Source organism: Sebastes fasciatus, chromosome 14, assembly GCF_043250625.1.
Source record: "Sebastes fasciatus isolate fSebFas1 chromosome 14, fSebFas1.pri, whole genome shotgun sequence".
In the NCBI taxonomy this organism is placed as follows: Eukaryota; Metazoa; Chordata; class Actinopteri; order Perciformes; family Sebastidae; genus Sebastes; species Sebastes fasciatus.
Window position 1 is genome coordinate 31,411,855 of NC_133808.1, and position 282,632 is coordinate 31,694,486.

Below are 282,632 nucleotides of genomic sequence, written 5' to 3' on the forward strand. Positions count from 1 at the left end.
TTCAATGAATGAACAATTTATCAACAACTCATTTAAACACAAAAACAACTGGAGTGGATGGTATGTTGTTTAAACGTATTATTGAAGTGAAGCCAACAGGACCTGTGTTCATGTGAAATTGTGGTGGCACACCATGTTCAGGTATAATTTAAGCTCCTACCAGTCTTACTTGCTTAACTTCCTCTTTTGTGCTTCCTCTTCTTACTTATTTTACTTTACAAATTCATTGATGGCCCATTTGTCAAGGAATGTACGCCACTAAAATACACTCAAACAAGTCCTGGATTATTACCTAATGATGTCGTCCTGACTTGTCGAGCTGGTTTTAAGACCTTTATCATTTGAGTTTACATTGAATTGCTGCTCATATTCCCTAAATGAAGCTGTGTTTAATGATCACAACGTAAGTGACTTAAAGCAAACATGAGGGCTACAATAATTCTAATTTGTGTAAAGATTGCTTGCATTTTATTTTGAAAAATTGACAAGAAACATCTTGTAAAAACACATTTTGTCAGTGGTGGAAAGTAACTAAGTACATTTACTCAATTACTATACAGTTTTTCTCAGAGGTAAATATTTTACTTTATACTCCACTAGATTTGTCTGACAACATTAGCAAAACAATTACAAAATAAAACCAACAAATAAATTATGATGTGTATTATTATTTATTGATCCCTTGGTGTCATCATTTTACAATAATAGTAAAAAAAAAATTAGCTCCACCTTTACCAGCTGCAGCATTAAAGCGATGAACACATTTATGCATCCATCATTTATAATGTAATAATATAATGTAGGCTACATTATTCCGAAATGGAACATTCTACATAATGAGGACTTGCTTTTTGTACACTTTAAGTATATTTTGATGCTAATACTTTTGTACTTGTACTTAAGTAAGATTTTGAATACAGGACTTTTACTTGTAACAAAGTATTTTTACACTGTGGTATTGTTACTTTTACTTAAATAAAAAATCTGAGTCCTTCTTCCACCACTGCATTTTGTTTGATTTCCTTATTGCCTTTCCTAGCTATAAAAATATAATTTTTTAAATATATATATATATATATATATAAATGAGGAAATCCCATATTGGTTTATCCTTAATGCTGACTATTATAATTGACAATCAGCTTCCTTTGGTTCCTGTATTCTTATTTAGTCACTTTGGATATCAGTTAAGGCCTTAAAAGTAAAAACTAATAACTAATTTGTTTTTTTATTATAATTTCTTTTACACTCTGCATTGCTATTTTATTATTTTATGCTCATTTTATGTCTATTTTTTACTGCTGTTAAGCACTTTGGGCTGCAACTGCTGTATGAAAGGTGCTATACAAATAAAGTTTATTATTATTATTATTATTATTAATAATAATAATAATAATTACTAACTAACTAATTATTATATGTACAGTGCCTGAATTGAACCAACAAAATGTGCCAGTACCTTAATTCAGCAGACATGATCATCGCATGTGTCTTGGGCATATTTATATTTATACGCATATCTTGGTAATATATCCCACTTTAAATGTAGTTTTGTATGCATTCCATTAAATACGACATACATTTCCACAGATTGTACATAAATGTAGATTATTTGGTTAATAAAAACAATTTATGTTGCTATTTACACAAATCAGACTGTACACAAATATAATATTGTATAAATGCTACGATAAAAACAACTGAAAGTATGATATCTGTCGGCCAACAGACTGAATTGGATAATAATGAAAAGGAATATCAAAGTCCATAATGTATGGGCAACACTGCATTTATTTAGCTCCAGTGATGCAGTCACATCAAATGTCACCTTGTAGTATAGCTACAGTGAGTCACATCTACATTAATTGGGTATAACTGAAAAATTTATTATATAAATTTCTTCCTTTAAATCAACATTTCCCCCCTTATAATAATAGTAAATATACATAGCAGGACAGAACAAAGCATTAGAATAGTATTTAACTTATTTATATTGCTGTATTGGCATTTAGTGATTAGTTGTCATACTTTTTGACATTCAAAATTGGAAAGGGGTTACTAGTCAGTCATAAGCGATTAATAGGAGCAAATTTTGGGTTGCCAGGTTGTGAAAATCTCCTCCTGCAGTGTGGGACACTGTTTGGCCTCTGACCTTCTGAATCCAAATTAATTTATTAACAACATTTACAACTAAAGCCTTGTTGGATAGTTGTAAAAATCCTTTATTATTTATATAATTTATTTACATTTTTAATTACTAACTTTGGCTGTTGCTTGATATAACGTGAGAAACTCGTAAACACATAAGGGAAAATAATGTACAGCGAGCTGGTCGTTGTTGTGAAATAAACCCCGACTGAAGGGGTTTATTTCATAAAAAATGACACGTACATTATCCTGATTATTACACGGCTACTTAAGAAATCAATAATTTGACACAAAAACGGTCCTCCAGAGTCCGACATCAGAACTGCGTCCATAGCAACGGTCTGCTATACATAGCAACAGTCTGTTACACATAGCAACGGTATGCTATACATAGCAACAGTCTGTTACACATAGCAACGGTCTGTTATACATAGCAACGGTCTGCTATACATAGCAACGGTCTGTTATACATAGCAACAGTCTGTTATACCTAGCAACGGTCTGTTACACATAGCAACGGTCTGCTATACATAGCAACGGTCTGTTATACAAAGCAACGGTCTGCTATAAAGAAATAACAGACTGTAGAACGCTGTGATTGACCAATTAGACTTGAGTATTCAACAATAATAATAATAATTATTATTAATAATGACTGACTGACATTTATGATAAGAGACTTAGAGGTGCATTATGGAGGATTTGGCGGCATCTAGCAGTGAGGTTGCAGATTGCAACCAACGGAAACTTCTCCCGTGTGCCAAGCGTGTCGGAGAACTGCAGTGGCCGATGCGCCGTATGTAGATATAAACGGCTCATTTAAGGTATACACTAAAGATTATATTCCATTTCTGCCAATAGATCCCGTTAATTCTTACACACTGGCCCTTTAATAGCTTATTAGAAATTGAGACACTTGTTACCCTTAATTCCACCACCAGAGTCACCAGAGATGTTTCACAACCTGGTTAAAGTTAATCAAATTAATGGCTTATACAGAATTAGTAAATTATTGATCAACCTTTAATAAACACTTTATATAAGAACGTATTGACACAGTTTAACTGCAGGCATCCTGGTGGTGACGTAAAGAAGGCAATAATTCGTTTTTCCAGCACAAAATGATCTAATGTCGCCGATACCGGCGAGTCGACCATCACATGGCCTGCTGCTGGAGATTTGGAGCTTGAAAACTGTCTTTTTGGCTCAAAATGTTCTGAGTACAGAGAGTCCCAGGCTGCTGACAGTCATACTATTGATTTAGTAAATGTCACAGATAACTTTAAGGCTCTTTAGCTTCCTGGCTGCATCCTGATTTTGTGGTTCTCAAATTTGGCTTCACATTGGAGTCATCTGGTCCCTTGCTGCAGTGTGAGCAGACCGGCCCGCTGGTGATACTGCTTCTCCTTGGCCTCTGTGATTTTGGCGGACAGATCCACGGGCTTCTCGAAGAAGTTCACCAGCGCCTGTTCGGTGAGCAGCGACGCCAGGATCTGAGCGTAGCTGACCGTCCACTCGTCGTCCTGTGCTGTTGATCTCCCGTCACCCCTGCTGGCGTCGACCCCACCAGCTTCTTCAGTGGTCACCTCTGACCCCGAGCTGTGTGCACGGTGGCCGGCCTCGCCGATCTGCAGCACCAGACTCGTCACGGTGGCGATGGCCTGGAAGAGGTCGTTCTCCTCCGGGTCGCCGTGGAACATGCTGTAGAGCGTCTTACAGAACTGGATAAACTCGCGCTGCAGAGGAAGAGATGGAGAGAGTTGATATCAGTGTTCTTCACATTATATCATTTATTTACATAAACTATGAGATAATTCAAAATACTACAATTTTTGATTAATGAATCTTTAAGTAAAAAAGTAATTTTTCCAAGCAAATATACAATTTGCAACTTTTCTGTTTTATCATTCAGTGTAAATGTAATATCTTTGTGTTATGGACAGTAGGTCAAGCAATTTAAAGACATCCCCATTGGTTCTTAGAACTTGTGATGGACATTTTTTTATATTTTCTGACACGTTATAGACTGTTAATTAATTGCAAATTAATCCATAAAAATGTCACAAAAAAAGTATATAGTTATTGTATTGTATAGATGGTCGTAAAAAATGTAATTAAATGTCATAGTATAGTACGTCATAAAAAATTCCATAAAAAGTCATCGTATAGTATGTCATAAAAAATGTCATATAAAAATCATAGTACAGTACGTCAGAAAAAATTTAACTAAATGTCATCGTATAGTATGTTGTCAAAATATCATGAAACAGTCATAGTATATAGTTTCTTAAAAATGTTATACATAAACTAAGAGATTGGTTCTTAAACAATTAGCCAACATTTATTAGTAGACGGACAAAAAAAATATTTTTTTGGCATTTTTTGACGACATACTATAATATGACTTGTTCATGACGTTTTTGATGAAAAAGTCATAGTATAGTACGTCATATAAAAATGTAATTAAATGTCCTAGCATAGTATGTCATAAAAAGTGCCATAAAAAAGTTATAATATAGTATGTCATCGAAAAACTCACAGTATATTGTGTCGTAAAAAAATCCCATTAAAAGTCATATTATAGTATGTCCTCAAAAATGTCATAAAGCAGTCATAGTAATCATAGTGACAGAGACTACATGCATACAGACTTTAAGGGTGAAGTAAAGGAAGCATCACTTAGAGATCACGTAGTAAAGCACTAGTGCAGCGTGTTTCCAGTACCTGGTTCATGAGCTTCAGAGGTTTCTCCACATCCTTCTCCCTCTCTTTCACCAGATCCTGCAGCATCTGCTTCAGCTGCTCCTGGTAGTCCTTCACTTCACCTTCATCACCTGGAGGAACACATAATCAACCTTTAAAACACATAATATGTTGCTTGTGCGTTTAGCTAATAATATATGACTGAGTGTGTTTGCACCGACCAGAGGGCAGATTAACGTAGAGGGGTCTGTTTGTGGACATCAGGGGGCTCTTCATCAGAGAGGGGTCATCCTCACTTTCTGTCAGAGCTGCAGACACACACACAATAAAGTAAATCAGTTAAATACAGCCCCGACTGCAGCTAGAAACTCCCCATGACTTCCATCATATTAACAGAGTGAATAACCTGGTGGGATGTGCAGACGGTACAGCAGCCTTATTTTCTCATTCAGCTCTTCACAGTACAAAGTGTCTGAGAGGGAGAGAGAGAGAGAGAGAGAGAGAGAGTAAAGGGTTAAAACAAATCACGTGCAACACCTTCTCCTGTTTCAGTCTTTGAATCATAATACAGTGACACAGGGAGGCTTGAAGGTCTTCGATGCATCTTTATGTAAAGAAATGTCTGTTTTATACTCCGTTGTTTTTATAATGTCACTCATCAGTGTTGAGCTTTTAACTCTAAATCCTTTTTATCACATAGAAGCAGCTACACAAATAATCAGGGGGCAAAATTGTCTATAAATTCAAGGTATTTTCCCCATAAAACTAAATCAAGGGGGCAAAAGAAAATAGTGTGGTTGTGTATGGACAAATTTCAAACATCGGGGGCAGAAATTATGGAGGAAGGAGCCTGCCAAAATAAAAAATAAATGAATAAATAAATAAATGACTCGATAAATAAATAAATATGCCATTAAAAGTAGCAAAAATAATTTATATTTCATATATTCATTTATAAAAAATAAATGTAGTCATTAATTGATAAAATGTGACATAAATGGATATTTCAGTTTGAATTGATTTTGTTATTTAACTTTGTATTAATTCCCTTACTTATTTACTCTTCTGTTTAATTTCCACTTTTATTTAATCATGTATTTATTTTTATGAAATTTAAAATGTATTTATTTATGTGTTTAAGCATTTATTTATTTATGCATTATAAATATATATATATATATATATCCCCAAACTTGACATACATTGATATTTCAGTTCTAATTTATTTTTTTTATTTATTTACCTTTGTATTAATTCCCTTATTTATTTACTTTTCTGTTTAATTTCCACTTTTATTTATTCATGTATTTATGTTTATGAATTTTAAAATGTTTTGATTTATTTTTGCATTCAATTTTATTTATGTATATATTTTATGAATTTTAAAATGTAATTATTTATGTTTGCATTTATTTTTTATTTATTTTTAAATGTATGTATTTACTTTTGTGTTTAAGCATTTATTGATTTATGCATAATATAAATATATATCCCTAAACTTATTTATCTTTGTATTCTTTTTTGTGATATTAAAAAAAACAGACTTGGTCTGTCTCTGAAGCTATTATTTCTTTGAGAACATTATAATTTGGGATCTGGGATCAACTCCAGTGCCAGCTGCTAAAATACTATTTTATGGAGGGATCATGTGTGTCTCAATCTGCCGTGCTTCTTCCTGTCCGTCTACCTACCCAGCCAGCCAGCGAACTCTTTGAAGGTGACCAGGGTGTCGCAGTCCTGGTCCAGCAGGGTGAAGGTGCGGTTGGCCAGCGTGTCGGCGTGCTGGTTGTTGCCGCCGGGCCACGGCGCCAGCAGCCCGTACAGGCTCTTGAACTGGGGCCGGTCCAGCCGGTACTGCCGCTCCATGTAGGAGCGACCGGAGTCACCATAACGCCACGCCGCCGCCTCCGCCGCCGCTGCCGAGCTGCTGTCACCCCAGTACAGACTGATGAAGTGCTCCGTCTGGAGGGGGAGAGGAAAAGAATTATGAACCTCAAATTCTCTAAATGTGTTGATGAAACTGGAGGAGGGATGAGAAGATACCTTGAAGAGGTCGTAGACGTCGGCCAGGTTCTCTGGAGAGATGGAAACATCTGGATTCACCACCCTCAACTGCACAGACACACACAGAGGGAAGAGATGGAGGTCTGACATGATGCTGAACTCTTACGTTTTAAAAATCAGACAAGGTGACATTTATATTCTCCGTGTGCTCACAGCGTTTTCTTTGGTGGTGTCTTCGTGAGACTGCAGCACTCGGATTCTGTGTCGACAGCGAAGCCTCTCGATCTGCCTCACCGTCAGGTCTCCGAATTTCTGACAGCAGGAAACACAAAGAGTTACTGGAATGATAACCGATGCACAACTACTATATTAAAATCACTACATAAAACCAGTGAATTAAAGGGTGAACGGCAGCCATTTGTGTGCGTCTCACCTCGTAGGACTCGTTGATGAGGTCGGTGATGTTCGTGTGTCCCACGGTGGAGATATCGCCGCCGTCGCTGCTGCTGGTCTCGTCAGCAGCAGGCGGCGAGGACGGCGGCGAGGACGGAGGACTAGACGACACCTCACTTCCAACCTGGTCCAGAAAACTGCAGAGCAAAGAGGGTTCACATATTCAAACACAAACGTAATCCCATTCGCTCCATTCATAAAAAAGGTTTAATACATGAAACCAGGTTGTAAATGTGCAACAGGCTCCTCTCTCTGATTGGCTGTACCTCTTTTAATAAATTAGAGAGATTTAAAAACACAATAACAGCTTCCTTTTAATTAACATTTAAGGACAAAACCCACAATAATAATTTTTACAGCCATTTCTACATATTTATGATATATGTGCAGCAAAGCAGCTCCTCCTAGTCGCTGAATATGGAGTCACAGGAGTGCTATAAAAAAAATAATATTTAAAAAAATAAGAAAATAAACGTGGAAATATAAAGACAATAATGAAATCTAAAATAATTATTATAACTATTTTCATTTATTTTTTTTGCTCATTTATTTCTCTATATATTTATTTATATATTTCTAAAAATATTTATTTATTTTTTGCATATAAATTACTCTATTTTTATTTAAAATAGAGTATATGTGTGCAGGAATTGACTACTCAGCCTGGGCAGGAAGGCCCGCCCAAAGCCAGTTGATTGACAGCTTGGCCCTTCAAGAAATAGCAAAAGCAATAAGGAAAAGAATCAGGAAAAACAAAAGGGATAAAAATAAATACATTACAATTAAATATAAAAAAAATATATAGTAAAAAACAACGAATAAATCTGAAAATAAATGAAAATGCTAATGATTATTATTATATATTTCATTATTTGTCTTCCACATGTATTTATTCTTTTATTTATTACTCTTTGTATTTTCACATTTAAAAAAAAAAATGTATGGCACTCTTTTGACTCCATAGATGAATAGTTACTTGAATCATTAATACCTAAAATTAAAGATTTAACAAATAAGATTTTTTTTTGCCATACAGTAGACTGCTCCAGAGGGAAACATCAAGAGTACAATATGCAACACAGCCATAAATTAGATAATTAGTTTAAATGATATTTTTTTAAATGCCTTTCATTTTGAGTAAAACTAAGCAGGTCTGGTGTATCTACCTGGCGAGAATCATGAGTGCCTGTCCGTCGTCAGTACTGGCGGAGAGCTGAGCAGCGTTGGCATCCAGCGCCGCCAAACCCAGCTGGAAGATGGCTTTGATTCCGTGGTAGAAGAAGCAGTCGACCACGCGGACGGCGCTGTGGAAGGGCAGGACGCTGAGGAAGAGGGTGAGGAACCAGGAGAGGGAGACGGAGGAGAGGGTGGAGAGGTCGGGGACGTGTTCAGCCAGCTCCGGCAAACGCTCCCGGATCAACTCCTCAAACACCGACTGGTCCACCTGAGCTCCTGTAGAGAGGGGATAACGGAGTCAAACAGGCAACAAGCATGGAGGAGTGTGTTAGTGGGGGTCTGATGGTGTGGACGGTGTTACAGGGAGGCTCCATGATACAACATCTCAGTTATCAAAATGACGAAAAAACAAAAACAAATCATTAAACTTAAATTTTTTTATTTAATTTACTATTATTATTATTATTATTACTATTATTTTTTTTTCTCTTTTTATTATTATTATAATTATTTATAATTTTTAATAATTTTATTCTATTATTTTTTATTAAATTTTTTTTTCTCTAGTGTACTTATTGTGTTTGTTTCTAAGCCCAACCACTTCAAAATTGGTTTATAAACTATTGTAATTACAAACTGTAAATTGCATATACGAAAACAACCTCGAAAAAAAGGGGAAAAATAAAGTAGAAAAAAATTAAAAATAAAAATAAAATAAAGTTTGACATGTTGCTGAAACACAAGCAGGCGTACAGAAAAATTAAAATTGGCAAAATGTATTAATTAATTAATTAATTAATTAATTAGCGTACAAGGAACTTGCTTTGGTGTATTGGTGCATACCATAATCATAAAAAAAGATATTTAAATTAAAAATAAAAGTACAAAAATCAATAAACATGAATTTAGAATAGAAGAAAATTACAATACAAATACTATAAAAACATGCATTTAGACATAATGTGTTACACATATTCTGACAAAGGATAAATTCTTTGTTGTTTTTTGTTTCTTCTGTGTTGTTATATAATTATTAACACTAATAGAAAGATAAAATAACTCATACAAATTCTCAGAACACAATCACTGCCGTTTCAGGGATAAACAGAAACATGTGGATATTAAAAGGAAGAGGAAATTGGTTCAGAAGCGCCTCGCTTGTCATAAATAAACTGCTTTGACAAACACAGGAAATGAGCTCTTATTTCAGAAGCCTAAAATAAGCCTTTTGGATTGTTTGGTGTCTGAAAAGAAGACAAAATAAACGACACAACACGCTGTGGTTATGTGACTTTAAACAAGGAGCAGCTACTGTAAGTTAAATAAAGCTCTTTGTGACCCCTGACCTCTCACCTATGACCCTGCGGTTGAAGTAGTCGGGGAGCATCCTCTCACAAACCGCCACCAGCAGCCAGAACGCTTCTTCTTCTTTAGCGTAGAGCAGCAGCACCGACGCCAGGATGTTCATAGACTGGACACAAGGGAGGAAGGTCAGAGGTCATTATTAGCATGGAGTTTATTATTATACAGCATGTAGCCAGGAACAGACTTTTATATTGGGGGTCAGCAACCTTTACTATCAAAGGAGCCATTTTTGGCAAAAAAAAAATCTTTCTGGAGCCGCAAAACATGTGATCATTGTGATGAAGGTAACACAGTTTATAGTCTAAGTATATAGTATATCAGTCTAATGCAGTGAGGGCCAAAGAGACAATGTACTACGGAGTGTTAGGACCACATTGAGGGAAAAAAGATCTGAGATTTACAGAATAAAGTCAGAATGTTATGAGAAAATAGTCGTAATATAACGAGAATAAAATCAGAAGTTTAAGAGAAAAAAAGAAAATAACACGTAAAATTACTACTTTATAATATTATGACTTTATTCTCGAAATCTCAGATTTTTTTTTTCTTCTTCAAAGTGGCCCTAATACTCCGTCGTACCGCCGTCACCGGGAGCCACTGGAGAGGAGCTGAAGAGCCGCAGGTTGCTGACCCCTGGCCCAGCCCTACTGCGATTACAGTAAACCCCATACTGCAGTAATAACTGTTCAGTCACATCATTATCTCTGAACTCCCCCAGACCATCAGCTCCTACCTGACAGTATCCGATCTTGGGGTTGCGGTGAGCGTAGGCGGTGAGGACGCGTCTCAGTGCAGCGATGCCGGTGGGGTTCTGGAAGGCGGGATGGTCCGGCAGAGAGCGGTGAAGGTCCCGCTCTATCTCCTCCGTGGCCAGGCTGCTGTGACCCATCGACTTCTGCACCAGGCTGGCGTAGTAACCCCGGTGGGACTCCAGCTCTGAGGACGCGTCTGCATAAAACAAACCACAGGAAGAGATACGGTAAATAAACAGGTTGTGTTTAAGATGCTGATAACCTTAACATCTACCTTAACTCCTCCATCTCTCTCTTACCAGATAGTGTCATCCACAGCTCTCCTCGCAGCGACTCTGGTATCCCCATGGCAACAAGTCTTTGGATCTTGTCTGTGCGGAACATGTGGACGCCGCGACCGAACTCCGAGAAATGATCCTCCCACAGACGCTCCTTCACCTTCTCCATGCTCTATTTATATACATATATATAAAGACACAGCAGATATTCAGATGTTGACTTGTTTCAAATCCTCTCATTTAACTAAATCCAACCTTTATTTAAATCCATTAACGAGTCGTTGGCAGGTGAGATGTGAGACTCCACTCCACCTTGTTGCCGTTGGTTCCTGGTTGGTTCTGGTGGAACGCCGTCATCAGAGCCTCGCTGTTGACGGTGTTACGTAGAACCTGCTCCTCTATCTCCTCTTCATCGGAGTGGCCCGTGTCGTAGTAGAAGGTGTAGTACGGCGTCGGGGCGCTCTGAGAGGAATACAAAAATAATACAGTTGTGAAATGATGTTCATGATGGATCACCTCTACTGACGGAGTCTTATGTCTCTTTTCTTATGTGCCCTTTACGCAAGGCTAAACAAGTGTATTAGCTGCGTAGAGAGTGTTATAAATGTCCTATCTACTTGTATGCACAGTAACTGAGGTTCTTTTTCAAACAATAAACCGACATATATACACAGAATATTTACAAAATGAAGGCGATGTCTGAAATCTGTAATAATCCTGCCTTCCACAAATGTATATTTTACTTATTCTATATTTATGACTTTATGTCTTTGATTCTCATTTTACTTTACATATTTTATTGAGCATTGTTGAAGGGAACCACAGACCAAAGATTTTCATTGCCAACGACTGCTTGCTGTAATTGGAAAAAATCGTGCAGAAATAAAAAAAGAAATGCATAAATACATATGTAAATACATACATTTAAAAATGAATAAAAAATAAATTAAATTTGAAAAAAAGCAAAAATAAATTTTAAATAAATAAAAACAAATAAATAAATGCATAAATACATATATAAACACATACATTAAAAAATGAATTTAAAATAAATAAAAAAGCAAAAATAAATTTTAAATGAAAAAAAAATAAATGCAAAAATGCAAAAATAAAAAAATAAAGAATTGATTTAAAATTAATAAAACATTTAAAATTTAAATTTAAATTTAACAAGAGTAAATACAAAATTACTACAAAGATAAATAAATAAAGAAGCAAATTAAAACAGAAATATAATTTTATGTCACATTTTACCAATTGATTAATGGCTACATTTATTTTTAATATTATTTTAAGTAATATATTTATTGATTTATTTATTTTGTTTCTCTTTTAGTGACTGGTCAGCTTAAATGTTGATGGGTACATTTCTTATTATACTGTATGCTAAGTTCCCGAAAAATCCGGATAAACAGGCAATCCAGGCACTTTAAATCTTAGACCAAGTGACAGCAAGGAATGAAATATTAAAAAGCCTTTATTATAGTGGCTAAATAATTAAAAAAGATAATATAAAAAATAAATATAATATATATATAAATCATTAAAAAACAACCAACCACTATAGGTCTTGGTTAGGATGGTCGAAACATGTTGGCTTTTTTAATAATTTAGTGACTATAATAAAGGCTTTTTAATATTTCCTTCCTTGTTGTCACTTGTTCTAAGATTCTGGACTGCCTTCCTGTTCATTCAGATTTTTCCCTGATTTGCAAGAGCACCCAACAAGTTTGTGATCTACGGTTCTTCCAGTGGTAGATGGAAAATAGAATATATGAAATAATAAAAACATCGCACGTACCACACTCCTCTTGCCGTCTCTCTTGCTGCGGAACATGGACTGTTTCCACTGCAGCGCTCTGAGCCTGGAGTTCAGGTTCTCCACCAGCTCGTCTCGGTCGTGCAGCTCGATCAGCTGGAAGGCCTTCTTGGTCCGGATGCTCACGATGACGGGGTTGGGAAGCACGCTGGTGCTCTCCGCTTTCTCTATGGACAACACCTGGCGACAACGTGGAGGAAACAACAATCAATTGAAGTACTAAAACACCAAAATCAATTATCACAATATGAATTAACTTTGCTTCTCAGATCATCAACATAAATAATCTAGATTTAAGAAATATCAATAATGTGACAACTTCTCCATGACACGTTGCTTTCATACTAAAAGTGTATTTAAATTAGAGATAAGAGATAAAACAGTTACAGCTCAGCTCTGCAGGAATGAAAGAGACTATACGAGAGGTTGAAGAGAATCTGGAGGAGCAGAAGGGGAATTCATCTTTATTAGCAGTAACAGATTAAGTGGGAGGAAGTGATTACACTTTTCCAAGACAATGCTCCAACAGAAAACAGAGGAAATGGAGGATTAAACTGCAGCAGTGGAGGAAAGACGGCATGCACGAACAGACTGGCTGCTAATCTCTGCTTTCACAACTCAAATAGGCCGAGAGCTTCAAACTAGGGCTGCCAATCCATTCAAATATTTAATCACATTAATCACACAGTTCTTATCTGTTCAAAATGTCCCTTAAAGGGAGATTTGTCAAGTATTTAATACTCTTATCAACATGGGAGTGGGCTTGTTTTATGCAAATATATGTATATATTTATTATTGGAAATCAATTAACACGAAATAATGACAAATAATGTCCAGAAAAGGTTATTTTTTATCTTATCTGTAAAATAAGTTATTCCAATCTAGAAACTACTTGATTGAAATCCTTTATTTAACTCTAAACTTTCTCTCATTATTTAGCATTATTTGAACATTTAAAAGGAGAAGTGGCACGAAAGCCACAACTTTAACAATCATAATAGCAGCTGTGTGATGATCGATTCATATAACAAAAGGAACGTCTTTAATGCAGAAAGATGTGATAGAAGAGCACCAAATCTCATTTATTCTTCTGAATTTCACTGGAAATAAAAAAGTTACTTCAAAAGTAAACAAAAAAAAACAACGAATACAAGGAGGTTTTGCTTGTAAAAAATTCACTTGGTAAGATTTCTTGAAATAAGATGTAATACATATTTAGGCCTTTCAAGATAAAAAGAAATCTTGAAATTAGCCTCTAAAACTCATTTTGAGCTTCATGTCACTAGTATTAGGACGTGTTGTGTATCATAATGAGCCTGTAATGCTTCACTTAACAAGATATTCAAGATGAAAAACAAGTCCCTATATCTCACTGAACTAGTGTGACTGTTTTAGTGTTATGATATTTTTGACTACTTGTGTTTCTGCAGTGATTTCTAAAAGGTTGAACTTGTCCTTTAAAGCTAAGCAAACATGCAAGCTGTCTATCATTTCCCCCCTGCACTATAATGTGTTAGAGTGTGAACATTATCCAGTCGGTGTTACTCTTTAACCAGCAACAGGCAGAGTAAACACAGACTGTTTAACAAACTCAACTAAAATACATTATAGGAACTAAACACAGAAAGTCTCTCTGATTAAAGTCACTCAGGACGAAGAGGAAGCAGACCTGAAACTGTAACGTCACTGATTTCATTCACTAACAGGCTGGAAAAGTCAGACGGGACGAGGAGAAATGTTTCTTTTTAGGCAGCTTCTTCTGCCTGAGGATGTTGTCTCTCATCAGTTTTCAGCATCCCAAAATTCCTATCACACACCTCTCTAACGGCAGTTGGAAAATTTTACCAGGTTTCTATGCTCAGGCGTTCATAATTAAATAATAAAAAAAACATCACATGACCTGGACCAATTAACTTTTGCTGCTCACTTCCTGTAAACCTTTACAGTCAGTATTATATGGCTGTAGTTCAGCTGTATAAGTCATAAGACCTAGTTTACTTGAGGGAAATGTTAGTATTGAAGAGAAGCACAATCTGTTAGGCTAGAAACATACAAATTGCGTAATTGCTTTTCCCCATGTTGTCCATGTATCTGTTTTTATGTTTTTTATTTGCTCCCACTCACAATGTTGTTTGGTTACGATTACCCAGAAATCATTATAGATATTTAAATCAATATCCTCCTCACAAACACTAACCATACACATCCACGCAACACACACACACACTTGTCTTTTTTTTATATATTTACTGTATTGTTATTGTTATTATATATATCTTGTTCTAATTGTTTGTTATCACTATGATGTAGTCATATTATTTCTTTATATTAATCTTGTCTTTAGGTGGAGGCTTCAGATAAGCCCAGTGTTTTTTTTTTGCCTCTTCCTGCACTGTATATTATTCATTTATTTGTTTTGTTATGTTGTATAGTCTTAAATTGTGCAAAACAAATAAACAATAAACAATACAATAATGCCTCATGTGGACCACCTCAGGTTGGGCTCACAAGCCTGGGTACGGTACCTCTGAGAGGGGGATGAGCAGGATGCAGTTGCCTTCCTCTCGGCTGGAGAAGCACAGGTAGCTGTCGGTGGTGTAGAGGGTCCCGGCCGTGTGGCAGCGGGCGTGTGGCGTCCACACCGAACAGGACGCCACCTCGTGGAGTCGTTCGCCACGGGGGAGCCGGAACAGAGCCAGGACGTACTCCCTCAAAGCCTGCTCCTCGAGGATCCTGGGAGGAAGACGACACACAGATGTAGCTTGGTAAATATGGAGTCATAAAAAAGAATAAATCTGTAAAAAAAATAAAAATAAATGTGGAAATATAAAATTAAATAAATAAGTAAATAAAAATGTGTGGAAATATAAAAATAAATAAAAAAATAAATAAGTAAATAAAAATATGTGGAAATATAAAAATAAATACAATAATTAATAAGTAAATAAAATGTTTGGAAATATAAAAATAAATAAAAGAATGAATAATAGGAAAATGTATATACAATAAATAATTAAATAAATACAGATTTTTTAATATAAATGAATACATATATACACAAATAAATGTTTTTTAATTTCACTTTATATTTCCAGATTTTTTTATTTACTTATTTATGTCTCTTTAAATAACCAGATTTTTTATTTACTAATTTATTATTTTATTGATTTCTCTTTATATTTAAACATTTACTTATTGTTTAATTTATTTCTCTTTATATTTCCAGATTTATTTATTTATTTTTTTTATTTTAAAAGAATAAATAAATGTGGAAATGCAAAGAGAAATAAATAAAAAACTACATTAAATAATGGATGTTAGTGTGGTGGAGAAAACAGCGTTATAATGGTCGCGCTGTGCGTCTGTATCGATATGATTTGACGTCGTTAGTAGTCAGCTGGTAGCCAGGAAGCTGGTGAATGAGCAACTGGTGGTGAAGCATGATGGAAGCAGTTGATGCCAATCAGCTAATGAAAGCGTGACTTCAGTTCTGAACTGAACAAATGCTCCATTTTTGGAAACGTTGAACAAAATCCAGCATGAAAGATCCCGGCAAAGTCACAAGAACAACAAACACACAGAGAGGAGATACAACACAGTTTGTCTGTTGTTATGCGTGATGATTTACTACAGAACAAGGCTAGGAAGTATCAGATCCTCTCTATGATTTTCATCTTGAGTGACAAAGACATTTCTCTGGTTCACTGGACAAAACCATGTGACTGTTGTGGTAGACGTGGACAGAGTTAGTCCGGCTGTAAACTCAAAATAAAATCTAATTTGAAGCCTCTGCATTTATTTATTTCTCTCTATATTTCCACATTTATTTATGTTTTTTATTTCTCTTTAAATTACCAGATTTTTTTATTTACTTATTTATTGTTTAATTTATTTCTCTCTATTTTTCCACATCTATTTATCGTTTTATTTATTGCTCTTTATATTACCACATTTATTTATTGTTTTTATTTATTTCTCTTTATATTTCCACATTTATTTATTTAAAAATAAATAAAATAAATAAAATAAATAAAATAAATAAAATAAATAAAATAAATAAAATAAATAAAATAAATAAAAATAATAAAATAAATAAAATCTAATTTGAAGCCTCTGCAAACACTGTCCTTTAGTCCTACTGTACAGTATATCACCACCTGGACAACAACATCATGTGACTTTATTATGTATGTTCTAGTCTTCTTCCACTTCCACTGTTTACTCATAAACTCCTCCATCTGGTGAGTAAAACAAACAGACCTGAGAGCTGCACTCATTTCACTAGCTTTCTGTGTCCCTTGCATCATGTACTTTTTTTCATTTCTTTTACTTCCTTTTTTCAGTTTCCATCTCTTCACTTGTGTTCGCTCAGATCAACCTTATCTACTGTAAATACATCTGCTATTCAAATATGTAGGTATTGTGGTTTTGACACCAACTCATACATCTGCTCCGTAGCTCGGCGGTTTACTTTCAACTCTACTTCCTGTTATGGTTTTGAGGTTTTAACAGAGACAGAAATAATTAACCCCGTACGTCTCAGTGGCATCTGAGGAGGAATGCTGCATGTGAGTAAAAGTGCCTTCTAATCAAGGTCAAATACGGTTCGTTGCAAAATGATTTACAGAAAACATACAATAAATGTAAAAACCCCTGACAACAAGGAAATAAAATAACAAGACAATGTCTTATCTCTGCCATCTGTTGAGGCTTATACACACGTCTATAACTGAAACAGAAAGTTTAAAGTATTAGGGCCACATTGAGGAAAAAAAATTAATCTGAGATTACGAGAATAAAGTCATAATATTATAAAGTAGTAATTTTCCGACTTTTTTTGTCATAAAGTTATGACTTTATTCTCGTAATATTACGACTTTTTTCTCGTAAAGTTATGACTTTATTCTCGCAATATTACGACTTTTTTCTCGTTAAGTTATGACTTTATTCGCGCAATATTACAACTTTTTTTCTCGTAAAGTTATGACTTTATTCTCGTAGTATTACGACTTTTTTCTCGTAAAGTTATGACTTTATTCTCGTAATATTACGACTTTTTTCTCGTTAAGTTATGACTTTATTCGCGCAATATTACAACTTTTTTTCTCGTAAAGTTATGACTTTATTCTCGTAGTATTACGACTTTTTTCTCGTTAAGTTATGACTTTATTCGCGCAATATTACAACTTTTTTTCTCGTTAAGTTATGACTTTATTCTCGTAATATTACGACTTTTTTCTCGTAAAGTTATGACTTTATTCTCGTTATATTACGACTTTTTTTCTCGTAAAGTTATGACTTTATTCTCGTAATATTACGACTTTTTTCTCGTTAAGTTATGACTTTATTCTCGTAGTATTACGACTTTTTTTCACGTAAAGTTATGACTTTATTCGCGCAATATTACAACTTTTTTTCTCGTAAAGTTATGACTTTATTCTCGTAGTATTACGACTTTTTTTCACGTAAAGTTATGACTTTATTCTCGTAGTATTACGACTTTTTTTCACGTAAAGTTATGACTTTATTCTCGTAATGTCACGACTTAATTCACGAAATCTCAGATTTATTTTTTTCCTTCAATGTGGCCCTAATACGCCGTAATTTTTTCATCCTTGATGTCATCCATCAGCTAATTAAACAGATATTTATGAATTCACCTGATACTTGAGTTGAAAAGTGCTGAAACAAACAAGATGTTAAACTGACAGCGTGTACACGACGAGGCCGTCAGAGAAAGCAGAACCGGCGCTGACTGACTGACCTCTTGGTGATGCGAGTGGGCTGCTGCAGGACTCGGTCCAGCTCCAGGCCTTCGCTGTCCAGCAGCCGCCTGAGGGCGATGTCAGCCAGCTGACCTATGACCCCGAACGCCTCGTCCAGGTTCAGGAACATGGAGAATTCCCTCTGCCGCTGCCGCGTGTTGATCCGGATGGCCTCCGTCATCAGACTGGTGGAGACCCGCTCCAACCGCGTCACCTCCGCCCAGGGAATCACGAACTTGACTGGAGAGGAGAAAAATATTATTACAGTACCGTAACCACCTTATGGTCATCACGTGTTTCCATCCTGTGGTCAAACTAATTTATATTAAACTTTTCTAATAGTAGGAAACAAATCAAGCACAAACCTTCGACAACTCAAAGTGTAAAGTTTGTGAAAATTCAGTTGCTAATTGTGAATTAAAAGATGCTACAAGAAACATACTTTTGTGTCGCGAGGATGAAAATTAGTTTTAAAAAAAGACCTGAAATGATCTGGAAGACTTCTCTCCTTGAATTATATCTTATACCAAAACAAATAAATGATATAACATAAAAATAAATAAATAATTATTTTAGGGAAAAATAGTAATTTATATGCAAAAATAAATAAACATATTTAAAAAATATATAATACATATATACAGATTTAAATGAACAAAGAAATGTGAAAATAAAAAGAAATGTTTAGAATTATTCTTTTATATTTTGACATTTGTCTTCATAATTCCAAATTTATTTATTTATTAATTTATTTCTATTTTTCTACTTATTTATTCTTGTATTGATTTTTTTTTAAATAAGGAAAAGTAAAGGGATAAAAATAAATTACATTATATAAAAATAAATATTAACAAAAATACAAAAAAATAGAGTAATTTGAATGCAATAAATAAATTAATTAATATTTTAAATTTCTTTTAAAGAATAAATCTGTAAAAGAATAAGAAAATAAATGTGGTGTGGAAATATAAAGAGGAATAAATAAGAGAATAAATATAATAAAATATAAAAGAAGAATTATACGCATTTTGATTTATTTCACATTTATTAGCTCATTTACTTCTGTATATATTTATATCATTTAAAAAAAATATTTATTTATTTATTGCATTTAAATTTCTAAATTTTTTATTATTTATTTTTATATAATGTAATTTATTTATTTTCATCATCTTCCTTTTCCTTATTTAAAAAAAAAGAGTAATTTGTATGAAAAAAATAAATGTATATTTTAAAACATCTAAATAAATATATACAGAAATAAATGAAAATGCTTATGATTATTCTTTTATATATTATTATTTGTCTTCCACATATATTTATTCTTTTATTTATTTATCTTTACATTTCCACATTTATTTTCTTATTCTTTTACAGATTTGTTCTTTTTTAGGGCACTCCTAAGACTCCATAGCGAATCAAATTATTCTGCTGGAGTGATTTTGAGAAGTTTCAATGGATGTTTTTGTTACAAAAGAATAAAATAATAATTGTGGGGAGTGACTTTTGTGTCTTTTGGTCTTTTGTTTTGAAAATCAGAGCCCTCACTTTGGTGTACAGACCTTCCTTCCCCAGCAGGAAGGAGTAGAAGGCCACGTGGTTGATGCTGAGGTAGAGGAAGCCCTGCCGAGGCACCCGGCCCTTCCAGCAGCAGCACGAGTAGTACGTCACCAGCTTCTCCGACGAGGGGAGGCCGAAGTGCAGCTCGAACTTCAGCAGCACCTCCCTGAACTTCTCCGGCTCCTCCTCCTGGGCGGCCTGGCGACCCCGGACCTCCTCGGCGATAAGGCCCTGCAGAGGAGGGAAGTCTCCCTCATTATATCACTTTATATGGACATACTGTACATCATCAGGATTCAGGCTGATACCGGCAGGTTTCACACCTACCCTGACTTTTCCTTTGACAAAGCTGGCGACATCCTCCTTGTTCTCAAACACAGACAGAGAGTGGAGCAGGTTGTGGAGCAGCCAGTCCCAGTGCTTGTTCACCTCCTCTATGGCGGCTCCTGATAAGAGTCAGATGAGGGTACAGGAAAAAAAAAAATGAGGCAAACCACGACTGTACACAACCAAAACCACTATCTGAGATGAACTTGATGATAGGCGGAGTCTTGATCGTTGAGCTCACCGCTGGCGATCACCCAGCTGATCTGGGATCCGGGGACCTGGAGGAGGATGCGGAACGGCGTGACCCTGGCGTTGGAGTCCAGCACCGTGTCCAGTGCCCCCACCAGGAGACCTGCAGAGACACAACACACAGACAATCAGGGTGGGGTTGAAATTATCCAAACATACCCCACAGAGACCAGAGTCATCGTCCAGTAAACTGTCTATTTTGTGTGTTTAGCTACGGGATAGTATGACCTATAGCAGGCGTTTCCTTGAAGCCGCACCTACTTCTATCTATCTATCAACTGTGGGCAACGAGTTGGAGGTGTCGACTCGGCCTCCAAATTCTCCAGATCTCAATCCAACGGAGCATCTCTGGGATGTGCTGGACAAACAAGTCCGATCCACGGAGGCCCCACCTCGCAACTTATACAGGACTTGCTAGATAGGATCTGCTGCTGACGGCTTGGTGCCAGATACCACAGCAGACCTTCAGAGGTCTAGTGGAGTCCTTATTAGGCAGGTGGTCATAATGTTATGGCTGATCGGCTGAACAACAACAATGAAGGAGAAATTAATCATTAATAATTCAATAATTAGTCCTCTCTCCCTACTTTACTTCAGCCTTTCCTTCATCCAGAACAACTACTCTACCGGCTGGTGCCGACATTTTTACTTCTGAGGAAATTCGGTATCACAGCACAAAATTACTACAAAGGGACAAAACTACTACAAAGAGACAAAAAGAGACCACAAAGATACACAAAATTACTACAAGGAGACACAAAATGACCACAAAGACACAAAACTATTACAAATAGACACAAAGTGACTATGAAAAGGGGCAAAACGACAACCAATAGACACAAAATTGCTACAAGGAGATACAAAATGACCACGAAGAGACATAAAGTGACACAAAGTGACTATGAAAAGGGGCAAAACAATCACAAAGAGACAAAAAGAGATCACAAGCATTTTTACTTCTGAGGATATTCGGTATCACAGCAAAAAAAATCTACACCTTATTGTCCTTATGTGTTTTTTGATTAACAATAAAGAAGTATCTAAATAGTATAAATAGTCATCTTTGTCATAAGCAACAACAAACCTAATAATAGCATAACAATAAAGCTTATTCATATAGCACAAAAATCAGCATAAATGAAGTAATTTGCAAAAACAAATGGTTTTGAAGATACAGTATATATGGTCATATTGCCCAGCCCTACTGTCCATTAAAAGCCTCTGAAACAGCAGTTTGATTCTCATAAAGACAATAAAAGCCTCCAGTGAATCCCGTTCTGATGAATTCAGGTTTCTATTCGGCAGTAAGTCTCTCTGCAGGTTTTATAGGCCGACAACCCTGAAGAAGTTAAATCATATAAACTCAACCTCCTCCTTTCTGCAGGATGCAGTAGAACTGATACCGGTCCCTCTTCCTCTTCTCTCCATGTGGTGTACCAGACCAGAGGAGGCTCTGCTGAACACACAGATACAGATCTGACTGGCTTCCCTCGTCTTCTTCACTCATAACTTTGAAATGCAGGGTTGGACTTTCTCGATAATGCTGCCAAAAATACTTTAACGGTTCAAAGCAGAGCTGGGTGAAAAACTTAGGAGCATTGTATAAAGAAGTGAAACGTTATGGAGTCATAGGAGTGCCATAAAAAAGAATAAATCTGCAAAAGAAGGAGGAAATAAATGTGTAAATATAAAGAGAAATAAATAAAATAATAAATACAGGTGGAAGACATATAATACAATATATAATAATAATTCTAGGCATTTTCCTGTATTTTCACATTTATTTCTGTATACATGTATTTATATCTTTTAAATATATATATATATATATTTATTTATTTATATATATATATTTTATTTATTTGTCTTCCCTGTGTATTTATTATTTTATTTATTTATCTTTGCATTTCCCCTTTTTGCTATTTGCTATATTTTTCTTTTATTTAAATGCAACAAAATAATATATATATATATATATGAAAATGCTTAGAATTATTAGATATTTTATTATTTGTCTCTTTATTTCTCTTTGTATTTACACATTTTTCTATTTGCAATATTTTTCTTTTATATAAATGCAACAAATTAATTACATTGCATTAATTACAAAGATTTTTTTATATAAATATATACATATATATAATTTATTTATTTTTATCCCTTTCCCTATTGCTTAGCCAATCTGCTGGCTTTGGTCAGGCCTTCCTGCTGAGGCTGAGTAATCAATTCCTGCACAAATATACTTTATTTTAAATAAAGAATAGAGTAATTTATATGCAAATATATATATATATATATATATATATATAAAAATATATAAATAAATATTCACAGAAAAAATGTGAAAATAAATGAAAATGCTTATAATTATTATTTAATGTTTTATTGTTTGTCTTTATATTTCCATATTTATTTTCTTATTCTTTTACAGATTCTTTTTTTTTCAGATTCTCCATAAAGCGTAACTTCTGACTGAAGTGCTGACTGCAGTGACTCCTACAATAACTGTTGTAAAATAACCTATAATTATATCTACCCAAAATGACCACCCCCGAGCCCTGAATCAGCCAAACTACTACAAAGAGACAAAAAATGACCACAAAGAGACACAAAACTACTACAAAGAGACACAAAATGACCACAAAGAGACACAAAGTGACCACAAAGAGACACAAAACTACTACAAAGAGACACAAAACTACTACAAAGAGACACAAAGTGACCACAAAGAGACACAAAACTACTACAAAGAGACACAAAATGACCACAAAGAGACACATAACTACTACAAAAAGACAAAAAATTACCACAAAGAGACACAAAACTACTACAAAGAGACACAAAATGACCACAAAGGGACACAAAACTACTACAAAGAGACACAAAGTGACCACAAAGAGACACAAAACTACTACAAAGAGACACAAAGTGACCACAAAGAGACACAAAACTACTACGAAGAGACACAAAATGACCACAAAGAGACACATAACTACTACAAAAAGACAAAAAATGACCACAAAGAGACACAAAACTACTACAAAAAGACACAAAATGACCACAAAGGGACACAAAACTAATACAAAGAGACACAAAATGACCACAAAGAGACACAAAGTCACTATGGAAAGAGGCAAAGCAATTACAAACAGACACAAAACTACTACAAAGAGACAAAAGGAGACTACAAAGAGACACAAAATGACCACAAAGACACAAAGTGACTCTGGAAAGAGGCAAAGCAATTACAAAGAGAACAAAAGGGGACCACAAAGAGACACAAAATGACTATGCAAACTCTCAGATGTACGTCGCTTTGGATAAAAGCGTCCGCGAAATTAAATTGTAGGATTGTTGTTGCAGAATGAAAAGGGACACAAAATGATCACAAAGAGACAAAAAGAGGTGAAACAACTCTACGCTGGGTGTATGTGAGAGGTGTTGGAGCCTTCTCCATGTCTCCGTGTCCAGGGGCTCATTGTGTCTCATCATCGGACCATGTTAAACCTGAAGCCAGCAGTATTATAACTCTGTAGGTGGAGCGCTGCAGCAGGTGGAGATGTGAGAAGATAAGACCTCCCCCCCCCTCCCCAGCAGCAGCAGCTCCTCTGGCTCTCAGCCAAACATAAACCGTATCTCAGAGTCAAAGTCGAGCTGCCTGGAGCTGCGAACCCGGCAGCCTGGCAACACTAAACCATCCGTCTGTCCTCACAAAGACCTGGAGGCGTTCACACCGGTAAACTCTCCAGAAAGGAAGAGTCAATATGAATCACCTCTGATAATGGAGGGGGGATACTGATGTGGAGACACGGAGACTACAGTTAACCTTTATGAAGTATTTGGTTAACACAGAGAGGTATGAAGGAGCTGATCGGCTGCAGATGTTTACATGCCCATCCCTTCTCAGAAATCCAGCTGGAAGTATGTGATCAACGGTGTGTTTTCACAGCCCACATCTCTACAGCTATAAACAACAAGAGTCCGATCTGATCTACAGAACAACAGACGGCTCTGCTCTGCTCTGCGCGGCTCGTAGTTTAATTAGTTAATGTTGAACGACGTGACAACAGGACTTGACCCTTCACCCGTCTCACTATGGGAACAAACAGCAACACGGAGGAAAACCCCGGCCAGGAAGTTCCTACTATTCTAGTTTATGAGACGAGCTCCGGCTCCGGGTTTCCCCACGAGGAAGGAGAATAAAGAAGACACTGTGTAAGAGAGCTGTTGTGGTTTAACGACATGAAGCGTCCCTCGTCACGTTAATCCACTGTACAGACGGCTGACAATGTGTCGGTGAGGACTGTCCTACTGAGAGGAAGCAGAGAGACGGAGGAAGCAGCAGACGACGGTGGGAAGCAGTCAGACGGCTACAGCTGCAACCAACCTGGAGAATAATCACTAAATACAAGGAACAGATAAACAGAAATATCTGAATCAGAGCGTAGAGATGGCAGCATTATAATCAGCCGACTGACTTTAACACTCTGCAGCGTGTCCTTTCAAATCTGAAACTGCTTTTAAACTCAACCAAAACTAAAACAATGATCGTTTCTCCTGGGTGAAAAAAGGTTCCAACTCTTTCTATGAATGTTGATCGTGTCTCTATTCAGTCAAAGAGACACAAAGTGACGAAAAATAACCACAAAGACATAAAATGATCACAAAGCTTGTATGAAAGGTGCAAAACAACCACAAAGAGACACAAAGTGACTATGAAAAGGGGCAAAACAACCAATAGACACAAAACTACTACAAAGGGACTCAAAGACACACAAAGAGACTATGAAATTGCCGGTCTGTGAAATCTTGCAGATGCCATTAGGAGCACCGGAGGACACCTGATTTATTTCAGATTACATGTCTCATGCACTACTGGCAGGATATAGTGACCGTTTCATATCATATCACAGTTATTTCTGGGACGATATATCGTCCACCAGGAGTAGTGATCGAGACAGAGACAGAGACAGAGACAGAGACAGAGACAGAGACAGAGACAGAGACAGAGACAGAGACAGAGACAGAGACAGAGACCTCCTGTAAGGCCTCATCAAAGTGAAACCTCTTTAAAGGAAGTGAGAGAGTTTAGAAATGACTCGGAGGACTTTCACACACTGTTATAGAAACGTTCTGAGTGTCTCTGGTCACAAAGCTTCAGTTGAGAGTTGTAGAGTTACAGCAGTGGTTATAACATAAAGTTAATAGGTTACTATGATCCATGCAGACTGTAGTAATATAAATATATAAACCAGGATCTGGAGCCGGGGGTTTCCAGTGAACCCTGAGTGGAATAATCAGGATTTCAGTGTAGTTTAACTCTTTAATCTCCCTTTATCTCCTTTCAGTCCTGAGTGCTGTTGTTTCTATATCTGTAGTTTATCCTGACAGCTGTCTCTCTCATTGTCTCTGTTTATTAGCCTGTCTCTGCTGTGTTATACTACATTATATTCTGTATCTCTGCTGGGTTATAGTACATTATTTTGTGTTATAGTATATTATATTATATTATAGTATATATATTGTACCTGTGATCCTGCCGGTGGTCTCTCCTCTGTTTATTAGTTATTATTTAGTATATATAGTATATTATAGTATATTATATTATATTATATTATATTATAGTATATATATTATATTATATTATATTATAGTATATTATATTATATTATAGTATATATATTATATTATATTATATTATATTATAGTATATATATTATATTATATTATAGTATATATATTATATTATATTATAGTATATTATATTATATTATATTATAGTATATATATTATATTATATTATAGTATATTATATTATATTATATTATAGTATATATATTATATTATATTATAGTATATTATATTATATTATATTATAGGATATATATTATATTATATTATAGGATATTATATTATATTATATTATAGTATATATATTATATTATATTATAGTATATTATAGTATATTATATTATAGTATATATATTATATTATATTATAGTATATTATATTATATTATATTATATTATAGTATATTATATTATATTATATTATATTATAGTATAGTATATTATATTATATTATATTATAGTATAGTATATTATATTATATTATATTATATTATATTATAGTATATATATTATATTATATTATATTATATTATATTATAGTATATATATTATATTATATTATAGTATATATATTATATTATATTATAGTATATATATTATATTATATTATATTATATTATAGTATATTATATTATATTATATTATAGTATATATATTATATTATATTATAGTATATTATAGTATATATATTATATTATATTATAGTATATTATATTATATTATATTATATTATATTATATTATAGTATATATATTATATTATATTATATTATAGTATATTATAGTATATTATATTATAGTATATATATTATATTATATTATATTATATTATATTATAGTATATTATATTATAGTATATTATATTATATTATATTATAGTATAGTATATATATTATATTATATTATAGGATATTATATATTGTACCTGTGATCCTGCCGGTGGTCTCTCCGTGTCCTCTCCTCCTCTGCAGGAGGAAGAAGTCGTTGCTCCTCATCGTCACCCAGAGCTTCAGAGCGTTCTTCAGCAGAACCTCCTCCGGGTTCAGCCACATGTCTTCCAGCAGGGAGGGACCTGGACCTGGACCTGGACCTGGACCTGGACCTGGACCTGGACCTGGACCTGGACCTGGACCTGGACCTGGACCTGGACCTGGACCTGGACCTGGACCTGGAGGAGGACCTGGACCTGGAGGAGGACCTGGACCTGGACCTGGTCCATTAAATAATAAATAAATCTCAGATTTCGGGAATAAAAAAAAGTTGTAATATTACGAGAATAAAGTCATAAGTTATATGCATATGCCAGTCAGAATATACATATTTGTCAATAATAACAATAACAATAATAATAATAATAATAATAATAATAATAATAACAAGCTACCACTTAGTCACATTTTGAATTAAAAATGAAGCCCAAAACAATAATAATTAATTAATTAATTAATGAGCCAAGAAAATAAAGTTGACCAAACTGACCTTAAAATGATAATTTTATATTTATTAAAGGAGCAGCTGATAGAGAGAGATTAGCTGAGGTCAGTCATTGTTTTATATTCAACTAGATGTGAACTAAAACACACTGGCTGCAAAACAACCCAAAAGAAAACAGATAGAACAAATAGACTGGACCTGCACCTGGACCTGGACCTGGACCTGGACCTGGACCTGGACCTGGACCTGGACCTGGACCTGTTAAACTGTCCTCCTGCTGGTCCTGGAGCTCTGCTCGGCCTGGTCTTCGCCTCACAGCAGAGGGAGTCTGTCGGGTGGATCCATGGAGACTGTTTCAGACTTCAGACTTCACTTCCTCTCAACAGATTCACAGCAGCTGGAGCTGCACGCAGCCGAAGATCGTCTGTTCGACAGGATGACTCGCTCTGTACGAGAATCCCGGCATGGTTTGCTGAGGGAAGATTATTATTTTTAAAGGAACAGTGTGTAACATGTTGTACGATGGAGTATTATAGGGCCACATCGAGGAAAAAATAAATCAATGATAAATAAATCTCAGATTTCGAGAATAAAAAATAGGTCCTAATATTATGAGACTAAAGTCAGAAGTTTATCAGAAAAAAAAGTCGTTATATTACGAGAATAAAGTCATAACTTTACGTGAAAAAAGTCGTAATATTGCGAGAATAAAGTCGTAAATTTAAGAGAAAAAAAGTTGTATGACAATAAAGTCAGGAGTTTACAAGAAAAAAAGGTCCTAATATTGTGAGACTAAAGTCATAATATTATGGGAATAAAGTTATAAGTTTAAGAGAAAAAAAGTTGTAATATTATGAAAATAAAGTCGTAAATTTAAGAGACAAAAGTCGTAATGTTTTGAGATTAAAGACATAAGTTTACGAGAAAAAAAGTCGTAATATTATGAGAAAAAAAGTCATAAGTTTATGAGAAAAAAAGTTGTATGACAATAAAGTCAGGAGTTTACAAGAAAAAAAGGTCCTAATATTACGAGACTAAAGTCATAATATTATGGGAATAAAGTAATAAGTTTAAGAGAAAAAAAGTTGTAATATTATGAGAAAAAAGTCGTAAATTGACGAGAAAAAAATCTTAATATTATGAAGATAAAGTCATTAGTTTACTAGAAAAAAAAGTCGTAATATTTTGAGAATAAAGACATAAGTATATGAGAAAAAAAGTCGTTATATTATTAGAATAAAATGAGAAGTTTGCAAGAAAAAAGTTGTAATATTACGAGAATAAAGTCATAAGTTTAAGAGGAAAAAAAGTCGTAATATTACAAGAATAAAGTCATACATTTAAGTGAAAAAAATGCATAAAGTTATGAGAATAAAGTCATAAATTATATGCATATGCCAGTCAGAATAAACATATTTGTCAAAATAATAATAATAATAACAATAATAATAATAATAATAATAATTCAACAAGCTACCACTTAGTCACATTTTTAGTTAAAAATTAAGCCCAAAACAATAATAATTCATTCATTCATTAATGAGCCAAGAAAATAAAGTTGACCAAACTGATCTTAAAATTATCAGTTTTTATATTTATTAAAGGAGCAGCTCATAGAGAGAGATTAGCTGAGGTCAGTCATTGTTTTTTTTTGGATGGAAGACGTTTGTGGTTCCTGAAAAACGGTGAGAGTGGGAGCTCTTCGTTTTATTTTCTTTCTCTTCCGCATTTCACCAACTTTCCCTTCCGGTAGAGATCCTCAGGCCTTCCTGTGATTGGCTGTCCAGCTGACTCAGAGATCCTCAGGCCCTCCTGTGATTGGCTGTCCAGCTGACTCAGTGTTCAGGTACTAAAGACACATCTAGCCTGCTGATACTGTTCCTCTTTTTTTATTGATTTTATAACTTGTTTCTTTTTTTAAAAATGTTTTCAAATGCACATACCTCAAGATAAATATATTTTTAAACTTTTTTTTTTATCTTTTTCAAATTATTGGAAAAATAATCTACAGTTACAGAATACTGAACAAAGGTCGTAATATTATGAGAATAAAGTCAGAACTTAAAGAGAAAAAAGTCGTAATATTATGAGAATAAAGTCAGAAGTTTACGAGAAAAAAAGTCGTAATATCATTAGAATAAAGTCAGAAGTTTAAGAAAGAAAATCATAATATGAGAATAAAGTCAGAAGTTTAAGAAAGAAAATCATAATATGAGAATAAAGTCATAAGTTTACGAGGAAAAAGTCGTAATATCATTAGAATAAAGTCAGAAGTTTAAGAAAAAAAAATCATAATATTATGAGAATAAAGTCATAAGTTTATGTGAAAAAATCTTATTATGAGAATAAAGTCATAAGTTTACAAGAAAAAAAGACGAATATTATGAAAATAAAGTCAGAAGTTTATGTGAAAAAATCTTATTATGAGAATAAAGTCATAAGTTTACAAGAAAAAAAGACGAATATTATGAAAATAAAGTCAGAAGTTTACAAGAAAAAAGTATTATAAATTCAAATATTATTTAAAATATGAGAATAAAACTACAGTTACCAAGAGGAGTTAACGTTTGACATGATGATCGAATAAATACGCAGATTTAAGAGTTCCTTTTTCTGTAAGTGGACTTTAAGCATTATTATGGGGTCCACAAATCTATCAGTCACCACAGTAAATGTTATGTATTTCTGAATGAAAAGAAGGAGGCAGAGTGCTGCAGGAGCTCGGTGTGCTTTATTAGCTACTGATAATAATAATCGGAAGAAACAAAACACACTTATTCTACCAGTGGGCAGCCTTCAGTGTAAAGGAGGGAAGACTGAGGCTCGTCTCGTACAACTCTTCAGGAGCGGTTTCATCGTGAAGGAGACGGACTCCTTATTAGTTTCATTAGTTCTTCATTAGTCATTTATTTTTCTCTCTATAGCATTTCCATTAAAGGCATAATTGGAACTATTTGAGAAAAAAACTTTTTTGTTTTTAAATATACACATAGCGTATTATTGTTAGTGAGTTTTTCCAAGAGAGTGTCAAACAATCTAAAACAGTCATAGTATGTATAATCAGTCACATCCACAGAGCAACGGGGTCAGCAGCGTATGAATCACAACACAATTAAAATACAGTCACAGAGCTACAAGAAAACTACACATTGCACTAAAGCCACGGTTGTGATCACAGGAAGTGAGCCCTGCGGATGCGTCGCGCCCACTCTGGAGGGACGATGGGCGGGCTTTTTCGTCTTTTAAACTGCTTCCACGTAGTTGGCCGGCAGCATGCCGGTCTTGCCGGTGCGCTGCACGGTGCCGTACATCCAGCCCTCGTCGATGGCCTGCACGTTGACGATGACGTCGGCGTCCTTGAAGGACACCTCGTCGTTGTCTGCTGCAGAGTAGTCGTACATGGCGCGCACGGTTTTCTGCAGAGAATATAGAAAATGAAAATTTAGGCGACATACTATAGTATGACTTTTTACAGGGCATTTTTTTTATGACTAAGTATACAATGATTTTTTATGATATTTTTATGACATACTATAGTATAACTTTTAAATGAAATTTTTGACGATATAATATACTATGACGTTTTTATGACATTTTTGACACTATTTACTTTGTTTCTCTTTATTTTTATTTTATTAATTAATTCATTATTTTCTTTTCCCTATTTATTTTTCTCTATTTATTATTATTATTCCTAATCTATTTTTAATTTTTTTATTTCTATTTTCTAACTTTATCTCTCATTTTTATATTATTTATATTTCTTTTTCTCTATTTCTTTTTATTTATTATTATTCATATTCTATTTTTTATTCTTTTATTTCTATTTTCTAACTTTATCTCTCATTTTTATTTTATTTATATATTTGTTATTATTATTATTATTATAATTATTATTATTTCTTTTCCCTATTTCTTTTTCTCTATTTATTTTATATTTATTTCTGTTTATTATTATTCCTATTCTATTTTTTTATTCTTTTATTTATTTATTCTAACTTTATCTCTCATTTTTATTTTATTTTTATTTATTTATCTATTTTCGTTATGCTTTTTCAATTTCTTTCCTATACTTCTATCTACTCTTTTCTCCTAATAAGACTTTAAACCACTGGAGGTCAGTAAAAACTAGATTTTCAGAGGCTGTTCTGCTGCTCTTTAAGCTTCCTATACTGGCTTGTGCAGTGTGTGTGTGTAAACTAAGTGAATGTGTGTTACTAACCCCGGTGGTAGAGGGGTGAGAGGGGACGGAGGAGACGGTGGTCTGCTGGGTGGCCACTGAAGAGGACCTCTGCTGCACCTCCACAGTCTTAGCATGCTGGTAACCTGCAGATGTTAAGAGGGAAACCACTGATAAGTCCTAACACTGATGCATTTACGCTGTAGATGCTAAACCCCACATATACTAGACTCCTACAGTGTATAACACATCATACAGCATACAGTGTTTGTTGAAGATCATTTACCGGCAGAGGAGGCCATGAAGCCGTTGCTGTAGAGGGACATGTGGTGGTCGGCGTCCTGGGACACCTCAGACTTCTCGTCAGCGCCGCCGCTCAACGCGCTGGTGGAGCGGGAGTGCTCCTTGCTGCGACGCTGAGCTTGAACTGTCAGAACAGCGTTAGAAATAAGATCGATACTTATGATCAGATCTAACATTTACATCACGGCAGCCACGGCTGGAACAAATCTATTTAAATTAACATAAATCTTTTTTTAATTCAGCCGGATATCTCAACAAATAGTGGCCGGATTGCTGTGAAATGTGACGTCAGATGATTACTCTAATGATTTTGGGGACCATGCAGTGACATTTTGCCGAGCTTCTACTCCTATATTCACCTTCAAATAACACTTTAACTCTTAAAGTGGACTTAACATATCATAAACATATTTAAAAAAACAAAAACAAAACGTTACTTTACCAGCCCTTATTTAGTAATTACTAGCTGTATATAATATATAATAAATCGCATGGTACATAACACACTATTATGTAGTTGTAAGCAGATATAAGGACAATTATAAGTGTTATTGTATTTTGTCAGAAGTTATTTTGTCAGAAGTTTAAGAAAAGAAAATCATAATATTATAAGAATATAGTCAGAAGTTTTCAAGAAAAAAAGTTTTATTATGAGAATAAAATCAGAATTTTAAGAAAAAAAAGTCGTAATATTATGAGAATAATATAATAATATTATGAGAGTTAACGTTTGACATGATGATCGAATAAATATGCAGATTTAAGAGTTCCTTTTTCTGTAAGTGGACTTTAAGCATTATTATGGGGTTCACAAATCTATCAGTCACCACAGTAAATGTTATTTATTGTATTTGTCAAAAACTATAACTCCATAACTGGTCTATAAAGATCATGACGTAATAGTTTTGATGTGAATGATTTGTACGTACAAACAGTTAATAAACAAAACCGTAATATTTGTTCACGTGGCTAATTTACATATTATTATATACAATAATAAACACTTAAATTGATTACATTGTAATGTATTTATTAAGTGTTGATATATTGCTTATAAATGCTAAATGTTTTTTGACGACATACTATACTATGACTTTTTTATTACATTTTTGACGTTATAATATACTATGACTTTTTTATGAAAATTTAGGCACTATTTACTTTGTTTCTCTTTATTTTAATTTTATTAATTAATTAATTAATTAATAAATAAATAAATAAAATATTTTCTTTTCCCAATTTTCTTTTTCTTTATTTATTTTTTATTCATTTTTGTTTATTATTATTATTATTCATATTCTATTTTTTTATTCTTTTATTTCTATTTTCTAACTTCATCTCTCATTTTTATTTTATTTATATATTTATTATTATTATTATTATTATTATTATTATATTTATTATTATTATTATTATTATTATTATTATTATTATTATTATTATTATAATTATTATTATTTCTTTTCCCTATTTCTTTTTCTCTATTTCTTTTTTATTTCTTTTTATTTATTATTATTCCTATTCTATTTAAACACTTAAATTGCTTACATTATAGTGTATTTATTAAGTGTTGATATATTGCTTATAAATGCTAAATGGAGAGTTAAAATTGTACCAATATTTTGGACCATGATAAAATAGCTCTAATGGTGTGATTTCTATTAATTAATTTGTATTAATATCAGAATGTAATTAGCAGACGAAGCATAGAGAGAGGATTCAGCTCTTCTGACCCTTTGGGGGAAAAATTACAATTTAATACTTATTGATGTAAAACATAACTGAACTGATGTCTTCTTCTTTATACCTACAGTACGATGAGTTTTATCATCTCACCTGACATCATGTGCAGACTCCTGGACTGGATGTTGTCCTCAGCCGGGTCGTAGTCGAACACAGAGCCGGGGTTCGTGCGCCACACACGCAGATCTGAGAGTCAAATACAGGATCAGTTAGTTACTTTACCATTTCTTTACAGTTCAAATGTCTTGTAGTTGGATTTTAAAGGACAGTTTTAACTTCCATGTCCATATCTTTATGTGAAAAGACACCATTAACCCCCAACAGGTAGGGAACAGCTGACTGTGTTCATGCTTGTTGTAAGTGTACCAGTGATGGTCTCCTGGTCGTGCTCGATGGCACGCCTCCTCTCCATCTCCACCACGCGCCTCTGGATGCCGCGGTAGTTGATGTCGCTGAAGTCCTGGGTGTTCTTCTTCACGCGCTCCGTCACCGGGTCGGTGGCGGTGGGAGTGAAGCTGCCCTTGCTCTTCTCAAAGTCCTCGTGGTATCTCACCTGGAGAACACAGATCACAACCACAGTGATGCCGACCATACACCAGAAGACACCTCCTCACATCTCAAGACGATGTGTCCTAAGTCACAGAGACTTTGCAAAGACTGGGGATGTGCATTCACACTGTTGTAAAGTTCTGGAGAAAGAGCACCTATTGGTTGTTCACGATCTTCACGTCTTTATTCTTCACTATTTGCGATTGCCGAGACTAAAAACGTGTTTGATTTTATCAGAACACCAAGACGAGAAAAAGACTGACTGCTCGGACTGAGTTTTAAGACCACCTCACACCAAACGATCGAGATCACAGGAGCGTGCCGCGACTCTAGCAAAACTCTTGTGAGTTTATTCCAACTTTGGAAATTTGTCATACACTGTCCTGCCCGAGGAAATACTCACTAGAGTCACCAAAAGTTAATCCTAAATAAACCTGAAGGAGCATCGCTCAAAACTGAGGCGACACACGTCAGCTAAAACCACAATATCACTCTATATTTCAGCTGCTTGGCAGTAATGTTAGCTGACCAGACCAAGGTCTCTCCATGAACATGATTTAGATCTGATCCTAGTGTTGGCTTTTCCTGCCTCAGCGTAGGCTGAGGTAGCGGGGCTCTGCAGCGAGTCTTCCTGCTCTCTCCGCCCGCAGCCGGAGTGAACAGTGAAAACACCGGCACCCGGTCGGTAACGAGACGATAATGTTTCTCTCTGCTGAGCCCCGTCACTTCACAAGACACGGGAAACCTCTGTTGGTCTGGAGGAGCTGCAGCAGTTATTTCTGCACAAACGTCCACTGAACATTCACTAGATATTCTCAGAGCTAAACTAACTCTTCTGCAGTGTGGAGTGAGCGAGCGTTCACGTCTAGAGGTGGAGCGAGCTGAGTGAGAACGCGCGCGCTGTCTGAGTGAAGGCGAGCAGGCAGAGGAGGAGAGGCAGCGGCCACACGCGACTGCGCATATGCGAGCGCGCATGTGTCCCGACCCGGTACATTTATATGCTTAAAAAGTTACAAATAGTCCCTTTAAAACACCAAAGTCACACAATAACAGAAACAAACTAACTGATGGAGGCAGCGGTAGACCAGCACCTCCTGTGTTCTGAGAGGTAACATTACTGTTTTTGCCAATGGAGTCTGGTGGCTTTGGCGAGAGCATAGATAACGGCTTCAGTTCGGCGAAAATATTCTAAATATAGCGTACACTTAAACTGATATTGATTCTTTTAGGTGTCCACCTAACAGCAGTCCTCAGCAGTACTGTACATGACCTATTTTTAAAGATTTACGTCTTCAGTCGGAAGAAATGTGGGGCTGAGATCTACTGACAAGGTTGGTATCATCATAAACTGGTGAGAGACGGACTACCACACGTTGGTTTTGGTCTTAAATATGGACGAACGCCAGGCTTATCCTTTAAGTAGAGAAATAGTGGAAAACTAAACTACCTGCAGAAGAATTAGAGAATTAAACAACCACAAAATCTTACTCCAGAAATGATGCGCTGGGTCTCCCTGACGCGCCTCATCTCAGGCGTGTCCAGAACGAAGGCGGCCTTGCCCTGGACCTGCTTACGGAAACTGTCCGAGTACAGCACCTAGGTGGAGCAGAGGACGCACGGTGAGCGGCTGGAACGCATCAAACATCTGAAGCCGTCATACATACAAGTCACAGCACAACACAAAGGGTGGAGGCTGAACGGCAACAGGACACACACACAGCTGCTGGGATTACTGGGAGTTCAGACGGATGAATTAGCAGGGAGGTTGAAGTATTAAAGGAGAACATGATTACGTCCCAGTCTTCAGTGGGAGGACGACGGGGGGTGGGGGGCGGGATGAAGAGGAGTACGACAGGAGAGGTTAGCGGTGATGATGTGCACAGACACACCACAGCTGATTAAACACATTTATAAAGAGAGAGGGGAGAATTAATACAGTTAACTAGAGACAGGTAGAGAGAGGGTTACGTAGAACATATTGGAAGTAGAATACGTTCTAGCGGTGGTTCTGAAGGTACCGAGCTAATGTTTTCTTGGTTCCGTTTGACCCGCTCCATCTCGGGGGTAAACGTCACAGGAGTCCCCTTGGCTGAGCTGTCTTTATACAACACCTACAGGACAGAAGCACAGCGGCCCAACGGGCTAGTCAGACACTCGGAACCACACACAGACAGAACACACACCTATAGGACGGCTTTCAGAGACTCGGATCAACCTCAAACACTGAAGATACAGACGCAGCGGGTTTCAGGAGATTTACAAGAGGAGTTAATCTCAGAGAAGGAATTGCTTCCAGTTGTTTTTAGAGGATATTTAAAGGAACAGTGTGTAACATTTTCGGGAGAATATAATATTCATAAATATGTTTTCATTAGAGTATAATCATCTGAAACTTTCACATCAGCGGCCCGGATCCGAGTACACTTGACCCCAAAGTCCAGTTCGTTTGATTAGTGTGAACGATCCGTACCGTACTCGGGCACGGTTCGTCGATCCGTTTAATCATAAATTAAGAGAAAAAAAACCCTCAGATATTTTCTGAGATTAAAGTCCCAAATTTACGGGAAAAAACTCTGATGCTCTCTGAAATTAAAGTCGGAAATTTATGAAAAAAATACCTTGGATATTCTGAGATTAAAATCGCAAATTTACGCGAAAAAACTTGAATATTCTCTGAGATTAAAATCATAAATTTGCGGGAAAAAACTTGGACATTTTCTGAGATTCAAATTGTAAATTAATAGAAAAAAAATTCAGATGCTCTCTGAGATTAAAGTCGCAAATTTATGAGAAAATAACTTGGATATTCTCTGAGATTAAAATCGGTGAGCAGACGGGTACTCTCTAGTTGGTTGCAATCTGCAACCACACCACTAGACGCCGCCAAATCCTACACACTGTCCCTTTAAGCAGCGTCTGAGAAATTGGTCCTATAGAGTGACTCTTCCTGGTATCTCCCTGCCAGGATCTCTGTTGTGGACAAACAAACATGTGGAAACAAACAAAAACACACTCCTCTAACGCTGCAGCAGGAGATTTAGTTTGTCGTTAGCTGTGGAGTGGAAATTAACTTAGCGGCTTGAAAATAAAAAGCTGGGCTGTGGGTTAGAAGATACAGAATACTGGGCGTCACATCACAGGCCACAAGAGGAGGGTTTCACTCAGCTCCAAGCGTTGAAGATTAAAGAAAAAAAAGGATGGATGAATGAAAATGAAGGGTCAAAGAGGTGATGATGATGATGGGCTGGAGCTCAGGAAACAGTCGGTGCCTTGGATGAAGATGGATGAAGATGAGCGAGAGGTGATGACAGCAGGAGAAGGGTGGGGAGGGAGGGAGTAGCAAACAGGCTTATAATGAGGGATGAGGGATGAGCACTACTAGATCCACTCTCAACGGTTAGGGAGCACACGTGGTTCGGTTTTGTTCCGCTACCGAGCTGATGTTCTTCTGGGACTGTTTGACCCGCTTCACCTCGGGGAGGTCCGATATAGCCGTTCCTCGACCCAGAGAGTCCTTGTATTTTATCTACCCAACACGACAGTTTGGGTTTGAGAGAGAAAGTGGAGGAAAAAAAAGTCAATCAGAGAAGAACTGCAGGAAGACAAGAGACACAACACGGCACCAACCAAAAACAACCACAGCAAACATGGAATTAAACACATTTTCCCTGAGAGGATGGAGAAGCAGGTTATGATGGTGAGGTTCAGCCGACCCCACCAGGTTCACTGGTGTTATATATCTGCTGCGTGGTGGGCGTGACATCTTAAAGGCTCTTAAAGGAGAGTTGTTATGAGTGTGTTTGAGGGAGATGAAGGGTGAGGAAGAGGGGCGGATGGATACAGGGTCACTCTCTCTGATGAGTACCGTGCTAATGTTGAGCTGATTGCGTTTGACTCTCTCCATCTCTGGGGTCTCTGACACTGACGTGCCTTGTTCCACTCCTTCTTTGTATTGAATCTTTTGAACGAGACAACACGGAAAAAGTCAAATATCGCGGCAACACTAGTTTTCAATTTAAAGGGATAGTTCGGGTGTTTCGAGGTACTTCTCCATAGTCAGTGTATTACCGACAGTAGATGGAGCAAAGTAATGTATTGCTGTGGACGGGAGCAAAACACCTAAAAAAATCAGTTTAAAGGGACTATTTGTAACTCTCAGAAATGCTTGTTAACAGCGACAACTGTGGTGGTGAAGTCAACGAAAGTCAGCGTCAGGCTCGTGCTTGCTCGCTCTAAATATACATGAAGGAGCATCGCTCAACACAGTGAGGCGACGCACGTCAGCTAAAACCACAATATCACTCTATATTTCAGCTGCTTGGCAGTAATGTTAGCTGACCAGACGAAGGTCTCTCCATGAACATGATTTAGATCTGATCCTAGTGTTGGCTTTTCCTGCTTCAGTGCAGGCTGAGGCAGCGGGGCTCTGCAGCGTGTCTCCCTGCTCTCTCCGCCCGCAGCCGGAGAGAGCAGGGAGACACCGGCACCCGGTCGGTAATGAGACAACAACGTGTCTCTCTGCAGAGCCCCGTCACTTCACAAGACACGGGAAACCTCTGTTGGTCTGGAGGAGCTGCAGCAGTTATTTCTACACAAACGTCCACTGTACATTCACTAGATATTCTCAGAGCTAAACTAACTCTTCTGCAGTGTGGAGTGAACGCGCGTTCACGTCTAGAGGTGGAGCGAGCTGAGCGAGAACACACGCGCTGTCTGAGTGAAGACAAGCAGGCAGAGGAGGAGAGGCAGCGGCTACACACGCGAGCGCGCATGTGTCCCGACCCGCTACATTTATACGCTTAAAAAGTTACAAACAGTCCCTTTAAGTGTACGCTATATTTAGAATATTTTCATCGCTTTACCTCGCTGTCAGACAGCCCTTTCTGACGGAGAACTGAAGCCGTTGTATCCATCTAAACTCTCTTCACAGCCACCAGACTCCATTGAAAAACACAGTAATTTTAGCTTGCAGAACACGGGAGTTGCTGGTCTTCCACTGCCTCGATCAGTTAGTTTGCTAATCGAGTGCTGCAGGGATGACGTATTTTTGTAGTGCAACAGGAAGTTGGCATCACTCTGGTTCCCTCCACTAAGAGCCAGTGGGATTGTTCCGTTGGGTTACACGTTTTGTTCAGCAAGACAATCTCCACTAATGAAAACCACTTTATGATTTTTGAAGTGTGAATGCAATCACCAGAAGTAAAAAGCTAACTCTAGTCTATAAACAAACTACACCATGGACCTTATTTCAGGCATCTAACTAAAAACCCATTGACTTCCAGACGAGGGAACAGGAAGTGTTAAAATGCTAACTCATCTCTGGGTTTTAAGGACTCATTCCTGCAGCACTCTATTGCTATTATGTGACTTTGGTGAATCCGAACTAACCAAAGTCACACAATAACACAAACTATCTAACCAATGGAGGCAGCGGTAGACCAGCGTGTTCTGCTTTTTATCAATGGAGTCTGGTGGCTTTGGTGAGAGCATAGATAACAGCTTCGATTCCCCGTCGGAAACACAGACTGTAGAACTGTTTGACGGCAAAGTAAACCTGCAAAAATATACTAAATATAGCGTGCACTTTAACTGATATAGATATTTTTAGATGTCTAAAATACGTCTTGTTAAGTGTCTAAATGACATTGCTACTGTGCTGGTACTCCTGTCTGTTTCTCCAAACTCCATCTACTGTAGGTAATGCACTGACTATGGAGAAGAACCTCATACAACCACACTGAGAAACACCTGAACTATCCCATTAAGGAAATAAAAAATAAAAAATTAAAGGGAAATGAAGATTTATTAAGGAACAAATGGGGGGGAAATTATGTTTTTGTGGAAATCAAGAACTCAAGTCGTCAACCAAGGCTGGTAAAAAGGAATGATTCATGAAACTTAGTTAGGATGGAGGAGAGGAAACCAGTACTAAACTAACGGAGGGTTTTGTAGACTAGTAGGAGAGGTCAGAGGGCGTCATGGGAAATGATTATAAGGGGTTAAGATAAGGGTCACTGCAGTCCTTTTCCTCTACCAAGCTGATATTCTTCTGGGTTTCTCGGACCCGCTTCACCTCAGGGAGATCTGGTATGGATGTGCCTTGACCCACAGAATCCTTGTACTGAATCTGCCCGTTGCATAAGTTACACAAACACAGAGTAAGACAGGGACGAATAAAAGTACAGTATGTACTGTGTTATATCTGCGTGGTGGGTCTGATGTGACAAAAATAACAGTTCTGACATCTAAAGGCTCTAAAGGAGAGTTGTTATGAGTGTGTTTGAGGGAGATGAAGGGTGAGGAAGAGGGGCGGATGAATACAGGGTCACTCTCTCTGATGAGTACCGTGCTAATGTTGTGCTGATTGCGTTTGACTCTCTCCATCTCTGGGGTCTCTGATACTGACGTGCCTTGTCCCACTCCTTCTTTGTATTGAATCTTTTGAACGAGACAACACAAAAAAAACGTCACATATGGCGATAACACACTCAAAGAAATATTAGGAGTGAAGGAAATGCCAAAAAAAATTAAATTAAAATAAAGAAATGCAGGGAAATGAACTTATTTAGGAAAAAAATATGGGGGGGGAATTATCTTTTTGTGGAAATTCAAAATCAAGTCGTCAACCAAGGCTGGTAAAAAGGAATGATTTATGAAACTGATTAGGATGGAGGAGGAAAAACCAGAACTAAACTAACGGCGGGTAAAGGTTTCTAGACTTTTAGACTAGTAGGAGAGGTCAGAGGTCAGAGGGCGTTAAGATAAGGGTCACTGCAGTGCTTTTCCTCTACCAAGCTGATATTCTTCTGGGTTTCTCGGACCCGCTTCACCTCAGGGAGATCTGGTATGGATGTGCCTTGACCCACAGAATCCTTGTACTGAATCTGCCCCATAAGTTACACAAACACAGAGTAAGACAGGGACAAATAAAAACATTTAAAAAAACTTGGATATTCTCTAAAATTAAAGTCGTAAATTAGGAGAAAATAAACTTTGATATTCACTGAGATTAAAATAATACATTTATGAGAAAAATAACTTGGATATTCTTTGAATTTAATATCTTAAATTTATAAGAAAATAACCTCGGATATTCTCTGAGATTAATGTTGTTAATTTACAAGAAAAAATTCTGAAATACAATTCTTTAGGAAAAATGGGGGGAAATATATCTTTTTGTGGAAATTCAAAATCAAGTCGTCAACCAAGGCTGGTAAAAAGGAGTGATTTATGAAACTTAGTTAGGATGGAGGAGGAGAAACCAGAACTAAACTAACGGAGGGTAAAGGTTTCTAGACTTTTAGACTAGTAGGAGAGGTCAGAGGTCAGAGGTCAGAGGTCAGAGGGCGTTAAGATAAGGGTCACTGCAGTGCTTTTCCTCTACCAAGCTGATATTCTTCTGGGTTTCTCGGACCCGCTTCACCTCAGGGAGATCTGGTATGGATGTGCCTTGACCCACAGAATCCTTGTACTGAATCTGCTCGTTGCAGAAATTACACAGACACAGAGTAAGACAGGGACGAATAAAAACATATTAAAAAACCTCGGCTATTCTCTCGCAAATTTACGGGGAAAGAACCTTGGATATTCTTTGAGATTAAAATAACACATTTACAAGAAAAAAAATTGGGATTTTCTCTGAGATTAAAGTCGTAAATTTATTAGAAAAAAAAACTCAGAAATTCTTTGAGATTAAAATAATAAATTTACAAGAAAAAACCTTGGATATTTTCTGAAATTAAAATCATAAATTAAGGAAATGCCAAAAAAATAAAAAATCCAGGGAAATGCACTTATGTAGGAAAAAAATGGGGGGAAATATCTTTTTGTGGAAATTCAAAATCAAGTCGTCAACCAAGGCTGGTAAAAAGGAGTGATTTATGAAACTTAGTTAGGATGGAGGAGGAGAAACCGGATCTAAACTAACGGAGGGTAAAGGTTTCTAGACTTTTAGACTAGTAGGAGAGGTCAGAGGTCAGAGGTCAGAGGTCAGAGGGCGTTAAGATAAGGGTCACTGCAGTGCTTTTCCTCTACCAAGCTGATATTCTTCTGTGTTTCTCGGACCCGCTTCACCTCAGGGAGATCTGGTATGGATGTGCCTTGACCCACAGAATCCTTGTACTGAATCTGCCCGTTGCAGAAATTACACAGACACAGAGTAAGACAGGGACAAACAAGAGCACAGTATGGACTGTAGACACAGACACGTCCATCCATTCACAACAACAGCACACAACAACCGACAGTAACATGTTGTTACTTACAGTATACCGATTTTCACATATTTCAGTGGTAGTCGGGTTGGCGGTAAGTAAGGTTGTGAAATATGTTCGTTCTGCTTTCAAAATGGATTAATTTAGTTTATTACTTCAGGGTTTAGATGCAATGAATTATCATGAGAAAGAAAATCCCACAGAGCCCTCAAAGTCCCAGTAAATGTTAACTTGCGTAAACAATTAATTAATATATAAACTGAGAAAAAGTTACGAGAAAAAAAACTCTGATATTTCCTGAGATTAAAATAGTAAATTCACGAGAAAAAAATTAGATATTGTCTGAGATTAAAATTGGAAATTAAGAGAAAAAAACTTTGGATATTCTAAGAAATTAAAATCGGAAATTTACCAGAAAAATAACCTTGGATATTCTCTGACATTGAAATTGGAAATTAAGAGAAAAAAACATTGGATATTCTCTGAGATTAAATCGTAAATTTATGAGAAAATAACCTAAAATTTTCTCTCTGTGATTAAAGTAATAACTTTCAGAGAACATTTTTTTTTATATTCTCTGAGATTAAAATCATGATTTATCACAAATTTACAGTATTATTATTTTAAAAAATAAAAAATTATTTCATAAATTTACCACTATAATCTCAGAGAATATTCAAGTTTTTTCCTAGTAAATCTGTGGCTTTAATCTCAGAGAATCACTAATTTTTTTCTTGCAAATTTATGATTTAATAATCTCAGAGAATATTCAATTTTTTCTCAAAAATTATTTTTCTTCTCATAAATGTACCACTTTAATCTCAGAAAATATTTAATCTTTTTTCACACTAAATTTACAACCTTAATATTAGACAATATTCAATTTCTTTTCTCGTAAATTTGTGAATTGTTTTCTTGTAAATTTACCACTTTAATCTAGGAATATCAGAGCTTTTTTTTTTATTAATATTACCCCCATCCTCCCAGCTCTGTAATTTTATTCTTTTACCTACAATCATGTTAATATGCCACTGTAGAATACAAACTACTGTCTTGCAGTAAAGTTGGGCAAAGAAGTATTTACATCTTTATATTTCCACAAGTTAACAACAAAAACATTCAGGGCTTTGGGGGCTCCATAAAACCATATAATTAGTAAAAAAAAAAAAAACTACAACTAAAAAGTTAATTAATAAGCATGATAGAAATCTGTGTTGGATTGAAAATGGCTATTTGGAGAGATTACATGTTAAAATAGGTCTGGTTATATTGCTGGTCACTAGGGAAGGAGGGAATATGGAGGGAAGACTGGTTGAGGAGGAGATGAAGGAGGGCAGGGTCACTCTGTGGAGTACCGTGCTAATGTTCCGCTGGTTGCGTTTTACTCTCTCCGTCTCGGGGGTCTCGGGCAAAGCGGTTCCTCCACCCAAATCGTCTTTGTACTGAATCTTTACATGAACGAGGAATGAAAGCAGCAACCAGAGATTAACTCTTGGGATTATGAGGACGAGGGAACTACATTTGATTTAGCTGCGTTGCACCTTTGTGAGCAAAATCCTACACACACCAACAAAAACAAACATCAACATTTAAAGGACCACATATCGTCTGGACGCTTCCACAACAACATAGCGCCGTAAACAAGTATTTAACAGCACACAAGCTCCGCACTAACACGTATAACTATAGAACAAACTGTCAGGGGTTAGTTGCATGAATTAAAATGCTGCATATTCTACAAGGTTCTGTTTGGTCCAAAGAAAGGAGGGCTGCATATCAGGGGAGAAAGTTAAAAAAATAAATAAGAAAAACTTTGTTATTATAAAACATTAAGAAAAAAGATATTATGGAGTAGATACCATGCTGAAATTCTTTGTATTCTCTTTAACACGAAGCATTTCAGGAGTGTCCTTTATAGTAGACACTTTGCCCATTATGTTTTTATGGTCAATCTGGTATTGATGCTACAAGGAGAAAAACAAAAGTGCAGTTAAAATGTTTCACAAAAATAAAAAAGAAGAAGAGAAACTACTGAAAAGTAGCTTAGTTTCAGCTCAGGATTAAAATATTGACACCAAACACTTAATTTACCACTAACAGTACACAAGTATTACAGATAATACTTTACAGCAGACGTGGAGACATAGACACCAGACACCAGAAGAACCTCTGACTTCATACTGTACACGCTGAGACACGCTGCCCCAGTAAGAACCAGTTTCATTTACATTTATTACTTACGGTGCTGAAGTTCTTCTGGTTCTCACGGACTCTCTGCATCTCCGGAGTGTCAAAGACGGGCACAAAGTGAGACATGGTCTTCTCTGCCTCCTCTCTGTACTTTTTCTGTTGGACAAAAACAGGAATTTTTTAATTAAAATAAACATATCTCTCTCTCTTAGACAGAGATATTTCTTTTTAATGAAACTTTTTGCAGATTGACTCAGTTCGATAACGTACCTGGCTGATGATGTTCCTCATCTGCTGAGCGTGGAGGATGTCTGGGGTGTCGATGACGCTCGTGTAGCTGGCCCGGTCCATCTCAGCAGTGTGCTTGTACTTAGTCTAGAGAACAGAAAACATTAATCAGGTGATGGCAAGGATTTCCTTCGATTCTTGCAGCTGAGACATCACACTGATAAAATATTTAGAGAAATATTAAAAAATTAGATATTCTCAGATTAAAATCGTAAATTTCTGAGAAAATAACCGAAAATATTCTCTCTGAGACTAAAGTAATAACTTTCAGAGAATTTTTTTTTGATATTCTCTGAGATTAAAATCATGATTTATCACAAATTTACAGTATTATTTATTTTAAAAAACTTCTTTCAAATTTATGATTTAATAATCTCAGAGAATATTCCATATTTTCTCAAAAATTTGATTTTTTTCTCATAAATGTACCACTTTAATCTCAGAAAATATTTAATCTTTTTTCTCGTTAAATTTACCACTTTAATATTAGAGAATATTCAATTTCTTTTCTCGTAAATTTGTGAATTTTTTTCTTGTAAATTTACCACTTTAATCTAGGAAAATCAGAGCTTTTTTTTAGAATATTATCCCCATCCTCCCAGCTCCGTAATTTTATTCTTTTACCTACAATCATGGTCTTAATATGCCACTGTAGAATACAAACTACTGTCTTGCAGTAAAGTTGGGCAAAGAAGTATTTACATCTTTATGTTTCCACAAGTTAACAACAACCTTCAGGGCTTTGGGGGCTCCATAAAACCCTATAATTAGTAACTTGACTTTCTACTCAAATAAAAAGGAAATGTATATTTTTAAAAAGCATAGACATACTTAGACCAGAACTGCTCTATGAACTATTTATATATTTCCCAGAAAATCTGAAAACAGAATGTGCTTCATACCTGACTGAGGATGTCGGTAGCGTTCCTCGCCCTCATGAAGTCGGGGGTGTCGTTAGCCAAAGCCATCATGCCCTTTCCCTTGATCTCCAGCTCCAGCGCCTTCTTGTACTCTCTCTGTAAATATTACAGGTGATTAAAGGTCACATATAAATACACACTGTGTTTGCTAAAAGCACACAGGACTGACTATAAATAAAAGGGGTTCAACTCATGTGGGGCTGCAAAACCAAAACGTCTAGGGGAATAGTAAATAAAGAAGAGTTAGAAGAAGTTAAACAGATGAATTGGGCAGCAGATTGGGCGTGAAGCTCCGTTAAAAACTGAAAAATAAAACGGTAGTTAAGGACAGTGTGTTAAAGCATAATTAGGCAGTTTAAACAAACCAAATTTTCCATTATCTCAGTTTATTTACAGTGCTACGTCTATCGTGCACTCCAAAGATCAACCTCAAGAGCACGCAGAGCAAATCTCGACAAAAAAAGAACTGATTTAAAATGCTATAATATAAAAAAGTGAACTATAAAGTCAAAGAATAAAATCCTGAAATACAATACGGCATGTTGCATCAAAAACAATTAAACTAAATGTTCTTTGAGTACATTTAAGGTTGACTTTTGGAGTATTAACGAACATAAAAGAACAAGAGTACAAGAGGAAATCGTGGGAAAATCAAAGGTGAAGGTCAAGATGAGAACATTTTACAGAAATCAAAGCTGGAAAATTAGTGATGTCATGAAGCGAGGATAAAACTAAGGGTGAAACCCAGCAGTCGCCCTTTTAGTGGGGTGATGAAGCTTGAGTTAAAGAGGGAAGGATTGGGGGATTGTGGGAAGGCACTCGGGTTGAGAGCGGTTTCCATCGCCCCTCGGCCAGTCGTACCTCACACAGGATATGAGTGGCATTCTTTGCTCTCAAAAGCTCCGGAGTTTCCTCCAGTGTAGTTAGCCCTTTACCCTTCACTCCCTCCTCTAGATCCCTCCTGTACTCTCTCTACAGGATGGGAGAAGAAGAACAGAGAGACTGGGCACACAGGCAAGGCCAGGCCAAGGCATACAGACAGACAGTACACAGTAGGACAAGCTCTCTGCTGCTTGTCCTCTGAGCTCAAAGTCACCAAACATCCCCAAAAAACAAACTGAAGCAGAGTTTAGGTCTATTAAATCATTATAAACAGTAGGCGATTTGAGGGGGGATGAAATCCTCCTTGTTAGCCTGCCATCCCGCCGCTCCATCCCCTAGTAGCGATTTATTAGTTTTAACGGGGAGGCGAACCGCCACATGAACAACTCCCTTGTTTCTGTATTTAGAGATATTTAGAGATTTTTTTTTCAGATTTTTTTTTCGGACATTTTTCAGACTTTTTCAGACATTTTTTCAGATCTTTTTTTTCCGAATTTTTTTTCAGAAATTTTTCAGATCTTTTTTTCAGACTTTTTTCAGATCGTTTTTTTTTCAGACTTTTTTTTCAGATCTTTTTTTTTCAGACTATTTTTTCAGATCTTTTTTTTCGGACATTTTTTCAGACTTTTTTTTCCAGATCTTTTTTTTCAGATCTTGTTTTTTTCAGACTTTTTCAGATCTTTTTCAGATCTTTTTTTTCAGACTTTTTTTTCAGATCTTTTTTTTTCAGACTATTTTTTCAGATCTTTTTTTTCGGACATTTTTTCAGACTTTTTTTTCCAGATCTTTTTTTCAGACTTTTTTCAGATCTTTTTTTTCAGATCTTGTTTTTTTCAGACTTTTTCAGATCTTTTTTTTCAGACTTTTTCAGATCTTTTTTTTCAGATCTTGTTTTTTTCAGACTTTTTCAGATCTTTTTTTCAGACTTTTTCAGATCTTTTTTTTCAGACTTTTTTTCAGACTTTTTCAGATCTTTTTTTTCAGATCTTGTTTTTTTCAGACTTTTTTTCAGAAATTTTTCAGATCTCTAAATATCTCTAAATACAGAAACAAGAGAGTCGTTCATGTGGCGGTTCGCCTCCCCGTTAAAACTAATAAATCGCCTACTGATTATAAAACAGTGAATATTGTCATAATCAGTCAGTTTCACAGCGAGAGACTGGAGACATTGGTGACTTTGGCAAGATTCCTGATAAAAGACAATGTGAACCACATTTTATCAGATAGAGCGTAGAGACAAAAACAAAAACAACAACATGACAACTCAGGTCAGCATTTCACCTCATTGATTGATATTCATGCAGACTTTTTAACATAAAGCTGTTAGTAGTCTCCTGATTGTGACTTTAGGAGTCCAAGATGTCAGTGGACACAGATATAAATACATACTACTCTATTATAAGCAACACTATAGATAAAGAAAAGGGATAAATGATGCATTATTAAGAGTTTAGGGCTGTGTAGTGAATCATGCGAGGAAACTAAAAACTTCATGGGTGAACCTAAAATAAGTCAAGAGAGAAGGAAACACTCGTGGGATTAAAAGAAACCAAAGTGGTGAACAGGAAGAGGGACCGTGGTTGTGATGTCGTCTTAGTATGATTATAAGGAATGGGTGAGGTAAATAGGGGTTGGGGATAAAATCGTCCTTTTAGTTACCTCACTGGCTATTTTGGTGGCGTGTCTGACATGTAACATGGCGGGGGTGACCTCCAAGCCTGAGAGGTTCTTGCCCCTCATGTGATCCTCAAAGTCCTTCTTATAGTCTTTCTATTGGCCGCAAAGACAAGACATAGGACAGACAGACAGACAAGAGCTCAAATAACCACATGCAAGCAGCGCTGGTTCACAATGCAGCAGTTACCTCGTTCTCCTCGTGACCACGCCGTGTTTCCAGGCTTTAAATGTGACGTACTTGTGCATTTGTATGAGTTGTTTATTGTGAGAAAAGTCTGGAGCTCGTCACCAGAATAATGATAATCAACATAAATGTATTACCTGATTATAATTAGGGCTGTCAAAGTTAACGCCACTAATTTTTTTTACGCGTTAATGCAGATTTTTAGGTTGTAGCGGCTCAGTTTTAAAGCTAGAGTGAAGATACTGGTATCATATGAAACTAAAGAACCTGATGAATCCATTGGTACCAACCATGTCATACTAGCTTGTGGGCAAAGGAGGTTAAATAACGCTCCAAAGTTATACTAAAGTTTGGCGAGGAAAAACTGGCATGGCCACTTTCAAAATTCCCTTGACCTCTGACCTCCAGATATGTGAATGTGTGAGGGTTTTTGTCCCAAAAAATGTCTGAAAAAAGTCCGAAAAAAATGTCCGGAAAATAGTCCCAAGAAAGTCTGAAAAATGTCCCAAAAAATTGTGAAAATGTCCAAATATTGTCCAAAAAAATTTCCGAAAAAATTTCCCAAAAAGTCCCGAAAATGACCAAAACATTTCCAAAAATCATCTGAAAAAAGTCTGAAAAAATGCTCATTAAAAAGTCCCAAAATGTCCTGAAAATGTCAGAAAAATGTCTAAAAGGGGTTTTTGAAAAGTTTGAAAAAAATGTCCAAAAAATGTCCAAAAAAAGTCTGAATTTTTTTTTTTAAAAGTATGGAAAATGTCCAAAAGAAAGGCAGAAGAAAAGTCCAATACTGGCATCATGTGAAACTACAAAAACCTGATGAATCCATCGGTACCAACCATGTCATACTAGCTGGTCATGAAGGAGGTTAAATAACGCTCCAAACTTACTCTAAAGTTTGGCGAGGAAAAACTGTCATGTCCATTTTCAAAGGGGTCCCTTGACCTCTGACCTCCAGATCAGTGAATGTAAATGGGTTCTATGGGTACCCACGAGTCTCCCCTTTACAGACATGCCCACTTTATGATAATCACATGTATTAAAACTTATCTCCCTTTAAGGTACATTTTGAACAGATAAAAAATGTGTGATTAATCGTGATTAACTATTTTATTCAATTGACAGCCCTAATTATAATTAAACACTGTAAATCTCTATCATCCAGGCTCCATAGTAATGTTCAACAGACTGAGACAAACACATACTTTACCTTTTACCGTCCCTGCATCACGGGAGTAAGATTAAGCAGTCTGAACGTATAATATACACAGCATTAGGAAACAACAACAAGACGTTTTTACACATTTTACACTGCCTTCTACCAGTTTATTGCTAGTTAAGAAAAAAATTAATTTAAATTAATCGACACTTTCCAAGATGTTGTAACTAACAAGTACCGAAACACAGTCTTGTTTTAATAAACTGGCATTAAAGGAAGTGTAAAAAGTTTCAGGAACATTCTAATATAAACAATAGCTGGACATCCAACAAGCTGAAGCATATAAATATATAACTACAATACAGGTTAATATATACAGTAGCAGGCACTGAAGAGTCTTCAGACTGAGGCTTGTGATGGAGAGTGTGTTGAAGTGATTTTAACCACCGAGAGGAGACAGACAGGTGTTTATTTACCTGGCTCTGCATGTGCTGGGCCTCCTTATTCGTCACATACGTGGGTGTCTCGAAGTCCAGCATGGCTTTACCCTTCTCCTTCTCATACTTCTCCTTGTACTTCACCTGGACGGCACACACAGAAATGTAACGTCAGTTTGACAAATATCAAAATGCTGGTTTTTATTAATTTCAGTATGCAAGGCGAATCTAATTAAGACGTGTTTGAGTTGTGTAATCCATCACAGAAAGCATCAATATTGGAAACGTCTGCACTGCCTTATCTCATCATGATAATGTATTCAAATATAGATACATGCTTGGTGGTCACTGTGATGAAATTACACAACTCAAGGTCTTTTATTTGTTATTAGTAGTGTGTATATGCATGAGGAGAAGTAATATATGTACACAGAGGTGTGAACAGGAATGTAGTATGTATAGAGAAGTAATAAATATGTTTGTGTATATACAGTATATATATATACACATAGAGGTGTAACAGTTAAAACAGTATGTAAAGTATATAAGCTAAGGTAAGGTAAATAAAGGTAATGGGCATTAATGGAAACTTGTGGCTGCCTGGAAGGTAGAAAAAATACTTTACAAAATACTAAAACACTTCACCATGAACTGTAAAATAGGAATACAATAACAGTAAACATCATTTGAAGCTAAAGGCCTTTACACACCGGGGAACGTGAGGAATAAACGACCCAAAATACAAAATACTCGCCTGCAAATATTATATGTCTAGAGCTTTTATTGTGAAAGGTAAGAACGGAAGGAGTGGCTCTGGTCTGCACTGCCTTTATAAAGCTTAGCTTAGCTTAAAGGGACTATTTGTAACTTTCAGAAATGCTTCTTAACAGCGACACCTGTGGCCGTGAAATCAACTAAAGTCAGCGCCGGGCTCGTGCTTGTGCTCGCTCTAAATATACCTGAACGAGCATCGCTCAACACAGTGAGGAGACACACGTCAGCTAAAAGCACAATATCACTCTATATTTCAGCTGCTTGGCAGTAATGTTAGCTGACCAGACCAAGGTCTCTCCATGAATCAATGCTGATACTGTGTTTGCTTCTCCTGCCTCAGTGCAGGCTGAGGCAGCGGGGCTCCGCAGCGAGAAACTCGTCTCCCTCCGGCTGCAGCCGGAGTGAACAGGGAGACACCGCCACCCGGTCGGTAACGAGACGATAACGTTTCTCTCTGCGGAGCCCCGTCACTTCACAAGACACGGGAAACCTCTGTTGGTCTGGAGGAGCTGCAGCAGTTATTTCTGCACAAACGTCCACTGAACATTCACTAGATATTCTCAGAGCTAAACTAACTCTTCTGCAGTGTGGAGTGAGCACGCGTTCACGTCTAGAGGTGGAGCGAGTACGCAAGAACGCACACTGTCTGAGTGAAAGCAGGCAGGCAGGCAGAGGAGCGGGGACGCCGGCCACACGCGAGCGCGCATGTGTCCCGACCCGGTACATTTATACGCTTAGAAAGTTACAAACAGTCCCTTTAAGTAAGCTTAGACGCAACTCAACCTGTTCTGCACAACGCGATTGGTTGTTGCTTTTATTCACGGTGCGAAAGCTCCGAATATTGATCTTGTTCCGCTGCATAATATTCACGTTCTGTGTGAAAGTATTCATGACAAAAACAACAGTTTTAAAAAATATATAGACATGCAAATTAATCAAATGAAAAAAACTCACTTGGTGCGTAAAATAGGCCTTTAAAGCTTCTAGTGCTATGAATTAATATTAAATAAAACATTTTTTTATTGAGAAATAATCTTAGTTCAGTTGCAGTTTTTTGTGATCCATTTGAAATCCTTTACTTATTTATTTATTTGATGTGTAAGGGACCATGTAGAATATTAATATTACCATTTGATGTATTGTACCAGAGTTAACTTAGAGTTCATTTACGACCCAAAAAGTTATCCCCAACTTCAATTATTAACAAACTAATGCAACCCCACCCTCCTGTACGTGCAGTAAATGAAGTGATGTGAAAGTGGGAACCCACAGCGGTGTGTTGGCCCCCAGAGTCTGTTTCACTTACGTTGCTCTGAAGTTCAGAGGCCTCCTTGTGATGGAGCTGTTCTGGTGTGTCAGGGATCATAAGGTAGTGACCTTTACTCTCCTCAAATTTCTTCTTGTAGCAGTACTACGGGGGAATTCCCAGTCAAGTGAGAAAGCTCAGTACAGCAAAACGTCTGTCTGGAGTTCACTCCCATCCATTACATAGTATACAATTAAGTCTCATATTTTATGACAGAAACAAAAATAGTAACATCATTATGATTACTACGATGGCGTATTAGTACGACGGCGTGTTAGGGCCATTGAAGGTAAAAATGACGAGGGGATGGGGGTTATATTTGGAGAAAAAACTCAGAATTTATGAGATTAAAGTGGTATATTTATACAAGAAAAAATGTTTCAGATTTACGCTAAAATAATTTGAATGATCTCTGAAATTATAAAGTTATAAATTTACGTGAAAAAATCAGAAACTTTGAGATTAAAGAGACTGATTTGAGTTTTTTCTCGTAAATTTGTTAGTTTTTTTCTTACAAATTTGTGTTTGTTCTTGTAAATTTACCAATGTAATCTCAGAAAATAGTATTAATTTACGAATTCAATATTTTTATAAGTTTTAATAAGTTTTTTTTCTTGTAAATTTACAATTTTAATATCAGAGAATATCAAACTTTCTTTCTCATTACTTTATGATTTTAATCTCAGAGAATATCAGTTTTCTTTCCTGTAAATTTACGATTTTAATATAAGAGAATATCCACTTTTTCTCATAAATCAACCACTGTAATCTTAGAAAATATTATTAATTTACGATTTTAATATCAGAGAATATCCAAGTTTTCTTTCTCATAAATTTACAATTTTAATATCAGAGAATATCCACTTTTTCTCATAAATCAACCACTGTAATTTTAGAAAATATTATTAATTTACGATTTTAATATCAAAGAATATCAGAGGATTTTTTTCTCATAAATTTACGATTTTAATATAAGAGAATATCCACTTTTTCTCATAAATTAACCACTGTAATTTTAGAAAATATTATTAATTTACGATTTTGATATCAAAGAATATCCAAGTTTTCTTTCCTGTAAATTTACGATTTTATTATCAGAGAACATCAAACTTTTTTTCTCATAAATCTATTCTGCAATTCTGAGTTTCTTCTCTGAATATTACCCCCCTCCCCCGGTTGCGTAACTTATGTATTTTAACCTAAAACGACCGTAATACGCCGTCGTAGAAAACAGCTCTTAGCAATGTCAAAAAATATGACATGCTGACAAAAAACAATGAGCGGATAATTAGAAATGGTCGTTTAAAATAGTATGAAAAATGATCTAAAATCAAAGGAGAAGCGGGGAGTTTCTTGTTACATGTTCGAACTACAGAAGGAAATAAATCAAACTGTGAGGGAGTTATAGAAGGCGATGATATGGGAAGGTCAAAGGTGAAAAGGTCAAGCGTGAGAAGGGTAAGGATCACTACCAGATGAGGTCACAGGATAATGGATGTGTGGATGATGGAGCTTTAGTTCATTATAAACCCATGAAGTGGGGAATAACCTGCATGTTGATTGTTAATGTGGTGACGGAAACACTGAGTTCAGACACATTTCAGCGCTCTGAAAGTGGACTGACTCCCAGCAGCTTCCTGGGTGTGAATGTGAGAATGTTAAAGGATGATGATGATGATGATGATGATGATGATGTCTTACGCTGCTGGACAGTCTGCTGGTGCTCAGGCTGTGCTGCATGGACAGAGACTCCGCCATGTCGGTCACAGGCTTGTGGAGCTTCTTCAGGTCTCCCTTGTACTTTACCTGTAGGTGGTGTTATCAAACACACACACAATCATTATAAATGAACACGTCTCACAATCTTTATAATTGATATATGGATATTTCCTGAGGTTTTATTATAGATTTGTAAATTTAATAATTAGGGCTGTCAAAGTTAACGCAATAGAAACGCAAATTCGTTTTAACGCCACTAATTTCTTTAACGCATTAATGCAACTTGTAGGTTGTAGAGGGCTGAGTTTTAAAGCTAGAGTGAAGATACTGGCATCATATGAAACTATAAAACCTGATGAATCCATCGGTACCAACCATGTCATACTAGCAGGTCATGAAGGAGGTTAAACAACGCTCCAAACTTACACTACATTTTGGCGAGAGAAAAACTGGCATAGCCATTTTCAAAGGGGTCCCTTGACCTCTGACCTCCAGATGTGTGGATGTAAATGGGTTCTATGGGTACCCACGAGTCTCCCCTTTACAGACATGCCCACTTTATGATAATCACATGCAGTTTGGGGCAAGTCATAGTCAAGTCAGCACACTGACACACTGACAGCTGTTGTTGCCTGTTGGGCTGCAGTTTGCCATGTTATGATTGGAGCATATTGTTTTATGTTAAATGCAGTACCTGTGAGGGTTTCTGGATCAATATCTGTCATTGTTTTATGTTGTTAATTGATTTACAATAATAAATATATACATATATTTGCATAAAGCAGCATATTTGTCCACTCCCATGTTGATAAGAGTATTAAATACTTGACAAATCTCCCTTTAAGGTACATTTAGAACAGTTAAATCATGCGATTAATCTCGATTAAATATTGCAATTGATTGACAGCCCTAATAATAATAATCTCTACTTACTTTACTAATAAGTAAATTCTTGCTACTTGATAATGTAGTAGTTAGTTGGTTTTAGTCTTTAAGGGTTTATTAGGTTGGTGAGGAATCGTTATCTGAATGATGGGAGCACCTACCTCGCTAGCCAACACATTGGCGTCCTTCAACGTCTGGTAAATCTTACTGGTCTGCAGGTCATACTGTGGTTTCTTTCCCTTCATCTCCTTGTCAAACTTCTCCTTGTACTTCAGCTGTTGGGATGGGGATATACATATGTGAGAGTTAGCTTTAAGTGGTTGCAGAAACTAGTGGAAGATTTACAGCCTCCATCCCACTGGAAACATTTAAAGGACAACAAAATGCTTTTTTTTTAAATAGTGTATAAAAAGGGATTCCTCATTGATATGTTTGTGTAAATACTTTGCACATGTATGATTTTCATTACTAACAGTCAAATTAAGTTTGCATCCCTTGTTATACAAGACAAAACAACTGTATCCTATAGATGTGATTTTCTCATGCATCAGTTTATTTCCTCTTTTCATTCAGCAATCTTAGCGCTCTCAAGACGGTCTCTGTGGGTGTGTTCACATCGGCTGTTTGGTTCCAGGCTTGAGAAGAAAGATCCTCTATTTCAGTGGTTCTCAAACTATGGTACTCGTACCACTGGTGGTACGCGTGCTCTCTCTAGCGGTACGCTGAGGAATCTCAGGCTATCGATTCCTCTTATTGATGCTTTCTGACAGTTACGCTGCACAATGACGCACGCTGTTTAATGTTTCAGTTTGTTTTGGACCAGAGACACGGTGAAGAGAAAAAAAAACGCTCAACAGCATGGCATAAAATAGATATTAGAGAGAATTATTATGAGCTGTTTAACTTCCTAACACTAGCTCTAAGCAGCTTACCAAGATTATTTTAATCAAAGCAAATATTTAAATAATCATAATCAGATTCTCTGTTCTGTTAAAGGGACTATTTGTAACTTTCAGAAATGCTTCTTAACAGCGACACCTGTGACCGTGAAATCAACGAAAGTCAGCGTCGGGCTCGTGCTTGTGTTCGCTCTACATAGACATGAACAAGCATCGCTCAACACAGTGAGGCGACACACGTCAGCTAAAAGCACAATATCACTCTATATTTCAGCTGCTTGGCAGTAATGTTAGCTGACCAGACCAAGGTCTCTCCATGAATCAATGCTGATACTGTGTTTGCTTCTCCTGCCTCAGCGCAGGCTGAGGCAGCGGGGCTCCGCAGCGAGAAACTCGTCTCCCTCCACCCGCAGCCGGAGTGAACAGGGAGACACCGGCACCCGGTCGGTAACGAGACGGTAACGTGTCTCTCTGCAGAGTCCCGTCACTTCACAAGACACGGGAAACCTCTGCTGGTCTGGAGGAGCTGCAGCAGTTATTTCTGCACAAACGTCCACTGAACATTCACTAGATATTCTCAGAGCTAAACTAACTCTTCTGCAGTGTGGAGTGAGCGCGCGTTCACGTCTAGAGGTGGAGCGAGTACGCGAGAACGCGCGCGCTGTCTGAGTGAAGGCAAGCAGGCAGAGGAGCGGGGACGCCGGCCACACGCGAGCGTGCATATGCGAACGCGCATGTGTCCCGACCCGGTACATTTATACGTTTAAAAAGTTACAAACAATCCCTTTAATAATCTGCTGTTTGGAGTGATTTTCAGTATAAAAAAAGCTGAAAAATAAGAGTGCAGTATGTTTTCTATAAATGAATGTAGTGATAAAATAAAGGTTACGTCTGACAGAATTTGTTTGGCCTCCGGCAACAATCTGGGTTTCTCATGTGGCCCCACAGGAAAAATAATTGCCCACCCCCCGGTCATAATGGTGGTACTTTGAAGAGTCAAATATTTGGTACATGGTGTAAAACATTTGAGAACCACTGCTCTATTTTGTATTTTATTCCTAACTTTTAAAGCTAGAGTTTAGGACTATTACATATAAATGAAGGTCTGTACTGCAGCTTTAAACAGCTCATTCTGTTTTTATCACCAACAGCTCCAGAAATGTCTTAAAGCAACCAGATCAGATTCTTCTCAATCAAACCAAACAGGTCAGCTGTGGAGACGCTGTTCAGACCTATAGTGTCTTGCATCCAGATGTTTGTGTTTGGATCCAGCTGAGGTGGACTGCAGTTCACACTTGACATTACAACGCATCTCAAACGAGTGATAATCTGTGAGCTACCAGCCTCTAATCTGATGCATTTTAGTGCTAAGTGTGAACGGAGCCTAATTCAGCATTCTGTGATCGACATAAATACAACATGAACTTCATATATAATATAAAAAGTATATATGGAAGAGGTCGAGGCAGTGTGACTGTGGTTTCAGAGGATTGGTCTGTCAGATCACTCAGCTTTAAAGAGACAAATACATATCCTTAAAAAGTGTCTTAGAATAAACATGTGTAAATCCAGCAGTAATAATGAATTAATCTGTTAATTTGTACTAATATTTAAAACAGCCTACACCGCCCTCTAGTGTTCAAATCAAAAAGGAAGTACTACTGGATAAACACATCATGCATTCCTCAACATTGACTGAGTGACTCGGGAGAAAAGTGGGAAAATTATAGCATATATATATATATATATAAAATGGTACCAGTGCAACAAATGCAGAAATGCAACAATGAGCGACAGCTTGTCAGGAAGACAGAAATCAACAGTCAGTCGATAGATGGATGAGAGGTGAGCAGAAAAGACAGACATGTAGTAGCAGCCCTTCAGCTTCAGGGCGTGCACCTCCTTACATCACTAGTCATGGCACTCATTTTCTTAATGTGGCGCATCTGGAGGGTATCATAGGAAGATGCTCCATGGAGGGAGGGCTTGGCCTCCACCTACAAAGCGCAGTGAGATGGAGGGATGAGAACACACAGACTTATGGAAGAGGAGAGAGATGATGAGGAGTAAGAGGAGTAAAGTTACAGAAGGATGGAGAGGAGGAGGAGGAGCAGGTTTAAGGATGGGGGGGGGGGGCAATGATATGAGCAGTTAAACATGTAAATGTACTTTCAGGGATGACAGATTAAGACATGGATTATAACGCAGGGTGGCAGGGGGAAGCGCTATGGAAGAGCTGCTAGTTGAATTGTTAGGCCTACAGGACTCAGCATCTACTACAGCATCACTAGTCTGCTAATATTAGCTTATGGAGGCTGATCCGACAATGATACCCAGACACACAGAAGATCTTTGCTGGTTTGCTGAATGGACTGATTCCGGCCTTCTCGTATGATAAATAAAGGAAACACCTTCTAGGAGGTGTTAACTATATCAGGAGACAGATGGTTGATTAGGTTTGGTGTACCTGGCTGTTCAGCTTGGACACCTCGGTGGCCAGACGGATGTCCGGGCGGTGGATCAGAGAACCTCCACGGCTGGCCTCCTCACGGGCCTTCTCACGGTAGCCGATCTGATGGAGACAAGACCGAAACAAGAATTAGTGGAACATATACAAACTAAAGCGGTGGTCCTGACTGTCTATGACCAGCGGTAAAACCGCTCTCTGCCACCGGGCGCTGTGCTCACAGTTAAAATGATTTCACTTTTGACCTCGGCTGCCGCTGACCTTTCAAAGCGCATCCAATGAATCAGTTAACTGTACCGGTCACACCTACCTACAGGAGCTCCTCACTCCTCAGTCCTCAACCCGGACACTCAGGTCACCGTGTCACGGACTAAGCTGGCAACCGTGGAGGATCGTGCTTTCTTGTCGCTGGGGCCACGTCTGTGGGGCCTCAGACTCACTTTTTTAAATCTAATCTTAAAACTCACCTGTTCCTCTCAGCTTTCCCCTAAGGTTTTATAATCACTATGATTTCATAGTATTTTTAGCTGCTTTTAATTTATGTCAGGAAGTTTTTTGTCTATAATTTTATCCGTCTTATTTTGACGCTTTTAATCATATGTTTCTTGTGTAAATTATCTCAAAGTTGTCTGTGATTGCCCTTGTTTTTAAAGTGTGCTACATAAATTTAATTTATTATTATTATTATTATTTCATGAGAACAGCTGTAAATGTTGTTGTTGTTCTTTTTGGTGACATATTTTACCCGCTGCATCGTCTGCAATGCTCTGCGCCCTGCAGTACCTCGCAGTGAGTAAAGAGCATGTCATGTGAAGGCAGCTTTAGTCATCATTGTTGTTTGTTGGTGCACAGTATGAGGTCATTTTTCAACAGTGTTGATGGAACAACAACTTTTCAATCATTTTCTTAAAAAAAAAATGGGGCTTTATTAGGCTTTTATTTGTGTTTTATATTTGTAAACAAATATCGGATTCAAAATAATAATAATAATAATAATAAACATTATTTATACAGCACCTTTCATAAAGAAGAAGCAAAGAAAATAAAAAGAATAAATAAAAACAGACGATTAAAACGTGAAAAATACTGCAACGATAAAAACCAAGAAATCAAAAAGATAAGTATGAAACTAGTTTAAGGCAACGCTGAATAAATACGTTTTTAATTGCTGTTTATGAAATGTCTCTTATAGTCTTGGTTTTGGTGCATTAAAGACTGAGCTGTCGATTTTCTTATTTGTGTGATAGTTTGTATTTAAAATAAACGGCAGCAGAGGATTTAAGAGGCCGTGAATGATTATAAAACGATAAACAGTTAGTAATATAGGCTGATCCCAAACCATTAAGAGCCTTGTAAAAAAATAAAATACCTTTAGTTTGTCAATGAGGTAATAACAGTAATCTAATCTACTTGAGTTTTTTGGCATCTTGTTGGGATAGGAGCGGCCGTACCTTTGCAATATTTCTTAAATGAGTCTACATGTATTCATGGTTAACTGTGGGAGTGATAATCAGGCTTGTGCACACTGAGATTCTGCATATTTCTGCAGGTTTTAGTCTTTATCCTGCAGGTTTTATGCATCTACTTGCTGATTACCTCACTGATGAGCTTGGCAGCCTGGGTAGCCTTCTTAATGTCGGGACGGTCGACTACAGAAGTGTAGTGGAGGTTGGCTTTGGCGTCCTTCTTGTAGGCAACCTGAGGGGCAGAAAAGCAGAACACTAGTATGCACCAATGTGGAGATTGTATGCTATAAATAAAATGTTGTTTTATGATTAGGAGATGACTCACGTTGCTCTGATTCTTGGCCACTCCCATGGCGTGCTGAACATCAGGTGGAGTAATCATGTGGTTATATATCGACTTGCCCTTTTCCTTCTCAAACTTCGCTTTGTACAATTTCTGTAAAAGAAGGAAAAGGAAAGTCAAGTTGCAGCCTTGCACACAAAAATAGTTCAGGATTATGAGTTCTTTTTTGGTAGAATAAAGGTGAGACGGTTGTACCCCGCTGACGAGCTTGTTGCACTCCTTGCTGTGTGCGGTGTCACGCGTCTCGGGCAGGGTGGTGAACGAGCCCGACTGCATGTCCCTCTTACTGGCCGCCTTGTATTTGCTCTGAGGATGGAAATGTATAAAAACATGTACAGTTAAAGTCACAGCTGTTTAGAGTAATATATCTTATTCTTAACATAAGTAATGTTGACTCTTTACTGAATGAAACTCACCTCTGACACCAGAGTGCGCACGGCCTGGGCATGCAGGATTTGAGGAGTGTCACTGACGGGCACGTAGTGGCCCTTTTCCTTCTCATACTTCTCTTTGTACTTCACCTGGAGAGCAGCAAAAAATATTAGTTTACAACATGTTAAACATCCAATTATGAAGCTCTTTGCCCTGCAGTAACTTTTCATTTAATCATAGAGAAGGTAATAAAGAAACTTACCTCGCTGGCCATTATGTTATTTTTCATCGCCAGCAGGGTCAACTTATCATCAACTACGGACATAACGCAGCCCTTCATCATCTCTTTGTCGTACTTGTACTCAACCTGCGGGTGAAACAACGGGAGCACAATTAGAACAAAGCAAAGTAGTACAAATAATAATAATAAAACAAATAATAATAAATAAAGTAGTTTTATTTATAAAGCATTAAGTTTTCATACACAGAGGCAGGTTCAAGATGTTAAAACAACATAATACAGAGTTAAGACAATAGAGTTTCAAATGAGCAAAACAAAAGATATGGATCTATATATAAATAAAATTAAAAAAGGTAAAAGAATTAAAAACAAATACAAAATAATTTCAAATATATAAATAAATAAATACAAAATACGATAAAATAATATAAATAAAGGAAAAAATAATAAATGCTTGTATTAAATAATAATAATGATAATAATAATAATAATAATAATACAATGATAATAATAATAATAATAATAATAATAATAATAATAATAATAATAATACAATGATACTAATAATAATAATAATAATAATAATAATAATAATAATAATAATAATACAATGATAATAATAATTACATGTTTTGAAAACATTTAGTTAGATAAGGTTTTCAGTATTGATTTAAAAACTGCAATGGTTGGGGGGTATTCCTAAGACCAGCAGGCAGTTAATTCCAGTGCTGTGCTGCATAATTATTTATTTTAATGACTAAAAGCCGCTTCCTTTTTTAGATTTTGCCCTGGGCACCACTAACAGTCCACTCCCCAGTGATCTGAGAGGTCTCTCAGGGTTATATTGTTGGAGAATGTCAGTCACATGCTGTATTCAACTCCATGAAGAGATTTATAGATAAGTAATAAGCCTTTAAAATCAATTCTGTGGCATGATATTACTTTTTACAATTAACACTTGAATTAATGAGGTAATACGAAATATAATAACATATACTTTGGTGTTTCATTTTGACCTCTTTACTTAAAGTTAATACGAGGAACTTTCATTTTGTGTTGATTTTGGCGGTCCTCGTGGACAAAGTGTTTCCGAGCATCAGAGTCCCTTTAAAAAAACTCTCATTTTACTGCAGCAGGGTCTGACAGTCTGACAGTCTGCCCCCGCTCAGTCCTGGTTCTGGTTTTCCCTTGCCTCCCTTCCTTTTTCAGGTGAACCTGCATGGTTCCTCACAGTAACTTTAAGATTTCATTAAACTCTTTTTACAAAATTAACCAAAACACTGAGAACGAAGATAGAAGATAGATGATGGGTCGATAATGATGAGAATAAATATGAAAAAAATTTTTTATTATACCCTCTCTGAAAAAATGTCCGAAAGTCTGAAACAAAAGATCTGAAAAATGTCCGAAAAAAAAGATCTGAAAAAATGTCTGAAAAAAAAGTTTGAAAAATGTCCGAAACAAAAGATTTAAACATTTTCCGAAAAAAAAGTCTGGAAAAAAAAGATCTGGAAAAAAAGTCTGAAAAAAAAGTTTGAAAGAATTCCGAAACAAAAGATCTGAAAACGTCGGACAAAAAAGTCTAAAACAAAAGATTGGAAAAATATCCGAAAAAAAAGTCTGAAAAAATTCTGAATAAGTTGCAGGTGCCTGGTGGTCTTTTTTGTCTTTGTTTTTGAGGTGACAAGTGCTGATTTTGTTATTGCTCTTACAACATCACTGTTGGATGTTGTTAAAATCACACATTTAAATAAGAAGCACCAACTCACATCACTCTGCTGCAGGGAGTTCTTGGCAGCGGTGACAAAGTCGGGTCTGTCTGAGGTCCAGATCCACTTGTTCTTGGTGGCTTCATACTTCTTCCTGTAGGTAAGCTAAAAAACAAATATTAAATCAATATTTTCAGGTATTCAACTCTAATAAATAATGAACAGATGGCGTCACTAAAGACTCTCACGTTGCTGATGTTCTTGTAGGCCTCCTTGGCAGCACGGATCGAATGAGCCTCCGGGTCCATGTTGATCTGGGCTTTGCTCTTCTCATACACTTCTCTGTACTTCAGCTGCAAGATGAAACATGTATTTCATATGTTGGCTTCCTTTGCCTCTGTAGTATATAATAGTGCAGCCAGTCTGAGTGGGACTCACATTGCTGGTGATGTCCTTGACCCTCTTCATGTGCTGCCCATGTGGAGTGTCGTAAGGCAAAGTGTATCCCTTAGCCTTGGTCTTGTTGTGCTCCATCTTGTAGATGATCTGAAGAATAATTATCATCACAGAGTCAGCAGAAATTCGAAAGACACCGAATCCATTTAACTCACTGGACAAAAAACGAAATTAAAAAACTCACATCGCCGATTTTCTTGCTGCGTCTGTGGGCCTCGTACTCCGGCGTCTCCAGAACTGAGGTGAACTTGTCTTTGGCTTTCTCATACTGCTCCCTGTACTTCCACTGATGGAGGACGACGAACACAAGAAAGTTAGTAACACTCATCATAAGTAATCATGCGCTTTTATTCATGTGTATTCTGACAACTTGTTTCTAATTTATGCAGCTAAATAAAGACAAGAACTATCCAAGAAAAAGGGATGAATGAGATCTGAAACAAAAAATGAAACTATGCACACAAATTCCATACTAACATGCTATTTAGTACGCTAAAACTGTACTTGAGATATTTTAATACGTCTGAAACCTTAGAATGAAACCAATAGTACGCGAATTGCATACTATTTCTGTTGAAATATTACAGTATTTAACACTGGACACTATGACGGCATAAATATCCCACAATGCAATGAGGTAGTGACGACAACGTTCATAACAGACGTTGATGGAACAGCTCTGTAACGTCAATAATACACTATAGTATAAGATTTCACTTTGCTAGGCGTTAATATATATTTTAAATTAATGCAGACTTTGATGTTGTTTTGGTCACATGAGGTTTGGCACAGGTTACCATGGTTACACGTCTCTAACCGGCAAGGAGGCTCTCAAGAAGTGACGACGTAAATTACAGCTCAGTGCGTCAAAAGATCCATACTACTGTTTATTCACACTAAGGTATGTTGAACGATAGGACACATGTTGAGTATGTAGTAGATAGTGTGTGAAGTCACATTTCAAATGATGTCCTCTGAGTCAATTTACATGAAGATCATTTGACTTTAAATCATTAAATCATTATTACACAATAAAGCTAAGGTGTAAAAACAATTAGATTCTTTAATGTTTTTCATTTACTCTTCTTGTTTTTCTTGGATAGTTCTCTAACAGTAGAAGAGCAAAGTCAGAAACAGTTAAAATAATACAGTATGAGTGAAGTGGTGCCATGCATGAGTTTATAAAAACATGCTTTATGAAACGTGCAGAGACGTAGAGGAAATGAAAAGGAAGACGAGGACACGTGTTACCAACATTCAGTCATGAAAGTCAGCAGTGTCCACGTCGCAGTCCGTCTTACGCTATCGCTCACTGAATCTGAGGCTTCAATAAAGACGAGCTTTACTCAAGAGAACACAGTGAAAATATCTCTTTGGCATTTTACTCTAGTAGGGTAACAAAAAACGTGTGGGAATTAAATGCAATTTAGAAATTGGCACAGGTGTTCTGGAAATGTGCAAAACATTTTGACGCATTCAGCGTGGAACGAGAGCGTCCAATGTTATTGTATAATATATTATAAGACCACTAATCTATCTTCTTATCTTGTTGTTTATTCTGTCAATAAGGTCGATATTATTCATCATTAATAATAAGTCAGAATATTACGAGAATAAAGTCATAACTTTACGAGAAAAAAGTCGTAATATTACGAGAATAAAGTCGTAATATTACGAACATAAAGTCATACATTTACGAGAAAAAAGTCGTAATATAACGAGAATAAAGTCATAACTTTACGAGAAAAAAAGAAAATAACACGTAAAATTACTACTTTATAATATTAGGACTTTATTCTCTAAATCTCAGATTTATTTTTCTCCTCAATGTGGCCCTAATACTCCGTCGTACCGTCGTACCATAGACCTACAACAATGATAAATAAAAATGTAAACAAAAAAACGATATTATTAGTTCTGTGTTATATCCCTCCAGGCCACTAGAGGGCTCAGTGAGCCTCCTGAACCAACGCAAACTGCACCTGTGGTGATGACGTCCTAAAATATGACGACAAATTTAACATTAGAGATAAAACACAGTCTGTTGAAACCCTTCAGGGTGGAAGCAACTTATGCCTAGTGCTACGTAAAACATAGAATATATTTCTATGAGTCCCAGGACAATATACTTTAGGAGGTATTATCTGCTATTTCTATTTCTTCTCTTTTATATTTATTTTTAAAGTCACATTTAATTAGATATTTTTTATGTCAAATGTCCTTTTTCATCTGTTTTTTTAATTTATTTTGTATTTATGTATTTATTGATACAAAAAATATGACGACAATCATTCGAAGCTTCATTCAAAAACCTCAATAGAAGTGTCAAATGTTAGAAAAAAATACAACATTTGGTACAGCCCTAGAGTTAAAGGTTTATAATCCATTAGACATGTAGGGTAATGAACAGGGGATGGAGGGATTAGAGCATGAAGGATAAGGGTGGAACATGTCTTCAGGAGTTAAAGTGGTTTAAAGGAGGGTCTACAGGATGAGTTATTAACATCTCGTCCTCATGTTCTGCTCGTTACCACGGTTCACTGTTTACCTTACTGCTCATGGTGGACTGGTAAAGGGCTGTGAGGATGTCGGGACGGTGTAGCACATTGCAACCGCTCTTTAGCAGATCCTTTGCTCTGGATTTATACCTCGCCTGTCCACACACACACACAGACAGCATGCCATAGTTGAGGACACATGAAAAACAGCAGTAACACTGGGAGGACTGGAGAAGAGCTCCGGAGATCCAAGTGTGACGAAGGAGCTGTTTGTCCTCATCTGTGCCTTCAGAGTGACAGAAAATCTGCATCTTCATCAGCGTGATAATGAATGTAATTAGCATCATGGGTAAATGAGTGGCAGCCTCGGTGATGCGCTCTCTCTTGTACTTTTTTTTCTGTTTTTAACCACATCCAGTCCACGTATATCCACCCAGTGTCTATTTCTTTGCACTATTTGTATTGTTTACAACGTCAAGAACGCTTGACTTGTATATAGACATTTTATTTCTATTTCTACGGCCAGAGCACCGACAATGTCGGGCGGCGAAGGACCTATTGGGCTTATACAGGGGTCAGCAACCTTAACTCTTTAAAAAAAAGAGCCATTTTACAAGAAAAAAGTCATAATATAACGAGAATAAAGTCATAATTTTACAGGAAAAAAGAAAATAACACGTAAAAATTACTACTTTATAATATTACAACTTTATTCTCTAAATCTCAGATTTATTTTTTCTCCTCAATGTGGTCCTAATACTCCGTCGTACCGTCGTACCATAGACCTACAACAATGATAAATAAAAATGTAAACAAAAAAACATTTCCATTTTTAAAACTCCACAGGGAGCCACTGGAGAGGAGCCGAAGAGACGCAGGTTGCTGACCTCTGTCCTATTGAAACTGTAGGAATCATTATTATTATTAAAATGAATTGTATTTATTTATTTACATTACACACGGTGGAACATTTTATATTTTTGGGCTTTGGTGTTGCAAAATGGCTCGCTGAGTCCCTCCTTCAGGTTTCACCTACATGTATGAAATTTGGCAGGCAGATATAACACGTCGAGACGCACAAAAAAGCCTCTTGGAGGTATACCCAAAACCCAACGCGTTTTACAGGCCGCGTACTTTAACGAACTCCTCCGAGAGAATTCATTTGATTAACTTCAAATTTGGTTTCAGACCATCTGAACAACTTTGAGATCAAAAGTTTATCAAACGTTTGCGTTTTCATGCAACATTGGTGACATGGAGTGACGGCAGAAAGGTGCCTTTCGCCATGAAACAGGAAGTTGTTGTAACTTCAGCGTACTTTGTCAAATCTGCGTGGATGTGCGAGGGCCCGTTCATCGCTGCTTGCAGCTTTAATCATTATCGTATTCTTCTATTCTGTTATTTCTATTCTGTGTAAGAACATTGAGAGAGCTGCATAAATTCCCTGTGTGTCTATACTTGGTGAAATAAACCTGAGTCTGATACTGAGTGATTAAACCATCTCTCTGATGGCACAAATGAAGGAGCGTCCTGCTCACTCAGATAATCCAGCTGCTATTTGAGTGGCATTGTTTACAACGACCTAAAAGAAAAAGAGAAAGAAAGGTTGAAAGAGCTATCATGCGGCGGCGTTGGTGGCGTCGACCAGCGGCAGGTCTGTCGACGACCTCATGCACCAGTGCGAGAGGTCCGGCATCCAGGAGGCAGGCCGGCCGGCCGTGGGGGGTGCGTTTACCTGGCTATTCTTCCTGTTCTCCTTGGCCAGCATGTATGTAGGATCATCTGTAGTGATGGTGAACTTATCCTTGGTTTTCTCATAAGTAGCTCTGTAGGCTCTCTGCTCAGAACGTCAGAAAGTGGTTAAAGACAAACGTCCACAAAACAACGCACGACTTTTCCAGGTGGACAAAAGGACGGTTAAAAACAAGTCAGTGGTGGAGTAAAGTACATTTGGGTGGAGCAACCTGGGCAGTACATTCATCTGGATGCTCTCTGTGCATCCTAGTAAGGACAAAGGAAGCGACGTCCACCAATCTAATTATTATAGACTGCTGCAACATCGTGTTTTCTATATTCATCGCCTTTGTCTAAATTTACTTTATATCCTGAGTAATGTCCAAATTTGGAAGTAATCTTTTTTAACTGTAAAGTACATTTAAGTACGACATACTTTCCATTTGTCTGCTACTTTATACTTCTACTCCACTACATTTCAGAGGTAAATATTGTACTTTTGATGTTTTTATAATAAGATGCAGTGCTACTGTCCAAGCCGCTACTCAGTCACGTTAGATGTGCGACGCTATCGTCCTTTAAAACTAAACTGAAAACCTTTTAGCTGCACCTGTCAGTGCTCTAGTTGACGGTCTTAATTATTATTTTATTTACACATAGTATATACTCATGCGTCTTATTATTTTTTTTATTTGTCAACAGTTGTTTTAACAATTATTTGACTTGTTTTTATTTTATTTATTTTTTCCCCCTTTTTTTCGAGGTTGTTTTCATATATACAATTTACAGTTTGTAATTACAATAGTTTATAAACCAATTGTTAAGTAGTTGAGCTTAGAAACAAACACAATAGGTACACTAGAGAAAACAACATCAGCATTCAAAATTGAAATAAAATAAAAAAAATAATAGAATAAAATAAAAAATAAAAAATATTATAATTATTATTATTATAATTATAATTATTGTTATTATTATTATAATAATAAATTAAATAAACAAAAAAGTTAATAAAAAAAAAGGTTTTATTTTTTTATTTTGGTTTTAATCTGCATGTCTTATTCACTCTTACTAGTCGGTTGCTGATCCTAATTATTTACATTTTTATTCCTACTTCTTTATGGTTTTACATCATGTGTACATTTTTTTTATGATAATAGTTCTGCACTTTTCAATTTTTTCAGACTTTTTTTGTCCAACATTTTCCAGATCTTTTTTTTCAGTCTTTTTTTGTCCGACATTTTTCAGATCTTTTTTTTCGGCCATTTTTTTAGATCTTTTTTTTCGGACATTTTTCAGATCTTTTTTTCAGACTTTTTTTGTCCGACATTTTTCAGAGCTTTTTTTTCAGATCTTTTTTTTCGGACATTTTTCAGATTTTTTCTTTTCGGACATTTTTTTAGATCTTTTTTTCAGACTTTTTTTGTCCGACATTTTTCAGATTTTTTCTTTTCGGACATTTTTTTAGATCTTTTTTTTCGGACATTTTTCAGATCTTTTTTTCAGACTTTTTTTGTCCGACATTTTTCAGATCTTTTTTTCGGACATTTTTTTAGATCTTTTTTTCAGAGCTTTTTTTCGGACATTTTTTGTCCGACATTTTTCAGATCTTTTTTTTCGGACATTTTTTTAGATCTTTTTTTCAGATCTTTTCTTCAGACATTTTTTTAGATCTTTTTTTCGGAACATTTTTTCAGACATTTTTTTCAGACATTTTTCAGATCTTTTTTTTCAGATCTTTTTTTGTCCGAAATTTTCCAGATCTTTTTTTTCAGTCTTTTTTTGTCCGACATTTTTCAGATCTTTTTTTTCGGCCATTTTTTTAGATCTTTTTTTTCGGACATTTTTCAGATCTTTTTTTCAGACTTTTTTTGTCCGACATTTTTCAGAGCTTTTTTTTCAGATCTTTTTTTTCGGACATTTTTCAGATTTTTTCTTTTCGGACATTTTTTTAGATCTTTTTTTCAGACTTTTTTTGTCCGACATTTTTCAGATTTTTTCTTTTCGGACATTTTTTTAGATCTTTTTTTTCGGACATTTTTCAGATCTTTTTTTCAGACTTTTTTTGTCCGACATTTTTCAGATCTTTTTTTCGGACATTTTTTTAGATCTTTTTTTCAGAGCTTTTTTTCGGACATTTTTTGTCCGACATTTTTCAGATCTTTTTTTTCGGACATTTTTTTAGATCTTTTTTTCAGATCTTTTCTTCAGACATTTTTTTAGATCTTTTTTTCGGAACATTTTTTCAGACATTTTTTTCAGACATTTTTCAGATCTTTTTTTTCAGATCTTTTTTTGTCCGAAATTTTTCAGATCTTTTTTTTCAGATCTTTTTTTTCCAGACTTTTTTTTTCGGACATTTTTTAAGATCTTTTTTTTCAGATCTTTTTTCAGATCTTTTTTTTCAGATCTTTTTTTTCCAGACTTTTTTTTCCGGACATTTTTTAAGATCTTTTTTTTCGGACATTTTTTCACATTTTTGAATTTAGGACTTTTACTTGTAATGCAGTATTTTTATTTCTATTTAAGGAGAAGTAAGTTATACTCTCACTGTACCTCATTTAATTTTATTTAAAAAAAGACACATTTGCACACTTTGCTAATGTATATAGTATCCTATGTTTATGTTCTATATGTTAATTGTAGTAGTTTGGTATATTTATAGCGTAATCTAATATATTCTTTGTATTGTGTATTCTATAGATACAGTATGTGTTGATATATATATTTACTGTGTATTTATTCTTCCTACTGCTGTAACACAATCATTTAGGTATCAATAAAGTACATCTATCTACAGTATGTAAAGGATCTGAGTACTTCCTCCACCACTGAAACAAGATGATATGAAGAACACATTTTATACACTTGGTATTATCATAAAAAGACCAGGTCATAAACATTATAGTCAATAATAATAATACTACGAATTCACACTCTTTTACCTCCGAGCTGAGAGTCCAACAGAGATGCACAGAGACAGAGAAATGTGATTAAAGTGTCCTTTTGACAAAGTAATTAAAACAATATGTTTTGCTATAAACATAAATGTAAATGTTTTGTGTTAAAGAATGGAGGGACTCACCTCGTTGATGAGGGTGGAGGCGTACTTGGCGGCCTGGAAGAACGGCGTGTCGGCGGTGTACTTGAAGTTTCCTCTGTTCTTCTCAAAGGAGGATTTGTACAGTCTCTGTTATCAAGAAATGAAACTGCTATTAGGAACATGCAGAGAAATAGAACGCTCCACTAAAGATCCCTTTATATAGTACAATAAAAAACATACTTGTAACATGAATTTGGTATTTTCTGTAGTATGAAATAAACATTTTGTGAACTCCATAGATCCGTCACCTCACTGTACAGCGTCTTGTTCTTCTCAGCCTGCACCAGCTCAGGTGTGTCCCACACAAAGCAGCCGATACCCTTCAGCCACTCCAGGTCCTCCTTGTACTTCACCTAAAGAGGGACATAAAAAGAGGATTTAATTCAAATATCAATGATACCATACGCCCTTCTGTCTACTGTAATATATTTAACGTAGGGTTCGTGACTCACGGTGCTGATGTTATCGCCGGCAATTCTGCTAAAGAAGAACTCGGGACGGTCGGGGATGGACTTCCACGTCCCGAGAGAGTTGATGTACTTCTCCCTGTATTTAACCTGAGAGATACAGAAAAAAACAGAGCTCAAATATAAAATGATCTTATTTTTTTGTTATAATTATCTTAATAAAAGTGTGCAAAGACATTCACAACATATAATCAGTTTCATTATCTGACCTCGCTGATGTCATCAGTGACCCTGCGGTGGTAGGTGATGTCCAGAGCGTCCTTAACTGTGTGGTAGTGGCCCTTAGAGCGCTCAAAGGTCTCTTTGTAACGCAGCTGCACACATGAAGAACAAAAAAGATTTAACATAAAAGCCACATTTTTTTGCACTGATTTGTTGTTTCATATGTTTTTATTGTGAAGCATCGTTTTAAAAGATCACAAAGCATGGTCTCACCATGCTTCTCTTCCATATAAACACATGTAATGTCAAAAGACATAAGAAAAACAAATAAATTAAATAAAAAAAAATACAATACATTTGTTTTTAAAATAAATAGTTAAATAAATAGTTAAATAAATAAAATAAAAATAATTAAAAATACAACACAATAAAATAAATAAAATATATAAATAAATAAAATAAAAATAATTAAAGATACAACACAATAAAATAAATAAAATATATAAATAAATAAAATAAAAATAATTAAAGATACAACACAATAAAATAAATAAAATATATAAATAAATAAAATAAAAATAATTAAAGATACAACACAATAAAATAAATGAAATATATGAATACATAAAATAAAAATAATTAAAAATACAACACAATAAATAAATAAAATATATAAAATAAAAGTAAAACAATAGTAATTACAAAAATAAATAAATTATATGACTAAAACATAATAATAATAGTAATAATACTACTGTAATTATTATTATTATTAATATTATATAATAATAATAATAATAATAATAATAATAATAATAATAATAATAATAATAATAATAATAATAATAATAGGGGGCTGCACGGTGGTGCAGTGGTTAGCACTGGTGCCTCACAGCTAGAGGGTTGCAGGTTCGAATCCGGCTTGGGACCCTTCTGTGTGGAGTTTGCATGTTCTCCCCGTGTGAGCGTGGGTTTTCTCCGGGTACTCTGGTTTCCTCCCACAGTCCAAAGACATGCAGGTTAGGTTAATTGTGGACTCTAAAATTGCCCGTAGGCTGAATGTGAGCGTGAATGGTTGGTTGTCTGTCTCTATGTGTCAGCCCTGCGATGGACTGGCGACCTGTCCAGGGTGTACCCTGCCTTCGCCCAATGTCGGCTGGGATCGGCTCCAGCCCCCCCGCGACCCCTAACGGGATAAGCGGTTGCAGATGGATGGATGGATGGATAATAATAATAATAATAATAATAATAATATTAATAATTTCATAATTTCACATGCAAAATATTCTTGCCTACATATCAAAGAAAAACAACTAGACCTCTAAGCGGCAGTTAAAATGTGGTTCCTTCTGCAAGATGAGAGACTTTGTCAGACTTTCACAAAATATTTTACTGAGAAATCAGATTCTCTTTTGCACTGATTTGTACCGGTAGTATTTTGTGGTATGGTTGAAAGTTCATGAAACAATATTCAGACTATTGTAGGCAACACAAATTCTCCATCAGCTCATGAAGCTCTTAGTTTAATGAGTAGTTTCTTCAGGTGGAGTAATACAAGTTTAACTACAAATTTGATAGATTACTGCGTTGAACAACACCGACCAGTGATATAAATATTATAGTTTGCTATGAAGGTTAGCCAACGAGCGTACTCACATCACTGGACTGGAGGTAGGATTTCTTGGCACGGATCAGCAGAGGTGTGTCAGCGATGGCGGTGTACCTGTGCTTCATCTTCTCATACTGGTCTTTGTATTTGTTCTGAGGGAAGAAAAGAAGAGAGTCAGATCATCAGATCATATCACTGAATACAAATACAATCATTCCACAGAGGTGATGAAGGTACGGCTGATAAACAGCAAGGAAAACCATGAGAGAAAGAAAGGAGAAATGAGGAAGAGGAAGACTCACATCACTGCAGATGACTTTCATTCTTCTAGAATGGCTCATCGTTGGAGTTTCAATCTCTTGAGTGAAGTGAGCTCTCTCCTTATTGGCCAGGCTGGTGTACTGGAACTGCAGAGAAACAGATAAAATACTGATTAGATTATCAGTAAAAGAAGAAGATAAATATGTGTGTGTAAAAGTGTGATTCTGAACTTGCTTTGTTAGTCAGCTGCTGGGCCCATTTGGATCTGGTGATGTCCACAGAATCCACCGTGTTGGAGACCTTCGCCATCTCCTGCCTGCTCTGGGATTTGTAGATCAGCTGGAAAATAGAGGAGAAAGAAAAACGTTAAATACAAACTATTTTCTGAACATAAATACACTGCAAGCTGTATAATAATGAGACTATTAAAGTGGCAATCTTTTAGTTGAATTTCTCATTACATCCCAACAGAAATCAATAAATCAAATGCTCTGACAAAAAAAGAAAACATCTGGAATCCGTGGCTGTCGTAGGACTGTAATAAAATGATTACAGTCATTGTGATTGTGTCAATGGCAAGCAGAATAGTTGGTAATCACCAGAAGCCCTCGACTCAACTTTTTACAGAAAGGACGAGGAAGAAAGCGAGGAGCATCACGGCAGATAGCTCCCATCCTCTCTGCAGCCAGGTTGAGCTCCAGGAGGCACTATGGAGTCGCTTCTGGCAACTCAAAATGTGCTAAAAAGTCCTTCATCCGTACTAGTGCCATCAATATTCTTAACTCAACAAAGCTTACGGCTTGTCTGTCTTTTTAATGTTATTGTTTCTTGAGTTTGGTGAGCTGAAGTCAATAAAGATTTATTGTATTGTATTGGGGGATCAACACCTCTAAATCTGAGGCCATGGTTCTCAGCAGGAAACCGATAGATTGCCTACTCCGGGTAGGGAATGAGTCCTTACCCCAAGTGAAGGAGTTCAAGTACCTCGGGGTCTTGTTGGCGAGTGAGGGGACGATGGAACGTGAGATTGGCCGGAGAATCAGAGCAGCGGGGGGGCGGTATTGCATTCGCTTTACCGCACTGTTGTGACGAAAAGAGAGCTGAGCCGGAAGGCAAAGCTCTCAATCTACCGGTCAGTCTTCATTCCTACTCTCACCTATGGTCATGAGGGTTGGGTCATGACCGAAAGAACGAGATCGCGGGTACAAGCGGCCGAAATGTGTTTCCTCAGGAGGGTGGCTGGCAGTCTCCCTTAGAGATAGGGTGAGAAGCTCAGTCATCCGTGAGGGACTCGGAGTAGAGCCGCTGCTTCTTTGCGCCGAAAGGAGCCAGCTGAGGTGGTTTGGGCATCTAGCACGGATGCCCCCTGGACGCCTCCCTTGGGAGGTGCTCCAGGCACGACCAGCTGGGAGGAGGCCACGGGGAAGACCCAGGACTAGGTGGAGAGATTATATCTCTACTCTGGCCTGGGAACGCCTCGGGATCCCCCAGTCAGAGCTGGTTAATGTAACCCGGGAAAGGGAAGTGTGGGGTCCCCTGCTGGAGCTGGTGCCCCCGTGACCCGAACCCGGATAAGCGGTTGAAGATGGATGGATGCATTGTATTGTGTTATTTGGGCATGCAGTTTAAATGTTGGAAAAGGACACACAGGTGCTGTTACCACCAGTAAACAGGATGTTGTCAACTCAGCCAGGACTGAAATCTTAATGATTGCCACTTTAACATAATATGATAAAGTGTGTTTTTGGGGAAAACGACTCACGCCGCTCATGTGGGTCTTGAGCTCAGTCACACGGTTATACTCCGGTGTGTCCAGAACCACGGAGAAGTTGGCGAGGTTCTTCTTAGCCTCCACCGGATAGGTCACCTATAAAAGACAGGAACACAGAGGATTGTGACGCCACTGCAGGAAGTTCATTATGACTCAAAATGATATAAAAGGGAAACACATACTCTTTGTTTGTTGATGTTGCGGACGTGGATCATCTCCGGGGTGTCGTACAGGAAGCAGCCGAAGCCTCTCAGCCACGTCAGATCCTCTTTGTATTTCAGCTAAAATAAAAAAAAAAAAGACAAAATGATTTTAACGAACATTTTCTAACTGAAGTTTTAAAATTGTATGTGTCTCTTTTCGCCCAATACCTCGCTGGTGATCTCGTTGACGTGGAAGCAGTGCATCAGCTGGGGCGTCATGGCCAAAGGGATCATTTGGCCTCTGCTGTTGTAGTACTTCTCTCTGTAGCACAACTAGGATGTGAAGGAGAACGATGAATAGAACAGAATATTCAACTCCACATGAACAGAAATAGGTGCATGAATGAAAGTGAAAGTGGTTCCATACGTCGCTGAGGTGAGCCTGGTTCATCTTGACTTGTTTGATGTCGGGGGTGTCGTAGGTTGTGTGGATCTTGTCCTTGGTCTTGTGGTAGTCCTCCCGATACAGACGCTGAGGAAGGGAAGACGGCAACACATGAGATTTATCTAGTGCATAAAAAGTATATTAATAAAAACAGTAGCAGCGGTGTGTGTTATCTTACGTTGTTGGTGATCTTGTTCGCCTTCCTTGAGTTGACGAAGCTGACGCCCTCTGGATGAAGAGTGTAGGCCTTCGCCTTCGTCATCTCATAGGCTTCCTTGTACTTCACCTGCACGAATAACAGCAAAAGTAAATGATTCAAAACAACGTTGACAGTCAGGTTCAATTGAATTAAAAGAGTAACTGGCTGATTGAAGACGGCGACTGTACTCACATCGCTGGTGACGACGCTGTTCAGCTTCGCCTGCTTGATGAGCGGGGTGTCGTGGGGCAGCGAGTAACCAGTGGGCATGGAGCTCTTGTTGGCCTCCTGGTACCAGTTCTGAGAGAGGACAAGTCAACGGGGTAAGACAGGACGCATACCAACGCCATCACATAAAGAGTTCTATGTTAGAGAGTTGAAAAACAACCTATTGAAAGATTTGATTAGTGCCTATAGGACATATTTTGGGAGTAGGGGACTCCAGCAGTGTGTTCCAATCCGCGTACTTCTGTACTTACACTTACTACTCTGAGTGCATAAGTGCGTTCACACTGGGAAGTACGGCAAAATGCAGTGCACTCAAAGTACCCGGATGTTGTACTCAAAACGGTCAGATCGTTGAGTGTGGAACGCTGGACACTTTCCACACTCAACTGTCACCATCTTGGCTACGTAGCGGAAGGGGCGGAGCCACGACCACTATTCAAACATACGTAGATAACAAATAAAATAAACATACCGGTGCATTTTCAGCCAACAGGAGGACACATCGTAGGCGACGACGTTGGAAACGTCATTTCCACTCTGCTTTAATTTTTTTTCAGAAGATATTTTGGCGGGTAGCGAGCCGCGGTCAAATGTTGCGATCGTCATTTCTGGTCAGTGCGCCGCAGAGTATTCGATTTGAGACGACACTACCCCGCTGAAATTTACGCACTACTCAAGTGAGTACAGAGTGCACACAGTGCACTACATTGAAGTGTACTTCTGGAAGTACGTGGATTGGAACACACTTTACATCTTTTATTTTTTAAACTTCATTTAAGTCTCGACATTGCATGTTTGATATCGTCACCGTTAGAGTTTAATGATGACGGCGTCGTCTCGTCTTAGTCGTGGATAAAAAGGTCGTTGACGAACATATTTTGTCATAATGAAATTAAAGGATATGAAGCTCAACATCATGGAGAGCGTTTGGCTGGAAGTGTCTTAGCAATTATAGTTATAAAATTATATTAGTTATAATAGTTTAGAATTTTCAATTGGGTTTTATTCTATTTTAGTTTTGAATTTTCAATTTAATTTTAGATTAGTTTAAGTTCATCTTCAGAGTGCGTTTGCTAGTTTTAGTTTAGTTTTTCAGAAAGGTTTAGTTTTAGTTTTGTATATGTATTTTTACAGTAGTTTTAGTTTGGTTTTGTTAGGGCCAGGTTTAATATCTCAAAAGTACTGTATGTGGATACATATACGGTACATACAAAATACATGGCTGGAGAACTATGTCGTTTTTTAACCAGGCAATATGGTTTAAATCTCAAATGACTGCTCACTACAGCAGAAACACCAGAGTGTGTGTTGTATGGAGCTCCTTCTATCCAGAACTTGTAAAAACATTCTTACATTATACATGTTATGATGTTAATTTCTAAATACTGAAATACTATAAAGGAACGTTTTCTTACATTACTCTGGATGTAGTTAGCCATGCGGGCCCGCTCTGTGTCAATGGTGACAGCCGCAGCGCTGCTGGTTCCCTTGATGTTGGCGTTGTAATCGTAGCGATAGTGCAGCTGGAAAAAAAGAGGAGAACAAAAAGATGAGATGTTTGGTCACGTAATGAAATACAGAATACAGTAATGAGCCAACATTGGGATGAACATTTCACTCACATCACTCAGGTTCTGAGAGTTCTGCTTGGCCGTCTCGTACACCGGAGTGTCCGTCACCACCGAGTACTCCTTGAAACACTCGATGCCTTTGGCTCTGTACTTGTTCTGGAATAAAAACACGACGACACGAGACGATGAAAGTTGGAAACATTCAAACCGTGGCAACGTAACTATAGAACCCAAATAAGTGGAGAGGATGTGAAACTGGGAGAATCTATTGCGAGGGCTGACCAACCTCGCTCTGGAGATCACCAGCATGTTTGACGCGGATGATCTCCGGCGTGTCCCAGGCGTAGCAGCCGATACCCCTCAGCCAGTTCAGGTCATCCTTGTAGAAGATCTGAGAAGAGGACACAACAAAACACACACGTTAAGTGACTTAGTTGAAACGTGACCCGTTTATGGATTCAAAACATATGCACCCTTCTGAAACATACCCATTAAAGCTTCATACTATTTTTGAACTTTATGTTCTTATGTCTTCTTTATTATTCACAACACTGAGGGGTGAATTCACAAAGAATGGATTGCGGCCGCTGATAGCACCGCTATCTGCCCCGTCTCAATGTCCGATTCACAAAAGATATAAAGACAAACACGCCCAGAAAAGTTCTGCAGCTGAGTTCAATTTACCCTTTTTTGTGACGGAAGAGAAAATAAATAAATGTAAAAGACATCTGCCAAAATCAAAACTGAATAAATAAATATAAATACATAAAGGACTCAATAAATAAACAAAAATAATATTAAAAATAAATGTAAGCATTAATTAATTGATAAAATTTGACATAAATTGATATTTCTGTTTTCATTTACTCCTTTATTTATTCACATTAGCATTAATTCCCCATATCTACGTATCTACCCTTCTATTTAATTTTTTTTAATAATTATTAACTTTTAAATGTATTTATTTATGCATTTATTTTGTATTTATTCAACAAAAAAAATTATATATTTATTCATTATTAAATTGTATGTATTTAATTATGTATTTAACCGCCAACTTAATGCATTACAGTATAATAATATGCAGTATTATTAAGGTCTGCCAAAGCCAGTTGATCGACAGCTCAGCCCTTCAAAGAATAGCAAAAGCAATAGGGGAAAAGAATAAGCAAAAGTAATAGGGATTAAAAATAAATAAATTACATTATATAAAAATAAATAGTAGAAGAAATACTGATGGAGTAATTCAAATGCAAAAAATAAATATATACAGAAATAAATGAACAAATAAATTTTAAATTTATTGTTTTATATTTTATTATTTGTCTTCCACAGGTATTTATTCTTTTATTTATTTCTCTTTGTATTTCCACGTTTTTTTATTTACTTATTTATTTTTTTATTTATTCAACTTTATTTTTCCACATTTCTTTATACTTATTCTTTTACAGATTTATTCTTTTTTATGGCAGTTTAGCGGCCGCAAAAGCTGCACAATTCTTTTGTGAATTCGCCCCTCAGTGTTGGCTTCCTTGAATTTTCAATGAAAAATTAAATAAGCAGGTATAAATAATGTGCAAGAATATGGCTGCTCCTTTGGCCAATCTTTAGCTACTGGATATGAAGATGAAAGTAGTTACTCACGTCGCTGAGCTGCTCGTTGACCTTGCGTGCCTGGGTGTACACCTGCATGTCGGGGAGACATATCCACTGGTGCAGAAACTTGCGGTAGTGGATCCCGCTGACGGTGGACTGGGTGTTGCGGGCGGACATGATCTCCAGCATGTCTGGTGGGATGTGGTTCTTGGCCTTGGTCTTCTCATAGTCCTCCTTGTACAGACGCTATGAAGATGGACAACAGACAACCTGTACTCTCCTGTATTCGTCTTCATTAAATGAAATATGGGAGATGAACAACAAAGTGAACTTACATCCAGGACCAGCTTTCCAACTCTGACACAGCGAGCGGTGTTGGGATCTTCCTCCAGAGACTTGGGCAGACTGTAGAGGGATTTGAACTTCTCGTAATCCTCCTTGTACTTCACCTAAAAAGCGGGAAACAGGATTGTCTTTTAAAGGTGAAAGGTCAGAATCCAAGCACAGTCATAACATGGAATGAAAAGTTAAACTCACGCCGCTGAGGATAATCTTCTGCTGTTTGGCGTGTTGCAGGGCGTGTGAGTCGGGTGGGATCTGGTAGCTCTTGGCTTTGATTTTGTCCCAGGCAGAACTGTATTCTTTCTGTTGACAGAAAAGCAAAATGTTTGCACGTTTGTGAACATTTACAAAGCTGATAATCGACTGAAAGGGAGATCTTCACTTACTTTGCTGAAGTAGTGCTTGAAGTTGCGGCACTTGGCGTAGTCGTAGGTATCCAGGACGGTGGTGTACAGGTGCTTCTCCTTATGATAAGCCTCCCTATAGTTGAGCTGTCAATGACAAGTGTTTAATTAATGCTCTCAATTGAACTTAAACACTATATATTAGATATATATGTTTTTAAAAAAGTCCAGTTCACTCACATCACTGGCCCAGGTGTGACCCAGGACAGCAGTCACATAAGCCGGGGTGTCCGTCACAATGGAGTATTGGTTGAAATCTTTCTTGGCATCGTGTCTGTATTGAAGCTACAAGGGAAGATAGTACATAGATCAATTATCATAAATTCAATCATAAATAACATTCCTGAAGGTTTCCCGTGTTGTTACTCACCTCGCTCTGCAGCTCGTAGGACTTCTTGGCGCGAACGATCTCCGGTGTGTCCCAGACGAAGCAGCCCATACCCTTCATCCAGTTCAGGTCCTCCTTGTAGAACACCTGTTGAATGGCACAAAGCACAAAATGGCATGTTCAATAATGGAGAGTAGGGCTGCAGCAATTCATTATTTTAGTAATCGAGTAATCTGCCGATTATTCCAGCAATTAAATGAGTAATTGTCATAAATAATTACTTTCTGTAAATAATCTGTGCAATAATTCAACTGTGCAATAATTTGTGCAATAATTCAACAGTTCATGAAAAACAATGCTTTGCCTGGGGTATCTCCTCTTAAAGAGAGCTTTTATCAAATTCCAATTAACCACATTTTGTATATATATATATATATATATATATATATATATGTATATAAAGTTGATGTAAAATCAGGTACAAGCAGCAGCAGATGTGCCCTGAAGAAGGACTTACATCACTGAGAATCTCATTGGTCTTGCGGGCCCGGATGAGGTCCTCCTGCTCAGGGTGGCAGGTCCACTGGTGCAGGTAGGTACGGTAGAGGACGTCGCTCAGCATGTCCTGGCATCGCTTAGCAACCTTGTTGGCGATGATGTCAGGTGGGAGGTGGGTCTTGGTCTTGTTTTGATTGTAGTCATGGTGATAGACCCTCTGTGAAGACACGCATACCATGGGAGAGTTATTGACATTTCAATCAACAAATTCACCTAAAGTGAATCTTATGTGGATTAAAACAAATATGAATCCTAATATCTGTTCATAAAAGTGATTAAAAATGTTACATGAAGAAGATTTAGTTTATGGTGTGGAATAAAAGGACATCTTACCAGTGCCTTGTTCTTCTCCTGCTGTCCACAGCGCATCACCTCAGGGAAGTCCACCAGGGTCGCGGCCATGTAGTGACCCTTGGTCTTCTCATGGGTATCATGGTACTTGACCTAGTAGGATCCAGAATAACACATGTCTCAACTTTTGTTTACATTCTGTGAGAAGAAAACTTATTATCAGCGATGACCACCATAACGAAGTGTAGGACACTCACATCACTAGCGATCTCTCTGCCCTTCTTGCCGCTGAGAAGTGGGATGTATTCATGATCCAGCTTGTAGCCTGTAGCCTTAGACGTGTCCCATTGTTGTTTGTAGAGTTTCTGAAATCACACAGGCACGATGTTTAAGACAATGCTGATATATGATGTGATATAGAAACATCAAATATTATTAATAAATGAAATATTTTACCTCACTGATGTTCTTGGACACCTCCCTGCTGTGGGCCAGTTGAGGAGTGTCTTCTGAACCAATATAAATACCCTTCTCTGCATTGAAGGTCTCTTTGTACTTCAGCTATAGAAGGAAGCAAAATAACAGAATTTACATGTGATTGTTTATCACCATGCTTCTTAAAATTTAGAAGTGTTAAATTTCACATACATCACTGAGGTTGGCGGCAGCCATCCTCGCCAAGATGAGCTCGGGGCGGTCCACGATCAGGGTGAATTTTCCGAAGAGTTCTTTGGCGCCTTTCTTGTAGAGCCTCTGCAATGTGATGAGATTACAGCATTGAGGTGAGACACGATGAAAGTGATGGGCAAAAAATGTGCTGAAAGAAAACGAGAGACTGAATGCATGTATACGGTACCTCGTTGAGATTATGCTGGGCCTTCCTGACCTTGACGTGGTCAACAGACTCATTGGCCACCCAGCCGCAGCCACGGAGCCATTCCATATCAGCCTTATAAATATTCTGAAGACAGAAAGAAAGACACATATAAGGAAGTTAAGATAGACGTTTCTGTCTGTCAATTTATTGTATGAATATTAGGGGTGGAAGAAAATATCGAAAATATTGAGTATCGCGATCTTATGTTTCGTAATACTGTAACGATTCTCAAAAATTAATAGTTTAATTAACAGTTGACATACCAAAAACTAACTCAGTCCATACTGATGCTGGATGTTACAGGAACTAGTTTACTCAGATTTTATGTATATGGTGGTGTGTTCTTTATACGACAGTTTTCTTAAAATTCGATTTTAAAAATTGCATTATATCGCATTGCTTATAGCATAAGGTGACCATATTTTCAAACCCCCAAACCAGGAGCTTTAAGTGTACCGCACGTTCGTGCACGTGCATATGCGTAATTGTTGCTTGACAGCGCTCAACATCACTACACTGCAGCGGTGCGCTGGGCTGGCTCTCTATATACTTATCTCAGTAGTGGAACATGATAATAAACGTCTATGTAAGTATAATATTGTGTTTTTAATTGTGGTGAAAACCGAGATAATTTGTTAGTGGCTGATGAAAACCGGGACATTTGAGTGTTTACAGATATTTGTCGGGACTCGGGACATCCAGCTTGAAAACCGGGACAGTCTAAAAGCCCCAAAAATTAACTTCCATGGCCTCCGCAATTTCTGACAATGTCAACAAACACGTCACAACACAACCCCATTCAAAGGCACCGAGAGTGAAACAAGGAGCTAGCATTAGCTAATGTTAGTGGGCTAAAGACACTGTCCAAATGAACTCAATCAACTAACTGTAAAATATAACGTTGGTCGGCATCACAAACAGAACACGTACAAAGTGTCTGCTAACCGTGTTAACTGACTCTCGGTCGAATGCGTCGTGGTTGCTCATAGTGACGGCACCTGTGTCCTCGTAAAATCCTTCAATTTGACTGTAATCCATTTTAAATACGTACTCATCTGTGTTCATTTTCTACGGCAAACATTTATGTAAGTTACAACGAGCAATCACTGACGCAATCCGCTGAAAGCTATTACTGTTAGCAAACAGTAGAGTCACTACGACTTGCCACCGCAGTAATGGCGGCGGAGCTATACACCGCCCTAATGAATATGAAAAATAAGTCCTAGGTTAGTGTGATTAGCACTCACATCACTCTGAAGCTCGTAGGCTTTGCGGGCCTGGATGACGTCGCTGGAGTCTGGCATACAGGTCCACTGGTGCAGGCGGGTTCTGTAAAGGTCATCGTTCACTTGTCTCTGGCACTTCTTGGCCAGTTCAAACTGCAGCATGTCCACCGGCAGGTTGAACTTGGTCTTGGACTGGTTGAAGTCCTTCTTGTACAGGGCGTTACTGGCGATCTTGGCTGAGTGCAGAGCCAGCATGATCAGAGGGTCGTCATGGACGCTGAGGGCTCCGATGTGGTGGCCCACCTGCTTACGGTAACTCTCAAGGTACTTATGCTACAGGACGGACAGAAATCATAAATTAAGAACTCCAATAAATGTTCTGATTATGAAAGGAACAGATGTCCCACTACTCACTTGACTCTGCACTTTACTGTTTTGGATGCACTGCTTGATCGGTACGGCGTCTCCAGGCATGAAGTAGCCCGTAGCTTTGACCTTATCCCAATCTTTGGTGTATAGTTTCTGCAACACACGGAAATGGTTATTATAGGTTTATGATGATGCAGTGCTGATAATAATAGAGGATACAATTCTTGAATTGTTGAATCAGCTTACCGGGTGGATGTTCTTGGCTACCTCTCTGGCTGTGGCCAGAACTGGAGTGTCTGTCACCGTGTACTTGATCTTGTCCTTGTGCCAGGTCGCACGATATTTAGCCTGAGTAAAGCGACAAATCAAAATTCAGTTACCAGAACAAAACTCAAATCTGTTCAGTGATTCCCAACCTTTTTTCCTTAAGGGAACTCCTTTTCTATCATTGAGTAAACTGACGACCCCTGACTAAGAGACATATTTTATGGATATTTTATATTATATTTAATGCATTACAATAACAGAACAGAACAACAACGCAATAACTGCAGGAAGTTTGTGTAAAAACAAGCAATTTGGATGCATTTTGAGCAGATTATTTCCTGTTTTCTTGTTATTTTTAGGAACTTTTAATACAATTCTCTCTATTATGTTTCAAATTTTTAACAATCATTCATACTTGATATGCTTCTTTTCTTTCTCCCTGACCCTTGGCCATTGTTCTATCAGCTCTTTGGTTGTTTTAACCGCGTACTTTTCTAATGCAGGACGAGGCTGTTCAGCAGAGAGGAAAGGCTCTGTGAATATAACTTGTGATCAGGTCTTCACCGTGCCCTTACTCTGCTTTTATCCAATAATACAAACTTTAAAAAATTTATTTAGTTTCCTTCACAGAAATGAATGAAATGTAATGAAATAAGATGAACGGCAGCTGCATATTTTTATGTATTTTTTAAAATAAAAGTTGTCTTAGGCTGCATTCACACCAAATGAGGCGTTGCAGCGATACAGCGCAGGGTTGTGCGGCGGTGTGGGCATGTCACGTAACGGCCCGTTAACACCAAGCGACTGCACAACAATTAACATCTTTTGTTCCCTCATGACTGGGTTGTGCAACTCTGGATCGCTGTTTATGTGATTGGTCACCGCAACGTGACGTTTGGTTGCGTTTCTCAAATTCAACTTTTTGCCGCAGGCTTGCTGCGTCTTTTCCGGCACCCCTGCGGTCGCCACCGCTGCAGATTAAACACATTATACCCACATTCAAATAAATGGGAGGACTGCCATGAATGCAGCTTTACACCCATTAAAATCATGAAGGCCTCACATCTCACACCCCTAGTGAGGGTCGGGACCCGCAGTTTGGGAACCAGTGGACTCAAAATAAGCATCTGTATAGCAGAGAGTCGTCCTCACCTCGTTGAGGACATCAGCAGCATTCTTGGCACAGACCAAGTCAACTCTGTCAGTTGGAACTTTGAATTTCTGTTCATCCAACTTGACGCGGTAGCCTCTCTGGAAAACGGCAAGGAAGATATGTAAGAACAATAATTTACTAAAAGATACACGTGCACTCTAAAGATATATATAAATGTTTACAAATATATATAAATGTCTGTGATTTCACGAGTAACTATAAAGTCAAATTGTAGTCAGACTTACCTCAGCCAGGACCTTCTGTGCATGCTTCACCTTCATAACATCCACACACTCATGTGGCATCCATCCACATCCACGTAACCACTCCATATCAGCTTTGTACACAGCCTAAGGAAAACAAAACAGGTGAGAGTTAAAGGGCTAAAATAGGAGTATACATATCAAAAGATCCAATAAATATTTGATCATTGTTATAATCCTGACTTAAACCTACATCGCTCTGCAGATCGTAGGCCTTCCTGGCCTGGACCACGTCGGTGGAGTCTGGCAGACACGTCCACTGGTGCAGGTGAGTTCTGTAGTTGAAATCGTTGACTTGTATCTGGCACCTCTTGGCCAGTTCAATATTCAGCATGTCGACCGGCAGGTTGAACTTGGTCTTGGACTTGTTGAAGTCCTTCTTGTACAGGGCGTCACTGGCGATCTTGGCTGAGTTCAGAGCCAGCATGATCAGAGGGTCGTCCTGGACGCAGCGAGCACCGATGTGGTGACCCACCTGCTTACGGTACGATGCAAGGTACTTGTACTAAAAGAGAAGAGATGAAGGATTGAATGATGAAGCCGAGAAAGTATTAAATTTATGAATCTGTTGTATTTAAAATCCTTTATCTTACGTCGCTAACGATATCTCTGGAAGCTCTAGCCTTCAGCACAGAGATAGCGTCCTCCTTGATATGGTAGCCTTTGGCCTTCTGGTCATCCCACGCCTTTGTGTACAGTTTCTGCACACAGCAAGAAAATATGATCAAAAAGAATGCAACAAATGAGATATTTATATACTTTGAATATAGGCAGAACTTGTAATAATGCAAACTTACATTGCTGATGTTGATAGCATTGGCCTTGGACAGCACACAGGCGGGGATGTCCTTTGGCAGGTGAATGCTGAGCTTGTCTTTATCCCAGACTTCCCGATATTTCCTCTGTAAGAAAGAAAACAAACGTTCTCATTTATACAGATATTTGTACAAAATATGTATTGAGTCTTAAATATGTCATTACTCACATCACTGATGTTGTCGGCGTTCTGCTTGGACAGGACTATTTCCGGGAGGTCGGCAATACTGGTGAACTTCACCGTGCTCGGGGGCTGGCGGTAGCGCCTCTCGTTGAAAATAGCCTGGGCGTTTCTAGCTTTGACGACGTCCACGGACTCGTGTGGTGACCAGCCGCATCCTCTCAGCCACTCCATGTCAGCTTTGTACACTGCCTGAAAGACAAAAATCAGTTTTAACCCCAAGCAACCTCCCAAGCACCTTGGAAAGAAAAAAAAGCGGCACGGAGGCGTTTTCCACGCGTTTTTAGACACGGCATGTGTAAGGCTCCTTAGCTCTGTCAGCTCTGTTGCCATTGTTTGCATGGCTAGTTGCTAGCTGCCACCATATTGAGAGCCATGTAGAGGCAATCCCTCAATCATAGATATGCTCTGAATTTGGAATTTAACACCTTTAATCTTTTATAATTTTCTCTCATTTTTGCATAATAGAAACACAAATTTTCTCCCTTCCTCCTTGTGTATGTGTATGGTTTTTAAACTTGCGTTTTTGTTTTTGCTGCTGAAGTGTAAAGCACTTTATGCTGCATTCTTTGCATGAAAGGTGCTATATAAATAAAGTTTATTAATTTGTCTGACTGGTGGATGTCTCAAAGGGATTTTTATTAAATTTGCAGGATGCAGATCTAGGTTCAAAATGTTGGGAGAGATCTGAATATCTAAGAAACCAACAGACGCCAACAACCCTAAAAATGTGTTTGCATGGTCACGAAAACATAGAAACTTAAGGCAATTTCCATTATGATAATGATGGCTTTTGGTGTTACAGTACAAGTATGGTAAGACATAACAACAATCCTGACTTCATCAGCTCTCCACAAGCCAAACCTAAACTTCCCATGTACTCACATCGCTTTGCAGGTCGTAGACCTTTCTGGCCTGGACCACGTCGGTGGAGTCCGGGAGGCAGGTCCAGTTGTGCAGATGAGTTCTGTAGTTGAAGTCGTTCACTTGCTGCTGGCATCTCTTGGCGAGCTCAATCGACAGCATGTCCCCTGGCAGGTTGTACTTGGTCTTGGTCTTTTCGAAGTCCTTCTTGTAGATGTTGTCGCTGGAGATCCTGGCTGCGTTAGCGGCCAACATGATCAGCGGGTCGTCCTTGACACTGAGCGCACCGATGTGATGGCCACATTGCTTGCGGAAACCTGCCTTGTACTTGTACTGAAAATTCGGGATGGAAATATTTTGATTAGTTTCTTAATCATTGCAGTGAAATAACAAGAAGAATTCAGCTTGTGGTACAGACTTACATCACTGACGATGTCTCGGGAGGCCTTGGCTGCTAAAACAGAAATTGCATCTTTGGGAAGGTAGTAGCCTTTGTTTATGGTGTCCACGTAGCCTTCACGATATTGTTTCTGGGGAAACAAGAATTAGGCTGTTAGGTTGTCTGATATATACACCATAATACAAAATACCAGACTATTCTCTTTACACTAGATGTGATTAAAAGGTCAACAATTTCACGACAATATCATTCATTCTTCAAATTTTACCACAATTAACTGATTAAGAGATAAACATGTACTAATTGGTTATAGAACTACGTGACGTGGCAGTGCATTACCAGACTGGTGTTGATTTTATTCTGCTTGGCCAGGACGATCTCCGGGGTGTCCGGTATGACATGAAGGATGGTCTTATCCTTCTCCCAAGCAGAAGTATATGCTTTCTGTAAAAGGCATGTTAACACAGTTTAGTTAAAGTCATACAAAGATTTGATATTATACTTTCAGAATACCCCCCCTTCATAAGAAAACAAAACTAAATGTTGCCACAAGCGACAATTTCCGGGGTTCAAGCTAACACAGACCGGGTCTAAACCTTTGACACTTGCATTAAAGATAACTACCCAGTTTTATGACAATCGGACAGACGCTGATTCATTTCAATCTGTTGCACTGGTAGCCCCCCCTCGTGGTCAATTTGAATGAAACTTTCAGGGTATTTTCCAGATACTTTTGTGGACATATCCTGCAAGTTTCGTGATGATTTGCCCAACTGTTGTGGAGTTATTGATGTGCTGAGCCACGCCCTTTGAAAGTTCATTGGTCAATATCTTCAAAAAGCAATGAAACGTCAACAAGATTTTGTTAACTTTTGATAATGGTAGTCCAATAATGGTCCGCAGAATATTTGATAAAAATTACGGTTATTACGGTTTAGAAGAAGCTGTCAAAAATGTGGTCATATCCTGCAAGTTTCGTGATGATTGGCCCAACGGTTGTTGAGTTAGTTCTATTGATGTGCTGAGCTACACCCTTTGAAAGTTCATTGGTTAATATCTTCAAAACGCAATGAACTATCAACAAGCTTTTGGTAAATTTTCATAATCTTAGTCCAATAATGATCCACAGAATATTTGGTATAAATCGGAGTTATGGTTTAGAAGAAGCTGTCAAAAATGTGGTCATATCCTGCACGTTTCAGGATGACTGGCTCAACAGTTGTTGAGTTATTGATGTGTTTAGCCACGCCCTTGAAAGTTCATTGGTCAATATCTTCAAAATGCAATGAACTATCAACAAGTTTTTGGTAATTTTCGATAATCTCAGTCCAATAATGATCCACAGAATATTTGGTATAAATCGGAGTTATGGTTTAGAAGCAGATGTCAAAAATGTGTTTTAAAAAAAAATCTAAATCGCGGAAAGTCTAGTCAGGTGGACTTTAATTAGGAGTTACGACGTAAGAGTTAGGACTTTTCAAAGTTCAAAATGTTGACTTTTAATTATAGCGCCCCCATAAGGCAGATTGGGGTCATATTTATTGAGCTGCATTTCCACACAATGTCCAATTATTGGTTACAACTTCATATGTCTACGATGAACCATCTCACAGGAATTTGCACAAACATTTCTGAAGAAAAATTAATATCTGGGCTTGAACAATTAAAAATGCAAATAAAAAAAAACAAAATAACATTTAATAAGATCTCTACCTTGTCCATGGTTTGGGCATTGGCCTGAGCCAGGGCGTATGGCATGTCACTTGTCTTGGCAGTAAATTTGAAGGTCCAGGGATGCTGACGGTACTTAAATTCACTCAAGATCTCTCCTGCTTTCTTGGCTTTCTCCACATCAACTGAACCTATTGGCACCCAACCAGTTCCCCTGATCCATTCCATGTCGGCCTTGTAAACAGCCTACAAGTCGGGGAGGAAAGAAACGGGGAGTCACATTGAGTTTTCTTGCAGTCTTCAGTAAACACATTCTGAGACATTACTCACATCACTCTGAAGATTGTAGGCCTTTCTGGCCTGGACCACGTCGGTGGAGTCTGGCAGGCAGGTCCAGTTGTGCAGATGAGTTCTGTAGTTGAAATCGTTGACTTGTTTCTGGCACCTCTTGGCCAGTTCAATATTCAGCATGTCGACCGGCAGGTGGAACTTGGTCTTGGACTTGTTGAAGTCCTTCTTGTACAGGTTATCACTGGCAATCTTGGCTGAGTTCAGAGCCAGCATGATCAGAGGGTCGTCATGGACGCTGAGGGCTCCGATGTGATGGCCCACCTGCTTCCGGTATCCCGCCTTGTACTTGTACTGTGTTGAGAGAAAGAGTGAGGTGATAATTAACAGAATCCTGCACAAATAATTCAATATCAGAGAGAATTTATAGTTTATAGTTACGTACATCACTGATGATTTCTCTTCCACGTTTGGCAGCAACAACTGAGACAGCATCGGCCTTCATGTCGTAGCCCTTTCTGAAGATCTTCTCAACATCTTCCCTGTATATTTTCTGGAAGACAAATGAAAACAGTTGAGTTATAAAATGGAAATTGTGATACCTATAACGCTGATATTTTCTGATAAAAACAGACCAAACGTACCTTGCTGATGTTGTAAGCATTAGTTCTGGAGAGCAAAATCTCAGGTAAATCAGGGATTACATGGTTCTTAACCTTGTCAGCCTCCCAAGCAGCAATGTAGTTTTTCTGTGGCGAGAAACAGGAAAAGAAAATCACAAATTGTTAACACCAGAAGAAAATAAAACAAAAGGTAAACACCAGAAAAAAAACAAAAAACTAATTGTTAACACCAGAAAAAGGAAAAAATATAAAATCTTAACACCAAAAAATTTAAAATAAAATTTTAATATCAGAAAAAGAAAATAAAATCGTTAGGATCAGAATTTTTTTTTTTAAAAACACAAATGGCAAACACCAGAAAAAATAAAAAAAAATTGTTAACACCAGAAAAATTAAAAAATAGAAAATGTTACCAGATAAAGAAAAAAAATGGTTAACATCAAAGAAAATCAAATCAAATCATTAGGATCAGAAAAAAAAATTAAAAAACACAAATGGTAAACACCAGAAAGAGAAAAAAAATAAATTGTTAACACCAGAAAAAAACTGAACAAATCACCAAAATTGTAAAGGAGGGAATGTGATACTCTTTACCTTGTTGATGATTTCAGCATTTGCTTTGGCTAAGACCATGGGCATAGAAGACATGTCGGTTGTAAACTTCTGTTTGTCTAGTTTCAGCCTGTAGAGATGTTCGCTGAGAATTCTTCCAGCATTCTTGGCCTTCAGCACATCAATCGAACCGATGGGGACCCATCCTACGCCCACGACCTCATCCATGTCGGCTTTGTATACAGCCTGTTGGGGAAAAAGCGTAAACATTAAAACACATAAGCTCAGTCGCCATGGCATCATATGTTGAGATATATGTGTCACAGAAGGACTCACATCACTCTGAAGATTGTAGGCCTTTCTGGCCTGGACCACGTCGGTGGAGTCTGGCAGGCAGGTCCAGTTGTGCAGATGAGTTCTGTAGTTGAAATCGTTGACTTGTTTCTGGCACCTCTTGGCCAGTTCAATATTCAGCATGTCGACCGGCAGGTGGAACTTGGTCTTGGACTTGTTGAAGTCCTTCTTGTACAGGTTATCACTGGCAATCTTGGCTGAGTTCAGAGCCAGCATGATCAGAGGGTCGTCATGGACGCTGAGGGCTCCGATGTGGTGGCCCACCTGCTTACGGTACCCTGTCTTGTACTTGTACTGAGGATATCAGCAGAAAAGGTTTTCTCACATTACGTCTAACACCAGTGTGTAAATCACATATAAACAGATATTTGAGGAGTCACTCACGTCACTGATGATGTCCCTGGAGGCCTTAGCAGCCTTGACAGAGATTGCATCCCCAGGGAGGTAATAGCCTTTGTTGATGGTGGCCTCAAAACCTTGTCTGTAGAGTTTCTGAGAAGTAAAACACACAGAGTATGAATACTTTTGTTAACTGTTTTAACAAATGGAGGTCTAATTATGCAACATGATATCACGCCAAAGTGTGTAATAGACCCGTCTGACCACCAGAGAATAGCATGTCTGTGTCACGTTTTGCCTCGCCGAGGTGTCAATAAAGGTGTACAAAAGTGCAGTACCAGCAGGGGACAACCAAACCAATTAGTAAGGCTAAGTTAGCTTTGGGTTGTAATGGTCTCCACCTTCTCGTGTCACTTCTGGTTGCAAAAAACTAAGATGGCCACGGAGATGGAGAAAAAACAAAATGACGACGGCTAGAAACCATGATGGCGACAGACAAAAACCAAGATGGCGGCGGCCAAAAACCAACATGACGGCAACAGACAAAAACCAAGATGGCAAAGGCCAAAAACCAAGATGACGACAGCGAAAAACAAAGATGGCGGTGATGGCCAAAAACCAAGTTGACAGCGATAGATAAAAACCAAAGTGACGACGGTCAAAAACCAACATGGCAGTGATGGACAAGAACCAAGATGGCGATGGCCAAAAAACAAGATGGCGACGGGCAATTGAAATAAGTATGTAAACTAAGTAAAATATGTACGGAAACAACGCAACATCAGTACGGAAAACAGGTCACAAAGGTCACTAACGTAACTTACAAAAGAAAACAGCGGTCTCCTGGTTAAAAGTCCTGTGTTTGTTGGACCCATCCACCTCCCCTCCACCCACCATAAGCAGTCTTTCTCACTTCTTATTCTACATCAAAGCTCTGAGTGTAGCATATTTACACGGATATAATTACAGTGTAATCAGTACAGACTACATGGCTGAATAATGGCACTCTATTCTGGAAAGCTTCGGGCTTTCCGCTAACCTTACCCTGCTCATGTTGATAGCGTTCTGCTGAGCGAGGACGATCTCAGGAGTGTCAGGGTTGATGTGCAGTGTGGTCTTGTCCTTCTCCCATGCCTTGACGTAGAGACCCTGGAACAAAACACAAATAATTCCACCGTTAAATGATGGTATTGACATTGCAGAAATAATAAAAATAGTCATTATGTGCTGTATGCCCTTTCATTTAACCAATAAACTTATGAAGTCTCACCCTGTTCATGGTCTGAGCGTTATTCTTTGCAAGCACGAGGTTCATGGCATCCGTGGTGCTCTTGAAGGGAAAAGTGCTGGGGTGCTGGCGGTACTTCCTTTCGTTCAAGGCTTCTGCAGCCTTCTTGGCTTTTTCCACGTCAATCGAGCCAATTGGGACCCAGCCCGTGCCCTGGAGCCACTTCAGGTCAGCTTTGTAGACGGCCTATAAAGAGCAGTAACACAAAATTCAATTCCTGACATACTTGGTAGCACGAACATGAAATAAAAAAAGACAAAGAGGAACAAATTAGCAGGGAGGCTGAACTCACATCACTCTGAAGATCGTAGGCTTTTCTCGCCTGGACGACATCAGTGGAGTCTGGCAGACAGGTCCAGTTGTGGAGGCGAGTGATGTAGTTGGCGTGGTTGACCTGGATCTGGTTCTTCTTGGCCAGTGCAAAGGCCATCATGTCCACCGGCAGGTTGAACTTGGTCTTGGACTGGTTGAAGTCTTTCTTGTACAGGGCGTCACTGGCGATCTTGGCTGAGTTCAGAGCCAGCACCATCAGAGGGTCGTCCTGGACGCAGCGAGCGCCAATGTGATGGCCGACCTGCTTACGGTATCCTGCAAGGTACTTGTACTGGAAGAGAAAATGAAATAATATTATTGTTTGTTAACAATTGCACACACATTTTGTACAATGGGTAAAATAAAAAAGAATTCACTCACAATAATCTTTTGGCAAACTATAATTAGTTGTCTATAGTTAAATGCATATTGCATTTATAATACAAATAATATCCCTCCAATGAATCGCCACCTTAACGTGGTGGAGGGGCCAGGGGCCCTGGGGATCGAGCTCCAGCTCTGGAGCACGAAGGATGGGTCTCTGGGGCTGGTCAGACACTCTTATAGGGCATTGGAGGAAGGCCAGGGGGCCTGAAGGCCAGCATCTGCACCAGGAGCATGACGGATGGATCTCGGGGGCTGATCAGACTCTCTTGGGGCGGGTGGCAGAAGGCCAGGAGGCCTCAGGATTGACCTCCAGCCCTGGAACCCGATAGATGGCTCTGTGGGGCTGATCAGACACTCTTACAAGGCATTGGAGGAAGGCCAGGGGGCCTGAAGGCCGTGTCCCCCAAGGAGTACTGTGGGGGATACCGTGGGATATGGGGTACCGGGGTCAAGAGCTGTGTCCAGTGGCTGTTGGCCTCCGCCAGGGTTTTCCCTTGTCGCCAATTCTGTTTGTGATTTTCATGGACAGGATCTCAAGGGTCCGGAGGAGAGGGTCCGGTTTGGGAACCTCAGAATTGCATCTCTGCTCTTTGCAGATGATGTGGTTCTGTTGGCTCCATCAGACCGTGACCTTCAATACACACTGGAGCGGTTTGCAGCCGAGTGCGAAGCGGTCGGGATGAGAGTCAGCACCTCCCAAGTCTGAGGCCATGGTTCTCTGCTGGAAAACGCTGGATTGCGCCCTCCGGGTTAGGACTAAATCGCAGCCCCAAGTAAGGGAGTTTAAGTATCTCGGGGTCTTGTTCACGAGTGAGGGTAAAATGGAGCAGGAGATGGGCAGGCGGTTTGGTGCAGCGTCAGCAGTTATTGTACCGGACAGTTGTGGTGAAGAGGGAGTTGAGCAAAGCTCTCGATTTACCGGTCCATCTACATTCCGACCCTCACCTATGGTCATGAATTTTGGGTAGTAACCGAAAGAATGAGATTGTGGATACAAGCGGCTGAAATGAGCTTCCTCAGTAGGGTGCCTGGGCTCAGCCTTAGAGAGAGGGTGAGGAGCTCAGACATCCGGAGGGAGCTCGGAGTAGAAGCACTGCTCCTTCACCTCTAAAGGGGCCAGCTGAGGTGGTTCAATATCTGATCAGGATGCCTCCTGGATGCCTCCCTTTGGAGGTTTTCCGGGCACATCCAACTGGTAAGAGACCCCGGGGTAGACCCAGAACACGCTGGGACGTCTAAAATATCCTGCAACTTTTCAATTAAATAACTAAAATGGAACACTTACATCACTGGCGATGTCCCTGGCAGCCCTGGCTGCTTTAATGGAAATGGCATCATTGCGGATATCGTAGCCCTTCTTCTTGGCGTCTTCATTAGCTTGTTTGTACTTTTTCTGTAAACAAACACAAACATCCCAGAGACGTTAAGTATATAAATTTAGCCATTGAAAGGAATCCATGAATACGAGTTTATCTATTTAATTTTCCACTCACCAAGCTGTAGTTGTAGTTGTTTGCTTTGGCGAGAAGAACATCCATAGCGTCAGGCATGATGTGGATATTCGACTTCTCATTGTTCCAGGCTTCGACGTATGTTTTCTGTAGTCATAGAAATCAACGACATGAGAATTTACCTACATTATGAACTTTGCAAGTTTGCATTTTATGATTAAATCCTTTCTTTATCATATCCATATGTAGTCGATAGTGTTGTTTGACATTATACAATATATGGTTTCATACCTTGTTCATAACCTGAGCGTTGGCCTTAGCCAACACCATGGGCATGTCTTCAGTGGTCATTTTGAATTTGAAGTTGGTTGGGGGTTGACGATACTTCCTCTCGTTCAGGGCGTCACCGGCTTTCTTCGCCTTCTCAACATCCAGTGAACCTATAGGCACCCATCCGACACCCTGCATCATCTTCAGATCCTCCTTATAAAGATTCTGGACAAAACACAAAAGGGTTTATTACGGTGAACGATGATCAAAAACATGAAAACTCCCCACAGTATAAACTCAAGGATTCATACTCACATCACTCTGAAGATCGTAGGCTTTCCTCGCCTGGCGGACATCAGTGGAGTCTGGCAGACAAGTCCAGTTGTGGAGGCGAGTGATGTAGTTGGCGTGGTTGACCTGGATCTGGTTCTTCTTGGCCAGTGCAAAGGCCATCATGTCCACCGGCAGGTTGAACTTGGTCTTGGACTTGTTGAAGTCCTTCTTGTACAGGGCGTCACTGGCGATCTTGGCTGAGTTCAGAGCCAGCACCATCAGAGGGTCGTCCTGGACGCAGCGAGCGCCGATGTGGTGGCCGACCTGCTTACGGTATCCTGCGAGGTACTTGTACTGGAAAAGAAATGAAAAACAAAGTTCCATTATTACATGTTCAGTAATAAATGTATGCTAACTGTTTATTATTGTAAATTCAACAGCTTACATCACTGGCAATGTCCCTGGCAGCCCTGGCTGCTTTAATGGAAATGGCATCATTGCGGATATCGTAGCCCTTCTTCTTGGCGTCTTCATTTGCCTGCTTGTACTTTTTCTGTAAATAAACATCCCAGAGATGTTAAGTATATACATTTATCATTCCAAGGAATCCATGAATATGAGTTTATCTATTTAATTTTCCACTCACCAAGCTGTAGTTGTAGTTGTTTGCTTTGGCGAGAAGAACATCCATAGCGTCAGGCATGATGTGGATCTTCGACTTGTCATTGTTCCAGGCTTCAACGTACGTTTTCTGTAGACAAAGAAAACACCAACACGAGAGCTCATTCATATACTATGCAAGTATGCATTTTTATGAGAGTACAATTTCCTCTTCGTATTAGTATAAGTAGTTCAAGAGTGCCATAAAAAATAATAAATCTGTAAAAGAATAAGAAAATAAATGTGGAAATATAAAATGAAATAAATAAAATAATAAATAAGTAAATAAAAAAATGTGGAAATATAAAAATAAATAACTACAATAATAAACAAGTAAATTATACATGTGAAAACATAAAGGAAAATACATAAAATAATAAATAAATAAAATATGTGGAAATAAATAAATGAAAGAATGAATAAGTAAATAAAAGAATGTGGAAATATAAAGATAAATAAATAAATTAATAAATAAGTAAAAAATAAATGTGGAAACATAAAGAGAAATAAAAGAATAAGTAAGTAAATAAAAAATGTGGAAATAAATACATATATAAAGAATAAATATGTAAATACAAAATGTGGAAATACAAAAATTAATTAACAAAATAAAAAATAATAAATAATAAATGTGAAACTATAAAGAGACATAAATAAAAGATTAAATAAGTAAATTTAAAAAAGTTAAATATTTAAATAAATAAATAAAAGAATAAATAAGTAAATAATAAATGTGAAAATATAAAGAGAAATGAATAAAATAATAAATAAGTAATTAAAAAAATTGGAAATAAATAAAAGAGTAAATAAGTAAATAAAAAATGTCGAAAGCAAAAGTTATATATAACTAAAATAATAAATAAGTAAATTATACATGTGAAAACATAAAGGGAAATACATAAAATAATAAATAAATAAAATATGTGGAAATAAATAAATGAAAGAATGAATAAGTAAATAAAAAAATGTGGAAATATAAAAATAAATAAATAAATAAGTAAATAATAAATGTGGAAACATAAAGAGAAATAAAAGAATAAGTAAGTAAATAAAAAATGTGGAAATAAATACATATATAAAGAATAAATATGTAAATACAAAATGTGGAAATACAAAAATTAATTAACAAAATAAAAAATAATAAATAATAAATGTGAAACTATAAAGAGACATAAATAAAAGATTAAATAAGTAAATTTAAAAACGTAAAATATTTAAATAAATAAATAAAAGAATAAATAAGTAAATAATAAATGTGAAAATATAAAGAGAAATGAATAAAATAATAAATAAGTAATTAAAAAAATTGGAAATAAATAAAAGAGTAAATAAGTAAATAAAAAATGTCGAAAGCAAAAGAAACAGGGACAAGAATGAGGAAAAATAAAGGGATAAAAATAAATTAATGACTTATAAAAAATAAATAGATACGAGAATTTAAAAAATATAAAAAGAGTAATTTATATACAATAAATAATAATCAAAAAATATGTAAAAACATATACATAAATAAATGAAAATGCATTTATTATTATTTTATATTTTCTTTTGTGTATTTTTATTTCCACAATTATTCTTTTATTTATTTTTTCGCGGCACTCCGATGACTCCATTCACTTTGAGGATTGATAGTTTCATACCTTGTTCATAACCTGAGCGTTGGCCTTAGCCAACACCATGGGCATGTCTTCAGTGGTCATTTTAAATTTGAAGTTGGTTGGGGGTTGACGATACTTCCTCTCGTTCAGGGCGTCACCGGCTTTCTTCGCCTTCTCAACATCCAGTGAACCTATAGGCACCCATCCGACACCCTGCATCATCTTCAGATCCTCCTTGTAAATATTCTGGACAAAACACAAAAGGGTTTATTACGGTGAAAGATGATCAAAAACATGAAAACTCCCCACAGTATAAACTCAAGGATTCATACTCACATCACTCTGAAGATCGTAGGCTTTCCTCGCCAGGACGACATCATTGGAGTCTGGCAGACAAGTCCAGTTGTGGAGGCGAGTGATGTAGTTGGCGTGGTTGACCTGGATCTGGTTCTTCTTGGCCAGTGCAAAGGCCATCATGTCCACCGGCAGGTTGAACTTGGTCTTGGACTGGTTGAAGTCTTTCTTGTACAGGGCGTCACTGGCGATCTTGGCTGAGTTCAGAGCCAGCACCATCAGAGGGTCGTCCTGGACGCAGCGAGCGCCGATGTGGTGGCCGACCTGCTTACGGTATCCTGTGAGGTACTTGTACTGGGAGAAGAAATGAAAAACAAAGTTCCATTATTACATGTTCAGTAATAAATGTATGCTAACTGTTTATTATTGTAAATTCAACAGCTTACATCACTGGCGATGTCCCTGGCAGCCCTGGCTGCTTTAATGGAAATGGCATCATTGCGGATATCGTAGCCCTTCTTCTTGGCGTCTTCATTTGCCTGCTTGTAAAGTTTCTGTATATAACGGAGAAAAATACAAGAAAACATTCAAGCATCTTCTGAAAAATGGTGGCGTATTAGTAAGTAAGCTGCTTCAAAAGCTATGACAACAACTTGACTTTATTTCTGAATGTGTGAGAAGGACTCACCAAGCTGTAGTTGGATTTGTTTGCTTTGGCCAGCTGGATATCCATAGCATCAGGCATTATATGGATGGTTGTCTTGTCTTTCTCCCAGGCTTGAATGTAAGCTTGCTGTAATAATAATAATAATAATAAACTTTAATTGTATAGCACCTTTCAAACAAGAAATGCAGCGCAAAGTGCTTTACAATAACGGAAAATAGACAGAATTAAAGTAAAAACAGGGAAAATGAGATTGGATTGAAATGCTTTTTTCATTTTCATTTTCAAACTGGTAGAAAATTGCATTTTAATTTTAATTGTCACTCAAATAATTCTTGAACAAATGGAAAATTAGGCTAAATCATTTATATAATATTTTAATTTTCAAATTTGAATTAACATTTCATTATAGTCCACTATACAGCAGGTTAAGTCTTTGAAAATGAAATTTCAAATTCGGTTTTAATTTTCATTTTAAATTGTTAAAAAATTGCATTTCAATTTTGATTTTGACTTAAATAATTCTTGCACAAATGGAAAATCAGGCTACATTGTTTATATAATATTTAAATTTTCATAGTTGAATTAACATTCAGATATTGCCCACTGTACAGCGGCATAGGACTTTGAAAATTAAATGTCAAACAGCTTTTCCATTTTCATGAGTATGTGAGAATGAAAACATTATTGCATTTTCATTTAAATTTTCAATCAAATAACACATAGATATGTGGACAATTATAACATTATTGTTGAATTACATTTTCATTTTCAAGTTTACATTACCATTTTAATAAAGTCCCCTATGGGCTTCCATATATTCGGGGTATGAATTTAATTTTAATTAATTAAATGCGTGTCTGTTGCACATTTCATTAACTCAAATGTTACACAGGAGAATCTTATATATATATATATATATATAAATATAAAACATGTATATAATCTAAATATTTTGGAACAGACATTACTTTACAATGAAATAGCTTTCAAGTAAATTACATATTACAATCTATCGAACAAGGTTAAATTCTATTTGATAAAATTATCTACTTTGCCGTTACAGTTAATTGTAAAAATCTATGTTATATAAAATTACATTCTTCCTCGATTAATTTATCTGTTTCAAGTGTTGCCATGTTATCTTCCTCCCTTAAAAATATCATCAAATGTAATATGGTGTAAAAATAAAAAAAAACTCTGCATTAAAAAACAATATTGTTAAGTGTAAAAACAGCATTAATATAGAACACGATCAAATTATATTGTCATTTATTTATTTGTAATTCCTTCCTTATTATTACCACATTGTTATTATTATTATTCATATTATTTTTAACATTAATATTATTATTGTTTTATTTTGTATTTATTTAGGAGATTATTACTAGAATTATTATTTATTATCATTTTAACCTTTGTTATGTCTCATGTCAAGTCTTTTCTTGGGTATTTCTCCCCTCTTCTTATCATTGTTGTACTACTTGTAAAGTCGCTGCTGTTTTGTTTTTGCACCAATAAAAAAAAAAAAAGAACACAATAAAATGTCGGGAGCCGTAACTGCAAAGGAAATACCTTGTTGACCGTCTGAGCGTTGGCCTTAGCCAACACCATGGGCATGTCTTCAGTGGTCATTTTGAATTTGAAGTTGGTTGGGGGTTGACGATACTTCCTCTCGTTCAGGGCCTCACCGGCTTTCTTCGCCTTCTCAACATCCAGTGAACCTATAGGCACCCATCCGACACCCTGCATCATCTTCAGATCCTCCTTATAAAGATTCTGGACAAAACACAAAAGGGTTTATTACGGTGAACGATGATCAAAAACATGAAAACTCCCCACAGTATAAACTCAAGGATTCATACTCACATCACTCTGTATGTCATATGCATGTCTGGCCTGGCGGACATCAGTGGAGTCTGGCAGACAGGTCCAGTTGTGGAGGCGAGTGATGTAGTTGGCGTGGTTGACCTGGATCTGGTTCTTCTTGGCCAGTTCAAAGGCCATCATGTCCACCGGCAGGTGGAACTTGGTCTTGGACTGGTTGAAGTCCTTCTTGTACAGGGCGTCACTGGCGATCTTGGCTGAGTTCAGAGCCAGCACCATCAGAGGGTCGTCCTGGACGCAGCGAGCGCCGATGTGGTGGCCGACCTGCTTACGGTATCCTGCGAGGTACTTGTACTAAAAAAAATAAGAGAGTGAGAGTTTTCATAACCGCAACAGATGATATATACAGTCCAATAGGTAGTACAGTATAGAAATAACCACACAGACACTTACATCACTAGCAATAGCAGTGGAGGCTTTGGCAGCCAGGACGGCGATGGCGTCACCACGAACATGATGACCCTTCTTCTTGGACAACTCGTTGTCCAATTTATACAGTTTCTGAAGAGAGAGAGAGAGGATATACATTTTTATAAAGGAGAACATGTCTACTTTCAAATGAATAAACTACTGCACCAACCTGAAGTACAATAATGTACCCATTTCCTGTTTCCACTTTATAATAACTATCCTTAATAAATGATAAATGATATGTTATCAAACTTTAGTTAATAGTTATTTTACTGTTAACAAACAGTGAAATGATAATTAACAATGGTTACTAATTATTAGAAATGCTATAATTCATGTTATTTTAACAATTTATTGTTGCACACAACATTTTATATACTATATTAAGTATTATGGATGGAACCTGCAAAAATAAAAAATAAATAAATAAATGACTCAATCAATAAATAAATGTTATTAAATGTAGCAAAAGTATGAAAAATAAATGTAGCCAGCAAATGTAGTGTTTTAATGTGCTTCTTTATTTATTTAACTTTGTATCAATTCCACTTTATAAGTTTAATTTTTCCTTTTAGTTATTTATGTATTTATTTTTTACTAATTTCTAAATTTATTGTTTTTTATTTATTAATTTATTTTAATTAATTAATTTATTTTTGCATTTATTTTCTATTTATTTTCAATTTAAAAAAAATATATGTATCAATGTGTTTGTATATTTATTTATGCACAATATTCCCTCCAACACACCCGCATTTCACCCCTTATTTATTTCCCCAAACTTATTTATTTCTGTATTCTTTTCTTTATACATTTCTCTAATAAATAAGAAAATGAATTAATAAAAATAAATACATAAATGAAAAAAAGTGAAAATTAAACAGAAGAGTAATTAAATAAGATAATTACTACAAAGAAGCAAATTTAAGCAAAAATATCAATCTATGTCGCATTTTATCAATTAATTAATGGCTTTTAATATTATTTTTGCTATCTATTTATTTATTTATTTATCGAGTCATTTATTTATTCATTTATTTTTAATTTTGTCAGGTTCTGTCCTCCATAATACTTAATATAGTATATAAAAAGTGTGCAAAAATAAACTGTTAAAATAACATAAATTATAGCATTTCTGATAATTAGTAACCATAGTTACTTTCATTTCATTTCTTAACAGTAAAATAAATATTAACTAAAGTTTAATTGACTATCAATTTACCATTTATTAAGGATGGTTATTGTTTTTCTAATTACAAATCATGACAGAACTCGAAAAATTGTGTGAAAAATTGCGTGAAAAATGAAGGTATCACACTGTACCTCACTGACGTTCTTCTTGTTTCCTCTGGCAAGAACAATGTCCATCGCATCGGGCATGATGTGGATGGAAGTCTTGTCCTTTTCCCAGGCACTGAGGTAGGCTTTCTAAAAACAAAACATAGTCGATGGTTTCATATCTTAGACATAAATGCAATAGAAGAGATATTTGTATTGATATTTGTATTATCCAGTACCTTATTCATAATCTGGTTGTTGGCAGTGGCCAGTGTCAGATCCATGGAGTGCATGTCTTTGGTGAATTTGAATTTGGTGGGAGGTTGACGGTATCGGCTCTCACTGAGGATCCGGCCGCCTATTTTTGCTTTCTCAACATCCAACGATCCGATCGGGATCCATCCTATCCCCTTCCCGAAGCTCTCATAGTCACTCTTGTACTGGTTCTAAAGGGAGAACATCAACAGAATACAGTAATGTAAAACTTTGGATTTTTGTTTTCTACAAATAAACATCATATTTAAGTCCGACTCTCTACATACGTCGCTGGCGATGAACTGCATGTTACGAGCGAGTTGCAGGTTCATGGCGTCAGGGAGGAGAGTGTTAGTGTGCTGGATATGTCTGTATCCAGTCATCGTCTGAGCAGCGGAGGCCTGCTTGGCTTGGACTACGCTCAGCATGTCCACCGGGGAGTGATACTTCAGCTTGGCCTTGTTCCAGTCCTTCTTGTAGTTCTTGTCGCTCTGCAGTTTGGCTATCTCCATGTAGTGGACCAGCAGAGGGTCGTCCTTGATGCTGCGGAAGCCGACGTGGTGGCCTCTGGCCTTCTCGTAAGCCAGCTTGTACTTGTACTGTGACGGCAAACACATACTTTGTCATTTACAGAGACTAACGTATATGATATGATTTTTAGCAGACGTATTGTGAAGTTTTTGATTTATAACTTACATTACTGGCAATGTTGGTACCGGACCTGGCGGCCAAAATTGAGATGGCGTCAGCTTTGAGGTTGTAGCCCTTGTTGGCCATCGCCACAACGCCGGCTTTGTAAAGTTTCTATAAGTGAAATAAAACAATGTTTACATTCACAAACTGATCACCATTAACCATACACAGTATTAACCAGAGGGGTGGACTCAAGTCACGTTTTGATGACTTTATACTTGACAACGTGACTTCCCTTGGACTTGAGCCTTTTGACTTGAAAACATTTACTCTACTACTAACTACTATGGAAGACCGAACCTGCCAAAATCAAAAATTAATAAATAAATAAATGAAATGATGAATAAATAAATATGCCATTAAATCAACCAAAAATATTTAAAAAATAAATGTAGACATTAATTAATTAATTGATAAACATTTGATTGATAATTAGTTTGCTTATTTATTGACTTATCTTTGTATTAATTCTCCCATCTATCTACTCTTCCATTTAATTGTCCCTTTTATTTATTTATTTTTATTCACTTTTAAATGTATTTATTTATTACTGCATTTATTTTTATTTTTTTTAAATGTATTTATCCATTACTACATTGCATTTGTTATTTATTTATTTACTTTTAAATTGATTAAGTATTGCATTTATTTTTAAATGTATTAATTCATTACTACATTGCATTTATTTATTTGTATTCACTTTTAAATGTATTTATATATTATTGAATTTATTTTTTATTTATTTTTTAAATGTATTAATTCATTACTACATTGTATTTATTTATGCATTTTCACATATATATTCTTCATTTATTTTTAAATGTGTTGATTCATTATTATATTAATTTATTAATTTTTTTTCACTTGTAAATGTATTTATTTATTATTGCATTTATTTTTTATTTATTTTTAAATGTATGAATTGATTACTACATTGAATTTATTTATTTATATTCACTTTTAAATGTATATATTTATTGTTGCATTTCTTTTTATTTATTTTTAAATGTATTAATTCATTATTACATTTATTTATTTATGTCTTTATGTATAAATTTTAGGACTCGAAACTCAAAGTTTAGGACTTGTGACTTGAGTGAAAAAACTTGTGACTTGCAAAACAATGACTTGGTGCCACCTCTGGTATTAACTATTAAACGCAGTTGGTTTATCAGTTTCATGGATTCCCCTTACGTTGCTCATGGTGAGGGCATTGGCCTTGGCCAGGACAATCTCAGGAGCGTCTGGCATGACGTGGATTGTCAGTTTGTCCTTCTCCCAAGCTGAAGTGTATGCTTGCTGTAAATAAAGACACCAGAAAAATAAATCAATGATGATTGTTAAACATTTTTGTGACCCCTGCACTACACAGTTAAACATGCCGCACCTTGTTCATGATCTTGTTGTTGGCGGTAGCCAGAGTCAAGTCCATGGAGTCCATCAGCTTTTTGAACTTGAAGGTGGATGGATGAGTGCGGTACCCATGGTCGCTCTGAATCTGACTGCCAAGTTTAGCAGTCTCAACTCCAATCGAGCCAATGGGGACCCATCCAACACCTCTGATATAGTTGTTCCATTCAGACTTGTAGTCAGACTGGAAATAGAAAATAAATGATCAATGTCTCATTAAACTTTTTGCAATCACTCAACAATCTGTCTTTATAAATGGATATAATTATTGCGTGTATAGCACAGTTAGTATTTTAACACTCACATCGCTGCACTGGAGGTTCATCTTGCGACACCGTTGCACGTGCAAGTTGTCAGGCAGAAGGAAGTAGCTGTGAGGGATCTTCCTGTAACCAGTAAAAGTCTGAGCGGCAGAGGCCTGCTTGGCGTGGACCAAGCTCACCATGTCCACCGGGGAGTGATACTTCAGCTTGGCCTTGTGGTAGTCCTTCTTGTAGTTCTTCTCGCTCTGCAGTTTGGCCACCTCCATGTAGTGGACCAGCAGAGGGTCGTCCTTGATGCTGCGGAAGCCGACGTGGTGGCCTCTGGCCTTCTCGTACGCCAGCTTGTACTTGTACTGTGACAAGTGAATAAATACTTGTTTACCATGTGTGACGGGTTGTAGTAGATTAACTTCTTCATTTTGGTGCAGGGATTTATTTTCAACTTACATCACTGGCAATGGCGGTACCAGACTTGGCAGCCAGAACTGAGATGGCGTCTTCTTTGAGGTGGTGGCCCTTATTGGCCATCTCCACGAAACCGGCTTTGTAAAGTTTCTGTGAAAACATATAAATTCAAATGATTAAAGGGTGGAGTTTTATATAGTTCTGTAACTTCCCAGTGGTGTTCCTTATGTATTCAAATCCCTACATTCAAATTTTGGTCAAAGTTTGTATGTTTCAGTGCTACAATGCAACCTGACGTAGGTTTCTGCATGATGACGCCGCTACATGTACAGTATGTATACATCCTTATAGTCGGTGTATTAATACAGTAACTTAGATGGCGGTCGGCGTGCTCCCAGTTTGGAGAAGCAGACCGGAGTACCGGCAGGAAGCTAAGCTAACGTACTGCTGTGGACGCCACGTTAGTTCAGATCAGAAAGTCACACAATAACACAAACTAACCAATCGATCGATGCAGCAGTAGACCAGCTACTCTCCTGTTCTGAGAGGTAAAATAACTGTTTTTGTGAATGGAGTCTGGTGGCTCTGACGACAGCGATATAACGGCTTCAGTTCCCCCGTCAGAAAGGGCTGTCTGATGGCGAGGTAAAGCGGTGAAAATATTCTACATATAGCGTCAACTGATAGTGTTTTTTTTAGGTGTCTACAATATGTTTTTCTGCTGCTCCCGTCCACAGCTGCTTTACCTCGCCAAAGTCGTTATAGCGCTCTCTTCAAAGCCACCAGACTCCATTCACAAAAACAGTAATTTTACCTCGCAGAACACGGAGTATACATACAACCCCACTTCTTTCAGGCAGATGGACCTGCCCTTTAAATAAGATAAAATAAAAGTAAAAACATTTATAAATTTGTAATGTAATTTAATGCCTTACGTTGCTCATGGTGATGGCGTTAGCCTTGGCCAGGACAATCTCAGGAGCGTCTGGCATGACGTGGACTGTCAGTTTGTCCTTCTCCCAAGCTGCAGTGTATGCTTTCTGTAAGTAAAGAAACAAATCAATGATGATTGTTATGAACAATTACAACTTAGATTTTTGTGACCCCTGCACTACACAGTTAAACATGCTGCACCTTGTTCATGATCTTGTTGTTGGCGGTAGCCAGAGTCAAGTCCATAGAGTCCATCAGCTTGCTGAACTTGAAGGTGGATGGATGAGTGCGGTACCCATGGTCGCTCTGAATCTGACTGCCAAGTTTAGCGGTCTCAACTCCAATCGAGCCAATGGGGACCCATCCAACACCTCTGATATAGTTGTTCCATTCAGACTTGTAGTCAGACTGGAAATAGAAAATAAATGATCAATGTCTCATTAAACTTTTTTGCAGAAACACACAACGTAGATGCATCGTGGTTGCGTTTCAAACATGGTCATACTCGCCAACCTTGAGACCTCAAAAATAGGGAGGATTTCTAAACCAAAGTGGGGGATCTGGTGGTCCTCCCACAGAAGAATGTGAGTTTCAGAGACTTTGTTTCCTGCATTCTGGTCTGGTGACGTTTAAAGAATAAAAATAACAAAACAATAAGTGCACTGCAACAGCAGATTTTGTTGAATAGGCCTACTTTTAATTATGTTATGTTTTGTTATGTTTTCACCGGCGTTGGTTTGTTTGTTGGTTTGTTTGTTTGGAGGATTACTCCAAAAGTCTGTGATGGATTGGAATAACATTTTTTGGAGGGGTGGGGTGTGGCACAATGAACATCCGCGATCCGGATCATGATCTGGCTTCGGGAATCTTTTTTAATAACTCCGCTCAGCCTGTGCATTAACACCACAGGCTATAAGAGTGTGTTTAAGAGTGCGCAGTGTAACAGTGTAACGCGTTCATGACGCGTCACCCTGCCTCTTTCTCTCTGCCAGCAGAGAGAGAGACAGAGAAAGGGGGGGGGGGTGGACAGAGGAGGGGACACCTGTAGATTCTCCGTTTTTCCACATTAAACTCGGTGACATTACAGTTGACTTCGACCAAAGCTCACTTGGTGATTGTTGGAAAGAGTAACGACGACGGTTTAAGTGAGTTTTATTTTGTTTCTGTCCAGTTTGAATGAAGTGTTTTAGGATGCCCCGCTACGTACAGCTGATCTCAACATAAACAAAGATACACGTGGATGATGGCGCAAGCTGAACGAAGAGGGGGGATAATCGTACTCGGGCAGCTTGGCGGAGGTCTGCGCTCTCCAAGTGCCATTCTAGTTTTATTTTTAATTCTCAGAAAAGAAAACTGAATAATTCGCCCCTCTGATGTGAACTCTGTGAATCATTTTTTAATTTCATTCATGAATTTTCTGCTCCTGCTTGAGTATTTCTTTCTCTTCGGTCTCTCCGTCTCTCTCTCACTGAAGGTCCTTTTTTCAGACACAACGCGACAACGGCACCACTGCGTTCTGGAACCCGTTATTTCCATTGGTTTGCACCACGCTACAATGGCTTTGCCTTGATGTTGTGATGTGCGACCGTGCCACGGTATCGCAAGCAGCTCTCCTCCACCGGGAAAAAACACTTTGGTGTAGCTCTGTTGTCGTCCGGGTTGGACACAGTAGAACTTATACACGCTGTGCAGCGCCAGAAACAGGCTGAGATAACATAGAAAAGGTGTGAGAAATGGCCATAATTCGGGAGAAATATGTGAGAATTTTGACCCCAGGAGGAAACCGGGAGAGGGTAAGGAAAATCAGGAGGATTGGCAAGTACGAGCATGGTTTTGATCCTAAAAAGACAAAAGGATAAAACTGTCCACTCACATCGCTGCACTGGACGTTCATTTTGCGACACCGCTCCACGTGCAAGTTGTCAGGCAGAAGGAAGTAGCTGTGAGGGATCTTCCTGTAACCAGTGAAAGTCTGAGCAGCAGAGGCCTGCTTGGCGTGGATCAAGCTCAGCATGTCCACCGGGGAGTGATACTTCAGCTTGGCCTTGTGGTAGTCCTTCTTGTAGTTCCTTTCGCTCTGCATCTTGGCCACCTCCATGTAGTGGACCAGCAGAGGATCGTCCTTGATGCTGCGGAAGCCGACGTGGTGGCCTCTGGCCTTCTCGTACTCTTTCTTGTATTGGATCTGAAAGGAAAAAGAAAAAAAGGAGTTAGTTACCTGTAGATGACTGTTTCAGTTAAATGGGATAAAATGTTTGATTTACATACGTTGCTGGCAATATGTCTGCCATGCTTGGCATGCAGGACAGAAATAGCATCAGGCTTCATGTCGTATCCCTTGGCGATATCTTCCAGCCACTTGTGCTTGTAGTGACTCTGTGGATAAACAGCAAAAGTGTTATTGATATACACTTGGTGTTTCAGGCAATAAAACAATGTCTAACTTTGATTTTTTAATAAATATATTGCGTTCTAACCTCGCTGAGGGTCTGGGCGTTGAATTTAGCCTGAAGGAACTCGGGGCAGTCAGCTGGCAGATGGTAGGTGTGCTTGAACTTCTCGCCAGAAGCCCTGTATGCAGTCTAGAGGGAAGCCAAAAGAACAGTAAAACCTGTTAACTTATATAAGGTTTGGTTCCGACATGCATCAATATTTCTTTCTTTCAAAGGTATTTTTATTGACAACAATACAGAAAAAATATCTATAATATACCTTAATGGCAACAGAAAACTTAAGTCGAGAAATAATGTAAATAGAAAATGAATAAATAGGACAGAAAAATAAATAGATAAAAACATAAAAAGATAAAAAATGTAAAATATATGAATAAAATAAAAACAATAATAATAATTTAAATAAATAAATAAATAAAATAAGAAATAGCTACTCAGAGATTACTGTGGTTGGTTTCTCAAAGAATATGTCTGAGCACGTCCAGCCGCTAAAACACACATGTAATCACAGCTGACCACAGAATATATATTCTAAATTATTGATAAATAAAGTTAAATTATAAATAGCAATACAGAAAAAAAATATCTATAATATACATTAATAGCAACAGAAAAATTGAGTCGAGAAATAACGTAAAAAGAAGATAAAGAAAAGATAAGTAAAATAAAATAAATAATATGATTTAAAAAAATTAAATAAAATACATAAATAATAAATAAAATAAAATAAAAACAATAATAATAATAAATAGAAAATATCTATAATATACCTTAATAGTAACAGAAAAATAAAGTTAAGAAATAATGTAAATAGAAAATTCATAAATGGGATGCGAAAATAAAATAAATAAAAAGATTTAAAAGAATAATAAAAATAATAATAATAATAATAATAATAATAATAAATAGAAAATATCTATAATATACCTTATTAGTAACATAAAAAGTAAGTTGAGAAATAAAGGAAAAAGAAAATTAATAAATATGATCAGAAAAGAAAAAGATAAAGTAAAAAAAGGATAAATAAATAAATAAATATATAAAATAAAAACAATGATAATACACAGAAAATATCTATAATATACCTTAATAGTAACAGAAAAATTAAGTTAGAAAAATTAATAAATAGTATAGGAAAATAAATAAATAGATAAATAAAATAAAAGAATAAAATAAAGTATAGCCAGGTTTCTCAAAAAATATGCATCAATATTTCAACACATTTTTTTAAGAGATGCAAACAGAAGACATTCTTACATTGTCCATTATCTTTGAGTTGGCCATAGCCAGAACTGTGTTCATGGAGTCAGTCTTGCTTGTGAATTTGAAGGTGCTGGGATGTTGGCGGTAGCCATGCTCTTCCAGCGCGGCTTTAGCAACTTTAGCCTTCTCAACATCCACAGAACCGATGGGGACCCAGCCGACACCTTTACTGTAGTTGTTGTACTCTGACTTGTAGACATTCTGTCGGTTTATAGAGGAAAAACATGATCGAAATTTAACTTTAAATTTAAATTTAAAAAACTGTGCACATTGCTTTGCTATTCTTTATAAAATACATACATCACTCTGGATCTCCATCATTTTGCGACACCGCTGCAGGTGCAAGTTGTCAGGCAGAAGGAGGTAGCTGTGAGGGATCTTCCTGTATCCAGTAAAAGTCTGAGCAGCAGAGGCCTGCTTGGCGTGGACCAAGCTCACCATGTCCACCGGGGAGTGATACTTCAGCTTGGCCTTGTGGTAGTCCTTCTTGTAGTTCTTCTCGCTCTGCATCTTGGCCACCTCCATGTAGTGGACCAGCAGAGGATCGTCCTTGATGCTGCGGTGGCCAACGTGGTGGCCTCTGGCCTTCTCATAAGCCAGTTTATACTTGTACTGTATAAAAGAAAAACATTAGGTATGAATAAACATTATTTAATACATTTGAATAGTATTATTATTGGCATATTCACAACTTACATTACTGGCGATGTCTCTGGAGCTTCTTGCTGCAATGATGGAAATGGCATCCTCCTTCACATGATGTCCTTTGAGCAGATCTTGACGATGAGCGTAGGTGTAGTAATTCTAGATAAAATGATCATCAGTTATGTTACAAATATAGTATTAGTAGTCAAAGTTAACGCAATAACGCCACTAATTTCTTCAACGCATTAACGCAACTTGTGATTTATAGGTTGTAGCGGCTCAGTTTTAAAGCTAGTGTAAAGATACTGGTATCATATGAAACTAGAAAAACCTGATGAATCCATCGGTACCAACCATGTCATACTAGCTTGTAGTGAAGGAGGTTAAATAACGCTCCAAATTATGCTAAATTTTAGGCGAGGAAAAACTGTCATGGGTACTTTCAAAGGGGTCCCTTGACCTCTGACCTCCAGATATGTGAATGAAAATGGGTTCTATGGGTACCCACGAGTCTCCCCTTTACAGACTGGACAATATCTCTTATGTTGTTAATTGATTTCCAATAATAAATATATACATACATTTGCATAAAGCATCATATTTGCCCACTCCCATGTTGATAAGAGGATTAAATACTTGACAAAATATGCGATTAATCACAATTAAATATTCTAATTGATTGACAGCCCTACTGTGTGCACAAACGCTGCAAAAATACTAGACAAGTATGTGCAACTTACCTTGCTGATGTTGACGGCATTGTATCTGGCTTGCATCAGTTCAGGGACATCAGCGGGGAGATGGTACGTGTGCATGAACTTCTCTCCACTGGCCTTATACTCTTTCTGTATAATCACAATAAAGAGATTGGTTTATGTCTATTCTGAAAACAAAAATCAGGAGATTTATATCAAAGAACATTTAAGAGCTCCTTCTCACCGCGTTCATGATCTTGGCGTTGGCCTTGGCCAGCTCCATGCTCATGGAGTCAGAGGTGCTGGTGAATTTGAGGGTTTCAGGGTGCTGGCGGTACTTTGTCTCGTTCAGAGCTGCTGCTGCTACCTTGGCTCTTTCCACCTCCAGGGAACCGATGGGAATCCAGCCGACTCCCTTGCACGAGGTCTCGTAATCCTGCTTGTAGTTAACCTGGAAAAGAGGAAAAATGCAATTGATCAGACGTGCAGAAACACCAAGTATTTACCTACATTATGATCCTATGATTAAACTTACGTCACTGGCATTGAAGTTCATGTTGCGAGCGAGGCGCAGACTCATGGCGTCGGGCAGAAGGAAGTACTTGTGGTGGTGCTGCTTGTAGCCGGTGTTCGTCTGCACCGATGAGGCCTGCTTGGCGTGGACCAAGCTCACCATGTCCACCGGGGTGTGATACTTCAGCTTCGCCTTGTGGTAGTCCTTCTTGTAGTTCTTTTCGCTCTGCATCTTGGCCACCTCCATGTAGTGGACCAGCAGAGGATCGTCCTTGATGCTGCGGAAGCCGACGTGGTGGCCTCTGGCCTTCTCGTACGCCTTCTTATACTGGACCTAGAGGTTAAAGGGCAAATGTTATTAGGTAGGTAGACAAAAAACAACAAACAAATGTCAATAAATAGTTTTTTATAGGAGTTTGTCGTTCAGGAAACTTACATTACTGGCAGCGTGTCTGGCAGCTTTGGCAACGACGATGGGGATAGCATCGGACTTCATGTCATAACCTTTAGCGATCAGTTCCTGCCAGGCTGCCTTGTAGCAGGTCTGAAATGACAGATAACAGATATAAACAACAACAAAAGAGCACTGCAGAAGTCCTGCATGGACGGATCCACTACGTATTTATACCCACACACTTTCACAGATACAGTATATGTCAGTGCGTATACATATCAGGGCTGCCAACCCTCACACATTTTACACGTTTCACTCACTTTCTCGCCACACCTCCATGTTCTCAAACAGAGAAAAACTCATTTATAACTTAAATAAATGTTCATCTGTGGGTATCTCTCCGCCTTACGTTGCTGATGTTGTAGGCGTTGCACTTGGCCTGGATGAACTCGGGGACGTCATGAGGCAGAGAGTACTTCTGATGGACTGCCTCCAGACCTCGCTTGTAGAACAGCTGCAAGGAAAGAAAAGCAAGAAGGTCAGAAGAAGTAAAAATGAAAAAACTATTTTCTCAAAAGTGATCTTTCTCATGAACCGTGAGAGTGACGGCCGACTCACATCACTCCTCTGCAGCTGGTTGACTTTGGCCTGCATCATGACGGGGTGGTCGTCGATAGAGGTGAAGGGGATCTTGTCCGGGTGTTGTCTGTATTTTCTCTGTAGGAAACAAGTAGATTACACAACATGTTATGTGACATATCTCGCCAACCAGGGCAGGAATTTCACCGACGATATTACACATAACTGGTGGAGGATTTGACCGCTGGAAAACCAGGATATTTATGACAATAGTTTGACACTGGGTCTTTCAAGTAGGAGAAGAAATGCAAGCGTTCTCCTCCTGCTAACAGGCATAGTATGTGAAATCTAGATATGAAATAATCATGAGGATTAATGCATTTTTAACAACTAAAACACGAATCTTTGATCCATGTCGTTCATAACTGGACTTTTAACGGTATTAGCTTTGTCGATAGGCTAAAGCACAACAAAGTAGGATATAACAACTATAAACAACTGACAAATATTGGTCATTTGTAAATCCAATAAATTATTTTGTGAAACTAACAGCTATTTCAAAATGTATTTACGTCACTGATAGTTATATTATGTATTAAAAATTAAAAAAAACATCCTTAACACTGCGATGGACTGGCGACCTGTCCAGGGTGTACCCTGCCTTCGCCCAATGTCGGCTGGGATCGGCTCCAGCCCCCCCGCGACCCCTAACGGGATAAGCGGTTGCAGATGGATGGATGGATGGATCCTTAACACTTAAGTTATCATTATATCCATTCTGTTTTATTTACTCTTTTGTAAATGTGTTCCAAACAAACACAACTAGGTGCTGGGAATTTATGTGTGAATTTATTTTATTTATTAATTTTATTTTTATTTATTTATTTATTTATTATCATCATTACTATTTATTTATTTTTATTCATCATTTTTTAAATTTATCATATTTCCGTATTTTATCATTTTCATTTATTTATATTTTCATATTATTATTATTATTATTATTATTATTACCTCTTTTCTCGTTACTATCTCTTATATGTACATATTATTTTAATTTATTGTGGTTTAGGTTGTTGCAGTCTTTTTTTTTAAGGAAACAATAAAAAGCATGATTAAATAAAATTATTATTATTATGATATAATTATTATATTTATTTATATACTTAAAATATATTTTTTAATTTGATGGACTTGCTGCTCCATTGACAATACCAACAGCCAAATAATGAAATTCCAGGCCTGCCGCCAAATATAAATATATCCTTTTATATGTCACGACAGCATTTATAAACAATTAATAAACGTTGGACACATACCTCACTCAGGATGTCGGCAGCCTTCTTGTTCTTTTCCACTTCCAAGGAGCCGAAGGGGATCCACGGGGCACCCTTGGTGTAGGCGTTGTAGTCGGCCTTGTACTCATTCTGGGGTGCAGAAAAACAAAACATCAGATCTCATAATAATCATGCAAGTACAAGTTTTATATTAGGATTAAAAACCAAACTGTGTAAAGTCCGTCTCTACTCACATCGCTCTGGATGATGTTGTTTTTCTTGGCCAGTTCCAACAGCACGGTGTCGGGGGGGAGGAAGAAGTTGGTGCTGATTTTCCTGTAACCGGACATGCTGGCGATCCCCTGGGACTTCTTGGCCAAGGTGACTGACATCATATCCAGCGGTGTGTGGTACTTGGTCTTGATCTTTTCATAGTCCTTTTTGTACAAAAGCTGTGGAGACATCAGGAAGAGATTGTTCAAGAGTTCCCTCTTATCTCAGCTCAGAAAATTAATATTAAAGGGACTATTTGTAACTTTCAGAAATGCTTCTTAACAGCGACACCTGTGGCCGTGAAATCAACGAAAGTCAGAGTCGGGCTTGTGCTCGCTCTAAATAGACATGAACGAGCACCGCTCAACACAATGAGGAGACACATGTCAGATAAAAGCACAATATCACTCTATATTTCAGCTGCTTGGCAGTAATGTTAGCTGACCAGACCAAGGTCTCTCCATGAATCAATGCTGATACTGTGTTTGCTTCTCCTGCCTCAGCGCAGGCTGAGGAAGCGGGGCTCCGCAGCGAGAAACTCGTCTCCTTCCGCCTGTAGCCGGAGAGAGCAGGGAGACACCGGCACCTGGTCGGTAACGAGACGACAAGGTTTCTCTCTGCAGAGCCCCGTCACTTCACAAGACACGGGAAACCTCTGTTGGTCTGGAGGAGCTGCAGCAGTTATTACTGCACAAACGTCCACTGAACATTCACTAGATATTCTCAGAGCTAAACTAACTCTCCTGCAGTGTGGAGTGAGCGCGCGTTCACGTCTAGAGGTGGAGCGAGTACGCGAGAACGCGCGCGCTGTCTGAGTGAAGGCAAGCAGGCAGAGGAGCGGGGACGCCGGCCACACGCGAGCGCGCATATGCGAGCGCGCATGTGTCCCGACCCGCTACATTTATACGCTTAAAAAGTTACAAACAATCCCTTTAAAGGGAAACTTTTTATGTGCATGTCCTATCCACATAAAAAGGTGGTGAATTTTCCCTTTAAGGGGAACAGAAGTAATTTAGTAAGACAGCGAGCTAAAGACTTACGTCACTCTGGATTTTGGCCACGTGAACGGAGTGCAAGATCTTGGGGTCGTCATTAATGCTGAGGGCTCCAACCATCTGTCCCTTGTTCTTCTCGTACTCCTTCTTATATTTAACCTGGAAGGAAGAGCAATTACTAGATTAATAAAAGAAAGAAACTGGGTACTAAATGTAACATAGAGTCTAATGTTGCAGCATACTCACATCACTGGCGATGTTCGTGTGAGCGCGGGCAGCGAGGATCGGGATAGCGTCGCCCTTGACCTCAAACTTTTTGGCTTTATCTTTCTCCCAATCATACTTGTAACAGTTCTGCAAGATGAGAGAGAGGATTCAGGAAATTAAAATCTTACACCAAATGAAATTAAAGATTCAATGTCGGTGATGACTAGAAACAAAGTGGACAGTACAGCCGTTACTTACATCACTGAGGTTGAAAGCGTTAACTCTGGACTGGATGAAGAAGGGATAGTCTGGGGGGAGACAATTCTTGAACTTTGTGGTCTCGTACTTTGCCTTGTAGTTCAACTGCAAAAAGAACAATTATGTTTTATTTTTCACGGTGAGACACTACAGGCAGAAACATCTTTTTTCATGCACTGGTCAATTTTGAGTGTGAAAGAAAACATCCAAAATACGCATCTAGATTTTTATTTTACTACTTTGTCTCTTTGCGTCTCCTTTTCTCCTAAATTCACCAGCATCAGATAATGCCTCATATGCATATTAAAACACAACATTTCAGAAAACTTGTAATACAGAAAATAATTGTCTTAATTTAAGTAATCAACTGGGGAAGTTTCATGGTGACTTACATACCATTCCTATCTATATTGTCACTTTACCTTTATCAACTATACTTTATACACTGTTTTACAAACTGTTACACCTCTGTGTGTATATATATATATATATTTATTTATATATGTATGCTTATTACTTCTCTATACAAATTACATTCCTGTTTACACCTCTGTGTACATATATTACTTCTCATCATGCATATACTGCATATACTACATCCTGTTTACATTCCCATCTGAAATAGTATCGTCAACTAAATTACAAATTTACATTTACATTACTATTTAATATTTAGTTATGTTTATATTTATTTTAACTGCAGTATTTTATGCCTTATATTATCATTTTGCTTTTAGTTTTACGTGTGTGATTTCCCCTTTTATATATATATATTTTATGAGCATTGTTGAAGCAACCTGAGACCAAAGATTTTCATTGCTGATGAATGACAGCTTTGAAGGTTTCTACAGAGAGCTTTGTTCATTTATCATTTATAGTCTGATTTATACAACATTTTATTCCTAAAAACATGACGAAAATTTACTTTTTAAACAGCTGTTGCTGACAGTATTTTCTGATTCATGGAGTGATAAAAAGAGATATCTATAACTCTGGCTTTATCCAATGTTCACATTTCTGTTCAGGAAATGTATGAAGAATTAGCACATATTTAATAAAATAATGCCTCATTTGCATATTTAAACATAACATTTCAGAAAACTTGTAAAACAAATAAATTATTGTCTTAACGTCAGTAATCAACTGAGGAAGTTTCATGGTGATTAGTTAATTTTTTTTACCCTATTCACTTGTATGGATGATGAACCTGCCAAAATAATAAAAATAAATGACTCAACAAATAAATAAATGTCATTAAATGTAGCAAAACTAATATTAAAAATAAATGTAGACGTCAATTAATTGATAAAATGTTTATTTACTCTTCTGTTTATTTTCCCCTTTTATTTATTTATTTTAAAATGTATTTATTTATTTTTGCATTTATTTTGTATGTATTTATTTATGCATTATTTGTATTCATTTATTTTTGCATTTATTTATTTATTTTTGTATTTATCTTGTATTTATTTATTTTTGCATTATTTTTTATTTATTTTTATGTTCGCATTATTTTTATTTATATATATATATTTGCATTTATGTATATATTCCTTCTTTATTATTTTTATTTTATTTATTATGTATTTATTCATCTATTTATTTATTTATTTATTTGTGCATAATTTTACCTTTGCATTTCACCCCTTATTTATTTCCCCAAACATTTATTTCTGTATTCTTTTCTTTTTACATTTCTGCCTTATTATGCAAATGAGGGGACTGTCTTTGTACGTATTTGTATTTTGAACCTGGCTTTATCCAATGTTCACATTTCTGTTCCAGAAATGTATGCAAATCAGCACATATTTAATAAGATAATGCCTCATTTGCATATTTAAACATAACATTTCAGAAAACTTGTAAAACAAAAAAAGGATTGTTTTAATGTCAGTAATTAACAGGGGAAGTTTCATGGTAATGTCTAGTAGTAAAATTATTCCCCTGTAGTGTCTCTCCTCTCTTCATGGGGTGCTGCTCATTATACAGTAATTACCCAGATGAGACAGAAGTATGTTTTCTTGTCACTGGAGGGCAGCAGTGTATCAGCTGGACTCTATCTGAGACATATTGACTGTCCCTCCCCAGCGCCTCTCTCTCTCTCTCTCCCTCTCTCTCTCTCTCTCTGATCACAGGGTTTATTCTGGGCCAACTGAATGCTTGTTGCTATTTATACTACAGAGAGACAGCTCTCCAGTTTCCATGGTGCCCACAGAAAGACAGCTGGCCTCCAGTAACGTGGATGATCGGGCACATTATAAGGTGATCTGCATATCGAGGGAGAATTCGATCTTGAGCAGCGGCTGCGCGATTGGAGCGATTTCAATCAATATTTTTAAACTAGAATCACCGACTCGTGGTTGTACGCCTCCACCAACCAGTCACAGTTTACATCAATGTCTGTACATGTACATGTCCACACATTCATTGTCTATGTAAGCAGCCGTGCATTGCATTCTGGTAGCGGACCGTCACGTCGCCCGCTCCTCATTTGCATAAAGTCGAGGTCTAGGCTACTTTATGCAAATCACGGGCGTCTGACGCGACTCACCGCCTATGGAAACTTTTAAACTAAGCATTGTCGATCTAAAACAGGGGTCAGCAACGTTTACTATCAAAAGAGCCATTTTAGGCAAAAAAAAGAGCCTGTCTGGAGCCGCAAAACATGTGATCATTGTGATGAAGGTAACACAGTTTATAGTCTAAGTATATAGTATATAAGTCTAATGCAGTGAGGGCCAAAGAGACAATATACTACGGAGTATTAGGACCACAGTGAGGGGAAAAAACATCTGAGATTTACAGAATAAAGTCAGAATATTAAGAGAAAAAAAGTCGTAATATTACGAGAATAAAGTCATAACTTCACGAGAAAAAAAGTCGTAATATAACGAGAATAAAGTCAGAAGTTTACAAGAAAAAAAGTTGGAATATAACGAGAATAAATGCACAACTTTACGAGAAAAAAAAGAAAATAACACGGTTTTGGAACAGCCTTCCCCTCAGTTTTATGTATCTGTTGTCGGTTTGTAACATGCACTATTTTCAATTGCCCGTGTCTGTTTTTGACATATTTTATAATTTTTTTAACATTGTAATGCTAAATTCCTGAGTTACGGAGATATTGCTTTCATAACAATTGACGGACAACCCGAAAACATAATGCCTCCAGCCAAAAAATTACGTATATATTATGTCTCTAAATCTAGGAGGTCCTGTAAGATCACGCCAATTTCAGCATCACTGCAATGGTTGCCTTAATTTAAATAATCAACTGGGGGAAGTTTCATGGTGACTTACATACCATCCTATCTATATCGTCACTTTGCCTTTATTTACCTTTATTTACGATACTTTATTATATGATACTTTATTTATATGTGTATATATATATATATATATAAAAAAATCTTTGTTTGTAATAATTATAATAATTTATCTAATTTTAATTTAATTAAATTTATTATAACATATTTATTTATATGATATATTTAAATATCATATATATAATATCATATATATATACATAAATATGTAATAATAAATTAAATAAATTAAAATTAAATAAATTATTATAAATAAATACATTATTATAAATAAATAAATATATATATATATATACATATATATATATAAGAGAAAAAATTACAGCAATATTGATAAGTAATATTACATAACCTTTGTTTAATTTTTATTTCTTACATCTACTTACCTATTTTATTCCTCAAGTGTAATACCCTCTGTTTATATTTATTTATTACATCTACTTTACCTGTTTTATTCCTGTTTTATTTGCTTTATAGCTACGTGTGTTTTACCTGTTATATGTTCTACCTGCCTCGTTTAGTCTTGTCAAGTATCTGTTTTAAAGCGCTGATCAGGAGTGGCAACTGTGAATCTCGTTGTATTTAGTACGATGACAATAAAGCTTTCTATCTATTCTATCTATCTATCTATTTATTGTAATATATTGTGTATCGGTGCTAAGAGGAGGCGTTAGGTGCAGTCATACGTACGTCACTCAGCTGTTTGGCGTTGATGGCAGCTTGAACCTGAACTGGCGAATCCACCACTTGTGTAAATTTCACCGTGTCTGGACGTTGCCGGTAAACTTTCTGCAAACCATGAAGATAAAAAACATTTTGTAACATACATACAAGTATTATATATATATGTATATATATAATACTGCAAAGAAGTATTTTATCAGCCGGTACTACTCACGTCGCTACACTGAAGAAGCTTCTTCCCGACTTCATACTCGGGCGTAACCGTTTGAGGGAAGAAGCATCTCGTCTTGATGTCTTCATAGTCAGCTTTATAGAGTTGCTGCAAGAGGAAAAGAGAGGCGTGTGTGAGGAAGGATATAATAAAGTACATAATAAACTCTTATACCAGTGATATTTGGTTTATAAAAATGATTTACCTCTTTCTTCATTTCCTCAACTTTCTGGCAGTGAACGGTGAAGACATCTTCATAGCTGCCGATGTAGTGGCCCTTCACGTCACTTTCATACTTTTCTTTGTAACGTCTCTAAAAAAAGATAAACCGAAATGTACGTATTATAAAAAAAAGAAAAACAATAATATCATTGGTTTATTTTAACATGTAGATTAAAAAATAACAATAATAACTTCTTTCTTTTAACTTATTGTTACATCAGTGAACCGTAACCAAACCCTCGCACTAACCCTCGGAAAAGAAAACGCCTAAAATAACATAACCAAAATGCAACAGGAATAGCTCCTCATCCATATGGCTTATATGCATATATCTGGTCTCCTTTGAAAGGTAACAAGCTGGGGAATATGAATACATTGTAAGTAAAATAAACTCTATTACCATTCCAGAGAAAATGGAGAAGCAATAAAGGAAAAACTAAGATGTTTTATCCTCAAATTTGATGAGAATACACTAAAATATACCATATATGATACAATTTATAAAGATATACTCTCCATGTTTTGTGCCAGGTTTACTGTTGAGTGTTTACTATTCACAATGATATCATTGGTTTCTTTTAACTGGTGGATTATTCTTACATCAGTGAAGCGTTTAAGTACGGAGTCCATCTGAAACTTGGGCGTGTCGCAGTAGTTGATGCTGGAACCCCGGGACTTCTCATAGTTGGCCTTATAAACTTTCTGCAAAGAAGATATAAAAACAAAACACACATCAACATGTCAGTAAGACTGGTAACGTGATTCAATTAAACCAACTAACTCACTGAATGCAAACGAGTACTGCAAGTGACTCCCAGATAGTTTAATTAGCACCACTAATATGATAAACCACTTAGAGAACTTCATGTCAGACGCTCTAAATAACACAAACCAACCACTTCAATCATTTTAGCAGTCACCTCATTTTTTTAGTTAACGGTCTAACGAGAGTAATTATCAAATTCATGCAAGCAACGTCTCATATCTACACAGGAAACAGACACGGAGACCAGCGGCATCATTACAGAAACTTATTAACTTACAGATCCTATCTTGGTAACCATGGAAATTAAGGTTAAAAAAAATGTATAACATGAATCCTAGGTCAATGTTCCTATCCTAACTTAAGATACACTGTAGGAAAAGTGTTTTACATAAGTATCCTAACATCCCAAAATCTTAAATAACCTCTCCTAACTTTAGAATAGTCGAGAAGTTGTCCTAACTTCAGTGAACTTTTCTTTTTGATAACATCAACACGTCGTTGGATGCCGGATATCTTAGCCTACTCTCTTTCTTTTATTCTCCCCAGTTAGCATTAAATTTCCCGGAAAAGAACATCTTTGGATTTCTGTCCAGATGTCACCAACACCTCTAACTCATCTGTTGGGCAAGTAAAGATTGACTTCTGAGATTGAGATTTCTGACCCCCAAAAAAGTTATCGTTGAACCCTGTACTACTTCTAAGATTTTATTATTTGTTTTCACCCAGAATATCACCATCATCATCATCATCATCATCATCATCATCATCATCATCATCATCATCATCATCATTTGTCATGAAACCAGCTGTGATGGAAATAAAGCCACCTACATCACTGAGGATTTTGCCAGCATATCTGAGCTGTCTGAGGAGAGGATTCTCAGTGGCGGGCAGCGTGTTGTAGTCACACTCCGCTTTCTTCTTCTCGTACTCCTTCTTGTATTGGACCTGAAAACAGAAAGAGTAGTGTGAGTGAGTAAGGTTGATTCACACTGACTCATATAACATGACGTCGGTAGAGTAGAGTCATGGACGGAGAAGTGCATGTGTCTCTCTTAAAATGACGCACGTGTGTGCATTGTGTGTGAACGTGTGGGTGGAGGTCTGAGATGTTGGGGACTACTAGGAGCTACACACTCAATGTGTGTGTGCAGTGAGATTGAACCAAATGTAGATCTCTCAGTCACGCAGTGTGTGGGAACAATACAGTGTGTCCCTGCGTCAGTGTGTTGACTCACACGGGTCAACTCTCTGTCGTGTCTTCCACATGAGATAGGACCGATAAAAATACCTTTGTGTGTGTGTGTGTGTGTGTTTACGTGGACTTACCTCACTGATAGCGATACGAGCCTTCTTGTTTGTGTCGTAAACGGGCGTGTCTGTTTGCATGAAATAAATTTGGTCTTTCGTATCCTCGTACTTTTGCGTGTATCTTTTCTGAAAGGAGAAAGGGATCGACAGTTAGTCAGAGACGGACAAAATGGACAAACTAATCGTGAAAAATCCTCCCAATCAGGTAGCAGCGGTAAAGCTCTTCTTACACTGCTTAAGTTTTCCATCGCCACCCTGGCCGTGGCCACGTCGAAGTATGGCGTCTCGCACCACTGACCCTTCACGTTTTTATTGTAATCTTCCTTGTATTTAAGCTGTGAAAAAAAAAAACAAACAATCAACATTAGAAGATGTTTCTTGTTGAAGATAAAACCCATTAGGAATGACTGGAATCCCTGTAATGCTTAAACTATTGTTGGCCTCTCCCTTCCAGCTTAGTGTGGACGGTAATATCAGAGAGCAGCTGGGCTGTGATCCCTGGCAGTGGTTCAGGGTTGGCTGGTCTCTGAGGGCCCTGTTTCCATGTACTGTAGGTGCACTGTGCTCTTTTTTCTTACTTTATTTATAGATTTTAAATATAACACAATGCTTCAACAATGTTATTTTAGTCAACAGACAGCCACAAAAATACTTAAACGTAAAAGTACCTTTTCAGAGAACATTACCATCTTGAGCTTCTTATTACAATCTTGACGGTCATAATTACGAAGGCGTATTCCCGCGGCATTCGTGGAAACTGGGATGTTTTACTGCGTATAATATATACGTAGATTTTTAGATATCGGAAAAAATTTGGTGGCGGAAGATGGTGTTTTTGGGATATCTGTTTAAAGGAGGGAAAAATATTCTATTGTCTTTTTTTCTATTTTCTATTTATGTTTCTTGTACATTTTTATTTTATTTACTTCTATTCTATATTTATGTTTCTTGTACATTTTTATTTTATTTACTTCTATTCTATATTTATGTTTCTTGTACATATTTTTTTGTTTATTTTTAATTTTTATTGTACTTCTTTTTCTATTCTATATTTATGTTTCTTGGACATTTTTATTGTAGGTGTTTTTACATTTTTATTGTATATTTTTCTACTCCATATTTACGTTTCATGTACATATCTTTTTATAGTATTTTTTCATATATATTGTTCTATCTTATAATCTATATTTATGTTTCTTATACATATTTTTTAAAGTATTTTTTCATATTTTATTGTATTTCCTTTTATTCTATATTTATGTTTCTTGTACATATTTGTATAGTATTTTTTTTTATATTTTTTTTATGTATTTTTCTTTTATTCTATATATTATGTCCTTTAGACAACACCAAAAACAGCTGTTCCGAATACGTCTGTAAATGTCTCAAAAACTCAAAAAGTCTGAGAGTATGTCATATATTCTAGAGATAACTCTTTTATTCTGGGGTTTTATTTGTAGTATCTTATCTAGAATGGCTGTGAAAAACTGTGGTGGTGGAAGATGGTGTTTTTGGGATATCTGATTGAAGGACGCAAGTCTTTAATTGATTGCAGCCCTTCTCTTTCCCATAATATAACTCCAGAATCAGTCAGAGACGGCGGGAACATTTAATTCCTGTTAATTGGGACATCTGTTGCGACATCTGAAATGTCATTCTCCTGAGAAGCACTGAGGTTTATCATTCTCCTATGCACTATTATTAATAGTAGCAGAGCATATGGAAACACTTTCTGCACGTATTTCTATTTTTTACTCTTAAATGTCTCCCTTTGTCCACCTTCTATCCTCCTTACACGTTTACAGTGTGTTTGAGAGGCTGATTAAAACAGTTGTGCTTACATCACTGCGCTGGTTGGCCACTCTCCGGGCCAGCTCCACTTCAGGAGGATCAGCCAACGAGGTGAACTTAGCCTTGCGCTCATCATGACCCTTCTTGTAGACAATCTGAGGGGGCAAACACACACACACACACACACACACACACACACACACACACACACACACACACACACACACACACACACACACACACACACACAAACACACACAAACACACACACACACACACACACACACACACACAAACACACACAAAGCAGGAGTTTAAATTTACTGAGGTGGTTAATTCTTCAACATCAATAGCTGACCTTAGTGCATAGATCGTATCTACATTGACTGGTGACTTCCCGACATCAGCACAAAAGGTGACACGTAAACGACCTTTTTAATTGCCTGCTATGTGAGAGGAGATTGGTACATATGATACGTCTGACTAAGCACAAACAAACGGACCCTGAAAAGGAGAAGAAACACAATATAAAGGCAGAGAGTTCACAGTTTGTCTCATTTATATAGGTTAGATATATCCAAGATCCCATATCGTGGTATATGTTTTTATCACAATATCGAGATATGTTGTCATATAGTATATTTACTGGAGATTAAATTAAAAAAAAAATGTTTATAGAAAAATAAATCAGACGGAAAAGTCAACTTTCAGCTATTTGAGTGAATTAAATACTTGACAAATCAAGATACAGAATACAGAGAGAAATATGTTACTCCAAGACTGAAGTCTTTCTCATTGAGGATAATAACGGCCTAATAAAGCCAGTTATATTAAAGTGAGAGCTGCCACAGTATAAAGGTACTTTTTTCCCCAGAAAGGTATTATATCACAATACTGTGTTTTTGCACATTTCTGCACAAAACTACCATTTGTGAAAACTGTACAGCTCTTCCATTTTTAATTCAGATAAATTGTACATATTTTTTATAATATATTTTATATTTATGTTTCTTTTACATATTTAATGGTATTTTTACATATTTGTATATTATTGTTTTTATATCGTTATTGTATTTTCTTCTCCACTCTATATTAATGTTTCTTGTTTATAATTTCTAAAGTATTCTCTATATTTTTATTGTATTTTCTTCTATTCTATATTTTTTTCTTTTACATATTTTTATAGTATTTTTTCATATGTTTATTGTATTTTTTTCTATTCTATATTTATGTTTCTTGTACATATTTCTTATAATATCTTTTTAGATTTTTATTGTGTTTTTCTTCTATTTATATGTATGTTTCTTATACATATTTTTTAAAGTATTTCTATATATTTCGATTGTATTTTTCTTCTATTATATATACATATACACACACACACACAGATATATATATATATATGTATATCTATATCTATAGATATATAGATATACATATATATATATACATGTACAAGAAACATATATATATATATATATATATATATATATATGTTTCTTGTACATCTTTTTATAGTTGTTGTTTTTTTATATTTGTATTGTATTTTCCTTCTATTCTATATTTATGTTTCTTGAGGTTTGCAATACTTGCTTTAATTTTTAATTTCTGTTATTATGTTCATGTTATGCACCAATACACCAAAGCAAATTCATTGTATGTGAAAACTATATGGTAATTAATTTTTTTTCACCTTATCGGTATTTAAAGCACACACGGGTCCAACATGTGAATGTTGGTGTATTTCCATTTCCTGCAGCTGTTGTCAGTAAACAGTAAACTTACGTCACTGAGGACCTCCTGAGCCTTGGCCACCCTGCGCAGCTCGGGGCTGTCGCTGTATGGGTAGAACATGGTCTTCTCTTCATTCCAGTCCTCCGTGTAACGTTTCTGAACAAGGTGTAAAGTCCTGAATTAGCTCAGGCGTCTCTTAATATTAAATCATAAATCAGATTTTGGACATAAAATGCAGAGCTTGAATGCCACGTTGTGTTTACTTTGCTGTAGTTAGCAGCATTCTTCACAGCCAGGACCAGCTCAGGAGCATCAGGAGGCAGCAGGTACCGGTCCTTCGTCTCATCCCACTTCTGTCGGTACAGAACCTAGAGGAGAGGAGAGGAAAGCAACACCATTAGTGGTATACATTCATATTGTTTATTGTTTTCAAATCTTGGGTATATTATTATAAGTTCAGGTGACTCACCTTGCTCATCAGTTCAGATACACGCTTGACGTGGAGGACCTCTTTGGCCTCACCATCATACAAGCTTGTTGTCCGAGCCTTAATCCCCTCCATGCGGTATTTAACCTGATGACGATACGTGTCATTTCTTATTATTCATGACAAACATACTTCAAATAACACAAAGAGAAAATCACAATTAATTTATTCTGCATCCAACACTCAATAAATGTCAATTAATATGTTACCACTATGCTAAAAAAGAAGGGTTGGTTATTCATTATTTTTATTTAATTTTTTTATATTTTCCTTTGTTTTTTTAAATTATATCATATGAATATATTTTTAAATGTATCATTATTATTTTTCTTTTTAAAATGTTCCTTTTTAAAATTATATTCTATTAATTTATTCTTTAATGATACATTTGAAAAATGAATTAATAAAATATGTTTTATTGTATAAATACAATTATTATTAGTGTTATTATTGTATGAATTAATAAAATAAAATGATTATAATCATTATTATATAAATTAATAAAATACAAATAATAAAAAAATATTTTATTAATTTATTTTTTATTTAGCATTATTTTTTTATTTTTTTTATTCATAGAAATTTTATGTGGGACCGAAAATAATTTGTCCATAATGTTAATTTTATTTCACTGCTCTGTTAAATGAATAAACTAATTTATAAAAAAAACAATAATAATTTGTTGAGCATGTCTGCTGATTCATAATGTCACACTCAGTTTATTGCTTATTCCAACCTTCAACCTTGAACTTTAGACAACATGATTTGGTGGTATCGGCGGTACCTCGCTCAGCTGTTCCTGGGCCTTCCTGATGCGAACCATTTCAGGAGTATCAGAGATGAAGGCAGGAGGTGTCCCTCTGGACATGTCATAAGCGTGCCGGTACTTGTTCTGTCAAGAAGAGCAGAAACGAGAACAATAAAATAAAATAATGCACACAAAAATATTCAAATGAAAGGAGATTATCTTATTGTTTTAATACTAAATTTCATTTTAATAGAGTTAAGTATTGATATAGACCCAAACGTGTTGCTTACGTGGCTGTACTGCTCCAGCATCTTCTGGCTGTGAGCCAGGTAAGGAGTCATGAACTTGGAGGTATCCACCTTGACCTTCTTCCTGACTTTCCTGGTGGGCAACCCGGCCTTGAGGAGGACAGAACAATCAACTACCCAACTAACAGACGGGCCTCAGCTCCTTGACTACAGGAAGTAAAACTACGTCCACTTACGACAGGGAACGATCACCAAAGACAAGAAGAAAACTTTCTGGTATTATACAACTGTAATGATTTTGCTTAGATAATGATCTGTAGAGAAAACTACCTATTAAGCCGTGGGCACACTACCCGCATCAGGAGCGCGTGGCGTCTGCGTCGCGTGGTGGCTGCATGATGCAGGAGTCTGGTGTTCACACTAGATGCGTGTTGGCTGCGTGTCGGCTGCGTGTCAGCTGTGTTTCTGCTGCTGCTGTCAGCCCTTTCTTTCTGCATAGAGTTTGCCTTTTAATGGCCATTTAACTTCATGATAAATATAATTTATATTTATTTTAGACAGAGAAAGGTTCAGAAACGTGTGGTAATTAGTAAATAATAGTAATAATCCACAATTAAAACTCCGTACTGTATCCATTTATGATGCTTTCCAACTCTCTGCTTGTTCCACATCACTGTCCGGCACATATTTCAGAATAAAAGCCTCGTGTTAACAAATGAAGGAATTCTGTGCAAAGAAAACCCGCTTTAGGGCTTTTATTTTGAAATGAAAGCAGGAAGTGTTGATTTAAACCCCAAACTTTATCAATTCTTCGAGCTCTCAAAGTGACTGTGTGTTCCATAGCACTGACTGCTCATATTTCAGAATAAAAGCCTTGTGTTAACAAATGAAGGGATTCTGTCTATAGAAAAAAGGCCTGAGGGCTTTTACTTTGAAATGAAAGCAGGAAGTGTTGATTTAAAAACAAGTTTACTTAACTTTACTTTTTTTTCATCTCCGTAACATATTCTACAGATAAACCTCGAAACTGCAGTAAAGTCTTGCTGGTATGAAGTTAATATACAGTCACTAGATCACCTTCACTGTCTGTTGCTGCTGGGACACGCAGTGAGACGCGCGTCTCATGCGGGCAGTGTGTCCACCACTTTAGTCTAATAATTTACCTTCAATAATTGATTTAAGTAAAGACTTTAAAGGGATGTGAATAAATCAGTAACAGATTCAACATGGAGTTCAGGTCGTTAGAATAATGACATGATTATGTACTGAGATAAAACTGGATGGAAGGACAAACACAGCCAACACATGTAAAGGGTTGTAAAGCGTATGAACAGTATCTATGAGCATCTCTCATGCACTGCCAGGTTCTGTTCTAGTGCTGTATAATTATAGTTATAAGCACTCATAAATACTCATAATGCTTTATAATGATAATCATAACACATAAAGAAAGCATTTTATAATTATTTATAAGGTCAAGTATCATAAAACTTTATAAATGTTGGTCACTCTAGTGGACTATAGTAATAATAATAATAATAATAATAATAATAATAATAATAATAACTTTACAAAGTGCTTTGACAGACAAAGCAAAGCAAAAGTAGGACACACGGCAATATAACGACAGAAAAACAAACAAAAGCACGACAAAACTATAAGTTAAAACAGAACAATAAATTTAAAAAATAGATAAAAATACATTTAAAAGTCAGTGAAATAAATACAAGTAAAAAGAAAAAAAGCATTAAACAATAAAAAGACGACATCGCATAAAAGCAAGTCTATCAAAATGGGTTTATAATTAAATTAGATAATGTATAGTGTATTTTAATTCCCATAGTTGTAATACATTATAACCATAGTTACTGTATTATGTATTATTATATGATTATAAGTTACTCTCATCGGTTGCTTTAAGGAAAGTTAAAAATAATTGTACAATGTTTTGTGTTGTTCTTGCATCAATTTAAGGATATCTCTTTCGCTTTACTTAAAGCAAATGTCGCACGGCAGATAAGATACGATACGATACGATAAGATACTATAAGATAAGATAAGATAAGATACGATACGATACGATACGATAAGATACTATAAGATAAGATAAGATAAGATACGATACGATACGATAAGATACTATAAGATACGACATGCAAAAAAAGAATATTCTACCGTGTTACATTTGCTTTAAGAAAAATATCATTAAATCTATACAAGAACAACACAAAACTCTTTCAAATTACATTTTAAGCAACCATTGACCACTTAGAGTACCTTATAATCCCAGTGTAATGCATTATAAAAAGATTATAATGTATGATCCTTGTAAAAACGGATGTCAGAGTGACCATCAAATATGAAGTATTATGATATTTGACCTTATAAGTCATTTTAAAATGCTTTTAATGTGTTATGATTATTGTTAGAAAACACTATGAGTGCTTATAACTATAATTATACAGCGCTGTAAACAGATTATAACACATTATAAGTATGTTTATAATGCTTTATAGACATGGGCGTTGTAGAAAAGTGCTGCCAAAATTGTTATTACTGAAAAACAGTTTAATGTTCATGCAGAGTTTTAATTGATTTCTCATAAAGTTTAACATAAAAACACCACGGACACTCGGCCTTCAGTGAAATATGCAGATTATCCAAACAGTCATGCAGACTAGGAGCGGGATGCACCACAAGGGAGGGTTGTGTCCTGTACGGTTTGAACAGTTGTCCCTTTGGGAGGAGGTGCTTTACCTGCAAGAGCTGAGAACTCTTGTGCTCAGTGACAGTCGTCGTTGTAATCTGCTCGACATATTACAAAATATAGGAGGACACACTCTGGGGTTTCAAAACGGCCACAACAACACGTTATGGGAGAAACAGCACAGTATTGTCTTTATTGAATTGAGGGTGATTTTTTCCACAGCTCTGGCGCCCTGACTGCATCAATAACACTTCACTCTACGCTGCATCACATTAGTGGCTCTTCTGTTAAAACGCCATCAAATAGTCTATCAGCTGCATAAAAGCAAAGAGCTCTGTCATCTTTGTGTTTTAATAAACTGATTTCTTATCCTCTCATGACAAAGATGCATTAGTCTGAACTCTTTAATAAAGCCTATAAACTCACGGTACTCACATGACATGTTATATCATAAACCATTGTTCCTGGTATCAGTTGCTACAGCAGACAGCAGCACACAAACTGTTGTTTAGACAGCTTTATAATCTCCATGTCTGATCACACACAGACAGCATGGCTTTAGAGGACTGGTTCATCCACATTACAAAAGAAAATATGTTTTCACCTCTAGTAATATCTAGCCATGCAGATAGTTCTAGTGTAAAACTAGGGCTGTCAATCAATTAAAATACTTAATCGCACATTTTTTATCTGTTCTAAATGTACCTTAAAGGGAGATTTGTCAAGCATTTAATACTCTTATCAACATGGGAGTGGACAAATATGCTGCTTTATGCAAATGTATGTATATATTTATTATTGTAAATCAATTAACAACACAAAACAATGACAGATATTGATCCAGAAACCCTCACAGGTACTGCATTTAGCATAAAACAATATGCTCACATCATAACATGGCAAACTGCAGCCCAACAGGCAACAACAGCTGTCAGTGTGTCAGTGTGCTGACTTGACTATGACTTGCCCCAAACTGCATGTGATTATCATAAAGTGGGCATGTCTGTAAAGGGGAGACTCGTGGGTACCCAGAGAACCTCCTTCATGACAAGCTAGTCTGACATGGTTGGTACCGATGGATCCATCAGGTTTTATAGTTTCATATGATACCAGCATCTTCACTGTAGCTATAAAACGAACGCGTTATTATTGCGTTAACTTTGACAGCCCTATTTTAAATATGCAAATGAGGCATTATCTAATGCTAACTGTCATTGAATTTAGGAGAAATCTACAGACGTATATAGACAAAGAAGTAAAATAAACACTTAAATGTGTATTTTGGATGTTTTCTTTCCACTAGTCTAAAAAGATTTTTAAAAAAGAAGACATGTTATTGAAGCAAAATAGACCAAAAACTAAAAAAAAATGACAAGAGCATGAAAAACGATGTTTTCGCCTGAGTTGTCTCTTCTTAAAAAGTAATAACATTACTTTACTTATTACTTGGGATCCAAAGTAATTAGTTAAGTTACTCGTTATATTACTATATTACAATGAACGACAATGTCCTTTGCATCTTTGACTCTTCCTCTCCCTGCCAAGGTGATATAAGTTCACCAAAATTGACATGATGTGAAGATGCTTACTGACCTGCCGCGTGTTCATGTCATCGTAACATCAGCCTACCTGGCACAAAAAACTAATTTTATTCTGTTACTTTGATTAATAACTGTAATATAATTACTGTTTTTGATAATTGTAATCCCTTATGCTACTCGTTACTGGGTTAAAGTAATAACACTTACGTTTCTGGATGACTAGACACCACTAGAAGTGAGAGAGAAAACAGTTTCTTTGTGTAATTTGGTGGAAAAAACATCCATTTAAGGGGAGAACGTTGAAGCACCCTAAACCTCAGCCTACAGTAGCTGACAGCGTTCCCACACATAGCATTCTGCTCCACGAATAGCATCTAGCGTCTAACTTACAGCCTGCCTGAATTACACTTCCCTCTACTGAGGAAGTATTTACAGTCACGTAAGGTTGGCTGGCGTTGGAAGCTAACCAATAATCTACCAGAAACCTAGAAATAACCAGAGCTGCGAGAAAGAACATCTCAATCATTTTCTTTATCAACATTTGTAAGAGGCTTCAATATCTTGATCCATCAGACAGGAGAGAACCATAGGTGTGAATGAAACCCCCACATTACACATCAGAAACCTCTCTACCGGCCGTCAGACACTTTTTTCCATCACCTCTCTTGAGCACATTTCTAGTGCTGTGACGCTAACACGCTCCAGGCTACCGGAGTGTGATTTACAGCACGGTGGCTCGTCTCATTAGCCCCCCCCCACACCTCTCTCTTTACCTCTCCCTCCTCTCCATCTCTCTGCCAACGTGCCGTAGATGTCCACTTCTAAATTTGTCTGGATGCCAGACAGAGAACTCTACGCTCCGCCCCTAAATGACCTGAGCAGTTAAAGGGACTGTATGCAAGTTTTTACACGTCTTTTTATTGCCAATGTTAGAGGAGGAGACCTTCCACGACTTTCTGGGTTTCCTCTATCAGACTGCTTTTAAAGGGAGTGTTTGTAAGAATCATAAATGTCTTGTTAACAGCGACACCTGTGGACATTAAGTCAACGAAAGTCAGCATCCTGTTGCTCGCGCTTGTGCTCGCTCTACATAGACATGAAGGAGCATCGCTCAACACAGTGAGGAGACACACGTCAGCTAAAAGCACAATATCACTCTATATTTCAGCTGCTTGGCAGTAATGTTAGCTGACCAGACCAAGGTCTCTCCATGAATCAATGCTGATCCTAGTGTTGGCTTTTCCTGCCTCAGCCTCCCGACCGCGGCCGGAGGGAACAGGGGAGACGCCGGAGTTTTGGTCGGAGACGATAACGTTTCTCTCTGCGGAGCCCCGTCACTTCACAAGACACGGGAAACCTCTGTTGGTCTGGAGGAGCTGCAGCAGTTATTTCTGCACAAACGTCCACTGAACATTCACTAGATATTCTCAGAGCTAAACTAACTCTTCTGCAGTGTGGAGTGAGCAGCATGCACGTGAGAGTGGAGCGAAATAGCGAGAACGAGCGAGGTGTGTGAGTGAAGACAGGCAGAGCAGCAGAGTACAGCAGAGACTCCGGTCCTGGAGACCAAAGCTACAGTCTCCCCCGCGTCCTCCGACCGCGGCCAACACTGTTTAACAGACGGGCTTCACTAGATACAACCAAGAGGTTTTGGTGCTTCCACAGCGTGGCCACACGCGAGCGCGCATTAGACACCGACCCGCAATGATTTATACATGTAAGAAGCTACAAACAGTCCCTTTAATTTCTCCCAATTTTAGTGCTATATCTGGTTTAAGCCCGTCTAGCAAAACAGGAATGTGACCGACGTCGGAGGAAAACTAGGATCAACATCTGCCGAGCCATCGATTCACGGAGGGACCTTCGTCTGGTCAGCTAACATCACTGCCAAGCAGCTGAAATATAGAGTGATATTGGGGTTTTAGTTGTCAATCACGTTCAGTGTCATGTGTGTCGCCTCACTGTTTTGACCGATGCTCGCCAAAGAATGTATATTGCTAAGAAGTGAAAGTCAGCACCCAGCAGCAGAGCTACGCCTCCCCCATTTTGGACTGAAAGCAACTACCAGACGCCAGTAAAACGTCCGCTTACAACGAGACTTACAAAATTAAAACTAAATTATTTCTATTCTGTTGTCATATTTAATGTCTCTACTGAAATGTCCTGTGTTAAACAATAAAAATATTATAAATATTCATACTATAATAACTATTTACTTATTTATTAATTAAACTTTTTGCACGTCCGCTTCCCAGAGGAGCATAAAGTGAGCAATGGACAAAAATGGAAGTTAGAAAAATCCAGCAGAAGTATAAGAGGTAGTGTCCTGTGCTTTTGCCCTGCGTGTTAGTAAATAGCCTACAACTCCATTAAATTCTGTTTATATCATGCTACTAGCACTACTAGCTACTGGCCGATAGCCGGTTGTTTGGGAACAGAGACGTTAATACATCCACCACGGTACAGCATATAAAGCCCATAGGTGTATTATAAGATAATAAAAGTGATGAATTACAGCCACTAATATCCATTATTACAGCTGCATACAGCTAGCAGGAAGCTGGCAGAACCAGATGTGTCATATGAGTGTGCAGGGCGGTGCGGTCCCGTGGGTCTAATGCACGTTCATTATGCCGAGGAAAATAACTCTGAATTCAGCTGTTAGTTCATTTTACTACTTTTAGGACATCATGATTTAAATGAGGGATATTTAAGTGTTCCTACTGGGAAGTTGATTCACCTCAAAGACGTCTCTTTATACATCCACGGGCGTACATTGGCGTTTTCGGTCCACAATGGCGGCAGCGCTACCGCAGCTGTTGTCAAAAAAGCACCGGAGTTTCGCCTCTTTGCTTCTGTACTCTTTGGCGACCGGACGCTGACTGATGTTGACTTAACGGCCACATGTGTCACTGTTAACAAGTCATTTCTGATTCTTACATAGAGTCCCTTTAAGTCATTTTTAAGTTAATAACTAGATAATCAAACTAGGTCTAAGTTCTCGTGAAGGTTTTTAACTTGATATTCTCATGTATGAGCTGAACAGCACTATGTTTCTCCCCATTCTGTAGATTAAATAAGAAGCCGTCTTACTATTTACTCCAAACAAATTGCAGCTTTTCTCCACAGTGTAGATGAAAGTGATCGTGAAATCAGAGTGTATTGACTTTATCCATTTGTTCCGCCTCCCAAACGATTTACATCTTTACAGCAAAGATGGTAAATCTATTTGAAACAGTTGATACGTTATATGGGAGTTAGATGATGACTAAGAGACAAAAACAAAATCATTCAGACTCCCCTATAAGATATCAGCATTGTTATTATTATTGTTATTCATAAGTATGAACAAATACAAGGCAAACTTTAATCCTATTTCACCAGGAAATATGAGATTAATCTGTTAGCCTTCTGTTTTCACTCTTCCATTGGACACTGACAGGGAGACCTTCAGAAACAATATGAATTCATACACATAAAAACATCCTGAAATGTTGAGGATACGAGGTTTGATCACATAATCTGGAGACAAATATGACGGGGGGGATTGGTGCGAAATGTGATTGAGAGTTTCAAACTAAAAACAAAATGTTAACTTCCAGAAACCGGCATGCTCCTGAATTTTACGTAGTCTAATCTTGTGCTAGCGATGCTACACAGGAAGTAGGACTGGGCGATAGTTCAATATAATAATAATAATAATACATTTATTTTATAAAGCACTTTAAAAAGTGCTCAAAGAAACTTCAAATGGTAAAAAAAATAATGTAAATTGATAATACATAATAATTTATTGTCTTTCAATGGAACCGTATCGTGATGAAATCATACATCGAGATACGGTGATACACAAATACGTTGTCTAAATTGATAATAAAAAGCACACACTAACTAAAGTCTTCTTAAAGTTACTTAATTACATTAGAAAATATTTTTCATTTATCAAGTATTTAATTCAGACAGGAGTGTACAAAAATAGGCTTTCCCTTGAGTTTACTTCATACAGATTATTTATGTATTTATTTATTTAATTACCACAGTAGGGCTGCATGATTTTGAAAAAAAACAAACATCCAAATGCGATTATTTTGAATGATATTTAAATTGCAATAAAAAAAATTATATTAGACGGAGTGAATTTTTTTATATCATTATTCTCATTTTCAATGAAAAAAACATATTTAAATGATTATGGTGTGATTTTTGTTTGGATCTGTAGGGAAGTCTGTAGAATATGATGTGTAGGCCGGGACATCTCTGCAGCAACACAATATTATTTAATTTAAAATTTGACACACGTTTAATAAATATTGTGATTTCCTCCTCATCCTGCGATTTGAAGGCCATATTGCGGCTTTGATAACATTTTTAAATGTATTCATGTATTTATTTATATTAATTTATTATTATCATTGCTATTATTATTTTTATTCATAAATTTAAACATTTAATTTATTCTATTTTTATTTTATTATAATTATTACCTTTTTTTCCTTTCCTTTGTTTTTTATATTTTGTTTTTCAATTTACAGTTACAATCTGTTATATATACATATTATTTTATTTGCTGTGGTTTAGGTTGTCATCTTTTTTCTTAAGGAAACAATAAAAAGAAGAAAAGATTAATTGTGCTGCTCTAATTACCAGAAAACACGCTATATCATGATTCATGATATATATCGTTATCGAGATATGAAATTATATCGGGATAGAAGATTTTGGCCGTATCGCCCAGCCCTAACAGGAAGCATACCATCATAATTTGGGAACCATTACAGCGTTGCAAACTGAGACTGAGACAAAGACTTTATCTTGTGCACTAGACTCCGTTTATTATATATACAGTAGGATGGCGTATTAACGACCTACAGTATGGCTGCCGACCATCTTTAGAGATGAGACGGACAATGTCCCAGTAAAATATTGTTCATTTTGAAATAGATCTGATTCATGAGGCCAATCCAGGACTTAAAACTGGTGTCCGTCTGAAACAGGATCCACCAAACTGGTTCCATGAACTGCTGACTGACGGGGAAGGGAGGGGAGTCACTAACTTAACTATTCATAGGGCCTGCAGATCACCTCAATCTACGGAATCACAGCTCTGGATAGGAAAAAATAATCAAGAATAGTAATGAAAGTAAAGAAAAGCAATTATGAAAAGACGACTTACCTCGTCCAGGATCTCCTCCTCCTCCTCCTCAAACTCCTCATACTCCTCATATTCCTCCACAACTTCCGTCATCTTGGGACGGTTTTTAGAGGTTCTGCGCAAAAACACATAACATTTATTCATTCATTGTTTAAACTCTGAAGTTTTACTTTACTTAAATGTTGTATCAGTAGCTCAGTTCCAGACAGCTAAACTGGGGCTTAGACAAGAGGATCAAAAGGACAACTGCACCAGTGATATTTTAGGACGCTGCCGGTCATGTTGAACCCAGTCACCCGATTCAAAAATAGGAATAATTCAAAGCAAATGCATGCTATAATAAAAAACACACAATCATATTGATGTTAAACCAATGTGCGTGCCATACCAGCAAAAGGTTCCCGCAGTATTTCCTGACAGTCCACTAGGGTCTCAAACTCCAACTTTGTGATTTGCTCCTAAAAATAAAAATGTGTTCACAAGTGTAAATCAGTAAATTACAACAAGGAGAAACTGCAAGATTAGGGAGGTGAGAGTACAATTATAACAGGTGACATGTGTGACAGCCACAACACAGCTCCTCCTAGCTGACGGCTGGCGACAGCTGCCCCGACAGTGCTTCAGCTATTTGACATGTAAGCTAATGCCGCAGCCTGATTGGTTGGACTCTGTTTAGCAGAGACGGTGGAGCAATGCCTTCTGAGGCTGCAGGTTAAATATAGGATGGCACACTAAGTACCTTTTTTAGCACTTCATTGCCCTCTCTTTGAATCAAAAATATATTTTATCTCTGTGAAATAACCAGAGATGAAATTGATTGGTAGAAGGACAAAATAGTCAGACAGGTGTTGAACAAAATGGCCTGCTGAAATTTCAAGTACATCCAAAAAGGTAGGCCTGATCTTCTCCAGTCTGGCAGATCTGGATTGTTTGGTTATTCCTTTAATGTGCAGCAAAGCCTTCGCACTCCTTATCCCTCTCAATCAGCTGGATCCAGTCGGCAGCAGATGACGGAAGTCCAAGCAGATGGAAAGCCATGCAACGCGTAGAAAATATGGATATTTGTGCTATTATCTCCGCTTACCGGTTATATCAAAGTTTTAAAGGTCTCCCCACAAGCCACCAAAGCCTCCCCAGCTTCCCTCCAGAGAAACGCTGTGCAACGGCACACAGCTGCGATTTCTACCCAGGTTATCATGTGGCCCAAGCAGCCAATCACACGCCGGCGCTCTCGGGTTTCAAAATCTAAATATACCTAAATGATCCTTTCAGAAAAGAGCACCTGTTGAGGCCAATGCATCAGCGGTACAGTCATGAGGAAGGCAGTGGGGCACGGAAAACACAGGAAAACACGGGAACTAGCACCACTCTGTGTGGTTGGGTGCGTTGGCAAATGTTTTTTTTTGGTAAAAGGTTGGAGTTTGGAAGTAGGTCTGACCATGGGTAGGGATATATGAGCCAGTGAGGAGAAAGCCAGCTGAGGGGCTGAGAGCCAGATCTGTTGAGGTCATCTGTTAGCTGACCCGGAGCTGGCTCTCAAGAATCAGGTCAACGTTAAACTGAGGAGACAGAAAATAACAAAACAAGCCAACATACATATGATTATGCACCACAAACTAATAGCTATAAAGGTGACTGTAATGTGAAAAAAAATAAAGTGTGACAAATCACCGATGCCCCTCGGATTACAGACAAAGCCTGTAAACGAATAATGAGACACCCGGAGACGTCTTGACATTTGCTTTGGAAGATTGAGGACATCTGACGTGATGCATTGAGACCGCTGATGTACTTTAGCTTCACGGTGGTAATAACAATTAAATAAAGTAGATATAAAACAGTAGATGTTTACAATCGTCACCTATGAGCAGCAACTGGTTGTCAGCTGTTCAGCACCAAACTGCTTCACCAAAAGGACTAAAGAGACCAGAGAGGCTGGCATCACTTTACACATGTCAGTATTGAGTAGATGAGAGATTTATTTTTTTACTTATGGGTCAACTAAAGCATCAAAAAGTTAGTGAACTAGCTAACTTTACCAAACAACGGACCAGCTGAGTTCTAAGTCAAAGTTATAGAGTGCTCCAAGGATGACATATTTCTGTAGTCCAACCAGGAAGCGATCATCTCCCTGGTTCCCTCCACTAAGAGCCAACGGGATTGTTCCGTTGGGTTCTGGATTATTGCAGAAAATAAACTCTGTGGCAAACAAACGTTCATGATACCTACAAGTTTTATTCAGCAAGTGTGAATGCAATCTCCAGAAGTCAAAAGCTAACGTTAGGCTATAAACGAACTACACCACGTTGGGTAGACACGACGAGGCTGTGAAGGAGGACGTGTCGGCGTGATGACGTTTAGTAGTCTCATTTAGCCACTTGTTAGCAAACCGCCTTTTTAAGACACAAAAAGGCTTCAAAATTCACCAGTGGGATATTTATTGATATATTATATCGTGGAATTAAACATTAAAATCTCTTCAGTTTTGTGTTAACACACCTTATTTCAGACATCTAACTAAAACACCCATTGACTTCCAGACGAGGGAACAGGAAGTCCCAACATGCTAACTCATTTCTGTGTTTTAGGACTCATTCCTGCAGCGCTCTGTTGCTGTTTGCAAGTTCAACAGCATTGATCTGTTAGCTGAACAGACATTGTTTTAACGTTAGCTAGGCTAATTTAGCTCAAAGATAATGTTTAGCAACGTAAAAACTAAGTTATTAATATTACCTCAAACATTTGGCTGCTATGCAGCTGATTCCATGCCAATAAAGTACATAAAAGATATTGCTTAATGTAGGATTTTGTCCGAACAAAGTCTGAAAAATGTCTAAAAGAACGGCAGAAGAAAAGTCTGATACTGGTATCATATGAAACTATAAAACCTGATGAATCCATCGGTACCAACCATGTCACACTAGCTGGTCATGAAGGAGGTTAAATAACGCTCCAAACTTACGCTAAATTCTGGCGAGGAAAAACTATCATGTCCATTTTCAAAGGGGTCCCTTGACCTCTGACCTCCAGATGTGTGAATGTAAATGGGTGCTATGGGTACCCACGAGTCTCCCCTTTACAGACATTAGAAAATTAGACCTGTACACTCCTTTTCTGGTGGAGTAACAGTGATCCAGAGTCGTGTTGCTCCTGGTGGAGTAACAGTGATCCAGAGTCGTGTTGCTCCTGGTGGAGTAACAGTGATCCAGAGTCGTGTTGCTCCTGGTGGAGTAACAGTGATCCAGAGTCGTGTTGCTCCTGGTGGAGTAACAGTGATCCAGAGTCGTGTTGCTCCTGGTGGAGTAACAGTGATCCAGAGTCGTGTTGCTCCTGGTGGAACAGCTGACGTGCTGGTAATATTTCGGTAGCACTGATTGGTTGCAGTGGTTAAAGTCCCCCGTCACGATGGAAATGGCCTGCGGGTGCTGGTTCTCGTAGCCGGTGATTGCGCCACGGAGCTCCTCCAGAGCTACCGCGGCGTTGGCTTGGGATGGGATGTAGACGGCGGTTAGCAGGACAGAGGGGAATTCTCTCGGTGAGTAGAAAGGCCGGCACTTGATAGTGAGGTGTTCAAGAACCAGTGAACAGGAGTAGGAAATGACCTCCACATCGGTGCACCCCGAGTTGTTCACTAGAAAGTACACCCCGCCACCCTTTGACTTGCTGGTCGCGTCCCCCGAGCGGTCCAGGCGATGCACGGAGAAGCCCTCCGGTTGTATGGCGCTGTCTGGGGTGTCCGATGTTAGCCAAAATGTCCATTTTCAAAGGGGTCCCTTGACCTCTGACCTCCAGATCAGTGAATGTAAATGGGTTCTATGGGTACCCACGAGTCTCCCCTTTACAGACATGCCCACTTTATGATAATCACATGCAGTTTGGGGCAAGTCATAGTCAAGTCAGCACACTGACACACTGACAGCTGTTGTTGCCTGTTGGGCTGCAGTTTGCCATGTTATGATTGGAGCATATTGTTTTATGCTAAATGCAGTACCTGTGAGGGTTTCTGGATCAATATCTGTCATTGTTTTGTATATATATATATATATATATATATATATATATGTTTATATTTGCATAAAGCAGCATATTTGTCCACTCCCATGTTGATAAGAGTATTAAATACTTGACAAATCTCCCTTTAAGGTTCATTTTGATCAGATAAAAAATGTGCGATTAATCAGGATTAACTATTTTAATGAATTGACAGCCCTACTTAGAATAAAAAACAGTATTGGTAGAAAAATACAAGGATTATAAGGACAACATATGCCTCTTACACCATAGGTTCCTATGACAGGAAGTTTAAAACTGGACCCAGGTAGGACGGCCGTCATACAGCATGGTTCCATCCCAGAATGGCAAGTCATTACAACACGTCACATCTACTGTTTTATATCTTTGTTAAATTCAACCTTGCTCTCTTGTATAATAATAGACCTTGAAACAATATAGCTCTAGATGCATCCCTATATATGCGTCATGTTATAAAATAGACCAGAGAAATACCGTTCCACCTCTCACAGGACCAAGTGGCTGTCGAAAAAAAAAGGTAATTTTCAAAGCAGCAGAGCAGACTGCTACTCAAGTTCCACACGATCCCAGTGCATATAAAAGTATCTGAGATATAAAAATACATCGTGGACTATTTCTAGATAACATACTGTACAGCTGAGGTCAAGTGGCGGCTATAGTTTAATTCAGTGACTCTCAAAGTGGGGTCGGTACTCTGTCAGAGGGTCCGCCAAATAGTTTGCTATAAATTATAAAATTGTGCTGTATCATTAAAAACGTGCATATCTACAGATGGGGATCATTTGCACCAATACAACAAGCATATTGTGTTCATTATTCCTGGTCGTGTCTAGAAGGTAACCCCTAAGTTGTGAAAACGTGTGAAAACTCTTGCGAGAGCTGCCTGATGACGTATCCTTAACCTTAATCATTCGAAGTCAACCACTAACCTAAAAACAAAAATCAATATCAGTTTAAGTGTACGCTATATTTAGAATATTTTCACCGCTTTACCTCGGCGTCAGACAGCCTTTTATGACGGGGAAATGACACCGTTATATACATCTATGCTCTCGCCATTCACAAAAACAGTAATTTTACCTCGGTAGAAACACAGGAAGTTGCTGGTCTACAGCTGCCTCTATCGCTGAGTTTGTTTGTGTTTTTGTGTGAATTTGGTGAATCAGAACTACCCATTTTTAAACACCAAAGTCACACAATAACACAAACACACTAACTGATCGAGGCAGCGGTAGACCAGCTACTCCTGTGCTATATTTAGAATATTTTCACTACTTTACCTCTCCGTCAGACAGCCCTTTATGACGGGGAACTTAAGCCGTTATGTCCATCTATGCTGTGAAATTACTGTTTTTTAATGGAGTCTGGTTGCTTTGAAAAGAGCATAGATAACGACTTAAGTTCCCCATCCATTCAAGGTCAATGACTAACTTTAATCATCTCACAAGAGTTTCGCAACTTGAGGGTTACCTTCTAGACACAACCATTACTCCCACCCGTGTTAGCTTTGGGCCAATAGAACCTCTGATTGTGACACAAAGCAATAAGTTCATTATTTTTAAGTTGAAGCACTTAGTGAAAGTCAGCTTTAGACTGGGAAGTTTAAATATCAGGATTTATTGGGACTAGGTCTTGCTACTGCTCCTTTTCTGACAGCTTTTAGGATCAATTAAATGTTTTTTTTCAATCAATTTAAAAGTGTAAATGCTGTCAAGTTGAGTATAAATTCAATTTGTATGTAAATCACCCTCTGTTTAAAAGTATAACATGATTCAATTTCACTATGAGACAGGTCTGAAGTATTTAGGTTCAAATAGTTCCAATGACATCTACGAGTATGATTGGTGGTATACGCTTAATTGGTGTTATGATTATGAGGGGATACCTGGGAAATGTTCTCCCCTGTAAGGGGTCGAGGTAAATGGCATCAACCCTGAACATTAAGATGAAAAATGTACTCTTCAGATGCTGTGCCTCTATCTGTCTGGTGGGTCACGTCTTTGTGTACCAGGAGCAGAGTGCTACCCGGGGACCCAGACGGACAGCAGCAGCTGAGTGTCGCTCTCTCCCTCCGGTGGACTGGATCTGGAGGGGTGGAGGAACGGATGACTGCTGCTGGCTCCTCAGCAGCAACATCACTACAGTTTTTAATCTCATATCATCTGCAAAACGGAAGAAGTAGTCACGTTTTACAAGGTGAAATATCTCACAAACTGTGCATATAAACCCGATGCATTACATATAAAGTTCAGACAGGGCATCACAGACTCAAAAGAATGACTACCCAATGCCAAGGACACCCAGTGATGCTTAGTCACTGGAACAAAATGACTGATGACCAGCGACACCAGAACACAACAGCTGCAGGACAGACGAACCACAACATAAACACTGCCAATTGTCAATCTGAGCCCCAACAACACCCATGAAAACAATGAATTCTAGTGAGGTGAGAGGCCTAAAATGACCAATTAGTCAGTCACAGAGTGACTTTACAAGAACAGGATAGGTTGTAGTTTACAATCAGGGAGATTTCCAGACGAACACCAACATCTGCACTGACCTTTACTGGCTCTAAAAGAAGAAAGTGATGTCTCGGGTACCAGTTAAAGTTGGTAACCAAGAGCTGATCAAATTACTATATTGTTTTTATCACTTTGGGATGTGGACAGATTTGCTAAATAGCTTGCACTCTAAGAAAAGTCCGTAAAAATACGGGCCACTGTACCGTGTTAATATGAAGGAATTTTCTGTATCAATTTTTCACAGGAGTTGTACCCTTATTTTTAAATACGCATTGCATTGCGGGAACAAGAACCTCAGCTAGCCCCGAAGTTGGAAGAGGCAGAGACCATCACACACGTGGCAAAGTTTAGTCCGAATTTCGGATTTGGAGAAACCTTTCTCACACTTCTGCAGTAAAAAATAAACAATTAATGTGTAACCAAAATGATTAATGTTCAGGACTTACCGTTAGCTCGGTGTCGTTTTAGTTGGAAAGCTGTTTTGTTGTTTAGATCAGCTGTTGTCGACCGTTAACGTCACCAGATACACTGGAATATTTTGCTGATTTATTTTGAGACTAATGCAAGTTTGGTATTGTAATTTACGTTTTACCAATGCTTATATTTTAGACTTCAGTGGCGTCAGGCAGAGTTAGCCCCAGTTTTAGCCTCAGGTGGTCCGCAAAGACCGATGGGTAACGTATAAATTAGGGATGCTCATTTTGAAACATTTTCTTAACCGATAACCGACCCTCGTTAACCGATTATTAACCGTTAACCGACAAGATGTGTGCCTCGCATGCAGCGGTTTACCGGCTGCAGGAGCACAACAGATATTGGTTGACGGGAGTCTCCAGTTCACCGTCCGGGAGCGTTAACTTAGCAGCTCCGATGCTGCGTGTAGTGTCGCGGACATGCAGCCACTTTCCCAGTAAAAGTCTCCACCGCACATTTAGTTTAGTTTAGTTTAGCAGGTTGTCAGCTGTGTGTCTGTCCGGTGTAACTTTAGCGAGTGTCCAACAAACAGTGTGTGTGTTTGTGCTACGTTAGCAGCTCGGCTTCGTGTTCGCCGCCGCCACACGTAGTCTGCGTAACTTTAGTGAGTTTCCATCAGACCGTGTGTGTGTTGGAGGTGAGTGTGAGTTTGTTGGTGGCGTTCTAGCTGTGATCGTAGGTGTAGCAGTGTGTGGACAGTTTATTTGTCGGTGAATAAATGCTATGAAACTACAACTCCTCCGCTCTGATCAAGCGAGCCGGAGACCGGAGCCGACTTCCTGTATCCTGCAACTCCGGCTCCGCCTCTTAAGGTGGGCTGTTAAGGTGGACCAGCTTTTCTCCTTAAAGAGACGAACCGCTCCTCTGATCCGCTCGGCTTTTGAGTTAATTATTAACATTTCTTTTAACCGTTTTAACCGATAGCGTTAATCGGTTAAAATGCTTAATGTCGGTTAACGGTTAAACGGTTAATTATGGACATCCCTAGTATAAATGCAGCGTTAGCATCTGTTTTCCCTCCAGAATGGAAAGGTTGGGCCTGCTATTTGGCTCGGTACGGAGGATATACTGTAAATCAACAGATATTTCTGTTTTAGGGTGGAAGAAAATGTCCGTAAACTTAACGGAAAATGTCCTGGTAATTTTGTGCCGGGACATTATCTGTTTTTCTTAGGTTTTTATCTTAGAGTGTGTACTATTACACATGCCTTCATTGTTCTCCTGCGTGTGCAAACAACTCAACCTTCCGATCACATTGGAGATGGAGTGATTATAGTGTCTGACACCATCGCTACTCAAAATAAACTGAGGACACACAGCTCTCCTGTCCTGCACTGTGACAAACGGATACAGCATGTACAGTATTTCAATGGATTATTATAAAAAGATAAACTTCGTGTACGACAGTTAGTGAAATTTTGTCGAGTGCATATTATTTGGGTTTGATTACCAGCTACGAAATGTTCGCCTCAAATTGAAATATATAAAAAATGTGTAGATGAAAGCTAATAACAGATCACAATGTGAACAGCAACTCCAGTCTGATGATGTTTCCATTCAATATGAAGCATCAACAGACCAAGTTCACGATTGTGTGAGCTTTAGGAATGATGATATAATTGACATCAAACATGTACATCAATGAATGTAGAGCCAATTTAAAAGAAAAAAAGGTGGAAAAATTGGACAGAATACGCAAAATTTGACAAAAATATTCAAGCACAAGGTCCAATTACAGAAAATGTTCTGGTGCTTTAAAGCTGGAGTGCAGAACTTTTGTCTCCCCCTTCTGGCAGTGAGAGTAACTACACAAACACTGTATAGAGAGGCGAAGTCCCGCCTCTTCAGGTGGACCACCGTGAGACCTTATTTCAGAGAAAATATGAACAGTAGTCAACGTTGAGAGACAGATTTGATGACGGAGTATTAGGGCCACATTGAGGGGGGAAAAAAATCTGAGATTTCGAGAATGAAGTCGTAATAATACGAGAAAGGAACTTTGGTTTACGAGAAAAAACGTGTTTTCCTCCTCCACTAAAGAGGCAGTTTCCCCATCAGGTCCGTGTGGTTCTTTCTTCAGAATAAACTCAGTTTCTTGCAACAATCTCTTCCAGGTCCTGATTCTGATGATAATGTGGTGCTGATGAGCCAAAAGATGAATTATTTGGTTATTTGTGAAACCTAAACTAAAGTATAACTTCACAAGATGCTTCGCGTTCCTCATTTTCACACTATTTACCCTCTAAAATAACACGTCAAATTGCTACTTTATAATATTACGACTTTTTTTCTCGTAAACTTCTGACTTTATTCTCGAAATCTCAGATTTATTTTTTTTCCCTCAATGTGGCCCTAATACTCCGTCGTAGAATTGCGCCATTAAATTGATGTTTGTCAATTTAAAAGTTAATTTTGAAGTCAAGAAAGTCGCAGTTTGCTGTAAATCAAAGTTAGTTAGCTAGCTAGCTAGTGTTGGTGACGCATGTTGTGCGAGACCAGAGATGTAGTTCACTGAGCGGTTCCACACAAAACTAAATGAAACTACGACAAACTGAGACGTTCTGGACTTGCAAAATGATCTTTTAAATTGACAAACATCATCTGTGTGATTCATGGAGCAATGTGGTCTCTCGCCGTTGACTACCGTTCACATTTTTTCTGAAATAACGTGCCATGGGGTCCACCTTCACCTCTCTCTACCTGCAGGTGAGCTCATCTCCCCTACCCCCAGGAGTGTTTGTCCTCTCCGTCAACCGCTTTCTTTTTTTTAACTTAAAATGTCCTCTTATCGCAGTGTTTCTTTTTTATCTGAAGCATCCACTCCAGAGTTTTCTGGGACTCCTCATAGCTGCGGCTATGCTAGACCTTGTTTCCAGGGACTGGCCCCAAAAATTCTCATCGGAGCACCCTTAGTTAAAAGTCCTACTACTCAAAAAACATAAAGCAGGTATTCAGACTGATAGTTATATCACACAGTATGAAAATATTCAAATGAACCACATATAGGACTGAAGCTGTTCATGGGTCAGCTGTTACATCCAGCAGAAAGGAAGAAACTAGTAAAACCAAGACTAAAAGAAAGTCACAAGACCAAAGCAAGTGAGGAAACACGTGTCATGGTGGCAAATTTAAGGATATAAAGGCAGACTTTTTTTTCGTACATTTTGCAGATATTTTGTTTCGGACATTTTTTCCACATTTTTTTTTTCCGACATTTTTCAGATCTTTTTTTAGATATTTTTTTTCCGACTTTTTTTTCGGACATTTTTTCCGACTTTTTTTTCGGACATTTCTTCAGATCTTTTTTTTCAGACTTTTTTCAGATCTTTTTTTTCAGACATTTTTCAGATATTTTGTTTCGGACATTTTTCACATTTTTTTTTTCAGACTTTTTTTCCCGACATTTTGCAGATCTTTTGTTTCGGTCATTTTCAGACTTTTTTTTCGATCTTTTTTTTAAAGACTTTTTTGTCCGACATTTTGCAGATATTTTTTTTCAGACTTTTTTTGTCCGACATTTTTCAGATATTTTTTTCAAACTTATTTTTCGTAAATTTTTTCAGACTTTTTTTGTCCGACACTTTTCAGATATTTTTTTCAGACTTATTTTTTGAAGGAAAGAAATGAAACCATACATTTAAATTTGCCAAATTATTTTATTGACAACAAAACAACTTGAACTCAGCCATAGCTGCAGAGTATTAAACATAGCAACAGTCTACTATAAAGAAATCGAATATTCAACAAAGCCATGTAATAAATCAAATGAGGTGAGCACTAATATACAGTCCTGAACATACACTTCTACATCCTGTACTGTAAAACACAAGTGGGTGGATATTCCTGTCCCTCAAACTTGAATCACATCTTACATAATACAAAATAACAAGCACCTGTTTGTTCCCTATATCCTTTTTGACCAAGGGGAATGAAACCATGAGAGGCTTTTGTGTTGCATTTATCAAACTTGAATGCTGATGTCAACGATAGCAGCTGAAGAGCAGTCACAAGTGTCTGTCTATGTGTTTGTGCTTTAAAATGTGCCACTCGCGTCCTGGCAGACCCCAAGGTTGAGCTGACTCTGCATCTAAGACCTAAACATCTCATTCTCAACATTCTCACAGTAGACTTAACATAGCATTTCCTTACATTGCAAGCTGGTTCTTCAAGGTTTGTAACCTTGGTTTTAGTTCACTGTGGCCCAACGTGAGAGGTACCCGTTGGATGAACTGGAATGTGAACTTCATAGACTTGTGGTAGTTGAGATGCAGTGCATATGAAAGTCCAAACAGAAGGCACATCGCTGTAGGAAGGTTTTTAATGTTGTCCATCACAACTTCTCCCTCAATGATGACCTTCAAAGAGGCTGGACTGAGATGCAGGGAAGATGTAACCGCAGCACCTTCAGGCTCAACCTGGAGGATTCCAATCTCGATGTGGCGGAATGAGTCATCATCATCAGCATCCTTCATAAACGATGTAAACATAAGATCACAATCATGACATTTCTCATTTAATGACCATCAGTAATGTTAAGCAATGTAGCCTAGTCACAGGAGAGTCAGACACAAGAGAGGAAGGTGTGAATTGGTTATGACTGCTGGAGTAGATTACACAAACACACAAATCACCCAACTCTGGTCCTTTTAGATACATATAAGAACGTAAGAGGTTACTTACAAAGCCTGCTCTGTAGAAGTCTGTGGGGTTGTCACCAAGGACAATGGGAAGCCCTCTGAGCACCAATGTCCGAACAGCAGTTGGCTCTGTAGTCTTTTGGGGAGTAAAATGACAACACGTTACATAGCTAGAATGACAAGAAATGAATGGTTATAAGAAAGTAGAGATGCCCTGCCGATTCCGATTTTCTTTCTAAGAACTATAACTGACAGCATTTTTTTCACCACCGCCCCGGAACCATCCCGAAAAATAATTTTAACAGTCCCAAAGTCAGTGTACACCATCAAAAAATCTAAATGTTTTCCTTTGTTATTGTCATCTATAGTGCTTTTTTGTATAACAATACACAATTCAAATGATTAGGATATAAGTAAATATTTACTTTGATTAAAAATAATTCTTGGCATTAGTTTTAATTCTATATTATAAGCTGCTTAGAGAAGTTAAACAGGTCATATTTCTCTCTCTATTAGCTATTTTATATTGCTGTGAAAATATCTCCTTTAAACAACTACATTTATTCAAGTTATGCTAATGCTAACCGTTAACACGGTTAACAGCGGCTGTGGCTCAGAGGGTGGAGCAGATTGTCAACCAATCGAAAGGTTGGTGGTTCGATCCCCGGCTGCTCCGGGGTCACATGTCGATGTGTCCTTGAGCAAGACACTTAACCCCAAATTGCTCCCGAAGGCAGAGCCATCGGTGTGTGAATGAGTATTTAGATCAGATCCTGATGGGCAAAGTTGGCACCTTAGCAGCCCCTGCCATCAGTGAATGGGTGAATACTGACATGTAGTGTAAAGCGCTTTGAGTGGTCGGAAGACTAGAAAAGCGCTATATAAATGCAAGTCCATTTACCATTTAACATCATTTGGATCAGTAACATTACCACAGCTCATATATGTGACTTGTTACAGCTCTGCTACACCGACGGCTCGACATTACCTAACGGCCGACGGTCGGTTCGTCTGTAGCCCTAGCTAATTTGGTGACGTTACAAGTTAAACGTCAACGTTATAAACTGTGAACCGATAGAAAACCGTCGGCACGTTAACACTAAGCCAGCTTTATAGCTAACCTTAACGTAAACGTTAATTAATTTCCCCTGAAAGATATCAGACCCACTCACCATTCCACCACGTTGTTTCAAAAACAGACCCACAGCTCTGTCAGAGTACCCGGTGGGAGCAGCAGAGAGGACGGACTCTCTCCTCGGTGTTAACGGTCCTTCTCCTTCAGGGAGCTCTCTGACGGAGCTCTCTCTGACGGAGCTCTGTAATCAGCTCACCTTGAATTTGAAACAGGCCCCTCCCCTCCCTACAGAAATGTCACATACTAAGTTATCTCTGTTTAAAACACAACATACCAAGTTATCTCTGCTTAACATGATTACTGCACTGCAAACTTCAGCTGATTAGTGCAAACAACTGATTTGATTTAGTAATGACACCGGTTTCTTATAAAACACGAAAGAATAAGTAATGACCACTTAAACTTTAAGTGGTCATTACTTTAAGTCTTAAAGGTCACATATTATACTCCATTTAAACTAGTTATTATAGGTCTCAGACACCTCCAAACCATGTCTCTGAAGTTTTTTTTTCAAAAAAACAATCAGATCATGCATTCCAGCATGTCTCTATAACCTCTGTTTCAGCCCATTTCCAAAAGTGCTGATTTCTGTGTCTGTAGCTCTGTAGGTCTCATATTATGCTCATTTCCAGGTTCATAGATGTATTTTAATGTTGCACTAGAACATGTTTACATGCTGCAATGTTCAAAAAACCCTTTATTCTTCTCATACTGCAGCCTGAGTCTGCCTGCCTCAGAGCCTAATTCAGCCTCTGTCTGAAAACCCGATTCACAGCCTGTCTCCTCCCACTCTGCTCTGATTGGTCAGCGTTTTCTGTCACTCAAACGTCCTCAACAACACAGCGTCACCCTCCCCCTCCCTCCCGGAGAAGCTCTGGAGAGAGAGGAGCTAGAATAAAGTTTATAAACCAGAAACTTCACCCAGCGCACGTTACCGGAGGAATCTGATCAGAAATCGGCGACACATGATGAACATCTGCGGTCCAGATTCCAGGTTTTCCTGACGGTTTCTCTCAGGTAAATAATGCTGTTTATATCTCTGTTAGTTAACTCAGTGTTTAACTCATGCATCAACTCTGTAAACCGTAAACATACACTCTGTTTTACGTCTGTCTTTACAGATCCATCTGTGAGAAATGACCGACAGAATCATCCCAGAGGAGAGCAGACAGCTGAGAGCAGACAGCTGAGAGCAGATGGCTCTGTTTACATGGAGATACAAAGCTAACCCGGTAGCATGTAGCTACATGCTAACGGGTTAGCTACATGCTACCGCTATGAGACGGTGTGTAAACACAGCGACCATCAGGGTGGAAAATAGAAGATGTGAAACAGTAGTCAGTTCATTATTTCTGCTAAAAGATAAATGTATGGAAGATCAGAGTAATGGTATATTATTTACAGTAGTAGCTGTCTCTGTGTTACCATGACTACAGACCACCGGAGCTTAGCTTACCATAGTTTACCAGAGCTGAAGACTTTCTCCTGTACCATGTTAACATAACTAACTAACAGGTGAGATGATTACAAATGCTGTGAATAATTAATATTGTCATCTGTCAACTCAAATAAAGTTTGACTGTGAAACAGAAATGTGTTGTGTTGCTTACAGTCACTATTTACTACCTGTAATCTGCTACATGCATGACATCAAATATATATAATATATAAATATCATCTGTTTAAACAGTGTAATTACATAAAGCCTTTGTGAAAGAACATGTTATATTTAGATGATGGGAGTACATGAAGACGGTTCTGCTGGTTCTTGCAGACTAACAGTAGGAGCTACTTTGCTCAAGTTCGGTTGAGGAGGAGAGACAGTGACGCGCTGTGGGGCGGGGTCAGCTACTGAAGGTTCTCTCTGGTTCGACCAGGAAACCCTTATATGGCTAATTCTCAAATGACGTCAGAAGAAAAGAAAAGCTGCGCAGCGTTGTTTCGACACCCATTTCCGGACAAACGGAGCAGGAGAAAAAGAGAGAGGATGGTCTTTTATGATACTATGGTGACTTGTAGACACACTGGGGACAGATATTGATGTTTAAAAGACATGGAAAAGTGCATTTTGCATAATAGGTGACCTTTAAAGGGACTATTTGTAACTTTCAGAAATGCTTGTTAACAGCGACACCTGTGGCCGTGAAATCAACGAAAGTCAGCGTCGGGCTCGCGCTTGCTCGCTCTAAATATACCTGAACGAGCATCACTCAACACAGTGGAGCTCCAACCTAAAAATCACAAGTTGCGTTAAAGAAATTAGTGGCGTTAAAACGAATTTGCGCTAACCCGTTATTATCGCCTTAACTCTGACAGCCCTAGTGTGTATACAAACATTGAGTGGGGATCCTACGTTCACTGTTTTATAAATGAGACCCCAGAGGAGTCAAACCTACAGTATGAACAAAGTGAGGCAGCGGAGGCAACACATTTGAGTGGAATAGTTGGGCTTTGGTTTGTTAGATTTTTGACAGTCCTACTATGCTTTCTTCTTATCTTAACCACTCACTGTATGCTGCTGGGTCTCTTCTTCTCTCCCTGAATGCCTCCGCTGACTTTAACTCTGGCTCTCTCTCTCCTCTCTACTCCTGTAGCTGCTCATCATGCTCCCTGAAAAGCATCAGAGCTCATGTGACACCTCCTCAAGGACTAAAAAAAGAATAACTGACGTTACAAACAAGAAACTCAATATAGTTAACAAGTAGGAGTCTGAAAGGAAAATACTCATTCATGAGACGCTGCAAATTTCACCTGAAACAGATAAAAACACTTTATTTCACTGATTATTCATAGGGACTGAAAAAGAAGAGGGTATATTGTGATTTTTACCCTCCTTTTCTGCATGTTTCAGTCTCCATAAACCATCATCCACTCGGACATTCGGCTGCAGGCACCACGTTAAAAGAGAATACTGGACTGTACACACAGGGGGGGAAGGGATGATGATGATGGGGGGGCAATAAAAACCGCCACAGCCAGTCTGGCAATACTGCAAGGCCACCGTGGGCTACAGCCACACACGGCTGAAGAGTAAGTCCACGTACAGTACAGTTCCACGTCAGACACTCTGCTGACCTCTGCTGAAAGGAAAACCGTGCACACATTTCAGTTTAAATAATTTGAGTCTCTTTTGTTGTTCCTTCTGAAAAGGTTGTTTTTTTTTGTTCAAGACGTCTTTTGTAAAATAAATTATCACAGAAGAATGTAACGTCCCCGGCAGCGGTCTGCCCACGTCAGCGTCACAGGAAGGAGGAGAGGGCCATCGCCATCCGTCAACCGACCTCTCACCCCCCCCCCATCCTCGTTTCAAGCTCACGGCTGGAGGCAGAGAAAACAAAGAGCAAGGGCGGCACTCTTGATCAGTCAAAGGTCATCATCTCACACGCAGCCGTGACATCATCCACTCAAGACCCTGGCACAACCTGGAGGGGAGACAAGACGTCGGGAGTGTCGTAGAGGAACGGGGATGTGGAGGAGAGATGGAGGGATGACAGCTCTGTATTAGAACAACATTTTTTCCTACATACAGTAAGAGCACAATAGTGTGAGTCTAACACAGGGGTCAGCGACCTTTACTATCAAAAGAGCCGTTTTAGGCAAAAACAAAAGAAAAAAATCTGTTTGGAGCCGCAAAACATTGGATTATTGTGATGAAGGTAACACAGTTTATAATCTAAGTATATAGTATATAAGTCTAATGCAGTGAGGACAAAGTGCAAATGAAGTGCAAAAAAAGTAGTAATATTACGAGAATAAAGTCATAAATTTACGAGAAAAAAGAAAATAACACGTTAAATTGCTACTTTATAATATTATGACTTTATTCTCATAAATCGTATTTTTTTCCCCCTCAATGTGACCCTAATACTCCGTCATACCGTCGTACCATAAACCTACAAAAATGATAAATAAAAATGAAAATGTAAACAAAAAAACAGTTATTCATTTCCATATTTAAAACTCCACAGGGAGCCACTGGAGAGGAGCTGAAGAGACGCAGGTTGCTGACCTCTGGTCTAACATAACAGGAGTGAGTAGTGAGTGCAGTACTCACCCCTCCCCAGTGAGGGCGCAGCAGGCCTGGATGTGCCACTGGTGGTCTTTGACAGAGGTAAGCTGGAGGCTCTGGGAGATCTCGGCCACAGACATGCAACCTTTCACATCCTGCTTGTTGGCAAAGATCAACAGCCCTGCCTTTCTTAAATCCTGGAGGACAGACAAGAGACATCAAAAAGAGAGGTTAAAGAAATGTAGATTTTAGGGCTGTATCTAATAGTTCGTAATGTTGACATTCAAGTTCTAAATCAACATTTGAATGCTGAGCAGCTTCTTCTTTTTTTGCATGTCTATGTATTGTGTTTAAAGCTGGTATTTCTGCACATCTTCAGATAAAGATCAGGCTACACTAATATTATTAGTATTATATTATTTGTAGAATTAGATTCCAGTGGTGGCTGCGTAGGATTGTTTCCGACTCATGTGATTCAAATGTTTCCAATAACTCTTAAACTTGATTATATTCGTCATATACATGGACAATCACTCTACCCACTGAGCTGCAGCTGCCCCCATCCAGAGCGTAAAGTCTAAAAAGTCAACATTTATTGAAAAAAGATAGATGTAATCATTTCCAAAATTCACAACATGCCTTTAAAAAAACAAAAACATTTCCACTGCAGTCAAAAGAAAGTTTATTCTGTTTGTGAATATGGCTACTTTATCTTGTTGGAGAAATGATTTAATAAAAAGTTTCTGGTCATTCAGTTAAGAAGCAATTACAATTTATTAAGCAAATGCATTTAGGTCCATACAGCAGACAAAGTCAGTGTCAAAGACAAAGAGCTCCCTCACTGCAGCATTTCTTTATAATCTTGGTTTAGCCTCCCCCCCCCTTGTGTCCCACACCTTCCAGCCTGCTTGTGTGAAAGCATTGTCTATTCATTCATTCAGTTACTTGTGATTAGCTAGTTTTAGCAGAATGCAGGTGCGAGGATGATAAGAAATGTAGCTACACTAGGACAGTCTGTGCTTTCCCGGAACATTTCAGATTTAGCCGAGTACACAAATGCTACACAAAGGGGCATGGTATTGTTCTCTCACAATCTATATACATTTATAAATATCTATATTTACATCGATAAAAGACGATTAACCGATGTATTGCAAAGGTGCTGTTGTACTTTTGATTGGTGAAATAAACCAGGGATATTTATATGAATACATGTAAAAAAGAATGTCTTTTAATAATCATAATGATTTTTCCTGATACTCACTTCATGTGCTAGCATTCTGTAGAGTTCCTCTTTGGTCACTGAGATCCGTTCTCTGTCTGTGCTGTCGACCACCACAATGACAAACTGTGCTCAGAGAAGATGGAGAGAGATAACGGACAGTTAATATCATAATACTGCATCTCAATGTGCTATTCTGTATTTTTTTTTCTTTTTCTTAAAAGCTTTATCAGGGACAAGGTCTGCAAATGAGCTATGGCTAGAAGTCCTATATACCTTGCATCGGTTGCACTTTAATTAAGTGTAACAATGCCTATGTATTGTCCCTGTCAAACAAACTAATAAATAAATAAAATAAACAGCAGGCAGAACACCACACAATGGCACCGCATTCAATATCTAGTATTTTAAATATCGGACTACCTAGAGATTTGATCATCTAAATCTGTATCCACTTTTAAAAAAACTTTTGAAAACACTCATTCTTCTTCTTCACACATTCTTATAAGGTCCCAATGTTATATGTTTGTATATGTATATATGTTTTTATGTGCATATGTGTGGTGAAGCATGTGTACACAGCATGTATGTATGGATATATATATATATATATATATATTCAAGTTTCTCACCAAAAACTACATTTTACAATATTACATTTGAACACATCATGATAACGTGACAATTTACCTTCGTCCAATAGTCATTTTTACTGAATAGAGCCTGAATGCATCATAATGTGAATAAATGGCACCTCCCATTAGTGTTAGCTGTTAGCTCCGTGCAGGACTGTGCTGCTTATCAGCCGCTAACAGCTAATGGTAACTAGCTCTCATCCTGCCGATTTCAACATGGATTTGTTGTTCGCAATGTAGCATTATCGGGGATAGTGAGTTTACTGCGTCCAAAACACATTTTCTATCATCCATGGGACACAGCTAGTCTCGAACCCTGATGGTACCTGCAGTAACGTTACCTGTGGTACTGTAGAACAACGAGTACCGTCACGTTTTCATAATTTTGACATGGACTTGGTACCGTAGTATCAGTTCTCGTGACATCAACATAACCTCCTGTGCTATTTACCTCTGTGTTTGTGTAGTACGTGTTCCATGATGACCTAAGGGACTCCTGGCCCCCGATGTCCCACATCAGGAAATGAGTGTTGTTGACCACAATCTCCTCCACGTTGCTCCCAATCGTAGGAGAGGTGTGCACCACCTCATTCATTGAACTAAAACATACAAAAAAACCAACTTTAAAAGGGACTATTTTTCAGAATCAGAAATGTCTTGTTAACAGCGACACCTATGGCTGTTAAGTCAACTAAAGTCAGCGTCCTGTTGCTGGCGCTTGTGCTCGCTCTACATAGACATGAAGGAGCATCACTCAACACAGTGAGGAGACACACGTCAGCTAAAAGCACAATATCACTCTATATTTCAGCTGCTTGGCAGTAATGTTAGCTGACCAGACCAAGGTCTCTCCATGAATCAATGCTGATCCTAGTGTTGGCTTTTCCTGCCTCGGCCTCCCGACCGCGGCCGGAGGGAACGGGGGAGACGCCGGAGTTTTGGTCGGAGACGATAACGTTTCTCTCTGCGGAGCCCCGTCACTTCACAAGACACGGGAAACCTCTGTTGGTCTGGAGGAGCTGCAGCAGTTATTTCTGCACAAACGTCCACTGTACATTCACTAGATATTCTCAGAGCTAAACTAACTCTTCTGCAGTGTGGAGTGAGCAGCATGCACATGAGAGGTGGAGCAAAATAGTGAGAACGAGCGCGGTGTGTGAGTGAAGGCAGGCAGAGGAGCAGAGGAGCAGAGTAGAGCAGAGACTCCGGTCCTGGAGACCAAAGCTACGGTCTCCCCCGCGTCCTCCGACCGCGGCCAACACTGTTTAACAGACGGGCTTCACTGGATACAACCAAGAGGTTTTGGTGCTTCACTGTAGTTTGTGTTGGAGTCTGAGTCTGAACAGCGTAGCCACACGCGACCGCGCATAGGACACCGACCCGGATTGATTTATACGTGTAAGAAGTTACAAACAGTCCCTTTAAGTTGCAACATTCACAAAATCCATTTATTATACATAATATGCATGTGGACATATAAAGAAGCTTCCTGTTTGGATACTTACAACTGGTAAAGAATAGTGGTCTTGCCAGCATTGTCCAGGCCCACGATAATAACTTTGTGCTCTGAAAGGCAAATAAAAGACACTTAGAAAGGATTCAAAGAGCTAACAGAGACATCAATATGTGGACTAAGTGCTGGTAACTGAAGTAATCTGTTTAAAAGATTGTCTTCTGATGTGAAACTGCACTGAGCGATTCAAACAACAACAGCAGCTCTTTTTGTGTACCAAATACTGCAGCTTCACACATCTAGCAGAACTGAGACATTGTGGTGCAGTGAACAGTCACAGCGTACTTTCACAGCTACAGATGAGTTGGTGGTTGGTCTTAAGCGAGCTCGTACAGCTGTGGAGATGGCATACATACTCACATACATACAAAGAGGCTTTACCTGTGAAAAACACTAACAGGAAGTGACAACTAGGATGAATTGCTATCTCGCTGTCGATACACTAAAGTGACAAGACAATAGTAAATGTCCTATAGTGAGCACAAGGACAGGATAAAGGTAAGACGGGATCAAAGAGCTGGTTGCTTTTCTATAAATCTTTTGCGACATTTATTATACCCAAGCGTCAACAGGCTCTTTTCAAATCTACAACTCAATCACGTTGCTGTGTTTCAGATCCTGTGACCACACAGAGGATAAACGAGGAACAAAGACTGGTTGGTGTTTTTTAGTTACGGCCAAATCGGTGATCAAGAGAAACTAGAGCATGACAGAAAGATATCAAGCCCACATTCTACCTACTTTTTTCATGTTTTTAAAGTATGGCTTTATCAGATTTATCTTCATGTTTGGTCTACAAAAAGCCTAGCAATCACACAACAACAAACACATAAAGGCATGTACAGTTAGTAGGGATGCATCAAGTCCTCCTGCTGCTGATAAGAGCTTACAGTGCATTGGCTCTAAAACTTGTTTTTCGTTTATGCTTTGGAGTTGCTCTCAGCTGGAAACATTTTGGAAATACCTCATTATAAAAAAAATAATTTGATCTGACCCTAGTGTCTGGATCTTGGGAGACACAAAAGGACTAAAGGTTGTCAATTAATTAAATCGCACATTTTTAATCTGATCAAAATGTACCTTAAAGGGAGATTTGTCAAGTACTTACTCCTCTTATCAACATGGGAGTGGGCAAATATGCTGCTTTATGTAAATGTATGTATATATTTATTATTGTAAATCAATTAACAACACAAAACAATGACAGATATTGATCCAGAAACCCTCACAGGTACTGCATTTAGAATAAAACAATATACTCACATCATAACATGGCAAACTGCAGCCCAACAGGCAACAACAGCTGTCAGTGTGCTGACTTGACTATGACTTGCCCCAAACTGCATGTGATTATCATAAAGTGGGCATGTCTGTAAAGGGGAGACTCGTGGGTACCCATAGAACCCATTTACATTCACTGATCTGGAGGTCAGAGGTCAAGGGACCCCTTTGAAAATGGACATGACAGTTTTTCCTCGCCAAAATGTAGCGCACATTTGGAGCGTTATTTAACCTCCTTCATGACCAGCTAGGATGACATGGTTGGTACCGATGGATTCATCAGGTTTTATAGTTTCATATGATACCAGTATCTTCAGTCTAGCTTTAAAACTGAGCCCACTACAACCTAAAAATCGCAAGTTGCGTTAATGCATTAAAGAAATTAGTGGCGTTAAAACAAACTTGCATATACGTTATTATCACGTTAACTTTGACAGCCCTACAAAAAATACTTTAAATTACTGGCGGGCGTAGCTGGGACAAAAAGTATTCTACAAAACTGGAAATCTGAACGTCCTCCTTCACAGAGGTAGTGATTAAATGAATTATCATCCTATAGTTCACCTGAAAAGATCTTGTATAGTGTGAGGAGTAAACCAGCAACACATGAAAAAATATGGGGCTCTTTTCTGGCCTTAATACCATCATTACACTCCCATGGCTAGTGATGTAGAATGGAAATTTGTCCTGAATGGTTATTTTTCTTCAATAAAAACATCTTAAAACCATCCATTTTGTGAGCTTGGAGTTCTCAAGTATATAAAAATGCAACTGTACAGATGTTGTTTTGAAGACAAAGGTGGTGAAGGGATTTCAGATTTATTTTTGGCAACGCTTTAAGTTTCCAAGTGTTTTTGGGGCTAGTGTACTGGACAGCCAAGCAAACTATTCATCTTCTAATTAAGGTATTGTAGGTCTGTTAATTACAGTATTATTAGTTAAAGTGTGTTGGGAACTTAGGAACACACAAAGCTATTGTCTAGAGAGCCTCACCTGTTAATAGCTTTGGCTGGCCGCTGCATAGCAACGAGGTAATTTTGACGGAGGTTTGGCCAAGCACATGACCACAGATGTCACCTTGAATCTGAATGATGGGATACTTCCTGTCCTCACAAATCACAGCATCAGCCTGCTGATTGAGGCTGACTGCATACTGTTACGCCTTAGGAACCAATATTCAGATTCAGATTACTTTATTGTCCATTAGATTTGCATAAAATGTAAATCTGTCTTTGGTACTGGTATATAAGACAACACACACCATACACAACAATACCCATCATATTCACACAACAATTATGCTTCTTATAGTCCTAAAGTGACCACGTGGCAGCAATAAGAAAAGTGTTGAGTGGATTATTCTTCCACTGGCATGTAGTCCATTAAAACATCACAAAAGTGCATGATACTCTGCAGTGTTAGCAATTAATAAATAAATGTACATTAAAATAAGTGATGGTGTATATTCTTTTGTATTCAAAAGCACACTTCTTTTTTCCTGAGTGAAACGAAACACGTCACGTCGAAAAATGTCTGATAAAAATGACTCTGAAAAAAGTCTGAAAATATAACTCTGAAAAATTTCCCAAAAAAGTCTGAAAAATATCAGAAAAAAAATTCTGTAAAATGTCTGAAAAATGTCCGAGAAAAAAAGTCTGAAAAATGATGTGTTGTAATGATTCATAAAATGTGCCCAATAATGTTTCTTCTGCTTTTTATTAGTGGTTGTTGACTTTCTGTAATTTCACTGAACATTAAGAAGTATATTTGTTGGCCAACATATTTTACAAAGCTGGAATACACTTTTAGTATTCAGTGAAATTACACAAAGTCCACAACCATGTGACTGTGAACCCTGCCAATAAAACGTACTTTACCACAGTACAGCTGTTACAAGAGAAACTAAAACCTCACTAAAGCTGAGGAAGTGAAACGAGCTGCAAAGAGAACTGCAGAAGATAAAATGAGGGCCGTATCTATGCAACTGTGCCATGTTGAACCCAAACAAAACAAAAACAGCTGTGAAGACAAAGTTATTTCAGCAAAAAAATAGCTTTAGCAAACAAAACAGACTGCATGCATAGACATAACACACAGCTCACTGAACTATCTTCAGTAGTTGGAGGTCACAAGTCAGTCTTGTGCAGCTGGCGGAGCAAAAAAAATCTTGTCTGGGACTAAAAAGGTCATGCAGGTGCCAGCTGAGCTGTCTGCATACGTTCTAACTATATGAACAGTAAACATCCTTTAATACGGGCGGCACAGTGGCTGCATAGGATTCCTCCCACAATCTAAAGTAGGTCTGCAACTAACGATAATTTTGATTACTCTGCCAATTATTTTCTCTATTAATTGTTTGGTTTCGTGTTAAATGGCCATCATAATTTCCCAGAGTTTAAAGCGACATCTTCAAATTGCTTGTTTTGTTCAACCAACAGTATAATAGTCAGTTTACCACCAAATATGACAAGAAAACTAAAAATCTTCACATTTGAGAGGGTGGAACTAGCAAAGTTTGGGGATTTATGCTTGAAAAACTATCATCAATTATCAAAACTGATGCTGATTAATTTTCTGTCAATAAACTAATTGGGGGCGCCGGTTAGCTCATCGGGTAGAGCGGGTGCCCCATGTATCAAATAGGCGAGTCCTTGCTGCAGCGGCCCAGGGTTCAAATCCGACCTGTGGCCCTTTCTGCATTGTCATCCCCTCTCTCTCCCCATTCCACCACTATCACTATCACTCTCAATAAAAGGCATGAAAAAAGCCCCCAAAAAATCTTTAAAAAAGAAATAAATAAACTAATTGATAAATAGCCTAATTAGCCTTTGATTATAACTACAGGTGTACCCCACCTGTTGCCCAGTGTGTGGTGATAGGCTGGGATATTCTCCAGAGTCTCCTATCACCCTGAACATGATAAATGTTTTATAAATTAGGACACACTGATGATCATGTGGAAGCCATCAGCAAGTCAGTGATCATAATGTTGAGTTTGTTATCGTTGCCTTGAAGCCTTTAAACATTTAACAGTTGTGAATATGGATAGATGTGTGATCACATGCCCTCCTCCTCCTCACTGTGAATGAACTTGTGTTGTTCTGAATCAATCAACTGGGGACGGACCGCCATGGTAAGACTTCCTGACTGGGACTGTGAAGTGCAGCTGGGGATAGATCCAGGGGTTACAATAAACGCCTCACAGACTCCAGTGACATGATGGATGGAAGTAGAACGGAGCAGAGCTCCGAGATGATTTAACTGAGGAAGGTGCTATTTGATGACTAACCAGACAAAGAGTGCAAATAATTACAGCTTTTACCAATGTTTATGTCATAGAGCAGTCAAAAGGATTTTTGTTGGACATTTTAAAATTAAGTTAAATGTTGGGTAGGCCTGCAACCACAATTTTAATTTTATTGTATTATTATTTTATTTTTAATTTAATGTTATTTTATTATAATTTTATTTTCTCACTTTATATTATTATTATTTTACTTGTAATTTACTTTTGTTATTTTACTTTCTAATTTTATTTTTATTTAATTTTCTAATTTTATATCATAATTATTTTATTTTTAATTTCATTTTATTATAATTATATTTTCTAATTTTATATTAATATTATTATTTTATTTGTTATTTAATTTTGTTATTCTATTTTTTTATTAATAATATTATTATTGTTATTTTATTATTATTATATTTTGTATTAATATATTAATAAAAAATTGTAATAAGTAGTTGGACTGTAATTTCTGCAAATTGTGAAACATGCAGTCACTTTACAACATTTTAAAACAAAGGAAAGCAGCAAGTCAAGGTTAAATTCCCTATGCCATACAGGGATTGAAAACAGAGCTGCAACTATTAATCCTTTAATCGATTAGATGTCAAGTAATAAAGTTAATCGCCAACTATTTCGATAATCGATTAATCAGTTTGAGTAATTTCTAAAGTAAAATAAGTCTGAATTCTCTGATTCCAGCTTCCTAAATGAGAATATTTCCTGGTTTATTTCCTCCTCTATGACAGTAAACTGAATAGGTTTGAGTTGTGGACAAAACAAGACATTTGAGGACGTCATCTTGGGCTTTGGGAAACACTTTTTACTATTTTCTGACATTTTATAGACCAAACAACTACTCGATTAATCGAGAAAATAATTGACAGATTAATCAACAAAGAAATAATATCATATCAAATAATAATCATTAGTTGCAGCCCTAATTGTATGTACCTTTGATATACTTGGGAGGAGCCAAAGACAAATTTCCACTGAAGTCAATCTAATCTGATCTAACGTTCTGTTGATTGACTAATTAAGTGTGTAAACAGCTAACAAACCTTTCTGTCTGGTACTCTCGCTTACTTTGTACAATTTAGTTTGCAGAAGTCAGAGCACCAGATGCACTGTAACATCAGGAGGAGATATAATGGACCTAGTTTACAGCTGACACCCTACAGCAGGGGTCTGCAACCTGCGGCTCCGGAGCCTCATGTGGCTCTTCAGCTCCTCTCCAGTGGCTCCCTGTGGATCTTTAAAAGTTGAAATCAATAACTGTTTTTTGTTTATATTTTAATTTTAATTTATCATTGTTGTAGGTCTATGGTACGACGGTACGACGGAGTATTAGGGCCACATTGGGGAAAATGTGGGGAAGATTTCGAGAATAAAGTCCTAATATTACAAGAATAAAGTCATAGGTTTACGAGAAAAAAAGTAGTAATATTGTGAGAATAATTATAAAATAGTAATTTTACGTGTTATTTTCTTCTTTTCTCGTAAAGTTATGACTTTATTCTCGTAATATTACGACTTTATTGTGTAAATCTCAGATGTTTTTTCCCTCAATGTGGACCTAATACTCCGTAGTACATTAGCTCTTTGGCCCTCACTGCATTAGACTTATATACTATATACTTAGACTATAAACTGTGTTACCTTTTTCACAATGATCAAATGTTTTGTGGCTCCAGACAGATTTTTTTTTTGTTGCCTCTTTTTTTTGTTACCTCTTTTGATAGTAGAGGTTGCTGACTCCTGCCCTACAGCATGCATGTGATCTGCTTTGGAGTCCAACTAAACCTGGATAGTGAATTCAAAGTCATCCCTGTTTTAGTGAAGCCAAACCAGGTGGGTTACCTGTAACTGCTGACATCACACTGATAAGGTGATGGTGATTACAGCAGTACAAAGTCAATGTGATTCACTCGTCGATCCTTATTGGCCCGGACAATCTGCTGATGTGGCTGCCTTTCACTTTGCTCTGCTCTGCCTGTGTGTGGCCACCTATATAGTCACAATACCGGGGGCTGAACACCGGACATGCACACCGGGACTCATGTTACAGAGGGTTCAGCATTGACCAGATCCGTTTACACATTCAAGACCAGTATCCAGGGATCACCTAACCTCCGCTCCATCCCCAGAGAGCATGAATAATATAACACTAAGTTAATGCAGACACACAAAATGATATTTAAATCAATATCCTCCTCACAAACACTAACCATACACTTCCATGCAACACACACACACTCATAATTGTCTTTTTTGATATATTTACTGTATTGTTATTGTTATTATATATATATATCTTCTCCTAATTGTTTTGTTATCACTATTATGTAGTCATATTATTTCTTTATATATATCTTGTCCTAATTGTTTGTTATCACTATTATGTAGTCATATTATTTATTTATATTAATCTTGTCTCTAGGTGGAGGCTTCAGATAAGCCCAGTGGTTTTTTTGCCTCTTTCTGGTGAATAACATTCTCATTCTTGGAAAATTTTATTTGCACAAATCAAAGTATATGAAAGTGAAACCTGGGTTTAATGTGTTTCATTCTGAGTGTCTTTCTTACATAAAATCCCTTAAAGTCATGAAAAACTAAAATGCATAGAAACATCTTAGCATAATAGCAGAATATGAATTACAGGTAAAGCCCCATTGCCCTTAATTTAATTTATTATTATTTTCATGTATAATTTTACATATTTTATCTGTTATTGTTCTGTGTCCTTTTACTCTAAAGCAATGATCTATGAGCCATGTTGTTTGTAAATTTGAATTTGTTCAATACAAAAAAAAATAGTCTTAAATTGTGCAAAAACAAATAAACAAATAAACAAACAATAACAATTTTGTTATCACCATTATGTAGTCATATTATTTCTTTATATTAATCTTGTCTCTGTGTGGAGGCTTCAGATCAGCCCAGTGGGGCTTTTGCCTCTTCCTGCACTCTATATTATTCATTTATTTCTTTGTTATGTTATATAGTCTTAAATTGTGCAAAACAAATAAACAAACCCAATAAAGAAAAGAGCCTGAGCTTAGTGTTGGTGGATGCTGTGTGTCAGAGCAGGCCTCCTGCGACCACCAACACCTCTTCAGCTGGATAACTTCACGCTGGATGTGACTGCAGGTGTCTCACCTTGATGGTTGAACAGCCTCCAGAGCTTGGTGAAGAGTATCCCCATGGTGACGGAGAGCTTAGTGAAACACCGCCGCAGGAACTTCAGCTAGCTAGCCTTGATGCTAATCAGTGCTACCACTAGCTAGCCGGCTAACTCCACTACACTAACACACACGAAGAAGAGCTGTGCAGCAACATACTGGCTTCAGTTACGGTTGATGAATCTCTCCGGCTCCGGCAGGGTGTAGAGTGTGAGTGTGACGGTTAACGTGTAACCGACGGTAACCGACGGTAACCGGTAACCGCTGCGGTTAGCTGGTTAGCTGGTTAGCATCAGCTGCTGCTGTGAAGCTGCGCTGCGCTGGTTAGCTGTCAACCGACTGCGCATGCGCACTAGCCCTGTCCTGTAGACACAAATCATTGACTGTGTATGCTGCAAATTATATTATATTTATATAAATACTGAGTATATATAAAACAATACATATATTATATATTATATATTATATTATATTTAAATATATAATATAAATAAATATGTAATAATAAATTAAATTAAATTAATATTAAATAAATTATTATTATAAACAAAGATGTCCTGTAGGTACAAATCATTGACTGTGTATGCTGCAAATTATATTATATTTATATAAATATTGAGTGAAAATATATATAAAACAATACATATATTATATATTATATATTATATATTATATGTTATATATTATATATTATATATTATATATTATATATTATATTATATTTAAATATATAATATAAATAAATATGTAATAATAAATTAAATTAAATTAAAATTAAATAAATTATTATTATAAACAAAGATGTCCTGTAGGTACAAATCATTGACTGTGTATGGTGAAAATTATATTATATTTATATAAATACTGAGTATATATAAAACAATACATATATTATATATTATATATTATATTATATTAATTATATTATATAAATAAATATGTAATAATAATACAAATTAAATTAAATTTAAATAAATTATTATAAACAAAGATTTCTTTTTTTAAACATGTATCTTTAACATCCAAAGTGTATGGTGCAAATTATATTATATTTATATAAATATTGAGTGAAAATATATATAAAACAATAGATATATTATATATTATATATTATATTATATTTAAATATATAATATAAATAAATATGTAATAATAAATTAAATTAAATTAATATTAAATAAATTATTATAAACAAAGATTTGTTTTAACATTTATGTTTAACATCCATCTCTGTAAATTTGGCACTGTCCTGTAGCTACACTTCATTGACTGCGTATGGTGCAAATTATATTATTATATAATATATAATATAAATAAATATGTAATAATAAATTAAATTAACTTAAAATTAAATACATTATTATAATTATTACAAACAAAGATTTTTTTAAACATCTATCTTCAACATCCACCTCTGTAAATTTGTACCTTTTTAAATGTACTGTTAATATAGCAATAATAAAAATGAGGTATAATAAATAAAATTAAAATAAAATAAATTATTCTAAACAAAGATTATTTTAAAACATCTATCTTTAACATCCATCCTTGTAAATTTCTATCTTTTTAAATTTGTAAATGTACAGTTAATATAGAAAATAATAAAAATTATATATATATAATAAATAAATACAAATTAAATAAATTATTATAAACAAAGATTTTTTTTAACATTTATGTTTAACATCCATCTCTGTAAATTTGTACTTTTTTAAATTTGTAAATGTACGGTTAATATAGCAATAATAACATCTATGTATAATAGTTAAAATTAAAAATTAAAAATTAAATAAATTATCATAAATAAAGATTTTTTTAAACATCTATATTTAACATCCACCTCTGTAAATTTGTACCTTTTTAGATTTGTAAATGTACATTGAATATAGCAAAAATAAAAACTATACATAATAAATCAAATTAAATAAATTATTATAAACAAAGATCTTTTAAAACATCAATCTTTAACATCCATCTCTGTGAAATTAGTACCTTTTTATATTTGTAAATGTACAGTTAATATGGCAATATTAAAAACTATGTATAATAAATAACATTAAAAATAAAATAAATTATTATAATTATTATAAGCAAAGATTTTGTTAACATTTATCTTCAACATCCACCTCTGTAAATTTGTACCTTTGTAAATGTGTAAATTCAAATTTAAGCGCTGCTATTAGTTGAAAGATTTTTTTAAACATCTATCTTTAACATCCATCTCTGAAAATTTGGCATCGTCCTATAGGTACAAATCATTGACTGTGCATGGTACAAATTATATAATATTTATATAAATATTGAGTGAAAAGATATATAATATAGTATATATATATATATATATAAATAATATAAATAAATATGTAATAATAAATAAATAAATATATATATAATACATATATATTATATTATATAAATAAAGATTATAAATATATATATATATATATATATAAGAATATTTGTGAAGTTATCACCTTAGGCTATGGAAAAAAATAATTTCTTCATCTTATATATCTAAATATTGATAGATTTATCAAGAAAATGTATTATATTATAGGTTTGAAGTGCTTGCCTTGTATTAAAGACATATGATGAAATAAAGACGAACAACAGGTGTGTGCATGCTTTAGAACATAAAACCAGCGCTATCCATACAACAGCATAAGGGCAGTTTATTTCATTACAACTGTAAAATGACAGTGCACACATTAACATTTCTAATCAATGCATCATTCTCTCACAGGCAGTATTCAAATCTTTTAAACCGTTGCTTCAGAGTGTTGAAACAACAACAATAAAAGCTACTGTTATATGGCAGATAAGAGCAGAAGTCTCCTGGTCCTTCTTCCTTTTTCCAGAATCACTGAAGCACAATGAGATCTCCCACCAAAAATAAACTGTCAACAAATATTAAATTACAAGATACAAGGAGATGTCATTAAAAGATAATGGTATAGTAATTCTTCTGATTAAAAAATAAACAGGGAACTGCTGTACATTTCCATGAATGTAAAAGACATTTTTGTGAGTCGTGTCCAAGTGCTTTCAGATCTCACTCATTAGGAGTCTTAAAATGTGGACGTGGGAGCCTGTTAAATTGCTACTCAATGAAAATGTTTCATAAAACCTTTTATAATAAAGTAAGATGGAGGAAATATATCTTTTTTTTTATCAGCAAGGCTTCGAAAGAAGAAATATATGGAATGTGCTGAAAGTGAAATTTTAAATACATTTTAAATTATTTGGACTGTATTCACATATGGAAGCCCTCAGTATAAACCACTCACCAAAATCCACTTCTATCTATTCTAAATGGTGTCCTGTCAAACAGGTGACAACAGCAGCTGATAAATATCAGTGATGGAAGTAACAAAAATGAATTGATGAAAATGGATTGATAAATGATCAAGTGACTTGATTAATTTAAAGCCGATTTGACTAAAACAGTCATGATTTGATGAAAACAGAGTTGTGTTTCATCATTTTCACCATTTTAAATTCATCATTCACAACACAAAATTGCCATTTATCATTTAAGGAAAGTGGCCTCAAGGTTGGAAGTAACAACAAATAATTAAAGAAAAGGGAAGTGATGAAAATGTATGTGAATTGAAGGGCGTAGAACATGATGATAGTATATGATGGTCATTCCCATGCTCTATGTCTCATAAGTTGTTGCATCAGTTTTTGGGTTGATTCCATTTGTTACACAGATTTGGTGCTAAATTTAACCATTTTTTACCACTGGAGCATTAATAAAAATGATCAATAATCCCTCCAAAATCCCACATTAAGACACCAAGACCTTGAGGAACACCATAGAAAAAGCCATGCTGTGATTTGGGAACAAAACCTTTTGACATTTGGAGATTTCTGCAAGAATTGCATTTTTTCAGCGATTGGATGGCGAGCACTTACTGTTGTGTAAACTGCTCAGAAACCCCGTTATTGTCAATCTGGCTAGGAAAGTCATCCATCCTCTGAATGCTCTAGGTCTCTAGTTTGTGGCTGTAAAGTTTTATGAGGCTGTGATTATCCTAGAGGTCACCACAGGTCATGTTATACAGTGAGTTCAAGCTTCAAAAAATGGTCTCATTACAATGAAATGTCTCCTATGGGGACTAACATCATCACACAGGAACACAGTTGGGCTCACTGGATCCACAAGAGTCTCAGCTTTACAGTGAGACCCAATTTATGTAATTCAAGACTGTTTAGGGACCCCTGTATGCAGAAATATTCAAACACCATTTTAGAATAGGAGACAATAACATCCATTCACATATCTGGAGGTCAGAGGTCAAGGGACCCCTTTGAAAATGGCCATGCCAGTTTTTCCTCGTTAAAATTTTGCTCAACTTTGGAGCGTTATTTAACCTCCTTCCCGACATGGTTGGTACCAATGGTTTTCCAGTTTCATCTGATATCTGTAGCTTCACTCTAGCCCTAAAACTGAACCTACTAGAGCCTCTGAAAGGCAGTAAAGTCAGTCGGGATCGCGGGTCTCAGGGGGTTAATCTGTAAGCATTTTCATCACTTGTCTTACGTCCCCCCTTTGAGGCCTCTTTCCTTCGATGATAAATGTCAGTTTGGTGTTATGAATGATGAATTTAAGATGGTGAAAATGATGAAACATGGCTCTGTTGACTGTTTTAGTCAAATGAATCCAATCAATTGATAATTTATCACTCCATTTTTCATTTCACATCCATTTTTATCACTTCCACCCCTCATAGATGAATGCATGGCGTATGAAAAACATGCTGGCGTGACCACTCTAGTGACTCCTAGTCCTGGAAGTGTTCCTATATACTGTATATATATTAATAGCTTTTTTATAATTATAAAAACTCTTAACGCTCAGAATCAAATCCCCATCAGATGGGTGATAAAGGCTACATCTGTCAGCACACTTCTCGGTCTGAATGACCTCTCGTTCCTGAGGTTTGGAGCTCTGTAAATGTTTAATATCTCTGTCTTGTTAATGGCGTTATGAAATAACAAAGAGAGAGGGGGCAACTGTATGAACCCTGCAGAGAAACACCACAATGTCACTTCAAAAAACAAAATGTGTTTGAAACTCTGGATTTGGGGAACAGGCTTCCACTTATTACACTCAACATCGCGGCGGACAAACAAACTCTTGAGGAGCATTAAAGATGCATTACACTCTTCTTCTTCTTCTAGCTGCTCCTGGACGCGTGCAAACAGGTTTGTGTGCTGATCATCCCCGCTGGTGCTGCGTGGCACTGGCTAGAGGCAGGTAGCGACCTGTAATCACGGTCCTACCTGCATGATGCTACAGTAACAGCTGAGACGGCCGGCGTTGCACACTTTCACCTGCACTCAGAAGAATATTCACATCAGGTCCAGCTTCATCCTTCCCTTTTAAAAACATCACTTCTCTGCTCTTGTGCTACTTTCATATCTTGTTCACATCAACGCAAGAGCAGTGAATTTCTTTAATTTGGCAGGAGGCCAAAGGGAAAATGAGGTACTACACATCGACACGGGGTTGTTACAGTCCAAATGAGTGCAGTAGTTTCATCAGTCGTCCGTTAGAGAGAGAGGAGACGAGCGGGGGGCCTCGGCTCAGTGCCGGTGCCTGGAGTCCTGGCTGTAGCCTCCCGGGGATCCTCGGTTACGGTGAGGCTTGTAAGAATCCTGGTAGGGGTCCTGGTAGTCCTCCTCCACCAGAGGCGAGTGGTCTCGGCTGTGCTGCGAGCCCGAGGACAGACGGTTGCGATTTTTCCGCGCCCGCTCGTTGTGGTAGTTCTCGTCGGCGGGCATCAGGTTGCGGCGCTCAACGGGCGAAAGGTCTGTCGTTGTGTGGTTGCTGTTGCGGTTTCTTTGGGCCTGTTTGAGAGAGAAATATATATATAATATACAGTAACTGCATGATTCATGATGTTAGACACGATGCAATAATGGCAAAACGTTTGTAAAGTATTGCATTGTAGATCTAATGTTAGTTTTATCAAACGTAAACAGCTGTTGAACACCTATTAGACTTATTTCACCTGTCAGCGGCTACTAACCCATAGTTTCTTAATTATTCTTACGTAAAAATACTGATTAATCTGTACAATAAATTGTGCAATAATTCAACTGTGCAATATTCATTTATACTGTACAATTTAAGAGATATTCTTATTTAATTCTTATTTATACTATTTTTGTATTTATATATATATATAACACACTTAATAGATCCCACTTCTCAGCATTCTTTATTTACTTATTTGCACTGTGGTTATATATTGTATGTGTTTGATGCATATATTTCTTATTTTGATTATTTATTTTAGTATTTATTTATATTTCTCTACATATATTGTATGTATTTGATGCACATATTTGTACATATTTGTTATATTTCTAATTTTTTAAAATGTATTTATATTTCTCTAAATATATTGTATGTGTTTGATGCACAAATTTGTACGTATTTCTTATTTTTTTCATTTCTTTTATTATTTATTAATATTTTCTACATAAATCGTGTTCTATATTGTAGCATTATGTACATAATTGACATTTACATACTCCTTTATTTCTGTTTTTCTTATATTTCTTTATGCTTTTATATAAGAGCAACTGTAATAAAGTATTTCTGATTCTGGTATAAGTACTTGACAGTCAAATATTCTTTAAACAGAACTCTTCCCAGGATTCACAGGTGGTTGTAAAACAGTTTCCTCATTGCTGTCAATGAAACAAAGATCAGCAGCTTCTGACTCCATGGGTGAAGAATCAAACTTCCACATATTCTGTATATTTTCCTCTTTCTAGAAGGTTTATAAATGTGAAGTTGCGCGACTGAATTTTACAATTAAGCATACAAACACACTGATGAATAATCAGGGAGTTAAATGAACTACCAAAGGAAGCGATCACAAGACAACAACGTTTTTCTTCTTCTTCTATTTGACAGGTTCACCTGAATGGCAGCGGGGTACGGGGAGAGAGCCGTGGAGCCCAGGTTGCGTCCCAGCAGGGGGTTGAGTGGCGTGCTAAGTGAAGTGTGTGTAGCACGCCAGTACGCCTCCAGGTACTCTGCCAGGTGTTCACAGGCGTCCTCCAGCTGGTTCTCATCCAGAATAATATCAAACATCTCCTGAGGTGAGAGGGAAGAGAGGAATGTGAAGCTTCAGCAGCGGTAACAACACCGAGTAGCTGCTGCTGCTCCTTGTTTCAGATGTAAAAGTGTGTTTGAAGTTCACTCACAGACGGGCACTGTGCTAGTTTCTCTGCTGCAACAAGCTGCACGTTCAAGTGTTTGCTTTGAGATTTCCCTCTTGATTTGATCAGCCGCTGGAGGACCTGCGGAGAGAACATATACAATAGAAAAACACAAGGAAATATATACAATTATGACCACCTCCAAATGTGGTCTGAGCAATCGGATCTCAATGCAGTGTCAATTCTCATAACTGTACCTTTACAACTATACATCCTGCTAGGAGAGGGCAGCACATGTGAAAACCAACCCAGTATATGGATGGATATTTAGTATCCAAGCCTTCAAGCTTACCTTAGGTGAGGACACTTTAACGTGGACGATAATGGGCGCTAATGAGGTCTTGATGAGCTGTGCTGGATGGTTAATGGTGTCTGCGTCCAACACCACCAGCTGTAGAGACCTGGCCAGCTCAAAGATCCTCTCTATTTCACTCTGGACCTCCGCTACAACGAGACAACAACAACATGCAACACAACAACCATGAAGAAGAAGAAGGAATAATAAGACATCCACAGAGTCAACACCTACGAGACATGCACATCATTGAGCGGAGGAGCAGTTCCTGTAGCTTTACCCAGGCTGGAGCGGGTGTTGGATCTCTCAATGATGGCCCTCTTACTGGGGTTGTTTAGTACTGACCTCTTGGCCAACGATATGTCAGCTGTTACCCGTGTGATGGATATCCTGAAACAACACAAACAAAACACACACGTCATACGGAGCAAACTGGCAGGAGGAGGAGGAGGATGATGATGATGATGATGCACTGACGCATCGCTGTGACTGCTCACCTCCCGTCAAACCTGTGCTTCAGGAAGTCAAACAGCGCCTTCTGCATCATATCTGTCACCTGCAGCCATGAATCAGGGAGGAGGCGGAGGACACAAGAAGAAGAAGAAGAAGAAGAGGACAGAGTGTCAAGCATGTTACAAGCAAACATCTACTGAACAAGTGGACTGTTATTATTCATTCTGATGGCGTCCATTCAGGCTGCTGCTGAGTCTGTGAATTACACACTTGACCGAGTGATTCGTCTACAGTTTCTCTCCTTCCGGCTCTCCGCAGAGCGAACGTGGGCCGCGTTAAATAACGTGATTAAGAGCTACGGTGAGAAGTGTCACAAAGACCAACACACAGGTGATGAATTGGAGCTTTTCCCGACGAGTCTGAGGCCTTGAACTGAAACAGAAAGTCAAGATGAAGTAGTTGCCTCTTTTGAGAAAGGCAGACAGTCTTCCTCTTGGTCCGAGGCGTTTGACTCGATGAAAACATGAACGTCTGTGTCAGGCTGCCAGTTGTCACTCTGATTCGTTCACATTGACAGTGACTGGCGGAGGGTTGACAGGGTTGTCATGTCCTCTGAGCTGAAACACGGAGCAGTTGTCAGATGGAAATTAGTGCTATTAACATGCAATGACTTCCAACTGTACAGCGGTGGAAAGTTACCAAGTACATTTAGAGTACGCTGTATTATTATTATTTTAGGCAAATATATTTATTGGCATTTTGTTTTTTTCTTCCATAGTGTCCATAGTCATCACTCAAAGCTACCTAAAAAATAAAATCAATAAAATAAAAAATATAATAATAAAATAATAAAATAAAAAACACCGATAATAAAATTATCATAGTATTATTTAGTAAACCAAGGAAATATATATATATATACAAAACTAAATAATAATGATGATGATGATTATTATTATTATTATTATTATTATTATTAATATTATATAATAATAATAACAAAAAGAAGAAGAATTTAGGGACATAAATTAATTAATTAAATGGATATAAGAGGCATTTTATTACATGATAAATGGTTACTAAGTTTTAACAATAAGTTACAAAGCTTTAGTTAAATCTTCTATTTTTTACTTCCACTGTTTTTATCTGACAGCTACAGTTATTGGTTATTGGAACATTAATATTTTAAATTCAAACATATGATCCATTTATAAAATATGATGCATCATTACAGATTAAACTACCCAACAAGTTGAATTAGATTACATTAGCATTGATACTCAATTAATCCAATATATAATTATATATCAATGTCAAGGATCATTCTTGTGCATAACGAGTTTTACTTTTACTTTAAGTACATTTTAGAGCCGCCCCCTCTTAGTCAATTAGTCGACTAATCGGTCGTTTTGGTCTCAGTCAACTAAGATTTCTTAGTCGATTTGTCATGATTGGTTTCATGCTGAATGACTTATTTCTAAGAAACTGATGAGCACATCTCTTATAAACACAACACTTTAAGTGGTGCTTTCGTATGAGTGTTAGTCGACTAAGAATTTCTTTGGTCGAGGACAGACCTGGTACATTTTGCTGATAATACTTCTGTACACTAATGTGACATTCTGAACATCTTTCTTTTATCTACATCTACATCTTTTACTTGTAATCGAGTACTTCAGCAAAGGATCTGAATACTTCTTCCACCACTAACAGAACCACCTTTCACACAAGCTTGACACAATGCACTCTCTTATTAAGAACTACATCCTCACTCTGAGGCTTTGGCAGAAGAACAGCACTGCTGACACAACATCTTCTACTTCATGAGCTTTAATATTTGTAGAACTAAATTGCTGTCTGATATCAATTCACGTGAAACATTAAATACCGTTCAGTCTCCCGTCTCCTTCCTAAACCTCAGTGCGGTGCACATTTATTCTCTGTTTCTAATTTCAAACCATGCTCCACTTTTTTCAGACTGATACGGTTTACCCAGAAGGTTGTTACCACGGCAACGCCAGGATGGGAGGCGAAGGCTGGTGATTCCATGACAACTGACTCCGGCTCCAAACCTCCCACCTCCTCCTTTATTGTTCGCCTCGCGGTTCCAAATGGTAACTGATAAATCAATGAGCAGTGTACGTTTTATAATGTATCTTTAACTTTAGAGGGGAATTATTTTATGTCTTAGATTTATCCTTTATTCAACCTCATTGAGATACAATATCTCTTCTGCCAGGGAGTCCTCGCAAGATGGACAGCAAAGTATAAAGTTTCACATCTAAGTACAAACGGGGACAGATAACATCACAAGAATCAAGGCAAATAATGGCACATGTTAAAAGCACCAACACTGATCTCTAAAAACTGATTTTAAAGTATTTTTAAACATGTCAAGAGGGTGTCAATATTACAAGTTAAGTTTGATATACAGCTCGTTCCAGGCTTGTTGATCTAGTGTTGAAATAGCCTTAAATATAATTAGTCTGGGTGGAAACGCAACATTAGTCAGTAATGACCCAAACATCAGACACACAGTAATGAAGACAAGTGCACAACCTAGAATATTGTGTATTTATATCATTAGTTTGGCTAAGTGATGTGAGGATGATGTGGTGATAAAGAGGCTGAGTCAGACGGCTGGAGGAGCAGTAGTAGTGCGTCTTTACCTCGTAACCTTTCAGGGACGGTCCCACCAGGACGACCGGCCTCATGGAGGGAACCACGTCATACGGAGGGATGTGCTCAGCCTGGAGGGGAGGACACACACACACACACACACACGCACACACACACACACACAGTCAACATTTCATATTGAAAACAAGCACTCGTCCATGATACATCAATATAAATGGAGTGATGCTTTAAAGCAACGTTATAAAAATAAGTAAATGATCATACTCACCACTTTCTGTTTCTGCTTTCCTGAAAAAGAAAGGAAGGATCAGGTGAGTGAGTGCATGCTATTACTACTACTATTAATAATAATCAGACATTATAAAACATCTCAATATCACAGGAGCTGAATAAATACTGTTATACACACAGAAATAACAGTTCCCTCTGTGAATGTGACGTCTAGAGAGACTCGTATATCTGTAGGACCGACCTGGAGCGTTGGGGTTTGGCTTGAACGTGCCCGACACCATTTCTCCCAGACTGGAGGAGGAGTTCCCGCTGGACTTGCTGCTACGATGACGGCAGCCAACAGAAAGAGAAACGTGTTAATGGGTGACCACGGACTGTCACATCATCTTACGAAATAGCTAACGACAGAAAATGATGTTAAGCAGTGAATATAATGTCTAGAATAAAATTAAACTTTTCACGTTTTCTTCCAGGTGAAAAACATGAATGCTTTTAGTCATATTTAGAATGTGGGGTAGAGGTGCCCCTCAGCCTCTTGTGGCCTAAATGAGCATTACAACAACAAACACTTGAAAATTGATCCTGAAAAAAACATCAAAAGATCACCTGCCAAAACATTTTACCTGAAAAAAAGATGAAAAGATGAAAAAAAAAAAAAAAAAAAGTGACATTGGCAAAACCTTTTTTCTTTTTACATTTCACGTAATATTTTTTTTTTTTAATTTTATTATGGGATGGGAATAAGGACGGGTTTAAATTGAATTCTTATTTATTTAATTATTTGTTTATTATTATTATTTGTAGTTATTTTTATATCAATATTGTTTTATTGTACTTGTACAATGTATCTACTGTACCTGGTAGGAAGATGATTCTGGCAAAACCTTTTTTTTCACGTTTCACAGATGACATTCTTTTAAGGATCTTAAGAGAGATTTTTTTATTTTTATTACAGAGTTGGACGGATTTTAATGTAATTATAATTTATTTACTTATTTATTTATTGTTAAAAAAAGTTGGAAAAAAAAAGTTGGAAAAAAAAAGTTGGAAAAATGTCATAAAAAAATGTCATAAAAACACATTATTATTATTATTATTAGTAGTAGTAGTAGTAGTAAAAAACCTGGTAGAAAGATGATCCATTTTCACATTTCACAGATTAGATTTTTTTTTAAGGAATTTAAAAAGTTTTTTTTATTTTTATTATGTGTTGGGAATAGGGACGGGTTTTAAAGTAATTATTATTTATTTACTTATTTATTTATTCATTATTATTATTATTATTTGTAGTTATTTTTATTCATGTATTTATTTTTATATCATTATTGTTTTATTGTGATATTGTGGTTTTAGCTGACGTGTGTCGCCTCACTATGTTGATGCTCGTTCATGTCTATGTAGAGCGAGCACAAGCGCGAGCAACAGGACGCTGACTTTAGTTGACTTAATGGCCACAGGTGTCGCTGTTAACAAGCATTTCGGATTCTTACAAACAGTCCCTTTAGGTCATGAATACAGGAACGAAAAATTTAGATCAGACTTATAAAATAGATCACCAGATTTATTTGTTCTCTCTTGCCTCTCTGGGCTTCCGTAAAATTCATACATCATCACCTAAAAAACAAACAAGTCTTTTTTCTCTCACCGGTATAAGTGAGGAAAGATGATGGTACTCAACATCTCTAATGGCCTCTAATGGCGACCGAAACACATCCTCCCATCTGATGGAAAATGCTGAGCTGGCTCCGATCCAGGAACTCCTCTGAGAGGTTGGAGCACACAGCACACAGCTTGGCTTTCATCCACCTCACTTCCTCCCTATCTGCAGGCTTCTACTCATCCCTACGGTGGCTCTCTCCTCAACACATCAACCACACTCTCTTTATCCTCTCTTGATCCATGCGTCTTCACTATCTGTCGTCCTCCTCCTCCTCTACTCACCCGTGGAAGCGTCCTCTCTTCTGTTCCTGCTGGAGTCGGATGTTTTCCAGCTTCAGAGGACTCGGAATGAAGCCGATGTCACAGCCTTCTTTCACCAGACGGCCGATCCACCAGTCATTGTTGTACTTCTGTAGATTGGAGAGATAAAAACAAAAGCTCAGGGCCACGGGTCAGAATCAAACCCGGGCCACTGCCAAGGACTCAGAGGTACATGCTCTACCGAGTGAGTTAGAGGTCGACCCATATCTTAACTTCTGCACCATTTTATGTCTTAAATTTTAATTTTTACTTGCGGATTTTGTTTTTCAAATCTAAATTCAACCGTCCATACGGTGCCACAGGTTTAGCATCAGTGCCTGAATCGTACCTCTTTGATGTGGAGGAAGTCCTTGGCATCAAAGGAGACAGCGGTGCCGGCCACGGGAACGTCCTCATCCAGAGCGCCACAGTAGCTCACGTTGGTCCTCACAGCAAACGCCACGGCTTTAGTCTGCAAACACAGCAGTAAGAATATGTATAAGGGATGGGTGATCGTGTCACAGAATATGAAATGTTATATCTAAGGCTGCCAAAATGGCTGCCAAAATAATGTGTTAACGCAAATTCATTTTAACGCCACTAACGTCTTCAGCGTATTAATGCAACTTGCGATTTTTTGGTTGTAGCGGGCTCAGTTTTAAAGCAATAAGCTACATTTGCATAAAGCAGCATATTTACCCACTCCCATGTTGATAAGATGGCGATGGCCAAAAACCAATTAATTAATTAACTAAAATAATTAATTTAATTGATTAATTAAAATATATCCATAAATAAATAAAAGTGAAAATTAAACATAAGAGTAAATAAATAAATGGAATTAATATATAATTAAAGAAGCAAAGTAAAAACAGAAATAACAATTTATGTCACATTTGATCAATTAATTAATGGCTACATTTATTTTTAATAATATTTTTGCTGCATTTTATGACATATTTATTTATTTATTTATTTATTTATTGAGTCATTTATTTATTTATTTATTGAGTCATTTATTTATTTGTTTATCTATTTTTGGCAGGTTCCGTCCTCCATACAGTATCTCTATAAGACATTATAAAGGTATGTATACGATGGTATATCATAGCTGGTTTGTGGTACTGGTATTGCATGGTGGCGACGGCCAGAAACCAAGATGGCGACAAGATGGAACTCAAGGCTTCAAAACGGCAGTCCACAAACCAGTGGGTGACGTCACGGTGACTACGTCCACTTCTTCTATACAGTCTATGGTTTTTCCTTTTACTTTGTCCTTTTAACACTCACACACCACTGATTCCACCGCCCTCCACCCTCCATGTGCTTTTTATACCTTTGTTGTGTATTCAAGTAAAATCAGTTTGTTTAATAAATGACTTTAACTTTTGAAAACGGTGCGTCTCCTTCTTGATCACGGTCTTACGACAGCAGTCAGTGAGACTGAATCACGTGTCTTTCCTTTGTGAGCTGAGATTATGAGTTTCATTATGATGTCCTGTGGTGTAAAATAGTGAAACTGACCTTTGCCCTCTCGAGCTGGACAGTGGCCTGCTGCTCCCTCTCCTGCCGGCCGCCCTCCTTCTCCTCCTCCAGGGACACATCCGAGTCAGACGGTCGGCTTGTGTAGGAATCAGCTGAGCCCTGGAGAACAACAGAAGATGGAAATAACACCAATAATACCAGGAAGGATTAAAAAGTGGTGAAACAACCGCAGGGTGACAACTTTCTGAATGTGATGCGGATTTAATTCGACATCCGAGGGGCCAATAATAAGCCGCTGTAACGTGTAATTTGATACGTCCTATTCAAAACTGAACACATTTAAATGCAAAACAGTGCAAATAGATGCAGGACGTAATAAGAGGCTTGTTTCTTAAAACCACAGAGACGGAGCTGATGAATGAGTGGGAGGTTAGAGTGTGTGTCACTGGTTGTATTCCTCTCCATAACACAGGATCAAAGGCTGACAGATTAAAGATGATCAACCGGCTGGGAGGGAAGCATCGCAACACAAAGATGGTGGTTTTATTTGTAGAGACACCATTTGTTTGGTCACCATGGTGATTTAACACAGAGGGGTACCCCCATATTGTCTGAAATCTCATAGAGAACCCCACTAGAGCTTGAATGAAGGGAACACACTGACCTCTACGGGCTGAAAGTCTGCTGCACTTCTAATGGTGTCACACCAAGAGCGAAGCGAACACAGTCAATGCAAAGAGGCAAATAGAAGCTAATACAAATACAATACACAAAATTCACATATTAAATAACGCTCCAAACCAAACCAAGATGGCGATGGCAAGAAAAACAAGATGGCAGAGACGGCCAAAAACCAGGGTGGCGATGTCCAAAAAAGAAGGTGGCGATGGCAAAAAAACAAGAAAGCAAAGGCCAAAACCCAAGACGATGAAAGCCAAAAACCAAGGTGACGAAGTCCAAAAACAAAGATAGTGACGGCCAAAAAACAAGAGTCGGCAACGTCCAAAAACCAAGATGCAAACGGCCCAAAAAAGAAGATGGCGAAGTCCAAAAACCAAGATGATGACAGCCAAAACAAAGATGGTGGCGACAGCCAGAAAACAAGGTGGCGAACCCACTTAATCCCTGAATGAAGGGAACACACTGACCTCTATGGGCTGAAAGTCTGTTGCACTTCAAATGGCGCATTCACACCAAGAGCGAAGCGAACAAAGTCAATGCAAAGAGGCGTATAGAAGCGAATACAAATACAATACACGAAATTCACATATTCACGGGAGTTAAAATATTTCAACTCATTCGTGTCTCTTTGTGGTGAAAGCCTCTCAGCGTTGAGATCCTCCTCCTGTCCTCACTGTCGTCCTGACGTTGTTGAATCAGAAATGGAGGATAAATAAATCTTGTTATGTGTCTGTGGTCACCCAGAGCTTTGATAGTCCATCATATCTGTACAGAGACCAGAAACCACAGACTGACTCTGGTAGAAACAACAACGTCTCTAGATGACGTCATGTTGAGTGTTGATGGAGCAGCTGCATAGCCTGGCTCTGATCCATCCAGACTCCATTCAGAAAACAAGCATTTTAAAAGTTGTCCGCTTGTCGTCATGGTAACAGACCTGACGAAGCATGAATTCAGACTTTTTACAAATCAGCATCATCATGCAGTTACTTCGGCATCATTTTGATCTGTTTATTGATATTAAATCACAGCACAGTCTGTTTATTTTGGGTTCATACCGCAGTAGCGACGTGTGGCTCACTGTATGTGAATACAGCTCGCCGCCGGGTGACGTTATGAACCCAGACACGAGCAGGCGTTTGGTTTTCTGACATATCTGGGACTTCACCAACATGTACAAAGCAGCAACAGTGGTTATTTCTTCCATGGCTGATGAAAGGTTGTTGTGATCTATGGAGACAAGCTCCTCCTCCTCTCGCTCTTGGTGTGAATGCAACATCCTCTCAGGAAAAGCGCTTCAAACTGAAAGTTTTAGTTTATGTTCTAATGTACATATCTAATATTGTACTTGTATTCTTGGCCTGTTTCATCCTGAGTTATATACTATTTAACTTGTTTAACATGTTATCTCAAACTCTCACTGACCAGTGCATGGAAAACAATTGTGAGGATATTTCTTGGCCAGTCCTTAAAATGAGTTTTTAAACTGGTTCTACAGTATCTGTACTGTATGTATGTATGTATGTGCATTCTTCTGGGACTCAGATGATAGCTGGACCCTCCTCCACCAGTCAGCCTCAGGCTGGAGATCAGTCTCATAGCATCACTATCAGTGGAGTCATCTCCTTCCTCACCCCTCGCCCTTATTAGCTCCAGTCAGTGGCTGCTGGGTTAGAGGAGAGAGAGAGAGAGAGAGAGAACTAAAGAGAGACGACAAGATTATAACCGACTAGCTGAGGAAAATGTGCAAACATTAACAGAAGCAACAGAGGATGCACGGAGACGAGATATTCTCCTCAGCAGAGAGAGTTATTGCAGCACCGATGTGCTCATCAAGCTGCAGCATCACATGCCTGCAGTGAGGTGGGGGGGGTGAGGAGACGACGACACACCTCCTGACAAAGACATCAGCAGTGATGATCACACCACATCCACATCACGCAGCAGGTGCAGATCTCAGTCCGAGGCTACCATGCTTCAAATGATCCTCGGTACCGACCTTTATATTCTACTACACATCTTTTTCTTATCCTGTATCATATAGCTCTACAGATATTTCATTAATTTAACCTTCTTAATTTCATTTCGTTCTTTACACACGACACAAAAATACCCAGAACCAAAGAAAAAATGAAACGAAGAAAATACTAGGGCTGTCTATCGATTCATTTAATCCTAATTAATCCTTAAATCCTTACTTTAAAGGGAGATTTGTCAAGTATTTAATACTCTTATCAACATGGGAGTGGACAAATATGCAAATGTATGTATATATTAATTATTATAAATCAATTAACAACCCAAAACAACCCAAGAGACCGCTGTTCGTGTGAAATCACAAATAGAAGTTGATTTATTTGTCACCTAACTTCCGTTCTTAAGTTGCGTCTCGTGTTGCTGGACATTCGTAGGAAAACGCACAAAATATACGTTGTTGAAAGTCGTGCTGAGCGTCATGAAAATAATAAAGGGAAGTTCATGTCAATGTAAACGAATCAAATAGATTACATTTTGTGACTATTTCACGAACTGCCGTGAGACTGTGTTGGAAATTATTAGCGTCTTATTCAGAGAGCTGGTGGTAACTGACGGGTTTAATCTTTCCTCGCCAATATTTAGGGTACGTTTGGAGCGTTATTTAACCTCCTTCATGACCAGCTAGTATGACATGGTGTATGACATTTATTTGAGCCTTTTACAACCTTAAAAAGTTGCGTTAATGCGTTAAAGAAATTAGTGGCGTTAAAATGAATTTGTGTTAATTTTGACAGCCTTAAATAAAATACTATCAAAAATCTAATCTAAATAAAGCAAACATCAAGAACAATCAATCAAACAATACTACTTATTATTAGTAAAACAACAACTACATACGAGCAACCAGTAAATGTAAATTTTGTCTGCCAACAGTCATCCCCAAAATACTGTACCATTGTATTGATACATATTGATTTTGGGGTATTTGTCGTCATAACGTTACCTGCTCCTGAGCGTCAAACACCTGAGTACGGCCCTGTCTGTGAGTGGACCCCTGCCTATAAATCCATCAGTCATCAAAGATGTCTAACATTAACCATTTTCAAACTCCGGTGGCTGACGTATAGCTCGCTGTCTACACACACAGCGATGATGCATGTGTGTAAACCAGGCCCTGTTGGCTCTGAGGACTTCACCTTTGGCTGACCGGTAGCTCCCACGAGGGAGGATCTGGCTTCAGGCCCAATTTCTTACAACTTCCCCACATAATAAAGTGTCTGTGTGGTATAATATAGAGTGGAGCGGCTGCACATCTTTGTGACGTGTTTGTTTTTCTTTAATTCATCAAGATAATGTTAAAGAAAAGGCAGCGTTGGTGCTCAGACACACAGTTGTCTTTATTTAGTGTTTACAACAGTGTCGGCTGCTCACTAACAATCACACTACGACGTCTTGTGACCGTCCTAAAGTGACGACAGCAGCAGTACACAAGGTCAAATTTGTTGAACTTTGACCCCAACTACAACTCAGTATACTGCTTGTGCTGCAATTAAAGATGCTGTGTGATTCTGGATGTCCTCATAGTCATACATAAGCATCGCTTCATCATGTTGAGACTAAAAAAATATATATCAGCCTTCAGATTCAGCTACAGGTTTGTTACAAAGTCAACGCATCACTTGCAACCGCTGCCACGTCTCAATGTCCGATTCTAAAAAGATATAATAATAATGTATATAATACTAATAATATTACAGCGCAAACACGCCCATAAAGTTTTACATCTGATTGCAATTATCCACGTGGCCAGCCTGGTCTCACTCTCAGGGCGTCAAATACAGACACTTTGGCAGCAGCCGTCAGCGTCTTGATACCGATGCACAAAGCACCTTTTAGCGTCAGTATGAGACGCAGCGAGCTTTCAACTAACTCTAATGTAAACCCATCTGCGTCATTATTAGACGCTCAGAGCAACTGACATACTGTAGTATAAAGAGCGAGAACGTCCTCTAATGGCGGGAGGGAGAGAGGGGCGGTGGTGGGTGGGTCTTTACTGACGTTATGTCAACAAGTGTTCTTACTGTAACCCAGACCATGATGCTTTTTTACCATAACTAAGTAGTTTTGTTGCTACTTGTTAAACCTAACCGTGACCGTTTCACAACATTAACCACGCGCAAACCTTAACTTACATACATGACATTTGACCTCTGCATTTAACCCATCCTTAGGAGCAATGGGCGGCAGTAGAGCGCCCGGGGAGCAACTTGGCGTTCAGTGTCTCGCTCAAGGACACTTCGAAATGCAGACAGATGGGAGTGGGGATCAAACCACCAACCTTACGGTCAAAGGGCGACCACTCTAGCCACTTACAGCCACCCCCTCTTCTGCGTCCAGATACTACGCAAAAGGCTGCTGACCAAACGGCAAAATATGACGAGTACAGATGAGAACAGGTTGATGTGGCAAAGTTGAAATATTGCCTTTGTGCCGAGAAAACAGTGGTCAGAACAATGGAAAGAGAAAACGAAAAATTACATTTCGATCTCAGTTAAATCAAAAAGTGATATTCTCCTCACGAGCACGCGGGGCATGACGATGCCTTCGCCTGGCTGCCACGATCACTAGAAAGTCTTGACGTGACGCCCTTTCAGTTCCCACCAGCTCTCTGAATAAGACTAATAACCTCACTGTAACTGTGTCTGATCTTTGTGACTGTTTTTGCAATGAGGCTCATTTTCATAGATCTCATCTTGCACCAAATGTTTGCATATTACCTTTTTAAATATGTCCAAATAGCACAGGAGCACCGAGATGATATTTGCTTAACAGCGTAGTTAGGGGTTCATTCACCCTTTGAGGTGCTTTGAGAATTACAGTTTCTTTCCTGTCCTTTTGTGAATTCGCTGCTGAGTCTCTATGGTGATCTAACTTGAAGGTTAACCTTCATATTGTAGCCTGTTGTTTCTTTGAAAAAGAAATTTCACCTAGTAATCAGAACAAGTAATTAGAGGCTATAAAACTTGGAGATAGCTGGATACTAATGCTCCATTAATCTTGCACAGGACAAACCACCATGCTCACCTCGCTGTCCAGTTACAGTGTGAATTCAACAATCACTTGTGCAGCCATGAAGCACATCACAGCAGCGTTTCTCACCCTCTCTTTCTGGTCCACTTGGCTGTTATTCTCCATCTCGGTGATGGAGTGAGATGTTTGGCTGCTTTGCAACACAAAATCTGTACTTGACGCTACACCACGGCTGAGTAATCACTACATTAGCATAAACACTGGATGCCTGCCCCAGAGGCAAGCAACAACAGGCTGAGTGCACGGACTCTCTGGGGTCCACCAGCTAATTACTGCTCGTCAGTGCTTTCTAGTACAGGTACGGTGTAGTGTGGAGAGTCGCCCTGCAGGCTGCCGTACACAGCAGGGGGGCAGGAAGCAGTTAACTCCCCAATTAAAGGAGAGGAAGCACCGGAAGATGAGAGGAAGACATCGATATCTCGTATGATTCATTGGCCTCCACAGTGTCTGTAACCCTCCTGTCTACAGTCATCTGTAAATCTCTTTATCTGTCATTTAGTCCAAACACGTCTTTGTGTGTCAGTTTCTCTCACTCTCTATTATTGGACAGTCCCTCCAGGATTTCACACGCTTTTTTGGGGATTGTTGCGGCCAAAAAATGCCTGATTTCACTGCAGCTTTTCTAAAAAAATTGCAATGCATTTTGCAATGTTTTTAGGCTTTTTCTTGGGATTGCTGCAGCCAAAAAATGCCTGATTTCACTGCAACTTTTCTTTAAAAAAAATTGCAATGCATTTTGTGATGTTTTTAGGCGTTTTTGTTTTGAAATAAAATTGCGGGAGCAAGTGAAAATTGCACAAATAGTTGTGGTTTATATATATATATATATATATATAAGTTGCCTTTGATATTTAATTAATATAATTAATTAAATATCAAAGGCAACTTGTTCCAGTGAGAATAAAACTGTTTTGAGTGTTCAAAGTAACCAAAAAGGCTCAGCATTACAAAAATTATAATTATTTATTAGAAAATGTAATTATTTGCATAAAAACATACAATTCAAATGATTAGGAAATAAAAGAAATACATATTAATATTTATTTATATAATATAATGATACAAATATTTGTGTTATTATATTATTTATATTATTATTTATATAATCTATTATATAAATATATAATAAAATATTTGCTTTGATTAAAAATGTGAAAACATTTCCTTCAAACAACTGGATTTATTCAAGTTTCTCTCCAAAAAGTACATTTTACAAGTTTACATTTGAACGCATCATGATAGCGTTATAATTTACCTTCGCCCAGTACTCATTTTTACTGAGCAGAGCTTGAACGCACCATAACATGCTCCGTGCTGTCTGCAGACTAGCTGGTCACTGCAATTACTCAGAGCAGCATCATGGGAATAAATTACAATATAAGTGTCTGATTAAGTTAGTTGTTTCAAATGTTTTTACGGTTTTAAGTTGCAGTGATTTGACAAAATTTCAAGGTTGCACAAAATTCACAGTGATTGGTTGACTGCGTGAATCGCAACTTCCTGGAGGCACTGATTAGAGTCTAAAAAGCACCATAAAAGTGCGGTTAACACTGTTGTTTCAGTCGGTCCACATCAAACCTACAGGCGACTACTGCATGCAACAATCCGTGGCCGAGTGTAACGTGAACCATGTTGCATGATGTAATGATGTACACACACAGCACAGTGCAACGGCCATGACATAATACATAAATGAGCTCATGAATTTTAATGACTTCTTCACTTTCATGTCGTACAATCAAAAGCGGTTCATCCCTCACTGGGTGACACACAATAACAGCAGACTTCCTGCACTCAGTATTCACCTTCAAACGACAAACACATCAACGCACAGCACGAGAAGCTTCTTTATAAAAAACTCAAATAAAATATCCCCTTTTCTGTCTAACATCAACAGTATAGAACACACAAGCTGTCAACATCAAACAACTTAGCGTATTTAAAAAAGAGTGAGCGTCCTCACAAAGTTTCCTTTTTAAAATAATTTCTGTTTTCTTTCAATAGTAAAAAAAAATGTCTGTTTGTAACTTTTTAAGCGTATAAATGTACCGGGTCGGGACACATGCGCTCGCATATGCGCACTCACGTGTGGCCGCTGCCTCTCCTCCTCTGCCTGCTTGCCTTCACTCAGACAGCGCGCGCGTTCTCGCGTACTCGCTCCACCTCTAGACGTGAACGCGCGCTCACTCCACACTGCAGAAGAGTTAGTTTAGCTCTGAGAATATCTAGTTTGTGCAGAAATAACTGCTGCAGCTCCTCCAGACCAACAGAGGTTTCCCGTGTCTTGTGAAGTGATGGGGCTCCGCAGAGAGAAACCTTGTCGTCTCGTTGCCGACCGGATGCCGGTGTCTCCCTGTTCACTCCGGCTGCGGGCGGAGGGAGACGAGTTTCTCGCTGCGGAGCACCGCTGCTTCAGCCTGCGCTGAGGCAGGAGAAGCAAACACAGTATCAGCATTGATTCATGGAGAGACCTTGGTCTGGTCAGCTAACATTACTGCCAAGCAGCTGAAATATAGAGTGATATTGTGCTTTTAGCTGACGTGTGTCTCCTCACTGTGTTGAGCGATGCTCGTTCATATCTATGTAGAGCGAGCACAAGCACGAGCCCGACGCTGACTTTCGTTGATTTCGCGGCCGCAGGTGTCGCTGTTAAGAAGCCTTTCTGAAAGTCACAAATAGTCCCTTTAATTGTTTTTGCAAAGACCACAGTAGGGAACCATCCATGTTATTTTGGGGCAATTAGATGAAAGAAATCCATATTTATGATATAGTGAAGTTTGAAAACGGGTCCCAAGGACAACAGGAAGGTTAATTAGCTATAGATTATGGCCTTTACTGTTTTCATGCAGGATATGAACAGCCCTCCAGTCCGGCTAGCTTTTAATTTAATCTTTTAATAGTAAACTATTACAAAAATGGTCAGATTGATGGATTTATGGACACAAACCTTCTACGCACCATAGCTACGTCAGCTTCCTTTTAAAAGTTGTTTAAATATGTGTACCAGCAGTTAAATAGATGCATGTTTGGACCATTTGTTTTTTACTTTTTGACCTGCTGAAGAAGTGTCATGTTGTATTATTAAACACATTTGCGGTATAAAGTCAATGTGGAGACGTTGGTTTCCAGATCTAACAACATTCCTGCTGTCCATTGTCCATTTCTCAATAATACTCTCTTCTTTCATGACCTGAACTGAACCGTACTAATCTATTCCCCATCAGTCTACTAATACAATGAGTACTTCACCTCATGTATTGCAGCATAATACCGTCATGTTGACAGTGGAGCAGGTGATGCAGCATCTCCTCTGTGCAGAGTTCATGTTTCACTGTTTGAACCACAGATACATCTCTGTGTCAACACACCGACGCTGGTCTCACACAGTAATCTAATATTCCAACTGATCTCTGTCAGCCTTTATCTCCACATTGACTCAGTTTGACTCCATGAAGTAAAAGTAGACCCCCTAAAAAAGACTAACTCAGAGGGTTAAGTCTACAGATGGACAATGCAGTCCAACAACAAATATGAGTGCTGGAGAGAAACCGCTAAGCTGCTCTGCTTATTTTGCTACCCAATAATCAATTAAGTAAAAACAGATATGTTAAAATGTAGATACTGTATGTCAGCTCAGACACATAATATAGAATAAAATCAAAGTTGAATCGCTCTGATGGTCTAATTCGTCATTCTATCTTGGCTGACGAGAGTTCATCTCCGTCTCTCTGTCTGCGTCCAAGTGGCCGCTGTGGACGCGGCGTGTCACCACTCGTCTGTTGAAGCGTGACGATCATGGATCGTGGCGTTCCATCTCTGACTACGCTCGTGTGTTTGAATCTGGACCGTCGATCCACATTAGTGAAGCCCCGTAGCTATCAGGCAGACAGACAGTGTGGAGTTGATCTTCTTCATTGTCTTGTTTCAGCTTTTACTTTAACCAGTCAGGAGGAGGACGAGCATTTCCGTTGCATGTCAGCTAGGGCTGCGCAATTAATCGAATATTAATCACGATTTTGGCTTCCCACATTTATATGAACATGATCGCCTGAGGTATTGACGTTTAAAATGCCCGTTGTGCTCGTTGAAACCGCTGCTGCAGATCAAATCAAGTGCTTCCTAAACAGCTTTTTGGCTTCACTTTCGGGTATAGATATTATCTGTACAACCAATGTGTTTATGATTAAGTAAAGAGTATAAAATTGTTTATCTAGCCTCTTATTGTTGTTAATTTTGCTCTCAAAGAGCACCAGATTGATGCATTTAACTTTCAAATGTAGCCTGCAAAAGAGTAGGGTGAATATTCCTGTACTTTTTCATATTGCACAAAAACAATATTGCAATGTCAGATTTGTATCCAACATTGTGCAGCCCTAATTTGTGCATTAACAGGGATGTAGCACAGCATGGAAGTGAAAACAGCGCTCTGTTTATTTTAATGTTAAAGTGCAGTAATAAAAATATGTTGTCGCTAAAATCAATGAATAATCGTGATCTCAATATTGATCAATATAGCTGTGTCAGCTCTCTTTAAACAACATCTCCATCAGCCAAAGAGTCGTTTTTTCTCAATGCATGAAGTCTTGAATGAGAAGCTTTGTGCTGTTACACCAGCTCGTCGGGGTCGAGCGGATCTGTTTCCATTTTGACCGGACAGCCAGCTGGTGGACGTTTGGAGTCCTGCAGACTCAGCCAAACGGGGTGAAAAACTTGGCCTCAGCACAAATGTTTACCTAACAGATGATGGCACAGTCTGTTGGCCCCCGTGGATGCTGCTGCTGCCACAGACTCTGTTCAACACAACCCATTCTAGTAACAGCATCCATCTACAGAGGACAGACCGATATGAGCCTCTTTCATATCATCTCATTTTCATCATCAGAACAGCTGAGAATGTGAGGTTTTGTGAGCAACTGTGTGGATCAAATTTGTGAGATTATGAAGTCATAAATTTACGAGAAACCTGAAGAGAAAACTGAATGAGGCGAAGGTCCTGAAAGATACATATACACGTTATCTTTCATGTTCTTTCTGTGTTCCTTTATGAACATAAGTAAATACTAAAAAAAAATACTACAGGAAAGTAGAGACGAACAACTATCCTTGAATATACAAAGACGTGTGTCTTTTATTTCAGCAGAGCTCCCACTAAAAACCAAATGCTTTGACGTGAAAAGGTGAAGCAACGTAGTTCCTAAACAAAAATACCCCATGGTTTTGTACTCCACTATTTTCCAGGTTTGTGTTCTCGCATATTTATGACTTTATAATATCAGAAAATATCTCAGAGTTTTTTACTCGTAAATTTGTGAGTTTTTTTCTCATAAATTTGCCATTTTAATCTCAGTGAATATCAAATTATTTCTCACAAATTTATGACTTTATAATCTCGGAAAATATCGGGGGTTTTTCTTGTAAATTTGTGAGTTTTGTTTTGTAAATGTGGCTCTTTAGTCTCAGAAAATATCAAAACATTTTCTTGTAAATTTTACGACTTTATAATCTCAGAAAATATCCAAGTTTTCTTCTCGTACATTCTTTTGGGTTTTTTTCTGGTAAATTTCCACTTTATCTCAGAGAACATCTGGGTTTTTTTTCTCATAAATGTATGACTTTAATCTCACAAAGAGTTATTTCTTGGAATATTACCCTCCTCTCTCTGTGTTTTTTTTTCTACCTTAATGTTACCTACATGGCCCTATACTACGCTGTTGGATTTCTCACATAAATATATAAAAATAAATAAATATTAAAAACAGATCTTTGCACTAGAGAAGAGTGATGATGATGATGATGATAATATGAATTAAAGGAATACATTTTTAAATGAACTTATTTATTTTTGCATTTATTCTTTCTTTCTTTATTTATTTTTGCACTTATTTTGTATTTATTTTATATTTATTTTTAAATATATTATTTATGTATTTATGCATTTATTTATCTATTTATCTCTGCACGATTTTCCCTTTGCATTTCACCCGTTATTTATTTCCCCAAACGTATTGATTACTGTATTCTTTATACATTTATTGACACATTTCTTTTTGCATTTCTTTCTAATTATGCAAATGAGGGGGCTGTCCCTCATCGTGTGTCATCACGGGGTCAGAGTACATACATCGACTATATACTACCAGCTAGCTGCACTCCAGTCTTCATCTTCATCCCTGGCTCCGTACAGCGGCTCAATACAATATGTGATGAATAAAACTACAAAGGAGTATCATTTGAAATCATGTGGAAGCAGCTGTTAAAACTGTGCACGTGCAAGTGCACACACACACACACACACACGCACACACACGCACACACGCACACACACACACACACACACACACACACACACACACACACACACACACACACACACACACACACACACACAATAAAGGGTAAAGCTCCTGGGAGCAGGAAACATGCTTACAAAGGGCTGCCTGTCATCAGGACTAAGGAATGATGTATTGCTTTAGATTCTGCCCTGTTCATCATATTTTTTCTTCCTGCGATAGCGCCTTCTTCTCCCACAACCATCTCATCCAATTACCGTCCTCGGCCACTTTCACGGCAGAACAGATGTTTTGCATGATTGCATTCTATGCCGCGATCAGCCGTTTACATGACGCCACAGTGAACGAGACAGGGTTACAGTATGTTCTCTGTATTATCAGTATGATGTGGTAAATAGCCGTCCCACTGCACAGATGTGTCCTGTAGGCACTGACATGTAGTTCATTTATCATTGTGGAGTTACCATTTCAACCTTTTCCATCAAAAGCAGAGAAAGACAGTAATATAATCTGTTCAAATGGCAGCATTTAATGCAAAAAAAACTTTAACAGGATAAGAAGAGCATCGTTGAAAGCCTACATGGCTTCAGTGGGAAAAATACTACAATTGCATATCAATAATTAAATGAAAATAAATGGTAAAAAGTGCAACAGAGGATTTGTACGTCGGTAAAGTCAGTAAATCAACCTGCCAGGCTGGACGGAGACGATTAATGCCTTTGTCCAGGGCTTCCAGGCGCCTCTGCTAATGACCCATTCAGAGCCATGGGAGTCTTTCCTTGATACAAATAACTGTTGTTTACTGCCTCATTACAAATGAAATCTATAACTGGAGGACCGGAGCGGAAGGAAAATAAAAGCCCCACATAGAGGAGCACCTGCTTCATGTTTCACTATTAATGAATAGTGAATAAAAATGCCCCTCACTACTAGTATCCAGATACTTAATTTACAATGATATAACAAAGAGAAAAGCAGCAAAAGCTCATATTTGAGAAGCAGCCACCGTTTTGTATTTTAGCTTGATGAACAACTTCAACAATGATTTCAACTCATTTTAGCACTGATCTCAAAATGTTTGATTTGAGCGAAATTTGGTAGACTGTATTAGACTGTATTTAAGAAGTGGACGCAGTCATCGTGACGTCACCCGTTGGTTTGTGGACTGCGGTTTTGAAGCCTCGAGTTCAGCATTTTGGCCGTCACCATCTCAGTTTTTGGATCCAGAAGTGACACGAGAGGGTGGAGCTAAGTACAAACAAATGCTGACATTTTTAGGCGACCAAGATGTTATAACTAACTTTGATGAAGTGAGAACACACTGTGAAAGGGTTAAAGTTCTTAGATGAAAACACGGACAACTCCCAGACCGGACAACGCCGTGGTAGCGACCTGTCAATCACAAGGTAGCCCCGCCCTAAAGCATCCCCTGCTTTATGGTCTATCTGACTCTAAATGGGACCATAATTTACTAAATGAACATCATGCTGTATTTAAGAAGACTTGAAACTATAGATTGAGAACATAAACTCATGTTTACAATGTTTACTGAGGTCATAAATCAAGAGAGAAGTAGGCTCATTTTCTCACAGACTTCTATACAACCAGAGGAGTCGCCTCCTGCTGGCTGGTAGAAAGAATGCAGGTTTAAGGCACTTGAGCATTGGCTTCACTTTTCAGACCCGGAGGTTGCCCCCGCTGGTTTCCACCAAGAAGTTCCTTGTAATTTTAGTCCCGGGACGACTTTTCAAAGAACTAAAAGGTTCCTTCAGCCCGTTGTTGTCTGCGTTTCCACAGTGGTCTAAAGACTTGTGAAGATAAGATTAGTAAAGTGTATCGTCTGGGACGGTCATCCCTAAAGAACCCCACCCCTAGCTTTTCCTGTCCGTGACAGAGTTAGCATGCAGCTTTAGCTCTGCTCTGTGTAGCTCTGCTTTTCCTGTCAATGTGTGAAACCCAAAGTGTTTCCATCCTTTACTGGATGTGTAGTGTTTACCACGCTGGATTTAACATGGGAGGGTGCAGGTCGTATCCACGCTGACCCTCCAATGGTTTAGACTTCTTGAGGTTTGTTTTGGTTGACGGATACGGAACGGATATGACGTCACGTTACTCAGACTACCACAATAAAAGCGTTTACTTCCTTCTACCTCCACATAGACTCAGATGAAGCAAATATGTCGATTCTGGCATTAAAACATGACATCCCCTAATATCTTGCATTGTATTGCTATGGTCTCTTGTGCTAATACAGTACTTTTATTCTACTGACTATGAAGTAAGACAAAAGGTAAACATACAACTGTGCAAACTTGGTACTTTAGTTGCTGAGCTCTACATTTCCCACTTTACATTCCTGAAACGGTTGAAGCATGAATGACCACGATGACGTCACTCAGCTCATTTTTAAAGGAAAGGACAGAAAGTATTCAGAGAACGAGGCACTTTGAAACATTCCCAAAACTACTATCATGTGCACAGACGACTCTGCCAACCAACCTCCTCTCTGTCTGCCTCCTGTCCACACACACACACACACACACACACACACACACACACACACACACACACTGACAATGAGTTGTTTGTGAGGATATTATCTAAGAGTGTCAAGTGGCCAGTCTCGAGTCCATCGTGCCACACTCAAGCCTTATCCGTCCAGACGCCAGAGCTCGGTCTGTTCTCCCATCTCCATCCTTCTTCCTCCACTGACCTCCACCCCTGTCAGACCCAGGCCAAAAGGCTAAAAGCATTCTTCATTACATCCACCATCGACGAGGACAGAGAAGTGGAAACATACCTCCACGCTCAGCCCAAATAAGGGACTTGTAGTAATTCACTTCCATTAGTTCTGATGTCTTCTTCTGACTCACAGAGCTCTCCTTCCTGCATCCTTACAATAGTACAATCAGTGAGTGCAGAGGGTTTGATAGGCTTTGTATTTCACATAATACGCTTTTGTAAAGGTGAGTCATGCATTAAACAATATGTGCACAACGGTTGTAAGAGGGTTACGTCGCTCCTGTAAGCTATAGGGAGGGGAAGGTGCTTATTAAAATAGAAATATTCTGCAATAACTTTCACTTCCGCATAAACGGTTAGAGCAGGGGTCAGCAGCCTTTACTACCAAAAGAGCCACTGTAGGCAAAAATAATACAAATCTGTCTGGAGCCGCAAAACATGTGATCATTGTGATGAAGATAACACAGTTTATAGTCTAACTATATAGTATATAAGTCTAATGCAGTGAGGGCCAAAGAGACAATGTACTACGGAGTATTAGGACCACATTGAGGGAAAAAACATCTGAGATTTACGAGAATAAAGTCAGAAGTTTACGAGAAAAAAGTCATAATATTAAGAGAATAAAGTCATAACTTTACAAGAAAAAAGAAAATAACACGTAAAATTACTACTTTATAATATTACGACTTTATTCTTGAAATCTCAGATTTATTTTTTTCCTCAATGTGGCCCTAATACTCCGTCGTACCGTCGTACCACAGACCTGCAACAATGATAAATAAAAATAAAAATGTGAACAAAAAACAGTTATTCATTTCCATGTTTAAAGCTCCACAGGGAGCCACTGGAGAGGAGCTGAAGAGACGCAGGTTGGAGACCCCCGGGTTAAATGGTAACGTTGGTATTTTTCAACTTGGACCCTATTTTTCCATGTTTTTGTGTCTAACGGCTCACAGGCTGCGATGTGGTGCTATGGGCTGTGGGCAAGCTGGTACCGTCTCGCTCAAGGAGAAGGCTCACGAGGTGACGTGTTCCCGGAAGACAACGGTGGAGTAGAGGAATACATCTATGGTGGAAACGCGAGTGTCATTTAATGTCACGGCTGAATATCTAGATGTGGATGAACTCTTTGAATTCGATGACCTCCCGTATTTATTTCAGCCAGAGTATACGGGTATTCAGATTTCACTACAAGACTTCTCCTTGGACACACTAACAAACAGACCGGATCAAGAGAAAAGGTAAGAAAGACGTTATATTTCTCTGTAGGGTTCTCTCCGTAATGTCGTCAGACACTTATAATAACAATCTGAGACTGTCAGTGGCAAAAACAAGACCTTTCAGTGAGCATAACATTACATCAACGCTGCTCACTGCCCTCGCAGCTCGTACAGCGGCTGCCATCTACAGCGTTCTCCCTCCATCCTGGACCAGTTTCAAAAGTTGCTGTCCCCGTTAGACACAAGACCATGGGACAATAGAGACCAGGTTGAAAAATACAGAAGTTACCCTTTAAGATTATGGTCTGAGGCTCGTGTTCTTACATAACAACATCGATAAATCAATAATTGGTCCAAGAATCCATAAGTGGAAATGAGCATAAGACAGTTGTGAAAATATTGGTGCCGGAGTCGAACGTTAAGAGCTAATTTCAAACTATCTTTTTTTTAAGGAGGTCAATCAATTAAAATATTTAATCGCGATTAATCGCATGATTTTCGCATGAATCGTGATTAATTGCAAATTAATCACACATTTTTTATCTGTTCAAAATGTACCTTAAAGGGAGATTTGTCAAGTATTTAAGACTCTTATCAACATGTGAGTGGGCAAATATGCTGCTTTATGCAAAATGTATGTATATATTTATTATTGTAAATCAATTAACATCACAAAACAATGACAGATATTGATCCAGAAACCCTCACAGGTACTGCATTTAGCATAAAACAATATGCTCCAATCATAACATGGCAAACTGCAGCCCAACAGGCAACAACAGCTGTCAGTGTGTCAGTGTGCTGACTTGACTATGACTTGCCCCAAACTGCATGTGATTATCATAAAGTGTGCATGTCTGTAAAGGGGAGACTCGTGGGTACCCATAGAACCCATTTACATTCACTGATCTGGAGGTCAGAGGTCAAGGGACCCCTTTGAAAATGGCAGTTTTTCCTCGCCAGCATTTAACTTTGGAGTGTTATTTAACCTCCTTCCTGACCAGCTGACATGGTTGGTACCGATGGATTCATCAGGTTTTATACTTTCATATGACACCAGTATCTTCATTCTAGCTTTAAAACTGAATTTGCGTTAATGCGTTATTATCGCGTTAACTTTGACAGCCCTATAACAATCAGATTTCTTTTGCTAATACTGAGGATAGGACAGGAAGTGTGAGAAAAATCCCTTCATCTTTAATCTTCAAGAGGCAGCCAGGTGGAGTTACAGACAGATTCTGGCTCAGTGGGATTCCCTCCTCCCTTCCACCCAGCACCTCCTACATTTACTACCTTTGTAAGCATTTTCCACCACATTTCTATCCCATGGATGCCCTCGCTGCCCGTCAATAATAATGTCGGCCTCTCTGTATCAAAGGCGGTGTGAAGGCCTGGTAAAGGTGATGTTTCTCTAGAAATGCATGCATTATTGTCTTGTGTGGAAGACGGATGCAACTGCATAGTGTGTGATCGTGCAGTAAACCTTGATGAGGTATAGTGGGATGTGATAAACTGAGCTTTACAGCATGCACACTGGAGAGATGGTGAGGAAATACTGCTCAGATCTGCAGACTCTCAGTCCAGACAGGAGAGGAACTGTCATCTGGCTGGAGAAAACTGTACAGTTGGTTGATAGAGGAGCCCTAAGACAACACTCTCACGCCGACAAACACACACACACACACACCCGTGCACACCCTTCCCCCAGCCTCTCCTAAACTCCCCCGAGAAGAGTGCACAGCTCAGCCCAGTCAAGTCTCATTCTGTGGGTGTTTATGAAGCGATCGACGAGCCGCGACACAACAGAGAAAAGCATGGTGTGCACAAGAGTGTCAAGACGCCCCTCCACTCACCGCCTCCGAGTCTTCAAATCCATGTCGGTACAAGTTATCGTACATGGAGGAGGGAGATTCCAAAAAAGCAGCTCGTCGGCGCAAAATAGACGATCAACCTGTTCCTGAGAGGACGGCGCTGGGTGATGAGGACGGGGGAGTGACAGAGAGCCCACCAGCAGCCTCCACATGAAGGTACCAGACCACACCAGAGCAGCAGATGGAGAGAAAAAGGTGGAGCGTGTGTTCTCCTGACGCTGAATTGGATATTATTGCCCCCGAGCCGAGCGAGCGTTGGTTCCCATTATTGTAAGGCAGCCCGGTTGTCCCCAGAGGCAGAGCGGACCTGGCATTTCATCTGCCTTCCAAGCTCAGATCACACACAAGCCAATCCCTTTCTCCAGCACTGGGCTGATGACATGAGGAGGGATGCAGCCTGCCGATTGGCTGGCTGGCTGTGTGAATAAGGAAGAGGCAGCGAGGAGAGGGTGGGGGGGTCTGCAGCCTGAGACGGTGTGAATTCTGTGCATGGATGTGTGTGTGTGTGTGTGTGTGTGTTTGAGGTAATCTAAACACCAATCTGCAAAAAAGGCTGACATGTAATTTACACACGTAGAATCGCAGCAAACAGCTGATGATACTTTAAACAGGTGGCAGACCTCAGCGACGACACGTCTTTACTGCTTCGCCATAAACGCCATAAAATCAATCTATAAATGTCTGTGACAGGGAAACTGATCATATCGGACATCAGTCAAGGAGAGAAATATAGTGAGGTTTAACATCTTTTATGAGCAGAGGCTCTGCTGAAAGCATTCACAGAATAATGGAGGAATGGTAAGGCTGCTGCTTTTTTACTATCCTACTGAGAAATATCTGCTAATTTCTTTTGAGTGATTTGTTCCCTGACATATTTAGTTAAATGTATGCGTCTTAAATTAAATATTATGATTTCTTCTTTTTGATAAAACAGTGTCACACATGAGGGAGTCAAAGGAAAACTGCAAGAGCTTATCTTTGATTGTCTGAGACTCAGCTGCTTCTTTAGCAGAGTAGAGCAACAACGCCCTCTCTTATTTGTCACGTAACTTCCGTACTTAAGTGACGCCACTTCCGTACTTATTTTAACCTAAACGTTGACTTATTTGTCACGTAACTTCCGTACTTAAGTGACGCTACTTCTGTATTTATTTTAACTCAAACATTGACTTATTTTTTACGTAAACTCCGTACTTAAGCAACGTCATTTTCATACTTATTTTCACCCAAAGGTTGACTTATTTGTCACGTAACTTCCGTACTTAAGTGACGCCACTTCCATACTTATTTTAACCCAAAGGTTGACTTATTTGTCACGTAACTTCCGTACTTAAGTGACGCCACTTCCATACTTATTTTAACCAAAATGTTGACTTATTTGCACGTAACTTCCGTACTTAAGCAGCGTCATTTTCATAGTTATTTTGACCCAAATGTTGACTTATTTGTCACGTAACTTCCATACATAAGTAACGTCACTTCCGTACTGATTTTAACCCAAATGTATGTGCCTTAAATTAAATATTATTTTTATTTTTGATAAAAGAGACAGTCACAGGGATAGTAAAACTCATCTCTAAAAAATACAGATACGTTTTGTTACATCTTCAGCAGAAGAAGGCCATGGGATACGGCTGAAAGCTTTGAGTGAACCCTTGAGTTTAGATTTTTTTATCACAGTATGTGTTCCCAAAGTCAAGACTGAACTTCCACGCTCTGAGATTAAACAGATTAAATAGATTAAAAACATTTAAAAAGAGGCTAATTGAAATGATCAAAACCAAAATGTTGTAACAGCTGTCTAGATATAAATTTAATATTAGCATTATACTAATATGTATTACTCCCATGCATACTCTTATGTTATTTGTACAATGTAAGCTATGCAGCTCTTGTGCAGGGAATACAGGTAAATAACAAATCCATTGTTAAATAAATCAATAAATTAATTAATTAATTACATGAATTGGTATCTATTTTGTTTTTATTATCCAATCCAAGAGAAACTGCAGGAGCATCTTTCTTATTGTCTGAGTCTCGGCTGCTTCTTGATGCAACAGCGCCCTCTCCTGACAAACTGTGATACAGCAGATGCACCTGCTGCTATAATAATAATAATAATATACTGTAAGTACACAACTCAACAACATATATAACATAGCTCTGGTCGTTTTTAGACAGTTATTTAAAAAATGCATTAATTGATAACGAAGATACTCATTAGTTGCAGCACAGGTTTGTATGCATGAATGGGTCGTAGTGTTTTCAGTAGTTTTTGCTGTTGACTCCCAGTTAAAAGACAGAGTCGGGATGCAGTGATAGAAGCTGAACAGTATGGTAACTCTGGTTGTTTTCTCCAGAAGTACACTAGTCATCGTGGGTAATCTTGTTTGGGGGTCTCCGGGGGTCACAGATTTACTCTAGAGGTAGTGGCAGACTAGTGCACGGTGCCAGCGTGTGGTGAGCTATGACAGCATCAAGTCATTCATGAATTAAAGGCGGCTGAGTTGAGCCATGTGACCTACATAGAGGGATTAGCCGTGTGAAGAAGGCCCATTCCTTATCACTTTGCAGGCAGCGAGCTGAACGGCTGTGTTTCACGTATTGTGATTCAGAAAGGAAATTTAATTTCGGGGAGAAAGTCGTGGCATCGTAAGCTTTGTCATCACCACAATGAGACTTTATTAAAAATCTGCATTCATACTTTTCCTCCTTTCAGAGAGAAGGGAATTAAACTTGGTGACCCGGGATGAAGACTTTAATTCAGTCTTTTTTAAAAGAGGCGGTGATGAGGTCTTTAGTTCACAGCTGCATTACTGCTACAACTGAAAAGTCATTTTCTGGTTCAGACTCAGAACATTTAAACATTTAGCAGCCGGGCAGAAGTCATTAATGTACTTCATTGAATTTGCAATATGCATGTCAAACAGAGATGGTTTCTCGCGTGCCGGCCCTCACTTTCATTGCACCACGGGGTTTTGCTTGCACCCTCTGACTCGCATGTACTCACACATACTGACAGGATTAATTGCTGACACAGAGTTAATTCCTGAGAACACGCACAACCAGAAGCTCTGACGCAAGGTATGATATGTGAGGTGGCCATCATGTGCATGCAAACATGTAGACAACACAAATGTCAAAGCAAAACGTCCTCTGTGCCACTTCAACGCTGGATTATTCCTGAGAGCAAACATCTGCCGAGCTCTGACTGGCATCCTCTTATCGTGGAGCTCAGAGGTCGGCCCGCAAATCGACCACGCAGAGGAACATCTGTCCACGAGAGTGTAGTGCACGTAGATGTTCGGCACGCTTTCTACCAGCAGATCTGCTCAGCATATCATGTGTTGACTCATCAAACATATATCTCCTCCAATACATTCTGTCCTGAACATCTTATTACAATCACTTACAGTGATTTTCCCTCTCTGACTCTGGCTCTGACTGATGCTCATCCTCCGTTAACCCTAATACTTAGAGTCAATCTGTAGTGAACTCCAGCCTCCGGAAAACTCCACTTAAAGGCCTTTTAAACACAATATGTCAATCAGCTTCATGATGGGCTCCTACACGAACACGCTGTTATCTGCCAAAGCAGACAGAGATTTTCTGTATTTGTGCTCTTCTCGCTGGTTTGAAGTGGGTGCATTGAGATTAGCAATACTTGAGTCACAATCTGATGACAGTTGTTTGCTTTATGTTGCCAGCAGAGTCAATTAGATCTGATCAGACCACCACGCCCACACAGTCCTGGAGAATGAAGCACAGGAGCTGAGTCTCGAGTCTTACATTCTTCTTCATTTAATCATGAATATTTATAAATACTTGAGATTTGAAACCAAGTTTTGGGGGGTTTTAACGCACCCTTTAAATGCAACACATCACCCTAAGTAGTGGCAATAGATAACTTTCCAACTTTTTCCCCCCTCTAGCGTTTCCAAGTGGTATTATTGTTGCCGTTGCTTTTTTCCTCAGAGTACAACTAGCGACAAATTTTGCGACTTATTCAGACCATCAGGGAAAAAACATGCAGCATCCCAATGCAGCTCAGAGTAATCACAGTCAACAGAACGGGGCCTCTTCCTCGCTGCAGCCAACACAACCACTAAACTTTATGCCAGGGGTCAGCAAGCTTTACTGTCAAAAGAGACATTTTAGGCAAAAAAAAATCTGTCTGGATCCGCAAAACATTTGATCATTGTGATGAAGGTAACACAGTTTATAGTCTAAGTATATAGTATATAAGTCTAATGCAGTGAGGGCCAAAGAGACAATGTACTACGGAGTATTAGGGCCACATAGAGGGAAAAAACATCTGAGATTTACAGAATAAAGTCAGAATATTATGAGAAAAAAAGTCGTAATATAACGACAATAAAGTCATAACTCTAAGAAAATAACATGTAAAATTACTAGTTTATAATATTAGGACTTTATTCTCTAAATCTCAGATTTATTTTTTCTCCTCAATGTGGCCCTAATACTCCGTCGTACCGTCGTACCATAGACCTACAACAATGATGAATAAAAATGAAAATGTAAACAAAAAACAGTTATTCATTTCCATTTTTAAAACTCCACAGGGAGCCACTGGAGAGGAGCTGAAGAGACGCAGGTTTATGCTTTATGCAAATGAGCATATGACGTCATCTGGCGACTTTTAGCGACTTTTGGAGCTAGTGCTACTTTCATTAAAAGAATAGTTGTCAATGCTGCACAAGACACTCTGTATTGAGTTTTTCAGAGCCACTTAGGTTGTTCCACCGTCCACCACTTCCTCTACTGGGGATAATAACTGCAAAGAACTTCAATTGATTCTCTTGTTTTTGTAGGAAAGAGCGTTTAGAGTTTGAGCAGAAAAGCAGGAAAGAGGAGAACAGGAAGTTGCATTTGGGAAACCAAAGCGCTGTCCTCTTCCTGTTTTGGTTGACGTACTTCCTTTGTGCCGTAAATGGAGCCTTCATTTTCCCCGGAGATTGTACCCGGTGGCAGCGAGGCTTATAGGGAACCAATCCAAACACAGATGGTGTCATTATTATACAGCCATTACGTTGTGCAATCAACATTTACTTCATAATGATAAAGTTAAAATTAAAAAACTTGTTGTCTACGGACACTTTAAGGTCAATTCCTCATCAGGGGTTAAATGAACGAACGCTGAAAAACTCTTCTGTCCAGGCTTTTGCCATAAAAGCAGGATTTCAAAGCACAGAACAGGGATACTGATGAAGAACTGAGATGCTATCGTATAGCCAAGAGGACTTCCTTTCAATAAATCTGATATAACTTTTCATTTTTCTCAGCTTTCTCTTCTTTTCATGTGAGCATTTATCGGTGAAAAGGAGGAGGAGGAGGAGGAGGAGCAGCTTCCTGCTAATCAACCTCCTGGGCTTGACCCCTGTTGTTGAAGGGCGGCCGTTACTATGGATACTCGAGGGAATCAAAGAGAAGCCCACCTGATGACGATCACACCGGTGATGACACAAATCACAGCGGGGGTGTTTCAAGAAATCTGTGAGCTGTGTGATGAGGAAGAGATTTCTCTGTCCTTGTGTCCTACTTCTTCTTTTTTCTTTTTGGTTTCTTCTCCTGTTTCCTTTGTTTTTAAATGTTTTGTTCTTTCCGTCCCTTATATCTTGTTTTTCCTCCTTCCTGTGAGCCACATAACTACTCTGTGCTGCTTTCATGCAACATGCATTCAATAATTAATGGCAGATGTCAACAGGTTGAATATACACTGGTGTGTAATTAAAACACAAAGCCATCAATAACTCTAAAGGAGTGTACTGTTCATGAGAATCCAACAGCATCTGCTCTGCACTGTCTACACTGAACAGGTTTAGTTGCTATTAAATGAAAACATAGACTGAATATTGCCTTTAAAATGATATGAGAGACCTGCAATGCATCAGGACTCAAAGTCTCACGTACAAACTGACCTACATGTGACAGAAAAACTGCGGCAGTCGCAGATCTGAGCACTCGACTCGATCATAAATCACATCAGGCTCTCAGATTTGACAAGTTGTCACGTGCTTTTTGTTAGCATGTCCACGAGGAAAAGGACCTGATTCGTTTTGATGTGCCGTTACTGCGTCTCCTCAGTGAGACACATGATGGAGCACTTCAAGGTCATAGAGGTATTCAGGTATCTGGTTGGACGGTTTGACGAGCTTTCTTTCAAACTGAAAATCTGAAAACTGAAAAATGGACACGTTTTTATTCTTGAAATAACACTTGTGTTAACATCTCAGGATTTGATACCATCATGATACTCGGGTGCCTATTCGATATGTGTTGCCAGCGAAGGCCCTTTTGAAACTGTAGGAATTTTTTCTTTTTCTCCCAAATGAATCACCTTTTTGAGGCCTTTACATGCTCAATAAGTTGTTGTGTGTGTGATTAATTAGATATTCTAATCGATTGACCGCCCTAATATGAAACAGACGTTATGATTTGAATATGGTACCGATAGTTGTTTTTGTTAGCGGGATTGTTGTTTGTGTTTGTGTGCATGTATGAAAGTGTGTCATATACAGTATATATATATATATATATATATATATATATATATATATATATAGATACATTTATATATATTAAATAAATACACCATGAAAGAAATAAAAGAAAAGCTGAAGTGAAAAAAATAAATAAAAGAGCCAGCCTTCAAATAGACACAAGGAATAAAGGTGGAATGCAGTTTTATAATAATTAAACTAAACTAAAAAACATTTATATCAATGAAAGTAAATCAAATATTTATATCAGTGGATACTGATTCAAGTGGATATATATTTGGGTTTATTACAGTCCTGCGACAAGAGGAGGAGGCATTGAAAAAGAAAGAGAGGCCGTTTGGGACGAAGGTAGCCGATGACAAACTGTCCTTGTGCCGCTGAACGTCCTCTGCAGCCTCCGTTCCCTTGGTAACTTGTTAGCAGGATGTCAACGTCCAGAGTAACTCCCCTCTGGATTATGAATTACAGGAGGGACTTAATACAGGGAGCCCATTTGAATTTGTTTGACAGTGGCACATATAAAGGAGCATTCAAACAGCTCCGCCCAACCCCGACCTTATGAATTATACATTATCTGATCGATGCCTCTTCAGCAGCTGAGCACGCTGAATTCCCCGGCTGATACGAATCAAGGTCATCGATTCCCTAAACCACAGCAGAGGTCTGATGTCACAGTCCTTTTGTTCACTTCACATTTTAATCAAACTTTTAGGAGTTAAACTAAACGTTTTAGTGATAAGAAAACTCCCTTGCTCAAGTCTCTCAGAAACATGAAAAGTAATTTCAACAGGACCTTCTTCAAATCCCCAAAGGTGTTCACCATTCACTGGATTGGTTTCACACATTAATGGATAATTCTCATCATTTTTTAAATGTAGTTTCCCCACATTTTATGTCCAAGCTTCACAAATGTAAAGATTTGCTGATTTTACTTTTTAATTATTTTGATGCATTTTTAATCATTTAGAATTTTGGACTATTGGTTATACAAAACGATCACAGTAAAGGCATAACAGTGGCCATTTTTCTGCATTGAGTACCTTTACTTTTAATATTTTAACTTCATTTTCCTTAATGCAGTTATAATGGTAAGAAATAGCAGAAGAGAAAAGATGTGTTTTTCATGATGTGTCCCCGTTAGATAAATGTGATAAATCCCAGGTAGGGTAATGAGGCGTGCTGATGTGGTAAAGCGTCCTCCTACCTGTCTGAGGATGAAGCTGGTGGAGGTGGTGCTGCCGTCGGACCTCTTCAGCCGGCTGCGTCTGGAGTACGTCCCTCTGTTCGCCTGCTGAGGACAAAACACACAAATAAAACGTTGCGATTCTGTTATTGTTGTTTCGTCTCTATATTTATCCCTTACTCTCTTCCTCACCAGCTCATATCAAGGTCACCTTTCCTCCAGCAAACCCCCCATTAAAACCAGCATCTCAGCCCCCTGGGGGGTTAGCAGGACTCTGGCTCTTTGCAGCCTCTATGCAGCCTCTTTGCAGCCTCTTGTCCTCTAATGACTTGATGATATGAAGTCAGTCTTTTACAGCTTCATTAGACTAAAATCCATAATGCATTTCTTTTGCATGAACGTTGTTAAGCTGCACTGATGCACTCTGTGTGACCCATTTTCATACGCAGCCAATTCGTTTCAGTGCTTGAGGAACAAATGAGGTAACACTTCACCTGAGATGCAAGAGGAGGGGCGGACTATGATAAATGACTTCTCTAACGCTGTACGTGAGGCGTCACGTCCTCCTGTGACATGGAAGAGCATCTGGGATACAGCAAGTGGATGCTTCCAACTTCTAGATACAATAATTACATTCATACTAGTACAATAATTACATTTATTATAGTACCATAATTACATTTATTCAAGCAATAATTACATTTATTCTAGAGCAATAAATACATTTAATTACATTTATTCTAGTGCAATAATTACATTTATTCTAGTACCATAATTACATTTATTCAAGCAATAATTACATTTATTCTAGAGCAATAAATACATTTAATTACATTTATTCTAGTGCAATAATTACATTTATTCTAGTGCAATAATTACATTTATTCTAGAGCAATAAATACATTTAATTATATTTATTCTAGTGCAATAATTACATTAATTCTAGTGCAATGATTGCATGTATTTACATTTATTCTAGTGCAGTATTTACATTTATTCTAGAGCAATAAATAAATTTAATTATATTTATTCTAATGCAATATTTACATTTATTGTAGTGCAATATTTACATTTATTTTAGAGCAATAAATACATTTAATTATATTTATTTTAGTGCAATAATTACATGTATTTACATTTATTCTAGTGCAATAATTACATGTATCCTAATGCAATGAATACATTTATTCTAGCAAAATAATTAAATTTATTACATTAATTCTAGTGCAATAATTACATTTATTCTAGTGCAATAAATACATTCATTTCATTTCACCTGTGTTGTCAGCTGTGGATGTATGTTTGCTTAAGTTGTTTTGTTTTTGTCTTTTTTGTCTAATTGCACTGATATCAGGAGTAGCGCTCCTAATTTCTTTGTATTCTGTACAATGACAATAAAGGCTTTCTAATTCTAATTCTTTATTATAAGATACTTCTACCTGTGAGTACACACTGGTATATAGTGTATATTCAATGTACAATTGATTTAATTTCATTATATGCAGCCAAGCACAATCCAGCTTCTTACCATACATCGCATAACATTATCTACTTGACTTGCTTACTTACTAATGAGAGAGTATGTTTTCGTCCAGTCTCTGTTCTCAGGTTATTTTATATTATATTATTATTTACCTTTGGGATTGGCAAAGTATTCGATCTGCTCTATCTACTAGGATCGGGTGAAGAGTTGAAACGATCAGTCAATTCACCAATAAGTCAATCAAAGAAAATTAAATATCTTTAAAACAAGACATTTGAAGGTGTTACTTCGGGATCTCAGAGATTATGATGGGCATTTTTTACTATTTTTTTTTTTTACATTTCACAAACTAAACGATTAAGATTAATTTAGAAAATAATTGTCAGATTAATTGATAATACAAGTAATTGGTAGTTGCAGCCTTATATGATGATATACTATATAAATTCGTAGACCATTAGAGTCTGTCCCTTTAATACTTCTTGTTATATCACCTATCTATCTAAGAAGCATATGGATTTGTCTGCATGCATTAAGGACACTGGCAGCAGAAGTACTGATGCAGTAGAGCAACAAATCACAGCCCTGCTCAGCACCAACAACTACAATCTGCTACAGTGCTTAAAAATCCATTTCATCTGTGGTGACTTGGTCCTTCTCATGCATCATGAGTGCAGCGCCATCAGAAAATGCTTAATAATTAAGAACCCAATTTCATTTCCTTTTTGAATAACTCAGATCCTCAGCAGCATCCTGCAGGACCGGAGCCTGTGTTTGATTAATGACACCTTCAGGGGGCTCATTAGAAATGATGACAAATGTAGCTTCAGTTGAAACAGAGAGCAGAATGATGAGTTTAGTGCGACCTGTGTTCATTCCTCAAAAAATCAATATGCTGTTTTAGCAGGAGTGTAGGTATTGATAAGCAGTATTTATCCTATCAATAACAGGATATTTGTTGTTATAATTCATAAATACATTTATTCTAGTGCAATAAATACATTAATTTACATTAATTCTAGTGCAATAATTACATTTATTCTAGTGCAATGAATACATTCATTTACAGTTATTCTAGTGCAATAATTACATTTATTCTAGTTCAATTTATACATTAATTTACATTTATTCTAGAGCAATAAATACATTTAATTATATTAATTGTAGTGCAATAATTACATGTATTTATATTTATTCTAGTGCAATAAATACATTAATTTACATTTATTCTAGTGCAATAATTACATTTATTCTAGTTCAATTTATACATTAATTTATATTTATTCTAAAGCAATAAATACATTTAATTATATTTATTGTAGTGCAATAATTGCATTTATTCTAGTGCAATGAATACATTAATTTACATGTATTCTAGTGCAATAAATACATTAATTTACATTTATTCTAGTGCAATAAATACATTAATTTACATTTATTCTAATGCAATAATTAAATTTATTTTAGTGCAATACTTACATTTATTGTAGTGCAATAATTACATTCATTTCATTTCACCTGTGTTGTCAGCTTTGGATGTATGTTTGCTTAAGTTGTTTTGTTTTTGTCTTTTTTGTCTAATCGCACTGATATCAGGAGTATTGGTTAGCATAGGTATTGATTAGCAGTATTTCTCCAATCAATAACAGGATATTTGTAGTTCTAACTCATTAAATTAAACTAGAGTAGAAGAAATAGAGGCTGTTATGTTCCTACCTGAAACCCAGGCTTCTGCATCCCTTCTCCTATCCCGTGTCTGGTGTAGATGTGCCGGGACATCTCAGCCAGCTCGTCGGTCCATGGAGGAGGCTGTCTCTCCGAGCTGCTCCACTGGAACTGATGCTGCGGCTCCGGAGGAGCACAGAGGACCGACGGATCCAGCCTGGCTCCGGTTCCGGTTCACGACCAACACAGGAGACAATAAAGAAGAAGAAGATGCGTCCCAGTCTGCAGCAGAGAGAATAAAGAAGAAGAAGATGTGTCCCAGTCTGCAGCAGAGAGAATAAAGAAGAAGAAGATGCGTCCCAGTCTGCAGCAGCAGAGAGAATAAAGAAGAAGAAGATGCGTCCCAGTCTGCAGCAGAGAGAATAAAGAAGAAGAAGATGCGTCCCAGTCTGCAGCAGAGAGAATAAAGAAGAAGAAGATGCGTCCCAGTCTGCAGCAGAGAGAATAAAGAAGAAGAAGATGCGTCCCAGTCTGCAGCAGCAGAGAGAATAAAGAAGAAGAAGATGCGTCCCAGTCTGCAGCAGCAGCAGAGAATAAAGAAGAAGAAGATGCGTCCCAGTCTGCAGCAGCAGAGAGAATAAAGAAGAAGAAGATGTGTCCCAGTCTGCAGCAGCAGGTCTGAATCAGTCAGTGCGACCACAGATCATCTACTAGCCCTCCTCCCCCTCCTCCTCCTCCTCCTCCTCATCCTCTCCCATCACACTGGGCTTCACTGGTGCTGCGTTCAGGGACAACACAGAAACCCTGAATTACAGCATTGCAACTTAAGATGCAAAGAGGACACATCAAAAAGTATTTTCTCTAATCTAAACTAGTTGTACACGTGAGAACCTGTCACATACAATAACCCTTTAACACTAAGCATCCACTGCAACTGTAAATGATATAGTTTAAATAGCATGTAAATATCATCACTGTCAGTATAAGGGGGCTAAGAGTTTTATGCATCACTAAATATAAATTGATTGCTCCACATGAACTAGTTAATTTCAGGGAGCGGCACCACCATCGCCTTACTGCCCGGACCCCAGATATAAGTGACCGTGGGAGGGCATCCTGTGCCAAGAGGGGGCCCATAGAGGAGTACTTCAGGCTCCTCACCACCCTGGAGGAGCATGGGCTGAGGGAGAAACCCCGTCAAATATACAACTGTGACCAGACGGGGTTTCAGCTGGACTCGGCCAGAAGACAGGTCATCGTGCCCCGGGGGACCAAACTCCTTCTTGGTTTCCAAGAAGGAGTTTTCAAGGGTCCTAAGAGACTCCTACCAGAGGGTGAAGGATCGGAGAATGATGGTGTCTGAGTTCAGGAGGTGTGGCCTCTACCCTCTGGACCCAATGGCCATCGACTGGTCACGGGGTCATGCCGTCCGGGCGGCGGCGGGGGACCTCCTCCTCACCACCTCCACCTGCCCCTCCTCCTCCCAATCTCTACCTCACCCATCCCTGGGTAACATCAGGCTGGGAGGAGGAGTTAAAGGAGGAGGAGTTAAAGGACCGAGGGCTGGGAGGAGGAGTTAAAGGAGGAGGACTTAAAGGACCGAGGGCTGGGAGGAGGAGTTAAAGGAGGAGGAGTTAAAGGAGCGAGGGCCGGGAGGAGGAGTTAAAGGAGGAGGAGTTAAAGGACCGAGGGCCGGGAGGAGGAGTTAAAGGAGGAGGACTTAAAGGACCGAGGGCTGGGAGGAGGAGTTAAAGGAGGAGGAGTTAAAGGACCGAGGGCTGGGAGGAGGAGTTAAAGGAGGAGGACTTAAAGGACCGAGGGCCGGGAGGAGGAGTTAAAGGAGGAGGACTTAAAGGACCGAGGGCTGGGAGGAGGAGTTAAAGGAGGAGGAGTTAAAGGACCGAGGGCCGGGAGGAGGAGTTAAAGGAGGAGGACTTAAAGGACCGAGGGCTGGGAGGAGGAGTTAAAGGAGGAGGACTTAAAGGACCGAGGGCTGGGAGGAGGAGTTAAAGGAGGAGGAGTTAAAGGAGCGAGGGCCGGGAGGAGGAGTTAAAGGAGGAGGAGTTAAAGGAGCGAGGGCCGGGAGGAGGAGTTAAAGGAGGAGGAGTTAAAGGAGCGAGGGCCGGGAGGAGGACTTAAAGGAGGAGGAGTTAAAGGAGCGAGGGCCGGGAGGAGGACTTAAAGGAGGAGGAGTTAAAGGAGCGAGGGCCGAGAGGAGGACTTAAAGGAGGAGGAGTTAAAGGAGCGAGGGCCGAGAGGAGGAGTTAAAGGAGGAGGAGTTAAAGGAGCGAGGGCCGGGAGGAGGAGTTAAAGGAGGAGGAGTTAAAGGAGCGAGGGCCGGGAGGAGGAGTTAAAGGAGGAGGAGTTAAAGGAGCGAGGGCCGGGAGGAGGAGTTAAAGGAGGAGGAGTTAAAGGAGCGAGGGCCGGGAGGAGGACTTAAAGGAGGAGGAGTTAAAGGAGCGAGGGCTGGGAGGAGGAGTTAAAGGAGGAGGAGTTAAAGGAGCGAGGGCCAGGAGGAGGACTTAAAGGAGGAGGAGTTAAAGGAGGAGGAGTTAAAGGAGCAAGGGCTGGGAGGAGGAGTTAAAGGAGGAGGAGTTAAAGGAGCGAGGGATGGGAGGAGGAGTTAAAGGAGCAAAGGCTGGGAGGAGGAGTTAAAGGAAGAGGAGTTAAAGGAGCGAGGGATGGGAGGAGGAGTTAAAGGAGCAAAGGCTGGGAGGAGGAGTTAAAGGAAGAGGAGTTAAAGGAGCGAGGGCTGGGAGGAGGAGTTAAAGGAGCGAGGGCTGGGAGGAGGAGTTAAAGGAGGAGGAGTTAAAGGAGCGAGGGATGGGAGGAGGAGTTAAAGGAGCAAAGGCTGGGAGGAGGAGTTAAAGGAGCGAGGAGTTAAAGGAGGAGGAGTTAAAGGAGCGAGGGCTGGGAGGAGGAGTTAAAGGAGCGAGGGCTGGGAGGAGGAGTTAAAGGAGGAGGAGTTAAAGGAGCGAGGGCCGGGAGGAGGACTTAAAAGAGGAGGAGTTAAAGGACCGAGGGCTGGGAGGAGGAGTTAAAGGAGGAGGAGTTAAAGGAGCAAAGGCTGGTAGGAGGAGTTAAAGGAGGAGGAGTTAAAGGAGCGAGGGCTGGGAGGAGGAGTTAAAGGAGCGAGGAGTTAAAGGAGGAGGAGTTAAAGGAGCGAGGGCTGGGAGGAGGAGTTAAAGGAGCGAGGAGTTAAAGGAGCGAGGGCTGGGAGGAGGAGTTAAAGGAGCGAGGGCCGGGAGGAGGACTTAAAGGAGGAGGAGTTAAAGGACCGAGGGCTGGGAGGAGGAGTTAAAGGAGCGAGGGCCGGGAGGAGGAGTTAAAGGAGTGAGGGCCGGGAGGAGGAGTTAAAGGAGCGAGGGCCGGGAGGAGGATTCCAGTTTCATGTGTGACAGTTTTCACGTTACATGACTGAACACAGACACATAAAGACACCTGTGGAGCTTCTTCCCTCAGAAATCCGTGTTGAAGCGGTCGTTCTCACCACCGTTCATGTTCTGTTGTTCCTGCTGGAGCTGCTTTCTGCCAGCAGATGTACCGCACACAAGTTTCACAAACGTCCACTTGGACTCAAGTATGAACTGATTAGAGTTTGGTGGTCAAAGGTCAAAGGTCACTGTGACCTCACAAAACACATTTTTGGCCATAACTCAAGAATTCATCTGCTAATTATGACACTTTCACACAGATGTTAATTATGATAAAATGATGAAGTGATGACATTTTGGGCAGACGTGGCAAACTGTAACTTGACTGGTTGGGGGAGGCAGACAACCGTGAGGCGGGAATTCTAGTTTCTTTCTTTTTCGAAGACAAAACAAGTTTATTTAATTCATCAATGTTTAAGTATTTTGAGTTAACTCATTTTAAAATAAGTTATCTAACTTTGTGATATCAACAAAGAAACGTAGCTAACGTTAGTGTTAACTGACACTTGCATTTTTTAAAACTTCAACATGTTTCTGTGGTTTTCTGTCCACATTTTAAGATGAACTAATATCTGTTACTGCTCTGGACAGTGAACTCATCATTGTAGTAAAGATGAGACTGCAGGTATTTTGTCATATTAGTATTCAACAGCTGTGTTTGACAGAACCTCTTTAACATCTCACACAATAAATCAAAGTTGACAGTGTTCCTCAGCAGGGAGAGAAAACTGCATGTTCACATGTTCTAATAAGTGCAGGAGTATATTCTAGTAGACGTTACAGTCCCAGTAGCTCCAGTTTGTGCCTCTCATGTCCGACCTTTAAACTCCAGTCACAGAGCTAAGCAGACTATTCTCTGATAAAGTCCTTCATCAGCAACACTTAGAGCTGTTTTAAAGACTCCACAAAGACTCTTCTGAACATCTGCTGCTAAATAAAAACACATTTTAATCACTTTACCAAGTTGTGATTGTATTTCTAAATCCAGCATGTCCTTGCTCTTTTTTTTTGTAAAACACAGTGAAACGTTCACACCTTTAGTATGATATTATAAGAAACATCAAGATAAAGAAATGTAACTCATATGATGATATAATACATTTTAAAATTGTGCTTCACATTGTACTAATTGAGCAATAAAGATCATGTCATCTCTGGCTACCATCTGTGTTTGGATCATGAAAAAGAGTTGCACAGTTGCAACGCAGGAAAACGGCTGAAATTATTTTTTTATTGTGCAAAAGACGGAATAATTTTCATCCTGATATTCAGAAGAATGTTATTTGTATAAATCTGTAAAATAAAACAAAACAGAAAAAATACTTAAGTCTTATACTAAATAGATTTATGAACATGATTTAAAGATAAAGCTGAGATCTCTCCATTCCTACACCAACATGTTCTTGTTTGGTTGTCTTCGGCTGTGTTACTAGATCAGGTTTTATGGTTAATAATAAACTTGTACGCCTCTCTTGTCATGGCTCATGATCCAGTTCTCACACACACACACACACACACACACACACACACACACACACACACACACACACACACACACACACACACACACACAGAGACACACACAGTCACAGAGGAACTCAGCTGATTTCCTGTAAATGGGGAGAGGAGGAGCAACACAGACTGTGATCCAGGCAAAGTGTTCAGCTCAGTCAGCTCAGAGTCCGTTTTGAGAGAACAGAGTAGAAGGAGGAAGACTGAAGGCTGAAGACTGAAGGCTGAAGGCTGAAGGCTGAAGGCTGAAGACTGAAGGCTGAAGCCTGAAGGCTGAAGACTGAAGGCTGAAGCCTGAAGGCTGAAGACTGAAGGCTGAAGCAGGGTGAGTGTTAATCCAACATTTTATTATTTCACTGTCAAAGTCTCTGAGTCAGTTTCCTCCCTGTGGACTGTTGGAGGGGGGAAATGATAGAATGAACTCAACAGGCTCAGCGGCCCAGTTCCAATCAGTTTTGACGGGGGGGGGACCAGATCAGACTGGTGACGTAACCGGACGTAGCCTTCTTTTTAAACAGAAAACACACGTTTTACATCGTGATATTTCCTGATAATAACATACGATATAGCCAAGAGCAAGTAGGTTGTTATCTGGTGATCTCCTCCAGCCAGCTGCCATCTTGTTATGGTTTCTGTTTTGAAATGAGGAAGTACTGGAGGCTACAGATAAATCCTCAGGCCTGCCCTGCGTCTTGCTCGTGCCAGGGTCAAAATGTGCACGCAGACAGATGCCGAGATAAACAGACAGTTAAACAACACATTAATCTAACAGTCTGACTGATTTCTTCATAACTACAATTTAAGTTAATAAAGACTAAATGTGGATGTTTCTCTCACCAGTTGTCGTCCCTGCTCAGCCTGCTGTAGTGTTTCATTAGTCCATTGTTTTATTCCACGATACTGATCACAATAATCCAAACTGGTAGAAGTAGTAAGATGCAAGAGGAGCACAGGATGCTTTTTACTCTCTTTAGATATATATATATATATATATATATATATATATATGCATATACATATACATATATGTATATATATGAATATATATATACATATATATATACGTATATATATATATATATATATATACGTATATATATAGTCACATGTCTGCCGTTTTCTAGTCTAGACAAGGGTATAATTGATCTTAAATACAATCTATTTACTTTATGTTGTTGACGTCTGTATGACAATAAAGTAGAATAAATTAAATGTCAGTTTGAGCAGTGCACAGTAAATATTTGTACCGGTAGTCGCACGGAACTGACATTGGATCACTAAACAGCGTTGCACGTCGTCAGTGAGGGCGGCTGGTTGAGTCGTCATCGATGCAGCTCGCTGTTGGAGGGTTTTATAACCCACTTCCTCTCCCCAGTGATTGGTTTGGGATGGCCCTTAATATGGCGTAGCCTCCACGCGAACGTGCAAACGGAGTGGAAGTGGGTAGGGAGAGGGTGGAGGGGGGTGGATTGGAGTTGGGCCGCTCTTTCTAAAAACAGAGAACGGGGTTGTGGTTAATAGTCAGACGTAATTCATCACCACGGCAACAGAGTTGCATCGTTTTTCAAACCAGTTTAGATGAACTTAAAGATCATAAGACCGCAAATGAGACCAGAATTATCTCAACACACCGACTCTCTCTCTCTCACTCGCCCTCTTCTTCACCGTCTCCTCCTGGCGAGGCGGCCGTCTGGCTGCTGCTGCACCGAGGAGCCGCACAGCCGCACGCCGTCCACAGTGCAACGGGGGACGGATAGACATGTTGCCGAGGTTACTCCGTTTGAAATGCAGTTTCGGGATGTTTTGGAGATTCACCGTCCACCAGCACCAGCCGCTCTCTCCTCAGATCCAGCACCGACGCCGACACCGGCCGCACGGAGATTCCTTTATTTCTCTAATGGGACTTTTTCTCTGGTTTTCTTTTGGACTGAAAGTTGTGCTCCCCGTCGTTCGGACCTGTTAGAGGCCGGCAAACCTCCAAAACGGCATCGGCTGTTTTCCGTTAATTTATCTCCAGCAGGAGGAGACGGTGAAGAAGAGAGCAAGGGAGAGAGACAGTCAGTGTGTTGTGTTAATTCTGCCGGTGTGATTTTGTGTAATTCACTACGTTGATTGCAGCCGTTCTCGGCACACACAAATGCCATTGTGAAAGTAAACACCCTAAACTACGGTGGAGGAAACTGGCAAAAAGAATTGGCAAAGAGTGTGGCTAATTAACTTAGTCAGGAAATGACTCAGATAAATATGAAATATTATAGAAATACCAAAATACACTGGAGGAGGGCTTTAATTAGTGCATTCTTCCTCTTCGTATCTGTGACAGCTGTCAGTCACCCAGAACAGCTGTAATCTAAGAGGACTAATACAAACTTTAAAGCACATTATTGACAGTAGCAGTAGTTTGTGTGTTTAGAGCTACTGAAATGTCTTTGTCATCAGAGAGTTTATCAAGGATTCATGTGATGTGAATAAAATCATCTTGGTGTTTGCAGAGTTCAGTTCAGACCGAGAGCAGAGTCTCCAGTACCCAGCTGTCTGTCTATGGAGAGTGACCGGTCCATGATGGATCCTCTGAACTTCAGTAATGAACCTGAACCCTCAGAGTCAAAGTAAGAGACTGTTTCTACTGTAAGCTGACCTGATGGATGATGATGCATTGAGGATGAAGACTAAATGTTCTGCTAACATTTATATTCCTGATGCAGAACTATTAGAGCAGATACTGTTTCAACCTCAGATGGATCTTAGTCTGGGTTTTATAGCCAAACTACTGATTGTATTTCTGTAACAAAACACCTGAGAACCTCCATTTCACAATTTACACATCAAGAAAATATTAATATTTCTGCCCAAAGGTTGAAGTCGCTGTAAAGATTTACAACTATTCAAAATCTGAAAGAATGAGCTTCAAATGTGTAATTCATTTTCTCACATTTCTCCTCAAAGTACTATGTTGGTTTAACGTTTCCTAAAATCAGCTGTTATGACAGCTTCTTTTGAAGTGGGGTTGTACGTATACTCTCGTGTTCTGGGAGGTAAAATTACTGATTTTGTGAATGGAGTCTGGTGGCTTTGAAGAGAGCGATATAACAGCTTCAGTTCTCCGTCAGAAAGGGCCGTCTGACGGCGAGGTAAAGGGCTGTCTGACGGCGAGGTAAAGGGCCGTCTGAGGGCGAGGTAAAGGGCCGTCTGACGGCGAGGTAAAGGGCCGTCTGACGGCGGGGTAAAGGGCCGTCTGACGGCGGGGTAAAGGGCCGTCTGAGGGCGAGGTAAAGGGTTGTCTGACGGCGAGGTAAAGGGCCGTCTGACGGCGAGGTAAAGGGCCTTCTGACGGCGGGGTAAAGGGCCGTCTGAGGGCGAGGTAAAGGGTTGTCTGATGGCGAGGTAAAGGGCTGTCTGACGGCGAGGTAAAGCAGCTGTGGACGGGAGCGGCAGAAAAATTTATTTTAGCCACCTGAAAAAATAATATTTGTTTAAGTGTACGCTATATTTGGAATATTTTCTCTGCTTTACCTCGCCATCAGACAGCCCTTTACCTCGCCATCAGACAGCCCTTTACCTCGCCATCAGACAGCCCTTTACCTCGCCATCAGACAGCCCTTTACCTCGCCATCAGACAGCCCTTTACCTCGCCATCAGACAGCCCTTTACCTCGCCATCAGACAGCCCTTTCTGATGGAGAACTGAAGCTGTTTTATCACTGTCTTCAGAGCCACCAGACTCCATTCACAAAAACAGTAATTTTCCCTCTCAGAACACGAGAGTAGCTGGTCAAACTTTAAAGCACATTATTGACAGTAGCAGTAGTTTGTGTGTTTAGAGCTACTGAAATGTCTTTGTCATCAGAGAGTTTATCAAGGATTCATGTGATGTGAATAAAATCATCTTGGTGTTTGCAGAGTTCAGTTCAGACCGAGAGCAGAGTCTCCAGTACCCAGCTGTCTGTCTATGGAGAGTGACCGGTCCATGATGGATCCTCTGAACTTCAGTAATGAACCTGAACCCTCAGAGTCAAAGTAAGAGACTGTTTCTACTGTAAGCTGACCTGATGGATGATGATGCATTGAGGATGAAGACTAAATGTTCTGCTAACAGATTAATATTCCTGATGCAGAACTATTAGTGCAGATACTGTTTCAACCTCAGATGGATCTTAGTCTGGGTTTTATAGCCACAAACTACTGATTGTATTTCTGTAACAAAACACCTGAGAACCTCCATTTCACAATTTACACGTCAAGAAAATATTCATATTTCTGCCCGAACGTTGAAGTCGCTGTAAAGATTTACAACTATTCAAAATCTGAAAGAATGAGCTTCAAATGTGTAATTCATTTTCTCACATTTCTCCTCAAAATACTGTGTTGGTTTAACGTTTCCTAAAATCAACTGTTATGACAGCTTCTTTTGAAGTGGGGTTGTACGTATACTCTCGTGTTCTGGGAGGTAAAATTACTGCTTTTGTGAATGGAGTCTGGTGGCTTTGAAGAGAGCGATATAACAGCTTCAGTTCTCCATCGGCGAGGTAAAGGGCTGTCTGAGGGCGAGGTAAAGGGCCGTCTGACGGTGAGGTAAAGGGCCGTCTGACGGCGAGGTAAAGGGCCGTCTGAGGGTGAGGTAAAGGGCTGTCTTATGGTGAGGTAAAGGGCCGTCTTATGGTGAGGTAAAGGGCCGTCTGAGGGCGAGGTAAAGGGCCGTCTGACGGCGGGGTAAAGGGCCGTCTGACGGTGAGGTAAAGGGCCGTCTTATGGTGAGGTAAAGGGCCGTCTGACGGTGAGGTAAAGGGTCGTCTGACGGCGAGGTAAAGGGCCGTCTGACGGCGAGGTAAAGGGCTGTCTGACGGCGAGGTAAAGGGCCGTCTGAGGGCGAGGTAAAAGCTGTCTGACGGCGAGGTAAAGGGCTGTCTGACGGCGAGGTAAAGCAGCTGTGGACGGGAGCGGCAGAAAAATGTATTTTAGCCACCTGAAAAAATAATATTTGTTTAAGTGTACGCTATATTTAGAATATTTTCTCTGCTTTACCTCGCCATCAGACAGCCCTTTACCTCGCCATCAGACAGCCCTTTACCTCGCCATCAGACAGCCCTTTACCTCGCCATCAGACAGCCCTTTACCTCGCCATCAGACAGCCCTTTCTGATGGAGAACTGAAGCTGTTATATCGCTCTCTTCAAAGCCACCAGACTCCATTCACAAAATCAGTAATTTTAGCCAAACTACTGATTGTATTTCTGTAACAAAACACCTGAGAACCTCCATTTCACAATTTATCATCAATTTAAATCACGTTTTCATTCAGATCCACTGCAACAGGAAATAAACTGAGACACATCTGGAATGTTTTCGTTTACAACTGTGAAAAGATCTGCGACTATTTAAAATCTGGAAGAATGAGCTTCAAATGTGTAATTCAGTTTCTCCCATTGGTCCTCTAAATAGGTTGTTGGTTTGACTCCTCCTAGAATCAGCTGTTAGGACCTACTGGGTGTCATCTTGAATCAGTGCACATCAGAACTGTGCAACATGTGGTGAAAAAGCATCTGTAGAAAATATTTGCTCACCTTGATCATAATGTGTTGATGGTTTGAGTTTGTTCTTTCACTACATGTGTAAAATATGGTGAAGGAAAAATCTGCTCAAAGGTCCACTTACTAATGATCCAGAGCTTTCAGTTGAAAGCTTGGACTATTTGTAAGTGGACCTTTGAGCTTAAATTCTCTGCAACACATATTGTGGTGCAGAGAATCCCTGTGCTCGCTCTACATAGACATGAAGGAGCATCGCTCAACACAGTGAGGAGACACACGTCAGCTAAAAGCACAACATCACTCTATATTTCAGCTGCTTGGCAGTAATGTTAGCTGACCAGACCAAGGTCTCTCCATGAATCAATGCTGATCCTAGTGTTGGCTTTTCCTGCCTCAGCCTCCCGACCGCGGCCGGAGGGAACAGGTGAGACGCCGGAGTTTTGGTCGGAGACGATAACGTTTCTCTCTGCGGAGCCCCGTCACTTCACAAGACACGGGAAACCTCTGTTGGTCTGGAGGAGCTGCAGCAGTTATTTCTGCACAAACGTCCACTGAACATTCACAAGATATTCTCAGAGCTAAACTAACTCTTCTGCAGTGTGGAGTGAGCAGCATGCACGTGAGAGGTGGAGAGAGAGAGAGAGAGAAGGAGCGCGGTGTGTGAGTGAAGGCAGGCAGAGGAGCAGAGGAGCAGAGACTCCGGTCCTGGAGACCAAAGCTACGGTCTCCCCCGCGTCCTCCGACCGCGGCCAACACTGTTTAACAGACGGGCTTCACTAGATACAACCAAGAGGTTTTGGTGCTTCACTGTAGTTTGTGTTGGAGTCTGAGTCTGAACAGCGTAGACACACACGAGCGCGCATGAGACACCGACCAGCAATGATTTATACGTGTAAGAAGTTACAAACAGTCTCTTTAATAAACAAACTTCAGCCAGATCACTAAATGTTTAATAAGACAGTCAGACAGGAAAAGCAGCTAATTCTTGTTTATTAAAGCAGGAGAGTTCAAATAAAGGAACATTTTCATCACAGACTGAATGCTGAATTCACTACCAACACTTTAACTCTTCTCTGAGACCATCTGAGCTTCAGTGTCGGCCAAGTCTGGAAATTCTTAAACAATCAACAAATGATTTTAGTAATAAAGTAATGTCTCCACAGAGAGAAGAAGAGGAGTCATGCTTCTGTGGAGGAGCTGATGTCCAGATCCAGAAAAAGACCTCGACTGCATTCCAGTCAGACCAGAACAAGACCTGGACCACAGAGATCCAGTCAGACCAGCACTGTACAAAGTAAGACTGTAGATCGTCTGCTGATGTCTTCATGTCTGAAACTTGTTGTTTTAATACACTGACTATTGTTGTGACCGTTTAAGATCTGCTCCACCAGACATATCTGCTCTGCATCACTTCCTTTCTGAATCTGAACCCAAAAGAAATCATTTCATATTTGTATGTTTTGTTTTTATGATAGCACTCCGTCTTTGCATCAACCAATCAGAATGATGTTTGTTTTCCATCATGATGAAGATATAGAACTATTAATCTCTGTAAAGCAACAACATCACTGTTCTATCACAGACAGACAGACACACTGATGAAAGGGGAGTTATTTTCTTGCCGTTGTCATATATCAATACATGCTCATGGAGGATCTCTTGTTGGGTCTCTAAATGATAGAGTACGGTCTAAACCTGCTCTATATGAAAAGCATCTTAAGATAACTTCTGTTATGATTTGACGCTATATAAAAATAAACTGAACTGAACTGAACAGGAGCCACAGACTTTGAACAACATTATCTTTCCTGCTACAGTCTCCTTCTCTGACTTACAAGCACACGTCTGGTCCTGCAGAGCGACACGTTGAAACACTATTAAAAATAAATATAAAAAACATATTGATGTTAGTTTTGACTTCAAGAAGGGATGATGACTTTATAACCTTTACTTCTTTATATGTTCTTATATTGATTATTTTCATATTGGCATTAGAAATAATAAGTTTCTGTGTTTTGTCTTAAACTTTGTCTCTCTCTTTCAGCAGATAGAGGTCTGCAGGAGGTTGTAGATGAACATAAGATCAGTCTGAGGAGGAGATGTGAACGTGTGACTGAAGGAAGTGAAGGAACTGATGAAACAGGAAGTGGAACCCTCCTCAACAGGATCTACACTGAGCTCTACATCACAGAGAGACAGAGTGAAGAGGTTAATACCCAACATGAGGTGAGGCAGCTTGAGACAGCTTCCAAGAAGAAGACCCTCCATGACGTTCCAATCAAGTGCCACGAGATCTTTAAAGCCTTACCTGACCAACAGGGACACATCAGAGTCGTTCTGACGAACAGCGTCGCTGGCGTTGGAAAAACCTTCTCAGTGCAGAAGTTCACTCTGGACTGGGCAGAGGGCTTGGAAAACCAAGATGTCAGTCTGGTGGTTCTGCTTTCGTTCAGGGAGCTGAACTTGATCAGAGATGAGCAGTACAGTCTTCTCATGCTGCTCCGTGTTTTCCATCCAACATTACAGAAGGTCACAGCAGAGAAGCTCGCTGTCTGTAAAGTTCTGTTCATCTTTGACGGCCTGGATGAAAGCAGACTTTCACTGGATTTCAAGAACAACGAGGTTGTGTCTGATGTCACCCAGAAGTCATCAGTCAACGTGCTGTTGACAAACCTCATCCAGGGGAATCTGCTTCCCTCAGCTCTCGTCTGGATAACTTCCCGACCTGCAGCAGCCAATCAGATCCCTGCTGCATGTGTTGACAGGGTAACAGAAGTACGAGGCTTCACTGACGCCCAGAAGGAGGAGTACTTCAGGAGGAGAGTCAGTGATGAAGAGCTGTCCAGCAGAATCATCTCACACATCAAGACATCCAGGAGCCTCCACATCATGTGTCTAATCCCAGTCTTCTGCTGGATCACTGCTACAGTTCTGGACCACATGTTGACTACAGACCAGAGAGGAGAGCTGCCCAAGACCCTGACTGACATGTACTCACACTTCCTGTTGGTTCAGACAAAGAGGAAGAAGCAGAAGTACGGTGAGGGACATGAGACGAGTCCACAGGAGCTGACGGAGGCTGACAGGGAAGTTCTTCTGAAGCTGGGGAGGCTGGCGTTTGAACATCTGGAGAAAGGAGACATCATGTTCTACCAAGAAGACCTGGAGCGGTGTGGTCTGGATGTCACAGAGGCCTCGGTGTACTCAGGAGTTTGTACAGAGATCTTCAAAAGAGAGTGTGTGATCTTCCAGAAGACAGTCTACTGCTTTGTTCACCTGAGCATTCAGGAGTTTCTGGCTGCAGTCTACATGTTCCACTGTTACACAAACAGGAACACAGAGGTACTGGAGGACTTCCTGGGAGAAGAATATGTTGATTCAACCCTGGATGTCTTCCTGGAGAGAGCCATGATGAAATCCCTTGAAAGTAAAAATGGCCACCTGGACCTGTTTGTTCGCTTCCTTCATGGCCTCTCTCTGAAGTCCAACCAGAAGCTCTTAGGAGGTCTGCTGGGTCAGACAGACAACAGTCCAGAAATCATCCAGAGAATAATCAACAACCTGAAGAAGATGAACACGTATAAAACCTCTCCTGACAGAAGCATCAACATCTTCCACTGTCTGACGGAGATGAACGACCACTCGGTACATCAGGAGATCCAAGAGTTCCTGAAGTCAGAGAACAGATCAGGGAAGGAACTCTCTGAGATCCACTGCTCAGCTCTGGCCTACATGCTGCAGATGTCAGAGGAGGTTCTGGATGAGTTGGACATGGACAAGTACAACACAACAGACGAGGGACGACGGAGACTGATTCCAGCTGTGAGGAACTGCAGAAAAGCTAAGTAAGTCCAGATGTCATTAACTTTATAGATCAGTGTAGATTAGTAGTTTAGTTCTTATAAATATACACACTATAAATTATTCTTATAAGTGTTCCACGTGTTTATTACATAAATATGTCAGTTGTATTTTGTCACAGATGTTTTTGAGCTGTTTCAAATGTTGAGTTCAAAATGTTTCAGTAGGTTGTGTTTCTATCTGTCGAGTTAATGAACACTTATTATATTTATATCTAATAATTGTTACATTTTACAGTTTTTTCTTATTTATCTTTTGGGGGATGGAGACGACATGTGAACCTGGTAAAACAAATGATAAAAACAAAAGATCAGCTGTCTGGTGGAGCGCTGGGTCTAACCGGTGTAACGGCAGCAACAGAACGTTTGCTGATCCGGCGGGGAGTTGGGGCGGTCCTGGGATCAGAGCCCTGGTGCTGGGGTTTGCTTTCAATAGGCCTTGCACCACATTACACCTTACCTCGTGTGTTATTGGGCTCATCTCTTTCCTTGGCTTCAAATCCAAACTGTTGACATGTTGCCGCAGTTTTAGTTTTCTTTGAGACCAGCTCTGCCATGTCTCGTCTCATCACTCCAAAAAACAGTTGAACTTCCTAGTAACCAAACCTCTTCTTGTTTATAAACCAACATAATATAATATTACGTTAATCACGTTGTCATATTGCTTATAAGTAATGCAACACAGGCTGGATTTAGCACTTTGACTCTGTCGGCACAGGTTGTTGATGTCGCCTACTTTTTAATTTTGCCAGAACGTGTCATAATGACAAATGTCGGTTCCGCCGGTTTGCATAAAATCAAACCGGTTTAAGCTCGTACACCGGACCGGACCGGCAAAACCGAAAATCGACCCAACTCTAGCATTAGCCACCGTAAACTACTGGTCATACGAGACATAGATCGTCTAGTAAAACCCCTGAGTGTGTTGAATCGAGCAATGGTGCATTTTATTGCTCATGAAGTCAAGCTGTGTTCCATCATCTTGTTTTTAAGTCTTTCCTTTTATTCTGTTACTCACAGAAGGAAACTCAGGTGTTTCTCTCTCTTGTCGCTGTAGAGAAGAGTAGTAGCAGGAAATACACAGCTTCCACCAATAACAGCCGTCTGATGAATATATACCAGCAGAATGGGAGAATTCAGACTTTTTAAGAGATCTTATACACACCAAAGATCAATGTTATGTTTTTAATGCTGATACACTGTCAAGTCAAACTGCAGCTGCTCTGCACCGGGGAACGGTAGTCCGTCTGTTGGTGGCGATAGTTTGACTCTGCTGTGTAGAAGAAGATCGATGGTTTAATTGGTTGTTTGTTTTAAGTCCATTTGCATGTCGATGTAGATAAGACGGTGAGAGGCGGTGAACTGGGACGATAAAGGACTAAAAGGCTGTTGATTGTTTGTTTAATGTGAGTTTATCCTGGTTCACACTCACTCACACATGTGGTGAGAAGTTCATTATAAAGTTAGGAATAGTAGGTGATCAGGCTTTTAGCTTACATGGGCTTATGGGAAATGATGTTAAAAAGTACTGCGTGATTTAATATGAACTCAAACATAATTATAATGTACTTTGTGTTTAAACAAATAATTAAAAATAGTAATTAAATAACATAATATAATATATATATTACCTTTATGGTAAGGCAAAAGCTATGGCGGCAGTGGGCACTTGCTTATTTGCATTTAACATGAGACATTAAATAGGAGTGTGTGTATTAAATTAAATTAAATAAGGATTAATGAATTTTGCAAAGTCTCAAAAAATGAATTTGTTCTTATTTATACTTATTTTGTAATAATGTGTATATTTTCTTTTCTGTATTTTTTCTATTTCAAAGGTTTTTCACTTAATGACTAAAGGCTAATAATAATTCCAAAATTAACTGAACTTTCAACTCAACCTACAAAATAAAGGAGGGAAAAGGGAAAGCTGTTTGTCATTGAGTGGATTCCAGTTAAAAATCTCCGAGTAGATGTTTCAATCTCTCTCAAGTTGGGATACTGCACATATTTAAACAATAACTTGACATACACTGATAACATCTTTCTGATGACATTATGTTGAAAACAATACAACCTTATTGGTTCTTTAGTTGTGTTTGTGAGCTGAATACGTTTGATGCTCAGAAAAGAGTGTTAATGACAAAACGCCATGCAGTCATCAAAATATCTAATTAAATGAATGTTTAATTATGTAACTACATTTTCTCTCTCTTCATCTGCAAGATTAAAGAAAAACAAAGATTAAAAGTCTGCAGGTTTGAGAGAGAGTGATGAGAATTATTGTTTCATGTCAAACAGTGAGATAAGATCAGCTGAACCACTGATGTGAGGAGCAAATGTTAATCAAAGAAGTATATATCAAACTGTTTAGTCATCAAATGCATGAAGTAAATATAAACTGTCCTCTTTCATAATAACATATTTTGTATTCTTTGTGTCATGACAGACTTTCTAACTGTAGACTCTCAGATACTCACTTTGAAGTTGTGATCTCAGCTCTGAAGTCCAACCCGTCCCATCTGAGAGAGCTGGACCTGAGTGAGAACTACAACCTGAAGGATTCAGGAGTGAAGCTGTCTGCTGCACTGGAGAGTCCAAACTGTAGACTGGAGACTCTGAGGTCAGTTCACTGACTCTAGCTTATGTAGTTTGTACACACACTCTCTCTGCACTGGCTCTGCTCCAGATGGCTCTACAGAGGGACTTTCACGTTTTCACGTCGGCCACCGTAGCTCTCCAACACGCTTGGCACACAGGAGAGGCTTCAGTTGGTTGTAATCTCCTTACCTCACTGCTAGATACCTCCAGATCCTACACTCTGGACCTTTAACCACAGACCTTATTTCAGTCATCTAACTAAAAACCCATTGACTTCCAGACGAGGAAACAGGAAGTGCTAAAATGCTAACTCATTTCTGGGTTTTAGGACTCATTCCTGTAGCTCTCTATTTGAACATGTCTAAAGGTGCAGCACTCTTCAACAAACACGTATTGCACCAACTTAAAGGCACATAAGTGATGATTATGAACGACACCATCAAATTAGAGGTTTCCATGGTTCTAAATTATTCCCACGTTCTTTTTGACAGCAGATCTAACTGTGCTCTGTTTTCATGTCAGCATTGTCTAATTATTTAAAGCAAAAACCAAATAAATATTCTGCATCAGAAACATCTTTGCAGGTTCATATTTGTTTCAAGTCTATCTGAATACAATACTCACATGTTTATATGTACATTCAAAGAGTTATTGATGTGGAGTGTTACGAGATGAGGACTAAATCCACTGTCTTGTTCTGTGTAAAATAACCTGTAACGTTGATCTTAAACTAATCGGAGGCTTCAGCAGTCTGAGTTAGATGTATTAGGGCTGGGTGACTTGGAGAAAATCAAGTATCACAATATCTTTTTAGACCAAATACTTGGATATCGATATCGTGACGATATTGTAGGGTTGACTATTGGTGGTTCCACAAAATATTTACACAATGATATTTTTGATAAATAATCATCAGTAAAGTGGATCTCATGGCGAAGTGTCAATGACAAATAATAGAACAGCTAGAACAGTCTGGTAAGTTCAGAAAATTACATCACTTTACTGTAATGTAGCCTTTAAAACCAGGAAAAGATGAGACTGATGCCATATCACGATATGTATCGCAATTTTTATTTAACGATTTTGAAATGTATTTTTTAATGCCAGAATCAATATATTTGTTCCATCTGAGTCTGTGTGGAGGTAGAAGGAAGTTACCGCTTTTATTGTGGTATTCTGAGTAACGTGACGTCATATCCGTTCCGTATCCGTTAACCAAAACAAACCTCAGCGAGCTGAAACGAGAAAGTCTAAAACGTTGGAGGGTCGTCGTGGATACGACCTGCACCCTCACATGTTAAATCCAGCGTGGTAAACACTACACATCCAGTAAAGGATGGAAACACTTTGGGTTTCACACATTGACAGGAAAAGCAGAGCTAGACATCACGGCTAAAGCTGCATGCTAACTCCGTCACGGACAGGAAGCGTTATGGTATGACGGTAACGTGGCGGTGGAGCCGGCCGTCGCTCTCGTCTCCGTGGTCAAATGGGCCGACGCTACGACTGTAGAGCACCCAGATACTGACATTTATGTTCTCTGCATTGAAACGGCCCCGATGGAGCTGACCATGGATGGATAAAGAGAACGGAGCTGACGGGAGAGCTAGAGACCACCTTGGAGAAGTTAGAGGAAGTAGACACGTGGGACTATGTCCGCTTTTCAAAATAAGGTGTTAACAAAGGGAACTGTGTATACAAAATACATCTATGGAAATAAGATTGATGGATTATATTCACCAGAAGTATAAAACATTATAAATTAAAAAGAAAACACCACTAATCTGTGAGGGAAATGTCTTTATTCTTTGATTTTTGTGTTGCTGGATAAAATTGAATAAATAATTCCTGACAATGATATTTGACTTCAGGACATCTCTGACTACATACATGCTGAAAATCAAACATTCTTACTGGATTCATTTAGAGATTTTCTTCAGTAAAAGTCCCTAGAAGTGTCTGATGCAACTTTTTCCCTTCATGGTCTAGTGGTAAAAAAGTTAACAACAATCACAATAAATTGCAAAATCAAATCACAATACTTAAAAATCACAATAAATCACAATACATATTGTATCGTGATAGTATCGAATCAGGAGATAGTTGAGTCGTCCCAGCTCTAGTAAACACTCACTTGATTTGTCGGACTCAGACTGCTGAATCTTCATATTAGTTTCAGTTGAACTTCTGAAGTCATTTCTTACAGTGTAGTTGTGTTATGAAGGGACCACTTCACAGGAGGAATGATTACTGACACCAATAACTCTTTTAATGTACATATGACATGTGGCTGTTGTTTATAGACACACTTGAACAAATGTGGACCTTTCCTGTAAATGACATAAACCTGCTAAGCTCCCAGATACAGTGAGAAGAAGGCCATGTAATAAATGAAGTAATGAAGTCAGACAAGTCTGATTTAATATTGATCCTCTAATTCCAGACTTGACAGAGATCAGCAGCATGTTATTGATGTGTGTTGACATGAACAGGTGTATGAATGTTGTGGTGACATCTAGATGATGTCTGTAGAAGGCTGACATTATGATGATCCACAATAACACAATAACACAATGACAAAGTCACTCTACTCATTTTAGGGAAGAGATCATTGATTAGGACATAGTGATGTTGAGCTACACATTTAAAACCTGAACACATCTGATTGGATTTTAAAGCAATTTTTATCTTCATCATTTATTCTTTATTCAGATTGTGATGCTGCAGGTTGTCAGAGATCAGCTGTGCTTCTCTGGTCTCAGCTCTGAAGTCCAACCCCTCCCATCTGAGAAAGCTGGATCTGGGAGGAAACAACAACCTGAAGGATTCAGGAGTGAAGCTCCTGTGTGGTTTTCTGGAGAGTCCACACTGTAGACTGGAGACTCTGAGGTCAGACACCATTTTTTACTTGTGTTCTGAGATTAATATGATGTGAAAGTTGTGGTGACACTAAACTGCAGACATCAGGCTGATATTATACTGATCCACACTGAGTATCTTAATGCTAAAGTCCATTTTCTTCTTCAGTGGTTTAGTCCATTGACTGTGGCAGAGCAATGTTGAGCTACACATTTAAAACCTTAATATATCACAACACCTGACTTCATCATGTTAAAATAAATTATATAAAAATACATAAATATAAAGAATAAATAAATAATCTCTATTTCAGCTATCAGACAATAACAAATATATTCACTATTTGTTTTTTCTAAAAAATGTTTGAAGCTATATGATGCTTTTACTGACTGAAGAGTTTAAACTGAAGATGCTTTGATTTTATGACTCAACTATTCCTAAAATATATATTGTAGATGAGTTTTCTTTCCTTTCCCCCCAAATCCATCCTGACATATTTGACATCTTTAGAGACTTTGAGATGTTGAGTTGAATCTTGAATCAGTTTCTGTGGTTTTTATTTGTGTTTGGCTGCTCAACATGAGTTTGTATAGATGGATCCACTGGTGGAGCTGTCAGAGTTTAAGAGGTGAAGTCACTACGTCTCTATTGAAGTAGCAGCACGTTGTCATTAATATTAATGAGAGCTCTGTTTCACTGTTTGTATTTTACAGTTTTTAACCTGCATCCTGTTGGCTTCAGGTGTTTGGAGTTTACATTTTCTAAACCTTTACATTCTAAACCTTCTTCAGCTCTGAACACATTATTAAACATTGAATGATTTCAAGCAGGAACGTTGTCTTCTAAACTTACATCATTTATTCTTTATTCAGATTGGAGGGCTGCAGGTTGTCAGAGATCAGCTGTGCTTCTCTGTCACTCTACTCATTTTAGGGAAAAGATCATTGATTAGGACATAGTGATGTCGAGCTACACATTTAAAACCTGAACACATCTGACTGGATTATAAAGTGATTTTTATCTTCATCATTTATTCTTTATTCAGATTGAGGGACTGCAGTTTGTCAGAGATCAGCTTTGCTTCTCTGGTCTCAGCTCTGAAGTCCAACCCCTCCCATCTGAGAGTGCTGGATCTGGGTAACAACGACCTGAAGGATTCAGATGTGAAGCTCCTGTGTTGTTTTCTGGAGAGTCCACACTGTAGACTGAAGACTCTGATGTCAGTTCACTGACTCTTTGTTACTGTTATAGATCTTATATGTTTAATAACAATTGAACCTGATTTATGAACAAACATAACTTACATCCATAAAGTTGTTAATGTCCTTTTCTTCATATGTTCATGTTTCTTGAACTAAATTCAGTCTGCAGTCACTAAAGACTTGTGTTTCTTAAAGAAAGTGTAGAAAATGTCCACTGTTAGTTGTTAAAGTAAATGAATGTTTATCATTGTTGGTAAATGGTCACATCTGGAAACAGAAGATCCTCTGAACTAATATCTGTTTTACATTGATCAAGTTTACTTCATGAAGTAGAAATATTTCTGTGGTTTCTGTTTGTTTCAACGTGTTCCACAAATAATGTCTGATCACTGATATTGATCCTTCAGCACACACACATAGATGAACACAGAGATCAGCAGCATGTTATTGATGTGTGTTGACATCAGGGCTGGACTGGCCATCTGGCATACCGGGCGTTTTCCCGGTGGGCCGACATATGTCTTTTCTTTTTTTTTTTGGGGCCCATAAAACAGGTAAATCGGCCCATTTCTTTACCTTAATTGACACTGGGCTGGCCCAATCGCTCTATGCCGGGCGGCCACAGTGAGGAGGAGAGGGAGAGAGATGAGGGAGGGAGTGAGGAGGAGAGGGAGAGAGATGAGGGAGGGAGTGATGAGATGAGGGAGGGAGGGAGTGAGGAGGAGAGGGAGAGAGAGATGAGGGAGGGAGTGATGAGATGAGGGAGGGAGGGAGTGAGGAGGAGAGGGAGAGAGATGAGGGAGGGAGTCAGGAGGAGAGGGAGAGAGATGAGGGAGGGAGTGAGGAGGAGAGGGCGAGAGATGAGGGAGGGAGTGAGGAGGAGAGGGAGAGAGATGAGGGAGGGAGGAAGGAAGGGAGGGAGGAGGAGAGGGAGAGAGATGAGGGAGTGAGTGAGGAGGAGAGGGAGAGAGATGAGGGAGTGAGTCAGGAGGAGAGGGAGAGAGATGAGGGAGGGAGTGATGAGGGAGGGAGTGAGGAGGAGAGGGAGAGAGATGAGGGAGGGAGTGAGGAGGAGAGGGAGAGAGATGAGGGAGGGAGTGAGGAGGAGAGGGAGAGAGATGAGGGAGGGAGTGATGAGGGAGGGAGTGAGGAGGAGAGGGAGAGAGATGAGGGAGTGAGTGAGGAGGAGAGGGAGAGAGATGAGGGAGAGAGATGAGGGAGAGAGATGAGGGAGGGAGTGAGGAGGAGAGGGAGAGAGATGAGGGAGGGAGTGAGGAGGAGAGGGAGAGAGATGAGGGAGTGAGGAGGAGGAGAGGGAGAGAGATGAGGGAGGGAGTGAGGAGGAGAGGGAGAGAGATGAGGGAGGGAGTGAGGAGGAGGAGAGGGAGAGAGATGAGGGAGGGAGTGAGGAGGAGAGGGAGAGAGATGAGGGAGGGAGTGAGGAGGAGAGGGAGAGAGATGAGGGAGGGAGTGAGGAGGAGAGGGAGAGAGATGAGGGAGTGAGTGAGGAGGAGAGGGAGAGAGATGAGGGAGGGAGTGAGGAGGAGAGGGAGAGAGATGAGGGAGGGAGTGAGGAGGAGAGGGAGAGAGATGAGGGAGGGAGTGAGGAGGAGAGGGAGAGAGATGAGGGAGTGTAGAGTTCAGCAGTTCTGGGCTGTCTGGCTCAACATGTCATGAGAGGTGAGCAGTGCTCTAGCGGGCCGGTTCGTAGCGGTACGCAGTATTTTACTCATTTTACTCCTTATGGCGTACCGTGACTTTGTCATGCGTACCGGAGCTTCTCTCAAGCTGCCGGATCTCCTCTGCCCTCCAGATCAGGTTCTCTGGGAGATTCATAATGGTGATACATAACGGTGCAGAGACAGCAGATTTGCTCCGCGTGGGTTCCCGTAGTGAACGGAAGCGCCGCGCTATTAATCTCCACACGAGCTGAAGCCTGGCTGTTCACATCAGAAGAGCATTTCTCTGCTTCTTCTGATCCTCTGCTGTTTACTATCCATCTCTCTCTGTGTGTCTCTGTGTCTGTCTCTCTGTCTCTGTCTCTCTGTCTGCCTGTCTGTCTGTGTCTCTGTCTGTCTGTCTCTCTGTCTGCCTATCTGTCTGTGTCTCTGTCTGTCTGTCTCTCTGTCTGCCTGTCTGTCTGTGTCTCTGTCTGTCTGTCTCTCTGTCTGCCTGTCTGTCTGTGTCTCTGTCTGTCTGTCTCTCTGTCTGCCTGTCTGTCTGTGTCTCTGTCTGTCTTTCTCTCTGTCTGTGTCTCTCTGTCTGTCTGCTTATGTGTCTCTGTTTCTCTGTCTGTCTGTCTGTCTGTGTGTCTGTCTGTCTGTCTGTCTCTCTCTCTGTGTCTCTGTCTGTCTGTCTGTGTGTCTGTCTGTCTCTCTCTCTCTCTCTGTGTCTGTCTGTCTGCTTATGTGTGTCTGTCAGGCGCAGGGCCAAAGTGGGGGCTGGCACTGCCCCCACTTTTTCACTCTGCTCATTTTAGGGAAAAGATCATTGATTAGGACATAGTGATGTTGAGCTACACATTTAAAACCTGAACACATCTGACTGGATTATAAAGTGATTTTTATCTTCATCATTTATTCTTTATTCAGATTGAGGTGCTGCAGTTTGTCAGAGATCAGCTGTGCTTCTCTGGCCTCAGCTCTGAAGTCCAACCCCTCCCATCTGAGAAAGCTGGATCTGAGAGGAAACAACCTGAAGGATTCAGGAGTGAAGCTCCTGTGTGGTTTTCTGGAGAGTCCACACTGTAGACTGGAGACTCTGAGGTCAGTTCACTGACTCTCTGTTACTGTTATAGATCTTATATGTTTAATAACAATTGAACCTGATTTATGAACAAACATAACTTACATCCATAAAGTTGTTAATGTCCTTTTCTTCATATTTTCATGTTTCTTGAACTAAATTCAGTCTGCAGTCACTAAAGACTTGTGTTTCTTAAAGAAAGTGTAGAAAGTGTCCACTGTTAGTTGTTAAAGTAAATGAATGTTTATCATTGTTGGTAAATGGTCACATCTGGATACAGAAGATCCTCTGAACTAATATCTGTTTTACATTGATCAAGTTTACTTCATGAAGTAGAAATATTTCTGTGGTTTCTGTTTGTTTCAACGTGTTCCACAAATAATGTCTGATCACTGATATTGATCCTTCAGCACACACACATAGATGAACACAGAGATCAGCAGCATGTTATTGATGTGTGTCGACATCAGGGCTGGACTGGCCATCTGGCATACCGGGCGTTTTCCCGGTGGGCCGACGTATGTCTTTATTTTATTTTTTTGGGCCCATAAAACAGGTAAATCGGCCCATTTCTTTACCTTAATTGACACTGGGCTGGCCCAATCGCTCTATGCCAGGCGGCCACGGTGAGGAGGAGAGGGAGAGAGATGAGGGAGGGAGTCAGGAGGAGAGGGAGAGAGATGAGGGAGGGAGTGAGGAGGAGAGGGAGAGAGATGAGGGAGGGAGTGAGGAGGAGACTGAATGCGTTGCCTTGGTTACTTTGCTACCAATACTTTTATGTATGCTGTGGGTGATTAGAAGATGTGAAAGTAAGCCTGCTTACCGCTGTGAATTATGTTTATAGATTTATTCTTTTACTTTCTCCCAAGTCTGTTTCACACCGCCGGGGTTGGAGCTGAAAGAATGAGACTAAAGTATTGTAATTCCTCCAGGAGATGAAGAAAGTATCTTCTATTCTATTCTATAAGAATACATCTAATCAACTCATTAATCTGATGGAGTTCACGTGTAATTAGTTCTAGTCAGATCTGTCGTGATATTAAAAGTCTGTTCATTTACACATTCACACAGTCAGCTGTCCTTCCTGCATTTGTCAGTTTAAACTGTGTTACTTCTAGTCTGGATTATGTGTTTAACTTGTCTAATATTCGTCTGTAAAGTCTGCCGCTCTGCTGACCGTAGACTGGTCCATGTCTCTGATTGGTCATGTGCTACAAACCCCGCCCCTTCTATGTGAACGCGCTCACAGCCAGACTGAGAAACCCTGGGTTGACTTAGCGAGTTGATCAGAACTGTCGTAGGACCGCTTAGCGGGATCTTGGTTGAGGGGTTAGTTAAACCAGATAAGGAGAAGATACCCTGGGTGTGTTGGACTGGCTTCGTAGTACAGGCCTCTGGTCTGTGAGCTCTGAGCTCAGTGTGTTCACTCCAATACGTTAACATGAGAGCTGAAAGGAAGCTGGCTACGCTGCACAGACTGAAGTCCTGCTGCTCTTTATACTGGATGCTGACTGACAGCTGATGAAGGGAGTCTCTGTAGACACTGATTGATGACTTCTGTTGTCTTCTTCTTCTCTCATCAGATCGTGGTAGTGATCTGTAACCACCATCATCCCTGTGTGTTCCTCTGGACCTGACAGAGTATCATCAGTGTATCTGTCCTTCTGCACAGTCTCTGCAGACACACTGAGACTCCTCCACTCCTTCTGCTCCACACTCCACCACCTCCTCCACCTGGACCTGGGTTTCACTTTGTCTTCATTCATTCATATATTCTGAACCCAAAGTGCCTCTGCAGATCAGTTCTGTTTATGACAACAGAACTGTATATTAACACATTTAAATAGATGTTTCTGCTTTGCTTTCTGTTGCAGCTCCACCCTGTGGAACGAGAGTTCTGCACTGAATGTTCACATATTACTAAATATATACTGTATACCATATATATATATACCAATACCAGCCGTTTCTCATATTATAACAGATTTGCTTGTAACAAACAGAAAGAAGTAGATAAAACCTGAACCTGAGGCTTCAGTTTCTCAACTGACTACAAACAGATTATGTCTGGGTTTTGCTGCAAAACAAATACAGATATGATTTAGTTTATTACAGATGTACGTGTCACCCTGCTAGTTTTCACATGAAGTCAACCTGTGGAGCTTTTCCCCTCAGAAATCAATGTTGAGTCGCCGTTATCACCACCATTCATGTTCTGTAGCTCCTGATGTGTAATCGTAAGTTACTTTATTTAAAATGATGAAAAATGCAATCTATAGAGTGAATGAAGAGAGGGAGCGTCGTTAGTGAGAGCAAAGCAGTGAATCAGAGGAATCAAATGTTATTTTCTGATTGTTTCACGGCGGTTACGTTCTGAGGCACAAAATAACACGCCTCCACACAACCCTGTGGGAAGATGCCTTATTGCTGGATTTTTAACGAATGCAGCCGACGGTCAGGCTTCATCTTGTCCTCTCTGCTCGGCGTGTGCCCCGCGTTGTTTTTCCCCAGTGTTGGACCTCGTCCCGCCCTGCTGTGCTGTGATTGGCTAGTATTCGTTGCCTCTGCCTGGACTGTTCGGCTCATTCTGCACACGGGAGAAGTCTTTGCCTTCAGGGCTTTCTGCCAGAAAGAGTTTATTCTAACCCAAACCGTTATCTTTCCCTAAACCTAACCAAGTAGAGCTGTTGCCTAAACCTGAGGAGGTTTCAGTGAACTTCTCCCATGTGCACTCAATTTCTGTAACCAGTGAAGCATTAAAGTGGATTTAGCAAGCTAGCTAGCTAACTAATTTAACAACCTAATGCTTCATCCACACAAACAGTCACAGGTCACAGGTCACAGGTCACAGGTCACAGGTCACAGGTCACAGTCACAGGTCACAGGTCACAATCACAGGTCACAGGTCACAGTCACAGTCACAGGTCACAAGTCACAAGTCACAGGTCACAGGTCACAGGTCACAGGTCACAGGTCACAGTCACAGGTCACAGGTCACAGGTCACAGTCCACAGGTCACAGGTCACAGTCACAGGTCACAGTCACAGGTCACAGGTCACACACACAGTCACAGGTCACAGGTCACAGTCACAGTCACAGGTCACAGTCACAGGTCACAGTCACAGTCACAGGTCACAGTCACAGGTCACAGTCACAGGTCACAGGTCACAGTCACAGTCACAGGTCACAGTCACAGGTCACAGGTCACAGTCACAGGTCACAGTCACAGGTCACAGGTCACAGGTCACAGTCACAGGTCACAGGTCACAGGTCACAGGAAAGCACATCGCCAGTTGAGTGACGACTTTGTTCGGCTCGTTTTCTGTAACCAGTGTAGCATGAAAGCATAGCCCCTTTTGGACCGCAGGAACTTTCCTTCTGAACTAGGAACCTTTTGATGAACTCTGCGTTTCGACCGCAGGAACTTTCCTTCTGAAATAAAGACAATTTATAATTTGTACTCAGAGACTGGTGTTCATCTTTTCAACCTCTCAACGGGTAAAGCGGGTTACCCACGGCCCGCTATTCCAAAGCAAACCGTATTACAGTAGCTTCGTGTCTTTAAGGTGTTTTTTCTCCGTTATAGACGAGCTTCCATTGTAAAATAAATATCAGTGTTTATAATAAGAAATAAAAATCACTGATTTTTTTGTTTGTTTGTTTTAACCTTAAAAATAAAAATCTTACAGTGTAGACTGTTTCAGAATCACTTGAAGCAGCCGTTACTGTCATATTGGGTTATATTACAGCTGCTCCCGTTCTACAATAGAAATATATATAAACAGAGAAATTATAAAAAAAAGTTCTTGTTTTTAGCTGTGTGTCTATTTCTGTTTAAGAACACTGAGAACAACTAAAAACCAAATTCATTGTATGTGTTCACATACTTGGCAAATAAAGCTGATTGTGATGTTGCGTTTGTAGAAGATGGACTTTACGAGGAGCACTTGAAGGCAACATAAACACTATTCCAGCATGACCTGAGTTCAGGCTAATTCATTCTCTTTATTTATTCTTTATTCAAAAACTAGAACATCCCTCATAAAAATACTGTAGATAAAATAGATAAATAGATACAAAAAAATAAACAAATATTTTTAACATATATTTATTAAAACCTCTCTGTAAACTTGTACTTTAGCAAATTTGTAAATGTGTAAATTTAATTTAACTAGTGCCTTCTATAAATCTTTGCTGCTATTACTGTTTTGATCACGGCTTTTATTTGTTATTTTACTACATCGAGAGAAGCCTGCGAAATGTCATTGTGTCGGAGTATAATGACAATAAAGATCATTCTAATTCTTCTGATATGATATATAAATGATAAGCATAAACAATCAAGTGCTTTTTCTAAACATTTTCCATGATGACGACTGGTAACTTTAAATATATTAATGGTAAATAGAACACATCTTAACATATATATTTATAGTACACAACCACTTTCTACTGATTTAGTTCTGCACATCAAAATAAAACAGGCTCGTTTTATCTCAGCAAATAAAGCAGGACAAACAGATGATAAAATCTCCTCAGTCATCCTCACCAGACTCTGACAGCACGACCAGCTGTGCTGTTTTCACTGCCCGTCTGTGGAAAGCCTCGACACGACGGTGTCCTCATCCTGGAGAACAGCCTGCTGTGTCTGGCCTTCAACATTTATTAAAGACAACACTTTTCACCTGCACTTTGCCACCAGAATAACACATATATGTTTATTTTAGTCATTTATGTTTACCTCTCATCTCCTCTTTCCTTCACTTCCCTTTAATTCCCCCTCCCTCCCCTATTTCCTTTTTTCTTCTCTTCCTCCTCCCTATTGATGACGTGTCATTTCCTTGTTTTTCCACCAGTAGGCTTGCTCATTGATGGAGAGCCCCCCTCCCACTCTACTGATTAGTGTAACACAATACAGGTGTGTCAGCTGCTGCTGAATGCTCACAGCGACCCTGATGAAGACCTATGTTGGTCGCAACACGTTGGTCATTTTAAACAATTATTGCCATGTAAAATAAAGGCATTTTAATTTTGTTCAAACACTACAGTGTGCCTTGGATTATTTGTGAGGGAGACTTGCATTTTGTACTTTTTTCCACCCATGCAATGAGCCCTTCACAAGAATGAGCCCAATACACCTGAAGGATCCAAAGAGCACCTGTATGTGATTACCACGGAGACCCAGCAGCGCTTCTACTCCATTGTCCTCAGTATTTCCTCTTCGTTTTGAGGGATCACTAATCTAAACTAGTTGTACACGTGAGAATATGTTTAAACTCATATTTTTATGTGGACACCAGTCACATACAATAACCCTTTAACACTAAGCGTCCACTGTAACTGTAAATTATATACACTGTAAAAAAAAAGTTTTTTTTACAGTTTTTTTCAAGAAATTTTACATTTTGTCTGTATTTCAAAATGACAGAATTTTTTTTTAAAAATGACATGTTTCATTTGTGATTTATATGTGAATGGTCTTAGATTTACAGTATTTTTTGTAATCACAATTGTAATTATCTTTATTTAAGCTTTTCTTGATAATTTTTAAAGATAATTATTCTGTTTTTAGAGGTTTATGACTCTATTTTAACATAAAATTTTTGTTAGAAGAAAAGGATTTCATGGAATTCTAAAAATATTTCTTGTAAAAATACAGATTTGTTTTGCAAAACTTCTGAGTTAATGTAAATTTGGGCTTTTGCAACGTAAAATTACATGTTTCATTTGTGATTTATATGTAAATGGTCTTAGATTTACGGTGTATGACTATTATAACAATAAATATATGTTAAAAGTAAAATATTTCTTGTAAAATTACAGTAATAAAGGTTAATTATATAAAGATAATTACAGTATTTTTCCGTTTTTTTACAGACATTTTCTGACGCCCACACTTTTTACAGTGTGGACTCGGCCAGAAGACAGGGGGAGGATTGGATTGGAGTTCTGTGTGACTACCAGTACAAACATTTACTTGTAAACTGCTCAAACTGATAAACATTTAATTTATTCTACTTTATCATCATACAGACGTCAACAACATAAAGTAAATAGATTGTATTTAGGATCAAATATACCCTTGTGTAGACTAGAATATATGTACATACAAATAGATTTATAATGTTTTACCCCTATCAGGAGCTATAACCCCATAATTTATTACATCTTCAACTGTGCAATACTGACTTAACAGTGCAATAATTCAGCTGTGCAATAATCTGGTTTACTCCGGCAAACATTTATTTATACAGAACATTTAAACTAATATTCTTATTTTACACTATTCTTGAATTTGTATAAATGCGTGCAGTTATATCATTTGCATAGATCCTATTTTTCAGCATTATAATTTGCACTGCAGTTATATATGTTTCTTATTTATATTTTCTCTATTATCTATATTTCTCTATTTTTATATATTTATATTTATATTCCAGAACGGGAGCAAAACAGACCTCAGTTTCCTCCACAGGGATCAATAATGTATTTGTGATTCTGATATTTATTTCCTTGCAGGAGAGAGGGAAGTTCATCCCAAAGTGGCTGCTGTATTTCTACCCTCCACCTTAAAGGAGGAGCTTCACTGAGCTGTGAGTCTACAAACAGAGTTCACTCCACCAAGGAGTGGGAGGGTGGAGGGGCGGATTGGAACTGGGCCGAACTCACCTGACTTCCAGTAAATGGAGAGGGGAGGAGCCACACCGACCAGAGCTGCATCCCAAAGCTCTTGATTGTCATTTCCTCGCTCCTCGCTCCTCGCTTGAACCGGAAGTTGTTCTGGTGCGCCATCTTGAAGACCGTGCCAAAGCTCTTATTTCTGCACCGAGGAGCGAGGAGAGATCTCTGAGGAGCGATGAGCGAGGAGCGAGGAGCGAGGATCGAGGATCGAGGATCGAGGATCGAGGATCGAGGATAGATCTCTGAGGCTTGAGGATCGAGGAGCGAGAAGCGAGGAGAGATCTCTGAGGAGCGAGGAGCGAGGAGCGAGGAGCGAGGAGCGAGGAGCGAGGAGCGAGGAGCGAGGAGGCTTGCCGGAGGAGCGATGAGCGAGGAGCGAGGAGCGAGGAGCGAGGAGAGATCTCTGAGGAGCGATGAGCGAGGAGCGTGGATCGAGGATCGAGGATTGAGGAGCGAGGAGAGATCTCTGAGGAGCGATGAGCGAGGAGCGAGGAGCGAGGAGCGAGGAGCGAGGAGAGATCTCTGAGGAGCGATGAGCGAGGAGCGAGGAGCGAGGAGAGATCTCTGAGGAGCGAGGAGCGAGGAGAGATCTCTGAGGAGCGATGAGCGAGGAGCGAGGAGAGATCTCTGAGGAGCGAGGAGCGAGGAGCGAGGAGAGAGGAGCGAGGAGCGAGGAGCGAGGAGCGAGGAGCGAGGAGCGAGGAGCGAGGAGCGAGGAGCGAAAAGCGAGGATCGAGGATCGAGGAGGCTTGCCGGAGGAGCGATGAGCGAGGATTCGAGGAGCGAGGAGAGATCTCTGAGGAGCGATGAGCGAGGAGCGAGGATCGTTGATCGAGGAGCGAGGAGAGATCTCTGAGGAGCGAGGAGCGAGGAGAGATCTCTGAGGAGCGATGAGCAAGGAGCGAGGAGCGAGGAGAGATCTCTGAGGAGCGATGAGCAAGCAGCGAGGAGCGAGGAGCGAGGAGAGATCTCTGAGGAGCGATGAGCGAGGAGGCTTGCCGGAGGAGCGATGAGCGAGGATCGAGGATAGTTGATCGAGGAGCGAGGAGCGAGGAACGAGGAGCGAGGATCGAGGAGCGAGGAGCAAGGAGCGAGGAGTGAGGAGCGAGGAGAGATCTCTGAGGAGCGATGAGCGAGGAGGCTTGCCGGAGGAGCGATGAGCGAGGATTGAGGATAGTTGATCGAGGAGCGAGGAGCGAGGAGCGAGGAGCGAGGAGCGAGGAACGAGGATCGAGGATAGTTGATCGAGGAGCGAGGAGCGAGGAGCGAGGAGCGAGGAGCGAGGAGCGAGGAACGAGGAACGAGGAGCGAGGAGTGAAGAGCGCGGATCGAGGAGGCTTGCCGGAGGAGCGATGAGCGAGGAGCGAGGAGCGAGGAGCGAGGAGAGATCTCTGAGGAGCGATGAGCGAGGAGCGAGGAGCGAGGATCGAGGATCGAGGAGCAAGGAGAGATCTCTGAGGTCTTTTACCGACCGACACGCCCCCTTATTGGATATCAGTTTCTGATTGGACGTTGCTGCTGACAGACACGCCCCCTTATTGGATATCAGTCACTGATTGGACGCTGCTGCCGATCAGACTGATCTGATAACTTTATCTCTCAACATCACTGAGTTTCATACCGGAGTGAAAACAGATCACAGATTAAAGGTTTTATATTTGAGTTGTCTTCTGATTCACCATCTAGTTATAATGTGTGTTAACTGAAGCTCTGAACAGCAGCAGAAGGACCTGCAGTATCTCTGCTTCACACACCGCCAGTGAAGCATCCTGACCCTGAAAGAGCTTTAGAACACCTGACAAACTGACTAAAGTAACTTTCTGCATTTATTAGAATGTTTTTTCTTTTCATGATCTGTTATTTCCTCCGTTAACTTTTATTAATGAAACTATTAAAGTCAGAGAGAAAAGGAGAGTCTGTCTGTCAGCAACAAACACCTTTTACATCATTTATCCTCATTTCCATTCAGTCACATGAGGCTGATGATTCCTGAACGTCGGTTTGATATACATCATTTACATTTTCCCTTTAGCCTAATAAATAATGTCCAGTGTTCAAAAGACACCATAGTCATAATCTGGTTTATTAAATAATGAACTCACAATCAGAATATCAATAACTACTGACACTAATAATGAATAAATAATATAAAGATATTGTTCCAGTAGAGATGGTTCCTGGTCCTCTAAGCAGGACTCAGTCACCAGTAGAAATACAAACTGCAGCTTGCACTTGTCTTTATTAGTATTATTAGTATAGTTCAGACATAAACAGCTGTTAAAGCCACTGACAGCTGATCCAGATGTGATCAGCTGCTGCTGTCATCAGAAACGGATGTAGCTTCACGTGACGCTTCAGAGGAAACGACCGAAGTGTTCACTGACTCCATTTTGAGAAAACGAAGCAGAAGGAGGAAGTCTGAAGCCTGAAGGCTGAAACAGGGTGAGTGTTAATCCAACATTATATTATGTCACCGTCAAAGTCTCTGAGTCAGTTTCCTCCCTGTGGACTGTAGAGGAGAGAAATGTTAGAATGAACTCAACACAAAGTTATGACTGGCTGAATAATCCTCATTAAAGCTGCTGTACGCCAAGAAAACAAGCAGAGAGTTAAAGAGAAGTGACCAGGTGGAGTTCTGGGTGGTTTTATTATACTGTATACTGTGTGTGTGTGTGTGTGTATGTGTGTGTGTGTGTGTGTGTGTGTGTGTGTGTGTGTGTGTGTGTGTGTGTGTGTGATAGAGAGAGAGGTTGTGTGTTACTTCCTGTTCTCTCAGTCTCGCCTGTGACTCTGCTACAAACTTGTTTCCTCTCAATGTTCTGAGCTCACAGTCAGTGTTCCTGTTTGACCTCTCAGACTGACTTCAGATCAGAAGATGGGTGACTGTGTGGAGGAAGAGGAGGACAGACTAAAGCCTCTAGTCTCCGGCTGTCAGTCTATGAAGAGTGACGGGTCCATGGGGATTCCTGTGGACTTCAGTAATGAACCTGGACCCTCAGAGTCAAAGTAAGAGACTGTTTCTACTGTAAGCTGACCTGATGGATGATGATGCATTGAGGATGAAGACTAAACGTTCTGCTAACAGATTTATATTCCTCAACATGCAGCTTCATGTTGCACTAACTGAGCAAGAAGAAGTGTCATCTCTGGTTACCATCTATGTCTGGATTATGAAAAAGAGGAAAATGGCTTTTTTATGCAGCAGACAGAATATCTTTTCTTCCAGACGTTGAGAAGAATCTTAGTCATATAAGTCTGAAAAAACTAGAAAAAGTACATTAGTTTATAATCACATTGATTTAAACATAAAAATGAGATAACATTTGACCAAAACTCATTTTAATTCAACCTGTTCAAGACAAAAGAGATTCTCATGAACACACCGTGTTAAAAAGCTGATCTGTGTGAGTAACACGCCCTCATACATAAACTCAAAGGTCAAAGATGTCCTGTAAATGAATCACAGATCAGAAGGATGAAGACTGTAGACTGAGGCAGGGTGGTAGCGGGGCAGCTGAGCTGATATATTTCTAACAATTGTGTATTTTGCGATGGAAGCAACAGATTCAGCACAGGTGTAGGTTTATATGTTATGAAAAGATGTAGATTTTGGGAAGCTGCACATTTGGCTCTAAATATTACCAAAATGTTGCAGAATATTTTCATTGGCAGTAAAATTGACAGAGATATCGCTGGACAAAGGTCTGGGTCACCAGTAACTTCTAATCACAGTTGAACCCAACTACAGGTGTGAAAGAACCCTGAATCACACTTTTAGCACATAAACAAACGAATAAATCCTGCTCTTAAATGTGGAGAGGGTGTCTGCCTCCCGGACTGAAACTGGGAGCTGGTTCCACAGAAGAGGAGCTTGATAGCTGAAGGCTCTGGCTCCCATTTGGAGACTCTAGGAACCTCAAGTAACCCTGCTGCATTCTGGGAGCGCAGTGCTCTAGTGGGGTTATAGGGTACTATGAGCTCTTTAAGATATGATGGGGCCTGACCGTTTAGCGCTTTGTAGGTGAGGAGGACGATTTTATATTCTATTCTTGATTTTACAGGGAGCCGGTGCAGAGAAGCTAATACAGGAGTAATATGATCTCTTTTTCTAGTTCTAGTCAGAACACGTGCTGCAGCATTCTGGATCAACTGGAGAGTCTGAAGAGACTTATTGGAGCAGCCTGATAATAAGGAGTTGCAGTAGTCTAGTCTAGGAGTAACTCATTTTTCTGCATCATTTTGAGACAGGATGTGCCTGATTTCCGCAGTGTAACGTAGATGAAAGAAGGCAGTCCTCGAAGTTTGTTTTATGTGGGAGTTAAAGGACATATCCTGATCAAAGATAACTCTACACTTCAGTAATGAACCTGCACCCTCAGACACAAAGTAAGAGAGCTGCTATATTCAAATTACTACACAAATGTATTTGTCGACTAAAATTTAACCGACTTCATCAAATAAGCTCTTCCTCTTAGTATCTGTGACAGCTGTCAGTCACCGAGAGAAGATGTAATCTAATGTAAGAAAACAGCTACAAGCTTTTAAACCTCCTTATTGTCGACAGTAGAAGTAGTTTGTGTGTTTAGAGCGACCTTAATGACCTAAAAAGAGAATTTATCAAGGATTCATGTGATGTGAATAAAATCATCTTGGTGTTTGCAGAGTTCAGTTCAGACAGAGAGCAGAGTCTCCAGTACCCAGCTGTCTGTCTGTGAAGAGTGACCGGTCCATGTGGTGTCCTGAGGACTTCAGTAATGAAGCTGGACCCTCAGAGTCAAAGTAAGAGACTGTTTCTACTGTAAGCTGACCTGATGGATGATGATGCATTGAGGATGAAGACTAAATGTTCTGCTAACAGATTTATATTCCTGATGCAGAACTATTAGTGCAGATACTGTTTCAACCTCAGATGGATCTTAGTCTGGGTTTTATAGCCAAACTACTGATTGTATTTCTGTAACAAAACACCTGAGAACCTCCATTTCACAATTTATCATAATGTGTTGATGGTTTGAGTTTGTTCTTTCACTACATATGTAAAATATGGTGAAGGAAAAATCTGCTCAACGGCCCACTTACTAATGATCCAGAGCTTTCAGTTGAAAGCTCTGGATCATTATTATGTGGACCTTTGAGTTTAGATTCTCTGCACCACATCTTGTTTCTGAAGGTCAAGAACAAACATCTCTGGTGTAAAACTATCTGCTGACATGAAATGGTCAAAAGTAGATTTGTACCACTTCTGTTTTTTAGAATATTTGAATTCATGTCTTCATTTGATAGTTGACAGAAGAAAGTGGCAGAAAACATATTGACATTAAAAAAAGGAACACCAGGACACCAGTGTTGCCTGCTGTGTGTCTCAGACTGCTGGTCACCTCAATATTTAGACCACTTCTAACCTCAGTTCAAAACTAACTAACTCAAAAGTGACTGTGAATCAGTAAAGGACACAATCAGCTCTCTCTAATGGAGGACTTTTACTGTGAAGTAGCTGCAGAAAATGATGAGTTTGTATTAAAGGGCAACGACGGACATTTTTAATACATTGATATTATTCTGGAGGCTAAATAACACGATGGAAAAAATACTGCAACTTGCTCATGTACGCTCATATTGAGAAGGCACGTCAGGAAACCACGAGGTGGCATCGTCATGACGGTAAACAGTAACTGCCTGTCGGTGGTGATATGAATGGAGTATAGAACTTCAACATTTGCAATATAAATAAACATGCTGTCACTTCTTTAATTTATTTTATGTGTTAAAGGGACTGTTTGTAAGAATCAGAAATGTCTTGTTAACAGCGACACCTGTGGCCGTTAAGTCAACTAAAGTCAGCGTCCTGCTGCTGGCGCTTGTGCTCGCTCTACATAGACATGAAGAAGCATCGCTCAACACAGTGAGGAGACACACGTCAGCTAAAAGCACAATATCACTCTATATTTCAGCTGCTTGGCAGTAATGTTAGCTGACCAGACCAAGGTCTCTCCATGAATCAATGCTGATCCTAGTGTTGGCTTTTCCTGCCTCAGCCTCCCGACCGCGGCCGGAGGGAACAGGGGAGACGCCGGAGTTTTGGTCGGAGACGATAACGTTTCTCTCTGCGGAGCCCCGTCACTTCACAAGACACGGGAAACCTCTGTTGGTCTGGAGGAGCTGCAGCAGTTATTTCTGCACAAACGTCCACTGTACATTCACTAGATATTCTCAGAGCTAAACTAACTCTTCTGCAGTGTGGAGTGAGCAGCATGCACGTGAGAGGTGGAGAGAGAGAGAGAGAAGGAGCGCGGTGTGTGAGTGAAGGCAGGCAGAGGAGCAGAGTACAGCAGAGACTCCGGTCCTGGAGACCAAAGCTACGGTCTCCCCCGCGTCCTCCGACCGCGGCCAACACTGTTTAACAGACGGGCTTCACTAGATACAACCAAGAGGTTTTGGTGCTTCACTGTAGTTTGTGTTGGAGTCTGAGTCTGAACAGCGTAGACACACACGAGCGACCATGAGACACCGACCAGCAATGATTTATACGTGTAAGAAGTTACAAACAGTCCCTTTTAATAAACAAACTTCAGCCAGATCACTAAATGTTTAATAAGACGGTCAGACAGGAAAAGCAGCTAATTCTTGTTTATTAAAGCAGGAGAGTTCAAATAAAGGAACATTTTCATCACAGACTGAATGCTGAATTCAGTACCAACACTTTAACTCTTCTCTGAGACCATCTGAGCTTCAGTGTCGGCCAAGTCTGGATATTCTTCAACAATCAACAAATGATTTTAGTAATAAAGTAATGTCTCCACAGAGAGAAGAAGAGGAGTCATGCTTCTGTGGAGGAGCTGATGTCCAGATCCAGAGCAAGACCTGGACCTCAGACAGCCAGTCAGACCAGCACTGTACAAAGTAAGACTGTAGATGGGTCTGCTGATGTCTTCATGTCTGGAAACTTGTTGTTTTAATACACTGACTATTGTTGTGACCGTTTAAGATCTGCTCCACCAGACATATCTGCTCTGCATCACTTCCTTTCTGAATCTGAACCCAAAAGAAATCATTTCATATTTGTATGTTTTGTTTTTATGATGGCACGCCGTCTTTGCATCAACCAATCAGAATGATGTTTGTTTTCCATCAGGATGAAGATGTAGAACTATTAATCTCTGTAAAGCAACAACATCACTGTTCTATCACAGACAGACAGACACACTGATGAAAGGGGAGTTATTTTCTTGCCGTTGTCGTATATCAATACATGCTCATGGAGGATCTCTTGTTGGGTCTCTAGATTATAGAGTACGGTCTAAACCTGCTCTATATGAAAAACATCTTAAGATAACTTCTGTTATGATTTGACGCTATATAAAAATAAACTGAACTGAACTGAACAGGAGCCACAGACTTTGAACAACATTATCTTTCCTGCTACAGTCTCCTTCTCTGACTTACAAGCACACGTCTGGTCCTGCAGAGCGACACGTTGAAACACTATTAAAAATAAATATAAAAATCACGTTAACGTTAGTTTTGACTTCAAGAAGGGAAGATGACTTTATAACCTTTACTTCTTTATATGTTCTTATATTGATTATTTTCATATTGGCATTAGAAATAATAAGTTTCTTTGTCTTGTCTTAAACTTTGTCTCTCTCTTTCAGCAGATAGAGGTCTGCAGGAGGTTGTAGATGAACATAAGATCAGTCTGAATAGAGGTCTGCAGGAGGTCGTAGATGAACATAAGATCAGTCTGAATAGAGGTCTGCAGGAGGTTGTAGATGAACATAAGATCAGTCTGAAGGAGAGATGTGAACGTGTGACTGAAGGAACTGATGAAACAGGAAGTGGAACCCTCCTCAACAGGATCTACACTGAGCTCTACATCACAGAGAGACAGAGTGAAGAGGTTAATACCCAACATGAGGTGAGGCAGCTTGAGACAGCTTCCAAGAAGAAGACCCTCCATGACGCTCCAATCAAGTGCCACGACATCTTTAAAGCCTTACCTGACCAACAGGGACACATCAGAGTCGTAATGACGAACGGCGTCGCTGGCGTTGGAAAAACCTTCTCAGTGCAGAAGTTCACTCTGGACTGGGCAGAGGGCTTGGAAAACCAAGATGTCAGTCTGGTGGTTCTGCTTTCGTTCAGGGAGCTGAACTTGATCAGAGATGAGCAGTACAGTCTTCTCATGCTGCTCCGTGTTTTCCATCCAACATCACAGAAGGTCACAGCAGAGAAGCTCGCTGTCTGTAAAGTTCTGTTCATCTTTGACGGCCTGGATGAAAGCAGACTTTCACTGGATTTCAAGAACAACGAGGTTGTGTCTGATGTCACCCAGAAGTCATCAGTCAACGTGCTGTTGACAAACCTCATCCAGGGGAATCTGCTTCCCTCAGCTCTCGTCTGGATAACTTCCCGACCTGCAGCAGCCAATCAGATCCCTCCTGCATGTGTTGACAGGGTAACAGAAGTACGAGGCTTCACTGACGCCCAGAAGGAGGAGTACTTCAGGAGGAGAGTCAGTGATGAAGAGCTGTCCAGCAGAATCATCTCACACATCAAGACATCCAGGAGCCTCCACATCATGTGTCTAATCCCAGTTTTCTGCTGGATCACTGCTACAGTTCTGGACCACATGTTGACTACAGACCAGAGAGGAGAGCTGCCCAAGACCCTGACTGACATGTACTCACACTTCCTGTTGGTTCAGACAAAGAGGAAGAAGCAGAAGTACGGTGAGGGACATGAGACGAGTCCACAGGAGCTGACGGAGGCTGACAGGGAAGTTCTTCTGAAGCTGGGGAGGCTGGCGTTTGAACATCTGGAGAAAGGAAACATCATGTTTTACCAAGAAGACCTGGAGCGGTGTGGTCTGGATGTCACAGAGGCCTCGGTGTACTCAGGAGTTTGTACAGAGATCTTCAAAAGAGAGAGTGTGATCTTCCAGAAAACAGTCTACTGCTTTGTTCACCTGAGCATTCAGGAGTTTCTGGCTGCAGTCTACATGTTCCACTGTTACACAAACAGGAACACAAAGGTACTGGAGGACTTCCTGGGAGAAAGATATGTTCATTCAACCCTGGATGACTTCCTGAAGAGAGCCATGATGAAATCCCTTGAAAGTAAAAATGGCCACCTGGACCTGTTTGTTCGCTTCCTTCATGGCCTCTCTCTGGAGTCCAACCAGAGACTCTTAGGAGGTCTGCTGGGTCAGACAGACAACAGTCCAGAAATCATCCAGAGAATCATCAACAACCTGAAGAAGATGAACACGAATGCTACCAAAACCTCTCCTGACAGAAGCATCAACATCTTCCACTGTCTGACGGAGATGAACGACCACTCGGTACATCAGGAGATCCAAGAGTTCCTGAAGTCAGAGAACAGATCAGAGAAGAAACTCTCTGCGATCCACTGCTCAGCTCTGGCCTACATGCTGCAGATGTCAGAGGAGGTTCTGGATGAGTTGGACCTGGAGAAGTACAACACAACAGGCGAGGGACGACGGAGACTGATTCCAGCTGTGAGGAACTGCAGAAAAGCTCAGTAAGTCCAGATGTCATTAACTTTATAGATCAGTGTAGATTAGTAGTTTAGTTCTTCAAATATACACACTATAAATTATTCTTATAAGTGTTCCACGTGTTTATTACATAAATATGTCAGTTGTATTTTGTCACAGATGTTTTTCAGCTGTTTCAAATGTTGAGTTCAAAATGTTTCAGTAGGTTGTGTTTCTATCTGTCGAGTTAATGAACACTTATTCTATTTATATCTAATAATTGATACATTTTACAGTTTTTCTTATTTATCTTTTTGGGTGATGGAGACGACATGTGAACCTGGTAAAACAAATGATAAAAACAAAAGATCAGCTGTCTGGTGGAGCGCTGGGTCTAACCGGTGTAACGGCAGCAACAGAACGTTTGCTGATCCGGCGGGGAGTCTGGGCGGTCCTGGGATCAGAGTCCTGGTGCTGGGGTTTGCTTTCAATAGGTCTTGCACCACATTACACCTTACCTCGTGTGTTATTGGGCTCATCTCTTTCGTTGGCTTCAAATCCAAACTGTTTCCATGTTGCTGTAGTTTTAGTTTTCTTTGAGACCAGCTCTGCCATGTCTCGTCTCATCACTCCAAAAAACACTTGAACTTCCTAGTAACCAAACCTCTTCTTGTTTATACACCAACATAATAATATTACGTTAATCACGTTGTCATATTGCTTATTAGTAATGCAACACAGGCTGGATTTAGCACTGTGACTCTGTCGGCACAGGTTGTTGATGTCGCCTACTTTTTAATTTTGCCAGAACGTGTCATAATGACAAATGTGGGTTCCGCCGGTTTGCATAAAATCAAACCGGTTTAAGCTTGTACACCGGACCGGACCGGCAAAACCAAAAATCGACCCAACTCTAGCATTAGCCACCGTAAACTACTGGTCATACGAGACATAGATCGTCTAGTAAAACCCCTGAGTGTGTTGAATCGAGCAATGGTGCATTTTATTGCTCATGAAGTCAAGCTGTGTTCCATCATCTTGTTTTTAAGTCTTTCCTTTTATTCTGTTACTCACAGAAGGAAACTCCGGTGTTTCTCTCTCTTGTTGCTGTAGAGAAGAGTAGTAGCAGGAAATACACAGCTTCCACCAATAACAGCCGTCTGATGAATATATACCAGCAGAATGGGTGAATTCAGACTTTTTAAGAGATCTTATACACACCAAAGATCAATGTTATGTTTTTAATGCTGATACACTGTCAAGTCAAACTGCAGCTGCTCTGCACCGGGGAACGGTAGTCCGTCTGTTGGTGGCGATAGTTTGACTCTGCTGTGTAGAAGAAGATCGATGGTTTAATTGGTTGTTTGTTTTAAGTCCATTTGCATGTCGATGTAGATAAGATGGTGAGTGGCGGTGAACTGGGACGATAAAGGACTAAAAGGCTGTTGATTGTTTGTCTAATGTGAGTTTATCCTGGTTCACACTCACTCACACATGTGGTGAGAAGTTCATTATAAAGTTAGGAATAGTAGGTGATCAGGCTTTTAGCTTACATGGGCTTATGGGAAATTATGTTAAAAATTACTGCGTGATTTAATATGAACTCAAACATAATTATAATATACTTTGTGTTTAAATAAATAATTAAAAATAGTAATTCAATTAAATAATATAATATATATATTACCTTTATGGTAAGGCAAAAGCTATGGCAGCAATGGGCACTTGCTTATTTGCATTTAACATGAGACATTAAATAGGAGTGTGTGTATTAAATTAAATTAAATAAGGATTAATGAATTTTGCAAAGTCTCAAAAAATGAATTTGTTCTTATTTATACTTATTTTCTAATAATGTGTATATTTTCTTTTCTGTATTTTATTCTATTTCAAAGGTTTTTCACCTAATGACTAAAGGCTAATAATAATTCCAAAATGAACTGAACTTTCAACTCAACCTACAAAATAAAGGAGGGAAAAAGGAAAGCTGTTTGTCATTGAGTGGATTCCAGTTAAAAATCTCCGAGTAATGTTTCAATCTCTCTCAAGTTGGGATACTGCACATATTTAAACAATAACTTGACATACACTGATAACATCTTTCTGATGACATTATGTTGAAAACAATACAACCTTATTGGTTCTTTAGTTGTGTTTGTGAGCTGAATACGTTTGATGCTCAGAAAAGAGTGTTAATGACAAAACGCCATGCAGTCATCAAAATATCTAATTAAATGAATGTTTGATTATGTAACTACATTTTCTCTCTCTTCATCTGCAAGATTAAAGAAAAACAAAGATTAAAAGTCTGCAGGTTTGAGAGAGAGTGATGAGAATTATTGTTTCATGTCAGACAGTGAGATAAGATCAGCTGAACCGCTGATGTGAGGAGCAAATGTTAATCAAAGAAGTATATATCAAACTGTTTAGTCATCAAATGCATGAAGTAAATATTAACTGTCCTCTTTCATAATAACATATTTTGTATTCTTTGTGTCATGACAGACTTTCTAACTGTGGACTCTCAGATACTCACTGTGAAGTTGTGGCCTCAGCTCTGAAGTCCAACCCCTCCCATCTGAGAGAGCTGGACCTGAGTAGAAACGACCTGAAGGATTCAGGAGTGAAGCTGCTGTCTGCTGCACTGGAGAGTCCAAACTGTAGACTGGAGACTCTGAGGTCAGTTCACTGACTGTAGCTCATATAGTTTGTACACACACTCTCTCTGCACTGGCTCTGCTCCAGATGGCTCTACAGAGGGACTTTCACATTTTCACGTCGGCCACCGTAGCTCTCCAACACGCTTGGCACACAGGAGAGGCTTCAGTTGGTTGCAATCTCCTCACCTCACCGCTAGATACCTCCAGATCCTACACACTGGACCTTTAACCACAGACCTTATTTCAGGCATCTAACTAAAAACCCATTGACTTCCAGACGAGGGAACAGGAAGTGCTAAAATGCTGACTCATTTCTGTGTTTTAGGACTCATTCCTGCAGCTCTCTATTTGAACATGTCTAAAGGTGCAGCACTCTTCAACAAACACGTATTGCACCAACTTAAAGGCACATAAGTGATGATTATGAATGACACCATCAAATTAGAGGTTCCTATGGTTCTAAGTTATTCCCACGTTCTTTTTGACAGCAGATCTAACTGTGCTCTGTTTTCATGTCAGCATTGTCTAATTATTTAAAGCAAAAACCAAATAAATATTCTGCATCAGAAATATCTTTGCAGGTTCACATTTTTTTCAAGTCTATCTCAATACAATACTCACATGTTCATATGTACATTCAAAGAGTTATTGATGTGGAGTGTTACGAGATGAGGACTAAATCCACAGTCTTGTTCTGTGTAAAATGACCTGTAAAGTTGATCTTAAACTAATCGGAGGCTTCAGCAGTCTGAGTTAGATGTATTAGGGCTGGGTGACTTGGAGAAAATCAAGTATCACAATATCTTTTTAGACCAAATACTTGGATATCGATATTGTGACGATATTGTAGGGTTGACTATCGGTGGTTCCACAAAATTTTTACACAATGATATTTTTGATAAATAATCATCAGTAAAGTGGATCTCATGGCGAAGTGTAAATGACAAATAATAGAACAGCTAGAACAGCTAGTCTGGTAAGTTCAGAAAATTACATCACTTTACTGTAATGTAGCCTTTAAAACCAGGAAAAGATGAGACTGATGCCATATCACGATATGTATCGCAATTTTTATTTAACGATTTTGAAATAGATTTTTTAATGCCAGAATCAATATATCTGCTTCATCTGAGTCTGTGTGGAGGTAGAAGGAAGTTACCGCTTTTATTGTGGTATTCTGAGTAACGTGACGTCATATCCGTTCCGTATCCGTCAACCAAAACAAACCGCAGCGAGCCGAAACGAGAAAGTCTAAAACGTTGGAGGGTCGTCGTGGATACGACCTGCACCCTCCCATGTTAAATCCAGCGTGGTAAACACTACACATCCAGTAAAGGATGGAAACACTTTGGGTTTCACACATTGACAGGAAAAGCAGAGCTAGACAGAGCAGAGCTAAAGCTGCATGCTAACTCCGTCACGGACAGGAAGCGTTATCGTATGACGGTAACGTGGCGGTGGAGCCGGCCGTCGCTCTCGTCTCCGTGGTCAAATGGGCCGACGCTACGACTGTAGAGCCCCCAGATACTGACATTTGTGTTCTCTGCATTGAAACGGCCCCGATGGAGCTGACCATGGATGGATAAAGAGAACGGAGCTGACGGGAGAGCTAGAGACCACCTTGGAGAAGTTAGAGGAAGTAGACACGTGGGACTACGTCCGCTTTTCAAAATAAGGTGTTAACAAAGGGAACTGTGTATACAAAATACACCTATGGAAATAAGATTGATGGATTATATTCACCAGAAGTATAAAACATTATAAATTAAAAAGAAAACACCACTAATCTGTGAGGGAAATGTCTTTATTCTTTGATTTTTGTGTTGCCGGATAAGATTTTTTATAAATAATTCCTGACAATGATATTTGACTTCAGGACATCTCTGACTACATACATGCTGAAAATCAAACATTCTTACTGGATTCATTTAGAGATTTTCTTCAGTAAAAGTCCCTAGAAGTGTCTGATGCAACTTTTTCCCTTCATGGTCTAGTGGTAAAAAAGTTAACAAAAATCACAATAAATTGCAAAATCAAATCACAATACTTAAAAATCACAATAAATCACAATACATATTGAATCGTGATAGTATCGAATCAGGAGATAGTTGAGTCTCATTTGTCGGACTCAGACTGCTGAATCTTCATATTAGTTTCAGTTGAACTTCTGAAGTCATTTCTTACAGTGTAGTTGTGTTATGAAGGGACCACTTCACAGGAGGAATGATTACTGCCACCAATAACTCTTTTAATGTACATATGACATGTGGCTGTTGTTTATAGACACACTTGAACAAATGTGGACCTTTCCTGTAAATGACATAAACCTGCTAAGCTCCCAGATACAGTGAGAAGAAGGCCATGTAATAAATGAAGTAATGAAGTCAGACAAGTCTGATTTAATATTGATCCTCTAATTCCAGACTTGACTGAGATCAGCAGCATGTTATTGATGTGTGTTGACATGAACAGGTGTATGAATGTTGTGGTGACATCTAGATGATGTCTGTAGAAGGCTGACATTATGATGATCCACAATAACACAATGACAAAGTCACTCTACTCATTTTAGGGAAAAGATCATTGATTAGGACATAGTAATGTTGAGCTACACATTTAAAACCTGAACACATCTGACTGGATTATAAAGTGATTTTTATCTTCATCATTTATTCTTTATTCAGATTGTTGGACTGCAGTTTGTCAGAGATCAGCTGTGCTTCTCTGGTCTCAGCTCTGAAGTCCAACCCCTCCCATCTGAGAGTGCTGGATCTGGGAGACAACAACAACCTGCAGGATTCAGAAGTGAAGCTCCTGTGTGGTTTTCTGGAGAGTCCACACTGTAGACTGGAGACTCTGAGGTCAGTTCACTGACTCTCTGTTACTGTTATAGATCTTATATGTTTAATTAACAATTGAACCTGATTTATGAACAAACATAACTTACATCCATAAAGTTGTTAATGTCCTTTTCTTCATATTTTCATGTTTCTTGAACTAAATTCAGTCTGCAGTCACTAAAGACTTGTGTTTCTTAAAGAAAGTGTAGAAAGTGTCCACTGTTAGTTGTTAAAGTAAATGAATGTTTATCATTGTTGGTAAATGGTCACATCTGGATACAGAAGATCCTCTGAACTAATATCTGTTTTACATTGATCAAGTTTACTTCATGAAGTAGAAATATTTCTGTGGTTTCTGTTTGTTTCAACGTGTTCCACAAATAATGTCTGATCATTGATATTGATCCTTCAGCACACACACATAGATGAACACAGAGATCAGCAGCATGTTATTGATGTGTGTCGACATCAGGGCTGGACTGGCCATCTGGCATATCGGGTGTTTTCCCGGTGGGCCGACGTATGTCTTTATTTTATTTTTTGGGCCCATAAAACAGGTAAATCGGCCCATTTCTTTACCTTAATTGACACTGGGCTGGCCCAATCGCTCTGTACCGGGCGGCCACAGTGAGGAGGAGAAGGAGAGAGATGAGGGAGGGAGTGAGGAGTAGAGGGAGAGAGATGAGGGAGGGAGTGAGGAGGAGAGGGAGAGAGATGAGGGAGGGAGTGAGGAGGAGGAGAGGGAGAGAGATGAGGGAGGGAGTGAGGAGGAGAGGGAGAGAGATGAGGGAGGGAGTGAGGAGGAGAGGGAGAGAGATGAGGGAGTGAGTGAGGAGGAGAGGGAGAGAGATGAGGGAGTGAGTGAGGAGGAGAAGGAGAGAGATGAGGGAGGGAGTGAGGGGGAGAGGGAGAGAGATGAGGGAGGGAGTGAGGAGGAGAGGGAGAGAGATGAGGGAGGGAGTGAGGAGGAGAGGGAGAGAGATGAGGGAGTGTAGAGTTCAGCAGTTCTGGGCTGTCTGGCTCAACATGTCATGAGAGGTGAGCAGTGCTCTAGCGGGCCGGTTCGTAGCAGTACGCAGTATTTTACTCATTTTACTCCTTATGGCGTACCGTGACTTTGTCATGCGTACCGGAGCTTCTCTCAAGCTGCCGGATCTCCTCTGCCCTCCAGATCAGCTTCTCTGGGAGATTCATAATGGTGATACATAACGGTGCAGAGACAGCAGATTTGCGCCGCGTGGGTTCCCGTAGTGAACGGAAGCGCCGCGCTATTAATCTCCGCACGAGCTGAAGCCTGGCTGTTCACATCAGAAGAGCATTTATCTGCTTCTTCAGATCCTCTGCTGTTTACTATCCATCTCTCTCTGTGTGTCTCTGTGTCTGTCTGTCTGTCTGTCTGTCTCTCTCTCTCTCTCTGTGTCTGTCTGTCTGCTTATGTGTGTCTGTCAGGCGCGGGGCCAAAGTGGGGGCTGGCACTCTGCTCATTTTAGGGAAAAGATCATTGATTAGGACATAGTGATGTTGAGCTATACATTTAAAACCTGAACACATCTGACTGGATTATAAAGTGATTTTTATCTTCATCATTTATTCTTTATTCAGATTGATCGGCTGCAGGTTGTCAGAGATCAGCTGTGCTTCTCTGGCCTCAGCTCTGAAGTCCAACCCCTCCCATCTGAGAGAGCTGGATCTGAGGCTCAACAACCTGAAGGATTCAGACATGAAGCTGCTGTCTGATCTGGTGGAGAGTCCACACTGTAGCCTGGAGACTCTGAGGTCAGTAGAGGGTCGGAGTCGGTCCATGCTGGTTTCATCAGTATTGTTGTGATGTGTTTCCTCCGTTAAGCTGTGAGAGGAGAACGGTGACACACAGAGAGAGAGAGAGAGAACAGTCAGCCAATCTGATCATCCAGAAGCTTGTTGTGATCATGTGTTACAGTTGATGTGAAGAAGATGTTGTTGTTGTGTTCATGTCTCCAGGAAATAAAGCTGGATTACAGCTGACATCATCACATCATGTATAGAGACAACTGTCCTCATCCATCAAACTGTCGTACCATCAAATCTGATCAGAAAGTGTGTGTTCTCTCAATGAGAGATAGAACCATCATAGAACCATGGTTACATTTAGTAACCATGTGGTCTTTATACAGACCAGAACCTCTGCTGAAGTCCAGTAATCACAGCTGACGTTTTACTGTTCAGTCTGTGTATGAACATGTGGGACCTTTAAAGAGGACCTATCAGGCTGATGTTCAGCTTCATACTTGTATTTTAGGTTTCTACTAGAACATGTTAACATGCTTTAATGTTCAAAAAACACTTTACTTTTCTTCTACCGGCTGTGCTGCAGCACCTCTTTACACCCTCTGTCTGAAACGCTCTGTTTGATCTCCTCGTCCAAAAAGACTCCATATTTAGTCGGGCTGTCAGAGTTAATGTGATAATAACGCGTTAACGCAAGTTTGTTTTAACGCCACTAATTACTTTAACTCATTAACGCAACTTGTGATTTTTAGGTTGTAGCGGCTCAGTTTTAAAGCTAGAGTGAAGATCCTGGTATCATCTGAAACTACAGAACCTGATGAATCCATCGGTACCAACCAGGTCAGACTAGCTGGTCATGAAGGAGGTTAAATAACGCTCTAAACTTACTCTAAAGTTTGGTGAGGAAAAACTGTCATGTCCATTTTCAAAGGGGTCCCTTGACCTCTGACCTCCAGATCAGTGAATGTAAATGGGTTCTATGGGTACCCACGAGTCTCCCCTTTACAGACATGCCCACTTTATGATCATCACATGCAGTTTGGGGCAAGTCATAGTCAAGTCAGCACACTGACACACTGACAGCTGTTGTTGCCTGTTGGGCTGCAGTTTGACATGTTATGATTGGAGCATATTGTTTTATGCTAAATGCAGTACCTGTGAGGGTTTCTGGATCAATATCTGTCATTGTTTTGTGTTGTTTATTGATTTACAATAATAAATATATACATATATTTGCATAAAGCAGCGTATTTGTCCACTCCCATGTTGATAAGAGGATTAAATACTTGACAAATCTCCCTTTAAGGTTCATTTAGAACAGATAAAAAATATGCGATTAATTTGCGATTAATCTCAATAAATCATGGACAATCATGCGATTAATTGCGACTAAATATTTTAATGGATTGACAGCCCTAATATTTACATATTTGTCATGTAATATTTAAAAGTAGATGAAACATTCAAAATGTGACTGAAAGCAACCTAACAGCAGTAAATCCATCATTAAAGTGAGCAGTGAATAGCTCTCTGTTTCTGCAGTAATGATGCTCTCAGGACTCTCAGCAGGTTATTTCCACTGTGTACTGTGTGGATCGTGAGATAATATTACACAGAGACATAATCCAGGCTAAGAGCAACACAGTTTAAAGTGACGCATGCAGAAAGGTCACCGACTGTGTGAATGTGTAAATGAACAGACTTGTAATATCACCGCCCCGTCTAGAGCACCAGAGATCTGACTAGAACTACTTTGTGTACTCTGCTGAGTTAATGTGATCACATGTATTGTTATGGCCTGTATGACAATAATTTAGCCTTCTTCTCTCAGCTGCAGACCCAGCGGTGTGAAACGGACATAAATTACATTTAACTAACCACAATAACACAAAATCAGTATATATGTATATATATATTCATATATGATCTTCATATAGTCCCTCATCTGAATCAGCTTCTTGAGCCGTATGTTGCCGTGAGACACGTCAGAGTCGTGCTCCTACAGTCCCTCAGACTGAATGCGTTGCCTTGGTTACTTTGCTACCAATACTTTTATGTATGCTGTGGGTGATTAGAAGATGTGAAAGTAAGCCTGCTTACCGCTGTGAATTATGTTTATAGATTTATTCTTTTACTTTCTCCCAAGTCTGTTTCACACCGCCGGGGTTGGAGCTGAAAGAATGAGACTAAAGTATTGTAATTCCTCCAGGAGATGAATAAAGTATCTTCTATTCTATTCTATAAGAACACATCTAATCAACTCATTAATCTGATGGAGTTCACGTGTAATTAGTTCTAGTCAGATCTGTCGTGATATTAAAAGTCTGTTAATTTACACATTCACACAGTCAGCTGTCCTTCCTGCATTTGGCAGTTTAAACTGTGTTACTTCTAGTCTGGATTATGTGTTTAACTTGTCTAATATTCGTCTGTAAAGTGTGCCGCTCTGCTGACCGTAGACTGGTCCATGTCTGTGATTGGTCATGTGCTACAAACCCCGCCCCTTCTATGTGAACGCGCTCACAGCCAGACTGAGAAACCCTGGGTTGACTTAGCGAGTTGATCAGAACTGTCGTAGGACCGCTTAGCGGGATCTTGGTTGAGGGGTTAGTTAAACCAGATAAGGAGAAGATACCCTGGGTGTGTTGGACTGGCTTCGTAGTACAGGCCTCTGGTCTGTGAGCTCTGAGCTCAGTGTGTTCACTCCAATACGTTAACATGAGAGCTGAAAGGAAGCTGGCTACGCTGCACAGACTGAAGTCCTGCTGCTCTTTATACTGGATGCTGACTGACAGCTGATGAAGGGAGTCTCTGTAGACACTGATTGATGACGTCTGTTGTCTTCTTCTTCTCTCATCAGATGGAAGTATTGATCTCTAACCACCATCATCCCTGTGTGTTCCTCTGGACCTGACAGAGTATCATCAGTGTATCTGTCCTTCTGCACAGTCTCTGCAGACACACTGAGACTCCTCCACTCCTTCTGCTCCACACTCCACCACCTCCTCCACCTGGACCTGGGTTTCACTTTGTCTTCATTCATTCATATATTCTGAACCCAAAGTGCCTCTGCAGATCAGTTCTGTTTATGACAACAGAACTGTATATTAACACATTTAAATAGATGTTTCTGCTTTGCTTTCTGTTGCAGCTCCACCCTGTGGAACGAGAGTTCTGCACTGAATGTTCACATATTACTAAATATATACTGTATACCATATATATATATACCAATACCAGCCGTTTCTCATATTATAACAGATTTGCTTGTAACAAACAGAAAGAAATAGATAAAACCTGAACCTGAGGCTTCAGTTTCTCAACTGACTACAAACAGATTATGTCTGGGTTTTGCTGCAAAACAAATACAGATATGATTTAGTTTATTACAGATGTATGAGTCACCCTGCTAGTTTTCACATTACATGGCTCAACACAGACACATGAAGTCAACCTGTGGAGCTTTCCCCCTCAGAAATCAATGTTGAGTCGCCGTTATCACCACCGTTCATGTTCTGTAGCTCCTGATGTGTAATCATAATTTATTTTATTTAAAATGATGAAAAATGCAATCTATAGAGTGAATGAAGAGAGGGAGTGTCGTTAGTGAGAGCAAAGCAGTGAATCAGAGGAATCAAATGTTATTTTCTGATTGTTTCATGGCGGTTACGTTCTGAAGCACAAATAAATAACTATCAAACAGTCAACAGATGATTTACTGTGGAGGCAGACACTCTTAGTTTCATTTTCCTCCGCTGCATTTCATTCATTACATCCAACGTGCATCAGTAAATACTACGCAACGGTAAATATCATCGCACTGAGACAAAACCTAATGTTTATTTTTTTCCAATGTGTTTTTTAGATAAAACAGACGGAAACACTGAACTGTAGACTGCAGAGTGTGTTTACCGCTGCGACCACCAGCAGCCCTCGTCATGTTGCCTCTTTCCTACGTCAGCGGACTAATTTGCCTGATCTTTGCAGGTCTTTAGACCGCGGTGGAAACGCAGTGGCCTTTTAGTTCCTTAAAAGTAGTTCTAGGGATTAAGAAGTCCCAGGAACTTTTGGTGGAAACCCAGCTAATGTAATCAAGCTAATTTTGTTGCTGACGCTCACTCGCGTCGCATCCAGTTGCTTCTACAGATGGTACGTGTTTCATTTAACAGAATTGCCGCCGCGTTACCAGGGTGATGTCGGGGCGGTAAAAGGGGGGATGTATCTGGACTCTACTTGATAACTAGAGACACAAGATGGCAGCAGAGAGCTTGAATCTTGATCACGTGATTTTATGATACTGTATACATAACCCCTTAGACCACAATGTGGTCAGCAATGTCAGAGGTCAGAGTGGCGCTGTCCGTATTTCCTTAACTTTGCTGAAAGCTTAAGCCAAAATATGAGGTATTGGAGTCTTGTCATGTTGTAGTGAATAAATCTCGCAAGACTGTTTTTTTTTTTGCTCAAGCTGATATTCACTTGCTGGCTTTCACTGAAATTGTTCCTGACATCTGTCAGCTGTTTCTCCGCTGTGGAAGGATTGGAAGGAAGGAAGCATTGTAAACGTTTCTTCACCTTCGCTCAGAGTGTTTTTATATTTCTATAAGTCATTAAAAGCATGCGGTATCTAAAGCTTCTGATTTGTCCCCATGTTTACTGTCTTCTGTATGCATGGCTCCACGAAGCAGACCAAAAGAGACCCCACGTACACAAAAGTTTGAATGTTTTAGTCTAATGTCTATCAGTCGGTTTGAAAATCTTATATTAAATGTGATATTAAATTACATTTCCCATTTGTTCTGACCGTCGTTCGATTCCTTCCTTTGGATTTATTAAATAGGCTTACCGTGCGCACAACGGGTTGCTACATGCGTAAAGACGCAAAGGCGGTGGTGTTTTTTACTCCGACACACAGTAGGCTACATACAGTATTTGCAGTCAGGTGGGGAAAGCCGTAATTAGCGCCCGGCTGCCCGTACTACCTAGCCATAGCAGAGTGATTTCCTACAGTATACATCTTTTAAATAGTCTATTGTAGCTCATGAAATAAAGACAATTTATAATTTGTACTCAGAGACTGGTGTTCATCTTTTCAGCCTCTCAACGGGTAAAGCGGGTTACCCACGGCCCGCTATTCCCAAGCAAACCGTATTACAGTAGCTTCGTGTCTTTAAGGTGTTTTTTCTCCGTTATAGACGAGCTTCCATTGTAAAATAAATATCAGTGTTTATAATAAGAAATAAAAATCACTGATTTTTTTTGTTTGTTCTAACCTTAAAAATAAAAATCTTACAGTGTAGACTGTTTCAGAATCACTTGAAGTAGCCGTTACTGTCGTATTGGGTTATATTACAGCTGCTCCCGTTCTACAATAGAAATATATATAAACAGAGAAATTATAAAAATAAAACTGTAAATAAGAAGTAAGTTCTTGTTTTTAGCTGTGTGTCTATTTCAGTTTAAGAACTGAGAACAACTAAAAACCAAATTCATTGTATGTGTTCACATACTTGGCAAATAAAGCTGATTGTGATAGAAGTTGGACTTTACGAGGAGCACTTGAAGGCAACATAAACACTATTCCAGCATGACCTGAGTTCAGGCTAATTCATTCTCTTTATTTATTCTTTATTCAAAAACTACAACATCCCTCATAAAAATACTGTAGATAAAATAGATAAATAGATACAAAAAAATATAAAATATTTTTAACATATATTTATTAAAACCTCTCTGTAAACTTGTACTTTAGCAAATTTGGAAATGTGTAAATTTAATTTAACTAGAGTCTTCTATAAATCTTTGCTATTACTGTTTTTATCACGGCTTTTATTTGTTTTTATTCTTAATTACATCGAGAGAAGCCTGAGAAATGTCATTGTATCGGAGTATAATGACAATAAAGATCATTCTAATTCTTCTGATATGATATATAAATGATAAGCATAAACAATCAAGTGCTTTTTCTAAACATTTTCCATGATGACTGGTAACTTTAAATATATTAATGGTAAATAGAACACATCTTAACATATATATTTATAGTATTGTATTAAGTAGCCCAACACAACCACTTTCTACTGATTTAGTTCTGCACATCAAAATAAAACAGGCTCGTTTTATCTCAGCAAATAAAGCAGGACAAACAACAGATGATAAAATCTCCTCAGTCATCCTCACCAGACTCTGACAGCACGACCAGCTGTGCTGTTTTCACTGCACGTCTGTGGAAAGCCTCGACACGACGGTGTCCTCATCCTGGAGAACAGCCTGCTGTGTCTGGCCTTCAACATTTATTAAAGACAACACTTTTCACCTGCACTTTGCCACCAGAACACAGTGAAAGCACCCTCAGTGCATCTTTTTGAAAAGTAAAGAGCAGAAACTATAAAAAGGCCAACTTCAATGAATAAATCATACAGCATGAGCTTGTTCATCACGTGCAGCCCGTGAAGTGTGCAGTGAACAGGAGAAGCTAATTAGGAGCTATTTTAATCATCTTCCTCTTAATTGCATAAATGTAATTACTTAAAAGACATCAGAAGGGACATGTAGGTTAAAAAAAGACCACCCTCATCACAGGTAAATTTCTTTTTATTTCAAAGAATATTATAAGTTTGCTCTGTTAAAAAAAGCAGTTTTAAAATCCTGGATAAAGGAACTTTTCCTGGAATATTTTAAATATACAGAATTATACATATCCAGCGGATCCGGAGACTGAAGTTACTCGCCAACGTTGTGTCGTTCTTTTGATTTCTACAGAAAAAACAAGGCATCCAGTGGTAAATAAATGTTTACAAAGCTAAGGTGCAAATGTCACCGACAAAAGCAGGTATTTTACATCTAATATACAATGCCTTTAATATGAGGCGTGTAAAGGAAATATAGACAGAATTATAACTACGGAGCAACACGACTGTAGATTCTATGAAAGCTGCTCCTTTAATTGAATCATTTTAACCCCAAAAATGGAATAGAAAGAGTAAAACATCTTTTCTTTCTTCATATTAACAACTAACAGTTTCTGAACTTTTTTGAAAATGTTCCACTAACATTTTGCCTGGAAAATTAAAGTAAAAGCAGAATAATAATTACACATTCTCCAGCCATGTAAATTATACATGTATAATGTCTCAATATATATAAATCAAAGTACAGGCAATAAGTATATAGACATGAAGAATCTCAGTATCGTGCATTTGCATAAAACATGGAAGAGAGCCCACATGTGACGATGAGAGGCAGGAAGGTACTGATGTAATAATCATGAACAGATGCAGCATTTCACCAGATTAATAAACACACAAAGACATCTACCTCTTTCTCAGTTCACCCTCAAATCTGATGAAAATCAGTGTCATTTTACAACGATGAAGACCCTATTATGGGTAAGCCCTCAAACATACAGACATGTATAAAACAAACACACAAAAACATCTTAAATATCTCAAATGCAACCACAGAACGCATCACAAGGCAGTGACTTCAAGGGAAAGTATTGTTGTTGTTTTTTAACCATTTACACAACTGTTAACATACATATTTGATAGTTGAAAATAGAGTTTGTACTTCTGTTCAGACAAACACAGATGAGCTAAAGTGATGGATGCTGGTGAGGGAGAAACAAACAGAGCTTCCTGCCTTTTTTAAACAACGGCTCACTTTGTCCAACACAGATTTAACTTATAAGAGCCGACGCTGCAGAGACGTGAGCTCCAACGTGATACGATCGTTCGGTGCAAACGGCACTAAAAGGACAAAGAGACGGTCAGAATGAACTGAATTCACCTGCAGACTAAAAAACAAGATGATCATTAAAAACTAAAAGACAAACAAAACATCTGAGGCCGTGTTCACATTAATGCAGATACATCTGAAAATGTATATTTAGGTGTCAAATGGGGCTCAATCCGCACTAGCTAGCACTAGAGCTGCAACGATTAGTCGACTAGTTGATCGACAGAAAAATAATCGCCAACTATTTGATAATTTATTAATCTTTAAAGTCATTTTTTAGCAGATTTTTATGTCAGAAAATGCTGTTTGTAGCCTCTCAAATATGAAAATGACCCGCTTCTCTCTGTTTTACGTCATATTAAAGTGAATATCTTTGGGTTTTGGACAAAACAAGTCACCACTTTAAATGAGAAATTTGAATTTTTTCACTATTTTCTGACATTTTATAGACCAAACGATTAACTGATTAATTGATAATGAAAATAATCGTTAGTTGCAGCCCTAGTTTGGTCTGTAAAATGTCAGAAAATGGTGAAAAATGGTGATCAGTGTTTCCCAAAACCCAAGACGACGTCCTCAAATGTCTCAAAGATATTTAGTTTACTGTCATAGAGGACGAAAGAAACCAGAAAATATTCACATTTAAGAAGCTGAAATCAGAGAACTGAGCGACGCAAACTGATTATCAAAATAGTAGGTGATTATTTTAATAGTTGACAGCTAATCGATTAATCTTTGCAGCTCTAGTTAGCCCACTAGCATATATCATGCATGACAGCTCACTATATTGATAATTGATTAATTCTTAAATTAATTTTTTATGCAAACATGTCAGAAAATGCTGTTTGCAGCCTCTCAAATATGAATATTACCTGCTCTTCTGTGAATATCTTTGGGTTTTGGACAAAAAAAACATCACGTTGGACTTTGAGAAATTAGGATTTTTCACTATTTTCTGATTTTTACAGACTAAATGATTAACTGATTAATCGAGAAAATAATTGATAATAAAAAATAATCGTTAGTTGCAGCCTTAGTTTGGTCAGAAAATGGTGAATAATGTGGATCAGTGTTTCCCAAAGCCCAAGATGACGTCCTCAAATGTCTCAAAGATATTCACTTTACTGTCACAGAAGAAAGAAACCAGGAAAGCTGCAATCAGAGAACTGAGCGACTCAAACCGATCAATTTATTATCAAAATAGTAGGCGATTATTTTCATAATTGACAGCTAGTTGATTATTCGTTGCAGCTCTAGCTAGCGCACTAGCATATATCATGCATGACAGCTCAGTTTTACTGTCCAAACTACAACGTGAGACTTTTCAACTTCATTTACTCTGCAGAACGCGTTTCAAAAAGTTGTTTTTGTCGTCTTGCGGGTCGTCTATAGCGGTCACGTTTCAGCCGTGTTTTTCAGTCATCTGACAGAACAGATGTGCTTCATTTGGATCAATACAGCGGTCTGAACCGGCCGAGCGTAAAGGCTCACATTTCCCTTACATGCAGAGCTGCTATTTTAGTCTATTTTATTCTGACTTGTATTTGGCTATGTGGGCTGCCAAAGCGGTTCTAGTGCACAGCCGTACTGTGTCTGAACGTATCCAGTGTAGACATCGAGAGGGGATTGCTTTCACTACACTGTCGGTATATAAACAAGGTAGAAAAAGAATCATGTTTTCTCATTTATCTACATTAGTGTGGACACGGCCGACCCTCCGGTACCTCCTCAGGAGACGACATGTTGAGTGAATTCTTTAGAAAGGGGGTCAATCAGAAACAGAAATGTTTGGGAGGAGCATTGTGTTGAATTAGGCGATGACTGCTCATGATGTGGTGGTCCTGTATCGGTGACTGGCAACTCTTCTTCTTCTTCTGTGTTGACCTGTGACGAGCAGCGCCGCGTTCACTGTCAGCCGGGATAAAGCAGTGAAGACTCCTGACGCCACGTTTAGCCTCACGTACAGAAGCTGAGGACGTGCACACACACAGAGAGTGTCCAAGACAGACCTGCGTCACATACACACCTCAGTTATTTCAGACGTTCACAGGGGTGCGTTCAGTTCAGCTCATCAGGCACAAAAGTAAGCCAAATGAACACGCCGCTGGAAAGTGAAATATCTGAGGTGTGTACTGATGCCAGGTCTGCGGTCAGTCGGCGGTTTACAGCAGAGGCTGCTGATAATACGCCGCCTGCTGCTGCTGAGGAGCCTGGTGAGGGGGGGCGGCCACCGGGTAGGACACAGGAGGCATGTTGGAGTTGTGATAGGTCGACATGTCCATGGCCACGCCCGCCTGGTGGGCGTACGGAGCTCCAGCTGCGTGGTTCATGTACTGAGCGTTCATACCGCTGCTGGGAGGAAAATACAGACGCGACACTTAGATCCAACAGCAGATAAGGAAACTGAGTCTCATCATGTAAACATTATTGTCTCTTATTTCAATGTAGTGAAGTAGATCCTCTTTGGGCGTTTTCTAATTGTACCTTTTATTTATTTATCTATCTATCTTTATCTATTCACTTTTACATTTATTTTTGCATTTATTTTAAATTATTTTTACATTTATTTATTATTTATTTATTTATTTATCTTTATTCACTTTTACATTTATTTTTTAATTATTTTTACATTTATTTATTTATTTATCTTTATTCACTTTTACATTTATTTTTTAATTATTTTTACATTTATTTATTATTTATTTATTTATCTTTATTCACTTTTACATTTATTTTTAATGATTTGCATTTATTTATTCATTATTTACTTAATTTCTTTCTGTTAAGAGTTGTTCTGTCACAGATCTTTCTCCAAAATGTCACTAACCATTTTTACCGCAGACATTCATGTCTAACCTATCAGTGAAAACAATACACGCAGTAGTAAACATGTACTTTCATAGAAAACCCAGAGGTCAAAACTAGTAGCTTGTTAATGCCAAAGATCTGAGGCGTTGAGCAGCTTTATTAGTCACATGACATGACCCCAGTTATTATTAATATTTGGATTCTCTGCAGTTACAGATGCTGTTTTCTTACCTCATGTAGGGGGGCTGAGCAGCTTGGCAGCTGGGTGGAGCCGAGACGTTGGGGGGCAGCGAGTGCAGCTGTCCGGGCTGGTCGCTGGGCAGAGCGTAGGGCTGAGCGGTCGGTACCTGGGGCATCCCCGGAGGCAGGTAGGCGCCGCCAGCCGGGCCGAGGTAACCCTGAGGAGGCCAGAGGGAGACGAGCAGGATTAATATCACAATTCTTCTTCGCTGAAAAGATGTAGTTTCGCCAGAGTGATCAAGTAACTGGGGATCAAGAGCCTTTCCATCCTCACCACAATAACCAGTCAAGTTCTTCCACACCAAACTGGGAGTTAATACCATTTCTTTATGGAGCTGGCTTTGTGCACGGAGGGCTTTTTCATGTTAAAACAGGAAGTCCCAAAGCATGAAAAACAATTATTATCGTAAACTAAAACTAAAATAGGCAGTGAAAAATATTGTTCGTAAACTGAAACTAAATAAAAAACGATATCCTTTTAGATAGCTCACAACCAACTGAGCACCCCTCCGCTCACTCCTCCCTTTACAAGACTGAGGTAACGTGAGCCGCCTAAGTCCATGATAACGCCGTTGGCCTCCCTCAGAGGTCATCCTCACCATAATAACACTACTTTAGGAGTGTCAGACGGCGGCTGGCGGTACCATGGTTTAGCACATTGCAGCTCACTTTACGCTGTTTTACAAGCATGTCTGAGAACTACGGTGGCCTTCAGGTAACGTAAGAACATGAAAGTCTCTTTAGAGCCAGAGTTTGGTTTGTAGATATGAAAGACTCATTCTAAGCTAACGACAACACAATGATTCTTAGTTTCAGGTGATTATACACTAATGAAAACATAGTTATTCATATTATATTCCATTTCTACGATTAGATCCCCTGAAATGCTACAGACTGTTCCTTTAAGTAAAAAATACAAACCTACTAAATAACAAAAATTCTCTTTAACCAAACAAATATAAAAACTCTGACGCCTAAATTCTCATTCAATCCATTAAGATGCAACTTTCTGAGAAATCCAGAGTTTCTTTCCATTTCCTCAGTGAGTTAATATCATCATCAGGTTGACCTGAGCATCACTAATAAAGAGGAGAGATGTTGTTGGAGGAATAAAGTGCAGACTGTTACAGTAAAGTCAGGTAGTGTTGCTATGAATAGAATCAGGATTTTTCAGTGCTTATGTAAAACTAAATCCTCGTCACTGCAGGTGCAGCAGCAGCCTGGTGAGGGATTTACCAACACGCTGCAAAAAAAGATGAAGAGGAAAAGAACAACAAAAAGAGGAGAGAAAAATAGAGCAGCACTCCGGTGGGGGCCGTCTAGTGAAGTGGACATTTCTCTAAATCTCTGAGGAGAGACAGCGACATCAATCACCGCAGAGAAAACTGCCACCGCCAAGAAAAGCCGGCAGCCTCTCGACTCTCCGGGGAGGAGAGGAAAGCTGACTGAATGTCAAGCTATCAGGACGAGTATACCGAGCTACAAAATCTACTGCTTTACTGGCCAAATGTAAAACACAAGAGACTAACAGCAAGATAGAATCATGTGTCTGCTCTGAATGATTTTCCTCTACATTAAATAAAACCCATCATATCAGGACATCAACAGAATGAGAGTCGACTCAGCGCTGACGTTGAATTATGCAGGCTGCTCGTCGTGGGTTAACACGGTTTGTCGAAACACACCAAATCTCTGCAGCCTTCAGCGTTGTGAACTGTGAACCAGCCTCTGACTGAACCCGTCCTTAAATGATATACGACTCGGCTTTTTATTGACTCCAGTCAGCACGCATCACAAGACGGAGAAAAGATGACTCAATAAAACACCAACAGGATTCTGAAATGATTTGATCTGAAGTTCTCCAAACATGAATTCACTGAGAAATGAAGCCCATTTTGCCAACCTTAAATCACCATCATATCCGGAAGAGGCCTGTCATTGAGACTGGAGACATGCAGTATGATTAGCTACACTACATTAGCACAATGTGATATCTACAGAATAATGACACCATCGGCATTTAGATTGGTTCCCTATAAGCCTCGATGCCACCGGGTACGGTTTCCTGGGAAAATGGAGGCTCCATTTACGGCACAAAGAAAGTGCATCAACCAAAGCAGGAAGAGAATAGCGCTTTGGTTTTCCCCGGTAGCTATCAGTATGTTATCGATAGCTATGTGTATTCATTTTGCATTGTTGTTCAGCACTTGTAGCCTTCATGTAGCATGGGACGGTTGGTCTTTGTGGTATTTGTCCCACACCTCCTCCATCGTAAAACTACTGTAACTACACTAAAAGGTTACAGTGACGAGGGCAGCGGTTTACCCAAAGTTGAACATTTTTCATCTCTCTGCAACCAGAGAAAAAAAAGACCAAACGTGCAGCGCTCAGAACAGAACAGACACTCATCGCCTCGTCACGTTGCTGGTGTTTGTAGCATCGTGTAAAAATGTGGCGCTCCCACTGCAAAGAAATCAAAAAAGAAAACACATGAACATAACGGTTGTGGCGGTTGCTTGCCATCCCCTGCGTTTGGCTTCTCAATAGTGTGGTAATACAATATTGTGGTTATTGCGACAGCCCTACCTCGGCCGGGCATCCACTGTATGGAGAGAGCTCCGGGACGTGAGAGGGTTGGGGTACAAACCAAAATTCAGTAAGGAACAAAACCTGCCTACTTATTAATACTACTGGGTGTTGTACTCTGCCTTCATCAGAGCACTGTGTTGCTGGTAGTTGCTAGGATCTGAGGAAAACAGAAAGGGATCTGGTTGTCTTTGCAACAGCTACGCCAACAATAAAACCACTTGGAAATGCTAGGAGGTGAATGAAAGTTGTCTATTGCCACTTTGACTTAGAAACAACACTTTGTTACAACACCATATTCATCTTGCTAATGAAGAAGGGAACTCTTTGGAGATCTTCAAATCCAAGCTGATATACTTGTGTCATCAAATGCTTGTCATGTCTAGTTTGGAAACCAGTATGAATACATGAGCCAGCAGCAGGGAATCCAGGCTAAAATTGTATAATTGGGAATCGGGATGAGCTGGGTTCTTTTGTTCTTTGTCTTGTGTCCTTTTCGTTTGGTTGTGTGCTGCTGTTTTATGATTGATTAACAGATTGATTTAGACAGGCTTGTAGTTTTAATGTCCCATGATGCAAAGCTACATAAATAACATGTTTAAGTATCAGTGTTAAACACAATATTAAACTATTGTTTGAGTGAGATTTTGAGCAGAGAGGACGACTTCGGTGCATTTTTTCTGACCTGCATGGCCACAGCTGAGCCTGCCGGAGCGTACTGCGCCTGCATCTTGGAGTAGGCCGAGTAGAACGGAGCCTCGTTCATCAGCTTGTTGTAAAGCTCCAGCGCCTCCAGAACTTTCACATTCAGCTCCGACAACTCAGAGTGTTTCCTGCAACACAGAGAGACACATTTGTTGGACAAAGATATTATTAATTTGTAGAACAGTCCAAAAGATTGTCTTTCAAGTCTCTAATAATAATAATAATTCTGATTACACACTACCTGTCAATCTCCTGCAGCCTCTCGTCAATCATGGGGTTCATCTGTTCACATGCACCTGTTCACATATTTACAGAAACACAGTTAGAGCACAACAGTGTTGCTCAGACCGTCTGCAGCAGATTTAGAGCAGCATTAAGGTTTATACCCTCCAGCTGGAGCAGCTCTGCAGAGTCGGGAGCCGGATCTGCAGGATCTGCATTCTGCAGCAGCGCCAGCGTTCGGTCCATCTTCCCCTGCAGAGAGAAGAGAGAGCAGGTTCAGGTCGGCAGCTTGATTGAGAGGGGAGTTTTGGGTTTGTCAATGAGGAAATGTCGTACCTCGTCAATGAAGACGGGCTCAGGCTCTACTTTGGTCTCCAGGCTCGTCTCTTCAGGAGTGGCTGCCTTTTCAACAAACGTCACTGTGGAGGAAAAGTTCAATTAGCAGTTCTGAAAGTAAAATAGCTTCAGTTTAAGAAGAGCAGAGAGGCTGCTACGCATTCTAAGGGTGCTTTCACAAGCCAGCATTTAGTCCGTTTTAACCGAGCTCTGGTGCGGTTCGTTTGGGCGGTTGTGAACACAGTAATAGTACTCTGGTGGGGACCAAAACAACCAGTCTGAGACCGCTTGTGAGAGGTGGTCTCGGACCGTTTCCAAGCGTACCAAAACGCTGCCTGTGTGGGCATCTGTTGAGATGAACACACGTTAACATGAGTGAGAGAGGACTGATTTGGACTTCTGCAGAAGTCCGATGTTTGCTTGACATCTGGGCCAAAGAGAACATACAGAATACTCTAGGGATGCTGTGCTCATGTACTCGTACTTGCAAAACGGCTCCGATACAGCTTTACAGTGGTGCGCCCGACCCCGCTGGGCCGGGATCCCACCTCAGCCAACACGCACTGGCCCTCACTTTCATTGCGCCACGGGGTTTTGCTTGCACCCTCTGACTCGCGCGTGTGTTGGACTCCTTGGTCCGTGTTTCAAGACGGGTCGGGTGGGTTGCCGACATCGCCGCAGACCCCTGGCGCCTTTTACGTGGGCCGAGCCCCGCCCTGACGGCACGGTGGAGAGAGGGCGCAGCAAGCCACCTTCGCCCCGAGCCTTTCCAAGCCGACCTAGAGCCGGTGGCGGCGCACCACCTCGTATGCGGGACTCCCCAGCCTGCCGTGTGTCGCTCACACCCTCCAGATAGCTGTTAACGAGGGTCTTTTGGCACAGAGAAGTACTCGTATCAGTACTCGTATCAGTACTCGTATCAGTACTCGTATCAGTACTCGTATCAGTACTCGTATCAGTACTCGTATCAGTACTCGTATCAGTACTCGTATCAGTACTCGTATCGGTACTCGGTATCGTCTGAAAAAAGTGGTATCGGTGCATCCCTAGAATACGCTAAATAAAGTCCATAAGGGGTTGACCTCCAGCTCACTCGGTAGAGCGTGCGCCCCATGTAGACTGAGTACTTGGCAGCGGCCTGGGTTTGATTATGACCTGTGGCCCTATGCTGCGTGTCATCTCACCTCTTTCCTGTTATTCTCCAGCTGCTCTAATAAAAAAAAGGCAATAAAAGTACTAGAAAATCATTTTAAAATAATAAATTAAAAAATAAATCCACAAAAATAGTGACATATAAAGTCATTGAGATAAACTGGAGGAGAAAGGATTCAGAGTTTGATAGCAATAAATCAAAGTCTGTGGTTCCCTGCATAGAAGCTGCAGCTCTCGAGATGAAAAAGATCATTTCACTCCTCCGTGCACGCCCCTCAGCTAATTCATGTTTTTATTTGGTCCGCTTTAATTTGAGCACTGTGTCAAACCGAACCAGACTAAACAGAAAACAAACCAAAAGTATGAATCTCACTCTGATTTGGACGAGCCAAACTGACAATGGCTTGTGAAAGCGCCCTTAAAATGTACTAAACTGTAGGCCAGCGTGGCGCCGGAGGAGGATTCAATAGAAAGACCGAACCTGTCTCCGGCTCAGCGTTCAGGTTGGTCGTGACGAAGTTGGAAGGGAAGAGTCCCAGTCCTCTGTGGTTCTCTCCTTTCCACCAGTTTGGATCGCTACAAATGAAATCAGGAAACAGGAAAAACATCAATGAGCCTGATCTTCTAAGAGACCAGTCGGAGACATCTAAATATAAAAATGAATTCTCAATTTATGGCGTCAGCTGCTAGTGGGTCATAATCAGGAAGGTTTTATAAAACGATGCGTCTCATATAAGCAAACAAAAGCATAAATTAATACTTTATATTTCACAGCTGAGCATTTGTTTGCTTCACGATGATCAATGAGCAAATTATTTTTATTCTTTTAGACTTTCATCTTGTTTTATTTCCATATAGATTTATCACTTTTATGTTGCTCTTTTAAACTGTGTTGTTTAACTCTGAATTGATTTATTCCAAATGTATATTGTGTTGTTTTAACGTCTCCGTCCAGCACCTTGAACTTGACTCTGTGTATGAAACGTGCTTTAATAAATTAGGGCTGATTATTTTCATTGTCTCTAGCTGTTGCTGTTTGCAGACTCTCAAATATGAAAATGTCCTGCTTTTCTGTTTTATATCATATTAAAGCAAATATCTTTAAACAAGACATTTAAAGACATCACTTTAAATGAATAATTGTTTTTTTTCCCCCATTTTCTGACATTTTATAGACCAAACCATTAACTGATTCATCTGGAAAATAATCGTCAGATAGATTGATAATGAAAATAATCGTTAATTGCAGCTTTAGTTTAGTCTATAAAATGTCAGAAAATGGTGATTTGGTGTTTCCCAAAGCCCAAGATGATGTCCTCAAATGTCTTGTTTTAAAATATTCACATTTAAGAAGCTGCAATCAGAGAATTTAGACTTTATTTTTTTTTTTTTAATATTACTCAAATCGATTATCAAAATAGTTGGCAAATTAATTTTATAGTTGACGACTAATCGATTAATCGTTGCAGCTCTATTATAAATAAAACTGCCTTGCCTATTTACAGATTATATCACTCCAAAATCACTATAAATACTCTATGCTCACTATATACAGGCTTCATTTAACTGCATCTCTAAATGTTCATGTTGAAATACAGGATCAAATGAAACCAAACGCACAGACATAAATGTAACGATATCCTATATTAAACATGCAGTGAGATAACTCTTTGATTTTGAGGCGTACGTCAACAACCATTAGGACATTATCAGCTTTATAAAGGTAGGATTTACTGCACAGCTGCTGTGTTGGACTGCATGTAGCTGAAAAATTAAATAAAACTAGCTGTGATGCTCGTCTCTGTTTCATAATCTGAGAGTTCTGCAGCACTAAAACAGTAAAATTAGTATTTTTGAGGAGCCAATTTATTAAACATCACCTGTCATCCAGAACCAGAATAAGTTCTCCAGTTTTGAAGGTCAGCTCGTTATCTTCCGCCGCTTCGAAGTCGTACAGCGCTCGCACCTTCCGGGCCTCCTGGCCCCCGCTGCCACTGCCGTTGGTGTAGCTTGGGGGGTCAGAGGTCACGGTCAGGGGCCGCGTCTCCACCGGCTGCTTCTGCTCCTGCAGGGACAGCTCGATGGCTAGGACAGGAGAGACGTGGGGAAGTGGAGAAGATGTAAGATGAACATAATCAATACTGAGGCAACAAAACAACCTTTCCATGCACAGGAACATAAAATCCAGTCAATTTAAACTGCTCTACTCCTCATAAAAAGAGTATTTTTCTGAGAATATTGGTACAAACTAATAATAATAAACCTTAAATATACAGTACAGCAGTCAGAAAATATGCATATGTTGTAGAAAATGATGCTTAGAAGAGATGACGTGCATTAAATGATGATGAAGGTGTGTGTAGAGCTAAATGATGGATGATGGCGCCTCTCTTTACCTTTGGCCAGGTTGTCATCATCCGATGGTTTGCTGGCAGCAGGTGTGCTGGCCTTTGTGGAGGAACCCTGTGGTTGATATAGAAAGATAAGGTCACATCTGTGAGTGTGAGTGTGTGTGTGTATACATACAGTACAGCACAGCACAGGAGGGTTGTGGTGCATTAAAGACTAGAAGTGCCACCAGGTGATCATGTCAGGTACTACACCTTGGTCAGAAACCCTCCACACAGCTGCTGTCTCGTTATCTTGTGTCTAAGGCGACGTGAGGCAGCGCTCTGACATGGCAATGAGGTCAAAGTGGACAAAATAAACAACAACACTTCACACCCACATATTCACAGAGGGTGAACTAATGCAAACAGAAAGCATTAGAGAGACTAGTCCAGTGTCTCTTTTCCACACGGTGCAGGATGCAAGCTGTCAGGGCTGGGCATCGGTACTCCAGCTTCAACCATTAATCGATTAGTTGTCAACTATTAATCACTAACTATTTTGATAATTGATTAATCGGTTTGAGTATTTCTTTTTAGGAAAAAAAGTCTCTGATTGCAGCTTCTTAAATGTGAATATTTTCTTTCCTCCTCTGTGACAGTAAACTGAATATCTTTGAGACATTTGAGGACATCATCTTCGGCATTGGGAAACACTGATCCACATTATTCACCATTTTCTGACATTTAATAGATCAAACAACTAATCGATTAATCCAGAAAATAATCAACAGATTAATCAACAATGAAAATAAGCGTTAGTTGCCGCCCTACTCGATACCTTTAAGGTATCGACAGAAATAACCCAGTACCGAGTAGTATCAAAACTTCTCCAGTCAAACGATACCAGCAGTTGATCATTTTTGTACCCAGATGTAGAAATAAAATTTATATATTTGTATGGTTTTGTTCGCAGCCAATCACTGCAAGCGCTCTTATTTAATGCTACTGCAGCAGCTACGACACATACAGCAGAGATTGCCTGCCTGGACACAGTGCTGAACACTGAGACAAAGAACGTATATACATAAGAAGTGAAAGACAATAGTTTGTTCCATTGCATCATCAGCGCCAAGCAGCAGAGCTACTGAAAGTTACTACCAGACGCCAGTAAAACGTCCTCCTACAAAGTGCCGTACAAAAGTAAGTGGGGTCTTGAGACAGTTGGCTCTATATCCATACAGATCACTGTGTGTAAACTCTGAACTGCTCATCCAAGAAGATATTGAGGAGTTTTCTATAACTGGTAATAATCAGATCATTAGAGAGCGCCTGTGTTTTTATTCCATCTAAAACTGGGACAGAAAAGGTGCACATGTTGTTTGTGTCGGCCTCAACAGACTTAACAAACTGCAACCAACAGAGAGCAGCGAGCTAGACGTCAGGGACTGTAAACTCCTTTGTTTTACCCGACCTGCACGCTGTCTCAAAATGACATTAAGCTGAAGGTGAAAACGAGGAAGCGGTGCCACAGCTTGAGTCACACTACCCGCTGCTGTTTGCTCATCAGCTGATAGAGATTAAATGTCATACCTGCCGCCTCCTCATGAGCCACCTGCTCTCCATTAAAGCAGGTTCGCAGCCATTCCCACAACACAACACAACACAACACAACACAACACAACACAACACAACACAACACAACACACAGTGAAATAGGGCACAGCCGGAGGCCACGAAGAGAGGATGAAACAGCAAATACAATGTTTACCACTCTGTGTTTGACTGCATTATATTGAGAGGTGTTTCCAATGTTGTGTCTACCCCATTATACCTATATCATACCATTATATACCATCCAACACCTAAAGAAGAAAAGCCCTCTATTAACACCCCTCAGAGGACCACAGGTGATTCAGGTCAGCAGCTTCACAACAACCTGAAAGCAAAGTCCACCTCAACCCCTAACACACATATATATCAGGGTGTTACATCACCAATCACACAGAAACCAGAAGGCAGCTGTCCTCCTGATCCTGGGACTCACACACAGAATTATTGGAAATATGTGAAGAGGAAATTCCACTGTCATACCAACGCAGACAGACACGTGACGCTCCACCCAACCAGAAGCTCCACACTGGTGTGTGCAGTGAAACCACGACGACAGCCTCAGGCTGGACAAGAAGCGGGGACAGACTGTGTGTGTTTGAAAAGGGACTTTTGATTTGCGCCTCGCTTAGTGTATGATTTAAAACGTACCTGTGAGGACGCGGTGGGGAAGCTGATGCCCTCCTCTTTCAGAGACTTGATGGTGGCACTGATCAGGCTGAGCTGTGGATCTTTCTGGAAGCCTTCTGCCCACTCCACCATCAGAACCTTCAGCTTCTCACACACCTTAGGGTGGGCCTGCAGAGGACATGTGAGGGAGTTCATGAGTGAGAATGATAAAGACATAACAGACAAATATGGTTATTAAACATGAGTAAGTGAGTTCACGTACCCTGCTCAGTACACTCCGTACTTCACCGGAGAACTCCCGAGAGCAGATCTCCAAGTGGAATATTTTACCGCAGTTTGACACACAAGCACCCAGCAGCTGAAAGAGAAGAAGTAGAAATGAGCTTTAACAGCTGGTAGTATTATTACAGAGTATTTCTACCTCTCACATTACTGAATTATTCACAGTACGTATTAATAGCAGGTGAAGCTTTTGTAATTATTAATGGTTTTAATGACAATAGGGCTTCAATTATGTGAATGAGTGAACACAGGTCTAACTATAGAGCCGGCCATGTGACAGTATCTGCTCCTGATGACTCAGACAGAAACAGCTCATCATCCTCCCCGTATTAAATCTTTCCTGTGTGGCTTCAACTACGGGAACATTACATCAATTACAGATCAACTGAAGCTATATTGCATTAGTGAAAACTCATTTCTCAGACTTAAATGGGACAGAAGAGTTTAACCCTCCCCAAAATCAATCAAATATTGATCTTCAGGTTTCTTGTTTTCTGTTGTTCAAAGATAATTGTGTATACGTTGGGGTTTTAAATTCTTATTTTGAACAATCTTCTTTTGCTTTTGAACAAAAATGCACAGTATGTTTTGTGATAACCGTGGTACTACTACTAACATTAATAAACTTTATTTACTGTATATAGCACCTTTCATACAGGGGGAGCAGTCAAGGAGTCAAGAAACAAGAGTATAAATAAAAAACAGACACGGGCTGTCATAGTTAACTACGGTACTTTTTTAATAACGTGTTAACATAACTTTGTTTTAACACCGCTAATTTCTTTAACGCATTAACTTGATTTGTGATTTTTAGGTTGTTGCGGCTCAGTTTTAAAGCTAGAGTGAAGATACTGGTATCCTATGAAACTAGAAAACCTGATGAATCCATCGGTACCATGCTAAATGCAGTAACTGTGAGGGTTTCTGGACAATATCGGTCATTGTTTTGTGTTTGTTAATTGATTTCCATGTTGATAAGAGTATTAAATACTTGACAAATCTCCCTTTAAGGTACATTTTGAACAGATAAAAAATGTGTGATTAATTTACGATTAATTATGGGCATTCATGCGATTAAATATTAGAATCGATTGACAGCCCTAATATACAGTATATATATATATATATATATATATATATATATATATATATATATACATACATACATATATATATACATACACACACTGTATATCACAATAATATTGTTATGAATTTTTTTGGCCACGTTAATCATGTAGTGAAAATCTGATTTCGTGACAGCCCTCAAATTTGACCCTGTGAAAGTGACAATTTAAGGGTTTCGTTATCTTGATTTTGTTATCTCGTGCTTTGTGAGGCATTTTGAAATCAATTTGTTTTGTAATTGCATTAGTCTATGAAGCATATCCAGTTAACAAATTAATAATATTGATTGTATATTGGGTACTTTTTTTGTTTTTGCGCTTAGTTTCCAGGAACTTTTCAATGAATGTGTGAGTAGGAGATGTGTGTACATTCAGTGTCATGAAAGCCGAGTAACAGACTCACATTGAGGGCCTGCATGGCAACATGAGGCACTTTGTGGTTGACTCTCTTCATTATGGATCTCAAGCTGTCCTTTGGTCTGAAACACAAGACAACAGAACAATAATGACTCGACAACAAACACAGTGTCCTCCTTTCACTGGAGATGCTCCTGCAGGTCCTGATGATACCATCTGGTGTCGACTATTTTCAGACTCTCATTCAAATGTCCTGCTCTTAAATGAGGAACTATCTGAACCACAGAGCTGCTCATATTGTTAACAAGCTCCTGTGAGTCAAAAGGAAAGTGTCTTTTCCAGCTCACCCGTTGGATGTCGTTCCAATCTTGTCGCAGATGTCCATAATGAGCCCCCAGTCGTCTGTTGTGTTGTTTTCATTGGTTGACTTCTCTGGAAACATGGCAGACAGGGACACAGTGCATATGGTCCAGTGAGAAAATATCTTCACTGGCATCCCGGCGGTGCCAATCGCAGCGGGCAAGTGTTATAGTACTGAAAAGCTGCCACGTCTTAGAACTGGTTAATGTTGTACCAAAGCCTGCCAGACTAAAGATCAAAATAAATCCTGCAAGAGTTTAAAGCTGCGACGATTAATCGATTAGTTGTCAACTACTAAATTAATCGGTATCTATTTTGATAATCAAAAAATTCTCTGATTGCAGCTTCTTAAATGTGAATATTTTCTGGTTTCTTTCCTCCTCTACGACAGTTAACTGAATATGTTTGAAACATTTGAGGACGTTTCTCGGGCTTTGGGAAACACTGATGCAGTTTTCTGACATTTTACAGACCAGACTAGGGCTGCAACTAACGATTATTTTCATTATCGATTAATCTGTGGATTATTTTCCCGATTAATCAGTTAATCGTTTTGTCTATAAAATGTCAGAAAATAGTGAAACAAATCCAAATTTTTTATTTAAAGTGATGACTTTAAATATCTTGTTCTGTCCAAAACCCAAAGATATTCCCTTTAATATAATATAAAATAGAGAAAATCAGGTAATTTTCATATTTGAGAGGCTGCAAACATCATTTTCTGACATGTTTGTATAAAAAATTACTTTAACGATTAATTGATTATCAATATAGGGAGCTGTCATGTATGATATATGCTGGTGCCTTAGCTAGAGCTGTAAAGATTAATCGACTAGTTGTCAACTATTAAAATAATCACCTACTATTTTGATAATTGATTAATCAGTTTGAGTCACTGAATTCTCTGATTGCAGCTTCTTAAATGTGAATATTTTCTGATTTCTTTCCTCCTCTGTGACAGTAAACTGAATATCTTTGAGACATTTGAGGACGTCGTCTTGGGCTTTGGGAAACACGGATCCACATTTTATAGACCAAACAACTAATCGAGAAAATAATCGACAGTGACAATAATCATTTTAACTCGTGATCAGTTTAGTAGGTGACAGCTTAAACAACAGCCAACATTAAATGGCCTGAGGTTTGCTGTGTTAAAAAGCACATCAGCTCTTTGGTAATATTTTATAAATATGTATTTATACATTTTCACGATGGCAGCGGAGATGGTCTTTCTGTCCGGTGCTGCTTAGTTTGTAATATGTGAGCAGGAAATCGCTGAGATGCACATTTCCAGCTCATAGTAACTCATGACACTCATCATCCAGACTATATAACACTCAGAGAGCCAGTTAAGTCCAACAGTGCTCTATTGTCTGGTCATACAGGCACTGTGGTGTTGCAGCCGGGACAGATAAGGTCGGTGACCTCAGAAGTTTGCATAAAATTTGACATTACACGACTCTGAGAAAAGACATACGATCAACACAATAATCAAACTGACTCAGAGCAGCGAAGCAGTATTGATTAATCTAAATAGAACATTAATTGTTCCATTCATCTGCAGATTATTTTCTAAATTAATTGCCTGATCAATTAAATAAAACAAATCTGGAGAAACTCAGGTTTATACTTTGTGGCTCTATGTACAAACTTGAGAAAATGTATAATTTGCAGACCTCCAGTAGGTGTCATTATTTCTGGACCGACTACATCAATGACCCGCTTCACCCCCCTTTTTATTATTTATTTATTTAGTAAAATAGTTATTATTATTAGTTGAGGATTAAAAACAAACACAAAATAAATAATAATAAATAAAATATAAAATAAAATATAGTTATTATTATTATTTGAGGATTAAAAACAAAGACACACAAAAAATAAATACAAATAATAGTAAATACATATTTAAATTTCATTGATGCAGTCTGTCCAGAAATAATGACAGACTGAAATTATAGATTTTAGCTGTCGTTAGCCACACACACACACACACACACACACACACACACACACACACACACACAGAGAGAGACAGACACTCACAAACACACTCTCAAACTCTCTCTCTCACACACTCACACAGACACAGACAGACAGACAGACAGACAGACAGACAGACAGACACACACTCTCTCACACACACAGACACACAAACACAGAGAGACAGACACTCAAACACACTCTCAAACTCTCTCTCTCACACACTCACACAGACACACACACAGACAGACCTACAGACAGACAGACACACACAGAGAGACAGACACACACACACAGACAGACAGATATACACACACACACACAGAGAGACAGACAGACACTCACAAACACACTCTCAAACTCTCTCTCTCACACACTCACACAGACACAGACAGACAGACAGACAGACAGACAGACACACACAGACACACACACACACAGACAGACAGATATACACACACACACACACACAGAGACAGACACACACAGAGACACACACACACACTCTCTCTCTCTCTCAAACTTTCTCACACACACACACAGACACACACACACACACACAGACAGACACACACACAGAGAGACACACTCTCTCACACACACAGACACACACACACACAGACACACAGAGACACACTCTCTCACACACACAGACACACACACACAGACACACTCTCTCACACACACAGACACACACACAGACAGACACACACACACACACACACACAGACACACACAGACGTTAGCTGTTGTTAGCTTAGCATAACGCTAGCTAACGACAGCTGACGTCATGCGTTGTGTTGTTGGCCCTGTCGTTAGCTTAGCATAGCTAGCTGTGGTTAGCTTAGCATAGCTAGCTGTCGACAGCAACAGAGTGAAGAAACGGAACAAACTGCGTCTCACTCACCGACATCCTGGTCAAACGGGTTGTGGTTGAACAGAGGCATGCTGAGGATTCACACGGAGCCGGATGAGCCGAGGATTGAGCAGTGAAAGGAGTTATTGATGAGTTCGATCAGCAGACTGCAGATCAATACACAGACCTCTTCCTGGTCCAACATCAGTCAGCACCAGCTGCTCTCCGGACACCGCGCTGGCCTGGATAACGCCTGAACGCAATGTCTTTACACGCCGGAGCCGGAGGGACGCTGGCCAACTACGTTTTTTAAATGTGTTTATAGCGTTTAATTAGTATTCATTTAAATTATTGAAAGCACAGCACGTTCAGATAAATTCCTAAAAACGACTTAAACTTCCTGGCACTTGATTTACTACCTCTGTTCACATTAAAGAGTCTAGTGAAACACTGACATCTAGTGGAGGAAAGAGGAACATGTCACATACATTTATATATTTATATATTTATTTATTTATTTATTTTTTTATTTTTTTATTTTTTTATTTATTTATTTATTTTTTATTTATTTTTTATTTATTCATTTTTTTTTTTTTTATTCATTTATTTTTTTATTTTTTTATTTATTTTTTTATTTTTTTATTTTTTTATTTATTCATTCATTTATTTATTTATTTATTTATTTATTCATTCATTTATTTATTTATTTATTTTTTATTTATTTATTTATTTTTTTTTTTTTTTTTTTATTTATTTATTTATTCATTTATTCATTTATTTATTCATTTTATTTAATTTTATTTAATTTTAAAGATTTATTTTTAATAATTATGTCCAGCACAGTCACAACGTATTGGTTTGATGCATACTTATATTACTCCATTGCATAAATTTGATAGCAATAATCCAGATACATGCATTCAGTGTACTCAGGAGAGAGGGACTTTAGTCCACTGTCTCTGGGACTGTGCTAAAAAAGCACTGCAGTAGCTACAGGGCTGACAAAGCAACACCTGGGAAAATACCACAAAAAATGCAGAGTTTGATTTGATTTATTTAATAGCACCAAAAACAACTCTAATTAAAAAAAACTAAAAAATTAAGCAAATGTATTTCAAAGTATAAAATAATATAAAAATAAAATGAATAATACAGCAAATAAAATGTAAAGAAATTACAATCAGGCTCTGTTAAACAATTGGAAACAAAAATGAAATGTCTAAATAACCTAGAGTTTTTTTAATTTAAATTTTTTTTTAAGTTTTCAATCACAATCAATTATGTTTTAAAATCAGTATCTTTAAATGTATAAAAAGAGGGTATTCTTTTAAGTCATATCATTTTATAGATATAATATTTTGCTAAGAAAAACTGAATGTTAATGTAAGGAATTTGCCAAAATGATAAATATTATTGATTGATGTTATTTGGGATACATAAAATAATGTAAATATGAATGTTTTAATCTTAACCCGTTATAGCATGTAGCTCCTGGGAGGTCCAGTAGGAGGCGCGCCTCTCAGAGAGCGTCTCATACAACCAGAGGAACTGACAAAGATTATAGAGTTAACTCAAGATAGTTCATGTTCTATTCATCATATTTCAGTCTGCGAATACACAATAATATCACCTCGATTAAACAAATATATTTAATGAATAAACACAGTCGATCAATGAAAAGGAAAGATTTTTAAGGTGATATTTGAGTGAGAGCGTCTCAAAAAGATTGCAAAGAAGGCTACAAAAATAATTACATTGATAACTACATAGCTTCAGCAAAACAGAAATGAAGAGCATTATTAAACAGAGATGAAGAGCATTATTAAACAGAGATGAAGAGCATTATTAAACAGAAATGAAGAGCATTATTAAACAGAAATGAAGAGCATTATTAAACAGAAATGAAGAGCATTATAAAACAGAAATGAAGAGCATTATAAAACAGAGATGAAGAGCATTATTAAACAGAAATGAAGAGCATTATTAAACAGAAATGAAGAGCATTATTAAACAGAAATGAAGAGCATTATAAAACAGAGATGAAGAGCATTATAAAACAGAAATGAAGAGCATTATTAAACAGAAATGAAGAGCATTATAAAACAGAAATGAAGAGCATTATTAAACAGAAATGAAGAGCATTATTAAACAGAAATGAAGAGCATTATTAAACAGAAATGAAGAGCATTATAAAACAGAAATGAAGAGCATTATAAAACAGAGATGAAGAGCATTATTAAACAGAAATGAAGAGCATTATTAAACAGAAATGAAGAGCATTATTAAACAGAAATGAAGAGCATTATAAAACAGAGATGAAGAGCATTATAAAACAGAAATGAAGAGCATTATTAAACAGAAATGAAGAGCATTATAAAACAGAAATGAAGAGCATTATAAAACAGAGATGAAGAGCATTATTAAACAGAAATGAAGAGCATTATAAAACAGAGATGAAGAGCATTATTAAACAGAAATGAAGAGCATTATAAAACAGAGATGAAGAGCATTATTAAACAGAAATGAAGAGCATTATTAAACAGAAATGAAGAGCATTATTAAACAGAAATGAAGAGCATTATAAAACAGAGATGAAGAGCATTATAAAACAGAAATGAAGAGCATTATTAAACAGAGATGAAGAGCATTATAAAACAGAGATGAAGAGCATTATAAAACAGAAATGAAGAGCATTATAAAACAGAGATGAAGAGCATTATTAAACAGAAATGAAGAGCATTATTAAACAGAAATGAAGAGCATTATTAAACAGAAATGAAGAGCATTATAAAACAGAAATGAAGAGCATTATAAAACAGAGATGAAGAGCATTATTAAACAGAAATGAAGAGCATTATTAAACAGAAATGAAGAGCATTATAAAACAGAGATGAAGAGCATTATTAAACAGAAATGAAGAGCATTATAAAACAGAGATGAAGAGCATTATTAAACAGAAATGAAGAGCATTATTAAAC

General features: G+C 38.8%; 6 protein-coding genes, 1 long non-coding RNA gene and 1 pseudogene across 27 annotated transcripts; 3 read left to right on the forward strand and 5 right to left on the reverse strand.

Moving 5' to 3' along the window:
- Positions 1-3,149: 3,149 nt before the first annotated feature.
- tbc1d8 (TBC1 domain family member 8) lies at positions 3,150-28,060 on the reverse strand. Of its 9 annotated transcripts, none has more exons than XM_074657917.1 (21): positions 27,892-28,060; positions 27,155-27,409; positions 20,593-20,703; positions 20,352-20,470; positions 20,027-20,255; positions 18,464-18,704; positions 15,225-15,432; positions 12,681-12,878; positions 11,192-11,341; positions 10,901-11,051; positions 10,583-10,797; positions 9,838-9,955; positions 8,475-8,760; positions 7,289-7,445; positions 7,069-7,167; positions 6,895-6,963; positions 6,543-6,813; positions 5,258-5,323; positions 5,073-5,159; positions 4,873-4,982; positions 3,150-3,884 (listed from the first exon to the last, which is right to left on the reverse strand). In XM_074657917.1, exons 2-21 carry the CDS (start codon positions 27,279-27,281, stop codon positions 3,498-3,500), a joined length of 3,399 nt encoding a protein of 1,132 aa, XP_074514018.1. In that variant the 5' UTR covers positions 27,282-27,409; positions 27,892-28,060; the 3' UTR covers positions 3,150-3,497. The 9 variants fall into 9 exon arrangements, with proteins under 9 accessions (XP_074514018.1, XP_074514019.1, XP_074514021.1 ...); XM_074657918.1 differs by having other exon boundaries at positions 27,886-28,060; XM_074657920.1 differs by having other exon boundaries at positions 27,880-28,060.
- A 2,315-nt stretch (positions 28,061-30,375) lies between these two features.
- neb (nebulin) lies at positions 30,376-136,722 on the reverse strand. Its single transcript, XM_074657902.1, has 143 exons — positions 136,579-136,722; positions 136,212-136,305; positions 129,548-129,595; positions 126,833-126,940; positions 126,579-126,686; positions 125,777-125,881; positions 125,571-125,675; positions 125,359-125,463; positions 123,624-123,728; positions 122,013-122,117; positions 121,801-121,908; positions 121,303-121,419; positions 120,306-120,407; positions 119,689-119,796; positions 119,487-119,591; positions 119,279-119,377; positions 115,263-115,367; positions 115,044-115,151; positions 114,843-114,956; positions 113,784-113,981; positions 113,572-113,679; positions 112,292-112,390; positions 112,083-112,187; positions 111,716-111,823; positions 111,302-111,613; positions 111,011-111,217; positions 110,812-110,916; positions 110,123-110,230; positions 109,727-110,038; positions 109,421-109,627; positions 108,188-108,292; positions 107,979-108,086; positions 107,584-107,895; positions 105,912-106,118; positions 105,713-105,817; positions 104,820-104,927; positions 104,414-104,725; positions 104,087-104,293; positions 103,894-103,998; positions 102,703-102,810; positions 102,294-102,605; positions 101,991-102,197; positions 101,797-101,901; positions 100,456-100,563; positions 100,045-100,356; positions 99,751-99,954; positions 98,200-98,304; positions 97,958-98,065; positions 97,554-97,865; positions 97,260-97,463; positions 95,606-95,710; positions 95,405-95,512; positions 95,002-95,313; positions 94,708-94,911; positions 94,459-94,563; positions 94,251-94,358; positions 92,559-92,870; positions 92,249-92,452; positions 92,023-92,127; positions 91,024-91,131; positions 90,622-90,933; positions 90,328-90,531; positions 89,755-89,859; positions 89,556-89,663; positions 89,153-89,464; positions 88,865-89,068; positions 87,491-87,595; positions 87,174-87,281; positions 86,773-87,084; positions 85,876-86,079; positions 85,688-85,792; positions 85,484-85,591; positions 85,084-85,395; positions 84,873-84,977; positions 84,627-84,725; positions 83,454-83,555; positions 83,253-83,360; positions 82,860-83,171; positions 81,592-81,696; positions 81,384-81,488; positions 81,192-81,296; positions 80,993-81,100; positions 80,778-80,888; positions 80,404-80,601; positions 79,929-80,033; positions 79,739-79,843; positions 79,541-79,645; positions 79,350-79,457; positions 79,148-79,261; positions 78,861-79,058; positions 77,503-77,607; positions 77,268-77,372; positions 77,061-77,168; positions 75,610-75,717; positions 75,397-75,504; positions 75,201-75,305; positions 75,002-75,106; positions 74,813-74,911; positions 74,622-74,726; positions 73,094-73,198; positions 72,901-73,005; positions 72,646-72,750; positions 71,037-71,141; positions 70,813-70,917; positions 70,609-70,713; positions 70,343-70,447; positions 67,259-67,360; positions 63,210-63,311; positions 63,008-63,115; positions 62,818-62,922; positions 62,630-62,734; positions 60,882-60,986; positions 60,664-60,768; positions 60,443-60,553; positions 60,230-60,340; positions 60,035-60,136; positions 58,439-58,543; positions 57,879-57,968; positions 55,234-55,347; positions 54,170-54,274; positions 52,469-52,573; positions 50,428-50,532; positions 48,591-48,701; positions 46,911-47,021; positions 46,032-46,145; positions 45,112-45,216; positions 44,893-44,997; positions 44,511-44,615; positions 44,007-44,099; positions 42,473-42,565; positions 41,823-41,915; positions 41,230-41,322; positions 40,784-40,876; positions 40,473-40,565; positions 38,304-38,396; positions 37,872-37,964; positions 36,457-36,549; positions 35,927-36,034; positions 34,256-34,442; positions 33,983-34,075; positions 32,130-32,270; positions 31,886-31,989; positions 30,376-31,079 (listed from the first exon to the last, which is right to left on the reverse strand). Exons 2-143 carry the CDS (start codon positions 136,281-136,283, stop codon positions 30,906-30,908), a joined length of 19,371 nt encoding a protein of 6,456 aa, XP_074514003.1. The 5' UTR covers positions 136,284-136,305; positions 136,579-136,722; the 3' UTR covers positions 30,376-30,905.
- Positions 136,723-146,877: 10,155 nt separating this feature from the next.
- arl5a (ADP-ribosylation factor-like 5A) lies at positions 146,878-164,475 on the reverse strand. 3 transcript variants are annotated; one of them, XR_012596981.1, is made up of 9 exons: positions 164,099-164,475; positions 156,365-156,425; positions 155,311-155,458; positions 154,267-154,350; positions 153,048-153,199; positions 151,503-151,603; positions 149,031-149,218; positions 147,902-147,994; positions 146,878-147,687 (listed from the first exon to the last, which is right to left on the reverse strand). XR_012596981.1 is itself a non-coding variant. In XM_074657904.1 (6 exons), exons 1-6 carry the CDS (start codon positions 164,142-164,144, stop codon positions 152,367-152,369), a joined length of 540 nt encoding a protein of 179 aa, XP_074514005.1. In that variant the 5' UTR covers positions 164,145-164,472; the 3' UTR covers positions 151,739-152,366. The 3 variants fall into 3 exon arrangements, 1 of the variants encoding a protein (XP_074514005.1); XR_012596982.1 differs by lacking the exon at positions 149,031-149,218 and having other exon boundaries at positions 146,879-147,687; XM_074657904.1 differs by lacking the exons at positions 146,878-147,687; positions 147,902-147,994; positions 149,031-149,218; positions 151,503-151,603 and adding an exon at positions 151,739-152,415 and having other exon boundaries at positions 164,099-164,472.
- Positions 164,476-166,767: 2,292 nt separating this feature from the next.
- Positions 166,768-207,457, reverse strand: cacnb4a (calcium channel, voltage-dependent, beta 4a subunit). Of its 5 annotated transcripts, none has more exons than XM_074657931.1 (14): positions 207,204-207,457; positions 204,026-204,109; positions 178,466-178,585; positions 177,291-177,413; positions 176,924-177,051; positions 175,224-175,300; positions 175,020-175,039; positions 174,781-174,861; positions 172,156-172,214; positions 171,939-172,048; positions 171,656-171,807; positions 171,349-171,444; positions 171,062-171,238; positions 166,768-169,977 (listed from the first exon to the last, which is right to left on the reverse strand). In XM_074657931.1, the coding sequence occupies exons 1-14, from the start codon at positions 207,264-207,266 to the stop codon at positions 169,714-169,716; spliced, it is 1,554 nt and encodes a 517-aa protein (XP_074514032.1). In that variant the 5' UTR covers positions 207,267-207,457; the 3' UTR covers positions 166,768-169,713. The 5 variants fall into 5 exon arrangements, with proteins under 5 accessions (XP_074514032.1, XP_074514030.1, XP_074514031.1 ...); XM_074657929.1 differs by having other exon boundaries at positions 175,224-175,303; XM_074657930.1 differs by having other exon boundaries at positions 204,026-204,112.
- Positions 207,458-212,270: 4,813 nt separating this feature from the next.
- Positions 212,271-232,639, forward strand: LOC141781928 (protein NLRC3-like; annotated as a pseudogene).
- A 41-nt stretch (positions 232,640-232,680) lies between these two features.
- Positions 232,681-234,351, forward strand: LOC141781934 (uncharacterized). Of its 2 annotated transcripts, none has more exons than XR_012596985.1 (2): positions 232,681-234,041; positions 234,155-234,351. It is a non-coding gene; the product is annotated as an uncharacterized LOC141781934 (long non-coding RNA). The 2 variants fall into 2 exon arrangements; XR_012596986.1 differs by lacking the exon at positions 232,681-234,041 and adding an exon at positions 234,067-234,113.
- A 6,077-nt stretch (positions 234,352-240,428) lies between these two features.
- Positions 240,429-258,838, forward strand: LOC141781929 (protein NLRC3-like). 5 transcript variants are annotated; one of them, XM_074657922.1, is made up of 8 exons: positions 240,429-240,578; positions 242,235-242,351; positions 244,375-244,472; positions 245,225-247,112; positions 249,574-249,747; positions 252,413-252,589; positions 254,171-254,355; positions 257,196-258,834. In XM_074657922.1, exons 1-8 carry the CDS (start codon positions 240,448-240,450, stop codon positions 257,213-257,215), a joined length of 2,790 nt encoding a protein of 929 aa, XP_074514023.1. In that variant the 5' UTR covers positions 240,429-240,447; the 3' UTR covers positions 257,216-258,834. The 5 variants fall into 5 exon arrangements, with proteins under 5 accessions (XP_074514023.1, XP_074514026.1, XP_074514025.1 ...); XM_074657926.1 differs by having other exon boundaries at positions 240,430-240,578; positions 244,375-244,465; positions 245,308-247,112; positions 257,196-258,838; XM_074657925.1 differs by lacking the exon at positions 242,235-242,351 and having other exon boundaries at positions 244,375-244,465; positions 245,308-247,112; positions 257,196-258,838.
- A 2,073-nt stretch (positions 258,839-260,911) lies between these two features.
- stam2 (signal transducing adaptor molecule (SH3 domain and ITAM motif) 2) lies at positions 260,912-280,014 on the reverse strand. 2 transcript variants are annotated; one of them, XM_074657934.1, is made up of 14 exons: positions 279,706-280,014; positions 276,803-276,887; positions 276,502-276,577; positions 274,952-275,047; positions 274,711-274,857; positions 272,518-272,584; positions 272,002-272,206; positions 270,603-270,697; positions 268,970-269,052; positions 268,798-268,885; positions 268,653-268,707; positions 268,392-268,539; positions 265,112-265,278; positions 260,912-264,421 (listed from the first exon to the last, which is right to left on the reverse strand). In XM_074657934.1, the coding sequence occupies exons 1-14, from the start codon at positions 279,743-279,745 to the stop codon at positions 264,235-264,237; spliced, it is 1,539 nt and encodes a 512-aa protein (XP_074514035.1). In that variant the 5' UTR covers positions 279,746-280,014; the 3' UTR covers positions 260,912-264,234. The 2 variants fall into 2 exon arrangements, with proteins under 2 accessions (XP_074514035.1, XP_074514034.1); XM_074657933.1 differs by having other exon boundaries at positions 260,912-264,424; positions 279,706-280,011.
- Positions 280,015-282,632: the final 2,618 nt, after the last annotated feature.

Coding starts and splice junctions, on each gene's coding strand:
- tbc1d8 (XM_074657917.1), bottom strand. CDS start 27,281: ATGTGGCTGAACCCGGAGGAGGTTCTGCTGAAGAACGCTCTGAAGCTC. Junction 18,705..20,026: donor CTTCCTGCTGGGGAAGGAAG/GTCTGTACACCA, acceptor TCTCCTCTCCAG/TCAAGTTCGTGATTCCCTGG. Junction 4,983..5,072: donor CTACGTTAATCTGCCCTCTG/GTCGGTGCAAAC, acceptor GTGTTCCTCCAG/GTGATGAAGGTGAAGTGAAG.
- neb (XM_074657902.1), bottom strand. CDS start 136,283: ATGACGGAAGTTGTGGAGGAATATGAGGAGTATGAGGAGTTTGAGGAG. Junction 79,059..79,147: donor TTGGAAAGCTGGTCCTGGAT/GTAAGTTCACTT, acceptor CCATCTTCATAG/CGTCTGTACAAGGAGGACTA. Junction 75,306..75,396: donor CGAACAAGATCACCAACAAC/GTAAGATAACAC, acceptor TCCCTTCCTCAG/CGTCTGTATCGGGAGGACTA.
- arl5a (XM_074657904.1), bottom strand. CDS start 164,144: ATGGGGATACTCTTCACCAAGCTCTGGAGGCTGTTCAACCATCAAG. Junction 153,200..154,266: donor ACAGAATGCTAGCACATGAA/GTGAGTATCAGG, acceptor TCTGTCCTCCAG/GATTTAAGAAAGGCAGGGCT. Junction 152,416..153,047: donor TGCGCCCTCACTGGGGAGGG/GTGAGTACTGCA, acceptor TCTCCCCTCCAG/GTTGTGCCAGGGTCTTGAGT.
- cacnb4a (XM_074657928.1), bottom strand. CDS start 207,266: ATGTCCCGGCACATCTACACCAGACACGGGATAGGAGAAGGGATGCAG. Junction 175,304..176,923: donor AAGAGAGGACGCTTCCACGG/GTGAGTAGAGGA, acceptor CCGTCATCGTAG/CAGCAAGTCCAGCGGGAACT. Junction 172,215..174,780: donor CGTCCCTGAAAGGTTACGAG/GTAAAGACGCAC, acceptor TCATGGCTGCAG/GTGACAGATATGATGCAGAA.
- LOC141781929 (XM_074657922.1), top strand. CDS start 240,448: ATGGGTGACTGTGTGGAGGAAGAGGAGGACAGACTAAAGCCTCTAGTC. Junction 242,352..244,374: donor GCTGGACCCTCAGAGTCAAA/GTAAGAGACTGT, acceptor ATGTCTCCACAG/AGAGAAGAAGAGGAGTCATG. Junction 252,590..254,170: donor TGTAGACTGGAGACTCTGAG/GTCAGTTCACTG, acceptor TTCTTTATTCAG/ATTGATCGGCTGCAGGTTGT.
- stam2 (XM_074657933.1), bottom strand. CDS start 279,745: ATGCCTCTGTTCAACCACAACCCGTTTGACCAGGATGTCG. Junction 272,207..272,517: donor TGATGACAACCTGGCCAAAG/GTAAAGAGAGGC, acceptor CTCCTGTCCTAG/CCATCGAGCTGTCCCTGCAG. Junction 270,698..272,001: donor ATTCTGGTTCTGGATGACAG/GTGATGTTTAAT, acceptor TTTCATTTGTAG/CGATCCAAACTGGTGGAAAG.